The sequence below is a fragment of the Rhinopithecus roxellana genome, chromosome 21 (assembly GCF_007565055.1).
Source record: "Rhinopithecus roxellana isolate Shanxi Qingling chromosome 21, ASM756505v1, whole genome shotgun sequence".
NCBI lineage: Eukaryota > Metazoa > Chordata > Mammalia > Primates > Cercopithecidae > Rhinopithecus > Rhinopithecus roxellana.
In genome coordinates this window covers 2,448,337-2,674,301 of record NC_044569.1, presented here as the reverse complement: position 1 = coordinate 2,674,301, position 225,965 = coordinate 2,448,337, and the positions used below count along the sequence as shown (strand labels likewise).

The window sequence follows — 225,965 nt, the reverse complement described above, 5'->3', positions numbered from 1 at the left end:
ATTCCACTCTTGCTCCCATGTAAAGCTATGAGACAATTTCCATAGCACGGGAGTCTTTTTGTCCATTTTCCCTAATGATTGAACTCAGCTTTTTTGGCTTCTGGGTTTTGATTCAACTAAAGATTACATGAAACAAGTGCCAATTGGCAAATAATTTAGAACTAAGTCTGTGTGTACGTATCTCCTACGTTCTACCCACTATGGGTTTAGCAACTTGGCAGTAAAATCTAAGGACAGATATGTCAACTAGACAGAATTCAGAGTTCCCAGTACATTCAAAGATACTGCTCTTGTGTGAATACTTGGAACCCTCAGCAGAATGTCGAAGGCAGCTTCACTTAGGAGACGCCTCCTCTGGGCCCATTCATAACAGATGCTTCTATTCCCAAGGGCCAGATTAGTGATAGGGTACTTTCCAACCATTAGCCCAGACTCTCCTTAAACAAAGGTTGGAAGCTGAGAGTTACACAATAATGCTAAATATGCAAATGAAAACCAAACACTCAGGCAACAGCTAGATGTCTGGCCAGGGACTGAAGGCTCCTTAAGGCTGGCATTTCTACCCCTGTGCCTCGTCCACTGGGTCACATATGAGGCTCCCAGAAATCCTGCCATGTATTCAGGGCTCATCCCTGCATGTTCTAAACTCCAAAGCATCTGATGGAGCAGTGCTGAGGGCAACTGACCCCAATGGAGCATCGTCCATTCCATCACTAGAGTGAAGGAAATCTAACATTTTATTAAATCACTATGATGGATAATAAAAACAAAATTACTAGAACATCCAAGGCCAGGTGCAGTGGCTCATGCCTGCAACCCCAACACTTTGAGAGGCGGAGGTGGGAGGATGGCTTGAAGCCAAGAGTCGAGATCCTCCTGGCCAACATAGTGAGACCCTATTTAAAAAAGAAAAAAGAAAAGAAAAGAAGAATGAAAGGAAAGGAAAGGAAAGAAAGGAAAAGAAAGGAAAGGAAAGGAAAGGAAAGGAAAGGAAAGGAAAGGAAAGGAAAGGAAAGGAAAGGAAAGGGAGAGAGGAAGGGAGGGAAGAAGGAAGGAAGGAAGGAAGGAAGGCAGGCAAAAATTAGCCAGGCATGGTGGTTTGCACCTATACTTCTAGCTATTCAGGAGGCTGAGGTGGGAGGATCCTTTGTGCCCAGGAATTCAAGGCTTCGGTGAGCTATGATTATGCCACTGTACACTACAGTCTGTGCGACAGCACGAGACCCCATCTCTTAAAAAGTAAAAATAAATGAAAAGAATATACCAAAAAGCAAACAGTAAAAAGAGACCAAGAAGGTTACTGGCTACTTGGAGGATCATTGGGCCATTTTGTAGAGTTCCTCCATGTCAGTGTGGGACTCCTCCTCCCCGGGGAAAAGAAGGAAGTGTAGTGGAATCTTCACAAAAAGCCAAGCCAGGACCAGCCTTCCCTGGGCCAGGGCACCCCGCCAGGTGGCAACATTCGGATGCCCCACCCAAAAGAAGAGAGTGCTTCAGCAAGCAAGCAAGGATTTACACGACCGTTAGCAGTGAACCAAAGAACAATAGAAAAATGTTAGCAAATGAGATCCCCACTGCAGGAAGCCTCGTTTCCTGAGTAGCTGGAACTATAGGAGCGTGTCACCAAGCTGGCTAATTTTTGGTATTTTTTTTTTTTTTTTTTTTTTAGTAGAGGTAGGGTTTTCTCATGTTGTCCAGGCTGGAAATGTAGCGATTTTTTAGTTTGTTTTTGTATTTTTTTTTTAAACAGAGTCTCGCTCTGTCACACAGGCTAGAGTGCAGTGGTGCGATCTTGGCTCACTGCAACCTCCACCTCCCGGGTTCAAGCAACTCTCCTGCCTCAGCCTCCTGAGCAGCTGGGACTACAGGTGCGCGTCACCACACCCAGCTAATTTTTTGTATTTTTAGTAGAGACGAGGTTTCACTGTGCTGCCCAGGCTGGTCTCAAACTCCTGAGCTCAGGCAACTCGCCCTCCTGGGCCTCCCAAAGTGCTTGGATTACAGGCATGAGCCACTGTAGAAGAGCAATAAAAGAATATTTTTTCTTGGATGATAGAATTGCAGGGTTCCAAAAGATGCTTTCCATCTTAGGGTTTGCAATGATGCTAACAAATTGGGTGGCAGAACTTTACTCATCGTCTAGTTTCCTCTGGTTTTCGACATGCCTCCCTGGGTATGTATCATGACAATAAGCAGAAATGCCTTTAGTGAAGGCTAGCTGAGTAGAGTTATTTTTAATAATAGAAATGAAAACCTACATAAAGGTTTTATAAAAGGAGAAAGGTTGAATAAATTATAGTATATACAATATAAATGCAGCCATTAAGAGATGGATTTTGCTGGGCACGGTGGCTCATGCCTATAATCCCAGCACTTCGGGAGGCCGATGGGGGTGGATCAGCTGAGGTCAGGAGTTCGAGACCAGCCTGACCAATATGATGAATCCCTGTCTCTACTAAAAATACAAAAATTAGCCAGGTGTGGTGGCATGTGCCTGTAATCTCAGCTACTCAGAAAGCTGAGATAGGAGAATCACGTGAACCCGGGACAGGGAGGTTGCAGTGAGCCAAGATTGTGCCATTGCACTCCAGCCTGGGCAACAAGAGTAAAACTTCATCTCTAAATAAATAAATAACGGATTTTCAGAGAACTGTTAATGCTAGGAGGAAATGGTCACATTACAATGCTTTGTAAAGAGCAGAATATACATATTCCCATTATGTTACTATATGCTTAAGAAAGATTGTGAGCTGGGCACAGTGGCTCACACCTGTAATCCCCCAGCACTTTGGGAGGCTGAGACGGGCAGATCACGAGGTCAGGAGTTCGAGACCAGCCTGGACAACATGATGAAACCCCATCTCTACTAAAAGTACAAAAATTAGCCAGACGTGGTGGCGCACGCCTGTAATCCCAGCTACTTGGGAGGCTGAGGCAGGAGAATTGCTTGAACCAGGGAGGCAGAGGTTGCAGTGAGCAGAAATCATGCCATTGCACTCCAGCCTAGATTGAAACTTCACCTCAAAAAAAAAAAAGAAGGAAAAGAAAAGAAAATAGAAAGAAGTAAGAATTCACCATTGGTCAACACAGGACCTTAGTGACACCATGGTCTGCTCTGCCACCTTCAGGGGGTAGTTTTCCTCATGGTCACAAGGTGGCTGCAGCCATTCCAGGCATTGTATTTGTACAGTACAGTGTTCCAAGGAGGAAGGACCATCTTCTCCTGGGTGTATCTTAAAACCAAGGAAACCTTTCTCAAAAGCCCCCAACAGACCTCCTCTAACATCTCAAAGATCAGAATTTGTCACCTGCCCACACCTAATTCAAGCATTATCATCAGCCTAAACAGGAGGACTTTGGATGGCACAAAGGGCTATGTACACCTTAAGCAAATCTCCAGGGGGAGTATGATGCACAAAACTGAGCAAAACTGACATTCTGATAGGGAAAGGAAGGGAGCAATGGGTGTTGGGTAGATTACTTAAAGCTGTGTCTGCTACAGTCCTTACTGCAAGAAGCCTCATTTAAGGTAAATTCCAATAAGCTAACTAGCCGAGAGATGTGAGGTGGAAGCTGGGCATGGTGGCATGCACCTGTAATCCCAGCACTTTGGGAAGCTGACAGGCAGGATCACTTGAGCCTGTGACTTAATGACCAGCTTGGGCAATATAGTGATGCCCCCATCTCTAAAAAATAACATTAAAAAAATTAAAAACTAAACAAGGGCTGGGCGTGGTGGCTCAAGTCTGTAATCCCAGCACTTTGGGAGGCTGAGGTGGGAAAATGGCTTGAGGACAGAAGTTCAAAATCAGCTTGAGCAACATAGCGAGATCCGATCTGTATAAAAATGTTTTTAAAAATTAGCTGGTATAGTGGCATGTGCCTGTAGTGCTAGTTACTCAGGAGGCAGAGGCAATAGGATTGCTTGAGCCCAGGAATTCCAGGCTGCAGTGAGCTATGACCCACTGGACTCCAGCCTAGGTGATAGAGACCCTATCCTTATAAAAAATAAATACAAAAATTTTAAAAGATGTGGGATGGGTAAGTAGACAGAGAATGGAGACGGACAAGATGTCCGGGATGAACTCTTAGTTGGATAAAGGAGCCTGATTACAAAAAGGGAGTTAGAAAGCTCAGTAGTAGGCCAGGCGCAGTGGCTCATGCCTGTAATCCCAGCACTTTGGGAGGCAGAGGCTGGCAGATCACAAAGTTAAGAGTTTGAGACCAGCCTGGACAACATGGTGAAACCCTGTCTCTACTAAGAACACAAAAATTAGCTGGGTTTGGTGGCCCTTGCCTATAATCCCAGCTACTCAGGAGGCTGAGGCAGGAGAATCGCTTGAACCCGGGAGGCGGAGGTTGCAGTGAGCCAAGATCACACCGCTGCATTTCAGCCTGGGTGACAGAGCAAGACTCTGTCTTGAAGAAAAAAGCAAAAAAAGCAAAAAAAAGAAAGCACAGTAGACCAGATTGACCTACTTCTCAATTCTGTCGAGGGCAAATCCTGTCGGACCATCAACTGGGACAGTGCAAAATAGAGGCCAAACACATCAAGGTCTGTGCTGGTGTGAACAGAAGGTGAGAATGACTATGGCCTAATTTCAGACCAACACAGATGTCTGTGCATCTGAGTAATGCATGTCTGTGGGTAAGAGTGGGCCTTCTGACTTGGTAGATGTGGATAACACAACCCCCTGACTCTTTTACTAATTCAATGATGAATAAGTTTTGACCAGCTACCATGCCTCCAGTCGTAAACTAGCCCCTGGGGAAAATAAAAGATATGCAAGACACAGGGCCTGGCCTTGAAGAATTTCAACTCTGCTGAAGAAGTCAAAAGCAACAGAATTAGAATTGAGAGCAATACCAGACCCTGTGGAATTAGGGTTGAGGGATGTGGTGTAGAGCAGAACCATGGCAAGAGCTTAGCAAAGTTGGGAGGAAGATGACTGATGACCAGGGTGTAGGAAGAGGAACTTCAGCTGGGGGTAACACCCTGGGCAGGTTGGGATTTGGCAGACAAAAGAGAGGAGATAAAAGAGAGTCATAGAGGGAAGAGAACAGTGGTAAGATTTTGGAGCTAGACAAATGCCTACCTCTATCACTTATTAGCAAATTATTCCATTTTCTCAGAACTTTAGTTTTTTCATCTATGGAATATATATAATACTCACCTCATAAAGTGTTTATAAGGAAAGCACCTAGTACCTAGAAAACACTCAAAATGTTAGTTATTTCCTTTCTCCCTTTTATTTGACAGGATGACAAGGATGGAGAGGCTCTTGATTTGGGTAGTGAGAAGTTGTTTGGATAAGAAAGCTGGGCTATGCAGATTAAATATCATATTAGGTCCAGTGGGTCACTATTAAAGTTTGGAGTAGACCATTTTAGAAAGAATTGCCTGTTGTGACCATGAGGGCTTTGTTCCATTTCAGAGCTGTTTATATGAAGATGAGTTTAACCATGTGCGTGAGACAGTGTTAGGCACATTCTTTCCAGAGACTGACAAGAATCCCATCAGCACCCTGCCCAGAGAAAAGCAGCTTTGAGCTCAAGTGTAACGGAAAGGAAACAGGCTTTGGAGCTAGACAAATGCTTAGCCCTATCACTTATTAGCAAATTACTCCAATCTCTCAGAACCTTAGTTTTTTCATCTGTGGAATGGGTATAATATTCACCCCATAAAATGTTTATAAGGAAAGTGCCTTGTACCTAGAAAACACTCAAAATATTAGTTCTTTCTTTTCTCCCTGCTGTTTATCGAAACTATTAAAGCAGGCCAGGCGCAGTGGCTCATGCCTGTAATCCTAGCACCCTGGGAGGCCGAACCAGGTGGATCACTTGAGGTCAGTAGTTCGAGACCAGCCTGGCCAACATGGTGAAACCCTGTCTCTACTAAAGATACAAAAATTAGCTGGGCATAGTGGCAGGCACCTATAAACCCAGCTTTTCAGGAGGCTGAGGCAGGAGAATCATTTGAACCTTGGGACTGGAGGTTGCAGTAAGCCAGAATAGTGACACTTCACTCCAGCCTGGGCAAAAGAGTGAAACTCCATCTGAGAAGAAAAAACAAACAAACAAAAACTATTAAAGCAAAACCTCTGATGCTTGATTTTATATAATAATGTTGTGTGGCAACTTAAAAACTGTGTCATTTATAGACACTCAAGGCAAGGAAAAAGTTTTGAGTCCTTATTTTTAAAATTGGAATTTTCTATAAAAGTTTGGAATGTTTTCTATTTAAAGCTGTTTTAAGCACAAAGTAATACAATTTATCCATAAAGGTTAAACATTTAAATTTTTGTTACTGACTTTTATTTGTATTCATCACAAATTTAATTGAGAAGGGGGGAGAGTGAATGAGTGGATTCTTATAGTTAGAGGGGGTAAGACATCCACTTTTATACTATTTTTTTGTTTTGTTTTTATTTTCTATTTTTGAGACAGGGTCTTGCTCTGTTGCCCAGGCTGGAGGGCTGTGACCCAGTCTTGGCTTACTGCAGTCTAAACCTCCCAGGTTCAAGTGATCCTCCCACCTCAGCCTCCTGAGTAGCTGGGACTACAGGTGTGCACCACCATGTATCAGGGGAACCAGCACCCAATATTTCAACATAGGTTCTTTCTATTTTCCCTAAGTGTCGGCTGGTCTGAGAAATAAAGAGAAAGAGTACAAAGAGAGGAATTTTACAGCTGGGCCGCTGGGGGTGACATCACATATCGGTAGATCCATGATGCCCACCTGAGCCACAAAACCAGCAAGTTTTTATTAAGGACTTCAAAAGGGGAGGGGGTGTATGAACAGGAAGTAGGTCACAAAGATCACATGCTTCTGAGGCCATTAAAGATCACAAGGGCAAAAGGCAAAGCAAAGATCACAAGGCAAAGGGCAAAATTAGAATTACTGATGAGGATCTATGTTCAACTGTGCACATATTGTCTTGATAAACGTCTTAAACAACAGAAAACAGGGTTTGGGAGCAGAGAACTGGTCTGACCTCAAATTCACCAGGGTGGGGTTTTTCCCCACCCTAGTGAATCTGAGGGTACCACAGAAGACCAGGGTGTATTTCAGTCCTTATCTCAACCACATAAGACAGACACTCCCAGAGCGGCCGTTTATAGACCTCCCCTCAGGAATGCAATTCTTTTCCTAGGGTCTTAATATTATATTCCTTGCTAGGAAAAGAATTTAGCGAGATCTCTCCTACTCGCATGTCAGTTTGTAGGCCCTCTGCAAGACATAAAACATGGCTCTATTCTGCCCAACCCCACAGGCAGTGTCAGACCTTATGGTTGTCTTCCCTTGTTCCCTAAAATCGCTGTTATTCTGTTCATTTTCAAGGTGCACTGATTTCATATTGTTCAAACACACATGTTTTACAATCAATTTGTACAGTTAACGCAATCATCACAGAGTCCTGATCACAGCTGATGAAGATAACAGGATTAAGAGATTAAAGTAAGACAGGTGTAAGAAATTATAACAGTACTAATTTTGGTAACTGATAAATGTCCATATTAAAATGAAATCTTCACAATTTATGTTCAGAGATTGATTGCAGTAAAGACAGGCATAAGAAATTATAAGATAATTTCTTATGATAAATGCCCATGAAATCTTCACAATTTATGTTCCTCTGCTGCGGCTCCAGCCCGTCCCTCCGTTTGGGGTCCCTGACTTCCCGCAACACCATGCCTGGCTAATTTTTGTATTTTTAGTAGAGACAGGTTTTGCCATGTTGTCCAGGTTGGTCTCAAACTCCTAGACGCAAGTGATCTGCCCGCCTTGGCCTCCCAAAGAGCTGGGATTATAGGCGTGAGCCACTGTGCCTGGGCTACTTTTTTACTTTAACTTTTCTAAAATGCTCCCGGAGAGCTGTTATTACCTTTTATACTTAAAATTTCCAGTTTTACTTCCCTGAAACCCATCCTGGGCAGGCAACAGGAGTAAACACACATACTGCAATACTCCAGGGCTGCAGCATCAGACCCAGAGGAGGAGGGAACTGCTGTATTAACAATGAGGAGAAGGAGGAGGGGTATGAGTCTATTCCAAAATTGGCCTTTCTCCTTCGAAAAGGAAAAGACCACTTATTGTTTGTGCAATCAAAAGGTTTGTTTTCTAGATATTTTCCCCAGGAGAAAAAAAGTTTCTCAGGAAACCGAGAAAGAAATTATAATGAAAATAGCTGTTGTATGAATTTTTTCCTCAAGCTTCATTTTTACATCATTATAATATTTGTGCTGTGATGAAGGCTGGGAGTCCTCTGGGGCAGACCAGTCTATTTGGGAGGGTATATATGGAGTCTGTGCGTGAGTACATGCGGGTGAGTGGGCGTGAGGGTGGAAAATGTGTGTGGAACCTCTGTGTGTGTGGAATGTGGAGCGTATGCACAATGTGTGTGGAGTTTGGAGTGTGTGTGTGTGGATGAGTGAGTGTTGGCGTGTGGACGTGTGTGGTGAGTGCACAGTGCGTGCGAAGTTTGGGGTGTTTGTGCACGCGCGTGTGTGGCAGGTCCTGGAGCGCGTCCACGCGGCACCCCATGTGCAGTGTGCGCGCGCGAGAGCGGAGCGCGCCCCCGCGCCGCCGGTCCGGCCGGGCCCTGGGTGCGGCGGCTGCTGCCGGGCCGGGCGGCGGGAGCGCGCGGCGTCGGAGGCCGCCCCTCTGCGGAACGCCCAGCGCCGCGGGAGAGTGACGGGCCGGGGAGGACCGGGCGTCCCGGGCCCGAAGCGCGCGGGCTCCCGCTGGGGCGGCCGCGGACATGTGCAGGATGTCCTTCAAGGTGAGCGCCGCGGGCTCCGGGGCCGGGGCTGGGGCCGGGCTCTGGCGGCCTGGCCTGCGGGGTCGGGTGGGGTGGGGTGGGGTGGGCACCGCCCGCTGTCCGCCGCCTCCTCCTTCCTCTCTCCTCCCGCCGGGGGCGAGGCCCGGGAGGAAGCGGCGGGGCTGGGTGCGTCCTGTGGGTTTGCGGTTTGCCTGCCTGCCCTGCCTGAGAGGCTTCGCACTCATGGCTGTGGATCGGCTGAGTCTGTGCCCGGCGACGGGGCGGCGGGGACTGTCGCCGGGTAACAGGTCGGGGGCGGTGAAGAAGCTGGGGTCAGCGCTGTCCTGCAGCAGAAGGAGTCCCCGAACCTGACCCTCTGCGTCCTCATGCAGGAGTACCAGCTGCGCCCACGGCTGCTTCCTCCCCGGAGGGGTAGCCAGCACCCAGGGAGGCTTCAGGGTCCAAAGGTGTCTTGTCTCAAAAGAGTTGATTAAAGTCATTCCATCTAATCCCCACATTTTAGGATGAAAGAGGTTCATTTGCCTCGACTGAAAGATTTTAATAAAAATAGTAGTTAAAATGCATTAAACAGTTCAAATGTGCCTGACTCTGAACCAAGGACAAAATGTATATGGTCTCAATCCTGGGGGAAACCTATGGGAGGTGCTCTTCGTAGCTTTTTTTTTTTTTTTTTTTTTAAATGAGAAAACTAAGATATAGAGAAATTAACTCACCCACGATTTTGCAGCCAGTAAGTTATGGTGTTAAGACTGAAACCCAAGTGTGTCTGACTCTGAAGCCACTGTAATCCCGTTGCCGACAACAGCTCATGTAAGCAGGGGAGTGACAACAGCTCATGTAAGCAGGGAGATGTGCATGTTACAAAGATCTCTGGCTGGGTTTGGAGAATAGGGTTGGAGCTGGGAGATGTTGTTATCTTTTTAAGAAATGGTGCTGGACAAGTGCATAGGTGGTGAGAATGGAACAAAGTAGATGAATGTGAATGACTTTAAAAGATTTTTTTCGCCGGGCGCGGTGGCTGAAGCCTGTAATCCCAGCACTTTGGGAGGCCGAGACGGGCGGATCACGAGATCAGGAGATCGAGACCTTCCTGGCTAACACGGTGAAACCCCGTCTCTACTAAAAAAAATACAAAAAACTAGCCGGGCGAGGTGGCGGGCGCCTTTAGTCCCAGCTACTCGGGAGGCTGAGGCAGGAGAATGGCGTAAACTCGGGAGGTGGAGCTTGCAGTGAGCTGAGATCCGGCCACTGCACTCCAGCCTGGGTGATAGAGCGAGACTCCGTCTCAAAAAAAAAAAAAAAAGATTTGTTTGTTTGTTTGTTTGTTTTCCTGAGACGGAGTTTCGTTCTTGTTCCCCAGGCTGAGTGCAATGGTGTGATCTCGGCTCACTACAACCTCCGCCTCCTGGTTCAAGCGATTTCTCCTTCCTCACCCTCCAGAGTAGCTGGGATTACAGGCGTGTGCCACCATGTCCAGCTAATTTTTTGTATTTTTAGTAGAGACTGGATCCCACCATGTTGTCCAAGCTGGTCTCGCACTCCTGACCTCAGGTGATCCACCCGCCTTGGCCTCCCAAAGTGCTGGGGTTAAAGGCATGAGCCACTATGCCCGGCCGACTTTAAAAGTTTTAAATCGACATAATTCAGTAGGGAAGGCAAGAGAGATAAAGATAAAACATTTGGTTTGGGATAAAGTTTGAGGATGGATGGAAATCCAAGCAGAGATGTTGATTAGACAGATATACACTCCTCGATCCCAGGAGGCAAGTCTGGGCAGCAGCTAGAGATGAGATTTAGGAGTCAGCAGTGTTAAGTAGGCACCCATGGGAATGAACATGATTGCCCAGTGGAACCATATAAAGGTGGAAAACAAGAAGACTGAGGACAAAATCTTGAAGAAGATTTGAGAAAGAGCAGCCAGACAAATGAGAAAACTCAGAAGCATGCGCTGTCACTTACGCCAAGGATCTCTAATCTTTCAACAAAGATGAAGAGGGCCTTGATGTTTATTAATGCCATGGGGAAATCAAACAAAGAATTGAAAAGTCCGTTGGATTTAGTAACAGAATAGGCCCTGGTGACCTTGCCGAGAGCACTTTCAGTGGTGTTAGGATCAGGAGCCAGATTGCAATAGCTTGAAAGAGAGTGGGTAGAATCCACAAGTGTGGAGAACTCTTTCAAGAAATTCTGCAAGAAACAGAGATTTTTCTTTTTCTTTTTCTTTTTTTTTTCTTTTTTTGAGACAAAGTGTTGCCATTGTCACCCAGGCTGGAGTGCAGTGGCACAATCTTGGCTCACTGTAACCTCCGCCTCTCGGGTTCAAGCAATTCTCCTGGCTCAGCCTCCTCAGTAGCTGGGATTACAGGTGCCTGCCACCACGCCCAGCTAATTTTTTGTATTTTTAGTAGAGACGGGGTTTCGCCATGTTGGCCAGCCTGGTCTCGAACTCCTGACCTCACGTAATCTGCCCACCTCGGCCTCCCAAAGTGCTGGGATTAGAGGCATGAGCCACCGCACCTGACCCAGAGATTCTTTTTAAAAGGCAGTGGCTGCAGCAAGGATCTGGAATTGACCAAGGGTTTGTTTGCTTTAAAATAGTAGAGACTTGAGCGTCTTTAAATGACAATAGGCACTTCAACAATAAAAAGACAAATAAAGCCTAATTTTAAAGTGGACATGTGAATAGACATTTCTTCCAAGAAGCTTACAAATGGCCAGTAAGCACCTGAAAAGATGCTTAACATTATTAGCCATGGTCTTGGAAATGCAAATACAAAACTGTAATGAGATACCACTTCATACCTGCTAGGATGGCTTTAATCAGCAAGACAATGACGAATGTTGGCAAGGATGTGGAGAAACTGAATCTGCATGCATTGCTGGTAGGAATATAAAATAATGCAGTCATTTTTATTTTTATTTATTTAATTAATTTATTTTTTGTTTTTTTGAGACGGAGTCTCGCTGTGTCGCCCAGGCTGGAGTGCAGTGGCTGGATCTCGGCTCACTGCAAGCTCCACCTCCCGGGTTTACGCCATTCTCCTGCCTCAGCCTCCCGAGTAGCTGAGACTACTCCTGAGTAGCTGAGACTGCAGGTACCCGCCACCTCGCCTGGCTAGTTTTTTTGTATTTTTTTAGTAGAGACGGTGTTTCACCATGTTAGCCAGGATGGTCTCAATCTCCTGACCTCGTGATCCGCCCATCTCCGCCTCCCAAAGTGCTGGGATTACAGGCTTGGGCCACCGCGCCCGACCTAGTTATTTTTTTTAAGACATAGTCTCGCTCTATCAGCCAGGCTGGAGTACAATGGCACGATCTCGGCTCACTGCAACCTCTGCCTCCCGGGCTCAAGCAATTCTCCTGCCTCAGCCTCCCAAGTAGCTGGGATTACAGGCATGTGCCACCACACACCCAGCTAATTTTTGCATTTTTAGTAGAGACGAGGTTTCACCATGTTGACTAGGCTGGTCTCGAACTCCTGACCTCAGGTAATCCGCCTGCCTCGGCCTCCCAAAGTGCTAGGATTATAGGCTTGAGCCACCACGCCCAGCTGATGCAGTCATTTTTAAAACCATGCTTGTCTTTCTTCAAAAAAATTTTTTTTTGTTTGTTTTTTGGTTTTTGGTGTTTTTGTTTTTTTTTTGTTTTTTTTTTTTTTTTTTTTGAGACAGAGTCTCGCTGTGTCACCCAGGCTGGAGTGCAGTGGCCGGGTCTCAGCTCACTGCAAGCTCCGCCTCCCGGGTTTACGCCATTCTCCTGCCTCAGCCTCCCGAGTAGCTGGGACTACAGGCGCCCGCCACCTCGCCCGGCTAGATTTTTGTATTTTTTAGTAGAGACGGGGTTTCACCGTGTTAGCCAGGATGGTCTCCATATCCTGACCTCGTGATCCGCCCATCTCGGCCTCCCAAAGTGCTGGGATTACAGGCTTGAGCCACCGCGCCTGGCCTGTTTTTTGTTTTTTGTCTTTTTTGAGATGAAGTCTCGCTCTGTCCTCAGGCTGGAGTACAGTGGCGTGATCTCAACTCATCGCAACCTCTGCCTCCTGGGTTCAAGCAATTCTCCTGCCTGAGCCTCCTGAGTTGCTGAGACTACAGGCGCATGCCACCATGCCCAGCTAATTTTTGTATTTTTAGTAGAGAACAGGTTTCACCATGTTGGCCAAGATGGTCTCCATCTCTTGACCTCGTGATTCGCCTGCCTCAGACTCCCAAAGTGCTGGGATTACAGGCGTGAGCCACCACACCCAGCCTCAAAAAGTTAAATATACAGTTACCACATGATCCAGCAATTTCACTACTAGGAATATACCCAAGAGAAATGAAAACATGTTCACACAGAAACTTGAACATAAAGATTCATAGCAATAGTATTCATAATAGTCAGAAAGTGGAAACAATCCAAATATCCATAAACTGATGATAAAAACAAAATGTTGGCCAGGCACAGTGGCTCATCCCTGTAATCCCAGCACTTTGGGAGGCTGTGGCGGATCACCTGAAGTCAGGAGTTTAAGACCAGCCTGGCCAACATGGTGAAACCCTGTCTCTACTAAAAATAAAAAGATTAGCTGGACGTCATTGCGGGTGCCTGTAATCCCAGTTACTGCGGAGGCTGAGGCAGGAGAATCACTTGAACCCTAGAGACAGAGGTTGCAGTGAGCCAAGGTCGTACCACTACATTCCAGCCTGGGTGACAGAGTGAGACTCTGTCTCAAAAAAAACAAACAAAAAAAAGTGTTATGCATTATAAATACCATAGATTGGGAGGCTTAAACAACAAACATTTATTTCTCACAGTTCTAGAGCTAGGAAATCTTGAGATCAAGGTGGCTGGTGAGGGCTCTTTTCCTGACTTACAGGTGGCCACCTGTGCGTGCCCCGTGTCCTCACATGACCGAGAGAGAAAGCCCTGGTGTCTCTAACTCTTTCAAGGGCATTAATTCCATTGTGGGGGCTATACCTTCACAACCTCTTTTGCACTTAATTGACTCCTGAAGACTACTCCTCCTAAAATCATCACACTGGGCATTAGAACTTGAACACGTGAATTTTGGGGGGATGCAAACATTCGGTCCTCAGCCCCTGTCCTCCTGGCACATCTGTCTTGTGTGCAAAATGTATTCATTCCATCCCAACAGTCCCCAAAGTCTTAGCTTGTTCCAGCATCAACTGTAAAATCCACAGTCTCATCTAAATATCTAAATCAGCTATTGGGTAAGACTCAAGGTATGATTCATCCCGAGTGAAATTCTTCTCTAGCTGTGAGCCTGTGAAATCAGACAAGTTTTTTTGTGTTTTTGCTTTTGTTTTGAGACAAGGTCTCACTCTGTCGCCTGCCCAGGCTGGTATAATCATGACTCACTGCAGCCTTGACTTCCGGGGCCCAAGCGATCCTCCTGCGTCAGTCTCCCAAGTAGCTGGGACTACAGGCTTGCACCACCATGCCTGGCTAATATTTTTTATGTTTTGTAGAGATGAGGGTCTCCCTATGTTGCCCAGGCTGATCTCAGACTCCTGGACTCAAGCAATCCTGCTTTGGCCTCCCAAAGTGTTGGGATCACAGGCGTGAGCCACCACGCCTACCTCAAACAAGTTTTGTGGTTCTAAAATATGACAGTAGGACAGGCATAGGATACATGTTTCCACCCCAAAAGGGAGAAGAAATTGGAAGAAAGGAATGACAGGTCACAAGCAAGTCCAATACCTAGCAAGGCAAATATTATTAGAACTTAAAGTTTGAGAATAATCCTCTTTGGCTCATGCTTTGCCTTCTGAACTCACTGAGTGGTGGGTCCTGCTTTCTGGACCAACTGGGGCAGGGGATTGGGCTCACAAGACATTGGTGGTTAGGGCTTCAACATATGAATTTGGGGAGGAACACAAGCATTTAGTCCATAACGTGGTAATCTGTACAATGGACTATCCTTCAGCCATAAAAAGGAATGAAGCACTAATACATGCTACAACATAGATGAAACTTGGAAACATATTCAGTGAAGGAAGCCAGACACACAACGCCATATATTGGATGATTCCATTTATATAAAATGTCCAAAATCAGCAAATCCATAGAGACAGAAAGTAGACTAGTGGTTGCCAGGGGCTGGGGAAGAGGAGGGGATGGGAAGTAATTGTTGATGGGTAGATAATCTGGAATAGATAGTGGTGATGGTTGTGCAACCTTATGATTGCACCAAAACTCACTGGATTGTATGCTTTGAGAGGATGAATTTTATGTATGTAGATTATATCTCAAGGTATTTTTCAATCATAATAGGGAATGTGGAGAAGGCTTGGGGACAATTTTGCTGAGTGAATTTCTCAGGGAGTTGGGGGCAGTGAGCCTGAGCTGGGTTCCATTTGCTGTGGAATTAACTAGAATGGCAGAAGACAACCTCTCCCACTGGGGTAAAGGGAAAGGAGGTGAAGTTGAGGGTTGATGTTTTGTAAAGTGAAGCCCAGGATGAAGTCAGGATTTGGGGTAGGTAGAAAGGAAGCTGCTAAACCAGGTGCCAACATTTTCCGTGAATAAGGAAGAACGATCAGGAGGTGACAACTGCTAGGTGAGGTGAGGTAGAGGATGGGAAGATGGGATGACCTGAGTCTTGAAGGAGCAGAGATGTATAGCCCTGAATGGAGGGGCAGTGGCCTGGAAGCCAAGTGGGCCTATTCACTGCAGTGCTGATGTGGGAGAAGGCCTTGCCTCCACCAGGAACAGGCACTGGGGAGGTTGAGGCGGGGAGAGAGGGAGTGCTCTGCACTAGGCTAAGGATGAAGAGGAGTTGATTACTATGAAATGGATTTCCAGAAGGCACAGAGGGAAGGTCTGTCCAGAGCAGAGTCCCAGGCCAGTCTGAGATTTGCATTAGCAACATTCTTTCATCCACCGCCCATCCAATCAAACATATTAAAATGCACCCACAAGCCGGGCGCGGTGGCTCAAGCCTGTAATCCCAGCACTTTGGGAGGCTAAGACGGGCGGATCACAAGGTCAGGAGATCGAGACCATCCTGGCTAACATGGTGAAACCTCGTCTCTACTAAAAAAAATACAAAAAAACAAGCTGGGCGTGGTGGCGGGCGCCTGTAGTCCCAGCTACTCGGGAGGCTGAGGCAGGAGAATGGCGTAAACCCAGGAGGCGGAGCTTGCAGTGAGCTGAGATCTGGCCACAGCACTCCAGCCTGGGCGACAGAGCGAGACTCCGTCTCAAAAAAAATAAATAAATAAAAAATAAATAAATAAAAAATAAAATGCACCCACAGCCACAATAATAAGAGACTTTTCATTGTAAAATTTTTAGAAGGATTTTGTGATACTACTTTTTAAGTGATTTAGCTGTAAGTTACTCATTTAATTGAGCTTTTCCCCATTTTTCTGCAGTTGTCATAGTTGGTTAGTAACTCTCATGCAGTGAGCAGATCAGACCTACAAATGACTTTCATGTGTCATCAGTATTTTATGAATACCAAATTTAGCAATTAATAAAGTTGACAGGGTGTTATGTTTTGCAGCTATGTAATTGAATATGTATTAACTTTGATTTGGGAACCACAGATTAACTTTTTCGTTTTCATAGGCTCCTGAAAGACTCATAGGCCCTAGGCTCTGGGTCTCCAAAGCCTACATGTAAAAAGGCCCCGCTTTGTTAGACGAGTCTGTGGAAGAATAAACAGAGCGTTATAAGTCACAATTTAGGCTCTGCTTGATGATTCAGAATCAATCAATGTATGTAGGGCTGCTTGCATCTGAACAACATGACCCCTTTGCATCTACTTTTGATGGTTTTTCCATCATGCTGTTATCAGTGACTTCTCACTGGTACCACTTTGCCTCCAGCAAACTTCCTTTAACAACTGGCAACGCCTAATCTCTTCTGCTTGAGAACACAGACACACGTTGGTTAGAAGTATCTTTTAAAGTAAAAGGAAACTCAGAGAATTATTTTTTAAAAGGAGGCCAGGCGTGGTGGCTCACACCTGTAATCCCAGCACTTTGGGAGACCGAGGCCGGTGAATCACCTGAGGTCAGGAGTCTGAGACCAGCCTGGCCAATATGGCCAATACGGTGAAACTCTGTCTCTGCTAAAAAGTACAAAAATCAGCCAGGCGTGGTGGCATGTGCCTGTAATTCCAGCTACTCGGGAGGCTGAGGCAGGAGAATCACTTGAACCCGGGAGGCAGAGCTTGCAGTGAGTTGAGATCGCACCACTGCACTCCAGCCTGGGCGACAGAGCGAGACTGTCTCAAAAAAAAAAAAAAAAAAAAAAAAAAAAAGAATTTCATATTTCCTTTAGGGTCCGCTATCTGTCATATGATGCTATACCCCAGCCAGGTTGGAGCTGGGTATCTTATTCTACAAAGAGTCTGTTTTATGAATCTTATGAACTATATTTTAATGGTAATGCAGGTTAATTGTTGCGCCTAAGTTCCAAAGGGAGGAGGGTGTAATGAGGTATATCAGACCTCCCTTCCTGTCATGGCCTGAACTTTTCAGGTTTTCTTTGGGATCCCCTGGGCCAAGAGGGGGGTCCACTCAGTCAGTTGGGGGACTTAAAATTTTATTTTTGATTTACAGGCTTAATGTTTATTAAGCATTCTGAAAATTGTAAATACTTAGCACAAAGTGGGACAGTGGATTAGAATAGCCAGTAATGTCTCAAAAACATCTTTCTGCATATAGCTTTGCAATCCATCACTACATCTGTATTTTATGTCACCTCTAATATCATAGAAATTCATTATTGAGTAGAGCTAATATTATCTTGATTGAATTAATAAGTGTACGATTGAAGTCCACATTACTCTAAACCTTTTAAAACTAATAGTTTAAATCTCTACCCCCTCTTAGCTCTTAATTAGAATTCTAGTTCTGTACAAATAAATTTTCCTCTGTGTTTCCTCTCCCCTTCCTTCCTGTACAATTTCTGGAAGTGTACAGATAAGCAGTGTATTAGCCAAAATTCTGACAGTAAATGGAAGGGGGCAGGTAGGGAGAGAAGAAAATATGACAAATGTGGAATATGACAAATGTGGAAGCTTACACTCAATTTTCTACAAGGTGTAAAATGTACGATCTCAGACTCTGGACCCAAACAGACTATCAGACTTTCTTTTTTTTTTTTTTTTTTTTTTTTTTGAGACAGGGTCTTGCTCTGTCACCCAGGTTGGAGTGCAGTGGTGCCATCTTGGCTCACTGCGACCTCCACCTCCCAGATTCAAGCAATTCCTTGCTTCAGCCTCCCAAGTAGCAGGGATTACACACGTGCCCCGTCACACCCAGATAATTTTTGTGTTTTTAGTAGAAACAGGGTTTCGCGTTGTCAGCCAGACTGGTCTCAAACTCCTGAGCTCAAGTGATCCGCCTGCCTCAGCCTCCCAAAATGCTTGGGATTATAGGCGTGAGCCACCGTGTCCAGTCCAGACTTGCATTTATTTATTTATTTATTTATTTATTTATTGGTGGGTGGGGGACAGAGTCTCTTTCTGTCACCAGACTGGAGTGCGGTGACATGATCTTGACTCACTACAACCTCCGCCTCCTGGATTCAAGCAATTCTCCTGCCTCAGCCTCCTGAGTAGCTGGGACTGCAGTTGTGCGCCACCATGCCGAGCCAATTTTTGTATTTTTTAGTAGAGATGGAGTTTCACCATGTTGGGCGAGATGGTCTCGATCTCTTGACCTCATGATCTGCCCGCCTTGGCCTCCCAAAGTGCTGAGATTACAGGCATGAGACACTGTACCCAGCCCAAACTTGGATGTAAATCTCGGCTCTGTTATTTGGATGAGCCAAGATCCCTACTGCGTGACCTTGACTAACTCATTCCTATGCTCAATTTCTTCATCTTAAAAATGAGAGGCCGGGCGCGGTGGCTCAAGCCTGTAATCCCAGCACTTTGGGAGGCCGAGACGGGCGGATCACGAGGTCAGGAGATCGAGACCATCCTGGCTAACATGGTGAAACCCCGTCTCTACTAAAAAAATACAAAAATCTAGCCGGGCGAGGTGGCGGGCGCCTGTAGTCCCAGCTACTCGGGAGGCTGAGGCAGGAGAATGGCGTAAACCCGGGAGGCGGAGCTTGCAGTGAGCTGAGATCCGGCCACTGCACTCCAGCCTGGGCGACAGAGCGAGACTCCGTCTCAAAAAAAAAAAAAAAAAAATGAGAATAGTAGGCCAGGCATGGTGGCTTATGCCTGTAATCCCAGCACTTTGGGAGACTGAGGCAGGTAGATTACTTGAGGCCAGGAGTATGAGATCAGTCTGGCTAACCTGGCGAAACGCTAGCTCTACCAAAAGTACAAAAATTAGCCAGGCATGGTTAGTGTCAGGCATGGTTGCAGTGAGCCAAGATTGCACCACTGCACTCCAACCTGGGCAACAAATTGAGACTCCATCTAAAAGAGGGGAGGGGAAGGGAGAGGAGGGGAGGGAAGGTAGGGGAGGGAAGGGGCCTTCTTTTAAAAAGTAAAAAATAAAAGAAAACATGGGACTAGGCTGGGTGCAGTGGCTCATGCCTGTAATCCTAGCGCTTTGGGGGGCCAAGGCAGGCGGATCACTTGAGCTCAGGAGTTTGAGATCAGCCTGGCCAGTATGGTGAAACCCATCTCTACCAATAATACAAAAATTAGCAGGCATGGTGGCAGGTGCCTGTAATCCCAGCTACTTGGGAGGCTGAGACAGAAGAATCGCTTGAACCCGGGAGGGGGAGGTTGCAGTGAGCCGAGATCGTGCCACTCCACTCCAGCCTGGGTGACAGAATGAGACTCCGTCTTTAAAAAAAAGAAAAAATGGGAATAATTATATTAGTTATACATTAACAACAAGGACACATTCTGAGAAATGCACGTTAGGTTATTCCTTCACTGTGCAGACATCAGAGAGTGCACTTACTACAGACGTAGAGAGTGTAGCTGACTGCACACCTAGGCTCTATGGTGTAGCCTATTGCTCCTAGGTGACAAAACTGTACAGCATGCTCCTGAATGGAATACTGTAGGCAGTTGTTACACAGTGGTGAGCATTTGCATATCTAAACACATGTAAATGAAGAAAAGGTACAGTAAAAATATAGTATTATGATCTTAGGGGGCCACCATCATATATGCAGCCTATCATTATATATTACATGACTGTACTACCTCATGGGGCTGCTCCTGGAATTAAATGAGTTAAAGCAGTAAATTGTTTAGCACACTGCCTGATGCAGAGCAAGATCTCAACCTAGTTGTCCTTGCTGTTACTTAGAAAGTTGCAACCAGCCAGCCTGAGAGAAGCTCCTTGGTTTTATTGCAGTGATCAGAAAAATCGAGAAAGAGACGAAATAGTAATAGCATGCTTGGTAGAGAGCTTTACAGCTTCTGTGACGTATTTTCACGTGCACCGTCTCCTTTGAAGGCTAGAGGACTGGCCCTGTCTCTCTCCACACCATTTATGATTATGTGCATATCATACCCAGCGGAGATTTGGAAGTTATCCAGGGAATGTGATGTCTATAGACCCCAAACAGAAGGAAGGTTGGGGACTTTCCATCTTAGCTGGAGAGGAGCTTGGGATGGAGGATAGGAAGGAGGTCACCAGGGTCACTGCTGCCTTACTTCCTGCTATCCACAGAAGAATTCCACAGGAGACAGAACAGTGTGATGGGGAGTTAAAGGGCAGCCTCAAGCAAGAGACTGCCTGTTGCTGAAGCCTGACTTGCCATTTCTCACTTACCTCATCTGTAAAATGGGATCGTCCCAGTGCCCACTTCACTGAGCAAGGATGAGGATGAAATAAGCTAGTGTGTGCAGAAGATACGCCACGTGGTCCAGAGTAAGCACTTTGCACTGAGTGAGCTCATGATTTCTGACCTCCAGTAAATGTGCCGGCCATAGGGTGACAGGAGCACCTGTCCATTTCTTTGCTAGACATTGCCACCTAGATGCCCCATAGGCACTTGAAACCCAGCATGTCCAACCCTGAACTCATCATTCATACGGTGTTTCCAACCTTCATGAATTGGCACCAAGATCAGCCAGGCGCTGGAACCAGAAATCAGGAGTCAATCCACTCCTCTATTCCCTCCTATCCTGCACATACGATCACAGACCAAGGCTGTGCAGTTTAGCTCCTTAAAATGTCTCCAGTCTGTCCAGTCTTCCCATTCCCACTGTTGCTGCCTCTTAGTAAATTAAGCCCTTGACGGAAAATGAAATATTTATAGCTTTTCACAAAGCTCAGTTTCTAGAACCTTATAGGAAACCAAGATGTCCAGCCCGGCTGGAGAGGAATCCCCAAGGCCATCCTAAAGGGAGGAGAGGCCCCGGCTAGAGATCTTGTCATGACAATAGACGCTTGCTGTTTGCAGATGGGCTTTTGAAGGTATTTGGGGTTAAAGTGAAATGACAGAGTCCCTGCAAATGAATTACAGTTTATCATTCTTGTGTGTTTACCTTTCAGGAAAAGCTAGCAGAGCTGTTCCCTGGTGCATATTACATTGTCTGCCTGATTCACCCTCCCAGACTTCATTTTGGCCTTGTGCAATCTCTTTGTTAAAAGACTTTGTTTCGTGATTCATTATACAGGTCAAACCTCCCTTGCCATTGCTTTGCCTAGTTGCTGACAGCTGGAACAAATTAGACCTAGCCTGGTTCCTAAGCTGCAATGCTAGTGTGAACACCATGGTTGCAGTTAGCCTTGAAAACTCCAGGACAGCAAAATTTACACCTTTAGGAAAGGGAAATTGTTAACCTGAAATTGGAGGTGATTTTTTTTTTCTCCTAAATGAGCCAGGAAACTATTCAAAGTATGTTTGCTATTAGCTTATCACTCCCCACCTTGCCGTTCTCTCATTCAAGTATGCACAAGGGCATACACCTGTGTATGTGCTGAAGGACTTCTGAAATGAAATCCTCACACCCACAAATACTGCTGCCACTCTCCTTTCGTTTTAGAGGGCTTTGTTGAGTAGCTGAAATTGTTGGTATTTTCTTTTGAGCTTAGAGAAGCATTGTATTTAATGCAATATCAACATATTTAAAAGACATACTGTGCAAAAGGCCTTTTGAGTCAGGTAGATAAACAATGTGAATACTTTTATAACATTTCCTAAGACCATCAAAATTCTTTATTAGTACCAATACTCTGGATTTAGTTTTGCCTATTGATTCTGACTTTGTAAAGAAAAGTAAATGGAGGAAAGGAAACTAGCACTTAATCAGCATTTATGGTGTGTTGGGTACAATGTCAGGCAAAAATCAGCATCATTTAATACTGTCAACTTCAAGGCAGGTACTGTGATCTCCATCTAAGCAAGAGGAAACCGAGACTCCCAAGGGCCAACTTACTTTTTCAGGGCTGGGGTGAGCTGTCTGGTCCCAAAGCCAGTTCCTCCCTTTCATGGACTGTTCTCTACAAACTCGTATCAATTATTTTAGAGAAGAAGAATGTACTGCAGTCAGCTCTGCTACCCATTTGGAAGACCTGTTTCTACTTCCATGCTTTCCATTGGTATGGCTCCAAAATTAACTTTGTAGCTTTAAAATAACCCAGCAGGCCCAGTGGGGTGACTCATGCCTATAATCCCAGCACTTTGGGAGGCCGAGGCGGGTAGATTGCTTGAGCCCAGGAGTTCGAGACCAGCCTGGGCAACATAGCGAGAACCTGTCTACAAAAGATAAAATAATTAGCTGGTCGTGGTGGCATGTGCCTGTGGTCTCAGCTACTCAGGATTCTGAGGTGAGAGGATAGCTTGAGCCTGAGAAGTCAAGGCTACAGTGAGTCATAACTATGCCACTGCACTCCAGCCTGGGCAACAGAGTGAGACCCTGTCTCAAACAAACAAAGTGATCCAACAGTGGAATGAAGGATCCATATGAGGACATGTAATGGCATGATTTGCCCCAAGTTCCTTGTTCTCAACACAAACCTCTGGCAAGTTCCAGCTGGAGCAAAGAAAATTAGATGGAGGGTCGGGCGCGGTGGCTCATGCCTGTAATCCCAGCACTTTGGGAGGCCGAGGCAGGAGGATCACGATGTCAAGAGATCAAGACCATCCTGGCCAACATAGTGAAACACGGTCTCTACTAAAAATACAAAAATTAGCTGGGCATGGTGGCACATGCCTGTAGTCCCAGCTACTCAGGAGACTGAGGCAGGAGAATCGCCTGAACCCAGGAAGGGGAGGTTGCAGTGAGCCGAGATAGCGCCACTACACTCCAGCCTGGCAACGGAGCGAGACTGTGTCTCAAAAACAAAACAAACAAAAAAACAAAATTAGGTGGAGGCAAAGTGAAACATTCACACAGGTAGATGGAATCAGATAGAAAGCATTGAGGGCTTAGGAAAAGGGCAGGTAAACTCCTTTGAGGAGTCAGAATTGGGAGAAATTTTGCACCACTTAGAGGTGAAGAAAGATTTGGAATGTTTCTGGGAGGAAATAGCATTTGAACAGAGCCATGGCCTTGAAGGATGGAGGAAAATTCATTTCAAGCAAAAAGGAAACTGGGTGAACAAAAACACAACAGAGGCAGGAAAGTGAGAACATTAGTGGGAAATAGGTTATTAATAGTGCTGGATTATCAACAACACTGCTCTTCATATCCATATGGTGGCTCAGGTGTCTGGAATCCAACAGAGTTCATTCTGTTATTACAGTCGTCTATTGCTGGAGGAGCCATCTTTCAAATGGTGCTACACATCTGGATGTTCTCCTTTCTGAACGTTATTATCTATGTGCTTAGAAGCAGTCATGTTAACTGACATCAATTTTAAGATCCTGTTTCATTTTGTTCTTGCAGAAGGAAACTCCACTGGCCAACGCTGCATTCTGGGCAGCCAGGAGAGGAAACCTGGCGCTGCTGAAGCTGCTGTTGAACAGCGGCCGGGTGGACGTGGACTGCAGAGACAGCGTACGATGGTTCGGTAGATGCATGCCCAGCATGTACCATTGCCCTCGGTGGGCAGAGGAGCACCTCAGGAATACATTCTCCTTTACGATGCTGATTTGCTTGTTCATGTGTTTGCTTGCTTTATCCTTTTTAAAACATCCACGGTACTGTGGTGAACTTAAAAACATGCTGAGGGCAGTCAGAAAGAAAAGGAAACAATTAAAGGCATAAAACAGAAGGCAACCACAACAGGGAAAGAGGCACTTCACTGGGAATCGGAATTGGCAGATTACAAGAAGAAAAGCCTGTTTAGTGAACGAATTCAAGCCAACCACTTTCATGAAAAGATGGAGATAATTTAGAGCACAAGTGGGCTGCCATGGATGTGGGCGTTATGTTTCTTCTACAAGGATGAGAAAACAAAAATTGAAGCCTTCACCCTCCCCAGGCTTTTATCCTTTCATTACCTCTTGCAAACATAAATAAACTAATTGGCAATTTAAAAGGGGAAACAAAAATAGATACTACCGCCCACCGGCAGATACCACTTAGACAGCCTTTCCATCCCCAGCTAGAGGCAATCATTTTCCTATCCTCAGCAAGACTTCTCATCTCTGGGGACCAAGAGGACCTCCAGTGAGGAAAGGGAGCAAGCAGTGATGTTTTGATTTTAGGATTTGAATAAAAATGTTTCAAAGGAGTTTTGTTTTCCTGAAAACAGGGTGTGCCATTTCCAGCTTTTATTGTACAAATTTGGTTCAGTGAAATCCACCACCAGCCCAAAAGTGAAATAGCAGTTTGCCCCAGTTGGCCCCGTTGGGGCATCAGGGCAGGATATCTTTGGTTTACAGAATATCTTTGGTTACACCTCCAGACCCACTCCACACCCTTTTCACTCTTAGTCCCACAGTCTGAACTGTATGTACTGCTTCAGCAGACTCACTTCCCTCTGGCCTCCAGTGGTGTTTGGCCCGTAGGAGCATCTGCAGGATTCAGAGAGTGGGAGGAGAGGGATGTCAGGGAGCCCAGCGCCCTCCCTGTTTCTGTCTGGCAGCAGCACCCGGCTGTTCTCTGCATCCTGGGAGCCGCTCCCTTGCCCTGGGACCTTCAGGCTTCGGCTGGTCATGGACTCCCACTGTTCCTAAATCCCAGTACTATGCTGTTCTTTCTAGATGCCCTATGCCCAAGCCTCAGCTTACTAGTCTCTTTATTCCACTTTCTTCCAGTTATCCCAATTTGAATGTACCATCTGTTCCTTGCCAGAACTCGGGCTGTTGTCAGGTCTTGGGCATCTGTGAACTGGCCATCTCAGTCTTATTTGGGTTTTGCAGGGTTGGTTCCTACACCACAGTGGGAAAACCACAGGGCAGAAACACCAGTTGTCACTGTGGCCAACGTGGCAAAACCCCGCCTCTACTAAAAATACAAAAATTAGCCGGGTGTGGTGGCAGGCGCCTGTAATCCCAGCTACTCAGGAGGCTGAGGCAAGAGAATCGCTTGAACCTGGGAGGCGGAGGTTGTAGTGAGCCAAGATCATGCCATCGCACTCCAGCCTAGGAGACAAGAGCGAGACTTCGTCTCAAAAAAAAGAAATACCGTAGAGCACCACTAAGAAGCCATTAGCTTTTCATTACTTCGTTACTTTACCTGTACTTTTTACATAAAGCCAACAAGACTTTCACAAAACTAGCATGGCCATTGGCAGAAGTCAACAAAAGCCAGATGACAGCCTAACATTGAATTATCATAATGTTATTTTAATATCTGACACTTACTGAACTAATATCTACCATTACTATGTTAAGCATATTGCCTGACTTATCTCATTCACTAATTTAATCAGGCGGATACTTTTATTATTCCCCCATATTTCAGAAGAAGAGAATGAGACTGAAGGGTTACATAATGTGCCCAAGATCATACTGTCAGTGACTACTCAGCAATACTGCCTTCCTACAAAATCCCATAGATGAAAATAACATGAAGCCTCCAAAATTCACTTAATTACCCTATACCTAATAAGCCTCCCCTGTGTGCAGAGCCATCTGTCTCTCTCATCGTCCACTTCTGAGCGGCAGGTTGCTGAATATGCAGAGGTGGTAGCTAAGAATTTCAAGCGCTTGAAAACAACTGTAAGTCAAACTGCAAATGCCCACTTCAATTAGAAGGGTCCAAATCACATGGTACAACTCAAGTCCTTGAATCTTAAAGCTGGGACAGACTTTGGTGATCGTCCCATCCAACCTCTCATTTAAAAAAATGAAATAAATGAGTCCAAGTAATTGTAAGCAAATTGCCCAGGTTACACTGTTGGTCAGTGACAGCCACCTGGGTTTAGCCCCCACAGCTCCTGACTCTCAGCTCTCTAGTCTCTCATTTCACCTGGTGCCATACATCTTTACCTGAATCATTTTGAAGATGAAGACTTTTAAATACAGAAAATCAGATGGTACCATTTAATTTTTCTTTTGCATTAATAGCAATGTTTTGGCTCAGGAATCATTTAACAGGAATCATAAAATGAGAGCATTATATCATCGCTGCCTTAAAATGCAATAACTATGGTTCGTTTGGACTGTGCTTCTGAAGGTAATGGAAGTAAGTGAATTTTTAGATTGAAAAGTCCAACCTCAGCAATTTGTCTCTTTGCTTTTTCCCATCTAGGCTGCATGATGAGATTATTCATGAGCACTTTGATCACTGCAGGGAATTTTGCCCTTGGGTGTGTTCTGAGTGGAGCTGACGTCTCTGCAGCATCTTTTCTGGGACCCTTCTCTCTGACATAGCAGTGGCCTAACTGTTCATCTGTCTCTCCTCCATCCAGCACGGCACCACACTCCTGATGGTTGCTGCCTACGCTGGCCACATAGACTGTGTGAGGGAACTGGTTCTGCAAGGAGCAGACATCAATCTCCAGAGAGAGGTAGGTCAGGCTTTGTACTTGAAGAAAAATGACCAGGCTCAGAGATCTGAAGTTTTCATAACAGTGAACTGGTATGGGGGACAAGAGCTATCATTGCTTTTCTCCCACATTAAAGCCCATTGAAGAGTTTATTGTGCCTACAATGAGGTCCAGCAATATACTAGCAGTTATAATGCATTTGAGCATAGCTTGTCGGGCACATCTGAGGTAACCAAACCTCTTACCACCTGCCTATAAACACTCACACTTTTTTTTTCTTTTTGTCAAGCTTAAATCAGTTGTTTATTCTTCCCTTGGGATCAGATACTGTAGGATTTATAGCATTTTCATATAGATCATTATATTTTTAGAAGAGTTGAGTCACCAGCGTATTTGTAATGAGGCTCACTTGCTAGGATGTCTCAATCATCCTCCCCAAACCATGTTTTCAAAGGACTGCTCTGTAACTGGCCGTGAATTAAATAAGCTCTCCTGAAGAAAGCCATATGGGTCAACACTGGACAAAAATGTGAGCCTGTTCCCACACTTCATTCGAAGACAGTCTTGGGAGTTTGATCTTGCTTGAGGATCCATTCTTGGTCTAATCTAGAGAAGCAGAAGGGAGGCTGGACTTTTTTTCTTTCTTCTTTTTTTTTTTTTTTTTTTTTTTAAGATGGAGTCTCGCTCTGTGGCCCAAGCTGGAGTGCAATGGTGCAATATCGGCTCATGCAACCTCCACCTCCCGAGTTCAAGCGATTCTCCTGCCTCAGCCTCCCAAGTAGCTGAGACTACAGGTGTGTGCCACCACACCAGGCTAATTTTCTGTATTCTTAGTAGAGATGGGGTTTCACCATGGTGGCCAAGATAGTTTCGATCTCCTGACCTCGTGATCCACCCACCTCAGCCTCCCAAAGTGCTGGGATTGCCTAGGCCAGGACATTTTAACATACTTTGGGGCTCATTTCTGAGAAGGCTCCATCCATGTATTTCCAAGCTGACGTAGGACCTGTTAACTAATCTTTGTGGAGACACACGCTCAGGTCGTCCCTAGAGTGCATCTGACCTCTCAGTTCACACTGACTCAGACCTGAGATGGGCTTCCTAGGCAAGTCCAGACTGAACCACTTGGTTTTCCTCAGTCCAGCCTTATTTTATCCTAGGTCCTGCCTTGCAACATTTTAGAAAGACAATTCACCAGCCAAACTTCCATCAAGCCAGTATATCGTATATCTCATTCTTCCAGCCTGGACCGTCACCTCTGAGTGGAGCAAATTAAGACACGTTAGGTCTCAGGACTGTCTCAAGAGTTCCAGGTATAACATACACCTGGGCAACATAGCAAGACCCCATCTCTACAAAAAAATTTAAAAATTTAGCCAGACATGGTGGTCCACACCTACAGTACCAGTTACTTGAGATGCTGAGGTTAGAGGCTCATTTAAGCCCAGAAGTTACAGGCTGCAGTGAGCCATGATTGCATTACTGCATTCCAGCATGGGCGATGCAGCGAGACCCTGACTCAAAAATAGAGTTCCAAGGCACATCCGGATGTCCTTCCCACCACCCGTCTGGGTGTTGGAGGCCTTGGCTTTGGACCATGAAAGAGTGACGTGGCCGGGCGCGGTGTCTCAAGCCTGTAATCCCAGCACTTTGGGAGGCCGAGACGGGTGGATCACGAGGTCAGGAGATCGAGACCATCCTGGCTAACACGGTGAAACCCCGTCTCTACTAAAAAATACAAAAAACTAGCTGGGTGAGGTGGCAGGCGCCTGTAGTCCCAGCTACTCGGGAGGCTGAGGCAGGAGAATGGCATAAACCTGGGGGGCGGAGGTTGTAGTGAGCTGAGATCCGGCCACTGCACTCCAGCCCAGGAGACAGAGCGAGACTCCGTCTCAAAAAAAAAAAAAAAGAAAGAGTGACGTGCGGAATCTGGGTCTGGGTCTCTGTAGCCCTAGATCAACAGGCCTGGTCTATTGAGAGGAATAGTATAAAGAGACTACAGTAAATGCAGTCTTCTCACAAACAGATTCTTTGGTGCAATTTCCGTAACACTAGATCGTTGTTTTAGGCCATTTTCACTTCAGCACTTAATTTTCCTGTGGGATGAAAGTATCTGGACCCCTTTAGAATTATAGTTTAAAATTACTTTAATCTTTTTATTTTCCCTCTCTGCTTTATGGTCTTTGTTTATTACAGCTTTAAAGACAGATTTTCTCTAATAAAAACAAGATGGTCCAGATCTGGTTTACGTTAAAAACTTTATCCTGAAGAACAAATTCAACATGCACAAAAATCTCTCTGAAACAACTGAAAAAAGCAGCTAGAACAAGAGAGAAGTATTTGATTTCTAGCCAGTCTATGGTTTCTGTGGTTTTATATTTATCCATTTGGTTCCAGTTGCTCAACTAATCTTGGAGATGAAAACTCTGGTAGCACTGAGAACAAAAGCCTTTGAAGATTTACCAAAGCGTACTCAGCTTAATGGTAACTTGTGTGGCTTAAATGATGGTGCTGTGTAAGTTCCTGGCAGTCCCTGAACTTTCTGAGACTGTGTCAGTCTGGAGCAAGAGGGCTGCCAAGCCAAAGGCAGACCCCAGCCTCCTGTACCAGTTTTGGAAGCTGAAAGAGTGCCTTGCAGTGCTTTGAAACTTACTCCTATGGCAGACTTCTGCCTTCATCCATTGTTAATCGACTTTGCAATATCAGAATATTTGTCTCCTGAAAAACTACCTGCCACTCTTCTTAGGTCAGGTCTCTAGATACACAGAGCTTGCTAGAGAGACAAACTGGAAGCTAATGTTCCTGAAACACTATTGCTTTAAAGAACCCACAATTGGCTGATGATACCGCTCAGGCATAGGAGCTGCAAATGCAGCTGGCATGAAGCCTGAAGTAAGGCACGCATATTTATAACTTTTATTCACATTCCAGACTAAGGTCTAGGTCCTATTGTCTATGGATTGCTGCACTGAGGTACCGAATGATTGATAGTAGTGTGTATGTTCTAAAATCAACTCAAACTGCTCTAATAATGATTTATGTAATTAATGTGTCAAGACAGCTTATTGAAAAACAAATTCTCTTACTAAGGAAACAACTTCTAGGAAAGACCTTTGGTAGTCTCTACAATTTAATGTCTGTTGAGAAAGTGAGAGTTTTCCTATTCTAGCCAAGTTTCTTCCTCTAGAACTATTGATTCCCTAAGGTTTCTGGAACCCAGCATCCTCAACTGTAACAAAGCAGTGGGAGGATGCTTCCCACTTACTTCTGTGGGAACCAAGGAGAAAATCACACCTGCATTGTGTGTCCCTACCCACCTAAAGTGAGAATTGTGGTTGGTCTTTTGTTGCTGATTGGCTGTCACAGGATCCTTAGGGTGTCACTTTGCCAGCAGGAAATCTCCATGGCTGGCAGCGCCTTCTGCCCGAGTGTTGCTCAGGCCCATTGGGCTCATTTTGCCCACTTGGCCTAGCAGGCTGCACTCAGTTCACCCTACCAACCCAGATCCCACACCTGCCAAAGGCAAGCCAGGTGTATGAGCAAGCATGGGGTCCAGCCACTGCACACAACCAGGCATGCCAGCTGTGGTGAGGCAGGCAGCTCCAGGAACTGGCACAGGCACCAGCTCTGTGTGAGGGTGCGGCTGGACCAGGTGTACCGCAAGTGGCTTCCACTGCAGGCACCAGGGAATGTAGTGGTGCCTGGAAGCTTGGAGATGCCAGAAACTGCAGAACCCCAAAGAGGGTATCATAGCCCTGTCTCAGGGAGCCCCTAGGTCTGGGCTCCCCGAAGGGCCACAGCTCTTCTCTCCTCATCACCTGCAGTGTGGCAAGCAGAAGGCATGTTTCAGCCCTGTTTGTGTTATAAACAGGGTCATTCAGCAGGTCCCAAATTCTTGTCCCACGTCCAAGAAGAATGAGGTATGCAAACAACTGGAGGGTGAACAAAGTGGAGAGGAGCTTCATTGAGTGACAGAACAGCTCCCAGGATACCCGAAGTGGGTGACTCCTTTCTGCAGCCAGGTTGTTCTAACAAGTGTTCAGCTCTCAGTGGGGAGGAGACCCATAGTGGGTAGCTCCTTTCCACAGGCAGGTCATCCTGACGATTTGAGGAGACCCAAAATTGATAGCTCCTCCCACAGCTGGTAGTCCCGACATCTGTGTCCAGCTCTCAGCAGAGAGGAGACCCACAGTGTGTAGCTCCTTCCCGTAGCTGGTAGTCCTGACCTATGTGTCCAGCTCTCAGTGGACAGGAGACTCACAGTGGGTAGATCCTTCCAGCAGCTGGTAGTCTGGACATCTTTTTGAATCTGGCTGAGTCAGAGATTTTTATGGGCTCAGAAAGGAGGGAGTGTGTGCTAATTGGTCCATGGGAGACCATGGGTAGGAACGTGTCTGCCTTCCACCATCAACATGCCATCCACAGCACCCAGGCTGTTCCTGCCAAGGGGCGCCTACAGGCCCACACCTAGCTGCCCTCAGCCTCCGGCCTCCCTCCTGTGCTTGTCAGCACCCGAAGTCTGGAGGGGGCCAAGGTCGGGGGCAAGGCTGGCATGTCAGCACCACCTCAAGCACGCACACCTCAAGCACGTACTTGCCTAGCCAGGTCATGACAGACAGCACCCAGGCTCGGCTACAACTTTGCTCCACACCGGAGCAGGTGCTGGGAGTGGGGAGAGGCCAGGGAGCAGGAGCAGGCACTTCCAAGCCTGCGGGGGGAATGGGGGCTTCCCAGGCCCAGAGAGCACAGGGATGTCCAGAACTGGAGCTGCAGCTGGGCATGGCTCTCCCACCCATCAACTCAGTAGGGGATAGGGCTCCCACCTGCTTCCAGCTCCCACTGGACCTGAGGAGCGTGCAGCCCCAGCCGTACCTCCCCCGTGGCAGCCTGCATCTTCACAGCTGCTGCTCCAGACAGGCCGCCGCTGCGATCAGTGAGATGTTAGGCAAGCTACAGCTTGAGTAAGGGGCTTTTTTTTTTTCTAGACCACATTTAAAAACAGGCAAACAAGTGGGTGGATCCTGCCTGTCTCAGTGGGTCTTATTGTCCCCACTCCCATCCCACACATGCATGCACACACACACATATTCACAGAGACACCCAGGCCCTTAGGAACAAGTCTGAAGCATGATCACTAGCTTATAGGCCAGGCTGTCCTCAGCTTTTCACACGTGAGCCAGACCTACCACCTTAACAGCTTTGGGTAAACTATGGAAAAAGGGGTTTCTTTTCACTGTGTCTGGTAAGGTGTAGTATTATCTTTGTCCCAAGCTCCAAGCTCAGAAGTGAAGAGTACCTTTATAGGAAAAATGTATGTTGCCCACAAGAATGGTTCATGATTTTGCTCATATTACACAGTGGTTTGGGTACCAATCTTTGAGTAGGCTTGTAAAAGTAGATAGGAAGGGAGGATGCTAAAAACCGTCTCAGAATATCATGATCAGTTTACATTTTAGAATCAGGCTGTTTCTTGTTATTATGTCCCATTTTGAGAAATGTTTTGAGCTCATTTTGACTCTGGGCTTGCAACTGGAGAAGTTTGTGGGTGAATTACTTGTTTTCCTTCTTGTACAAGTAGTCTTCCACTCTGGGGCACTAAACGTTGTAATTTGAATTCTTCCCTGTATTAATGAATGCTAGTGTTTACCAAACACTATACCAAATATCTCGAGTTTCCAAGGGCTTCTGTGACAGATTAACACAAACTGGGTGGCTTCGAATATCAGGAATTTATTCTCTCAGATCTGGAGGCCAGAAGTCCAAAATCAAGGTGTGGGCTGTGCCACACTGCCCCTGGAGGCTCCTGCGGGGATTCCTTTCCTTGCCTCTTCCAGCCCCTGGTGGCGGTCAGCACTCTCTCCTCATGGCCACAGCTCCCAGTCTCTGCCTATGTGGTCACATTGCCTTCTCTCTGGGTCAAATATCCCTCTGCCTCACTTGAAAAAAAAATGTTATTGTTTTCTGTTGTGGTAAAATACACATAATGTAAACTTAAACCCTTAGCCATTTTTAAGTGTACAGTTCAGTCTTATTAAATGCATTCATAATGTTGTACAACCAGCATCACCATCCATCTATCTCTATAACTCTTTTCATTTTGTAGAACTACACAACTCTGTATCCATTAATAATAACTTCCTATACTCCCCTTCCCCCAGCCCCTGGCAACCAGCATCCTACTTTCTGGTTCTATGACTGACAACTTTAGATATCACAGTAGGCTGAGTGCAGTGTTTCATGCCTGTAATCCCAGCACTTTGGGAGGCCAAGGTGGGCAGCTCACTTGAAGTCAGGACTTTGAGACCAGCCTGATCAACATAGTGAAACCCTGTTTCTACTAAAAATACCAAAAAAAACCAGCCAGGTGTGGGGGTGCATGCCTGTAATCCCAGCTGCTTGGGAGGCTGAGGCATGAGAATCACTTGAACCTGGGAGGTAGAGGTTGCAGTGAGCCGAGATGGCGCCACTGCACTCCAACCTGGGTGACAGAGCAAGACTCTGTCTCAAAACAAACAAACAAACAAACAAAAAAGATATCACAGTAGAATCATATAGTTGTTGGCCTTTTGTGACTAGTTTATTTCACTTAGCATAATGTCATCAAGACTCATCGATGTTGTAGCATGTCAGAATTTCCTTTCTTTTTAGCTAAATAATAGTCCTTTGTATGGATACATCACATTTTGCTTGTCCGCTCATCCATAGATGGACACTTTGGTGGCTTCCACATTTTAGCTATTGTGAGTAGTGCCTCTGCCTCACTCTTAGGACACTTGTCATTAGATTTAGGACCCACCCAGATAACCCAGGACAAGCTCATCTCAAATGCATAACTTAATCACGTCTTTTGCCATAGAAAATAATATTCACAAGTTTTAGGATGGGGACAGATCTTTTGAGGAGCCACCATTCATCCCATTTCACTAAGAATAAAGTTTTGCTTTCCTTCTGTCACTTCTCTGATCAAAAAATAAGAATCTATTCAAATTTAGCCCCTTCCTAGGCTAGAAGGTTTCTATGCAAGGATGTTGTTTTGTTTTCTTTGCAGATGTTCAAATCAAATGTAATATAACCAAATGTCTTTCAAAACTAGCCTCTCCCTCTCTCCCAGTCAGGTACAACTGCCCTATTCTTTGCCGCCCAGCAAGGCCATAATGATGTCGTGAGATTTCTCTTTGGATTTGGAGCATCCACTGAATTTAGGACCAAAGTAAGATAACCTTCTCGATTTTATATTATGTTGAAGAATTTCAGCAGCCATGAGTATTGCTTTTCTCCTCATCTATGGTACGAATTTGTGTTTCCCTTTTTACAAGATTCTCAAACCTAAGTAAGTGGATTTCCTCAAGGTTCCTTGTAGTGGTTCAGGGGTAGCTCTAAGGGTTCCATTCAAAACATTCCATTTTTACTCTGGGCTCACAACTGGAAAATTGTATGGGGAATAACTTCTATCCTTTCCTGAACTGATACCTTTCTACTGTAGAACACTAAATTTTGTAACCAGGAGCAGCGGCTTTCTAACTTTCCCTGTTTCCATGTTCTTTTTCCCACTTAAGATTAATTCTGATACTGTGATAGGAATTGTTGGAGTATTAATCTGATCCTACTAGATCTGAGACATTTCTAAAGAGGGTGGTTTAGCAGGCAGCTTACTTTCATGAGCTATGCTCACTGAAATACATAATACATAGCTACAGTTTATATAGGTGGGAAACTATATAGTGGTTCTTCCTTTAAAGAAGTAATTGGCCGGGCACGGTGGCTCACATCTGTAATCCCAACAATTTGGGAGGCCGAGGCAGGGGGATAAACGAGGTCAGGAGTTCACGACCAGCCTGACCAACATGGTGAAACCCTGTCTCTACTAAAAATACAAAAAAAAAAAATTAGCCAGTCATGGTGGCTCACACCTGTAATCCCAGCTACTCAGGAGGCTGAGGCAGGAGAATCACTTGAACTCGGGAGGCAGAGGTTGCAGTGAGCCAAGATCACACCACTGCACTCCGGCCTGGGCAACAGAGTGAGACTCCGTCTCAAAAAAAAAAAAAAAAAGTAATTGATTTTCATTTTTGACATATATATAAGAAAGCTGAGAATGTAGAAAGATTAATTTCATGTTCACAGTATGATTTTACATGATAATATTTTGTAGTAGCAGAATTTGAACTTCCATAAGATTTTTGTAATTGTCAGCTCATTTCTAGCCTAATTATAATTTTTAAATTCCTGAAAATTTGCACAAGTTGGAAACTTTTAGGTTTTCTTAGTTAATCCTTTTTGTGGACTATTTAGATATCAAGGGAGTTTCCAGTGAGATTTTTTTTCTGTTAAAATGGTAACTACTGGAGCTGGTCAAGGTGGCTCACGCCTGTAATCCCAGCACTTTGGGAAACTGAGGCAGGAGGATAGTTTGAGCTCAGGTGTTCAAGACCAGCCTGGGCAACAAAGCTAGCCCTCATCTCTATTAAAAAAAAAAAAAAAAAAAGAATTCACTGGGCGTGGTGGCACATGCCTATAGTCCCAGCTATTTGGGAGACTGAGGCAGGCAGATCACTTGAGCCCAAGGGGTCAAGGCGGCAATGAGCCGTGATCATGCCATTGCACTCCAGCCTAGGTCGCAGAGGAAGACCCTGTCTCAAAAAAATTGAAAATAAATCAAATAATAAAATTCTAACCATTAAGTAGATGTAAGTTCATATAAGGCTTTGTCTTTTCTGAAACCTTCTGTAGTACTATGTATATGCCTCCAAACTTACTGAGTATAACATACAGTAATACTATATATATATACACATTATTATTTTATTTTCTATTACAAAAGTGATGTAACTAAAAATAGAAAGTAAAGTCCTATAAACCTAAATATCAACTGTTTGAATTAAGGTCAAAATGATCATGAGTGACCATATGGCTGCTTCAGTCTTCTTGGTTAACGAGCGAATACTGGCTTAAAGCCTTTGTGCATGAGCCAGTTTGTACTATCTCAGAAATCCATGGAACATGGAACTCAGGATGAGCAATTCCACAGGTTTCCATTAGGTCAGCTGCAGGAATCAGCTTTCCATGGGAAGAAGGGAGGGCTGAGAGGCTTTCAATTTTAAATGATCCTGTCATCAAAACTTTGCTTCAACAATTGTTCTCACTGTTACTAAATCTATATGCCCCAAAACTGTGTTTTATAAAATATAAGAGGCTGGGCATGGTGGCTCACACCTAGCACTTTGGGAGGCTGAGGCAGGCAGATCGCTTGAGCCCAGGAATTCAAGACCAGCCTGAGCAACATGATGAAACCTCATCTTTACCAAAAATACAAAAATTAGTTAGGCATGGTGGCATGTGCCTGTAGTCCCAGCTACTTGGGAGGCTGAGATGAGAGGATCACTTGAGCCTGGAAGGTCAGGGCTGCAGTGAGTCATGATTGTGCCACTGTACTCCAGCCTGGGTGACAGCATGAAACCCTGTCTCAAAAAAAATTGTTTTTCATTAAATAAAAGATGCCAGGTGTGATGGCTTACACCTGTAATCCCAGCACTTTGGAAGGCCAAGGTGAAAGGATTGCTTGGGACCAGGGGTTGGAGAGCAGCCTGGACAATGTAGCAAGATCCTATCTCTATAAAACATTTTTTAAAAAATTAGTCAGGTATTGTGATGCCAGCTACTCAGGAGGCTGAGGTGGGAGGATTGCTTTAGCCCAGGAGTTCCAGATCAGCTTGGGCCACATAGCAAGACCCCATCTGTAAAAAAGTAAAAAGTATCTTAAAAGCTGGCACAGTGACATACACCTGTAATCCCAGCTACTCAAGAGGCTAGGGCAGGAAGATCGCTTGAGCCCAAAAGTTCAAGGCTGCAGTGAGCCATGATTGTACCACTGCAGCCAGCCTGGGCGACAGAGCAGGACCCTGACATACATACATACATACAAAAATAACAGCAGTTCATCTATGAGAATCATCATATTTTATCTTTTCTATTACTTTATTAGGCAGGAAAATGTATTACTTTATCAGCTAGGAAAATTGACAGGACAAAACTTAGAAATGGTGCTTATTCCTTCTGTTACGTAATTTTGTGATGCCTCCTCACCACCACCATCTACCCCTAGCCTCAGCCCTCAGTCTCCCTCCTCTCCATTCCCCACTCTTCAAAGCCCATCTCAAGCACCCTCCCCCACCACAGAGCCTGCCTCTGGGGAGGCCCTACCCAGCCACACGCAGCCTGCAGCCCCGTAGGATGTTACCTGCCTATGAACTCCAGACCTTTTATAGCAGTGTTTCTCCACATGAGGCCCACCTGCCACCTGCCTACATAATCAACCCACATGACTGGTCAAAAGGCAGATTTCTGGATCTCACCCCAGACCTACTGAAGGCGGAGCTGAGGGTGGGGCTCTATGAGTAGGTATTTTGAACAAACACCTTATTCCCAAATTTAGAAACTACAATATCTTATATTTATGATTCATATTTTAGAACCAGATTATGTGTTTTCGAATTACTTATAATTAGCTCAGATGTACAGTTCAAAGAGCCAGACAACTCAACAACACTAGATGGGAAAAGAGAATGCCTTAGCTGTAGCACCTGACGAAAACCATTAAGGGTTTTACTTGACCACAAACTCAGTGAGTCAGCAGTATGATGTGGTTGGTAGGAAAGCTCTTTCTAATTTAGGCTGCAGAGATAAAAGTAGAGTAGAGGGAACACAGGAATATCCCATTCCACATTAGAGCACGTGTACTTTATAGTGCTCCACTTAGTTGGTTTCTTTTTTTTTTTTTTTACTTTGTTTGTTTGTTTTGACACAGTGTCTCGCCCTGTCACCCAGGTTGGGGTGCAGTGGTGTGATCTTGACTCACTGCAACCTCCACTTCCCGGGCTCAATCGATCCTCGGACCTCAGCCTCCCAAGTTGCTGGGACTACAGGTGCACACCATCACGCCCTGGCTAATTTTTGTATTATTTGTGGAGATGGAGTTTTGCCATGTTGCTCAGGCTTCTGCTTTGTTTTTAGGGCCTCACTTTTAAAGAGACCTGGACAAATTGGCACATGTTAAAAGGAAAACACTAAGTAGGATAGTGAGAGACACGCAGAATGTGCCATAGCTATCCACTCTTTTTTTTTTTTTTTTTTTTTTTTTTTTGAGGCGGAGTCTTGCTCTGTCGCCCAGGCTGGAGTGCAGTGGCCGGATCTCAGCTCACTGCAAGCTCCGCCTCCTGGGTTCCTGCCATTCTCCTGCCTCAGCCTCCCAAGTAGCTGGGACTACAGGCGCCCGCCACCTCGCCCGGCTAGATTTTTGTATTTTTAGTAGAGACGGGGTTTCACTGTGTTCGCCAGGATGATCTCGATCTCCTGACCTTGTGATCCGCCCGTCTCGGCCTCCCTATCCACTCTTTTAAAGGACTCAGGTCTTGTCCCATGAGGGCAATGGCCCCAGAGGGTTACCCCATAAAAACTCCTTAATCTCAGTGGTCTGCCACTGGGTTACGTCACAGGGAGAAGATGGTGTTTGCCCGGAAAGTCTCTGGCCAGAAGCCCTGGGAGGCTTTCCTGATGATTCCAAGAACTGACAAGACTTGCTACAGACTTTCTGTTCCGTGTTTCTCATATTGAGAAGCAAATAGATGATTCTGCATTTGGCATAGGAATTCTCTAAGTTAATTCATAATAAATAACTTGGTCAAATAACTGAAATACATCTCTAGCAAGCCACCCACATATACAACATAATCATCCTTAGAGTTCATCCTTAGGATGAACTCTGCCATAATTATAAAGAAAAAGTAAAAGGGATAAAAGAGGGAAAGTAGGCCAGACGCGGTGGCTCACGCCTATAATCCCAGCACTTTGGGAGGCTGAGGCAGGCAGATCATTTGAGGTCAGGAGTTCAAGACCAGCCTGGCCAACATAGTGAAACCCCATCTCTACTAAAAATACAAAAATTAGCTGGGCGTGGTGGTGCACAGGCAGGAGGATTGCTTGAGCCCAAGAGTTCGAGACCAGCCTGGGCAACATAGCAAGACCCTGTCTCTACTATAAATTTTTTAAAAAAATAACTGGATGTGGTGATGTACCTCTGTAGTCCCAACAACTCAGGAGGCTGAGGTGGAAGGATCGCTTGAGCTGAGGAGGTTGATGCTGCATTGAGCTGTGGTTGCACCACTACACTGCAGGTCTGGGTAACAGAGGGAGACCCTGTCTCAGAAAAAAAAAAAAAAGAGAGAGAGAGACAGACAAGGTCTTGCTATGTTTCCAGGGCTGGTCTTGAACTCCTGGGACAGTAGTCCCAGCTACTCGGGAGGCTGAGGCAAGTGAATCGCTTGAACCCAGGAGGCAGAGATTGCAGTAAACTGAGATCGCACCATTGCACTCCAGCCTGGATGACAGAGCAAGACTCCTTCTCAAAAAAAAAAAAAAAAAAAAAAAAAGAGAGAGAGAGGGAAAGTGAGTTTGTTATTATCTTTGGGAAAACTCTCTTCCTAAATTCTATGTATGTGAGAAGCATCTGCTTGGTGAAATGTGTGCCTGCGCCACCTCTAATGTGTTTATGTTTTCCATGTCCATAGGACGGGGCCACCGCCCTGTTGGCTGCCAGTCAGTACGGGCACATGCAGGTGGTGGAGACCTTGCTGAAGCACGGAGCAAACATCCATGACCAACTTTATGTGAGTGCATTTCAGGGGGACATTAGGACATTTCTCATCACACACAAAATTGCAGTCTAAATTCAGATGCCAGAAATGCCAACTTCAAAAATATTGTAGTGGACAGTGGGACTTTGGTCTGAGTCAAGAGAAAAATATGTAGCGGACCAGATGGGCTTTTTTAAATATAGAAATCATGTATTGGCCAGGCACGGTGGCTCACGCCTGTAATCCCAGCATTTTGGGAGGCCAAGGTGGGTGGATCACAAGGTCAGAAGTTCGAGACCAGCTTGGCCAACGTGGTGAAACCCCAGCTCTACTAAAAATACAAAAATTAGCTGGGGATGGTGGCAGGTGCCTGTAATCCCAGCTACTCAGGAGGCTGAGGCAGGAGAATTGCTTGACCCAGGAGGTGAAGGTTGCAGTGAGCTGAGATCACACTACTGCACTCCAGCCTAGGCGACATAGCAAGACTCTCTCCCGCCAAAAAAAAGAAACATTTATCTATACCCATCTTTGTTTTCCCTTTTAAATCTGTTTGTTGTGCAGATGAAACATTTCATGTACCTATGCAATTAAGACCTTCAAAAATCATGTCATACTTATTCGTACCATGACAAACCACAAAGCCCAGCATATGGACTTGCTGAAAACCAAAATATACAAAATTTTTCTAAATGTGCTCATTGGATATAAAGAATAGACTGTTGTAGTATTTGTGAGGAAGGGCACAAAGGGGAGAAATCTAAGGTATTTGGAAGAAAAGTGAGGTTGGATGGATGAAGACCTCTGTGAAAGATATGCATGCCATTGACCTGTGAAAGGCACCCACTGCTAGTGCGGGTCTGTTTGCAGCTAACTGTCAATTAGTACATCACCCAAGGGCCTTTCAATTGATTGTTACTATAATGCCATAGGATTTATGGCAAACATTACTCCAGTTTTGTAGGAAAAACCAGAATATAGGGAGACAAATAGACTTGACAGTCTCGTGGTGAAACGTGGAAAAACTCCTACTTCCAGTGATCTAGGAACTGTATTTTAGGCTGTCCTACAGCCAGGCATTTAACCCTTATGCCTGGGGCACTGTACTTTCTTTTTTTTTTTTTTTTTTTTGAGACGGAGTCTCGCTCTGTCGCCCGGGCTGGAGTGCAGTGGCCGGATCTCAGCTCACTGCAAGCTCCGCCTCCCGGGTTTACGCCATTCTCCTGCCTCAGCCTCCTGAGTAGCTGGGACTACAGGCGCCCGCCACCTCACCCAGCTAGTTTTTTGTATTTTTTAGTAGAGACAGGGTTTCACCATGTTAGCCAGGATGGTCTCGATCTTCTGACCTCGTGATCCGCCCGTCTCGGCCTCCCAAAGCGCTGGGATTACAGGCTTGAGCCACCGCGCCCGGCCTGTACTTTCATAGATGTGTAATGAGCTGTGTAGGTGTGAACTTTTCCATTTGAACACCCTTTCCAGAGTTGACATGGTTAACACTGACGAATCACAGGCCTCTTTGAAATTCATAGCAGCTAGCCTCACCCTCTGCACTTCAAAATCTGTAACACTCTTTGAGCCTGCAACATTACCAGTAGAATGGTTGAATTACTTGATAATGATCTAAAGAAGCAATTCTCAACTCTGGCTGCCCATTAGAATTATCTGGGGAGGTTTAAAAAAATACCAATTTTGAGGCCCACCCCAGACCAACAAAACTGGAGTCTCTGAAGGCACAGCTTGGGCAACAGGTATTTCTCACACGTAGCCAATTCTAAGAAGCACAGGTCCAAAGGTTAGATATGTCTTTGGCTGTATATAGGTAAAGTATATGTGAGAATGTGTAGTATATATATATATATATACACACACACACACATTGAATAGGAAAAGCCAAAGTGTTTGGAAAAGAAAAGCCCCTTTCCATAGTAATTTCTTCTCTGTTTTAAGGTGACTCAAGAAATTTCATGCATTATAACTTCCATTTTATGTTAAGACTTTTACCTTTACCCAAACAATCTAAATGTTTTGCAGAACTGAAACTTGGAATGCATAGTGAAAAATTCAATGCATGGGTAGTTCATCTTGGAAAATTCCTGAGAGTTAAAAAAAAAAAAAAAACTAAAAAAACAAAAAAAGAAAAAGAAAATTCCTGAGTTTTCAGCAGACTTTCTGAAAATTTTATCCCCATATAAAACATCTGCTTGAAAATCTGTACAGGCTGATTAATTTCTTAATGATTGCCTGGAGGGCAGTTTGGCAGCTCAGCTGACACCCACTGGAAATCCAGGACCCTCCACGTGACACACGTGGCTGGACTTGCAGGAGAATATGTCTTATATTTTTGCTTGAGGTTAGTGTTCTCAACGGGAGGTGTGGTAATTAGCTGGGTTCTAGGTGTTTCCTCTAGGGTGTGCACTGGTTTTCCACTGTGGTCTGAAAACAATGAAGCTCACCTTGTGCTGTGAATGTTATCAGGCTGAAGGGAGCATCCAGGGAAAATGCATGCTCTCAGCTGCTCCGCACATCTGCCGAAAGCACCAGTGATATATGTCCAAGAAAACAGAAATGCCCAGAAGGCACAGATACTCAGTTAAGAAGAAAACTAAAGAGCACTGGAAAAGGGACACTTGCTCTGGGCTTTATGCAGGAGTGCTTTTTTGTGTTTATAGGTGTTGGTGTCTGTTGGGCTGGCAGAGAAACACTTTGTGGAGATGGTTTCTAGGGCAGTTTCACTGAAAACATCTTCCGGAGTTCTTTTGTGTTTTGTTTTGTTTTCTTTTGTCTTGTTTTGTTTTAGAGACAGGGCATCTGGGGGTGGTGGCTCATGCCTGTAATCCTAGTGCTTTGAGGCAGGAGGATTGCTTGAGCCCAAGAGTTCGAGATCAGCCTGGGCAACAGAACAAGACCCTGTCTCTACTAGAATTTTTTTAAAAAAATTAACTGGATGTGGCGATGCACGCCTGTAGTCCCAACAACTCAGGAGGCTGAGGTAGAAGGATCACTTGAGCTGAGGAGGTTGATGCTGCATTGAGCTGTGGTCGCACCACTACACTCCAGGTCTGGGTGACAAAGGGAGACCCTGTCTCAGAAAAAAAAGAGAGACAGAGAGAGAGAGAAGGTCTTGCTATGTTTCCAGGGCTGGTCTTGAACTCCTGGGCTCAAGCAGTCCCCCTGCCTCAGCCTTTTGAGTAGTTGGGACCACAGGTGCATGCCACCGTACCCAGCTGCATATTGTATCTTAATTCTTGCAGAACTCTCATGTTGGGGAACAAGGATAAGGGGACAAGAAAGAGAAAAGGGTAGGAAAGATCTAATTAGAAGGACACCTTTTACTCTCAATTCTTTTTCCTTTTTTTTTTTTTTTTTTGAGACAGGGTCTCACTTTGTTCCCTAGGCTTGGAGTGCAATGGCACAAACATGGCTTACTGTAACTTCAACTTCCCAGGCTCAAGTGATCCTCCTGCCTCAGTGCCCCCAAGTAGCTGGGACTATAAGCACATGCCACCTTGCCCAGCTAATTAAAACAATTTTTTTGTAGAAATTCAAAAATACATTAAGAAGAAATTTTTAAAAAATGAGGTTTGGGGGATTTGTATATCTATCATTTGGCTCTTCATTGACAAAAAGGTGGAAACCTACAAAGAGATGGAGATGGAAACTTATATTAAATGTGTATATTTTAAATCTAATTTATTTTATTTTATTTATTTTGAGACAGAGTCTCACTCTGTTCCCCAGGCTGGAATGCAGTGACACAATCTTGGCTCACTGTAACCTCCACCTCCTGGGTTCAAGAGATTCTTCTGCCTCAGCCTCCCGAGTATCTTGGATTACAGGTGTGCAGCACTACACCTGGCTAATTTTTGTATTTTTATTTGGTTTTTGATTTTTTGTTTTTTGAGGAGGAGTTTTGCTCTTTGGTCCAGGCTGGAGTGAAGTGGTGCGATCTCAGCTCACTACAACCTGTGCCTCCGGGTTCAAGCGATTCTCCTGCCTCAGCCTTCAGAGTAGCTGGGATTATAGGTGCCCGCCACCATGCCCGGCTAATTTTTTGTATTTTTAGTAGAGATGGGGTTTCTCCCTGTTGGCCAGGCTGGTCTCGAACTCCTGACATCAGATAATCCACCTGCCTCGGCCTCCCAAAGTGCTAGGATTATAGACGTGAGCTGCCGTGCCCAGCCTAATTTTTGTGTTTTTAGCAGAGATGGGATTTCACCATGTTGGCCAGGCTGGTCTCCATCTCCTGGATTCACCTACCTCGGCCTCCCAAAGTGCTGGGATTACAGGCATGAGCCACAGCGCCCACCCTAATTTCTTTTAAAATAAGTGTGATAATGTTTTTAATGCTTTTAATTTGTTCTCTCTCAGGATGGAGCCACTGCCCTCTTCCTAGCTGCCCAAGGTGGTTACTTGGATGTTATTCGATTACTGCTGGCTTCAGGAGCAAAAGTCAACCAGCCAAGGCAGGTAATGTCCACTGTTGACATTTGCCCAAGCATATGGAGCATGGGGCAGGGAGGGCTGGGTGTCCCCTGGCAGCACATATCTGAGATAACCAGTAAGCTCAAGACATCCTTTAAACCTTTCTGCTTCTGTGATGAAAAGTGAATCTTTGAGTAGGGTATCTCCTGTTCTATGCTCTGGGCTGACCTGAAAGCCTATGAAACCAACCTGACATCACAGTTCAGTACTTTCAAAACTTAAGTGTTTGATGTCTGAGGTCAAGTACACACTCTGCCACCTCCTGTGCAAACAAATTATGGCTGCACTGATCTAATGAGTGCAGGCTGGCCTGGGACATAGGTAAACAGATGTGGGTCAGGTAGCCTGGCCCCTGCTGGTAATGCTGCCTTGCTACCTGCCCACCAGTTCTTCCACCAAGCCAAAGAGGAGCCCATGCCATTGGAATCATTAGGAGGTTCTGCACCTTCATCTCTCACAATTATTACACTGTTGAGACTTCATTTCCCAACAGCAAGCTAACATCTAGCGAGTCAATTAACTGATATTAAAAGAACATAAGTGTAGGCTGGGAGCTGTGGCTCATGCCTATAATCCCAGCACTCTGGGAGGCCGAGGCAGGAGGATCACTTGAGGCCAGGAGTTTCAAGCCAGCCTGGCCGACATGATGAAACCCTGTCTCTACTAAAAATGCAAAAATTAGCCAGGCGTGGTGGCACATACCTGTAATCCCAATTACTTGGGAGGATGAGGCAGGAGAATCACTTGAACCTGGGAGGCAGAGGTTGCAATGAGCTGAGATCACAGCACTGCATTCCAGTCTTGGCAATAGAACAAGACTCTGTCTCAAAAAAAAAAGAGTAATAATTTTAAAAAAGAACAGAAATGCAGGATTATACAGGCAGCACTTTATAAACAGTGAAGAACCTTCCAAATGTACAGTATTATAATTAGCTTCTCTTGTGTAGGTACTATTTTTGTCCAGATTAACTTTTTTTTTTTTTTTGAGACAGAGTCTTGCTCTGTCGTCCAGGATGGAGTGTGGTGGCACGATCTTGACCCATTGCAACCTTCGCCTCCTGGGTTCAAGCGATTCTTGTGCCTCAGCCTCCCAAATAGCTAGGATTATAGGTGCGCACCACCACGCCCAGCTTATTTTTGTATTTTTAGTAGAGATACATTTTGGTAGACAGCCATGTTTCCCAGGCTGGTCTCGAACTCCTGGCCTCAAGTGATCCGCACCCCTTGGGCTCCCAGAGTGCTGGGGTTACCGGTGTGAGCCACCATGCCTGGCCCCAGGTTAATTTATTTTTAACAAAACATTTCAAATTAAGGAAACATTACTATGAAGGTAGTTTCCTAGGGAAAAGTCAAGCTGATTTTGTACCCAGGCACATCTCCGCTGTAATATGACCTGATACAGGAATGCCTCTCTGTGTTCACATAATGAATAGCTATGAGGACTTTAAGGTTGGTCTGAGCTCTTGGACACAGGTTTCTTCAGTCTTTAGAAGCCCAAGCACATAAGGAGCCTGAGAAAAAGAAAGAGCCTTTGGGCAGAGTGGTTTGAGGTTAGGAAGGCGAAGTGGTTTTGAGGTCAGGAATCCCGAGTTCTCGATCCATCTCTGCCAATAATTTGAGCTGTGTGGCTTTGAACAAGTGAATCAACCTCTCTGGGCCTGACTTTCATCACTGAAAATTAGGAGACTGAGCAGGATGAGCCTGATGATCTCTTCAAATGCCCACATTTTAAATAATTGTTTTATTCAACACGCAATCAATATTTCTTGAGTACTTATCATGTGCCAGACAGTGCTATCAATGTAAAGTTGTATTTTTAGAATTGTAAAGTTTTTCTTAGGTGGCCCCAGGAATACTCCTGGGAAAGGAAGCAGTTTCAAAAAAAGTTTTACTTTTGTACCGGCTAGAGTTGACTTTTGAGGATTGGAGTTTAATATTTTCATATTGGTCCTTCTTATTTTGTTATTGTTGATTGATTCTAAATCAGAGGCTTCATTTTACTAACATTAGTAAGAGGAATTGGTTATTTTTAGATTGCATAAGTTTGATTTTGGGGCCATTATTGAAGATACCACTGTGAATTTAGAATGTGAGGTTATCAAGATTATCAAGTCTCTCTATTAGTACATCCTTCCAAAATAATTTCTGGCACTTTGAATTTTATTCTTTATATGCCTAAAGTACTGTTTGTAAAAAACCAAGCCGATACAAGAGATTATATTTCAAATGTTGCATGAGTCCTGCCCACTTAAATCTAAAATGAGTCATGCAGCGATGTTGAAGCCAAGAAGTTAAAGAGTAAACCAACATTGCAGCAGTAGCCACAACACACCACAGCTGTTTTTTCTTCCTCAAGAGTTAGGATAACCTGGTCAAAGTGGATGACCTAGTCTTTGCGTGCAGGGATCCTCCCTCTGGTCAAGGAGCAAGTGCTACACCTTCTAAAGACTGCATCTAATGCAATTGTTTTGAATTATTTTGAGTTCAGCCCTGAAAGAATTGTTATTCAGGAAAAGGGTGTCTTATAAAATAAGAATTGCTTTGGGGAAAAAAAGGCAATGGAATTTTTCCTTTTTATAGAGTATACCTCTTTGTGCCCTCAAATCATAATAATTTGTATTACCTACTGTGAGCTTATAATTAGAGGTTGTTATCTATCCAGGTCAGACTAGCTCAAGTTCCGTCTTCTCTGAAAGTGTAAACTCTGCATATTTATTCTGTTCCAAGAAAACAGTGCCATGCATATGATAAAAGTGATACCAGTCCTGGCTGACTTTGTCACAAGTTATAAGGAGGTTTAAAAAAAAAAGTCTAATTAAAAGTTTCTATTAAAATGGCCTGCACATGGTAAAATATACTATAGGTAGAGCATTTGGAAAGCAACATTTTATTCTGAAATCTCAGCTGACACATTGAGTCATTATTGGAAAATCCTTGAATTTACAAAATGAGGACAAGGATACCTGCATGGTTTAATTTCCTAATACTTTTGGCTAAATCTGATTTGTAATTGTTGCACTGCCATTCTATGAAGCCCTACCATTTTATTTAGGTATCCTGTAACAGGATGTTGACAAAGTTACATTGAAATTACTCAGCTGACATTTGATATGAGCTTCAGGGAATCTGAACTGTAGTGGGAATGACTTTTCTTTGTAACTCTATCACTGAGAACTAAATGAAGACCTTTTTAGTACTTTGGGATGAGGAATCATAATCCCAAAGCTAGTCATAGCCAGACAATAAGGAAGACTATGTTCTTGATTTGAACCTTTAAAAAATATTTTCCTTCCATATTGTCCTAAGCCAAAAGGTCAAGAGTCACAGAGATCATTGAAATATAGATTTCACTCCAAAGAGTCATTTTCATTTCTTTCCATGTATCCTCACCAAGTTGAGTTAATATGAGTCAAACCTTTTTAATCACTAGCTGAGGTGGCTATTTCTATTTTTCTATTAAACAAATGCCTTGACATATATTTTCCCAACTCAACTTACCCACCTTATTAAAACAATACTTTTATAGAATGCAAAGGTCTGATCCTGTTAACCCAGAGCTGAGGTTAGTCAGTCATAACTCATCTCTGTCTAGTCTTTTTCATGTGCTAAACAGTATTTCTCTGAAGTCTGGAGGAAAAGCCGTCTGATAAAGTGCCTTCTCCTAACAGAAGCCTTGACTTGTACACAGAGTAGCTGGGGCCAGAAAGTAAATGTTCTCCCACGTCAGAAGCTTGGAGGGGTGAACCCATCAATGGCAGTGGGAGAAGAAGTCAAAAGATTGACATAGAATCCTGAGGGTTTGGAAATGAGAGCAGACAGCCATAGGAAGGTCCTGCTGCTTGTCAAGGGCAGGGACTCTGTCTTGTGCCCTTTGCACATGGTACACACTCAGAAAAAGTGTGTTGACTGCCAGAAGATCCCCATGGCTGGTGCAGAGCACCAAGAAGGTCTGGAAGCCTGCAGCATTTAGTGATCAGTGCCCTGAGAGTTAGAAGAAGGCTCCAGATATAGGGCCCAGACTCATAAGCAGGACATCAGGCCCAGGAAGACTGTAAGAGGCAGCTAGGGAGCAGACCCAGATTTTTTGGGTGGAGAGCAGCTTGGAAATTATGGGGATATAGATATCTTAAAATGAAACACAGTTCCCATTTTGCTTATTAACTGTGTGACCTTAGCAAGTTGCCTAATCTCCCTGAATTTATTCAGTATTCAGTATTGTTAGGACTACTGCAAGAATTAAATGAAATAATCCCTGCAAAACTCTTAATGCAGTGTCTGATACACACCCAGTGCAATGTTAGGTATTGGTGTTATTATCATTTCTATTCCAACGAGGCCTCATTGGAACAGAAAACCCATCAGAAATCAAGGCTGTACTTTCTCTAGTGAGCCATGTGTTCTCTGTCATCTCAAAGTCCCTTCATATGTCTTTCTCTCCCCACTCCTTTCTTTTTTTTACCAGTTTCGTCTGCTTACTTGTATGTGGTCCCCAGGTTTATGGATCAGACTGCCAAACTCTGGGGATAGCCATGTCATTGTCACAGCTCATCTTTGTGCACCAGGCCACAGTGACTGGCTGGCCTGCCTGTCCTCAATCCCATCACCCTTGACTGGGGAGGATAGAGTCAGACCATGGGCAATGCAGCATCTGGTAACATCTCTTACAGACCCATTTGCTGGGCCAGGCACACGATGCAAGGGATAATCATAAGAAATAGGGTCCAGGTCAGGGTAGGGTGGGTAAGAAAATTATCTCAGTATTGAACTCCCTCTGCCACAGGCAAGGTTCCTCACAGCTCTTGGACTGCCAGCTTAGAATAGAATTGGTCCCCAAGACTTTCTGACTGGCCTAACCCCATAGGTAGAAGTAACCCGAGTGTGAAGACGAAATCGGGGGAGCAAAGAGCTAGTGCCGCTTCAGATACTTATTCCCACAGAGGAGGATGGTTTTAGTTCTTTTTCACAGATACTCTCAGGAGCCTAAATAAGACCATCCAAGCCTAAATAAGACCATCCAAGGTTAGTCTCTAATACAGGTCATGTCATATACTCCATCTCATGCTGTGATCTGGCTGTAAAAACGATCTCGAATCAAATGAGGGAATAACACAGTTGGAGGAAACTACAAAACTCACTCTATTTATCCATCCATCGGTACTCGAATCCTTTCTATGATAATCAGCTACTGTTGAACACCTCTAGGCATGGGGGACTCACTCCTATCTGCTCAGTTTCTTTGGTCTTAGCCAACCCTCATTAAACTTTTATACATTGACCCCAAGTCTCCATGTAGCTTTTACCCATCTGTCTTCTTTCTATCACTTGGTCTGAAAAATTGGTCTAAATCCTTTTCTACTTGATATACACACAAATAGTAAAAGACAACTATCATAACCCTATGAATCTCATCCTTCTTCAAGGTAAATGTTCTATTACTTTTTTTTTTTTTGATGGAGTCTCGCTTTGTCGCCCAGGCTGGAGTGCAGAGGCATGATCTTGGCTCACTGCAACCTCCACCTCCCAGGCTCAAGCGATTCTCCTGCCTCAGAATCCTGAGTTGCTGGAACTACAGGCGTGTGCCACCACACCCGGCTAGCTTCTATATTTTTAGTAGAGATGGGATTTTGCCATGTTGGCCAGGCTAGTCTCAAACTCCAGGCCTCAAGCGATTCACCCACCTCAGCCTCCCAAAGTGCTGGGATTACAGGTGTGAACCACTATGCCTGACCATTACCTCTTTAAAAAAAGTGCTGTAGAGGTTATAACTTCACAATGATTTATTTGATTTAATATCAAAGTATTAAAAATATCAAAGTATATGGAAGTATTCAAAAACCTATTTGAATATTTTTAAATGTTTTGTCACATTTTGATACATTGCAAAGCCCTACAAAAAGGAGCTAAATTGACTTACTTTTCATCATTTTCAAAATTATTTTTATATCTTTAATTAGAAAAACATTAAAAAATCATTGTTCTTTTTTTATAGAGATGGGGCCTCACTGTGTTGCTGAGGCTGGTCTCGAACTCCTGGGCTCAAGCCATCCTCCCTCCTTGGCCCCACAAAGTGCTGGGATTACAGGTGTGAGCCACTGCACCCCATCGTTTTCATGATGAAAATGAAGGCTCTAACCATTATACCAGAAGGAAAAAATAAGAGAAAACAGAAATTAAGGTATACAAAAGAGGAAAACCTCTCCTAGTTCATAAACTAAATAATCAGCTGATAAATAATCTCATTTGACAATAATACTGTAACTCACATGCAACTCCCTGGGTTCCAAAATCAGATTTGGAGATGTAATTACCAGTAATGAAATACACAGGCGGCCCCCAAATCTCATTTTACCAGTCATTCCTACCGGCTCACAGTCAGTTATCTCACAGGGTCTATGGAAGAATCAAATTAAAAAGCATATGGAAGTATTTTGTGAACAAAAGTACAAATTAAGGGGCTTATTGTTTCTCATGATAAATACTACTCAGATGCAGTTAACATTTCCTGAGCATCTGTGAGCCAGTGCTCGTGCTCACCACCTTTCTATATGTTTTCTCACTTAGCTCTGTGAAGCTAATAATTTTTCATTAGAGGACACTCAGACTGAGAGTGATTTGCCTAAGGTCTTCTAGCCAGGAAGAACTGATTGCTTTTTCCACCTCCCATGACTATTACAATTAAGATGACATATTTGATGAGTGTTATCATTGATATTCTAAATTGATCATAATAATTTTTTGGCCAGGCACGGTGGCTTATGCCTGTAATCCCAGCACTGTGGGAGACCAAGGCGGATGGATCACTTGAGGTCAGGAGTTTGAGACCAGCCTGGCCAACATGGTGAAACCCCATATCTACTTAAAATACAAAAATTAGCTGGGTGTGTTGGTGCATGCCTGTAGTCTCAGCCTCTCGGGAGGCTGAGGCAGGAGGATCTCTTGAATCTGGGTGGCAGAGGTTGCAGTGATCTGAGATGGCACTACTGCACTCCAGCCTGGGCAAGAGAGCAAGACTGCATGATTGATTGATGATAGATAGATAGATAGATAGATAGATAGATAGATAGATAGATAAATTTTTCACGATATAGCACCTCTTAGCACTTTCCCATATATTGGTTTCAGTTGTTAATACAAGTTTACTAATAATGACCAAGCCATTGAAAAGCACATCAAATAGACAGCTGCCTGCCATTTTTTGCTGGCTGCCTCTCCCTGCCCGCCCTCTGGTGGAGAGAGCGACAAAGAACAAAACAGGCCCAGAGCAGGCACGGAGGGAGAAGCACATTATTATTAGCACTGGCTTGGACCCACAATCCCCTCCTGCCTCCCAGGGTCCCACCCACCCCGCTCTGGCTAGAGCAGCTGGATTTCCCACCCTGCGTGAAGGAGCCATGCCTGTCCAAGCCACCGTGACTGTAGCTGCTTTTCCTTCTTCCTCAAACGACCCTTCCCCGCTCTCCCACCTAGCAAAATCCTGGTCCTTCTTCAAGACCCAGCTCAGATAGCACTCTATCCAGGACACTGAGCCCACATTCCCCATGCAGCAGCCCTCCCTCCTGTTTCATTTTGTGCATTTTTGTCCATACTTTATGATGGCACTGCAGTCATATGGAAACCTCCATGTCTCTTCTCCAGGACTTATTTTTAGCACTCTGCTTGAGACTTAGAAGGCTGGGCTCATACCTCTAATCTCAGCACTTTGGTGGAAAGATCGCTGGAGGCCAAGAGTTCAAGAACAACCTAGGCAACAAAACAAGGTCCCATCTCTACAAAAAGGGAAAAAGAAAAAAAAAAAACATAGCTGGGCATGGTGGTGCACACCTGTAGTCTCAGCTACTAGGAAGGCTGAGACAGGAGGATCATTTGAGCCCAGGATGTTGAGACTACAGTGAGCCTTGATCATATCACTGTACTCCAGTCTAGGTAACAGAGTCCTGTCTCGAATAATAATTATCGTTACTGGTTTCTTGAATGATTGATTAATTAAATCCTGAATTGGGAAAATCAAATAAAGAATATGGAAGTGCTTTTAAACTAAAGTACAAATTAAAGTACAAATAGCTCATGATAATATTTAGGTTGAAGAATATTTCCACCAAGAGGACCCTGGAACAATTATGAAGTAGGTTAAAGTGTCTTCCGCTTCCCTCTATCCTTTGTTTCAGCACCTCTGCCACTGTCTTTCCCAAGACAGGTCCCAACATCCTGTGACTGCTCTTCAGCACCCCCAGATCCTCCTGGGCTACCAAGTCACCAGCTTCTCCCACCCAGCTCAGATGTCTTCATCCTCCCTCCTTTCCCGGTTCAGCAATGGGCAACAATCTTGTACCTACTTCTGCTAGTAGGCTAAGATTGAAATTACACATTGCAGCAGAAAATGTAACTTTATATTCTATAACTGAATCATTTTGCTCATCAGCCCCCCTTCCCCCGATGAGCAATTCAGTCTTATCCGGCTAAAACAGTCTCTTGGGGCACATTACCATAATTACATCAGAGGTTACCTTTAGCCAATTCTGGATCCTGCTCCCTCCTGCCCTTCTCTCCGAAGGGACCTAAGAGTGAGACTGTCATCCTGGCATTGAGATGAGCATGGGGAGACTCATGCGTCGCCCTTGTGCTGGTCCACAAGCATCCTGCACTGGTACACCCCAGGGATGCAGCTGGTCTCGCCATTGTCTGCTGGCCTGGCCATTGCCTCTACTCAGGAAGTCAGGGCGCTATGGCCTTATCTTCCCAACCCCAGGCTCACTCCAGCCCACTGTTTCTCTATCGCTTCTGATTTCCCACAGGCAGACAGGACTCCTGGATGCCTAGGTGCTAGGCCCATGTGGGCCATGGGGACTGGGGGACCATTGACTCTGAAACTCTCATGGCCATTTCTCTCCTATCTCCCGGGCACCAGCAGAGAGCAGAACTTCTCTAAAGGGCTTGTAACTTTCCCGGTTTCTCACAAGAAGAGAAAATCCTTTCCCATCTGGAATTCCCCATAACTGACCTGATGTTTCTACCACCCCTGGGTTACCACTCCCCCACAACACACCCGAGATTCAACGCAGAGGGGGAGGAAAACGTGGACACTCTCATCTGACCTCCGCCTTCCCCCTCCCTCTCTAGCTCCTTCACACATTGGAAGGCTTTCCCAGTTTCCATCCCGTCTGGTGGGAACCACCCTACTGTCAAATCCTTCTCCATCCCTTGCACGTTTTACTTTTTTCTCCTCTGGAGCAATATATCTCCACTTCATGGCCTAGTGTGCACAGAGAAAGCAGTATTGGGGAAATACTCCCAGATATAAGCGGAGGAAATATTCCCCAAAATGCTGTTCTGCCGTAACTAGTTTATGTGCTTCCTAGAAGACACAACAACACATTCCACATAAAATTAAGCCCCCTAAGAAATGAAGTGGCTGTGCAGGGTTCTGGACACCAGACTAGAAGAGGAGAAATGACTTGAGTTCTCTGACCCGCAGACCCCACCTCAAAGGAAACTGCCTGCTTTTCTAGGGGAATGAAGGGTGTGTATTGTGTGAACATTAAGGTGTGAGCCACTGGGAAAGCAAAGAAATGGACAGTCTGGAGGAATAGACTGGCTTCTCTCTGGGTTTGTGGAATTTGGTTCTGCTGTGGTGTATGTATACAGCTCAACTGCTCCCCCAAGCCTTCAAAGCAAGATTCCCATGCATCCTTCCATGAAGGCTGTACCACACTTTTTGGTAAAAGATCCAGCCACAAAATGGATGATTTTATAAGCCAAAATTTCAATACTGGCAATTATTCAAGTAGCACAGGCTCAGCCATGTGCCGTCTGCGTGCGTGGTCTACACACACCCCCTCTTTTCTTAGTGCCTCCTGGGCGGTGTGGATCAGCTGGAGAGTATGATCTGCGGTCAGGGAGTGCCTTTTCGCTTTCAGACCCCTGGAGTTAAAGACATTCTGTGAGCGGGTGGGGCCGGGCGCCCCACTCACGGCGGCCGCCGCCTCCTCTTCCCGCAGGACGGGACAGCGCCCCTGTGGATCGCGTCCCAGATGGGCCACAGCGAGGTGGTGCGGGTGATGCTGCTGCGCGGAGCCGACCGCGACGCTGCGCGGAACGTGAGTGCCCGGGTCGCGCGGCCACAGAGCGAAGCCTCCCAGCGCGCCTGTGCGGAGAAAACGGGTCTTGACTGAGTCTGCAGCCCACAAGGGCTTCCTCCCAACCTCCACCTGCTCTTGAGCAGGAAAACAAAGTCAAGGTCCGATTCGGTGCTGCTCGGTCTCTCTCCTGCTCCACCCGAGATGACCTTGGGACGCACTAGACAGGGTGGAATCTTAGCCTCAGGCCTGGGGGTGGTAGAGACCGGGCCTCCCGGCTGTCCTGGGGGCTGGGGTAGGGGGATCCCCTGGCTGGTGCTGCGCCTCCTGCAGGCCCTGCCTCTCGCCCCTGCTCTTTGGGGCTGCAGACGCCCCTACACCCCGTCCCCTGTCGGCCCGCGGTCTCCACTGGCCTCTGCTGGTGTCACCTCATACTGCCTTTGTGTGCCCCACAGCAGGCCCTTTTCCCCACAAGGAAGGCTTGAAGAGAGCCTGACCACCTATGCTGTTTGCTTTTTGTGTTTTGCTGTGGCCTTTGTATAACCCTTGCTTACATAACCCACCTTCCCCTCTCCAAGTCTAAGCTCCATAAAAGGGAAATCAGCAGACGCTTTCGCCGCCATTTCACTGCCCTCTCTCCCACGCTTCTTCTTCCCACAATCTCTGAAGCCAGAAAAGAACCCCCCCGCCCCCCAATTCCATCTTCCTTCTTTCTGATTACAGATAAACCCTAATGGCAGGCCGAAGTAGTTTCTTGGCTACAGGAGAATTGTGAACTAAATCCTCCAAACACAGCGATTGATATGTGAAAACGGGACAAAAAGGAATTTGGAAACTGTGTTCTTGAGCCAGAAAATAATAACAGAAGCTAAATATTAATTTTTGAATTTGGCTTTTCATTCTTTTTTAGCAGATTTTATTTTTTTCTGAGACAGAGTCTCACTCTGTCACCCAGGCTGGAGTGCAGTGGCACTATCTCAACTCACTGTAACTTCCGCCTCTGGGTCCAAGTGATTCTCCTGCCTCAGCCTCTCGAGTAGCTGGGATTACAGGCACTGGGCCACCACACCCGGCTATTGTATTTTTGGTAGAGATGGGGTTTCAAATGACCCTCCTGCCTTGGCTTTCCAAAGTGCCAGAATTACAGACGTGAGCCACTGGACCTGGCCTTTTAGCAGATTTTAATCTATCACCCATGCCCCTAACCCCTACTGCCCACACACAGGCAGATACCTAGAGCAGACTAGGGCAAGGTTGTATAAATTTTTTTAGAAACAGTAAATACAGCTCAACAGTGATCTAAATTATTAAAGACAGTTAACCATTTCTGCTAAGTTATGAACAGCAGAGAATGCCTCTTTGATCCATCCATGGCCTAAAAATATGCTCTTGAAATTCCCCTTGTCCCTGCCCAGTGTTCTCAGGAACTATAGGAATATGAATTCCCAAATGGCAGAGTTCTAACATAATCTAAGTCACTGTTTATCTGATACTCTTGCATGCAGAATTAAATGCTTAATATTCTCTAAAATGCTCCTAGATTAAGAGACATTGCTGATCTGTGCTTAATTTACACATTTCATTCATTTCTGACAATGGTACTTTCCAGTTCCCAGCTGACAGCTCTTAAGCAACACAGACATATGTTAATAATCAACTTTTATTTTCCTCTTTGTGTTAAGGACGGCACAACGGCATTACTGAAAGCAGCCAACAAAGGGTATAATGATGTCATAGAAGAGTTGCTTAAATTCTCACCCACTCTTGGTATTTTGAAGGTAAGACCTAAAGAGAAATTTTACTAATCTGTAAGAGAGAGGTTGGAAAGTAAGTCCTCACTTGGGGACTGTGTTAAACTTGGGTGCCTGGTTAGTTGGATTCTTGAAAGAACACACCTGCAGCTTCTTGATGCTGGAGATCCCAGGGGCACTGGTAGAAGTGGGGAGGTGGTAGAAAGTGTGGACCACAGTCTGTCACTACCTTGTTTTCCAGAAATAAAAATCGACAGTAGTAATGAAATAGCTAAATTGGAAAGTATACCATATTGACACCATTTGGAGGATTCGTGAAATCAAGGAAGAAGAACAGACACTTAGGTTCGTTCTCTTCATTTTCGTGAGCGAAGAACCACTCTGTTTTGTTCCCTTAAGTGAAATAAAATAAGCCTCAAGCACCTGGAAGCCTCAGAAAATATGTCAGTTTGGAGACGTGGGTCCCCTAAAAAGCAGAGCCAAAACCCTTTTTTTTTAAGTTTTGATCTTTTTGTTTTGTTTTGTTTTGCTTTTTGAGATGGAGTCTCCCTTTGTAGCCCAGACTGGAGTGCAATGGTGCGATCTCAGCGTACTGAAACCTCTGCCTCCCAGGTTCAAGTGCTTCTCCTGCTGCAGCCTCCCAAGTAGCTGGGATTGCAGGCGTGCCACCACCACACCCAGCTTTCTGTATTTTTAGTAGAGATGGAGTTTCACCATATTGACCAGGCTGGTCTCGAACTCCTGACCTCAAGTGATCCGCTTGCCTCAGCCTCCCAAAGTGCTGGGATTACTGGCGTGAGCCATCCCACCTGGCCTAAATTTTGATCATTTTTGATTAAAATATTTATAACCTATAGTATATATAAGGAGTCAGCAAACTTTCTATAAAGGTTTAATTAGTATTTCTATTTACTAATATTATATTAATTATATTATTGGTTATATTAATTTTATTATTATGTTATTTATTATATTAATAGTAATGCTTACTAATATTTTAGCAAATATTACTAAATAGTAAATGGTAATAAATATTACTAATTACTAATATATTTACTACAGTAAAGCTATATTAATATATAAATATTACTATAGCAAATATATACTACAGAATGTATTTACTATACACTATATATAGTATATATATAGTATAAATTTAAATTTTTTCAGAGATAGGGTTTCACTCTGTTGCCCAAGCTTGAGTACAATGATGCAATCATAGCTCACAGTAACCTTGAATTCCTGCCTCAAGTAATCCTTCCGCCTCAGCTGGGACTACAGCCACACACCACTGCACCCATCTAATTTTTAAATGTGTTGTAGAGATAGGGTCTCACTATATTATCCAGGCTGGTCTCAAACTCCTGGTCTTAAGCAATCCTCCTGCCTCAGCCAGGAGTCATATTAGTATATGGCATATATTTATTATATATAGTATGTACTATACAATATATACTATATACTGTAAATACATACTATATAATATATAGTATATACTATATAATATAAATATATACTGTATATACTATAGAGTAAATATTTATGTCTAGTAATATTTACTGAAATGTTAGTAAATATTACTGTCACCAGATAGCAAATATTTTAGGCTTTGCAGGCCATACAAATCTCTCCCAACTGCCCCAGCTCTGCTGTGGTAATCCAAAAGTAACCATAGAAAATACAACAAAAAGGCCCAGTGCGGTGGCTCATACCTGTAATCCCAGCACTTTGGAAGGCTGAGGCGGGTGCATTGCTTGAATCCAAGAGTTCCAAACCAGCCTTGGCAACATAGCTAGACTCCCTCTCCACAAAAAAAGTTTTTAAAATTAACTGGTCATGATGGCATGCACCTATAGTCGCAGCTACTTGGGAGGCTGAGGTGGGAGGATGGCTTGAGCCTGGGAAATGAAGCTGTGATCGAGCCACTGCACTCCAGCCTAGGGGACAGAGGAGACCCTGTCTCAAAAAAAAAACTTAATTCCTATAAAACTTTATTTATTTTTGAACATTGTATTTATGGAATTTCATGTTTTCACGTATTATGAAATATTTTTTCTTCTTTTTAAAATCATTTAAAAATGTAAAAACAGGCTGGGCGCAGTGATTTATCCCTATAATCCAGCACTTTGGGAGGCTGAGGCAGGAGGACTGCTTGAGGCCAGGAGTTAGAGACCAGCCTGGACAATATAGTGAGACCCTATCTCTACAACACATTTAAAAATTAGATGGATGCAGAGGTGTGTGGCTGTAGTCCCAGCTGAGGCAGGAGGATTGCTTGAGCCCAGGAGTTCAAGGTTACTGTGAGCTATGATTGTATCATTGCACTTCTGCCAGGGCAACAGAGTGAAACCCTGCCTCTGCAAAAATTTGTAAAAGTAGAAACAGTTCTCAGCTTGCAGGATTTGATTTGCAGGCTGTGGTTTGCTGACCCCTGAGATATAATGCTCCTGTTTTATTAAATACAGGACACCAAATCTGTCCTAAATTGACACAGTGGCTTAACTTTGGGGCTGTCCTTTCAGGGTCTCTCAATGTATATAAAACCTGCTTGCCCTTGAATGACCCCAGACGCTTTTTGGATATTTTGTGTCTGCTCTTTATATTTTTAGATTCCACTCTTGCTGACAGTTAATACAGAACTGCTGTTGTCAGTGTGTTGGCCTCTCTCCCCTATGCTAATGGGCTCAAGCGCTACTTCATCTGCCACGAGCTTTTTTTTTTTTTTTTTTTTTTTGGAGACAGGGTCTCACGATATTGCCCAGGCTGGTCTTGACCTTTGAACTCCTGGGCTCAAGTGATTCTCTCATCGTCCTGGCTCAGCCTCCTAAAGTGCTGGGATTACAGGTGTGAGCCACTGCACCTGGCCTGCCATGAGCTTTAGAAGCTAGAAAGCTGCGCTTGTTAAAATTGTTTGTCAAGTAAGAATAAACCGTCTATGAAAATGAATTCTATGACCAAAAGGAACAAGCTTTAGAAACCTTGGACTTTGCAAAATCTAGTCTTGTTTCAAACAGCTCTTTTTTGGCTTTTAAAAAACTCCTGATCTGGTATGGTGGCTCACACCTGTAATCCTAGCTCTTTGGGAGGCCGAGGGGGGGTGAATCACCTGGGGTCAGGAGTTCAAGACCAGCTGGCCAATGTGGTGAAACCTCGTCTCTACTGAAAATACAAAAATAACCCAGGAGTGGTGGTGTGCACCTGTAATCCCAGCTACTCAGGAGTTTGAGGCAGGAGAATTGCTTGAACCCGGAAGGCAGAGGTTGCAGTGAGCCGAGATCGTGCTGCTGCACTCCAGCCCAGGTGGCAAGAGTGAAACTCCATCACTAGAAAAAAAAAAAAAAAAAAGCAGAAGCCAGAAAGCTGCACTTGTTAAAATTGTTTGTAAAGGTCGGGCGTGGTGGCTCACGCTTGTAATCCCAGCACTTTGGGAGGCCAAGGCGGGTAGATCACCTGAGGTCAGGAGTTCAAGAACAGCCTGGCCAACATGGTGACACCCCCGTCTCTACAAAAACACAAAAATTAGCTGGGCGCGGTAGCTCGTGCCTGTAATCCCAGCACTTTAGGAGGCCGAGGTGGGTGGACCACAAGGTTAGGAGATCGAGACCATCCTGGCTAACACAGTGAAACCCCGTCTCTACTAAAAATACAAAAAATTAGCCAGGGGTGGTGGCGGGCACCTGTAGTCCCAGTTACTTGGGAGGCTGAGGCAGGAGAATGCCATGAACCTGGGAGGCGGAGCTTGCAGTGAGTTGCAATCACGCCACTGCACTCCAGCATGGGTAACAAAGCGAGACTCTATCTCAAAAAAAAAACCTTGTAAAGTAAGAATAAACCATCTATGAAAGTGAATTCTATGAATAAAAGGAACAAGCTTTAGAAAGCTTGAACTTTGCAAAATCTAGTCTTGTTTCAAATAGCTCTTCTTTGGCTTTTTAAAAACTCCTGGTCAGGCATGGTGGCTCACACCTGTAATCCCAGCACTTTGGGAGGCCAAGGCAGGCAGAACACCTGAGCTCAGGAGTCGGAGACCAGCCCAGGCAACATGGCGAAACCCTGTCTCTACAAAAAATACAAAAATTAGCAGGGCGGCTGTTACGCACTTGTAGTCCCAGCTACTCAGGAGGCTGAGGCACGAGAATCGTTTGAGCCCTGGAGACGGAGGTTGCAGGAAGCTGAGATTGCGCCATTGCACTCCAGCCTGGGAGACAGAGTGAGACCCTGTCTCCAAAAAAAAAAAAAAAAAAAAATTCTGACCCATGTTGCACACAGGTGAAGCTGATAGATTGGCTAAAATTTAGACAAGTACATTGTTACAAGAGTAGTGAATTATCATAGGTATTTAAAAGCAACCATAGAAAAATGCTTTGCTGGAATTTTTCTCTGGGTATGAGATTTTACTTTTTTACAAAATCAGAGTGGTTTCTATTATGAGTAATTAATTAGGAAACTAAGTTTGCATTTAGGTACTGTTTATAGACATATGTACCCTCTAGAACCATGTCCTATGGCTGCCCACTGTTATTAGTTTTGTTATAGTCTCCTCCCCTCCTCTCCCTGGTCCAGCTACATGCTGCATTTAGCTGGTTTCTTATTTTGATAAATATTTGCAATAAATGTCATAAAACATTAACAGCTCATCTGTGAGGCCCTTCTGTGCTCAAAAATGCTCCAACTCAAAGTTCTGGGGCATTGCCTCACCCCACATACTCTTCCTCTTAAGCCCTGTAGCTCCACAGTCACAGTCCTGCCCACCTGAGTGCTCAGAGTATCTGTAGCTGGGCTGACAGGTCAGCTCGTTGGCTAAACAGTTGTTCCTCTAGCCTTGCTGGAAGTGGCTCAGCAAAACTACAAAGACTGTATGTATTGTCCTTGAAGAACAAAAATGTTGGGCACGGCGTTGTTGTTTCTTTGGCAACAAGTTCCAAAGTGTGTAAAACAGACTGAGTGACCATGAAGTCATGTGCCCCCTCGGCCCGATTCCTTAGTTCACGTGTAACAGAACATTAGCAATATTTGTACTGACCATCAGTTGTGTATCCAAGGACACTATACTAGGGGCTGACGTGACTTTGAAAAGTACAAGGCAAGATAAGGAAGCTTAAGGGTATGAGGTTACAGTCTTATCACCCAGATGGTTTATGATGAAAGACATGCTGAATGCCAATGGCTGTGAGCTCACTCCTGACACACACTGTCATTTTCTCTTAGAACGGGACATCAGCGCTCCATGCAGCAGTGCTCAGCGGGAACATTAAAACAGTTGCGCTGCTCCTAGAAGCAGGGGCAGACCCATCCCTGAGAAACAAGGTACCCACTTAAGCAATCTTTTAACTCCATTGGACCCCTTGAAGTGTCCTCCTAGGCCAGGAAGGATAAACATCTCCCTGGCTCCAGTCACCATCTTCATTCTTTGCATAGTAAGGGCATTCAAGGTTGCTATTAGTAGGTGATTAGTGAGCAGTACAGTTGGACCCAGGAAATTCTACTATTAATAAAAACCCTGACTCATAGCAATGATTTTCTTTCTTTCTTTCTTTCTTTTTTTTTTAACAAACCCTTGTGTTGAGGGGCTGACTTTCAATAGATCGCAGCGAGGGAGCTCTCTGCTGTGTCCGAAACCCTGACCCAGAAGCAGGTCATCTCCAAATGGTTTAGCGCCAGGCTCCCCATAGACGTGCATTGTGTGATGGGTGAGAGGCTAGCAATGGTTTTCTTTTTTTTTGAGACAGAGTCTCGCTCTGTCACCCAGGCTGGAGTACAGTGGCACGATCTCGCCTCACTGCAACCTCCGCCTCCCAGGTTCAAGCAATTCTCCTGCCTCAGCCTCCCGAGTAGCTGGGATTACAGGTGTGTGCCACCACGCCCAGCTAATTTTTGTATTTTAGTAGAGATGGGGTTTCACCATGTTGGCCAGGCTGGTCTTGAACTCCTGACCTCAAGTGATCCACCCGCCTCCACTTCCCAAAGTGCTGGGATTATACACGAGGCACTGCGCCTGGCCAGTGGTTTTCAGTTAACAGTGGTGCACCCTCCTGGTGGAGGTGAGGAAGAAAGGTAGAGCGGTTACTATAGGAGTAAGTATTGTTCTGTCATCCAAGATGTGCCCTAAAAATGCCAAAATTCTGGTAGTTTATCACCATTCCCATAAGTTCGATGTTCATATCTTGAGAATTGCTTGTGCTATATTTGGTTGCTTTTGTATTGTTAACAGGAGTACATGCCACTGATACAAAACAAACCCACTTTTTTCTAGTCCTAAATTGTTCATTTACAATTAGGCCAAACTTTGAAGTGGGAGGGTACACAATAAGAATTTTTTTAAATGATTGTCATTTTGCTTCCCCCTCTTCAACATCTGCTTAAGCTGGCACATGTATAGATTGCAGCAGAGGAGAGTAGCCTAGGAAAGGTCTTGAGAGAATGCATGGGCAAGGCGCAGAGGCTCACTCCCGTAAACCCAGCACTTTGGCAGGCTGAGGCAGGTGGATCGCTTGAGCCCAGGAGTTCAAGACCGTCCTGGGCAATATGGCGAAACCCTGTCTCCACAAAAAATACAAAAATTAGCCAGGTATGGTGGTGTGTGCCTATAGTCCCAGCTATTGGAGAGGCTGAGGTGGGAGGATTACCTGAACCTAGCCAAGGAGGTCAAGGCTGCAGTGAGCCATGGTCATACCACTGCACTCCACCCTGACTGACAGAGTGGAGAGAAAATGCACTAAACTACAAACTTTATTTATTTATTTATTTATTTATTATTTAAATGTAAATTTTTTTCTTTTTATAGAGATGTGTTTTTACTATGTTGCCCAGGCTGGTCTTGAACTCCTGGATTCAAGCAATCCTCCCACCTTGGCCTACCAAAGTGCTAGTATTATAGGCATGAACCACAACACCTGGCCTAAACTACAAACTGTTGTTTGTTTGTTTGTTGTTGTTTTGTTTTGAGTCTCGCTCTGTTGCCAGGCTGGAATCCAGTGGCAACCTCCACCTCCAAGGTTCAAGCAGTCAGCCTCCCTAGTAGCTGGGACTCCAGGTGCGCACCATCACGCCCAGCTAATTTTTTTGTATTTTTCGTAGAGACAAGGTTTTGCCATGTTGACCAGGATGGTCTCCATCTCTTGACCTTGTGATCTGCCTGCCTTGGCCTCCCGAAGTGCTGGGATTACAGGCGTGAGCCATAACTACAAACTTTTGAAGGAGGAGGTGGTATTGGTGTTTAGGAATAGAGGAGGATATGAAAAGCAACCTTCACTTTATACTTTATACTTAACATACTCTGAATTTTTCTAAGCATATATTACTGTGTTAAAATTTTTTTATAATAAAAACAAAAACATATAACGTTTCATGACATTTTGAAAAGAAACCTTAAAAAGTGCCAGTTAAACAACATGCCAAGGATCACTTTTTTCATCTGACTCAGCATGTAGAAGTATTACTTCCCCATTCCCATTGAATTGCTTGTCTGTAGCATTTCTGCTTATCTCTCCTTAGATACTTGGATTTGTTTTCCATTAGCTGGCCTGGCTGTGTGATAAGCCAGTTGAAATCACAATTGCCTTTCTTTAGATCTTATCTTTAGACCTTGTGCACAGACTTCCTAAAGAGACCAGTCTTTGTTGGTGAGCTATCCAGTACTGAATTAAGGCAAGGAGGAAACATAAGACCCGTTAGATAGAAACTGAAAAATGCAATTCCTTCTGTGTCTCCTAGAATAATGGAATAACTACCAACAATAATGATTATGAGTAATTTCAAGTGGGCAAAATGCTGGACTTTGGACCCTCCTGAATCCAAGCAAGTGTAACCGCCCAATGGGTTCACCTTGCCTGCTGCCTAGACAGAACCGATTTATCAAGACAGGAGACTTGCAATGGAGAATGAGTAATTCACGCAGAGCCAGCTGTGCGGGACACAGGAGTTTTATTATTACTCAAATCAGTATCTGCGAGCATTCAGGGATTAGAGTTTTTAAAGATAATTTGGCGGGTAGGGGCTTGGGAAGTAGGGAGTGCTGATTGGTCAGACTGGAGAGGGAATCATAGGGGGTCAAAGTTAGGTTTTCTTAATGTTTTCTGTTTCTAGGTGTGATGGCAGAACTGATTGGGCCAGATTACTGGTCTGGGTGGTGTCAGCTGATCCATCAAGTGCAAGGTCTGCAAAATATCTCAAGCACTGACCTTAGGTCTCACCATAGTGACATCACCCCTGGGAGCAAATCAGGGAGGTTCAGACTCTTGGAGCCAGAAGTTGCATGACCCCTAAATTGTAAATTTTTTTTTTTTTTTTTTTTTTTTTTGAGACGGAGTTTCTCTCTTGTTGCCCAAGCTGGAGTGCAATGGCGCGATCTCAGCTCACTGCAACCTCCACCTCCCGGGTTCAAGGGACTCTCCTGCCTCAGCCTTCTGAGTAGCTGGGATTACAGGTGCACGCCACTACGCCAGGCTAATTTTTTGTATTTTTAGTAGAAATGGGGTTTCACCAACTTTCACTTTGGGAAACGTTTCCCAAAAGTGATTACAGGCATGAGCCACTGTGCCTGGCCCTAAATTGTAATTTGTAATCTTGTAGCTAGTTTGTTAGTCCTACAAAGGCAGACTGGTCCCCAGGCACGAAGGGGGTCTTTTCGGGAAAGGGCTGTTATCAATTTTGTTTCAGAATCAAGCCATGAGCTGAATTCCTTCCCAAAGTTAGTCTGACCTATGCCCGGGAATGAACAAGCACAGCTTAAAGGTTAGAAGCAAGATGGAGTTGGTTAGGTCTGATTTCACTGTCATAATTTCCTCGGTTATAACTTTGCAAAGGCGGTTTCACAGGGAGGAAATATTAGTACCTGTATATAGAAACTGAAAAATGCAATTCCTTGTGCATCTCCTAGAATAATGGAATAATCACCAGCAATAATGGTTATAAGTATTTTCCAGTGGGCAAAATGCTAGACTTTGGACCCTCCCTTAAAAATGACTTGAGGCCGGGCGCAGTGGCTCAAGCCTGTAATCCCAGCACTTTGGGAGGCCGAGGCGGGCGGATCACGAGGTCAGGAGATCGAGACCATCCTGGCTAACACGGTGAAACCCCGTCTCTACTAAAAAAATACAAAAAACTAGCCGGGCGAGGTGGCGGGCGCCTGTAGTCCCAGCTACTCGGGAGGCTGAGGCAGGAGAATGGCGTAAACCCGGGAGGCGGAGTTTGCAGTGAGCTGAGATCTGGCCAGTGCACTCCAGCCTGGGTGACAGAGCGAGACTCCTTCTCAAAAAAAAAAAAAAAAAAAAAAGACTTGAAAACATGTGGGGGCACTCCTGTTGGAGCCTCACACTGCAGAAGCCCTTAGACACCTGGGAGGAGCTGCGAGGGAAGCCCCCAGCTTCCTACCAGCCACTCCATAGAAGCCAGTCTTGTTAATAGCAGCTCCGTAGGCAAGGGTGTTGGGATTCCTGCAGAAGGAGCATTCTTGGCTCTCATTCATTCATTCAACAAACACTAGATACCATGCACTGTGCTAAGTGCTGGGAATGCAATAGTGAAAAAGATTCACAGTTGCTGCTTTCATGAAGCTCAGAGTTTAGTGGGGAATAAAGACAACTAAACAAAGCAATTGCAATACGGAGGGACAAGAGCTGTAAGCAGGGAAGGAAAGAATGGTTTGGAGGCTTCCGGGAGAAAGTGACTTCTCGGCTAGTATGGCGTTCCAAGACTTCTGCTCTGGGCCTTCGAGACAGATGCGTGAGGAGAAGGCCAACCAGTGGCCCCAATAGCCACTCCTCACGCTATTGCCACTCCTCACGCTATAGCCACTCCTCACACTAAAACCATACCCCTGGGTGCAGGGGTCTTATGTTCCCAACACCCTTGACTGAGCACATCTTCTCCCAGGAGCAGTGGGGAGATTTCAGTGGTTTGATACTGTAGTATCATGAATATGGGCCTATGGTCCTGCTCCATAATGAACGAGATAGCCTTTAGGGGCTAGCCTGGGGCACTCGCCATCACATCAATCTGTACAGTCTGAGCAACCTGAGAATCTAGTGGGGACTAACTGGGAGAGAAGAGGAACTAAACCAGGATTTTAGAATGACATGGAAGACAGAATGGTGATGTGAATGACCAAAACTTGACAACACGATTTGAAAGTATAAAGCTTTTTTTAATGGCAGAGGATATGGACATTCATGGAGATGGTCACACAAGGCAACACGCTGGCAGGTTGGTAGACAGAGGTAGAGCTTCTTAAGTTCCCTTCTCCTTGACTGTAGAGGTTCCTCTAACTACCCACCAGTCTGCTCACCATGGACCAGCCACTGATGTAGACAGCTCAATTATTCCTGAGTATTTGCTCTGAGACTGGATGAAGCTTATGTCTGTTTACCAGGAGCATTTCTCTGCAGGCCCAGGTGTTAGGCCTGTACAATGTCTGTTCCTGCAGGAACTAAGCTAACAGAACTTGACCCCATAGAGAAGCCTCTGGTCTGTAGTAGCATAGCATAATTTCCTCTGTGATTGAATCCAGCATTGGTGTCAAGGGTCCCATGTGGTGGGAAGGGGTGCAGCCACAGGACAGCTGCACAGCAGACTACTTGTGGCAAATTTACATTTCCTAACAAGTGAGGTCCCAGCCAGCAGACAGGGGTCAGGGAGCAGGATCCAGCTAGAAGATGGGGACTGCAGAAGCTTCACCTAGGATCAAGTTTCCAGATAGAGCAACTGGGGTTCCAGGGTTGGCTGCAGGAGAAAAAAATATGGTGAGACAGGTAACATCTACAACCAAGCCTCCCTCCCTCATTCTGCATGCCACTTACCCTTTAATGGCTTCCCCTGAAATTCCCAGAACATCCTTCTTACTTTTTAGAGACAGAGTCTCACTCTGTCACCCAGGCTGGAGTGCAGTGGTGCCATCAAAGCTAACTGTAACCTCGAACTCCTGTGCTTAAGTGATACTCCTGCCTCAGCCTCCCGAGTAGCTGAACTATAAGCATGAGCCACTATGCCCAGCCATGAGAACATCCTTCTGATTCCTCTATACAAACAGTTCTCAAAGTGGGATCCTTGGACCCTTGAAGATCTTCATGACCCATACAGGAGGTCTAAGGAGTCAAAACAAGGTTGGGTGTAGTGGCTCATGCCTCTAATCCCAGTACTTTGGGAGGCAGAGGTGCAAGGATCACTTGAGCCTGAAAGTTCAAGACCAACCTGGGCAATATAGGAAAACCCCATCTCTATTAAAGAAAAATCTATTTACAATTTTAAAAAAGAATTCAAAACCATATTCTTAATAATAAAAAGATGTTAGTTTAGGTGGTTTGTGCCTGTAATCCCAGCAATTTGGGAGGTTGAGGCAGCAGGATCGCTTGAAGCCAAAAGTTCAAGACCACCATGGGCAATATAGCAAGACCTCATCTCTTTAAGAAATTAAAAAAACAAAAAACATAGCTGGGCATGGTGGTGTGTGCCTGTAGTCCTAACTACTAGGGTGGCAGAGATAGAAAGATCGCTTGAGCCCAGCCAGGAGTTCAAGGCTACAGTGAGCTACATGATTGTGCCATTGCACTCCAGTCTTAGAGAGAGAAAACCTGTCTCCTAGAAAAACAAACAAGATGTTATGTGCCTTTTTCATTGTGCTGACATTTGCTCTAATGGTACAGAAGCAAAAGCAATGGTGGGAGAAGCTGTTGGGGCCTTAGTACACACCAAAGAAGGAACACTAAACTGTACTGGCAAAATATTTTACAAACCTTTATAAATTATTTTATAAATTTTGTAAATTACTTTACAAAAATACCAGTTGTACTTAAGAATGTCTCTGATAAAGCAGTTTAAAAAAATGTCAATTTTATTAAATTTTGACTCTTCCTATACATCTTTTCAAAATTCTGTGTGATTGGCTGGGTGCAGTGGCTCACACCTGTAGTCTCAGCACTTTGGGAGGCCAAGGCAGGCAGACCACATGAGGTCAGCAGTTCGAGACCAGCCTGGCCAACATGGTGAAACCCTGTCTGTACTAAAAATACAAAAATTAGCCAGGTGTGGTCGCGCATGCCTGTAATCCCAGCTACTCAGGAGGGTGAGGCAGGAGAATTGCTTGATCTTGGGAGGTAGAGGTTGCAGTGAGCCGAGATCGCACCGTTGCACTCCAGCCTGAGCAAAGGAACGAGACTCTGTCTCAAAAAATAATAATGACAATAATAATAATAATAATAATAATAATATTCTGTGTGATGGTGGGGCAAAGTGGCCAGCACCTATAATCTCAGCACTTCAGGAGACCTAGGTGGGAAGATTGCTTGAGACAGGAATTCAAGACCAGCCAGGGTAACATAGCAAGACCCCATCTCTACTGAAAAAAAAAAAAAAAAAAAAAGCCAGGGATAGTGGCACACACCTATAGTCCCAGCCTGAGCCGAAGGAGTTTGAGGCTGTTGTGAGCTATGATTGCACCGGTACATGCCAGCCTGGGTGACACAGTGAGACCATCTGTCGAAAAAAATAAATAAAATTCTGGGCTGGGCATGGTGGCTCACACCTGTAATCCCAGCACTTTGGGCATGGTGGCTCACACCTGTAATCCCAGCACTTTGGGCATGGTGGCTCACACCTGTAATCCCAGCACTTTGAGGTCAGGAGTTCAGAACCAGACTGGCCAACATGGCGAAACCCCATCTCTACTAAAAATATAAAAATTAGCCAGGAGCAGTGGTGGGCACCTGTAATCCCAGCTGCTCAGGAGGCTGAGGCAGGAGAATCACTTGAACTCGGGAGATGGAGGCTGCAGTGAGCAGAGATTGTGCCATTGCACTCCAGCCTGGGCGACAGAATAAGACTCTGTTTCAAAATAAATAAATAAATAAAATAAAATTCTGTATGGCAAAATGGAAAGCATGCCTACGGCGCTTCTGCTGTGTACTAAAGTATGATGATTATCTCAAGAAAAAGCACCTGGCCAGGAATGGTGGTTCACGCCTGTAATCCCAACACTTTGGGAGGCTAAGGCGGGTGGATCATGAGGTCAAGAGATCAAGACCATCCTGGCCAACGTGGTGAAACCCCGTCTCTACTAAAAATACAAAAATTAGCCAGGCCTGGTGGCATGCACCTGTAGTCCCAGCTACTCGGAAGGCTGAGGCAAGAGAATGGCTTGAACCCAGGAGGCAGAGGTTGCACCGAGACTGTGCCACTGCACTCCAACATGGCAACAGAATGAGACTCCATCTCCAAATGAAAAAAAAAAAGCACACCTGTTGGGCAGTGAGCAGGCAAACCTGCCCCCAAAAATCTGAGGAAGCTGAGAAGCCAAGAAAGCAGCTGACATCCAGATGATCACAGCAGATAAGAAGAAAAAAATAAAAAGAGGCTAACATGTCCAGTTTCTCAGAAAGTAACAGGGACAGGAGTCACAGTCTTGGGACATCACCCCCAAGACCCAGGGCCTAAGGGAAGGAATATATAGGACAAGTGAAGTCAACCTCTCAGAGAAAGGCAAGAACACTATGTGACTGCCTAAGGGCAGGACTTATGGGCAAGGTCATTTTGACCTATGGGCAGGATTTTCAGTAGGAACCACAACAAAAAAGTAGATAAAATAGAAATCTTAGAGGCATTCCCCAAACTAGCGTTAATCCCATGGCAGGCTGAGTGTGCTGGCTCATGCCTGTAATCCCAGCACTTTGGGAGGCCGAGGCAGGCGCATCACTTGAGGTCAGGAGTTCGAGACCAACCTGGTCAACATGATGAAACTTCATCTCTACTAAAATACAAAAATTAGCTGGGCACGGTAGTGCACGCCTATAATCCCAGCTACTGGGGAGGCTGAGGCAGGAGAATTGCTTGAACCTGGGAGTTAGAGGTTGCAGTGAGCCGATATGGCACCACTGCACTCCAGCCTAGGCAACAGAGTGAGACTCCGTCTAAAAAAGAAAAAAAAAAAGAAGTAAACATGGTAGATTAGCATCCAAGATGGAGCTGCATTGGCCCCTGTGCAGTTGTTTGAACTGCAAAGTGAACCTGCCACTTTTTTCATAGAACACTAGTTTTACTTGAAAGACCAAGGTGTCCACCACTATGATTTTAACAGCTTCCCAAAACTTAAAGGCTCTTCTGATGGATCAGTTTTGTTTGTTTGTTTGTTTGTGAGATGGAGTCTCACTATCACTCGGGCTGGAGTGCAGTGGCACGATCTCAGCTCACTGCAACCTCCGCTTCCCAGCTTCAAGGAATTCTGCCTCAGCTGGAATTACAGGCATGCGCCACCACGCCCAGCTAATTTTTGTATTTTAAGTAGAGACAGGTTTTCGCCATATTAGCCAGGCTGGTCTTAAACTCATGACCTCACGTGATCCACTTGCCTCTGCCTACCAAAGTGCTGGGATTATAGGCGTGAGCCACCACACCCAGCCAGAATGTGAGTTTTTGATATTGCACAATGAAATGTGCCAACATTCTGCAAACTCAGTGAACTGATGTTTTCCAAATGAGCAGTGCACGTTACAAACCATGCATAGGCAAAAGATCCAACTATAAATAGATAATAAACCTGTGGGTTTTAAAGTTCACTGATATGGTTTCAAATCCCACATTGCATTTAACCTTTAAGAAACTGCCGCTTGTTGAATATTGATGTGCCATCAGAGAATAGTATCTACAACAATCTGAAAAGACTGTTAAAATACTCCTTCCTTTTCCAACTACATAGCTGTGTGGAGCTTAATTTTCTTTATATCCTTCTACCAAAACAACATATCACAACAGGATACAGATGCAGATATGAGAATCCAATTGTATTCTGTTAAGCTACACATGAAAGAAATATGTAAAGCTGTTAAGCAGTGCTACTCTTCTCAGAATTTTTACTTGTTTTTGAAAATTTAATTTTTCATAAATATATTAACTTGTATTGGATTTATTTTTAGTGAATTAATATATTTTTTAATTTTTCTCAGTTTTAATTTTTTTTTCTTTTTGAAAATATTTTCTTTTTAAATAATAGAGATGAGGTTTCACTATGTTGCCCAGGCTGGTCTCCAATTCCTGAGCTCAAGTGGTCCTCTCACCTTGGCCTCCCAAAGTGCTAGCATTACAGGTGTGAGCCACTGCACATAGCCCTTGGGTTTCATTTTTAATAAGTTAAAAACAAAATTTGTTAGACTCTTCAATAATTTTTGAGAGTATAAAGGGTCCTGAAACCAACAGGTTTGAGAACCACTTCCACATCACACCTGTTGTCAGTGGTAGGGACTGGTTCACTAGATGCCTAATGGATGTATCTCAGCAGCAATGTGAAAAGAAAGGACTTCGAGTGATACTGGGTCAGGTGGAAGGTGTTAGCCACCAATGCTGTTCTTTCCCAGGTGTCTCTTATGCTCTGGAGGTTTCCTCACTCTGCCTTCTCATCAAAACATACCTGGCCCAGCGCAGTGGCTCACACCTGTAATCCCAGCATTTTGGGAGGCTGCGGCAGGCAGATCACTTGAGGTCAGGAGTTCAAGACCAGCCTGGCTAAATGGCGAAACCCCATCTCTACTAAAAATACAGAAACATTAGCCGGGCATGGTGGCGGGCGCCTGTAGTCCCAGCTACTCAGAAGGCTGAGGCAGGAGAATTGCTCGAACCCAGGAGGCAGAGGTTGCAGTGAGGTGAGATCACACAACTGCACTCCAGCCTGGGTGACAAATCAAGACTCCATCTCAAAAAACAAAAAAAGATACCTGTGCTGAGTCCTGACTCAGTCCCAAGTCCTTGGTGGACAGACTACCTCATGTCATACATTAATAAATATAAGGTAGGCTGGGCACGGCGGATGATGCCTGTAATCCAAACGCTTTGGGAAGCTGAGGCAGAAGGATCACTTGAACCGAGGAGTTCAAGACCAGCTGGGGCAACATGGCAAACCTCATCTCTGGAAATTAGCTGAGCATGGTGGTGCACATCTGTGGTCCCAGCTACTTGGGAGGCTGAGGAGGGAGGATCATTTGAGCTGGGGAGGTCAAGGCTGCAGTGAGCCATGATTGCACCACTGCACTCCAGTCTGGGTGACAGAGCAAGACCCTGTCTCAAAAAATAATAATAAAATAATAAATTAAAATACATATAAGGTATAAAATTTAATTTGACCGGTACTTAGCACATTCTAGATGTGCTGGCATTGTGGTGGAGATAAGGATACAATGATTAATTAGCTCTGGACCCTTCCCCCTAAGAGATTACAGTCTAGTAAGGGATCTGGCTGGAAAATGTCTCTAAAAATGAGATAAGGAAATAAAAGTAATATTTATACATTTAAAGATTTTTTAATACCTTTATATAAAAGTGTGAGTCCAGTGTGGATTTTTTTCATTAGTGGAGGAGAAAGAGTGGGTCAAATGCCCCTCCCTGGAGTCCCTAAAACCACGCCAGCCGCGGGGATTCGCTAATGCCCATCTTCTCTTCGTTCAGGCCAATGAACTTCCGGCAGAACTAACCAAAAATGAACGCATACTGCGTCTCCTGAGAAGTAAAGAAGGTCCTAGGAAGAGCTAACTTAGCTCCATATCTGACAGAAAGATAGAAAGTTTAACCACATTGTCCAAGAAGAAATTGCATTTCAAGCAGTGTTGGAAATTCTTTTATGAAAAAAATGCCCAGAACGCCCACCCTGTGGGTCCCTGACAAAGAAGAGCTACACTCTGTGCATCAAGTCAAGAACCAAACAGCTCAGGGGCCCTCTTGCCCCCTCCCCATGGGCTTCTCGCGGTGTCCTGTAACTCAGCTCAGGGGCTGCCTGGCATGTTCGCAGATTCCACAGAAACTCATTTTCAACGATGCTAACTTGGGCCTCTCAGTTAAACTCTAAGGTGGACAGGGTTCTCAGTACTAAGCAAGGAGACAGAATGCTTTGTTCCTTTAAAAAACTGAAAAGCTGACCTTCAATGGATTGATGCACTTTTGCTTTTGTGTTAAATGTAGGTGTGCTAAAATATATAGAGCTATCATATTTTACCTACATATATATGTCATTCCAGTATAAAATGTTCTCCTCTACCCAAGAACCATAGCCATGACTGTTACAAATCAATGAGGTGTCAACATATGTTATTAAAAAACCACTTCTGACATTCCATTGTGTGCTATTCAAAGATGGACTATTGAACTATAGAAAAGACAGACTGTGCATTTGTTCGTTGATCCTCATCTTATTCCTGACATGTAAAAATCAATTTTACATAGAGTCAACATTGTAGGTAGGTTACGATACCAGTGGCAAATTTGGAAATTCAGAAAATTATAAACCACGAGAAATATATAGGCTTGTCTCTTTGGTCTTTTATTTTGGCTCTATTGTTGGGAATCTATTTCCTATGCCATAAGTAAGTATACCTAACATGCTGTGGAATCTTCAGTTTCCAACACCGTGTTGCTTCATAGAATGACTTTGAGGTCCTTGGATAAAATGTGATATATGCAAGTACAATATGTTGCTATTACTGTTGCAGGAGCATAAATAATAAAAGACTGTTATTAGCACTTACTAAGTCTTCATCTATGCATGTTTTTGAGTTGACTGATTGCAAGAATGAAATCTGAGTTTTATTGAATTATTCCTTTGAAGAGGATCAAAACTTATATTCAATGCACTTTATAATTAATGGTGTCTAAATGCCTCAGTCAGTGCCTAACTGCACATACGAAAATAAAACCTTCTTTCTGTAATTTACCAAAATAAACACAATGGTATTTCTGCTATCTAAACACATGTTTAGTTTATTTCTTCATGTTCTGCTCTGGTTTTCAGTCAGTGTCTGTGTAAAGACATGTTTAGAGGAAAATATTCTAATCCCAAAAGAATTTTTGTTTAACCAACTTTCAGTGTTACCAAAAGGATTATCTTTAATTCAGTAAATAATAGAATATAATCTTCAAAATTAGAAGGTATTCTCTTAAAATTTGTTACAATTAATGCAACAACAATCAGCATATTTTGATAAATGTCTCAAGCAAATGAGCAACTCACAGGCCCCAGAGGTGCCTACAGCCTGACCAGCTATACAAAAAGCCTGCAGCCTGATTCCAGGATAAAATATTAGAAAGCTCTCTGTTGCTAAAACACCCAGATATAAACATTTTGATGGCTAAAAAGCAGTGCTAATTTCCTCACTGACATTCTTTCATTCAGCAAATTTGTACAAATATACATTTTTTCCTGTGGGAATTTCAAAAAGCTATATTCATTTTGAAGAGGAAAATAAGATGGCCTTAAATGCTTTATATTTTCCCCTTAGTTAGCCCTTATGGCAAAAAATAGTTGCTAATCACTGATACAAAGCAAAACATTATGGTACTGGTCACAGAGTTCCAAAAGACAAAATGGGATGAATCACAAACTTACTGCTTCTCACTGAAACATGTCACTGGCCTATTCAATAGTTTTAAGTGGGAAATGTTCTTGAACAATATTAGAGCCATAAAACTGAACCCAGTAGCTTTAACAATATGGAGACCTGCTTACAGTAAGAGGTGTCTAGCTTAAAAGGATCACATTTGATCTAGATGAGATTACCCATAGCAGGGAAGATGATTAATCACCTGCCAAAGACTGTATGGAAAGGTCTTTTAGTTTAAAAATTTGCACACGTGTAAATGATTATTCTATGTTAATCTAATTGATAATTCAGTTAGCTCCGCATCCTGACTTAAAACTAGCAACTCCTATGCAAATTGTCTGCTTAACTGAACTACAAATGTTTTTCATTAATTCATTTCTCTGATGACATATTCCATGTTATATAATAATTCAAAATAAAGTTAGTATACTACCCCATTTGCCTTGCTGCTTTTTTCTTTTTGTTTTTAATCACAAGTTATCGCTATGTGATTTTTAGTAGCATGGAATTTTAGGGTGAATAATTCAACTCTGCAAATACATTGATATTTGGGACCCTAAATAGATATTTAAACTTTATTTTAGTAATAGACCTATGATTTCATTATTTCTGCTGTAGAGAATGTAATGATTCCAAAAAGTTTTCATTCAGAAAAGAATTTTTGGGACAGTTATTGAAGACACTGAAAATAGAAAATTTTCTGATTTGTATTATTTATGGTGCTCCTGGCTCTTCAGTCCTTTGCAATAACTTTCTCTTGTGAAGTAGCTGGTGGTTTTGCAGAACTACTGGTGTAGGAGACAATAATTTGCAGCAGTAACATCAGGAATATGGAAATTTACAGGGACATCCTGGCTTCCATCTGCTCCATCCACCCTCTACCACCACAAGAAAGCTACATCTCTTCATAAATCCCATAGTGAGACACTTACGCAGAGGAAAAAAGTGCCCCCAAATCCTAGGCTACTTAGAACCAGACAGAGATGCCTGTGTTTTGGTGGGGGGCTACAGATTATAGGGGTGAGAAGCTGAGTTCCTATTTCCTAACAAAGTGCTTTTGGTGCTAGAACTGGATGTTTCAGAGGTAGTGACCAGGTGAGCAGTCCTGATGGCTCACGCCTGTAAACCCAGCACTTTCGGAGGCCAAGGCGGGGTGGATCACTTGAGTTCAGGAGATCAAGACCAGCCTAGGCAACATAGTGAGACTCCATCTCTCTAAAGATAAAAAAGCCAGACGTGGTGGTGGTTCACACCTATAGTCCCAGCTACTTGGGAGACTGAGGTGGGAGGATGGTTTGAGGCCAGGAGGTCGAGGCTGCAATGGCACCACTACACTCCAGCCTGGGTGATAGAGTGAGACCCTGTCTCAAAATAAATAAATAAATAAAAATAAAAGCAACAACTAACATTTGTTAAGGGATTGTTATGTGCTAAGCACTTTAGATAGGGAATCTTGTAAAGTGTTACACATTTTTTTCATTTACACCTCACAACAACCTTATGAAATAAACACTATTACCATCTCCATCTTACAGCTGAGGGAACTGGCTTTGAAAGACAGTTTACCTTGTAGTGGTGTCTTGGTGCTGTCCTCCAATCTTGGGCATTTTACTTTTGCTTTTTGAGGGAAGGTGGAGGAGGCAGTGGTGCCCAGATAAGAGTCACAATTGTAGCATCAGAGCAGTGAAGGTGGAGAATATGGGACATGTTTTTGAAAATAACTTGCAGGTAGAATTAATGATAATTGACAATTAAATATAGAGGATGAAGAAAAGAGAGCTAAGAATTATGCTAAAGTGCGTTAGGCATTCCCAAGATCATCCCCAGGTTTAGTGACTTGCTAGGAAGACATAGGACTCATATATCTAGTTTACTCATATATATACTCATATACGTGGTTACATATACATGTATACTCATATACATGGTTAAGATTACAGCAAAAAGACACACAGCAAAATCAGCAAAGAGAGAAGGAAAATAGAGCAAAGATAGAAGACACCAGGTGCAAGCTTCTGAGAAACCTCTCCCGCAGGATGAGCTTAATTCCTCCAGCAACCAAGTTGTGGCAGCAAGTGCTGTCTACCAAGGAAACTCATTGAAGACTTAGGGCTCAGAGTTTCAACTGGGAGCTGGTCACATAGGTCCCTTCTGCCTAGCATTTACCAAAAATCAAGACCTCCAGAAGGAAAACAGGCATTCAGTATAAACCCCATTGTTTGCACAGCAGTTTAGGCAAAGTGAACACTTCTTACCATTTAGGGAAAGTTTGCTATCAGCGTAGGGAACGGTTTGCCAGCTGAGGGCCAACCTCATAAGCAGGACTCCCTGAGGATAGGAAGTCTTGGGCTGGCTTTGTTAATTCTTCTTGGCCCGCAAAGTTTACAAGGTGGATGAGCCAGTAACTTTTTTAGGAAATAGGGAATAGCAGATTTGGGGTAAAGAGAGAGAGAGTTTGGATATGTTCACTTCGAAGGATCTGTGAAATAGATTCTAGAAGGCAGTGGGAAATAACAAATTAATGTTTAGGACAAGGCTGTTGTTACTGATTTAGGCATCATCTGCATAGAGATGATGGACAAAGTCATGGGATGAATGAGGTCCCCACGGGGAGTCTACTGAGAGTAAAAGAGATGGCAAAATGGCTGGGCATAGTGGCTCCTGTCTGAAGGGAGGCTGAGGCAGGAGGATTGCTTGAGCCCAGGAATTAAAGACCAGCCTGGGCAACATAGCAAGACCCTGCCTCTAAATGTAATACATTGTTTTTTTTAAACAGATGGCAAACTGAAAATAAACTTTGAAAGAAGGGAACTCAGTAAAGAGAATGAAACAATGAACAAGAGCAGGAAGTGAAACACAATGAGGAAGGAGAAGGTCTCCAGGAGAGGAGAGCAGGCAGCGAACCACGTGAAGAAGTGTGGCCATATGACACAAAGGCTGGGAGACTCGAGGCTGCTTTTGCAGCTCTGTCTTTGATTAACTTGTTCAGTCACCAAAGAATTCTGGCCTTGTGGCTGGGCATGGTGGCTCATGCCTGTAATCCCAGCACTTTGGGCGGCTGGGGAGGGGGGTGGATCACGAGGTCAGGAGTTCAAGACTAACCTGGTCAAGATGGTGATACCCCATCCCTACTAAAACTACAAAAATTAGCTGGGCGCAGGGGCAGGTGCCTGTAATCCCAGCTACTCAGGAGGCTGAGGCAGGAGAATCACTTGAACCCGGGAGGCAGAGGTTGCAGTGAGCCGAGATTGTGCCACTGCACTTCGGCCTGGGCTACAGAGTGAGACTCCATCTCAAAAAAAAAAAAAAAAATTCTGGCCTTGTAATGGAGATTATGGATAAGGATTGGTGAGTGGACCTGGAGCTAACGTTAAATTAAATAAAATTATTCCCTCGAAATGATTCTACTCCTCACTGGATAGAATTGTATTTGTGAAGATACTCCTGATGCTTTCTAGGGATCACTGGCAACTATCAGTACGCATTGCCTCTGCACTGTACCAAAACTAAGGCAGCATGAAAACAACAGCCTTGGTACCAGCCTATAGAGATGCACATAGGTGTGGTGCAGCAAACAGGCCTGGTCAAATGAGATGATTTATGGCTGCGTACCTATACCTATGATGGCTGATTGGTTTTAATGGTGATTTTTTTTTTTTTTTTTTTTTTTGATACAGGGTCCTGGTCTGTCACCCAAGCTGGAGTGCAATGGCACGATCTCAACTCACTGCAATCTCCACATCCTGGACTCGAACGATCCTCCTGCTTCAGCGTACCAAGTAGTTGGGACTACAAGCATGCACCGCCATGCCTGGCTAACTTTTGTATTTTGGTAGAGCTGGGGTTTTGCCATGATGCCCAGGCTGGTCTCAAAATCTTGGACACAAGCGATCTGCCTGCCTTGGTCTCTCAAAGTGTTGGGATTACAGGCCTGAGCCACCTCGCCCAGCCAAATTGGTGAATTTTATCTCACTGTAAAAAGATGCTAAAGTGTTTAGAACATGCCTGGCTGTGAACAAAGCCACGCTGGGTTATGATATTTCATGCCATTGAGCCATAGCAGCTCACACCCTAGGACTTGTACTTCAAAGCATGGAGAAAAACAAAGACAAAAAATGACAGGCAAAATTAGCATTAGACATTCTAGTCGAGGAATGTGAAAATAATTCTTCTGCTTAACGTAATGAACACATAGAGGGTAAACCAGTCACACAGAGGTGTTTTCTCTGGGCCTCTGACTATACTTAGCCCCGAGTTAAATAACCCATGTATCAGTAGGTCTGGAAAGTCTTCTATTGTTTTCCTGGTGACCTAATCCTTATTTTTAGCAACACTTTCAGATAATTTTAAAATACGAGTGAGGCTGGGCATGGTGGCTCATGCTTCTAATCCCAGCACTTTGGGAGTCTGGGGTGGGAAAAGCACTTGAGCCCAAGAGTTCGAGACTAGTCTGGGCAACAAAGTTAGACCCCGTCTCTACAAAAATATACAAAAAATTAGCCTGGCATGGTGGTGTGTGCCAGTAGTCCCAGCTACTCAGGAGGCTAAGGTGGGAGGATCACTTGAGCCTTGGGAGGTCGAGGCTACAGTGAGCTGTGATCTCATGACTGCACTCCAGCCTGGATAACAGAGCAACTCCCTCTCTCAAAAAAAAATTATTAATTTATTAATATGAATGAGGTTATGTTTCAACAATTAAAGGAATTCAGCTAGGCACAGTGGCTCACACCTATAATCCCAGCACTTTGGGAGGCCAAGGAGGGCAGATCACTTGAGGCCAGGAGGTCGAGACCAGCCTGGCCAACATGGTGAAACCCTGTCCCTACTGAAAATTTAAAAATTAGCCAGGTGTGGTGGTGGGCGCCCGTAATCCCAGCTACTCAGTAGGTTGAGGCAGGAGAATCACTTGAACCCAGGAGGTGGAGGTTGCAGTGAGCCAAGATCGCACCACTGCACTCCAGTCTGGGTGACACAGTGCGACTCCATATCAAAAAATAAAAACAAAATAAAATAAAGTAAAATAAAAATAAAAAATAAAGGAAGTTAGTTAAAGATCTTCAGTTCTTAGGTGATGTGTCAGCTTTGTCTCTGTCAACAGAAAAAATTCCTTCCCCTATCTTTGGTTCTTCTTCCCTCCCTCACTAGGATTGAATCCTTCAATCTTTAATGAGTGAAATGCTGTTGTTATTCCTACATTTCAAGTTTTAAGAATAGTCTTACAGAGAAAGTCTTCAGTTTACAGGAGTTGGACTCTCCATTTTAGGATAGATTTGATCAAAAACCACCCCAGACAAAGGAAACTATGTCCTGTGACCAAATTCTGCAGGGAAGGCAACGCCAGTTTGAAACCCTGACTGCTAAACCGCAAGTCATTCCCGTCTGGTAGCATCCTAGCTGAGTGGAAGTTACACCACAACCCATGACTGGATTAATCACCAACTCAAACATCCTTACTGGGATGAATAACATTTTACCAGAATTCTGAGCAACAATGCCCCATTTCCGAGTCGGTCATAACCATTGACACTAAAGTCATGAGTTGTAGCTGTAAGTTATTTTAAATGAAGATGTCTATAAAATTTGGCTTGCGTAAGTACGGAGTTTAAAAAGTCTGTCACAGAACCCAAAGTAATTGAGTGTGTATATTGAACATATGATACGTACAAGAGTGTTCACAGCACCTTTATTTGTAACAGCCCAAACTGGAAGAAGAAACAACCCAGATGTCTGCCATGATATGTTTAAGCCATGGAATACCACACAGTAATTCTTTTAAAAGATGCTACCACCACAAGTAATGTGAATAAGCCCCACACATAGTGTTCAGTGAAAGAAACCAGACGCAGAGGAGTAGGATTCCCTTTATATGAAGTTCAAGGACAGGCAAAACCAACTTACAGTGAGAGAAATCTGAGGAGTGGTTGCCTCCTGGATAAAGGAGGGGTGATGATATTGACTGGGAAGGGGGCACAAAGGAGCCTTCTGAAGTGCTAAAGTTTCCATATCCTTCCTCTGGGTGTTGGCTACATGGATGTTGTGGTTGCCAGCCTCCAAGATGGCCCCAGTGCTCCCCTCCTCTTGCCCCTGTCTAGTCCCTTTCCTACACTGCATCAGGACTGGTCTGCATGCCCAGTATTACATGGCAGAAATGATGGCCTATCACTTTTGAGGCTAACTCAAAACAGACATTATGGCTCTGCCTTGCTCTCAATCCCTTTTGGATCACTCCTTCTAGAGGAAGCCAGCTGCCAAGTCCTGAGGACACTCAGCAGCCTGTGGAGAGAAAGGAGGAACTGAGGCCTCCTTCCCACAACATCTTTTTTTTTTTTTTTGAGACAGAGTCTTGCTCAGTCACCCAGTCTGGAGTGCAGTGGCATGATCTCAGCTCACTGAAACCTCTGCCTCCTGGGTTCAAGCAATTCACCTGCCTCAGCCTCCCGAGTAGCTGAGATTACAGGCATGTGCAACCATGTCCGACTAATTTTTGTATTCTTAGTGGAGACAGAGTTTCACCATGTTGGCCAGGCTGGTCTCGAACTCCTGACCTCAAGTGATCCACCAACCTTGGCCTCCCAAAGTGCTGGGATTACGGGTGTGAGCCACTGAGTACAGCCTCCCACAGCATCTTCAACAGCAGATCCTCCAGCCCCAGTCAAGCCTTCAGATGATGGTAGCCTGGGCCAACTTCTTGACCATAACATCAGGAGAGACCCTGAGCCAGAACCACCTAGAACCACCCAAATCCCTGACTGGCAGAAACTGGGATAAAATAAATGTTTGTTCATTTAATATACTGTTTTGGGGTAGTTTGTTATTCAGTAATAGACAACTAATAAAAGTGTTTAATACATAAAAGAAACTTGGCTGGGCGCAGTGGCCCATTCCTGTAATCCCAGATCTTTGGGAGGCCGAGGCAGGTGGATCACTTGAGTCCAGGAGTTTGAGACCACCCTGGGAAACATGGCGAAACCCCGTCTTTACTAAAAATACACAAATTAGCCAGGCATGGTGGAGTGCACCTGTAATCCCAGCTACTTGGGATGCTGAAGCACAAGAATTGCTTGAATCTGGGAGGCAGAGTTTACAGTGAGCCACGATCACGCCACTGTACTTTAGCCTGGGTGACAGAGTGAGACTCAGTCCCAAAAAAAAAGTAGAAAACTCATCAAGCTGTACATGTAAGTTCTGTACACCTCATACATGAATATTATATCTTAATTAAAAGGAAAAGCCTATTAACAAAAAGAGTTCTCAAAAATGCTCAACCTGAACCTCCTTAGGGGGATGGCAGAAGCATTAACTAAAGCTCTGCTATATTTCACCAAAATGTATTGGCAATGCGTAGCCTGCTGGAGGAAGGGAGGTGTGAGCTGTTCCCTGTGTTCAACTGGACAGCCTCCCACTCTCTATAGGAGCTTCTTTTAGAGCCAGCTCCACTGCTGGTCCTGGAGGTTTTTTGGGGAAGGCAATCAGAAAAATTTACAATGTCCTTGACTACTACAGGGAATAGGTCTACGACACCGGCTGCAAAAACAGGATCAACTTATTAGGCACAGTAGACACAGTGATACTTTTACTGTCCCATGAAAATGTTTTAATTTTAATTTCTTTTGAAATCAGAAGAAAAATAAAAACACTGTAATAATGAGCATATAATAATGAATTCAGCCAGGGTTATATGTGTCATTATATCAATGCAATTGGAAACTCTAATTAAAAAAATTTTTTTTTGAAGGAAAAAGGGGTCTTCAAAGGCAAAGGTGCCATGCAGCCCTGAGTAAAAGGAGGGGTGCTAGGGACTGAATTATGCTCCCCCAAATTTCTCATGCTGAAGCCCTAACCCCCGAAGGTGACTGTATTTGAAGGTAAGGCTTTTAGGAGGTAATTAAGGTTAAATAAAGTCATAAGGTAGGGGCCTTAATTCAATAGGATTGTTGGAAGAAGAGGAAGAGAAAGAGAAATCTTTCTCCCTGAAAGCACACACTTTAAGGCAACACCATTTGGGGACATAGGGAGAAGGCACTGTCTGCAAGCCAGGAAGAGAGCCCTCACCAGGAACCAAATAAGCTCCCCATGCTGATCTTGAACTCTCTAACCTCTAGAACTGTAACAGATAAATTCCTATCGTTTAAGTCACACCAGTCTTTGGTATTTTGTGCAATGGCCTCAGACGTCACTCAATGACATTGATTACATTCTATTACCCCAAAACCCTAGTTCTATCTTCATTTTCTGTTACTGAACTTTAGGCTTCAGGCTGGGAACTAGGCAAGCTTGCAGTTTGTCAGGTAGGTAGGCATTCTTTTTTTCCTCTGCCTATTTGAAGCACTACCTACTTTGAAGGTTGCAGATCAGCAGCAGAAAAACAATTTTAAAAAGCTTTTTTTTTTTAATTTTAGAAGAAATCAAAGTTTGTTGTTTTTTTTTGTAATAAAATTTTATTGGCTTGGCACGGTGGTTCATACCTATTATCCCAGCACTTTGGAGGCTGAGGCAGGAGGATCACTTCAGCCAGGGAGGTCAAGGCTGCAGTGAGCTGTGGTCATGCCACTATATTACAACCTGGGTGACAGAGTGAGACTCCGTCTCAAAAGAAAAAAGCACAGAAAAAGAAATAAAATTACTTACAAATGTGTGAAAAGATTCTTAATCTCACATAATTAAAGAAATACAAATCAAAGCATCCCAATTTTTATTTTTTATTTTTTATTTTTTTTGAGATGGAGTCTTTCTCTGTCACCCAGGCTGGAGTGCAATGGCGTGATCTCAGCCACTGCAACCTCCACCTCCTGGGTTCAAACAATTCTCCTGCCTCAGCCTCCTGAGTAGCTGGGATTACAGGTGTGTGCTACCACGCCCAGCTAATTTTTTTTTTTTTTTTTTTTTTTTTTTTAGACCTCGCCTCGCTCTGTAGCCAGGCTACAGTGCAGTGGGGCGATCTCAGCTCACTGCAACCTCCAACTCCCTGGTTCAAACGATTATCTCGCCTCAGCCTCCTGACTAGCTGGGATTACAGGCACGCACCACCACGCCTGGCTAATTTTTGTATTTTTAGTAGACGGGTTTCACCATGTTGGCTAGGATGGTCTCGATCTCTCATGATTCACCTGCCTCAGCCTCCCAAAGTACTGAGATTACAGGCATGAGCCACCACGCCTGGCCTAATTTCTCGTTGCCCAGACTGGAGTGCAATGGCGCAATCTCGGCTCCCTGCAACCTCCACCTCCCAGGTTCAAGAGATTCTCCTGCCTCAGCCTCCTGAATAGCTGGAATTACAGGCATCCACCACCATGCCCGCTAATTTTTTCTATTTTTAGTAGAGATGGTGTTTCACCATGTTGGCCAGGCTGGTCTTGAACTCCTGACCTCAGGTGATCCACCTGCCTCAGCCTCCCAGAGTGCTGGAATTACAGGCATGAACCACTGCGCCCGGCCAATTTTTGTATCTTTAATTGAGATGGAGTTTCAACATGTTGGCCGGGCTGGTCTCGAACTCCTGACCTCAGGTGATCCACCCGCCTCGGCTTCCCAAACTGCTGAAATTATAGGTGTGAGCCACTGTGCCCGGCCCCAATATTTTTTAAAATAAGAAACAAAATAAATAAAATCACAGATTCCATTTAGGCACTTCCATACATTGCTGGCTGCAATTTCTTTGTAGGGTAATTTGACAACAATCAAAACTTAAATGCGCATTTCCTTTGATCCAACAATATAAAAGTACTTCCAACAGTTCTATTTGTACATGATTGCAAAGATTTAGATCCAAGAATGGGCCAGGAGTGGTGGCTCATGCCTGTAATCCCAGCACTTTAGGAGGCTTAGGCAGGCAGATTGCTTGAGCCCAGCAGTTCAAGACCAGTCTGGGCAACATGGCAAAAACCTGTCTACAAAAAATACAAAAATTAGCCAGGAGTGGTGGTGCACAGGTGGGAGGATCGCTTGAGACCAGGAGGTAGAGGCTGCAGCGAGCCATGATCACACCACTGCAGTCCAGACTTGGGGACAGAGTGAGACTCTGTCTCAGAAAAAAAATAATTTTTTAAAAAAGATACAAGGATGTTCACTGCATCATTTCCAATAACAAGTGACAAACTAAATGCCCAAGAAGAGATTAAATAAGTTATGTAGCGGATCAAGAAGTCTTTCCAGCCTTCCCCTACCATCTGCCAGTTACAGATAATTCAGTCTTGGGTCAACTTTCTCCTTTTCCTCTATAAGGGAAATGTTCAAGTGTTTAGACTTTGGTGATGCAGCATGATTGGGAAAGCAGAGGGCACAGAAAGATGCCAGGCTTTGTGGTCTCCAGGCAAGCTCAGGAATGTGACAAAGTATACGGAAACAGAAAGGGGGGCTGGGAGCAGTGGCTCATGCCTGTAATCCCAGCGCTTCAGGAGTCTGAGGCTGGTGGATTGCTTGAGGCCAAAAGTTCAAGTTTCACCTGGTCAACATGGTGAAACCCCATCTCTAACGAAATCCAAAAAAATTAGCTGGGCGTGGTATCGCACATCTGCAATCCCAGCTACTCGGGAAGCTGAGGCATGAGAATCACTGGAGCGTGGGATATGGAGGTTGCAGTGAGCTGAGATCATGTCACCACACTCCAGCCTAGGCGACAGAGCAAGACTGTCTCAAAAAAAAAAAAAAGAAGAAGAAAAGTAAATTTATAATGTATTGCTGGGACCACACAAACCCTTCATATGTACCAGGAATGCAAGTAGAGGAATTGAGTTATTTTGAAATATTTGTTGGTTGCTGATGTATATTTCATTGATTTACACGCTGCTCTGAGTATGGCTTCAGAAGTGTTACATATGCATAATAAAATCCTTTACAGCTATTAAAATGAGTGAGGTAGGAAAGCATACTGCTAAAAGTAAAGAAGCCAGATGAGAACTGTGTACTGTATATTCCTACTTGTTTAAAAAGTTTATCTATTGTATTCACATATGTATGTTTTCCACCACATAGAAGTCTTCTGGAAGCTATTTCTGCACATTTATAAAGATGTACATGTCTAATAATTTCATTTTTCCCTGTTTTCTACTTTATTGCTCTGAGGTCAACATTGAATAGTCCTTATGAAGATGGTATTTAATATTCTTTCAACAAACAAAAAAGTCTCCAGATCTCAACCACTGGAGCTCAGAAAACAATACCCCAAAGTAGGAGGCTTTGGCATGCTAAGTACTTTGAACTAAAGGAGACTGAAAGGTCTCAGAAGCAGCCTCAGAAACAAAGTCTACCCATGACCTTCTCCTGCCCTCCTGTCTCCAGCCCGCTTGCACCCCGAAGTAAGTCACAGGAACCAGAATTCTTCTTCCCCAAGCAGGGTTATGGAAACTTAGAACCTTCAAAGTAATTCATAAACTTGGAAATAATTACTCTAACATTTTCTTCTCTCTCTGTCTCTCTTTCTTTGAGACAGGGTCTTGTTCTATCACCCAGGCTGGAGTGCAGCAGCATGATTATAGCTCACCATAGCCTCCTGGGCTCAAGCAATCCTCCTGCTTCAGCCTCCCTAGTAGCTGAGACTACAGGTGTGTGCCACCAAGCCCAACTAACTTTAAATTTTTTTTTTTTTTTTTTTTTAATAGAGGGAGTCTTGCTACATTGCCCGGGCTGAGAATTTACATTTCTAACAAATTCCAAGGAGATGCTCCTCTGCTGGTCTAGGGATGGCCGTTTGAAGCTCCCTGCATGAAGGCATACACGCGACTTGATCCTCAGTGGGGGCACCAGGAGCTGGAGCCTGGGGAGTGGGAAGCGACAGCACACAACTGAATGAGGACCACGAGGTTATCGTGGAGGGCCCAGGCTGAAGGTCCTGAAGAAATCTCCATAGTTTCACTGCCAGGCCAGCCAGGTGGACATCTCAGGGATGAGGAGGTGAGGAGGCAAGACAGAAAGTGAAACAGCACTTTAGAGAGTAGGGATGGGAAGGTCATCTGCATCATGGGACTCCTTGGTGCGGGGTTGGGTCATTGCTCCAGATGAAGGTTTAGTCTTTTTATTGTAAATTTGCTTCCACTGTTGGGAAAGACATCTTTACCTCCATTTTCTTAACTTCAAAATGGAAATGACAGATGCTTTTGAGTGGTCTGAATACTTGAAATTTGAGGGAAAATGTTGCCAGAAACACATATAACTGGAGTTAAAGATAAATAAATATATTAAATGCATGGCTCAAAAATGACAATGCGTCTTCTTTATCTGCCTCCAAGGAGAACTTAAAATAGACCTTGGTCCCCACCTCGGGTTTTCCTCGCGCCCACGGGCTTACGCAGCGCGGCTGGGCCAGCAGGTGGCGCGGCTCCCGCACTTTTTTTCCCCGGACTGACCGCACGGCCACCGCCCACTGCGCGGTCCGCCCCCCGGTCCGCCGCGCTCGCGGATCATCACAAGGTCAGGCCACGGCGCGTCACCGCCCCTGGCTCTGCTAGAAAGCGCCAGGGCCGAGATTCCTTTCGGGTGACTGGGTTGGGAGGAGAAGACGCTCAGCGTAATTGTCGGAGCCGAAATAAACAGAGACTCCGCGGCCGGGCGGGACCTTACCCGGAAGTCGTCCAGAACAGCTCTACCCTTCGCTGAAACCTCGTCCGCCCCCTCCAACCCAGAGACAAAAAGGGGAAACATCAGGGCCAGAAACTGTTTGCACAGCTCCACAGATAACTCTCTTGGGCCCAGCCAGACTCCATAAGTCCCGCGCCTGGCCCCCGAGGATTGCCGGGGCTGAGGAGAAGGGCAAAGCAGGCAACCTTGAAGCGAGGGCGCGGGGGCCCTGGCCCCGGCCCAGTCCTGGCCAGGGAGCGCAGGCAACGGCACCTCCCAGAAGGGGCGGAGCCGACGACGCCTTCTTCCTTCCTGACCTGCGCGCGCAGCCGCTGCTGGCGTCCGCGCCAGCTCCTGCTCCTCCGCTCTTCTTGCGCGGGGTGCTGAAACAGCCCGGGGAAGTAGAGCGGCCGCCGGTGTCCGCAGCCTCGCGCGGCCGCAGCATGACCGCTCGCGGCCTGGCCCTTGGCCTCCTCCTGCTGCTACTGTGTCCGGCGCAGGTGAGCGGTCGCCGGCCACCGGGACGCCCTGTGGGGAGGTGGCGGGGCCGAGAGCCGGCGAGGGCGACGGGCCCAGCGGCGGCTCAGGCCCGGGTCCTGGGGAAGTTGGTCTAGCTCAGAGGTCTCTCCCTTGTCCTGTTTCTGTCTCCGGCCGTGCTGTCTTTCCTGTGGTATGGAAGAAGATGGCAGTGGGGGCTGGTTGACCTGTTGTGAGCCTATTCCATCTGTGGTCACCTGATTTCTCTGTGTAGGACGTGGCACCAGAAGAAGGGAGGAAAGTGGGTAGGTAGAGTGGGATAGGGACACTACTTGTTTTTTAAAAAATTCTGCTACATGCGCACGAACTCCAAAATTTAGGAGCTCTAACCACTTTATTTCCTCTTTTCATCACCTGAGGATGGAAGTGGAAGCAGAGGTAGAGAAGAGACACAAACTTCCTCAAGCACCCAGTGAAACTGCCTTGAGTACTTGACATAAGTCAGCTTGGTCTTCTAAAGAGGGCAGGTTACATTTCATCAACTCCTGTTTACACCTCAGGACACTGAGGCTCACAGGACGGTATTGAATTTCCCCTTGTCACTATTAGCCAGCGACAGGGTGGGGCCTGGAACTGGGTGTCCTGCTGACTCCTTCGGGGGCTGGGGGTGGGGGGGGGGCCTTCTGCTTCGTTTAATAGCTTTGGGAAAGAGCATCTCACTATTTGTGTGTCTGTAGTTTCCTCTTTTAAAACTGGAGGGGGGCAGTGTCACGCTGTGGCTCTCCTTAAACCAAATCAGGATGAGAGTGCCTCCGGGGAATTGTGTCCTTGTGCATGTTAACGCCCCTCACAGAGGTGTGGCATCAATAGGTAGTAGTGAATCGGGAGAGGGAGTTCCGTGGACTAGGAAAAAACTCTCCTTCGACTTCTATTTAGTTCTCAGAAGGGGATAGGTGATGTTGATCCAGTGTTGGACTAAGAGCTTTTTTTTTTTATTTTTTATTTTTGTGACGGAGTTTCGCTTTTGTTGCCGAGGCTGGAGTGCAGTGGCGCGATCTCGACTCACCGCAACCTCCACCTCCCAGGTTCAAGCAATTCTCCTGCCTCAGCCTCCCGAGTAGCTGGGATTACAGGCATGCACCACCACGTCCGGCTGATTTTTGTATTTTTAGTAGAGATGGGGTTTCTCCATGTTGAGGCTGGTCTCGAACTCCTGACCTCAGGTGATCCGCCCGCCTCAGCCTCCCAAAGTTCTGGGATTACAGGCATGAGCCACTGCGCCCTGGGGATGAAACCCTGTCTTAAAAACATTTTGTTTTTCTTTTAATTGTTGAGGTTGAGGCTGCTGTGAGCTGTTATCACACCAGTGTACTCCAGCCTGGGTAACAGAGCAAGACCCTGTCTCAAAACAAAAAAAAATAAAAGAGAGAGAGAAATAAATAATAGCAATTGTGTGCCTTAGAGAAAATATAGCTATTCTGTTTCCCTGGAGTTTTTTTAAATGTATTTTTAAAATTTATTTATTTTAGAGACAGGTTCTTGCTCTGTTGCCCAGGCGTGGGGGCAGTGTTGCCATCATAGCTCACTGCAGCCTTGAACTCCTGGCCTCAAGCAGTCCTTCCACCTTGGCCTCCCAAAGCACTGGGATTATTGTGAGCACCATTCCTGGCGCCACCTAGAGTTTTAGATCAGGACCTTAAATTGGCAGGATTCCTTTTTTTTTTTTTGGAGACAGAGTCTCTGTTGCCCAGGCTGGAGTGTAGTGGCACAATCTCAGCTCACTGCAACCTCTGCCTCCTGGATTCAAGCAATTCTGGTGAATCCTGAGTAGCTAGGATTACAGGTGCCCACCACCACGCCCAGCTAATTTTTGTATTTTCCGTAGAGATGGGGTTCTGCCATGTTGGCCAGGCTGGTCTCGAAATCCTGACCTAGCAATCTGCCCGCCTCGTGTGGTGATTACAGGTGTGAGCTACCTTGCCCAGCCAGGCTTCACATTATTAAGTAGCTTTCTCTCTCAAATATTTTTTAAATCTCAAGTATCCAAGGCTGATGGCCAATGAGGGCTTCTTCTGTGACATTTGGGATAGGTCAGAGGTTTGTTGTAAGTCTCTTGCAAAAATGCCTGGCAGCCTTTTCAAGGTCTGTAAACCTTAACTGGAAATAATCCTATTATTATTTTAGAAATTCCTCGTGTCTAAAAGCTTTCAGTGCACCTGAACAGTTTGGGGTGGAGCCTTGAAGCCAAACAGATTGGGAGAGAGTGTCTGCTTTTAGAATTCACACCAATGATAGCAGCTCATCTAGCTTCAGTCTGAGCGCTAGTAGAGTTCTATCATGCAATTATAGACTAGTTGTCCTGCGTGAGGTCTGAAATACATGTTGGGGGGATTGTCGCTTTTTCTTAATGTTCAGTATGTACAGATGATGAAATAACATTACTAAACTGCCTTGTTTTTAAATCCTGTAGTCATTCAAAAAAAGTATGCAGTTTTGAGACATAGCCTTTATTTCTCCTGGCTGTAATTTTGATAAGCTTTATCTTGAGGGACTTGGAACATAGAGAAGCCTGGGTAGAAATTAAGCATTAAAATGGCTTTTCCTAAGAAGACTGGGAGTGGTTGAGAACAACCATCTGAAATTGGAATGACAATGGGAAATCTTTCCCCATCTTTCCTACTCCTTGACTGATGCTGTGATCAGAAATTTTACTAACATAAGTAATCAAGGGGAAAATGAGATTTTTTTTTTTTTTTATTTCGAGCCAGTGGGCAGAGGGAAAAGGACTTGCTGAATAGGGCTTTGTATTCCTTCAGTGTTTGTTATATTACCCAGAACAAAGAATCACTCTGGTCATGAAGACAGTGTGCTCTCTCTTTCCTGGGTAACCCTCACTCTCCACTCCTAAAAGGGATGCAGTATTCTAAGCATGGCAAATTACCTACAGCGGAAGCCTGGATCAGTCATCTCTGATCTCGGGTGCCTCTTTCTGCCCTTTGACCTCCAGCTCTGTGAAGGGCATCAGCTCTCCAGTCAAATTGAACTGCTTGCTAGCAAAATCCTGCTGTCTTCATTATCTACATTTCACATGCTACATTATCTACGACATTCTTGTCTTGTTCCCCTAACTAGAATCCCTTCCCTCTGAAGTTCTGGACCTTTGTTTAAACTGCTGCAGCAGCATTGGCTGCCTCGTTAAAAGACTTTGGTGTGGGTCTCGACTCTTCTCTGTTCCCGAGAGTGATCTTGGGTAAGCCAGTTATCCTCTGGAGCCTCAGTTTCCTCCTCTGTAAAATTGGATTAACTATGCCAGCTATGCTTGTGAAAGACAAATATTTTCTAATTGAACTACCAAATTGCAGGCTCCTTAAGAACAATAACTATTGCTCTCCAGTATCATCTACAAATGTGGCCAGGACACTTGAGTTGGGACTCTTTTTTTTTTTTTTTTTTTTTGAAATGGGGTCTCGCACTGTCACCCAGGCTGAAGTGCAGTGGTGTGATTGTGGCTCACTGCGGCGTTGACCCTGGGCTGGAGCTATCCTTCTACCTCAGCCTCCCAAGTAGCTGGGACTGCAGGTGCATGCCACCATGCCCACCTACTTTAAAAATTTTTTGTAGACACAGGGTCTTGCTGTGTTGCCCAAGGTGGTCTTGAATTCCTGGGCTGGAGATCCTCCTACCTTGGCCTCCCAAAGTACTGAGATTACAAGCATGAGCCACCATGCTGGCCCGGGAATCTTTTTTTTTTTTCCCCGAGACCAGGTCTTACTCTGGTTGCCCAGGCTGGAGCGTAGTGGCATAATCTCAGCTCACTGCAGCCTTGACCACCTGAGCTCAGGTGATTCTCCCACATCAGCCTCCCGAGTAGCTGGGACTATAGGTGTGCGCCATCATGCCCAGCTAATTTTTTGTATTTTTAGTAGAGAAGGGGTTTTGTCAGGTTGCCCAGGCTGGTCTTGAACTCCTGAGCTCATGTGATACCATCTGCCTCAGCTTCCCAAAGTGCTGGGATTACAGGTGTGAGCCACCATGCCTGGCCCACTGGGACTCTTCAATCATAAGATATTTGGGCCTTGAAATGGATTTTGGGGAGAGACTTAGAAACTAGTGGCAATCAAAATTGGGTTTGCAGTTGGTTTCTAGGTGATGGCAATGATCAGCCGCAGCCAGCCAGGTTTTTCTTCATCTGGACTATGCTTCTCACTTTCAAATTTTTGGAATATTTGCTTTGGCAACAAAACTTTTTAAAAACCAACTCTCTCTGGTGCAGATGTTCTGTTGGAGGATTTGAGAGGAGCTTTAAAACTAACTTCTTGTTACTGTCCTTGCTTAGGTCACAAGAGCAACTCAAAATAATTTCATAAATATGAATTGGCTGCCCTCGACACAACAAAGGACAAGATCAAAAGAACCCATGAAAAAAATCAGTCTAGGCTGGTCCTTAGGTAGTGCGTTATCAATTGATCAAAGTCAGTTACAGATTGAACTCCTTGTTCTACTCTTTCCCCCTTCTCACTACTGCACTTGACTAGTCCAAAACAATAAGTAAATAGTAAAGAAGAAAAGGCCGTCTATACACTGTAAAGTGCTGTGTAAATGTTCGTAATTACTATCGCTGTCTTCATAGTTGATGGGGGGAAGGCTGGATACATAAAAAAATGGTAATACAGTAAGAAGGGCTCAGGTAAGAATGAAGATCAAGTGTTAATGGAGGGTCCGTTTTTGAGCTGAGCTTTGGAGGAAAAATGAATGTATCAGGTGGACAAGACGAAAACAGAGAAAATAGCCGGGAGAGGTGCCTAATGGTTGCCCAAAACTATTGAACTGTTCACTTGAAAAGGATGGATTTTATGGTATGTAAATTACATCAGTAAAGCTCTTTAAAAAATTTGCAGGGTGCTGTATACTAGATTACATAAGACTAGAGACAAAAGCGACCCAAATTTTGCATAGTACTCCATTGCTGTCACATCCGATCTTGTTTTATCCGATCCCGTTAAGGAGGCTGTAATGCTGTTTTTCCTGTTTTATAGATGCAGACATCAAGGGTCAAATTTGTCCCAAGGTCACGTAGCTAGTAGATGGCAGATTGGGTGTTTGAACTGCCATCTTCTGACTTCTGTGCCCTAGTTTTTTGAAATTCAAGGCTAGATTATTGGTGTTTAGCAAGCTTAATTGAATGGGTGTTCAGCAGATATTCCACTTGTTTAGTAGACCGGTCTCATTCAAGGCCTGGTTCCATCCCCAGTGTGGCTCTTCCGGTAGTCTGTAATAGATCAGGAATGGGTTTAGCCTGCCAGCCTGACCTGTGGTTCAGTCACCACACTGAACATTCCATAAGGAAAAAACTGCAGACAGTGTATACCGGCGCCCACTTTCATAGTTTTGTTTTAGTTTTGTGGCTCCTAAATGTCTAAGACTAGTAATATGACCTTGGGTGAGTCACATAAAAAACCAGAAGCCAAAGGGGTTATCTGTAGAACGAAGAGTTGGACTAGCTGAGCACACTTAACACTCAAAATATTTGACTTAAACACCCACATGCAGGCAGGCCTGGTGCACACACAAATTATCCTTTGTTATGTAGATTTGTTCATGCCAGGTTGGCTATAAAACACTTCCAGAGATTTCCGTCAATAGAAGTCAGACAAGCCCAGCAGCCTCCACCCTAAATGTCCTGCCATATTTGTTTGGTCTGCCTCCCTGACTCCAAAGAAATAGCAGGCAGCTTAATCTCAACAGGATTCTCCATGCCACTCCCTCCACTTTAGCCTGTGTTGTCCTGTCTGGCCAGGCCAGCCTCTGCTCTCTGGAGAAGCAATGAGGTAAGGAAGTTAACCAGCAAGCCCCTCTCCTCCATCCCCTCGCTGGAGCTTGAGCTGGGTATCGCTCCATGTTTTGCCATTAGCTTTACCCATCCAGGACAGGGGCACAAATGTTGGTGCCAAGCCCTGCACTCTCAGCTCTGGTGGATGGGCAAGTACTACCCTGGGGTTGAGGACTGTCAGTGGTACTAAGTGAGTCATTACTTGACAACTGCCTAGAGAGATACTTTAAAAGATAGGAAATGGTAGGCATTATTTCTACAAGTGATCAAGTTTACATGGAAGGAACACTTGTATAGGATCATCGTGGATGGGACAGTTCATCTCCAGTGCATTCTCCAATTCTGAGGAGACATCACTGCACAAACTGTACTAGAGTTGAAATGGTACAGAAGCTGGGTGTGGGGGAGGCAGGAGGACAAGGTGGATGGGTGGAGAATGCTTAACTTGGTGTTCAAAATCATGTTACTTATGAGCCATGCGACCGCAGAGTACCTTTGAACCTGCTTCACTTACCTGTAAAATTCTGCCGTGCTACTGCATAGAGTATCTGAGAAAATGAGGCATGCAGTTGATGTTCAGTAAGTATTTTTGTTTCATTTATTTATTTTACCACCATGCCTAGAGAACAATAGATGTTCAGTGAGTATTTGAATATGTTAGTTAATGCTTTAGGATTTCCTGAAGGCAGTGGAATAGAATTCTCACTGAGTTCAGAGCTTTTCCGTATGATAATGTGTGCTTGTGGAGCTCCTGAATGGGGTCCAGTTTAGCAGTTGCCAAAGTTGCTGACATATAACACAAGGGCATTTTTTTTTTTTTTTTTTGACACGGAGTCTCTGTTGCCCAGGCTGGAGTGCAGTGGCGCAATCTCAGCTCACTGCAAGCTCCACCTCCCAGGTTCACGCCGTTCTCATGCCTCAGCCTCCTGAGTAGCTGGGACTACAGGCGCCCGCCACCACACCCAGCTTAATTTTTGTATTTTTAGTAGAGACGGGGTTTTTTTTTTTTTTGAGACGGAGTCTTGCTCTGCCACCCAGGCTGGAGTGCAGTGGCCGGATCTCAGCTCACTGCAAACTCCGCCTCCTGGGTTTACGCCATTCTCCTGCCTCAGCCTCCCGAGTAGCTGGGACTACAGGCACCCGCCTCGTCGCCCGGCTAGTTTTTTGTATTTTTAAGTAGAGACAGGGTTTCACCGTATTAGCCAGGATGGTCTCGATCTCCTGACCTCGTGATCCGCCCGTCTCGGCCTCCCAAAGTGCTGGGATTACAGGCTTGAGCCACCGCGCCCGGCCGAGACGGGGTTTCACCGTGTTAGGCAGGATGGTCTCGATCTCTTGACCTTGTGATCCGCCCGCCTCGGCCTCCCAGAGTGCTGGGATTACAGGCGTGAACCACCGCCCCCGGCCTAGAAGGGGCATTTTTTAACCTTTCCTGAACTGTTCCTATCATTGTTGAAAGAAGCTTCCATATGCAGTCATTTTCATAATAATTAAACTCTAGAGCATGTTGTGAAATATCCATGTGATCTAACCTTTAAAAATAGAAACTCTGTAGCTGTGTAACTACAAAATTCTGGGTAGAAGCCAAAACAATCAGCACTTCTCATTTCTGAATTTAGATAATCCAGTTGTACTCCCTCAGCTCATGGTGAGTTTTGACGTGTTCTGCATCCATGAATACCAGATGTGATACAGTAGGGAATTTCAAAGGAAGGATTACACACCTAGGCTCTGCCCTCTAGGATTTTACCATCTTACAAGGGAGTTGAGACAAAAGCAAGAAAATAACTCTTGCAACTTCTCCCAACATCACAACTTTGCAATTCTTATAAATTTTGCTTGATCTTAGGGCATGACCAAGGCAGAGGCAGGCAGGTCCTACTTCATGTGGGAGAGAGGGAAGGAAGGGTTGGCGATTAGAGTGATAGGTTTGGAATACTGTAGAAAGGAGAGTGGGCAGAGCCAGAGTGAGGTGTCTGGAGCTTGTCGCACAGGCAGTGGGAAGGGTGGGTTGTAGGTTTCTGAGCACCAGAAAACTTTGAGCGCTGTTCCGGAAGAGGCAAGCGGCAGGCATCTGTGCACAGGAGACACTGCCGGGTCCAGGTGAGAGCAGAAGGCTGCACGAGGGAGCCTCCCTGGGAGTGAGCCCTAGGTTCACTATGGGACACGCGGTGGATTCGAAAGGTGCCTGAGGTTTTCATTTGAAACTCTGTTGAAGAGGAATTGAAGAGGAAATACAAATAGAGGAAAGATTGGTTTCCTTTTAAGCACTGAGGCTGTCGGGCAGCTGGTGGAAAGTGCTGCTGGAGAGAAGCTGGAGATCACTGAAGCTGAGAGAGGGGTTTGTGGATATAATTAGGGCAGTGTTTATAGGGAAGTGCAGGTGAAGGGACCGAGAGAGAGATGAGGTTACAAACACAGAAGAGAGATGGAGATGTGGAGGCCCCTGAGGTGGAGCAGCTGCAGAGGCAGGCCTGGGGGCCAGGAATCTGGCTCTCCACTTTCAGCTGTTGGTGAGAAGGGAGTGACGGCCGAGCTTCTCCCATCATGCAGCTGTTGAGTGGGTGCACAGTGCTCATGCTCTTGCACACAGTGGGGTTTTGGGAGGGTGTGATGCTGCAGGGAGGACTTTTCATGATGCAGCTGATTCTCTTTTATTGAGAACCTGTTTTCTGGAGTCAACTGCTCTGTTTTGAATCCTGGCTTTGCACTGTGACCTTGGACAAGTTATTTAGCCTCAGTGCCTTCGTTTCTGCATCTGTAAAAGGAGTATAATAACACCTGCCTCATCAAACTGTTGTAGGATTAATTGGGTTAACATATGAAGAGTGTTTAAAACAGTGCCTAAGCCTAGGACACCGCCAGTGCTTTGTAAGTCTCTGGGTCCTGCTGGCTTAGGTTGCTTCTTTAGGCAGGATGACTTTTTTTTTTGAGACAGGGTTTCACTTTGTTGTCCAGGCTGGAGTGCCGTGGTGCTATCTCTTCGGCCCACTGCAGCCTCAACCTCCTGGTTCAGGTGATCTTCCCACCTCAGCCTCCTGAGTAGCTGGGACTATGGGCATGTGCCACTAGGCTCCACTAATTTTCGGCTGTTGTTTTTGTTTGTTTTGTTTTTGTTTTTTCAGACAGTCGCTCTTGTTGCCCAGGCTGGAGTGCAATGGCACAATCTTGGCTCACCGCAACCTCTGCTTCTCGGGTTCAAGCAATTCTCCTGCCTCAGCCTCCCAAGTAGCTGGGATTACAGGCGTGCACCCCCCACACCTGGCTAATTTTGTATTTTTAGTAGAGACAGGGTTTTTCCATGTCGGTCAGGCTGGTCTCAAACTCCTGACCTCAGGTGATCTGCCCGCCTCAGCCTCCCAAAGTCCTGGGATTACAGGTGTGAGCCACTGCGCTTAGCTTGTTATTGTTATTTTTAAGAGACAGGGTTTCACCATGTTGCCCAGGCTGGTCTCAAACTCCTGGGCTCAAGCGACCCACCTTCCTTGGCCTTCCAAAGTGCTGGGATTATAGGCGTGAGCCACCACTCCCGGCCAGGATGACTTTTTTTTTGGTCTTCCCTGCTGTGTCTCTAGAAGATAACTTTTTGAGAAGCCAACCTGAGTGTTGATTCAAGCCCAAATTTCCTTGGCTCATGTGTTATTTTTTTAGGTCTTTGGAACCTGCCTGTCTCAAGCAGGCAGAAGACGTTAATAATAATTCCTTATATTTGATTGCACAGTGCTCTGTAGTTGACTGAGTACTTACTGTGTATGTACAGATAGGCCCTTATTTGATCTTCACAGAAACCTGTGAGGTAGGCAGAGCTTATGAGCTTCATTTCCCAGGTAGGAAGACTCCTACGTGATTAGGTAGCCTGCTCCAGGTGTGATCCCAGGTGCGCTCCAGCTCAACAAGCACACTGAGAGCCTCATGAACTCTTGGGATCAGAACCCAGGACTCCTGATCCCACTCCGTGCCGCCTTCTCACCCACCCCTCTTCCACCAAGTGGGTGGAAATAGCACTTGCTTTGAAATAAATAAAGAATGATCATTGTGAAAAGGAACCTAAACAGCAATGGGTCATCTTTATTCACATCTATAGTACCAAGTGCTGAGTAAGGGGATCTTAGACTCCAGACACCTGTCCTTTTTGTCAGGCCAGAGCTGCAGTGTGTTGACCGCAGGTCTGTGTCTGTCACCCCTGCTCCTGTGGGTAACCAGCCAGAGTGCCCCTGAGGCAGAGACAGGCCAATCCCTGGAGAGTTCTGCGAGGTCTAGGGAGGAGTTCTTTGTATTTGAACTTTCATATAAACCTCAGCAGTTTCCTGTGCCTCTGTAGTCAGCTTTTGCCTTTTCAAACTTCAGCCAGATAGGTAATGACTTTTACTCATTAGGACTTTTTTCCATTAGTTGGAAACCCAGAGTTGCAATACTGTTTCTTTTTTCCTTAGAATCGCCAGGTTTATGGGAATAACGATTGGGATTCTCTTATATAAAAATAGTGGTGGAATCTTGGCACAGGGTTCACATGTGGCTTTGTTGAAGGCTTGTCACTTCCTCATTTGTATAATTTCCCTCCTTTGTGGCCTAAACATGACTTTCAAAGAGGCAAGAGGAGTTAAGTTGTAATTTTTATTTTAGAACATCTGAAAAATGAATTCAAAGAAAAGTGATATTGATGCCTTGGATTTCCCCACTCATACAAATCCCAATCTCCTGCTGACCTTTTCTCTCGTGTTTTAGGGCTTCAGGGACTGTCGTGGGATTTGTATTTTGATTCTGAGGAACCAGCACAGACTGACTTAGCTTCTTGCCTGTGCCACTGTCATGTGCCACTGTCACTGAAGAGAATTTCATATTGTGACTTCTGTTCAGATTTTTTTTTTTTTTAATGGCTTTTCCATCAGGGTTTTTGGGAGCCATAGCTGCTTCTTGATACCTTCTGTTTCCCTGTAGAACAGACGATTGCAAGCCTGGGGCCCTGGCGAGCTGGGCCCTCTGTGGCTTTCTGAGTCCATCGTGAGGCAGAGGATCGGGTGTGTTTTGGGCAGCAGCCTTCAGAGCAAGGCACTGACCTGATGATTCACACTGACCCCTCCCCTCCGCTGAATTTTCTGACAGCCTTGTGACTCACATGGGAAGTGTGAGTGGCGTTTGAGAAACCTTTCCATAAGAGGTTTTCAAATTTCTTTTGAGATTGCTTTGGTGTTTTTCCTTAAAGTTAGCACATTCTTTGCTTTCTACTTCAATCTCAAGGACAGGAAGTTCATTCTTGTTCTTTACATTGAGGGGCTGATGTTTGTGGTTTTGTTGTTTTGTTCTTCATGTTACTCATGATCTATTGATATTAATTAACCTAAATACATATGGAAATATTCTTTCATTACCTAAGCTTATATAGTTCCTGGTGCAGATGTGCAAAAATGGTGCCTTACCGCATGTTCTTACTCATAGGTGGGAACTGAACAATGAGATCACTTGGACTCGGGAAGGGGAACATCACACACTGGGGCCTATCATGGGGAGTGGGGAGGAGGGAGGGATTGCCTTGGGGAGTTATACATGATATAAATGATGAATTGATGGGTGCTGACGAGTTGATGGGTGCAGCACACCAACATGGCATAAGTATACATATGTAACAAACCTGCACGTTATGCACATGTACCCTAGAACTTAAAGTATAATAAAAAAAAAAAAATGGTGCTTTAGTAATTGCTAAGTCACTATCTTGCTTTTCTCTTTACTGTGATTCTGAGTGTTTCTTACATGGAACTATAGCTTCCTCTTATCAACAAATAAACAGGAAATAGAAATTACGTAAATAAGTGATTACCATTACCTACTTCACTGACTTGACAAATAGGCATTTGGTCTACTTTAATTAATATTTTTCAAAATGTTAAGGTGCCTGTTGCTGTTACTTCATTTTGCAGGTGGCATTGGAAGTGTCTGTGATAGTACTCAAGTGGGCACTTTTTGTTGAAATTTACCATTGAGACCCTAGTAACACTGAAATTTGTGTTGACTTTCTGTAGGTGTTTTCACAGTCCTGTGTTTGGTATGGAGAGTGTGGAATTGCATATGGGGACAAGAGGTACAATTGTGAATATTTTGGCCCACCAAAACCATTGCCAAAGGATGGATATGACTTAGTGCAGGTAAGATCATTATCTTAGGTATTGGGAACACAAAATGCTGATCACAAGATTCTCTGTAATTAATTCTTCCTTAAATGTTATTGCAGGATGGAGGTAGAGGCGAGACTAATAGGCTTAAGTCTTACCCCAAACTCTGAAACTCTAACCTGTAGCATACGGTGGCAGAGAACGAGCACCGTAACTCCAAAGGCTTAATTTTTCAGGGGATGACTTTATACCTCTTACAAAGTTTCCCAATAGCAGGTTACTATTTAGAGCCTGTCCTTGGTACTTCATACGTTGCCCTTGCAGCATCTTCACAAAATATTAGAAGTTAGCTGTTTTTGATTCCTAGATTTCAGGACTCGAATGGACTCTGTTGCTAAGTGGCTTTGACATCCTTGTTCCCTGTTCATCTTAGTGTTTTCTCTGTGTTCCACTGAGAGCCTGTGAATTTTGGCTGCTACCAGGATTCTGATTTCTGTTCTTTTTTTTTTTTTTTTTTTTACCATGCTGTGATACACAGGGATATTAGAACTAGAAAAATCATGTGAAAAGCCTGGTTTTAGAGGCTTAAAGTAATCAAAAGTCAAGTTGACATGATAACAGAGCTCCTAGGCTCACTTGTTCATTTCTTTTCTGTTTTTGAGACAGAAGGAGCCTTGCTCTTTTGTCCTGGCTGGAGACTAGAGTGCATTGGTGCAATCACGGCTCACCATAGCCTTGACCTCCTGCGCTCAAGCAATCTCTCACCTCAGGGTCCCAAGTAGCTGGGACTACAGGCACGTGCCACAACCCCTGGCTAATTTTTAAAAATTTTTTTGTGGTGATGGGATTTTACCATGTTGCCTAGGCTGGTCTTGAACTCCTAGGCTCAAGCAATCCTTCCTCCTCAGCCTTCCTAAGTGCTGGGATTACAGGCATGAGCCACAGCATCTGTCCTCACTTGCTGCTTTCATCATAATTATTAAAGGTTTCAACTTCCCCTGAAACAACTAATAGAAATAGTAAGTAGCACTCTGGTTGAATTGAATCAAACAAACAAAAAACCCTAAGAAGACATAAAATGATTGTCCGGAGAGGAGAGAAAGCTTCCAAATAAAAAGAAAATTAGAAACATCTCTACTACCTCTACTTGTGAATAAGTAGTCAATGTGTAGCCTTTTAAAATATTTCTATAAGAACTTTGCAAATACAGGATGTGTCTTACCCTTTTGTACTTCAAAAGGATTACGTGAAGGAATGTTGACCTTATTTTAACTACTGCCTACTCCTGTGCCTGTGCTCTTTCACCTGAAAGGAACTCTGTCCGGGATTCTTCTTTGGCAATGTCAGTCTCTGTTGTGATGTTCAGCAGCTTCAGACACTAAAAGACAATTTGCAGCTGCCTCTACAGTTTCTGTCCAGGTAGGTTCTGCTGGGGAAACAGAACAACTGGGCTGTAGATACTTGTGAACTGGTGATACTCAACTTTCCATTTATTCTTTGTTTGTTTGTTTACATATTTGTATTTATAATGTCTGTTATATGAATATATTATACATTTATACATGTATGTATACATTTAAAATAGGTGGATATATATTTAAATGTATATTTATATAAAAATACATATATGTATAATGTGTATGCACACGTGTGTGTATAATAGAGACAGAGTCTCACTGTGCTGCCCAGGCTAGAGTGCAGTGGTTTGTGGTGTGATCACAGCTCACTGCAGCTTAAACCTCCTAGGCTCCAGTGATTGTTCTGCCTTAGCCTCCTGTGTAGCTAGGACTACAGGCATGCACTACCCTGTCCAGCTAATTTTTTAAATATTTTTCTTTATTAATTTTTTTTTTTCTTGAGACAGACACTTGCTCTGTCACCGAGGCTGGAGTACAGTGGCATGCTCTCAGCTTGCTGCAACCTCCTCCTCCCGGGTTCAAGTGATTCTCCTGCCTCAGCCTCCCGAGTAGCTGGGACTACAGGCACATGCCACTACACCCAGCTAAGTTTTATATTTTTAGTAGAAATATAGAAATATAGAAATAGGCGGGGTTTCACCATGTTGGCCAGGCTGGTCTCAAACTCCTGACCTCAAGTCATCCACCCACCTCAGCCTCCCAGCGTGCTGGGATTACAGGCATGAGCCACTGCACCTAGCCTAATTTTTATTCTTTTTCTAGAGATGAGTGTCTCACTATGTTGGCCAGGCCTGGTCTCAAATGATCCTCCCACCTTAGCCTCCCAGAGTGCTGGATTATAGGTGTGAACCACAGTGGCCAGCCAGTTTTTTTTTTTTTTTTTTGAGACGGAATGCCCAGGCTGGAGTGCAGTGGCCGGATCTCAGCTCACTGCAAGCTCCGCCTCCCGGGTTTACGCCATTCTCCTGCCTCAGCCTCCTGAGTAGCTGGGACTACAGGCGCCGGCCACCTCGCCAGGCTAGTTTTTTTTGTATTTTTTAGTAGAGACGGGGTTTCACCGTGTTAGCCAGGATGGCCTCGATCTCCTGACCTCGTGATCCGCCCGTCTCGGCCTCCCAAAGTGCTGGGATTACAGGCTTGAGCCACCACGCCCTGCCTGTTTTTTTTTTTTAAGTCAGTTTTTGTTTTGTTTTATTTTAAGAAAGCACTCTTACAATTTGTCAGAAATAAAGAGAAAAACAATAATTATCAGACTTCGTTCACTTCCCAGTTGCTTTCAGAGTTGATGCTTGGTTTCCTCTGTGATGTTCTCACTCTGCAGGATGTCTGCACTGCGGCCAGGCTCCTTTCAAACTTGAGCTGTGCACTGTGGGGAAGAGAGGTTCCTAGGGGTCCTGCTCAGGTGCCTGGCCTGAGGCTCCCATCATGCAGTCCTTCCTCTCCCCCCATGCCTTGCTTTGTACATCATTCTTGTCTCTCCCTCTGGTGAAGGGATGTGATAGAGTCAGGGCCTCCGTAGAACTGGCCTTGGGGAACTGTTAACAAGCTTGTTCTGGTGTAGCTGGCTGGTTTTGTCAAACTTAGTTTTCTATCTGATGGGTTGGCTATGGCCCTGAGCAGTGAAAAAGGGCTTGGTAATAGATGTTCTTCTCTAGGCCTAGCCAGCAATTCTCAAATATGCAAAAGAGCAAGCTGGTGGTGGTCTTTAGAACAGCAGATTGTGGTATCTTTCTAAATTTTTCAGACTTCAGCACACTGGTAAAGATGTTTGGGAAGCAAATATTAAAAAGGGAAAATGCCTCTCTGTGCAAATATCACTGCAGGTGGTGATAGGGCACAGGTTGGCTTCCAGTGAAGAAGTTCTGCTTCTTACCAAAAGTTGACAATAGAGAATGGAAAACCACCACTAAATTGTTTTTTCAGAACAACAAAAGTTGAGACTATAGTTGGGCCAGCATATCCTATGAAAGGCTTGTGGACATTGATGGAACCAAATTGGAGCCTTGTACAGTCAGTCAAAACACATTTATTTAGGATCCACCCTAGGTGAGACATTATGGACATAGGGACATAAACATAAAAAGATAGCCAACCTTTCTCCATATTATGAGAGGCACCAAAGCTTTATTTATAATAACAATGGGAGAAACAACCTGATATTTGGAAAAATATACAGCTGTCAAAATTAGTGATTGTGGGCATTAAATGTGGTAACATGGAAAAAGTTTGAAAACTGTGTACCCCGAGAGTGATTCCTATTAGAATAATGTAATTGTGGTTTCTGGCTTTGTTGCAGTAAAGTAGTGGGGCTCCTGAAAGAAAGAGAGTCTGTGCTTCCCTATCTCCTTCAGTAAAACAGAGGCTCTTGAAGGCCAGGATACACTTTTTTCATTCTTTGTCTTACATGGTCACTGGGACTGGATCAGAGTGTAAAGTAATCTTGATTGCAAGAATGCAAGTCTAATGAAACAACAGCTTTTGCAAGTAACAGTGGACCAAAGGGAAAAGAGAGCTCAGGCAGCTTACGGTTCTTGTGCAGTTGTGTGCTCCTGAAGCACATGCAACCAGAGAACAACATTGCTGTTCTCAGTCTTTACAAACCATGGGGATTTCTCCTTGTGTTTCAGGAGGGCCTCGTGATTTTCTGGAGCTTGAAAGAAAACCTTCAATAGGTTGTAAGATTAAGATTCTCATGATAATTCTCATTATTTTCTTTTCTTTTCTTTTCTTCTTAATCAAAACTGTCAGCTGGTGCGGTGGCTCATGTCGATAATCCCAGCACTTTGGGAGGCCAAGGCAGGAGGGTTGCTTGAGTTTAGGAGTTTGAGACCATCCTGGGCAACACAGTGAGACCCACATCTCCACAAAAAAATTTTAAAAATTAGCCAGGTGTGGTGGCGTACACCTGTAGTCCTAGCTACTTGGGAGGCTGAGGTGGGAGGATTGCTTGAGCCTGGGAGCTCAAGGTTACAGTGAGCTGTGATCACGCCACTGCACTCAGCCTGGGTGACAAAGCAAGACCCTTTCTCAAAAAATAATAATAATAATAATAATTCCTGATGCTCCAAAGTCCCTTTACTCTAGGTCAGAGAATGTATGTCTCTAAATTATAAAGTACAGAATTCAGAGAAGCATCTCTCTCTTTTTGAAATTATAATTGGACACAATAAATGCAGAAAGTAATTAGGGCATTTTTTAAAGGTGTGTCTTTATTTTAACATGAGGTTTTAAGTTTAGTATTGCTGATTTTTAGTATGTTCTCTTGGTAATTTGTCACTTTACAGTAAGTTTAAAATATTCTTTGTCTATTTAAAATCGTTCTCGCTGGCCCTATTACGTGTGAGATCATGCAGAATATAATTGACTTTCCCTTTAGATGTCCATCCTGTTTTTATAACCTACTGAACCTGTTTTGTGAGCTGACATGTAGCCCTCGGCAGAGTCAGTTTTTGAATGTTACAGCAACTGAAGATTATGTTGATCCTGTTACAAACCAGACGAAAACAAATGTGAAAGAGTTGCAGTACTTTGTCGGACAGAGTTTTGCCAATGGTAAGTAAACTTTTAATTATTCCTCTTTTACAGCTGGCATCAGGACAGCAGAGCAAATTGTTCCTTTTAGTTGTCCTGTCAACTCTGTGGAAAATCACAATTTTCAGTTCCATTGGCCAGGAAATAAAGTTGTTGCTTTGCTTGCATCCTAGGACTTGAACTACAACGACTTTAACAATCTCCTTAAAGCGCTTGCTTTAACTCCCCCTAACTTTAACTTCCCACATGGAAAATTTTAGTATGTGCAAGTTTGCATCCATACACTTCAGTAACCATTGGATCTTTGATTCCAACAGACGTGAGTTGTGTAATGTCATAAATTACTGCAAGACTGAGAAGATAGAACTATTAATAGTTGGCAGAGAAGAGGTCATGACTCGGAAGAATCAGATCACCATAAAGGAAAGTCAGCAGGTCTAACAGATAGCAGAAATGATCCTCCAGCATTGACCAACATACAACATTTAATTATAATGACAGTTAAAAAGATAACAAAAAATTCCTTAGAAAAAAGGTCTCATTCACAAAAGCAGCAAAAAATAAGGCACTTAGGAATCCAAAAGATGTGACATACAAGGCAACCTGACTGAATGGAGAGAGGTCATTTTGTCCGGAAACAGAACCCTGCATGTATGGAAAATGGATATGTAACACGTGTCATTACAAATCATTGAGAGAAAAGGTGGACTAGTTGATAAATGGGATGAGAAAATACATTATATTTATCTAATTTTAATTTTTACAGATAAAAAATCAATTATATAGATTAAAAATCCCAATTGGAAAGTTTTAGAAGTAAATATAGAATATCTTTATGACTTTAAGATAAAGGAAAGATTTCTAGACAGGAGAGGAAAAGCAGAAACCATAAGGAAAATATTTATGAATATAAACAACTGTTATCTGGAGCAGTCAACGAAATGCAAATTTAAACAGTAAACTACAATTTCACACCTTATCAGCTTGGCACAAATTAAAAAGCTGGTCAATTTCAACTATGGATGAAAATGTGAAGCAATACGAATACTAATATACTCCACCACTTATAACCATAATTTGGTATAATTGTTTGAAAACTATTTGGAAAACAACTGTGATACGTAGTAAAGTTGAAGATAACTCTCCTCCCAGAAATTGCACGTGTAGATGCCTGCCTTAGAGAAACTCTAAATGCATATAAACCTGGAGACCCACATAAAAACACCCACTGTAACATTATTGTGATTGTGAAAAATTGAAGACCTCAAGAGAATGAGAAGACATGACACAGACTGGAAGAAAGTATTTGCAAAAGACATATATTAGTAAGGACTATTATTCAAAATATACAAATAACTTCTAAAACTCAACAAGAAGAAAGCAGACAGCCCAACTGAAAGATGGACAAAACAACCTGAACAGATACCTCACCAAAGAAGGCATACACGTGGTAAATAAGTACATGAGAAGAGATGCTCAACATTATGTCATTAGAGAATTACAAATTAAAACAACCAGATACCACTACACATCTATTAGAATGGCCAAAATTCAAAACACTTGCAACACCAAATGCTGTCAGTGAACTCTCATTCATTGATGGTGGGAGTACAAAATGGTACAGCCACCTTGGAAGATAGTTTAGCAGTTTCTTACAAAACTAATGATACTCCTTGGTATTTACTCAAATGAGTTAAAATATGCCTACCCCAAAACCTGCACATGGATGTTTATAGCAACTTTGTCCATAAGTGCCAAAACTTGGAAGCCACCAAGATTTCCCTCAGTAGGTGAATGGGTAAATAAACTGCCACATCCACACAATGGAATATTATTCAGTGCTAAAAAGCCATGAAAATTCAGTGCTATCAAGCTATGAAAGTACATGGACAAACCTTAAATCCTATTACTAAGGAAAGCCAATCTGAAAAGGCTACTTACTGTATGACGTTCTAGAAAAGGCAAAACCATGGAGACAGTAAAAAGTCAGTGATTGCCATGGGTTAGGAAAGAGGAAGGCGTGAGTAGAGCACAGAAGATTTTTAGATGGTGAAAATACTCTGTATGATACTATAATGGTGGTTACATGTTTATATGACATTTTAAAACAAAAGTACTACCTACTTAAAACATACAAGTACACAACATGCATGGGAAAGATAAACATCAAATTCAGGATTGTTTTACCTTAGGGAAGGGACTACTGTCAGGGAGGGGCAATTGGGGAGCTTCAACTGAATCTATAGAGTGTATGTATGTGTTGAAGTATTTATTTTTTTGAAGAGACGGGCCTCACTGTGTTGCTGAGGCTGATCTTGAACTCCTAGCCTTAAGTGATCCTCCCACCTCGGCCTCCCAAAGTGTTGGGACTGTAGGTGTGAGCCACCACACCTGGTCTATAGTGCATTATTATTTGTATTTATTTTTTAAATTATGCCATAGCCAGTTGTTCTGAATAGTGCGTTATTATAAAACAGAGTCAAGGTTTCATGCTGTCACCTAGGCTGGAATACAGTGACGCAATTGTGGCTCACTGCAGCCTCAACCTCCTAGGTTCAAGCAGTCCTCCCGAGTAGTTGGAACCACAGGCATATGCTACCACACCTGGCTAATTAAAAAAAATTTTTTTTGTAGAGATAGGGTCTTGCTTTTTTGCCCAGGCTGGCCTCAAACTCTTGGCCTCAAGCGATCCTCCCACTCAGCCTCCCAAAATGCTGGAATTACAGGTGTGAGTCACTGCACCTGGCCAAGTCCATTTTTTTTTTTAATGTTGAGGCAAATGTTGTAAAATGATAAGATTGATAATTAACTGGGTAATGAGGAAATGAGAACTGTAGTATTCTCCGTGTTTTTTTGTATGCTTGAAATATAAAATAAAACCTGAAAACCAAATGGTGAGCTGGAAGATATGAGGGAATTACCCAGAAAACAGCATAGAGATAGATCTATAAATCATTAAAGAAATGACATATAGGATAACATGAGAAGCTCCGGAGAGTTGGGGAGAGACAATCAAAGGGATAATGAGGATTTTCCAGAATGGATAAGGGATGAACCCTGAGACTTTGAGAAAATTCAGTATACAAAAATCAGTACAAGTGTACAGAAATACTGCAGTGGACAATCTCAAAGTGAAAATAAAACAATTCCATTTACTATAGTATGGGAAATACTTAGTAGTAACTGTAACAGAAGGCAAAACACTTTAAAACTAAAGAACAGCCGGATGCGGTGGCTCACACCTGTAATCCCAGCACTTTGGAAGGCTGAGGTGGGCAGATCACAAGGTCGAGAGATTGAGACCATCCTGGCCAACATGGTGAAACCCCATCTCTACTAAAATACAAAAATTAGCTGGGCATGGTGATGCTCGCTTGTAATCCCAGCTACTTGGGAGGCTGAGGCATGAGAATCACTTGAACCTGGGAGGCGGTGATTGCAGGAGCCAAAATCATGCCACTGCACTCCAGCCTGGCTGACAGAGTGAGACTCCATCTCAAAAAAAAAAAAAAAAACCACTAAAACTAAAGAACATTATTCAGAGAAATTAAAGAGGATCTAAATAAATGGAAAACATTCCATGTTTATCAATCAAAAGACTTAATATTGTTTAGATATCAGTATTCTCCAAGTTGTTTTGAGATTCAGGGCAATCTCTGTTGTAATCCCAACTGACTTCTTTGATTGTCAAGCTGATTCTGAAATTCACATAGTAGTTTGAGGGACTTAGAATAGTAAAACAACCTTGAAAAAAATAGGAAGACTCACGCTTCTCAATTTCAAAACTAAGCAATGGAAATCAAGACAGTGTGGTACTGGAATAAAGATAGACATGTAGATCAATATAACTGAGAATAAATAATATATCTATGATCAACTGATTTTTGACAAGGGTGCCAGGGCCATTCAATGACAAAAGAATACTCTTCATCAAATGGTGCTGCAATAACTGGATACACACATTCAAAAAAATAAATAATAATGAAATTGGGCCCTACCTCACACCATATGTTAAAGAAATTAACTCAAAGTGGATCAAAGACCTAAATGTAAGAGCTAAAAACTATAAAACAGAGTAAAACATAGGGATTAATTTGCATGGCCTCATATTTGGCACTTGATTCTTAAATATGACACCAAAAACAAGAGCAACAACAAAAAAAAGATTAATTGGACTTCATTAAAATAAAAAAGTTTGTATTTCATAGGATGCCGTCAAGAAAAGACAAGAAGGCCAGGCACAGTGACTCACACCTATTATCCCAGCATTTTGGGAGGCTGAGGCAGGAGGATTGCTTGAGCCTGCGAGTTCAAGACCAGCCTGGGTGACAAAGTGAGACCCTGTGTCTACAAAAAATAATTAGCCAGGCATGGTGGCATGTGCCTGTGGTCCCAGCCACATGGGTATCTGAGGCAGGAAGATTGCTTGAGCCCGAGGAGGCTGCACTAAGTACCTCGCACTCCAGCCTGGGTGACAGAGTGAGACCCTGAGTCAAAAAACCAAAAGGACAAGAAAATGTTTGCAAATTATGTATTTGGTAAAGGGACTTGTATCTAGAATACATAAATAACTCTTGGCCGGGTGCAGTGGCTCATGCCTGTAATCCCAGCACTTTGGGAGGCCGAGGCAGGCGGATCACCTGAGGTCAGGAGTTCAAGACCAGCCTGGCCAACATGGTGAAACCCTGTCTCTACTAAAATAGAAAAATTAGCCAGGCATGGTGGTATGCGCCTGTAATCCCAGCTACTCAGGAGGCTGATGCAGGAGAATTGCATCAGCCTGGGAAGTGGAGGTTGCAGTGAGCTGAGATCACGCCATTGCACTCCAGCTTGGGTGACAGAGCTAGACTTCATCTCAAAAAACAAAAAAAAACTCTTACTACCCAATGATGAATAGATAAATAACCCAATTTAAAATGGCAAAAGATCTGAATAGAGCAGACGTTTCTTCAGGGAAGATATACAAATGGCCAACAAGCACATGAGAGATGTTCAACACTATGAGTCATCAGGGAAATACGAATCAAAACCACAATGAGATACCACTTCACACCCACCAGGATGGCTAGAATCAAAGTCAGATAACAAGAAGTGTTGACCAGGCTGTGGAGAAATAGGAACCTTTATTAAAAAGAAATCCAAAAACCAAAAACATTAGCTGGACACAGTGGCTCATGCCTATAATCTAGCACTTTGGAAGGCCAAGGCAGGTGGATCACCTGAGGTCAGGAGTTTGAGACCAGCCTGGGCAACATGGTGAAACCCTATCTCTACAAAAACTTAGCTGAGTATGGTGGTGCACATCTATAGTCCCAGCTACTTGAGAGGCTGAGGTGGGAGGATCACTTGAGCCTGAGGGGCGGAGGTTGCCAGTGAGCTGAGATAACACCACTGCACTCCAATCTGTGTGACAGAGTGAGACCCCATCTCAAAAAGAAAAAGCATTGCTGGTGATGATGTAAAGTGGTATAGCCACTGTGGAAAACAGTTGGGCAGTTCCTGAAACAAACACAGAATTACCATATGATGTGTCAGTTCCACTCACAAGATGAATGAAAACATAGGTCAACACAGAAACTTATACACAAATGCTTCTAGCAGCATTACTGATAATAGCCAAAATGTGGAAACAACTCAGATATTTATCAGCTGATATAGGTATAAACAAAACATATATCTATACAATGAAATGTATTTTGGCCATAAAAAGAAATGAAGTATTGATACATGCCACAGTATGCATGAACCTTGAGATCATTATGCTAAATGAAAGAAGCCGGTCATAAAAGACCACATATTATATGATTGGATTTACGTGAAATGTCTGAAATAGTCAAATAAATAGAGACAGTTCAGTGGTCGCTTAGGGCTTAGAGAGGTGGGGAGGTAGTTGAGCATAGCTAGAATACAGGATTTCTTTTGAGGTGATGAAAATGTTCTAAAATTGACTATGGTTATGGTTGCATATATCTATGAATACGCTAAACTCCATTAAATTATATAGTTTAAGGGGGTAAATTGTAAATTGCATGTAATTATATTGTAAATTATATTGCGCCACCACACCTGGCTAAATTTTTTTTTTTTTTAATTTTTTGTAGAGACGGGGTTTTGCCATATTGCCCAGGCTGGTCTGGACCTCCTGAACTCAGGCAGTCCACCCACCAGGGCCTCCCAAATTACTGGGATTACAGGTGTGCATGACCACCCCCAGCCCAAAGACAAATATCTTAAAAGCAAATAGAGACAAGACACAAATCACCTTAAGACAATGATAATTGGAGATTTTCTTACCAGCCGTGATAGAGCACAGAAGGCAATGGAATAATCTATTGAGAATTCTGAGGGAGATGACTGTCACCCTAGTTAACCTGTCTTTCCAGAGCAAGGGTAAAACAAAATGAATGTGTAAGCATCTCCTTGAAGATTAGGGAAAGAAGATCCTGGGAAGTTTCTAGCAAGCAGGGATGGGTAAATGAGAATCGACAGACCCATTCCAGCTATTTTCTTAGGTGTAAAACACTGATACTATCCTTATATGATGTGTTGTCTTTATGTATAATAAAATGTAATCCAAAAAGATAACAGTATTAGGTTTTTGGGGGTTTTTTAATTTATTTTTTTGAGATGGAGTCTTGCTCTGTCGCCCAGGGCCCAGGCTGGAGTGCAGTGGCGCGATTTCAGCTCACTCCAAGCTCCGCCTCCCGGGTTCATGCCAGCCTCCCGAGTAGCTGGGACTACAGGCGCCCGCCACCACACCTGCTAATTTTTTTGTATTTTTAGTAGAGATGGGGTTTCACTGTGTTAGCCAGGATGGTCTCGATCTCCTGACCACGTGATCCGCCCACCTCGGCTTCCCAAAGTGCTGGGATTACGGGCATGAGCCCCTGCACCCGGCCAACAGTATTAGGTTTATTGACATATGACCTCTGCCCTGAAACCAGTTTTCCAAGTAAGTTCCATAATTCTCTGGCTGTGTAGCTTCCTGCGGCAGAGGTTTTCTGGAGTCAGCTTCGTTAACTGAAGAAGTACTAAGACTCTTAGCTGCGTCTTCCTGGGCCTTGGTATGCTCTTCTATACAGTGGGGATACAACTCCAAGCTGTTGTGTGCCTTTCCCTTTCCTGTTTTTACTTTTAAGTTACTCGGAATCGGGCCTCCATATTATTAGCAGGGTGATAAGCCAATTTAAAGGGAATCTCTGTTCGTGCCCTTAGTGTTTGCTGTCCAGCGTTCCAGCATGGTGCGTATGAAGTTCGTGTTTCCCTTCAAGAGGCCTTTGTAAGATCTTTCCTCGTGAATTACAGCAAGCATCTTTTCTCCTTTTTCCTTTGGTTTCCTCTTCTAGCAATGTACAATGCCTGCCGGGACGTGGAGGCCCCCTCAAGTAATGACAAGGCCCTGGGACTCCTGTGTGGGAAGGACACTGATGCCTGTAATGCCACCAACTGGATTGAATACATGTTCAATAAGGACAACGGACAGGCACCTTTTACCATCACTCCTGTGTTTTCAGGTAGAGATAAAGATTCCAAGTTTGGTGTGTTTATGATATTGTTTTAAAGCCAAGGAACTGGCTGGGCACAGTGGCTCACCAGTGCTTGGGGAGACTGAGGCAAGAGAATTGCTTAAGACCAGGAGTTCCAGACCTAGCCTGGGCAATGTAGTGAGGCCCCATCTCTACAGAAGAATTAAACATTAGCCAGGTGTGGTGGCATGCACCTGTAGTCCCAGATACTTGGGAGGCTGAGGCAGGATTGCTTGGGTCCAGGAATTCAAGGCTGCAGTGAGTTGTGATCATCCCATTGTACTCCAGCCTTGGTGAGGGCAAAGCCCTATCTCTCCATGAATGGATGAATGAATCTCAGTTGAGGAATCATAATCTGCAATAGGAAGATAAACGCATTCAGGTAACTAGTTCATAGTTTCTCCCAGTAAGAAAGGTAACTGGTACATTTATCCTGCTCTGGCTAATTTAGTGGGTGCTGGGAGTGGGAGTGGAGGAGGAAATGAATTGCCTTCAGGCATTGCTGTGGTAATTGAAAGAATAAGCAGTTAAAAAGGGAGTGGGAGGCAGCTTTTCCAGAGCTCTGCTGTAGTATTAGCTTCTGAGAATGGAGATAGGACATGACTGAGGATTACCTTGGTATGTGGTGCACTTGGAGGATTGCTCTATCAGTGACAAACCCCTATGCACAAGTTCATTGAGGCAACTTAAAATTCCACAGGACGAAGCAGCAAAACATAATTGAATTAAACTAAAACCTCCAATTCTTTTTATTCTTTCAGTTGTTTTATGTATTTCAGTGGGCTTTTCGTTGGGTTTAAGTATAATACAAAATTTTGGATGTTTTTAAGTGAGATTTGTACTCAACACAATTCCTTCCTGTAGATTTTCCAGTCCATGGGATGGAGCCCATGAATAATGCTACCAAAGGCTGTGATGAGTCTGTGGATGAGGTCACAGCACCGTGTAGCTGCCAAGACTGCTCTATTGTCTGTGGCCCCAAGCCCCAGCCCCCGCCTCCTCCTGCTCCCTGGACAATCCTCGGCTTGGACGCCATGTATGTCATCATGTGGATCACCTACATGGCATTTTTGCTTGTGTTTTTTGGAGCATTTTTTGCAGTGTGGTGCTACAGGTAAGCAGTTTTGTTTATCATCCAGGGCAAGAAGAACAAAATTGCCCACTGGCACTTTGAGTTTTCACTTGTCAGACCTTGGTTACTTAGGACAAGAATCAAATACCTACATGAATACCACTGCGTGGATTACTGTGTTCTACAGCTATCATATAGTAAACCATCAAAGTCCTGTTTAACACTGCAACAGCAGAAGTGAATTTTACTGATTTATTCAAAATGATGTGTGATTTAAAGCACCGTGCATTAGCCACTCATTCTTTTTTTTTTTTTGGACACTGAGTCTCACTCTTGTCACCCAGGCTGAAGTGCAATGGCGCGATCTCAGCTCACTGCAACCACCACCTCCCAGGTTCAAGCGATTCTTCTGCCTCAGCCTCCTGAGATAGCTGGGATTATAGGCACCCACCACCATGCCTGGCTAATTTTTGTATTTTTAGTAGAGACTGGGTTTCACCATGTTGGCCAGGCTGATCTCCAACTCCTGACCTCAGGTGATCTGCCCGCCTTGGCCTCCCAAAGTGATGGGATTACAGGCATGAGCCTCTGCACCCAGCCAGCCACTCATTCTTTAGAAAGTCAGAGTAAAGGCTGGGCGCGGGGCCTCATGCCTGTAATCCCAGCATTTTAGGAGGCCGAGGCAGGAGGATCACGAGGTCAGGAGTCCATTGCACTCCAGCCCTGGTGACAGTGCAAGACTCTGTCTCAAAAAAAAAAAAAAAAAAGATGTCAGAGTCAAATGAGGGAAATCAGATTCAAATCTAATTAAATGCAGTACTATAGTCCTTTTAGATATTTGCATCTTAATTTAGGACAGTACTTTTTTTTACTTTTTATTTTGAAATAATTTTAGACTTAACCAAAAAGTTGCGAAAATGGTAGAATTTGTGTGTATCCTTTACCTAGTTTCCCCGATGATACAACTTACATAATTCCTAGTTCAATGATCAAAACCATGAACATGCCATTATTATTACATTATTATTAGCTAAACCACAGATCTTAATCCAATTTCACCAGCTTTTCCTCCAATTCCCTTTCCTGTTTCAGGGTCCCGTATTACATTTTTGTGTTTTATGAGTCCCCTCAATCTGTGACAGAAAGTTCCTCAGTCTTTCCTTTTCTGGCCTTGACACTCTTGTTGATACTGGTCAGGTATTTTGTAGCATGTCCTTCCGTTTGGCTTTATCTGGTATTTTCTCATGATGAGATTGAAATGAGGTGTTTTGACAAGTACATCACAGAAGTCACGTCATGTCTTTCTCGGTGCATCATGTCGGGGTCGCTGATGTTGATGTGTCTCTTTCCTGGTGATGTTAACCTTGAACACTTGCTCAAGGTGATATCTGCTGGATATCTCCATTGTGAAGTGACTGCTTTTCCCTTTGTAATTGATAAATATCTTGGAGGAAGATGCTTTGAGACTATGCTAATATGTTGTTCCTCCTCAAACTGTCAACCCCTGATTTTAGCATTCCTTGTTGGGTCTTGTCTGCAACAATTATAACTAAGGTGTTTACCTAATAGTGATATTTTTTCTCTTTCCTTCTCTTCCTCTGCATTTACTAACTGGACTTCTGTACAGAAAGCTATCCCTCTCCCTCATTTTATTTACTCAATTATTTACATCATGGACTTTTAATTTTGTTGGTTGTATCCAACTCTGTCATTTATCTTGTTACTCAAAGTTTTCCAGTTTGGGCCATTGGGAGTGCCTTCTGGCTGACTTCTGTGTTCTTCTTCTTGAGAAGGAGTGTCGCTCTCACCCAGGCTTTGGAATTAATAGAGCTGGCTTTTTTTTTTTTTTTTTTTTTTTTTTTGAGACGGAGTCTCGCTCTGTCACCCAGGCTGGAGTGCAGTGGCCGGATCTCAGCTCACTGCAAGCTCCGCCTCCCAGGTTCACGCCATTCTCCTGCCTCAGCCTCCCTAGTAGCTGGGACTACAGGCGCCCGCCACCTCGCTCGGCTAGTTTTTTGTATTTTTAGTAGAGACGGGGTTTCACCGTGTTAGCCAGGATGGTCTCGATCTCCTGACCTCGTGATCTGCCCGCCTCGGCCTCCCAAAGTGCTGGGATTACAGGCGTGAGCCACTGCGCCCGGCCTTCTGTGTTCTTCTTACATACACCTCCCATCCCCAGCTTTATCTTATATTTTCCCTGTCCCTGCCTTGCAAGGAGCTCTGGTTCCTTTAGTTCGAGAGTGGTATGTAGAAACGAAGATCTGGGCACTAGGTGTGCTCATTGCTACTGGAAAGGGTAGCGTGGTTTTTGTTTGTTTGTTTGTTTTATTGGGATGGAGTCTTTGTCACCAGGCTGGAATGCAGTGGCGCCATCTCAGCTCACTGCTACCACCGCCTCCCAGGTTCAAGCAGTTCTCCTGCCTCAGCCTCCCAAGGCACACACCACCACACCCAGCTAACTTTTTTGTATTTTTAGTAGAGACAGGGCTTCACCTTGTTGGCCAGATTGGTCTCGATCTCTTGACCTCGTGATCCACCCACCTCGGCCTCCCAAAGTGCTGGGATTACAGGCGTGAGCCGCTGCGCCCGGCCCAGTAGCGTGTTCTTAAAAGACCTAAAAGTTTTAAATAAAATGAGGGCCACAAGGTGAAATTATCCTTTATTAACTGTTCTTTTAATATCTTCTTAAATTTTCTCCTGAGACTGGTGAGCAGAGGCACCCAGAGCAAGGGAACTTAGGGGAAAGAAGGCAGTAATTAGGGAGGAGGAGGCCAGGAGGAGGAAGAAAGCATTTCATGGGATTACAGGAATGTCCCAACAACAGCCTCATTGTGATGAAGTCCACTGATACTATTTCCTCTCTTCTGTTTTTCAGAAAACGGTATTTTGTCTCCGAGTATACTCCTATTGATAGCAATATAGCTTTTTCTGTTAATGCAAGTGACAAAGGTAGGCATATTTGTCCATGAATGAAAGGGTTCAGATGATGCTGTCTGTCATGAGAGTATCCGTTTGCTCAGCAGGGTTGCGGCAGTGGGTGAGGCGGAGTGCTAGTGCCGAGGACACGGCTGCGACCAAGGCAGATGTAGTCCTTGCCTTTGTGGCCCTACCATCTAGTCAGGGTGGCACAGCAGAACCGAGTGATTAATCATAGCTGGGGAGGCGCGAAAGCAGCAGGACAAGAGTGGGAATAGCAGGGCAGGGTTGAACCTCACCCTTCAGAGGCTCCTGTGTCAGTGTCTCTTCTGTGGGGTGGGAACAGCACCCATTGAGGGCAGCCAACAAAGGTGGCTTTGCTGAGCAGATAGATAGCTGAGGGCAGGGGTCTCATAAGTGTCCCCAGGGGAGCTTGATTCCTGCCATGAGACAGCAGCTAATGCTTTCCCTGTTCCGACTTTCAGGAATGGCTTGGCTCTTAACCTCCACCCTCCCTTCCTCTCCCGCTCTTCCAGGAGAGGCGTCCTGCTGCGACCCTGTCAGTGCAGCATTTGAGGGCTGCTTGAGGCGGCTGTTCACACGCTGGGGGTCTTTCTGCATCCGAAACCCTGGCTGTGTCATTTTCTTCTCGCTGGTCTTCATTGCTGTGTGTTCGTCGGGCCTGGTGTTTGTCCGGGTCACAACCAATCCAGTTGACCTCTGGTCAGCCCCCAGCAGCCAGGCTCGCCGGGAGAAAGAGTACTTTGACCAGCACTTTGGGCCTTTCTTCCGGACGGAGCAGCTCATCATCCGGGCCCCTCTCACTGACAAACACATTTACCAGCCGTACCCTTCGGGAGCTGATGTACCCTTTGGACCTCCGCTTGACATACAGATATTGCACCAGGTAACCTGCTGTTTGAAGAAATAAGTCATTCCAGAGGACCTTGTGGTTTGCTAGCTTTTACATGTTGACTACTGCTGGATGGGGATTTGGGGCTGAATGTCATGGTATATCTTGAAAATCTTAGCATATAATGGCAAAGCTGCCTTTAAGTTAGGTTAAAAGAAAGTGAATGATGTAGAACTTAAGGAAATATTTATTGTTGCTCACTTTTGTATTTACTTCAGATAGTAGATCTTGCCTTTTTCTTGAAATTGAGATGAGCAGAGAAAGAAGACTTCAGTGGCATTTGTCTATTGAGGCAGGATGTATTTATTAGGAAGTCACCTTAGGAATTTGCGAATGTTTTCTGGTGGTAACTGAAAGTAATATGCAAGGACCCAGAGGCATGAAGCCCTTACTGCTGTCCTGGGGGCCGAGGAAGGAGCTGCCAGATCACCATCCCGATCCAGCCTGTAAGAATGAACTTATCACTGCCTGAACATGGGCACCCAGCCTGTTTTTGGTGAGAGGTACATTTGGGGCAAGATCCATCCCGTTGCTCCTAGAAAGGCGTGTAAACCTTTCCATTGTCCCTGTCACACTTGCCTTGGAGAACTGTACCTGTGCATAAACTGTACCCGCTTCTTTTTTTGTTTGTTTGTTTGAGATGGAGTCTTGCTCTGTCGCCCAGGCTGGAGTGCAGTGGCCGGATCTCAGCTCACTGCAAGCTCCGCCTCTCGGGTTCACGCCATTCTCCTGCCTCAGCCTCCCAAGTAGCTGGAACTACAGGCACCTGCCACCTTGCCCGGCTAGTTTTTTGTATTTTTTAGTAGATACGGGGTTTCACTGTGTTAGCCAGGATGGTCTCGATCTCCTGACCTCGTGATCTGCATGTCTCGGCCTCCCAAAGTGCTGGGATTACAGGCTTGAGCCACCTCGCCCGGCCCTGCTTCTTTTTTAATGAATGTGTAATCATATGGTTTTTCCTTTAAACATTGCTCATGTCTACAAGAAAATCTGAAATCTTGAAAAGCATTAAAATGGTCCTAAGACTTGGATAGAATCTTTTCTCTACCCGGTGACTGTCTGTTGCTTTTTCCAGCTTGTTGCTGAAGGTGAACAGCATAGTCATTTACCTCCAAGATCATCTTCTATGTTAGGAAATAAGGGGACATATGTAAATGGCTGTAGTGCAGAGCAAGGCAGGAGGTTTTGTGTTATTATTGAGGGGAGGGTCAGGGAGACCAGGAGACCCCTCCACTCTCCCCTCTGGCCTGCTGGCCACCGCTGGAGAAAGGTGGAGGGAGATGGTTGTGTGTCCTATGTTGATAGCTGTTCTGGTCATGGTGTCCCCCCACCCCCTGCCGCCTCTGTGGACGCCTCTAACCGGTTTGCTGTTAGAGTGGGCCTGTGGCCTGACCCGTTTTCTTAATGTATTGCGCCTTAATGCTCTCCTTCGTCTTAGGAAGTATTTTCCCCAAATACTCTTTGTCTTCTGACCCCTCAGGGCAATACTGACTAGTCAAGATCTGAGAGAAATGTGATATGTTTCTGGGTTTGCTTATTTTTGAAATCTTCTTTCAGGTTCTTGACTTACAAATAGCCATCGAAAACATTACTGCCTCTTATAACAATGAGACTGTGACACTTCAAGACATCTGCTTGGCCCCTCTCTCACCATATAACACGAACTGCACCATTATGAGTGTGTTAAATTACTTCCAGAACAGCCATTCCGTGCTGGACCACAAGAAAGGGGACGACTTCTTTGTGTATGCCGATTACCACACGCACTTTCTATACTGCGTACGGTAAGTGGCAAGAGACAGTCATTGGTAGATACCATTCTTGGGTCTGACTTAGGGTATATGGGCATAAGCCTGTTTTATGAGCATAACCCAGAGGTGAGCAAACAGAGCAAGTCCTTGCCCTGTGAAGCTTACATCTTTATTTATTTCTTTTTTCTTTTTTTTTTTTTTTTTTTTTTTAGGACGGAGTCTCGCTCTGTCGCCCAGGCTGGAGTGCAGTGGTCGGATCTCAGCTCACTGCAAGCTCCGCCTCCCAGATTTACGCCATTCCCCTGCCTCAGCCTCCCGAGTGGCTGGGACTACAGGCGCCCGCCACCTCGCCCGGCTAGATTTTTGTATTTTTTTTAGTAGAGACAGGGTTTCACCGGGGTAGCCAGAATGGTCTCGATCTCCTGACCTTGTGATCCGCCCGTCTCGGCCTCCCAAAGTGCTGGGATTACAGGCTTGAGCCACCGCGCCCGGCCTCTTTTTTTTTTTTTTTGAGACAGGGTCTTGCTGTGTCACCCAGGCTGGAGTGCAGTGGCGCAGTCTTGGCTCACTGCAACCTCCCAAAGTGCCTCCGGAGTTCAAGCGATTCTCATACCTCAGCCTCCTGAGTAGTAGCTAGGACTACAGGTGTGTGCCACCACGCCCAGCTAAGTTTTGTATTTTCAGTAGAGATGGGGTTTTGCCATGTTGGCCAGGCTGATCTTGAACGCCTGACTTCAAGTGATCCCCCCCACCTCGGCCTCCCAAAGTGCTGGGATTACAGGCGTGAGCTGCCACACCTAGCCGGAAGCTTACATCTTAATGGAGGGAGACAGATGATGAACACATAACATATGCTATCATGCCAGCTAGAGATTAGTGCTGTGAGGAGAAAATTAAGGCTGGACAGAGTAGGGGTGTACTGCTTCAACATGGAGATGTGCACAAAGGGAGAGGAAAGGAGGACAGCTGGGCACATCACAGGGATGCGCGTTCCCGGCAGAACCAACAGCAAGTGCAGAGCCCCGGCAGGGCGCCCTCGCGGTGCATGATTGAGGAATGCAGCTGCCCCTTACCCTTTACCTCGTGCCTGGGTCGCTAACACAGTGTCCTGTATCACACCTCCCACAAGATTTATAGAATAGCCTTTGATGCCTTTTCTTCTCTCTCAGATATATAGCCCGGTCCCCTGTAGTGCCCCAGCTGTTTGGGAGGCAGCCTGCCTGTGAGGAGTTGGGGCAGGATAGGCCCACAGTTTTAGATTGGAGGGCCCTGCAGCTGCTTCCCTTAGGAGGCGTGTCTAGCTGGGCAGGGGGCGTTTATAATTGGGAATTGTCACTCCAGGACCTGTGCTTGGGTGACCTGTAGGGGAATCTTAAGGCTTCTTCCGGTAGAGGAAGAGCAGCACGATGCCAGATGGGCCTACTCTGCCCGAATGCTCGGGACCTGGCCTAGGGACATTTGTTCAGCCAGTTGAGAAACCACAGGGGCTATTTCTTCAGCATGAGAAAAGAGAAATTATTTCTTGTCGCCTTTAAGGACGCTGCTCAGCCAACTACTTCTCAAGAGCTAAGGACTCTCACTTCTGGTTCTAAAGAACTTTGACCTTAAGTTCTGTTTGTTTGTTACTAGAGTAAGACTTTTTATGTAGTTGGGCTATATTTACTGTTTCAAGAATATCACCACTAACAACACGAGTTATACTCGTGAAAACGCAATAGCTTATGCTCCATACCCTAAACCGGCGTTCTCCACAGGGTAGACGGTACAGGCTACCTGAAAAAAAAAAAAAACATTGATAGTTGGACGACCATTTAATGTTATGTAAATTTTATAGTTTACTCTCAGTTGCACAGCTAAAAGTCAACAAAAATGAGGGGGGCAGAGGTGCGTGAGCCTTGTGCTTCCTCAAAGCGGGCGTGGTTCCCTCCAGTGTGGAAGCAGTGCAGGGAGTGGCAGGCTCCTGGCAGCAGGGACCTGAATTGGTTTGTAGTTAATTAATATGCTTGTGCGCATCCTCATAACCCCAGGCCCGCCTCTAGCGCTGTCCCCTTTCCTCTCCCTCCAGCTTTTCCTGGACTTTTTCACCTGAGGGTCCTGCAGTAATGGCAGGTGGCCTGCCCAGAACCATACGCTGACCTGCTTATTTTCCCCATTTCGTTGAAAGGCAGTGACAGTTACCAGTTACTCAGACTTGAGGCTTTATCCCTGAATACTGTCTTGCCCTCACCTTCCTCATGGGGTTCTTGCGGGTCTGAGCCTCTGGATGGTCTCTCAGATTTCTGCTGTGGATGAAGGGACTCAACTGCTCGCTGCAGGTCACCTGACCTCCCTTATGCCGTCACCCATCTGCTCTGACGGGTGGGTCATATGCAGAAGCTTCTCAGCACCTGGTCAAGTTCTAGCTGATGGTCTGTCTGGAAATGCTGGCTCCCTCTCCACTGGCCCGCTGTCTGTCTGCACTGCACTGCCAGTTGCCCCTCGCCTGGGCCATTGCACTAAGATCTCCACTTACTGTTCCACCTGCTTCCTGTTTCTTTGCCATTTCCAGACCTTCTTCCACTTGACCACACGAGCTAGCTTTGTAAAGCAGCTCATGACATTTCTTTTCCAGAAATCTCTCATTGTTCCCTGGTGCCTCCAGAATAAAAATCCAAACTACTTAACTGGCACTGAGTCCTTTTATTTTGCATTTGTCTGTCCATTACTCTTCCCAGACTGGCCCCCTCCTTCAGGAGCCCCCTTGGTGGGCATCCCGTGCTCTAGGACAGGACATCTTTTCTTTGAATTATTTTCTTTCTTTTTTTTTTTTTTTTTTAAGAGATGGGGTCGCCGGGCGCGGTGGCTCAAGCCTGTAATCCCAGCACTTTGGGAGGCCGAGACGGGCGGATCACGAGGTCAGGAGATCGAGACCACCCTGGCTAACACGGTGAAACCCCGTCTCTACTAAAAATACAAAAAACTAGCTGGGCGAGGTGGTGGCGCCTGTAGTCCCAGCTACTCGGGAGGCTGAGGCAGGAGAATGGCGTGAACCCGGGAGGCGGAGCTTGCAGTGAGCTGAGATCTGGCCACTGCACTCCAGCCTGGGTGACAGAGCGAGACTCCGTCTCAAAAAAAAAAAAAAAAAAAAAAAAAGAGATGGGGTCTTGCTATGTTGTCCAGGCTGGACTCAAACTCCTGGGTTATAGCCATCCTTCTGCCTCAGCTTCCTGAGTAGCTGGGATTAGATGTCCCGCCATACCTGGCATACAGGACTTGTTAAACCACCATCTTGCTCTCATTCCCTCTCACTGTTCTCTCTCCCTCCCTTTTTCCTCCCACAGTTGTAATTGTGAGACACCCTTTTGTCCTTCCTCTTTGGTGAAACCCCCTCATCCTCGGAGGTCTGGGTCTATCCAGTCTCTTCCTCTTGGCTGCAGTTTCGCCTTTTAGTGTTTGCTCCCTTCTCTGTGCCTGCGTAGCATGCACTATGTGCCATTGATGGCACTGGGCTGTATTTGCCTGCCTCTTGCCCAGTGATTCTGAGCTCCCAAAGGTGAGTGCTGAGCTGTATTATTCAACTGAGAAACCGTGGGGCCCATGTTGTCTTTAGAATACAGCCAACCTCATCAAATGTTCATTGTGTAAATGTTTAGGTCTCTGACGCCTTGAGGCCCTTCTAACTGGGAAGTGTTTTCTAAACTTTTTGGCAGGGCTCCTGCCTCTCTGAATGATACAAGTTTGCTCCATGATCCTTGTCTGGGTACGTTCGGTGGACCAGTGTTCCCATGGCTTGTGCTGGGAGGCTATGATGGTAAGTAAGAGCAGCTTTGACTCTTCCTTTTAGGTAAAGTCGTCTCGGTTTTGTCATTAGCGTCAAGTGGTAATTATGAAGATTTCATAAATTGGGCAGTTTTAATTTCCTACCTCTTGAATCCCAAAATAGTATCTCCTTTGGCTTTGGCTTTGGGTTTGGGTTTCATTCCAGATTTAAAAGAAGTGGATTGTGTTAGCCATCTTTTTTTTTTTTTTTTTTTTTTTGAGACGGAGTCTCGCTCTGCCGTCCAGGCTGGAGTGCAGTGGCCGGCTCTCAGCTCCCTGCAAGCTCCGCCTCCCGGGGTCACGCCATTCTCCTGTCTCAGCCTCCCGAGTAGCTGGGACTACAGGCGCCCGCCTCGTCGCCCGGCTAGTTTTTTGTATTTTTTTAGTAGAGACGGGGTTTCACCGTATTAGCCAGGATGGTCTCGATCTCCTGACCTCGTGATCCACCCGTCTCGGCCTCCCAAAGTGCTGGGATTACAGGCTTGAGCCACCGCGCCCGGCCGTGTTAGCCATCTTTAGATCACACATGCCTTTGAGAAGCTGTCGAAGGCTAAGTGCCTTTCCCCAGAGTAATGCAATTGCAAACCTCTGCATTGTTGTTCAGCTTCAAGGAGGTCTTGGGCCCTCGAAGCTCATTTATGGACCCTCTAGGGAGCTCATGGACCTCAGACAAGAACCCCTGTGATGGAGAAAAGCTAGTATGTGAGGTATGTGGAAGAAGAAACAAAGTTGATGGATTTTTTTCCTTCTAAACCGTCAGTTGAGTATTTGGACATCTTACAGTGTGAAGAGCAGGTGGTTTGCTCTTTGCTGGTTCCTGTAGCACTTTAGAACCAGTTGTACTTGATAAAATGAGGTGATGATTCATGTGACACCTTTGGCATCTGAAGCCAAATTACAGGCTCAACAGGTTTTGCCCAGCCAGTGAAGAACCCAGATAGGTTTTCTTCTCCTCACTCAGTGGCAGGGGAGAAGTTGCAATCTGTATTTAAAATTTACTCTGCGTCATAGAGGAAAATGCCATTTCTAATTGGTGGAAAAGGGGTGGTGTCAGCAACTGGCTAGCCATAGGGGAAACAATTGACTTTGATCTCTGCCTTGTTCATTTCACCAAAATAAATTCCAGATGGAAAAAAAATTTAAATGTTAAGAACTGGGCTGGGCGCGATGGCTCACACTTGTAATCCCAGCACTTTGGGAGGCCAAGGCGGGCGGATCGTGAGGTCAGGAGATCGAGACCATCCTGGCTAACATGGTGAAACCCTATCTCTACTAAAAATATTTTTAAAAATTAAGCTGGTGTGGTGGTGGGCACCTTTGGTTCCAGCTGCTCGGGGAGGCTGAGGCAGGAGAACGGCGTGAACCCAGGAGGCGGAGCTTGCAGTGAGCCAAAATCAAGTCACTACACTCCAGCCTGGGCAACAGAGCAAGACTCTGTCTCAAAAAAAAAAAAAAAAAAAAAAAAGGTAAGAACTGGAAGAAAATACAGGAGGCATTTTTAAAAATAATTTTTAAGTAGAAAAGATATTTCTAAGCAAGACACAAAACTCAGAAACCCCAAAAGGAAAGACTGATGAATTTGAGTACATGAATTTTCATTTGTGGAAAATAAACATACAGTTAAAAAAACAAAATTGGGCCGAGAGTTATTCATGCCTGTAATCCCAGCACTTTGGGAGGCAGAGGCAGACAGATCACTTGAGCTAGGAGTTTGAGACCAGCCTGAGCAACATGGAGAAACCCCGTCTCTGCAAAAAATACAAAAATTAGCTGGGCGTGGTGGTGCGTGCTTGTAGTCCCAGTTATTTGGGAGGCTGAGGTGGAAGGATCACTTGAACCCAGGAGGTTGAGGCTCCAGTAAGCTGAGATTGCACTACATTCCAGCCTGGGTGACAGAGGGAGACCTTACCAAAAAAAAAAAAACTGGACAAAAATATTAGTATGCATAGCAGACGGCATTTTCATAATAAATAAAGATCTCATCTCAGCCTGGCCAAAATGTGAAACCCCATCTCTACTAAAAATACATAAAAATTAGCCACACGTGGTGGTGTGTGCCTGTAGTCCCAGCTACTCGGGAGGCCGAGGCAGGAGAATCGCTTGAATCCTGGAGGCGGAGTTTGCAGTGAGCCGAGATCATGCCATCGCACTGCAGCCTGGGCGACAAGAGCAAGACTCTGTCTTAAAAGGAAAAAAAAAAAAAAACCTCATGAAAATGATCAATAACCCAAAAGAAGAGTGGGTGAGGCCGTGTGAAATTTAACAAAACAAGAAATACAAAAAAAAAGAATGGTTTTTATTTTATTTTTCAGAGACAGAATCTTGCTCTCTTGCCTAGGCTGGTGAGTGCAGTGGCGTGATCTCGGCTCACTATAACCCCTGCCTCTTGGGTTCAAGTAATTCTCCTGCCTCCACCTCCTAAGTAGATGGGATTACAGGCATGCACCACCAGACCCAGCTAATTTTTTGTATTTTTAGTGGAGACAGGGTTTTGCCTTGTTGCCCAGACTGGTCTTGAACTCCTGACCGAAGGTGATCCACCTACCTTGGCCTCCCAAAGTGCTGGGATCATAGGCATAAGCCACCACGCCCAGCCTCAGTAAATATTTTCTTGACTAATGAAAAGGGAGGCTGAGGCAGGAGGATTGCTTGAGCCGGGAAGTCAAGGCTTCAGTAAACCATGATCGTGCCACTGCACTCCAGCCAGGGCAACAGAGTGAGACCCTGTCTCTAAAAAAGAAGAAAAAAAGAAATGAAAAATAGTTCAGCTTCTTTGGAAGGCAGTTTGGGAGAATTTATCAAAATTAGAAATGTACATAGTTTTTGATTCAGTGATGATGCTTTAAGAATTGATTCTAGCCAGGTGCAGTGGCTCATGCCTCTAATCCCAGCACTTTGGAAGGCCAAGGCAGGAGGATCGCTTGAGCCCAGTAGTTCAAGTCCAGCCTGGGCAACTTGACAAAATCCCATCTCTACCTAAAATACAAAAATTAGCCAGCGATGGTGGTGCACACCTTTAGTCCCAGCTACTAGGAGGCTGAGGCAGGAGGACTGATTGAGTTGGGGTGGTCAAGGCCACAGAAAGCCGTGATCACACCACTGTGCTTCAGCCTGGGCAACAGAACAAGACACTGTCCCCCTCTCCTGCCCCCTGCCCCCCTAAAAAAAGAATTGATTCTACAAGTATGTGTTTTACACATTAAAATATTTATAGGCTATTTATAGTAACTTCGTTTGTAATATAAAAAAATTGCAAAACTACTCATCAGTGGGAGGATTGGCTAAAGTATACTAGAAAATATTGTAGGAAAAGAATAAGGAAACTCTTTATGGAGCAGTCTCCAAGATACAGAATTTTAAAATGTAATATGCAGAATAGTACTTTACTGTTTGTGTGGTTAAGAGGGAAAGGGGAAGAATCTGTGTGTTTGCTTGTGTGTGTGGAGCGGCTCTGGAAAGATTCACAGATGGTATGGGGAGGAGAACTAAGACAATGAAATAGATGTTGGAGAAGGAGAGAGAATTTTCAGTAAACACCTTTCTGTTCTGTGTGAGATTGTTAACGTGCATGTACTGTATCCTTTAAAAATAATAAAAAAAGGCCGGGCGCGGTGGCTCAAGCCTGTAATCCCAGCACTTTGGGAGGCCGAGACGGGCGGATCACAAGGTCAGGAGATCGAGACCACCCTGGCTAATATGGTGAAACCCCGTCTCTACTAAAGAATACAAAAACTAGCCGGGCGATGAGGCGGGCGCCTCCGTCTCAAAAAATAATAATAATAATAATAATTAAAAAGAAGAGTTACTCTTCCTGAATGATAACCATGCCTACCTCAGATTTTTAAAAATCCTTTTTATTCATTAACTGAAGTACATAAAAACTATTTCAGCAAACGCTTTTTTTTTTTTGAGACGGAGTCTCACTCTGTCGCCCAGGCTGGAGTGCAGTGGCACGATCTCAGCTCACTGCAAGCTCCGCCTCCTGGGTTCACGCCATTCTCCTGCCTCAGCCTCCCGAGTAGCTGGGACTACAGGCGCCCGCCACCACGCCCGGCTAATTTTTTTGTATTTTAGTAGAGACGGGGTTTCACCGTGTTAGCCAGGATGGTCTCGATCTCCTGACCTCGTGATCCGCCCGTCTCGGCCCCGCAAAGTGCTGGGATTACAGGCGTGAGCCACCGTGCCCGGCCTTCAGCAAACTCTTGTTTAATCCTTAGAGCACAGAGATACAGTCCATAGCTCCACTGAGAAATCTGTGTTGTGATTTTTTCCCCGGTATGTGTGTAATTTTCTGCATGCTTGTAATCTGCTTTTTGATATCACATTTTTCCTTTCTAGATCAAAACTACAATAACGCCACTGCCCTTGTGATTACCTTCCCTGTCAATAACTACTATAATGATACAGAGAAGCTCCAGAGGGCCCAGGCCTGGGAAAAAGAGTGAGTCACTCATGGGTGTGAGCAGACTGTCCTTGTTTTGTGGGAAGCTAGACACTTGCAGCAAGCACTTAAACTTCATTTTCTAAATTAACCAATGGCAGGTCTGAGTTATGTAATTTTGTTCACTTGGTGCTAATGATGCTAAGTAGAAACTGTAAATACGTTTACCTTTGAGCAGATGCTTTAAACATCTCTCCCTCCACAGGAATGCAAAAGTGTGCAAAAAAAGGTTCCTTGTATTGTTTTTACTTATTTCATTTATTTTTTGAGACTGGGTTCACTCTTGCCCAAGCTGGGGTGCGGTGACTCTAATCTCAGCTTACTGCAGCCTCAATCTCCTAAGCTCAAGTGGTCCTCCCACGTCAGCCTCCCAAGTAGCTGAGACTACATGTGCATGCCATCACACCCAGCTAATTTTTGTATTTGTTTGTAGAAACAGGGTTTTGCCATGTTGCCCAGGCTGGTCTTGACCTTCTAACCTCAAGTGATTCACCCTCCTCGGCCTCCCAAAGTGCTGGGATTACAGGTGTGAGCCACTGCACCCAGCCACCTGCATTGTTCTCTATCAGCAAAACTTGGGACCATGCTGAATGTACTTAATAAGGAATGAATACAATAGAATATTGTGCTGTCATAAAAGACAGTGAAGTAAATAAATGGTTCACAATGTATATTTATATAAATATATATTGTTTACACTGCTGTCCATGCTTAGAAAAAAATATCAAGCAAATGACCTGAGAAATTAACTGTGTTTGTAACCTCTGGAGAATGGGAAGAGAGGACTTAGGAGACCAGGTTGCACTTTATACCCTCCAGTACTTTTTAAAAAATGTTTTACTGAAATATGGTACATGCATCATACAGTTCACCCACTTAAAATATACAGTTCAGGCTGGGAATGGTGGCTCACACTTGTAGTCCCAGCACTTTGGGAGGCTCACTTGAGGCCAGGAGTTCAAGACCAGCCTAGGCAATGTAGTGAGGCATGTCTCTAAAAAAAAAAAAAGTAAAAAGAAAAATTTAAAAAGAAAAGAAGCGTTCAATTCAATAGCTTTATTATATTCACATATATGTGCAACCATCACCACAGTCAATTTTAGGAACATGTTCATTACTCCAATAAAACTGTGCACCCTTTAACTAACACCCTCCATCTTTTCGTCCTCCTATCCACAGCCCTAGGCAACCACTAAAATACTGTCTGTCTCTGGAGATTTTCCTATTCTGGACTTTTATGCGCATAGAATAATACGTGGACTTTTTTGTCTGGCTTTTGTTGAACATAAAATTCTCAAGGTTCATTCATGTTGTGGACATAATATTCACAAAGTTCATTCATGTTGTAGCATGTATCAGTACTCCATTCCTTTTCATTCCATTGTATGGATATACCACATTTTGTGCATTTATCAACTGATGCACATTTGGGCTGTTTCCAATTTGGCTATCATGAATAACGCTGCTATGAACACTTGAGTACAAGCTCTTGTGGATGTGAGTTTTCATTTCTTTTGGGTACATACCTAGTAGTAGAATTGCTGAGTCATAGGGTAAGTCCACTTTGAATAGTTTGAAGAACTGCCAGACCATTTTCCAAAGTGGCTATAGTGCTTTATATCACCACCAGCAGTCCATGAAACTTCCAGTTTCTTCACATCCTCGCCAACACTTTTTATTATCTGACTTTGTGATTCTAGCTGTCTTCCTGGGTGTGAAGTGCTATCTCATTGTGGTTTTGATTTAGTAGACTGAATGCTTTTTTTTTTTTTTTGAGGTAGCGTCTCGCTCTGTCACCCAGGCTGGAGTGCAGTGGCATGATCTCAGCTCACTGCAGCCTCTGCCTCCCAGGTTCAAGTGATTCTCGTGCCTCAGCCTCCCAAGTAGCTGGGATTACAGGCACCTGCCACCACACCCGGCTAATTTTTGTATTTTTAGTAGAGACGGGCCTTCACCATGTTGGCCAGGCTAGTCTCTAACTCTTGACCTCAGGTGATCTGCCAGCCTCAGCCTCCCAAAGTACTGGAATTACAGGCATGAGCCACCGTGCCCAACCCTAAACTTAAATTCAGCATGTATGGAACCTTAACTGTAATCTGATAGTCTCCAGTATAGAAGATCCTAATGCAGTGGCTGGGCATGGTGCCTGTAATCCCAGCACTTAGGGAGGTGGAGGCAGGAGGAGTGCCTTGAGGCCAAGAGTTTGAGACCAGCCTGCACAACATGACAAAGACCTCATCTCTACAAAAAAATTTTTTTTTTTTTGAGACGGAGTCTCGCTCTGTCCCCCAGGCTGAGTGCAGTGGCTGGATCTCAGCTCACTGCAAGCTCCACCTCCCAGGTTCACGCCATTCTTCTGCCTCAACCTCCCGAGTAGCTGGAGCTATAGGTGCCCGCCACCTCGCCCGGCTAGTTTTTTGTATTTTTTAGTAGAGACGGGGTTTCACCGTGTTAGCCAGGATAGTCTCGATCTCCTGACCCAGTGATCCACCCGTCTCGGCCTCCCAAAGTGCTGGGATTACAGGCTTGAACCACCGCGCCCGGCCACAAAAAATTTTTAAAATTAGCCAGGCATGGGGATACATCTCTATAGTGCCAGCTACTCAAGAGGCTGAGGCAGGAGGATCCCTTAAGCCCAGGAGTTCGAGACTGCAGTGAGCTATAATTGTGCCACTGTACTCCAGCTGAGGCAACAGAGTGAAACTCTATTCCAAAACAAGAACAAAAGCAAATGAAGGATCCTAATGCAGGATAAAGGTTAAGAAAACATGGCCTTTGAACTGGGCACAGTGGCTCACGTCTGTAATCCCATCACTAGGGGAGGCTGAGGCAGGTGGATCACTTAAGGTCAGGAGTTTGAGACCAGCCTGGCCAACATGGTGAAACCCTGTCTCTACTAAAACTACAAAAATTAGCCGGGCCTAGTGGCGCACGCCTGTAGTCCCAGCTACTCAGGAGGCTGAGGCAGGAGAAGCACTGGAACACGGGAGGTGGAGCTTGCAGTGAGCCGAGATCGCACCATTGCACTTCAGCCTGGGCGACAGAGCGAGACTCGGTCTCAAAACAAAAAAGAGAAAACGTGGCCTTTGTATCATGAAAGTTGGGAAGAAGTTTCTTACTTAGCTGTCACTAAGTTTTAACTAAAAATATAGCATTTTGCTTACCTTTTAGGTTTATTAATTTGGTGAGAAACTACAAGAATCCCAATCTGACCATTTCCTTCAGTGCTGAACGAAGTATTGAAGATGAACTAAATCGTGAAAGTGACAGTGATATCTTCACCATTGTAATTAGTTATGCCATCATGTTCCTATATATTTCCCTAGCCTTGGGGCACATCAAAAGCTGTCGCAGGCTTCTGGTAAGCGGGGGATATGTATGTGTTAGAGGTTAACAGCAGTGCACAGTGTAACGTCATATTTTTGCCTCTTTATTCTTAATCCATTGTGTTTAAAACTGCCGTAAATTCCCCCGTTTTAATTGTATGTAACATTTCTGTTGCCTACATCTGTTTTCTTCAGTTCCAGCTTTTTGGTTTATCTTAAAGTTTATTTCGCATAATCCAGTTTTTTCTTATTTGTCCAGTCCATCACCTAAGAATGCAAACTCATAACATGTGTTGCCTGGGCAGACCTAGAAATGTTTACAAGTCCTCTCTGAAACACAGAATTGTAGTTTTAACTCTAGGTTTGATACAGCCCTGTAAAGTAAAAAGGAGGACCTTTTAGTAACAAGTGGGACAGACAGCCCTGTAACCAACTGGTGATTGTGTCTTTGTCGCCCCTCTCAGGTGGATTCGAAGATCTCCTTGGGCATCGCGGGCATCCTGATCGTGCTGAGCTCTGTGGCTTGCTCCTTGGGCATCTTCAGCTACATTGGGTTGCCCTTGACCCTCATTGTGATTGAAGTCATCCCGTTCCTGGTGCTGGCTGTTGGTGTGGACAACATCTTCATTCTGGTGCAGGCCTATCAGGTATCCTTCCGTATTCTCACGGGGCTCAGCATCTGTCCAGGTTTCAGGGTCTGAATGGCTGCTGGGCTCCACATTCGTGAATGTGGCCTGTGAGGGTGTTTTCTTTCCTTTCCTTGTGTGGCTCGTCGCTCTTCTTGACTTGCTGTGGACATCTGAGGACCAAGAATTTCACCCCTCTTTTTGGTTGATGAAATAGTAGAAATAAAGTAAGAATTTTGTTTTAAATTGTATCTTTAAATAGTGTCTTTTAATAGTATCTTTTCATTTTAAATAGTATCGTGTACAAGAAGGGGCTAACGCACTTTTGGAAAATATTTTGGGTGCGACTGCTATTGAAATGATTTTCAGCATAGTATAGAATGTTGGATTCATTTTGCTCAGAGGTGCCACTAAAAAGGCAGAAGGTCAACACATGTCCCGCTGCTGTAGAAGGTGGTCTCAGTCATCCTGTAGGTCTGAACTGGGCGGAGACTCAGTGCACGTGAGAGTGATGGTCAGCGGTCCAGTCCCCTGCGGCCTGTGTATTTTCCTGATAGTGTGGCTCAGCTTTCCCTTTAGTTTCTCACGTGGTACCTGAGTGAATTAACATGAGAACATTGGAGTCCCCCACCGAAGTTTATATGCTTAGAAGACACTGCTAACCATCTGCTAATCATGTATCTTTACCGTTGAGTTAACACAAAGCAGCAAGAAGGGGCGTTGTTATGGAGAAATTTTAATGTTGCATTTTTTTTTTTTTTTTTTAAGAGAGATGAACGTCTTCAAGGGGAAACCCTGGATCAGCAACTGGGCAGGGTCCTAGGAGAAGTGGCTCCCAGTATGTTCCTGTCATCCTTTTCTGAGACTGTAGCATTTTTCTTAGGTAATTATGCTTTCAATCCTACCAGTCCTATAGTTCGCTGAGCCTGGAGAAAGAAGGAGCTGGGTATCTGAACATGTCCCTTTGTGTTGCCTTTTTTTTTTTTTTTTTTTTTCCTTTTTTCTCTTCTCCGAGATGGAGTCTCACTCTGCCACCCAGGCTGGAGTGCAGTGGTACAATTTCGGTTCACTGCAGCTTCCGCCTCCCGGGTTCAAGTGATTTTCCTGCCTCAGCCTCCCAAATAGCTGAGATTAAAGGCACGTACCACCACACCCAGTTAATTTTTTGCATTTTTTAGTAGAGACAGGGTTTCCCCTGTTGGCCAGGCTGGTCTCGAACTCCTGACCTCAGGTGATCCACCTGCCTCGGCCTTCCAAAGTGCTGAGATTCTAGGCGTGAGCGCCTGTGCTCAGCCTGTGTTGTCTCCTTTTTAAAGCTTTGTTCTGCACTAGGAAAGTGTCACTGAATGGACCACAGAACAACTGGCAGCAGTATCTTAGATGTGATTTTGCAGGTGGCTTCCTTCTCATTTAACTGTCAGGACAGCACTGATGTTGGGGTTCAGGGTGAAAGAGACCTAGAGTTCGTCTTGCCACTTTCCCCTTTTGGTAGCCACTGGGAATGTTGATAGTTGAAAATAGCATCCTTGAGTAGCCACCGAATCCTTCTCCACATGACACTCTAAGCAGCAGCTCCCAAATCCACAGGCACTCGCTTACAAGATGTTTGCCATTGTTTTCAAAGGCAGTCTTTCTCTTCTGTGCACACAACTCACTGGGGAAGCAGCCTTGTTAATGACCAGGAGCTCTTGACTCACCACATTACAAGGAGCCAGAATAAGCTGGAACAAAGTCAGCACTTCTGTGTTTCTTTCACATAGAGAATCATCAAATAGACTCACTAGTGGGGCTGCCTGCCCCGTCTCTGAAGTGTAGTAAGAGCAAAGTGACTCTGTCCACCATAGAGGAGGCTGGACTGGAAGCACTCAGTCCAAAGAAACTGCACAAGCCACAAACTCCACAGGCCACAAACTGCAGTGCCTATGTGGCTGCAAGGTCAGCTTAATCAGGGCCATTGTAAGGTCACCGTAGGTGGTAGTCTCAACACAGATACAATGCTAGCTTGTTGTTCTTCATTTCCACAAAGCCATGTGCTTTTGAAATCTGTAGCCCTGTAGTTCCTTTTGACAAACACAGGTGCAGGGGAAGAAAAAAAAAAAACTTTCTTTTTTTCACTTCTATTATAAGAAAACCAGTGCAAGTGTGATGATAATAGCAGCAGAAACTGTGCCACAAGGTTGGAGTGACCTTGGGACAGTAGGAGTGAGTAGGGATTGTGGCAGCCCAAGTGCACGTGTCCTGTCTGAAAAGACAGTTGTGTGTGGCCAACCCAGTGCTACAAGGTCTGTGTTGTTGTTGTTTTTCTTCCAAGAAAAGCTGTGAATCTAGATTTTTATGTAAAATGTCATTGTTAAATATTGGCAACTTATAAAAAAAAGTTTTTTAATCTTAAGATGGGTTGATACAGTGTGGACTAAACAGGAACCATCTGATTCATGGGCTGCCAGTTTGCACTTTCCATGTCTTACCTCATGCCTTTGATCCTCACTCGATTGTCGATTACCTCTTAACTAAACTGGGAGGCTAATAGTGTTGATGTAATAAATGGAAAATACTGTCCCTTTTGTACAGTGAAGCATAGAAGGTACTATAAGAAATGGCCTGTATTAATGGTTCTCAAATTTTAATGTGCATTAATTTGCCGTGAACCTGAGTATAGTAGAATTGGGGTTGAATTCCTGTCATAACTTAACTAGGATGGGGCTCCCCAAATGGTCTGGTGCTGAGTGCGTTTTGAAAAGCACTGGCTTATTGCCTCCTGTCCCAGTTCTGGTGTAATGTCCAGCCGCAGCATGCCTTCTCATGCATTTGGCCTGTGCTGGCTCCTTGTGTCTGTACACGCACATGAACATAAGGCCTGCAGAGAGCCCCTGCTGTAAACAGAAGTGACGCAGAGCCCTTCTCTCCCGACAGGAGCAATGTCTGTGATGCCAGCCGTGCACACCTTCTCTCTCTTTGCGGGATTGGCAGTCTTCATTGACTTTCTTCTGCAGATTACCTGTTTCGTGAGTCTCTTGGGGTTAGACATTAATCGTCAAGAGGTAAGTTGGTACCAGGATTATAGTCTATTTAATTTGAGTCTACAATCTAGAGGAAGCAGCTAGCAGGTATAACCTTTGTTCCCCTCTGTGCCCTCAGAAAAATCGGCTAGACATCTTTTGCTGTGTCAGAGGTGCTGAAGATGGAACAAGCGTCCAGGCCTCAGAGAGCTGTTTGTTTCGCTTCTTCAAAAACTCCTATTCTCCACTTCTGCTAAAGGACTGGATGAGACCAATTGTGGTATGCGCTTCTCTGTGGCTTTTCTCTTTCCTCTCACTGAAACAGATTATCACATGCCTTCTAAGAAGTCAGACAGCCTAGGAAGGAGATTCTTACAGCTGTTAAATATATCTTAAAAAAAAAAAAAAAAAGCAAAAGCAAATATGGAACAGTAGATAAAATGTTTTGCCCATGAGCTTTTATCAGTCCATATAAACAAGAGTTTTATTTAAGTTTTTTATTTTGAAATAGTTTCAGATTCACAGACAGTTGCAAAGAAACTTTTATTTTTCCTTTAATGATGAGGAAATAGAAGCCAAGGCAGGTGAAGTGGTTTGCCCCAAGTCACTAAGCCCGTAAGTGGCAGAGTCAGGATTTGCACCCGAGAACTTGGACTGTGGGTGCTGTGGTCTCACCCACTGCCCTGTACTCCCTACTAACCTGTCATTTAAGCTTTTCCATTTTAAAAAAATCCTGCTTTTTGTGTGTGCATACGATTTTATTTCTGGTCGTAAGCTTATTATACTAAGCAGTCTCTGTCTTGTGATTCATTTGTTGTTCCAGATAGCAATATTTGTGGGTGTTCTGTCATTCAGCATCGCAGTCCTGAACAAAGTAGATATTGGATTGGATCAGTTTCTTTCGATGCCAGATGTAAGATGACTTCCTTTTTTTTTTAACTTCTTTAGCTGATGATGAATACATTTTTCAAAACATGCATGTGGGTGTTTCAAGCAAGTGCCTGCTTCTAACTGCAAATGGTGACAGGGTTTCCAGGGTTAGGAAAACTGCCCAGTGCACTGCCGGTGTGGGCTGCTTGGCATTCTCACTGAGCCCCTCTGGGCACAGCTGCAGAACACGAACAACCAGTCTTATGAGGTTACTTTAGGAGGTGCTCTCCTGATTGTGGGGCTAGCAGGAGGGGCAGCCTGCGGCCCTGGGGGCAGGACTGGCAGTGTTAGGAATCATGAGTCCAGCTGGAGGCATCTCAGCCAGCAGCCTCCTGGCACCCTCCTGTTCTCCATGATCCTCACCTTGCTTGGTTACTATCAGAGTATTGTCACTCTCTCCTATTCTTTGTCTTTCAGGACTCCTATGTAGTGGACTATTTCAAATCCATCAGTCAGTACCTGCACGCGGGTCCGCCTGTGTACTTTGTCCTGGAGGAAGGGCACGACTACACTTCTCCCAAGGGGCAGAACATGGTGTGCGGTGGCATGGGCTGCAACAATGATTCCCTGGTGCAGCAGATATTTAATGCGGCGCAGCTGGACAACTAGTCAGTACTGCCTCGTCTTGTACTTCAGAAGCAGTGGGGGGGCTCTCAGCCAGGCCATCAGCTCAGGCCTGAAATGTCTCACTGAAAATAGACTTTCTTGGAAAAGTTGTTTTTACGCAAAATGTATGTTAAATCTGGCTTTACCTTAACAAAACCTTTGAAAGGACTAATTTACCACCTAATACTTGGAAGGTTGTTTTCATTAAGTGCTCGTGTAGTTTTTCTTTTGACTGTTAGCAGCATAAAGTGTAGAAAAGGAAGTTAGGTTTGAAGAAAAGTACTGAAACTAAAGACTTCCTCCCTATGGGGCAGGTCAGCAACCCTGTCTCTCTCTCTAGTACCCGAATAGGCTTCGCCCCCTCATCCTGGATCGACGATTATTTCGACTGGGTGAAGCCGCAGTCGTCTTGCTGTCGAGTGGACAATGTCACTGGCCAGTTCTGCAATGCTTCAGGTACTTTCATCTCCTTTACCAAATCTTTCCTTTTTTGCTGAAAAATTTTCAAATTATCATTTAAAAATCATTTGCATCGTGCCTCAATTTATGCCTATTTGTATATCAAAGCTGGGTCTCCCTCCCTGTGTCATCGTTCCTTTCCTCAGTCATTCATTCTGAAATTGTCACGTCATTCCTGGCTCAGGCAGCCACCCTCGGGGCTGAACAAGGCCCACATCTTGGGAGTGTGGTTTCCAGATAAGGTTTCTCATCCTGTCCTGACTCCAGCGATTGCGTCTCAGGATTGGTACCTGGCCTTAGCTTCTCAGAGGAGGGCTTTTCTTTATCACTTTGCCCTATGGTTTTATAGGAGCATCGAGGTTGCCCTGGAATTTTCTTAATAAAAACATGGACGCCCTGGGCTCTGACCAGTCAAGGCCATTCTTGAAGGAGGAGACCTACTTCAGGGCAAAAAACGATGCAAAGTATGCCTAAGATGAAAATGGTATTTCAGATCATTAAACTATGAAATTGACATGGCAGAAGCTTTTAGATAAGGGGAAAGATTATCCCTCACTAGTAAGGAAAATCATGGGTAGTTGAGAAAGTAATGCCCCTCACTGGCAGTATTTTTAAATGTGTTACAAAAAATCTGGAGACCTATTCTTCTAACAGTCCTCCCTGCATGTCTCCACCAGTGGTTGACCCTGCCTGCGTCCGCTGCAGGCCTCTGACTCCGGAGGGCAAACAGAGGCCTCAGGGTGGAGACTTCATGAGATTCCTGCCCATGTTCCTTTCGGATAACCCTAACCCCAAGTGTGGCAAAGGGTAAGTGCCACTGCCATTGCAGATAAGCATCCACTGCAACTTCAATTTGCAATAGAAAACTAGGAGAGGACTGGGCTAAAACAGTTGCATGGGAACGTCCTCTTCTCTGCCCCACCCTGTCCTGGTCCTTTGGTGGAAGCAGGAAAACCGAAAACACCTTTTTAAGAAAATGCCTCAGGCTGGGCACAGTGGCTCACTGAGGCGGGCGGATCACAAGGTCAGGAGATCGAGACCATCCTGGCTAACATGGTGAAACCCCATCTCTATTAAAAAAATACAAAAAACCAGCCTGGCATGGTGGCGGGCGCCTGTAGTCCCAGCTACTCGGGACGCTGAGGCAGGAGAATGGCGTGAACCCGGGAGGCGGAGCTTGCAGTGAGCAGAGGTGGCACCACTGCACTCCAGCCTGGGCGACAGAACAAGACTCCATCTCAAAAAAAAAAAAGAAAATGCCTCCTAGTGTTCAACTGATTATATCTTAGCATGGGCATTCACATCTCATGCTCTCTCTGCGTCCTACCCCCACATGGGCATGAGAATGAACGCAGATTCCTGTGCACATTCCGAGCGGGGGTGATGGGGAGGACGGCCTGCTGGTAATCCAGGCCTGGAGGAACTCAGCCTGTTCATTTGTGCTGATGGCAGCTGCGGCGTCATCTTAGCTTTGGTAACGTTATCCCACATTAAGGTTGCGATTCTTTTAGCCCTGTCATGGTCCTTGCCAGCCCATCCGTGTATGGGGTTATGTGCTATCTCACTCCCCCATCCAGCCAGGCAGCCAGTTACCCATGGAAGCCAGATATATGGCCCAGAAGTCTCTGGGGTTTGGAAGCTTTGGGAAGCAGAAGATGAGTATCCCCATGTATGTTAGGTAAACCCTGAACATAGGTTTTTCATAAGAACATACGTCTGACCAGAGTTACATCAGCGAATCATTTCTATCATGCATGTGCTTTGAGACCTATTCTAGGTACCATGGGATGACTCCCCCTAGAAGTAAAGTAGAAATGAATCTTGCGTATTGATTTACTCACTGACTGATGCTTTGGCCTACATAAAATAAGCTGAAGTAGATTCCGTTTTCTGAAGGCAGTAGCCAGCGTTCCTGGGGAGCCTCCAGGGTGCCAGCGTCATGCCAGGCACTCCCTGACATTATCCCATGTATCACCACACAGCCTTGCGTAGGCGGTGGTATACCCATTTACAGAAGAGGAGACTGGGGCTCAGAGGAGGTCATTTTGCTCAGGGTTACATGACCAGTAAGTGGCAGGGCCAAAGTTGTTCCCGGGGCCCTCGCCCTTTCCTGCCTCCTGTTACGCAACAGGACTGAGTAAACTCTGTACATCTGATTATACATGAAACCAGGTGGAGAAACAGCAGCTATGTACCAGAGAACCCAGAGCAATCAAGAAAAGCCCATCTGGCTGGGCACAGTAGCTTATGCCTATAATCCCAGCATTTTGGGAGGCTGAGGTGGGCGGATCACCTGAGGTCAGGAGTTCAAGACTAGCCTGGCCAACATGGCAAAACCCTGTCTCTACCAAAAAAAATACAAAATTAGTTGGGCATGGTGGCAGGTGCCTGTAATCCCAGCTGTTTGGGAGGCTGAGGCAGGGAGAATTGTTTGAACCAGAAGGCGGAGGTTGCAGTGAGCCAAGATTATGCCACTGTAATCCAGCCTGGGCTACAGAGCAAGACTCTGTCTCAAAAAAAAAAAAAAAAAAAAAAAGCCAGTCTGAGAGAGAACAAGGTAGACCTTTGGTGTTCCCTTATTCGGGGGCCTTCTTCAGCCCTGTAATGTACAGCTGGGTCTGACCTCTGAACCCAGGGTCAGGTGATTTTGCTTAGCCTCGAGTGCTCAGATTCTGCTGATATTTTGCAAGACCTGGACTCTCTGACACCCAGGACTCTTTCCTCAGGGGACATGCTGCCTATAGTTCCGCAGTTAACATCCTCGGCAATGGCACCAGGGTCGGAGCCACGTACTTCATGACCTACCACACCGTGCTGCAGACCTCTACTGACTTTATTGACGCTCTGAAGAAAGCCCGACTTATAGCCAGTAATGTCACCGAAACCATGGGCATTAATGGCAGTGCCTACCGGGTATTTCCCTACAGGTAAAGCCTGCCCTTTTTCAGTGGGGTTTGCCCAGCAAAGGGCCTACACTGGGTGGGAATGGGGAGGGTTCTCTTGGCAAGATGCTGATTTTCAGGTTGGGTTCTGGCCCCTGCCCCGTTCGGAGCACAGGGCAATATATCAAAGGAAATGAGTGCTGGGCAGGGGGGTTCAGAATCTAAAGCTTCTGTGAAGGCCTGAGGGCTAGAGACACAGAACTTGATCTCTGCGCTACCACACAGCTGCAAGAGACACACACTGGAAAATGGCTGGGGGCAAGGAGGCGCTTGGAGACCAGGTGGCTTAGAGCGGGGCCAGGCCCACATCCTTGGCCAGCAATGGACCAGAATCCCCAGCTGCTGGTTATTTGGGATGTTGCCTGTTTGTAGACTTTTTATATTGTTAGGGTTTTTTTTTTTTTTCCCAGCAAGAAAAGTATTATGTATGAAATGCTGAATTTGAAAACTGTAGAAAGGTAGGAGAAACAAGTGATTTCTTTTTCCTGCCTGCCCATGATCTCGCTTAAAGCAAGAAGGCCTGGATTTGTTTGGAAGAAGTTAAGAGCCGATTAGCTCCACAAGAAAATAAATGAAAGCATTTTTTCCTCAGGCCTTGCACGGACCCGCTGAGCCTGAGGGAGTGTCTCAGGATAGATCAGGATTCGTTGTTGTTTTTTTTTTTCGTCCCCCAGAATGCTGTGGAATGCTCTCTGTAAATGTCTATAAAATAGCATAGATTGGGCTTATAAACACAAACTTTATCAAAAATACACATTTTGCATCACTGCTGGGCCCTTCTCTGGGTGGTCAGTGGCCATGAGAGGTCAAGTGAGTTGCTTTAGATGAGTCTTGTAGACAGCCAGCAAGGTTTTCTGCAAGGGATGTTTCCTGAAGGAGTCTGACCACTTGGCAGTGGTGACAGGATGAACATGCAGTGTTTGGGAGCGAGAGCGAGCTTTAACGAGGCCTCCCCCTCCTCTCCAGTGTGTTTTATGTCTTCTACGAACAGTACCTGACCATCATTGACGACACTATCTTCAACCTCGGTGTGTCCCTGGGCGCGATATTTCTGGTGACCATGGTCCTCCTGGGCTGTGAGCTGTGGTCTGCAGTCATCATGTGCGCCACCATCGCCATGGTCTTGGTCAACATGTTTGGAGTTATGTGGCTCTGGGGCATCAGTCTGAATGCTGTGTCCTTGGTCAACCTGGTGATGGTGAGTCCTCGTCCACTCTCAATTTGTCCCTAGCTCCTGTTTCACTTAGGGGAATTGCTGTCTTGGATTCCATGTAAACCCTAAGATGGAAGAAGATACCAAGTCTGGTGCTCACTCTTGGCGCACATGGAGAGGCAGGATGAGTGCTGGATGGTGGTGGGACAGGGCGTAGAGGGAGCGAGCATTGAGTTGAACATCTGGGAGCATAAGCACATTACAGGGAATTCTGTTCAGTTTTTTCTTTTGTCCCATTCCTTGCGGCTGTTACTAGTATACCTGATGGTGCCTCTGACCATGGAAATGTGATTTCCTAGCCTTGTTCGGAGCTTTTCCACCTGTCATTTGTTGTTCTTTAGAGATTGCACAAACCTATAGCCTAATGACAGCAGCATGTTCACTTTTTGCTTAGAAAATTGCACCCCGCCCCGGGAGCTCTCTGACCAGTGCCTTCTGCCTCCCATGTGGTTGTCAGGTGCTTTTCATCATTAAAGATGAGAGCACTGGAGAAGGTATTTATGGAAAATAGAACAGGGTATCTGTACTCTCAGATGTGAACGCTGCTTCAGATAGGGGAGCAGCGAGGTCCAAGGAAAGAAGTTGTGACAATGTGCCAGCTCGGTGCATGTGGGATGACCTTAAGGGGTTCCAGCAGTTTCTCCTGATCAAAACAAACATGCACATAAAACCAGGCTTTTGGCTGTGTGTAGAGAGGGCCCCAAAAAGTTCCCGGTACAGTATAGATTGGTGTGATGGAGGCCTTATAAGTCCAATGGGATGCTTGGCCTCCTCTAGCACCCAGGGTGCCCTGGTAATTAGCCCCCATCCTGGGAACGGGGTGGCTGCCTAGGGTCTTCAACAGGAAGAGAGCCATCATCCTAAAGGAAGTGCTTTATTTCAGAGCTGTGGCATCTCCGTGGAGTTCTGCAGCCACATAACCAGAGCGTTCACGGTGAGCACGAAAGGCAGCCGCGTGGAGCGTGCAGAAGAGGCACTCGCCCACATGGGCAGCTCCGTGAGTACCCTGAGCAGGGCCACGCCAGCAGAGCTGCACCATGAAGTGTCTTGCTTAGTGACTGAAGAGTCTGGATCCTGTTAGCTGCCACATCATGAACAGAACAGATGTTCTGTAGCACTGTACCTGTCAGTGCAGTTCCTTTTTAGGTGGCAGTGTGCTGAAGCAGGAAAATAACAGAAAAGTTAAACGTGAGACAGCTGCCAGTCTTCTCCATTTAAAATGCAGGCAGGGGAGCCCGGGCCAGAACCCAGCGTGTGATGTGCGGTTGGTGCCTGGAGAGTCTTCCTGGTTCAGCTCTACACCCAGGCTTAGCCTATCTCTTTACCACTGTAGAAAATACTTGGTAAAGAGTAAAAACTAAAACTTTGTTTCATAACACTTTTAAATATTTAAGTTTTCACTTGAGAACATAAAGATACTCAATTTAGAGACACAATGCTGCGTTTATGCAGAATACACAGCTTTTACCTTGGTCATACCTCTCCCCCAGGATCATAAGGCAGCAAATAAAATAGTGTTAGGTAGTAGATGATGCTAGCTGGGTTCAGTTCTCATTGCTTTGGACCTTGAATATTAAGAAATCCTCATAAGGGCTGGGCATGGTGGCTCATGCCTGTAATCCCAGCACTTTGGGAGGCCAGTGCGGGCAGACCACTTGAGGCCAGGGGTTCGAAACTAGGCTGGCCAACATGGTGAAACCCCATCTCTACTAAAAATACAAAAATTAGCCGGGCATGGTGGCGCACACCTATAATCCCAGCTACTCGGGAGGCTGGGGCAGGAGAATCACTTGAACCTGGGAGAAATCCTTGTAAGGAAGTGTTTCAATTACAGGTTGGTAAAAGTGGTTTCTAACACAGTATCTCTTCTTTTAGGTGTTCAGTGGAATCACGCTTACAAAATTTGGAGGGATTGTGGTGTTGGCTTTTGCCAAATCTCAAATTTTCCAGATATTCTACTTCAGGATGTATTTGGCTATGGTCTTACTGGGCGCCACTCACGGATTAATATTTCTCCCTGTCTTACTCAGTTACATAGGTAAGAGTTCTTGTCTTAAAAGGGTGGCACAAGAGGAAGCACATTAATGAAAGGGAATTCTGTCCTGAGGCATTCTTTTCAAGTATTTGAACTCATACTAATGGTCATTTGATAAATGATACTGAGTAAAAACAATTCTTCTAAGAGAAAAAACCCATCCAGGGGCTTCATGATGGTGCAGACTGTTTCATTAGTAAGTTGCTGATGTTTTTTCTGGAGGCCTGGAGCCAGCCCTTGAATGGGTATGAGTGTCAGCAGGTGGGGCGGCTCCTCCCTGCCACTGAGATGGAGGAGTCCGTCCGGCAGCCGGCTCTCACACCAGCAGCGCTGCAGAACAGCTTTTTATGTCCCTCACGGATTTCCCGTTCTCAGCAAAGTGCTGCCTCTGTTCATCTCGAGACTATTCTTGATCCTTTTACTTCTATGGCCACTTCACCTTGCACAAAAATGACCCACGGCTGAAAGAACAGTACTGATTTGCTTGACTTAAAGCTTTGTCACTAAATTGGAGCACTGAAGTAAAAGATTAAGAAAATGAGGGGCTTTTTATCATCTCCGGGAGATAGAAAGTAGTTCTATTACAATCTAATATACTAGCTCCTTTTCTTTAAGACAAAAAAAAGAGAGAGAGAGAGAGAGAGATGAGCACTTTGGAAGGCTGAGAGGGGAGAATCATTTGAGACCAGCCTAGACAACATAGCGAGGCCTCCATCTCTACAAAACTACAATTGGCCAGGTGAAGTGGTCTGCGTCTGCAGTCCCACCTACTTGTTAGGCTAAGGCAGGAAGCTTGCTTGAGCCCAGAAGGATGGGCTCAGGATGCAGTGAGTCGTGTTCATACCACTGCACTCCAGCCTGAGGAAGAAAGCAAAGAGCCCCTCTCCGAATGAGAGAGAGAGATGTGGTCTCACTCTGTTGTCCAGGCTGGTCTCAAGCAATTCTCCTGCCTCAGTCTCCCAAAGTGGAATTACAGGCGTGAGCCACTATGCCCAGCCAACCAGTTCCCTTTCTCCTGCAGAAATAAGAAAAATTATTTTTCTCTCTCATAGGGCCTTCAGTAAATAAAGCCAAAAGTTGTGCCACTGAAGAGCGATACAAAGGGACAGAGCGTGAACGGCTTCTAAATTTCTAGCCCCCTTGCAGGGCATCCTGACTGAACTGTGTCTAAGGGTCGGTCGGTTTACCACTGGACGGGTGCTGCATCGGCCAGGCCAAGTTGAACACCGGATGGTGCCAACCATCAGGCTGTTTGGCAGCAGCTTTGAACATAGTGCCCGTGAACTCAGGAATGCACAGTTGACTTGGGAAGCAGTATTACTAAATCTGGAGGCAACCACAGGACACTAAACTTCTCCCAGCTTCTTCAGGAAAGAAACCTCATTCTTTAGCAAGCAGGAGGTGACACTAGATGGCTGTGAATGTGATCCACTCACTGACACTCTGTAAAGGCCAATCAATGCACTGTCTCTCCTTTTAGGAGTAAGCCATCCCACAAGTTCTGTACCACATTTTTAGTGATATTTGAGGTTGTAGATACACTTTATAACATTTTATAGTTTAAAGAGCTTTATTAATGCAATAAATTAACTTTGTACACATTTTTATATAAAAAAAGCAGCAAGTGATTTCAGAATGTTGTAGGCCTCATTAGAGCTTGGTCTCCAAAAATCTGTTTGAAAAAAGCAACATGTTCTTCACAGTGTTCCCCTAGAAAGGGATTTAATCGCCAGTTAGATGTGGCATGAAATGAGGTACAAAGAAAGCATCTCGTAGGTGTGTCTACTGGGTTTTAACTTATTTTTCTTTAATAAAATACATTGTTTTCCTAAGTTTTGGGGTTGCCCTATCTGCTTTGAGAGACAAGTAGAAAAGTTAAATGGAAGAGATTCTATCCTGTCCTTACGGTAACTAAATGCCATTTTATATTGAGCTAGAAAGAGTTAGACCTACATGTTTCATTAGAGAGTCCTGATCCTTCCCTATCCTAAAGAAGATGTCTTAGGTTGTATAACTATTTGGAGATGAGAATGATCAACCAGGGCCAGGTGCAGTGGCTCATGCCTGTAATCTCAGCACTTTGGAAGGCCGAGGCAAGTGGATCACGAGGTCAGGAGTTCCACACCAGCCTGGACAATATAGTAAAACCCCATCTCTACTAAAAATACAAAAATTAGCCGGGTGTGGTGGCACACACCTGTAGTCCCAGCTACTCAGGAGGCTGAGGCAGAAGAATCGCTTGAACCTGGCGGAGCTTGCAGTGAACCGAGATTGCACCACTGCACTCCAGCCTAGGCAACAGAGCGAGACTCCGTCTCAATGAAAAAAATAAATGAGAATGATCAACCAATGTATACTTCATAAAACTGAAACCTTAACAAGCCCCAGACCCTTTAAAACACTTAGCCACCATTTGCCGTCTTATTCCTGGCTTCAAGAGATATTCCAAGATCTGCTATAAGAGATGGGCTGTGCCTAATAGGTCCTAAATGTGTCTTGACTCAAAACACACCTTCCTTGGTGAGCTGCAGAGTATAACTCAGATTCTGTCAGCATACTGAATTCACTCTGCTACAAATAATGGGCCGAGGGTTAGGTGGGCTGTTACCAAACTGTGTTGTTTACAAAAACGCTAACCCAAGAGTCCTCGCCCACCAGCTGCCAGTGCCCTCTGCTACTCTTAGAGGCTATGGTTACCCCAAGTCTTTTCATTGCATTCTCACCTGGTGTGAAATTGGGGCTCCCTCGCAAACGCTGATTTCGCTGTTCAAAAAACCGGAATATTGTATAGAAAAGCATGTTGTCTTCAGTCTGCTTTGCAGCATCTAAAAATTTTCGTGCAGAAATGTTGTCATGGCCACCAATACCCCGGATAAACCTTAAGGCAGCTAACACTTGGTGTTTGGAAAGAAGAACTTCTACTATTTCATCATTTGCTGTTGAAAGTCGCTAGGAATAAGGGAGAGAAGTCCAGGTCAGTGCAAACAACAGGAACAGAGTGAGTTTCCATAGTCTAAAACCTCACACAGCAGACTTACCTTCAGCATGTCCAGAGACAGCTGATGAGCAGGAGGATAGAAACTCTCTAGGGATAACAGCAGACAAGCCTGAAAGACGTTTTTAGACCTGCTTCAGTTGGAAGGTTAACAGTGAAAATTTTCTGTTTTTAACCACAATGGAAGTAAAAATCTGGCAATGCATACCAAAGGTTTGGAGTCACTGAGGACGTGGTACTGCAAGAACTGATGCAGCATGTAAAAGAGGTTGTGCTGGACAAGGGTTTTGATAACAAGTTCATGTAGGTAATGCTGAGGACAAAAGTAAAAAGTGAAAGAACACTTCCAAATCATTCAGCCACAACAGACTAGAGGCTCCCCGAGGACTGGCTGTTCCAACCAACATGGCAAAAGTGTCACTACAAGAAGTGGTTTCATCATGCAGGTAAAGACCCCAACTTGACATTACACTTGCATTCCAACTAATAAGAATGCTGGGAGAGTCACTCAGCATTCTGAGTCAGGGAGGCAGACCTGTCTTAGCATATGAGTCATCTTCTAAGAGGGACTGTGTCTTTTTTTTTTTTTTTTTTTTAATTCCTGTTGTTTTAACTTGGGACCAGCTGATTTGAAGGTACCTGTACTGCAATCTGAAACTGGTTAAGAGAACGAATGTATTCCATCAGCACGGCTATCACAAATTTGTGAGGCATCTCCTAGGGAGAAAAAAATGTGGTTTTATAAATACCAACGAGGTGCAGAAGGGGCTGCATATAACACTTTATCCAACACCCGCCTTGTTTTCATCTTAAAATGGCCCCGTTCATCTTTCACTGGTTTTGCATAAATTGCTCCAGAACCACTTGTCACTGATGATGCTTTAGGCCTGAGTATTAGAAGCCAAACTACCAGCTCTAGGTCCTCACCCAAGGAAACTCCAGTGATTCTAATCACATGAAGTCTCCTGTTTTCCTCAACTGCCTTGTTTTGAGCATTCTCAGTCCAGAAGAGGCGGAAAGCTGCAGCCCACCTTCTTTTCCACGAAGGCTGACAGGACATGGGTGTACACATCCGACTGGTCCAGCACCGCCTGGGTCCGCACCGGCCTCTTGAGGAGCGGGCTGCTTCGGCTCTGCCCTGCTTCCACCGCCTGAAAGAAGAAGCCACCAACTATGACCTTTGGCATCTTTGAGGAAGGGTGCTGTCCACAGCTCATCCACAAGGACTGAATTCTTCCATGTGGGCCCCAGGATATGAACGGAAAACACTTCTTTCTCTACTTAGGTAACATTTTTCCTGTGCTGGCTTGGGGAGGGTCTAGGAAGTCAGAATTGGTCATCTGGAAAACACTCCAATGTTCATGGTAGATGCAACTGAAAAAGCATGTGTCAGAGTTTTCTCTTAAGATATATCATACTTAGCCTCTTGCAATTTTTTAACTTCCTGTCTAAGCTTCTTGATCCTGGACCACGGGCATTTGTTATCTGGCAAAAATGAAATGGCCTGCTGCATCCCTGCTTTACGAAGTCCTTATCCTACAATAAATGAGCAGCTCCTGCATGGAGTCTCCAGGGATTTTGAAGTGGGAAGCCAGAGCAAGTCCTTTCCTATTCACAAGTCTTTCTGAATAGGAAAGCTCTGTGAGAACTTGACAACCTCATCTGACGTGTGAAAGCAGTTCCGGCTGGGCGCGGTGGCTCATGCCTGTAATCCCTGCACTTTGGGAGGCCAAGGTGGGTGGATCACCTGAGGTCAGGAGTTCCAGACCAGCCTAATATGGAGAAACCCCGTCTCTACTTAAAAAAAAAAAAAATTCAAAATTAGCCGGGCGTGGTGGCACATGCCTGTAATCCCAGCTACTCGGGGGAGGCTGAGGCAGAAGAATCGCTTGAACCCAGGAGGCAGAGGTGGTGGTGAGCCAAGATCTCACCATTGCACTCCAGCCTGGGCAACAGGAGCAAAACTCCATCTCAAAAAAAAAAAAAAAAAGCAGTTCAGATCCATGCGGATTATGCAATAGCTGTGGGGTGTAGCCTGAGAACCTGCATTTCCAAGAAACTCCAGATGCTGCTCACATGGCTGGTCATTGGCCCCCACTGCTGAGTCATGATGTTTATGGAGCCCAGTAGACAGTGCGGGACAGCACAGAAACTGCCATTTGGGATCAGACCTGCTGGTTCCCACAGCCCAGAACACCCACAGCAATAGGGTTCAAAAGGACTCAGCCATTCCTCATATCTGACAGGGTGGAAATGGACACTGTCCAGGCAACCGGCCCTCTTCAGTGCCTGTCTCAGACCTCTTACCCTTCCACGAACAGCTAAAGGGGACTGGAGTTCTGGGGCTTTTGTTGGTTTAAAACCATGTTCAGCCTAGGACTAATGATATCCTGGAAGTGAAGTGATTAGTTCTCCTTGTCCTAAACTTTTCTTCTTTCTGGCTTCAGGAGATACGATGTACGAGTAATACAGTGGAAATTGGTGGCGATAAGCCATGGTTACTACCTTCACTGCAAACATGTCTGCTAAGTGCTAACACTGAATCATCACTATCTCAACAGGATGCTCTCTCAACAGGAAAGAAAGGTGTGGCAAACAGAAATATTTCGAATTTAATTTACTAAGTCCTCACTCTGGCAAAACAGAAAAATACACAAAATATTGCAAAGCAGAGACTGATTTTTCTCATCTATATATAACAGTAGGCCAAGGATCTACAGGCAAGATCAAACACAGATGGGGAAAAACAAAAACAGTGAAGGTATGAAGTGAGATGTAGCCTCCAGCTCATGGGATGCAGGGCCCCTGAATTTACTACTCCCCCACTATCCCCCACTATCACCACCCTGCCCTATGGCAGGCAGCAAATCTCAGTGACGTTATTCTAATATATAGGAAACAATTTTGCACCATAATGACTTAGAAAATACCAGGGAGGGGGTGGGGGAGAAGGACCCTTTGTCATACTCCCTGTAACTCACCATCGCATAACTCTGCTCGGCATCCAAGTACTTTTTATACTCATGGTTGAGTTTATCAAAAACAGTGGCTATCACGGGCAGCGATGCTCTGTCTGACTCACTTAACACTGGAAAGGCACAAAGTTCACACGGATCAAACAAACTTCATGTCAGCCGCAGAATTTCCACACGTTGCTATGATAAAAACTGATCTCAAAAGGTTACCAACGCAAAAGTACCTTTAAAGGACACTCCAAGAAATGCATTACTTTAAAGACCTGATACCTAGACATCATTCGCAACCCCTTTCTGGTTACAGTTGAAAAAAAAAAGCTATAGCAGGCTAGGCTCAGTGGCTCATGCCTCTAATCCCAGCACTTTGGGGAGGCTGAGGCAGAAGGATCACTTAACGCTGGGGGTTTGAGACCAGCCTGGGCAACAAGGCAAGACCCCATCTCTACCAAAACAAACAAAACAAACACCAATAGCACATACTGGTAGGGGATGCTTTTTTTCTTTTTTTTTTTTTTTTTTTGTTTTTTTGAGACAGGGTCTTGCTCTGTTGCCCAGGCTGGAGGTATACTGGCACAAATGGCTCACTGCAGCCTTGTCCTCCCGGGCTCAAGCAATCCTCCCTCTGCAGCCTCTGGAGTAGCTGGGGCCACAGGTGTATACCACCAAATTCAGCTCATTTTTTTTTTTTTTTTTATAGAGACAGGGTTTCGCCATGTTGTCCAGGCTGGTCTCGAACTCCTAGGCTCAGGCAATCCTTCTGCCTCATGCTCCCAGAGTGCTGGGATTAAAAGCATGAGCCACCATGCCTGGCCTCAGTAGGGGATTCTTAAAGAAGACACATACGCAGTGAAGTGGCTTGGATTTTGAAAGAGGTGTGTGTGTGAAGGCCAGGGGCGGTGGCCCACTCCCCTCCTGTGCGCCCACTTTCATTCAGAACCATCCCATTTATTGTTCTTTTCTCTACAAGTATCTCTACAAGTCATCTTTCCATTTAGCAGCCTTTCCTAGGGGGTCACATAGCCACCCCTCACACAAAGAATGAGGCTATGGATTACAGACAAGGCACAACAATCTGGCCCACATCCCAATAAAAAGTGTTGGGCAGCACAGGCCTCATACTGGAACCAGACCAAGGGGGAAGGATTCAACTTACTCTGTGAACAGACAGACAGGATGACCATCTTGCATTCTTTTCTCTGGAGGAGAAAGTCCATCAATCTTCCTTTGTCTGGTAAGAGATTTACTATGGGCTCAAGTTTCACTTGGAGGTTCCAGAGGTAACCTGGATTTTAAGAGGCAGCAAATATAACAATATGATGCAAACCATAACAAAAGCCCAAAAGTGGTTCCCCTAAACATCTGCAGGGCGGGTGGGGGGTGGTGATAAATGTAGCTTTTTCTTCCTAACCAAAGCAGAGCCAAGCCATTCAACAACATGTCTACAGCAGAAGGACTGATGGCCGAACTACTGCACACTTGGCTGACTCCAAGTAACCTCTGCATTCAGGGGCACATCAATGGTGTAGCTCCCTAGTCCTTAATTCCAAACGGGGCCTTCCCTAGACCTAGTCCCTCTTTTAACGTTTAAAATAGAAAAAGATGTCAACATGTGGCATCAACTTCAGTCCTGTGCTTTGGTTTCTCCTATAATGGCTCATTAGTTTAAAAGGTAACTCCAGAGGCTCTCAATGGAACATCATAACTCATCCATTCATCAACCCATAAATGTACTGATCACCCACACTGCCAGCATCTGGTGTGGCCTTTCCCAATTGGAGTTCTGCAGAATGAAGTGCCACATAAAAACTCATCTGGGTGATCCCTTTTTCAGTTGTCCCAAGGCAGGTGCAGAGCAGCTGTACAGGAAAACACCAGCAAAGATGCACAGGAGAGAAGTGACTTCATTACATACAGTGGATGCTTACAGCATCAGGACTAATTCTCTCCTCAAGAATTCTTAGGAATTCCAGAGGAAAGGCAGGAAAATACACAGAGGATTAAAGAGTAACATAGGAAATTCTCTAATACCAGCCTGGCAAGGAATTAGACAGGTTAGGGCAACATGGCAAGATCCTATCTCTAAAAAAAAAAATTATAGGCCGGCTGCAGTGGCTCACGCCTGTAATCCCAGCACTTTGGGAAGCCAAAGTGGGCAGATCATGAGGTCAGGAGATCGATACCATCCTATCCAACATGGTGAAACCCTGTACCTACTAAAAATACAAAAATTGGCTGGGTGTGGTGGTGCATGCCTGTAGTCCCAGCTACTGGGGAGGCTGAAGCAGGAGAATCGCTTGAACCCAGAAGTCAGAGGTTGCAGTGAGCCAAGACAGTGCCACTGCACTCCAGCCTGGCGACAAAGCGAGCTTCCGTCTCAAAATAATTATTATTATAATAAAATAACTGGGCGTGGTGGTGTGCGCCTGTAGACCCAGCTACTCAGAAGGCTAAAGTAGGAAGATCGCCTGAGCCCAGGAGCTCAAGGCTGCAGTAAGCTGAGATAGCACTACTGCACCCCAGGCTGGGTGACAGAGCAAGACCAGATTACCCAGGAAGAGACAACTAATAGGCTGAGGAGGCTTCGTCAGCAAGACCAGAAAGAGGAGCACACCTCCTGGGCTCATGCGGAACAGAAAAGGGCACGGACACCGGAGGGAAGGTGGATGGGAGAAACGAAGGGAGACGGGCTGGGGTGGAGTCTGGCTTTCCAGGATGGGCTTAAGCAGGAGAACGGCATTCTTACAGGAGAACGGCGTTCTTACAGGAGAATGGCACTCTTAGTTGTTGCTTTATTAAAAGTAGTATATGTTCTTGATAAAATGCACATACAGTAGAAAACAGTATAAAGTGAAAAAAAAATCCCATTCCCAAGGTTGAAAGGAGGCGTCACTGCTCAGAGATTCACCTTGAAAATGTCCCTGGCTACAACTGGGATCCAAAGTCAACAAGCCCCATGTTCTAACACGACAACTGTCCCGCTGACCTACCTTGGCTTGCACTGATAATGATGTCAGGTTGAAAGACAATCCAGGATGAAGAATCTACATGTTATAGGAAATTCTAAACCAGGAAAAGATGAAAACAAAAGGCAAAACCAGTTTCCATTAGCACACGCCCCTGCCCCCCATGTGCTGAGTCCACGCTAAACACGGGGCCCCCTGGACGGTCAGGGAAGCTGGCTGCGGGGTGGCTCTCAGAGCGTTATTCACAGCTGCCCAGAGGAGGGCTTCAGGACCACTCTGTAAGGGTGACCACTTGCCCTGTTGTGCACGGTGCCAACGCCTTAGTAAAGGATACAGAGTTTACACGGAACAGGAGACTGGCTGGTCACGGCAGCAGGACCTACAAATTGAGAAAACATAAGTGCGACGCTGCAGCCAGAAAACACTGCGAATGCTGGTACTCACGACGCAAAAGTATTTTTTTTTTTTTTTTTTTTTGAGACGGAATCTCGCTCTGTCGCCCAGGCTGGAGTGCAGTGGCCGGATCTCAGCTCACTGCAATCTCCGCCTCGCGGTTTCACGCCATTCTCCTGCCTCAGCCTCCCGAGCAGCTGGGACTACAGGCGCCCGCCACCTCGCCCGACTAGTTTTTTGTATTTTTTAGTAGAGACAGGGTTTCACCGTGTTAGCCAGGATGGTCTCGATCTCCTGACTTCGTGATCCGCCCGTCTCGGCCTCCCAAAGTGCTGGGATTACAGGCTTGAGCCACCACGCCCGGCCAGTACTTTTTAATGTCGTGACAAAATGTTCATTCAGCTGTAGTTAAGGAAGAAATGAACTGTTCATCTCACTGATAGCACATACGGGGAGGAAGGGGGAAGAAATTGAAAACAATCCAGGAAAAACTCACCAAGAAAAAGAAAGCACGTCAAGGCTTCAATCACTGTGGTTTGGGTTTTTTTTTAAATAACCAAAGATGACTCATGATCATTTACAGATGCACATTAAGGAACTGAGAAATTTACTTGGAGGATTCAAAATCAAATACCCAGATCATCCACAGAGAATGTTTCAAATAAATGTGGCTCGTAGCTTACCGCAGCTTAATTATCTTTTTTTTTTTTTGAGGTGGAGGCTCGTTCTATTGCCCAGGTTGGAGTGTACTGGTGCGATCTTGGCTCACTGCAACCTCCACCTCCCAGGTTCAAGAGATTCTCCTTCCTCAGCCTCCCAAGTAGCTGAGATTACAGGCATGTGCCACCACACCCAGCTAACTTTTTTGTGTTCTTAGTAGAGATGGGGTTTCACCATATTGGCCAGGCTGGTCTTGAATTCCTGACCTCAAGTGATCCATTCACCTTGGCCTCCCAAAGTCCTGGGATTATAGGCGTGAGCCACCGGGCCCGGCCTTTTTTTTTTTTAAAGACAGACAGGGTGTTGCTCTGCTGTCCAGGCTTGAGTGCAGTAGTTGATCATAGCCCACTATAACCTCGAACTCCTTGGCTCAAGTGATCCTCCTGCCTCAGCCTTCAGAGTAGCTAGGACTACAGGCACGTGACCACTGGAACAGAGCTGCTAACTTTTTTCTTTTTCTTTTTTGGAAAGACAAGGTCTCTCTATGTTGCCCAGGCTGGTCTCAAAGTCCTGGGCTTAAGTGATCTGGCCACCTCAGCCTCCCAATGTGCTGGGATTATAGGCATGAGCCACTGCGCCCAGCCACTTAATTATCTAAATAATTAGCTTGATTATCCATTGCTTAGAGTAGGTCCAGGCACAGTGAGCTCATCTGGGAAGCAGACCCCCAAAACCTCACATGGCCGGGGACCCTTAGCAACCAGTTAGGCAGCCCCACAAGCTAACCATGACTCCTGGTTCTGTTCCAATTACCCAGGTGCAATCAAGGCAGGTTTCGATCAGCTGGTCAGAGAAAGGGTCATTGTGAACAGACGGCCCAAAGCCAGGAAAGAGCCCAGGCAGACAAGCTTCGGCGAAGAACGCTCGCACTTTGGACCTAAGGGTCAAGGTCTGCACCGAGTGCACAGCCCTCATCTTTGTGTGGCTGACCTGCACACTGTCAGGCGAGAGCTTTCATTTTCCAGGCCCCCCAGATGATTCTAATATGTAGTCAGATTGAGACCCACTGTTCTAATAGGCCCAAAACAAAAAGAAAAAGGGTGGCTGACTCTTCCCAAAAGTGCTGGTTATATCTTTCTAAACAGGCCCATTCAATTCCTGAGCATGCCCACCCAGTGGCAGCACAGTGGGCAAGACACATGGATGCTTCAACCTGCCAGGGCTCACAGCCCAGCAGGAAATGAAAGTCACTAACCTCTGAAAATGCTTTGCAGCCCAAACCACCTAGCTCCCCAGACCCTCAGTGGATTCCTTACTTCCTCCTATTGATCTCTGCACTGGCTACTACTGTGACAGCCTCACATCTGTTCCATTATAACCAGATGGTTAGAACCTGATACCTCCTAACTGGTCCTGCACCACTGGAACAGAGCTGAAGGTTCTAAGCCAGGGGTGTCCAATGTTTTGGCTTCCCTGGGCCACATTAGGAAGAAGAAGAATGGTCTTGGGCCACACATAAAATACACTAACATAATATAGCTGATGAACTTAAAAGAAAATCATTAAAAAACTTCATAATGTTTTAAGAAAGTTTAAGAATTTGTGTTGGGCTGCATTCAAAGCTGTCCTGGGCTGCATGTGGCCCACAGGCCGTGGGTTGGACAGGCTTGTTCTAAATGTTGAGTTTTTTTCCCCCAATTCACCAGCAGTTACGTTCATGCCAAGTGGGCAGCAGACACAAGACAATCACTTGGCAAAATCTATTCTTTCAATGCTAACATTATTTACAAAGGAAAAGGAAGAAGCTCGAGAGAACACAGGAGACCAAAAGACCTAATCAAATGTCTGTTAAGAACCAGCTCCTTCCTCCAACTGTGCCAGAAAGTAACTAAGCTTTTGGCTAATCCAGCAAGACAGGGCAGTCGGGCTGACGATGCTGCTCTTGCTAAACTTTCAGCCAGAGCCCGACTCTGAATCTCCTGGGTGAAAGGTACAAGGAAATCCTGACTGCAGGCTGGGTCAACCGCCCAATGCTATCTGACAAAGAATAAAATATTAGTACCAGGGTTCCAAGTGTGAGCCATCTGACTACGTCTTGTACACTGAAACCTCAGACTAGCCAACTCTGCACTCCAATCTCCTTCAAAAGAGAGCCGGGAGAGACTGCTAGGAGGGACAGGCACAGAAGAGACAGACCCTGTGTGAACACAGTGAGAAGGCGGCCATCTGCAAGGAGGCCTGCAAGCAGGGAGGCCCCAGAAGAAAGCAAACCTGCAGACATCTTAATCTTGAACTTCTAGCCACCAGAACTGTGAGAAAATAAAGTTCTATTTAAGGAAAAAAAAAAAGAGAGAGAGTGTTGAGTATTCTTTCAGTTCTATGTTAAAATCAATTACACTGGGAAAAGGCAAAATGAAGCAAATAAATGACTTTCCCTTTTCCTGAATTCCTGGCCTCCACTCTTCTGATTTCCCAACCCCACCTCTCCAGGCAGAAGGAGGACTGATTTGGGTAAGCCTAAGAGTCACAGCCAAAGCACTTACTGTGACTGTCAGTCCCAAAGAATCCAATATTCATCATCACTGTCACACGGAATGTGAGGAAGAGAAAAGTGATCCCAGGTTAAAGTAACAAGCATACAGCCAAAGTTAATTTCAGCGTTACAGAGCTCAGGCAAACAGAAAACGTTATGGACGTACTCAGTATTAAAACATCTTTCACCATCAATGAGTAATCGAAACTATCCATTCTACAGCTCAGGTAAGATAAATTATTTCCTCCCAAGGGAGATTCATCTAGCTTAGAAAATGCTTTTTTCACAACATATTTCACAACATAACAGTAGTAGTTGCATTTTTTAAAAAACTACAACAGGCTGGTCACGGTGGCTCACACTTGTAATCCTAGCACTTTGGGAGACTGAGGCAGGCAGATCATCTGAGGTCAGGAGTTCAAGACTAGTCTAGAACATGGTGAAACTCCATCTCTATCAAAAATAAAAAAATTTGGGCCGGGCGTGGTGGCTCATGCCTGTAATCCCAGCACTTTGAGAGGCCAAGGCGGGCAGATCACTTGAGACCAGAAGTTCAAGACCAGCCTGGCCAACATGGTGAAACCCCATCTCTACTAAAAATACAAAAAAATTAGCTGGGCATGGTGGCACATGCCTATAATCCCAGCTACTTAGGAGGCTGAGGCAGGAGAATCACTTGAACCTTATCTCCTCTCACAAGTATTTAAGCAACTGAATACTTGGTTCGATTGCTCGAATACCTCACAACCTTGATCTTCTAAGAGGCGGAGGTTGCAGTGAGCCAAGATCATGCCACTGCACTCCAGCCTGGGCAATAGATTGAGGCTCTGTCAAAAAAATAAATTTAAAAAAATATAAAAATTAGCTGGGCACGGTGGTGCACACCTGTAATCCCAGCTACTTGGGAGGCTGAGGCAGGATAATCACTTGAACCCAGCGGGTGGAGGTTGTAGGGAGCCAAGATCACGCCACTACATACCAGCCTGGGCAACTGAGTGAGACTCCCTCTTAAAACAACAAAACTGGAACAAATGGCCCCTGGCAAAATCAGACAGATCTGGGAATCTGTTTACTCCTCACTCCACTTTTAATGTGAGTCCCAAAGATCATGGTGAGAACACAGCCACGTGGTAAAATGGCAGCACAGACTCCTCTACAGAACCCGTTACCTGCAATGGGGATCTGATAGGGCTGGATCGATCGCGCAGGAAGCACTGGGTGGTGGAAGGTAACAGAGCCATCAAACTCTCCCCGTAACTTGATATCAAATATTACCGACGTCTACGGGGGGAGAAAACAAGACTGAGGCCAAAATGAATCACAGTTTCCCAGTCCCTTTCATTCCATCCCATCTTGCTGTTTAAATCAGTTTAAAAGCCTGTGTTTGCATCTCTTCCCTACAGGCTAGTTCTTGAGGAGGAATTTGTCATTAACATTACAACTCTCTTTTAATATTTTTATCTCCTCTCACAAGTATTTCCTGCATTTATGACATGCTTCCTTTGACAAGCTCAAAGTGACCTAAGCAGATCTCTGTCATTTACACTGGAAACATCTTCACGTGTCAGAGAGTTAGCGTCACCACCCTCTGCGAGGGTAGAGGAGGGAAGTGGCTTCTTTATACCAGAGGCCCAGCCCACGGGACCCATTCTAGTTGTCCTGGTCCACACGGCCTCAAAACCATTATCCCCTAGCACTATCATCCATGCTCACAATTGCAATAGAGAGTTCATGTACTCATGGAATGGAGCAGATTCCCACCTCCTTCCAAGGTCAAATCTCAAGTGTTACTTTCTGAAACAGTTTTCAATTATCTTTAATCAACTGACACAATCACTGTTTTCTAAACTACTTAACCCATTTCCATCTGGAAGATGAAAACTCTTAGCATAAAAAATAAAAATGCACTTTCTAATCTTACTCAGACATTTTGCCAATTTTCTTTTTTTTTTTTTTTTTTTTTTTTCCCCCCGAGACAGGATCTTGCTCCATCACCCAGGCTGGGTGCAGTGGCACAATCTCAACTCACTGAAGCCCCGACCTCCCGGGCTCAAGCTATCCTCCAGCCTTAGCCCCACAAGTAGCTGGGACTATAGGCGTGCACTACCACACCCGGCTAATTTTTTTATTTTTTATATAGGTGGGGTTTTGCCATGTTGCCCAGGCTGGTCTCAAGCTCCTGGGCTCAACCAGTCTGTCTGCCTTGACCTCCCAAAGTGCTGGGATTACAGGCGTGATCCACTGCACCCAGCCGCCAATTTTCACAAGGCTTTTAAGCAACCTTAACTTTGGTAGAAACGTAGACAGCTTGTACCTCTGTATCCTGATGATGCACGACTACCAGGTTGTCCACCACGTTCAGGGCAAACTTTCCCGTCCTATTTAACTTCAATATGTGCATCTTTTTACAGGCACCTTCTCTGTAGGATAGAAAGCAAAAAATAGATCAACAAGCTGCAGCTCACATTTTAAAATCACAGAGAGAGGGGAAACAAAGCATGAGGTCTACCGTGGCAGATGATAGAGGACCACCTCCGCTCCTGTGCTGTTGGAGGTCCGAGAATGGTGCCTCAAGAACAGAACATACAGCTGCCCGTATCTAATTAGGGAACAAAGAGTCATAAATCACATCTGGCCATTCAAAATTCCTTTGTTCTAAATGGCATCACCGTTAATTATGAGATATTCATTTAATGGATATTCTGCTGCCAACAAAAATGTTTACAAAGAAACATGCAGTTACTCAAAGCCTATTATAAAGTTAAGTGGAAAAGAGAACACACACTAAATACAGCTTGATCATAATCTTTTAAAAGAAAACCCCAAACCTAAGCATAGAGTCTAAAATGATTAGAAACACGTTAATAGTTACACTTGAGTGATATGCTAAGTTCATTTTCTTCTCTGTTTTCCAAGTTGTGTATAATGAATGCATATTCCTTAGTAACAAGAAAATATAATCACTTTTTTTTTTTTTTCATTTTTCAGAGACAGGGTCTCCCTCTGTCACGTGCAACCACAGCTCACTGCAACCTCCAACTCCTAGGCTTCGGTGATCTTCCCTCACCTCAGCCTCCCCAGTAGCTAGGACTACATGCACATGCCACCGTGCCTGGCTAATTTTTAAATATTTTTGTAGAAACAGGGTCTCACTATGTTGCCCAGGCTGGTCTTGAACTCCTGGCCTCAAGGCGCTCCTCCTGCCTTGGCCTCCCCAGTCACCCAGTCACTGGTATTACAGGCGTACGCCACCATGCTCAGCCTCTTCTATTTAAGTGCCATCTAATAAGTGTTGCTGTGAACAGTTCCTGAATGCATACTCTAGTCCAGTGGTAAACTCTGTGCTGGGCCTGCCCAGGGACAAGGAGACCAAAGTGGGAGAGAACAGGTCCCCCACCTCCACTTCAGCCAGGACTGCTCTCGCTTTATCTATTGTCCAAATAGGAATGCTGGTTGGGCACAGTGGCTCATGCCTATAAACCCAGCACTTTGGGAGGCCAAGGCGGGAGGATCACCTGAGCCCAGGAGTTCAAGGCCAGCCTGGGCAACATGGTGAAACTCCATCTCTTCAGAAAATATAAAAATTATCCAGATGTGGTGGCATGCACCTGTAGTCCCAGCTACTCAGGAGACTGGGGCAGGACAATCACTTGAACCTAGGAGGCGGAGGTTGCAGTGAGCCGAGATCGTAACACTGCACTCCAGCCTGGGCAACAGAGCGAGACTCTCCAAAAAAAATTTAAAAATAAACAGGAAAGCCACAGAAGAGTACCAAAAAAAACAAAAAAAAAAAAAAAAAAAAGGAAGAAGAAATAAAGAAAAGAACATTATACTAACTACCAAAAAGTTTGAAAGTTTGGGGTTCTTTTTTATTAATCTCTATTGTGTGTTTAAAATTTTCATTACAAATTTAAAAACTGAGATATCCACTTTTTCAAATGAAAATATACCTTCGTACTGCCGGGCACGGTGGCTCACGCCTGTAATCCCAACACTTTGGGAGGCCGAGGCAGGCAGATCACCAGGTCAAGAGACTGAGACCATCCTGGCCAACATGGTGAAACCCTGTCTCTACTAAAAATACAAAAATTAGTTGGGCATGGTGGCACGTGGCTGTAATCCCAGCTACTCGGGAGGCTGAGGCAGGAGAACTGCTTGAACCTGGGAGGCAGAGGTTGCAGTGAGCCGAGATCGTACCAGTGCACTCCAGCCTGGCAACAGAGCAAGACTCCATCTTAAAAAAAAAAAAAAAAAAAAAAAACAGAAAAAGAAAATATATCTCCATATATAAGTAATTGAGTTCCATGTTTGTTACATAAAAATCTTAATCTATTTTCTTATTTAGAACGATTATTAACTTAGCTTTAAAAAAAAAAAAAAAAACTTGGCCAGGCACAGTGGCTCACACCTGTAATCCCAGCACTTTGGGAGGCCAAGGCAGGTGGATCACTTGAGGTCAGGAGTTCAAGACCAGCCCGGCCAACATGGCGAAAACCCTGTCTCTACCAAAAACAGAGAGATTAGCCAGGCGAGGTGACACATACTTGTAATCCCAGCTACTTGGGAGGCTGAAGCAGAAGAATCACTTGAGCCTGGGAGGCGGAGGCTGCAGCGAGCCGACACTGCACCACTGCACTCCAGCCTAGGTGACAGAACAAGATTCTATCTTGAAAAAAAAAGAAGAAATTATAAAACAAAAACACTAAGAAATAAATTAGTTCAAAGTTCTTGTCTTATCAGGCTAGAAAGGTAAAGGAATTCCTTAGCATCACAAAGCTGATAAAAATCAAAAAGGAATGCCAGAAACACGGCAGGTTTTCTGTGTTCAGAGGATCTAGACACTGAATACCCAGGACAAGGGGAGTCCTCCTCATGTGTTCTAGGGGTCAGGGCATCATGTGGTGCTTGTACCACACTCCTTCTATTATTTAGATTACTGAAAGCAATCGCAGGACGGAGTTCTCTCTGACACAGACATACACGGTAGCCATTGCGATGTCTCTTTCGGAAAGGCTGGGTTTAGTTGACTTAGGTGCAGCTGGTAATTCAATCTCAAACTTGGGCAGCTTTGACATAGTGCCAGCCTGTTTAGGGGGAAAAAAGTTTTAGGAAAAACTTATTAAACCCTTTTGATGCTTCACCATTCCCTATGTAAAACCAACAAGGATAAGCATAGACTTTGGATCCTTTCCACCGTCCCCCGTGTCCCCTCACGGCCTGTCTGCTCAGCATAGAATGAATGGCTCCAGGAGCTGACGGGTACACAGAGTGCCCTCTAGTGGTCAGAGTGGTGACATTACGGCTGGAGGAACCTGTCCCTAACATGCCTGACACATTAGGATGCTACAGCAACAGGGGATAACTGGGGAAATGTTGTGTTTTCAGGGGGGGCTTCCTCTCACCCTAAAGTGAAAAGGCTGCAGGACATTCTCCAGGACCGTGGTAGACAGCAAGATCACGGCGCTCTCGGGGCAGTACATGTACCAATTCACATTGAGATTGTGGCTCTTCAAGAGTTTCAGGCTCCGTTTCTCTGGTAATACCTGAAGCAGAGTTTAAGAAACAGGATCTTCATTTAAAAAACAGCAAACTAATCCCAGCACTTTGGGAGGCCGAGGTGGGCAGATCACCTGAGGTCAGGAGTTCGAGACCAGCCTGGACAAAATGGTGAAACCCCGTCTCTACTAAAAATACAAAAATCAGCTGGATGTGGTGGCACATGCCTGTAATCCCAGCTACTCGGGAGGCGGAGGCACAAGAATTGCTTGAATGAACCTGGGAGGCGGAGGTTGCAGTGAGTCAAGATTGCACCATCACACTCCAGCGTGAATGACAGAGCGAGACTCAGTCTCAATAAATAAATAAATCAATAACAGCAAACTGTCAGAAGATTCTTACAGTGCACTCTGAGAATAAAAAGCAGAAGAAACCCACTAAGTGAAATGAACATTCTTACCTGTGCTTATTACAGCTACTACTTAACCAGCCCTGTGCTTGGTGCTTTATATGCTTGGGCAGGTGGAGCACATGGATACACCTAAGAGCAATTTACAACAAAATTCTCCTCATCCAGGAAATGACCAAAAGAAACTGACACCTCCAGGGCCCCATGTATTAACTCAGCCACCTCCCAGGCCATGGCAGATCTGCCTTCTACTTGGCCTCCATCTCGACTCCAGTCTACAATGGGCCTGGGAGGAGCTCCCTTCTTCTAGCAGACGTGTTCATAAGACTGCATACAAATGCGATACTTTATAATCCAGGCACATTTTAAATGTACCGTAAATATTCTGCTATTATGGAACACTGTATAGAGCCCCCAAGACATAAATGCTCATGGTACACTGCACTGAAGAACTGCTGTGCAAGTCACAGGCAGGAGCCAGAAGCTTCTTAATAACTATAATAACTAGGATGTGCTAGAGTCTTCTTTCTTTTTAACTTTTTTCTTAAAGATCTGAAGCCATCTAGGTAACCTTAAGGTATACTTTCCCACTGCAGAGAACAGAAAGACTTTAAATGATTGCCATAGGGCACTCCTCCATAAAGCAAGCCACCCTTCCCATGCAATCACATGTACAAAATTCTATTTCTGTGTGTATGGAATTTGTCTAAAGTTTGTTTCAAGTTCTCCTATTGGTCATTAAAATTTTGAGGCGGGGGGGGATGGAGTTTAGTTCTTGCTGCCGAGGCTGGAGTGCAATGGCAAAGTCTTGGCTCACTGCAACCTCCACCTCCCACGTTCAAGGGATTCTCCTGCCTCAGCCTCCCAAGTAGCTGGGATTACAGGCGCCCGCCACCACACCCAGCTAATTTTTGTATTTTTATTTTGAGACAGTAGAGACAACGCTTAGTAGAAATGGGGTTTAATAGAGACGGGGCTGGCCGGGCACGGTGGCTCAAGCCTGTAATCCCAGCACTTTGGGAGGCCGAGACGGGCGGATCACGAGGTCAGGAGATCGAGACCATCCTGGCTAATACGGCGAAACCCCGTCTCTACTAAAAAATACAAAAAACTAGCCGGGGGGGGTGGCGGGCGCCTGTAGTCCCAGCTACTCGGGAGGCTGAGGCAGGAGAATGGCGTGAACCCGGGAGGCGGAGCTTGCAGTGAGCTGAGATCCGGCCACTGCACTCCAGCCTGAGCGACAGAGCGAGACTCCGTCTCAAAAAAAAAAAAAAAAAAATAGAGACGGGGTTTCACCATGGTGGCCAGGCTGGTCTCGAACTTGACCTCAGGTGATCGCCCACCTTGGCCTCCCAAAGTGCTAGGATTACAGGCATGAGCCACCGCGCCCAGCCAGTCATTACTAAGATTTCGGTGATGGCCTTACAGCAAAGTACCATGGCATTAACGCATAGGTGTATTTTCTCTATCCATACATTCTAAATTATATTGCTTTCATTAGGTCAATAAAATCAAAACCTGAAAGAACTCTTAACACCCTCTGAATTAGTTCCACTTAGAGATCTCAGAAGCATGCCCAATAGGTCAGGAAGCTGGAACAGATGAAAAGAAACAGGCAGGTACATCAAAGGACACAATCCAGAGTGGAAAGGCAACCTCCAGATTCGGAAAAAATACTTGCAAATTGTATCTCTAAGAAGGTGTTAATATCAGAATATATAAAGAACTACAATTCAACAAATAACAATAATTTGATTTTTAAAATAGGCACAATGACCCGAATTAGTCATCTCTCCAAAGATGGTACACAAAGTGGCCAACACACACACAAGTGCTCAACATCACTAATCAACAAAGAGCACATATCAAAACCACAATTAAGATGGCTCTTATCGGCCGGGCGCGGTGGCTCACGCCTGTAATCCCAACACTTTGGGAGGCCGAGGCAGGCGGATCACAAGGTCGGGAGATCGAGACCATCCTGGCTAACACGGTGAAACCCCGTCTCCACCAAAAATACAAAAAATTGAGCCAGGAGAATGGCGTGAACCCGGGAGGCGGAGTTTGCAGTGAGCTGACATCATGCCACTGCACTCCAGCCTGGGCGACAGAGTGAGATCTCCGTCCCCCCCCAAAAAAAAAAAAAAGAAGATGGCTCTTATCAAAAAAAAAACAGCAAGCGTTGGTGAGGATACGGAGAAATTGGGACCCCTGTACACTTGGAGGGATTGCAAAATGGTGTAACTGCTACGGAAAACAGTATACAAGTTCCCTAAAACATTAAGAAACAGAACTACCATCTGCTCCAGCAATCTCACTCTGGGTATAAATCTAAAAGAACTGAAAACAGGATCTTGAAGAGGTATCTGCATACCTGTACTGACAGCAGCATTATTCACAATGGCCAAGAGGTGGACGCAACCCAAATGTCCCTCAACAGATGAACGGATAAGCAAAATGTGGTGTATACACTCAATGCAATACTATCAGTCTTAAAAAGGAAACCCTATCACGTGCTATAGCATGGGGGAACCTTTAGGACATTATGGTAGATGAAATAAGCCAGTCACAAAGGGACAAATACTGTATAATTTCACTTATATGAAGCATAAAAGGAAATCAAATTCGGCCGGACACAGTGGCTCATGCCTGTAATCCCAGCACTTTGGAAGGCTGAGGTGAGTGGATCACCTGAAGTCAGGAGTTCAAGACCAGCTTGGCCAAGAGGGTGAAATCCCATCTCTACCAAAAATACAAAAATTAGCCAAGCATGGTGGCACACACCCGTAATCCCAGCTATTCGGGAGGCTGAGATGGGAGAATCGCCTGAACCCAGGAGCCAGAGGTTGCAGTGAGCTGAGATCACGCCACTGCACTCCAGCCTGGGCGACAGAGTGAGACTCCATCTCAAAAAAAAAAGGAGTCAAATTCATAGAAACAGAAAGTAAAATAGAGATTGTTGGGGCTGCAAGGAAGGGATAAGGGGAGTTATTTACTGGATACAGTTTTGGTTTCACAAGATGAAAAATGTTCTGGAGCTATTTCATAAAAAACAATGTGAATGAATATACTTAACACTACTGAACTGAACACTTAAAAACAGTTAAGATGATAAATATGTTTTTTACCACAGTAAAAAAAAATTTTTTTGGCCACAACTGTGGCTCGTGCCCATAAATCCCAGCACTTGGGACGCCAAGGCAGGAGAAAGGCTTGAGCCTAGGAGTTCAAGACCAGTCTAGGCAACATGGCAAGGCCTCATCTCTACAAAAAAAAAAAAAAAAAAAAAAGGAAAAAAAATTAGTTGGGCGTGCTGGCACACACCTGTAGTTCCAGCTACTCAGGAAGCTGAGGTGGGAGGACTACGTGAGGCTAGGAGGTCAAGGCTGCAGTGAGCCGTGATTGTGCCACTGTACTCCAGCCTGGGTGACAGAGATCCTGTCTCAAAATAATTATCACAAAATAAAAAAACTTTAAGAGGCAGTTAGCAAAATACAAATGGACAATATACAAATGAAAAGATGCTTACTTCCCTAGTAATGTAAAATGCAAATTAAAATGTCTTTCAGCCAGGTGTGGTGGCTCATGCCTATAATCTCAGCACTTTAGGGGGCCAAGATAGGTGGATTATTTAAGGCCAGGGGTTCAAGAACAGCCTGGCCAACGTGGTGAAACCCCACCCCTACTAAAAATACAAAAATTAGCCAGGCGTGGTGGTGGGCACCTGTAGACCCAGCTACTTGGGAGGCTGAGACAGGAGACTTGCTTGAACCCAAGGGGTGGAGGAGCCGAGATAGTGCCACTGCATTCCAGCCTGGGTGACAGAGTGAGACTGTCTCAAAAAAAAAAAAAAAAGAAAAGTCGGCCGGGCGCGGTGGCTCAAGTCTGTAATCCCAGCACTTTGGGAGGCCGAGACGGGCGGATCACGAGGTCAGGAGATCGAGACCATCCTGGCTAACCCGGTGAAACCCCGTCTCTACTAAAAAAAATACAAAAAACTAGCCGGGTGAGGTGGCGGCGCCTGTAGTCCCAGCTACTCGGGAGGCTGAGGCAGGAGAATGGCATAAACCCGGGAGGCGGAGCTTGCAGTGAGCTGAGATCTGGCCACTGCACTCCAGCCCGGGCGACAGAGCGAGACTTTGTCTCAAAAAAAAAAAAAAAAAAAAAAGAAAAGTCTTTCTGCCTCTCAGGTTGACAAATGTCTATGGACTGATAATATCCAGTTCTCCTAAAGGTATGAAAAGCAGAAGTTCCTATATTGCTAGTGAAAACGCACATGTCTAAAAGAGATTTGGTGATACCGGTTCAGCTTCTCAGATGTTCATACCTATACTGCAACTCTCCCTCTAACATAAAGAAGTGTGTACAAGAATGTTACTGAACGGTTATTTGTAATCACAAAAAAATGGAAAACCAGCCAATGTCCAATAACAAAAAATTGGTTAAGCTGCAGTCCATCCATACAGTGGAATACTACCCAGTCAGAATAAAATATAGAATGATGTCCAAGATACACTTTGGGAAAAAAAAAAAAAAAGCTAGCTGCAAAAGTTTATATATAACATTCCCCTTTTTGTTAAAAAGAAGTTTGTATGTATTTATTTTTAAAAATGGAGGAATATGCACCAAACTGTTCATAATAATTATTTATTGGGATTATAGGGAACATTTGCTTTCCATATTATGTATCTTGCAATGTTTGAATGTTGTTTTAACTTTTAGGTTCGGGGATAGATGTGAAGGTTTGTTACACAGGTAAATTCATGTCACGAGAGTTTGTGGTACAGATTATTTCATTACCGAGGTATTAAGTCCAGTCCCCAATAGTTATCTTTTCTGTTCCTCTCCCTCCTCCCACCCTCCCCTGCTCAAGTAGATCCCCGTGTTTGCTGTTTCTTTCTTTGCATTCGTAACTTATCATTTAGCTCCCACTTAGAAGTGAGAACATGTGGTATTTGGTTTTCTGTTCCTGTGTTAATTTGCTAAGGATGATGGCCTCCATCTCCACCCATGTTCCCACAAAAGACATGATCTTGTTCATTTTTATGGCTGCATAGTATTCCATGGTATATATGTACCACATTTTCTTTATCCAATCTGTCACTGATGGGCATTTAGGTTGATTCCATGTGTTTGCTATTGTGAACAGTGCTTCAGTGAACATTCATGTGCATGTGCCTTTACGGTAGAATAATTTACATTCCTCTGCATATACACCCAGTAATGGGGCTGCTAGGCCCAACGGCAGTTCTGCTTTTAGTTCTTTGAGGAATCGCCATACTGTTTTCCACAAAGGTTCAACTAATTTACACTCCCAGCAACAGTGCATAAGGGTTCCCTTTTCTCCACAACCTTGCCAACATCTGTTATTCTTTGACTTTTTTATAATATCTATGCTGACTAGTGTGAGATAGTATCTCATTGTGGTTTTGATTTGCATTTCTCTAATGATCAGTGATGTTGAGCTTTTTTATGTTTGTTGGTCGCGTGTATGTCTTCTTTTAAAAAGTGTCTGCTCATGTCCTTTGCCCACTTTTTTTTGAGATAGAGTCTTGCTCTGTTGCCCAGGCTGGAGTGCAGTGCACCATCTCAGCTCACTGCAACCTCCGCCTCCCAGGTTCAAGCAATTCTCCAGCCTCAGCCTCCCTAGCAGCTGAGATTACAGGTACCTGCCACCACACCTGGCTAATTTTTGTATTTTTAATAGAGATGGGGTTTCGTCATGTTGGCCATGCTGGTCTTGAACTCCTGACCTCAGGTGATCTGCACGCCTCGGCCTCCCAAAGTGCTGGGATTACAAGTGTGAGCCACTGGGCCTGGCCTTTGCCCACTTTTTAATGAAGTTTTTTTGTTTGTTTGTTTGTTTGAGATGGGGTCTCACTATCATCCAGGCTGGAGCGCAGTGGTGTGATCTTGGCTCACTGCAACCTCCCGCCTCCTGGGCTCAAGCAGTCCTCCCACTTCAGCCTCCCAAGTAGCTGGGACTACAGGCGCACCCCACCACACCTGATTAACAATTTGTATTTTTTATAGAGATGGGATTTCATCATGTTGGCCTGGCTGGTCTCAAACTCCTGGACTCAAGCCATCTGCCCACCTTGGCCTTCCAAAGAGCTAGAATTACAGGTATGGGACACCAAGCCCCCCCACCCCCGCTTTTTTTTTTTTAAAGGTATTACTTGCAATTAGGAAAAAAAAAAAAAGAATAAAATCCCCAGCAAGAGACTAAAGCTGAGTGCTGCAGCTCATTCCTGTAATCCTGGCACTTTGGGAGGCCAAGGCAGGAGTCGAGGTTAGGAGCTTAACACCAGCCTGGGCGACATAGCGAGACTTCCGTCTCTATAAAAAAATTTAAAAATTAGCCAGGGCTGGGCGCGATGGCTCACACCTGTAATCCCAGCACTTTGGGAGGCCGAGGCGGGCGGATCACCTGAGGTCAGGAGTTTGAGACCAGCCTCAACATGGTGAAACCCCGTCTCTACTAAAAATACAAAATTAGCCAGGCATGGTGATGCATGCCTGTAATCCCAGCTACTCACGAGGCTGAGGCAGGAGAATCACTTGAACCTGGGAGGTGGAGGTTGTGGTGAGCTGAGATCATGCCATCACACTCCAGCCTGGGCAGTAAGAGCAAAACTCCATCTCAAAAAAATAAATAAAATAAAATAAAATAAAATAAAATAAAATAAAATAAAATAAAAATTAGCCAGGCATGATGGTACATGCCTGTAGTCCTACCTACTCAGGAGGCTGAGGCAGGAGGATTGCTTGAGCCCAGGAGTTTGAGATTACAGTGAGCCACGATGTCGCCACTGCACTGCAGCCTGGGCAACAGAGCAAGATTCCATCTCTAAAAAATGTTTAAAAAAAAAAAAAAATTCTCTTCAGTACTGAATTCAAAAGGCTGTCAGAATGCTATCACTGAACTTTTACCAACAAACATAAATGATAAACATAATACCTGGTAAAATTCGATTCCTTGATCTGTTATGAAGACAATTTCAGTAGAACTAGTCCAGCAGAATCCTAGAATGTTGGCATTCTTAGTCTAAGAAAAATGTTTTTAAAATATTTGTAATTAATAAGAAACAATATATATAACTCTTTTCAAAAGCTTAACAATCTCTGCAGTTTGTCATTCTTTAATGAAAGTTCCCCGGAATGTTTACTAATTAACAAAACAATTTTTATTTTAAATACTATGTTCCCTGATTTTTGCCCATAACTCTTCATTCAAGAACCTGAATCCTAATTCCTTCTACTGAACAGAACGGGGGAAGTCTATGTTTTGTAGAAAGGTAACCAACCAGAGCTCACAGACACAGCTTCTCCCTGCGGGAATCACCGTACTGCCGACATTCTCAGTCACCCACATTACAAAAACTGTTATTACAAATGTACAAAGGCCTAAGGGTCTTTAGCGAGTGTTGACCAAAATGGGTTGAGGACCCTGAGACACACACCCTACTCGCTTGAGGGCAGACAGGGCTGAGCAGGGCTGGGCTGAGGGCCTCCTCACACGGGGCCACCGCAGGGCAGGGGGACAGTGGTGGGGATGCACCTCTCCTCATTGAATAGTCCACCCTGAACTCCACTGAGCAAAACAGCCACAAAGATGCAGAAAGCCCTACCCCAACCACTAGCAGCCTCTGTCAGCGCCCAGGGTGCCACACTGCCACTTTTAGCTCAGCTCCCTCTAGCCTAGTTTACGACACCCAGCAAATCTCATTAATGTGGATCAGAATCAACACCTGGGGGAAGCAACAAAGAAAGTAAGGACGAGACAAAGACAACAAATGGAGGAAAGGAAACTTCAGGAAAGAGAAAAAGAAACTCCTCACCAGAAACCTCCGCTCCATGTGGCTGTGAGGGATCGCAGGGCCCAGACCCAGATGTGCTGTCGGCCCAGTGAGGAGAAAAAGGGCAGGACAGATGACAGCCCCCAAGGGTTAGCACCACTGGGTGTTCACCACACGTCATCCATTGAACCCTCCCCGCTCCAAAGGAACAAGTTTTCAAGCTTAGAAAACTGTTCAACGTCACAAAGCAAACACCCTGCCCGACTCCAGTTTTGGAATCAACATGTGGGACGGTCTGACTTCAAGTCTGTGCTCCCTGTGACCCTGATGCCCCGCTCTCCACAACATAACCCAGCTCAACACCACTGATGCCAGCAGCTGAGAAAGGGCCTGGGGTCATACCTTGCACTCCTGTGTGTATTCCAGCTGGGAATTATCAGGGATAAAATTACAAAAATCCTGAAAGGAAAAACACACACACACACACATTTGGATTAGGCAGCATACTGCTAAATGGGTAGTAGTATGCCTACGTTGGCATACTACAAGAAAAAGATAAATATTAACTTAAAAAGTGACCAGAAAATAACTGAAGACAACCCAAACACAGGAAAGATAAAAAGACCAATTCGGATCATCTGTCTCAACAGCAGCAGGCTTACGATTCAATTTTTTTAAGTTAATACAAATATTCAGTTACAGTTTAGTAACTCCTTTCAAAATTCATTCCTCAAGCAGCTGATGTCAGAGAAATGTGTTGCTGCACTTACTAAGAGGCTTCCCCAAGACTTTAACACTTAAAACTGATGGAAGAAACCACGAGAGGATCCTGCCTGTTTGGAACAGCCTTCCCTCTACTCTACAAACGGCAATGGTGAACATTTACAAGGGCTAAAGTGCTTGCAGGCTGTTTCGACTTGGAATATCTGCTCCTATCAGATCTAGCACTCAGAAATGAGAGATGAGAAGGCTAATTCATAAAGTAGCCAAAAATGATGCCTCACACAGTCTATGCTGCTAGCTATCAAGCAATACAAAAGACACACAAAGTTACAAATTACTTTTTAACAATTTTTAAGGGAGGCTGAGGTGGGAGAATCACTTGAGCCTGAGAGATCGAGGCTGCAGTGAGCCGAAATCACATCACTGCACTCCAGCCTGGGCAACAAAGGAAGACTGGCTCAAAAAAATTTTTTTAATTTAATTTAAAAATCAAACTAAGGTCATTTTTTTTAACCCACTCAAATGTCTTTTTTGTTTTTGAAGGCTCTAATACAATACAACATAACTATACCTTTCACAATAGTAAGATAATAAGTTTCCTTTAACACTGAAAATTTGCAATTCCTTCTCTTCCAAATGCATTTCTAATGCCCTTTAATGCTATATTTTAAAGATATGTCTTACCACAGTCTTTGACGTCCTCTGAACAGCCAATATCTTATTTTCTAAGGAAAACTTAATGCACTTCACTTCTCCTTTGTCATCCATTCTTTAAGAAGAAAGAATGTGTTAGTAGTTAAATAATCGAATTCTAGCTACTATCATTTATTGAAAAGGCAAAAGACACAACCTATATTCAGGAGGCAGCAAACTCTAGTCTAAAATTAAAGTTATGTTTCCGAAGCCATCGGGAGGACCTCTTTTCAAACTACCAAATCTAACTGGAAACAACTTGCTGGGAAAACAAGTGATTGAAGAATTGAGATCACACGCACATATCACCTGAGAATTGTTCGCAACATAAATAACTATAGACCCGCACAGGAGCCTTCTCCATGACTGCTGTTTCTCTCTCACAGCAAAGCTTCTGGTAAGAACTATCTACTTGTGCATCTCACAGCGCATTCATTATGCAAACCTGCGATGCACCAGATGGCTCCACCACAGTGTCTCACGACCGCCTCAGACAGAAGTTAAAAAGTGAACTCAGCTGGGCACAGTGGCCTACACCTGTAATCCCAGCACTGTGAGAGGATGGAGGAGGATCACAGGAGTTCAAGACCTGCCTCTATTCAAATACATACTTTTTTAAATTAAAAATTCATTTTAAAAAAGCAAACTCAAGGGATGGATTACAGAGGGGCTCAAGGAAACTTTTCGGGGTCTGAATATGTTCATTGCCTTGACTGTGGTGATGGTTTCATGGGTATATACATGTCAAAACTCACATATTGTATAATATTAAATGTGTACAGTTTATTGTGTGCCAACTATGCCTCAATAAAGCTGCTTTTAAAATATCTTTTTTTTTTTTTGCGATGGAGTCTTGCTCTGTCACCCAGGCTACAATGCAGTGGCGCGATCTCGGCTCACTGCAACCTCTGCCTCTCAGGTTAACGTGATTCTCCTGCCTCAGCGTCCTGAGTAGCCGGGATTTCAGGTTTGCACCACCACACCCGCCTAATTTTTGTATTTTTAGTAGAGATGGAGTGTCACCATGTTGGCCAGGCTGGTCTCGAACTCCTGATCTCAAGTGATCCACCCACCTCGGCCTCCCAAAGTGCTGGCATTACAGATGTGAGCCACCGCGCCCAGTCTAAAAACTCTTTTTAGGTTAAATTCAGTACCTTCCTCCCCACAAACTTCTCAGAGTCCCCAATCTAGATTATCATGGGCTCACTCTTGTTTTCCACACCCAACCAACCCCCTGAGTCTTACCAGAGACCCATCTTCCTAAGTATCCCTTGACTGCCTATGCAGTGCCACTCTACATTGCCAGAGCGCTGCTCGTCACCACACCTGGCTCGGCTGACTGCTACTCTCCACGGCATCCCTAACTCTGACAGGCTCCCAACTAAGCCAGCCTCGTGCTGTGAACAGCACGATCTTTCCAAACACTGACACGATCATGCCACACCCCACCTGACGTGTCAATAAGATAAAGCTCTAATTCCATAGGAGAATATCTAAGTTTCAAGCTGACCCCTGCCAGTGGCCACACCACCACCATTTCCCTTACCTGTAGACACACCCTGTGTAACCTTCAGTTACACAGACCCGGAGTTCCCCCAAAACACCATGCTCGAACCCCATCCACACTTTAAAACCCCATCCATACTTTAAAAAACTTTGCTTAGGCCGGGTGCAGTAGCTCATGCCTGTAATCCTAGCACTGTGGGAAGCCAAGGTGGATCGCCTGAGGTCAGGAGTTTGAAACCAGCCTGGCCAACGTGGTGAAACCCCATCTCTACTAAAAATACAAAAAAATTAGCCAGGCGTAGTGGCAGGCGCCTGTAATCCCAGCTACTTGGGAGGCTGAAGCAGGAGAATCGCCTGAACCTGGGAGGCGGAGGTTGCAGTCAGCCAAGATCGCACCAATGCACTCCAGCTGGGCACAGAGGGAGGCTCCCGCTCTCAAAACAAAAGACCGTTTCTCATTAACACAGGCCAACAGTAAAATGAAGTCACTACTGAACTGAGGGCCTACATTAAACTTTCACCTTCTGTAAGCACCAGTGTTAACGTGGCCAGATAGCTTATCATCCAAATCGAGCCACTTCTGAAAGTGAAAGGGGCTGCTATTGATCATTACACCTGTTCAACAGTGCAAACTGTGACCATGCAGTCACCTTAAGTGGCAGTCATGATTTTCTTATTACATGAGAAACAATGAATCTCCTTCACCTGCCACTCTGGAACGACCTGGGCTAAAGAAATGAAGGCCCTCCTCGGTCAACAAACCGGAAATGGGCACATCATCACGCTGACTTGTTAATTTCCAGTGCCAGGAAGTGGGTGCCCCACTTTTGAAGTATTTGGCTCCCAAATGAAATGCTCCAGATATTCCACTCTGACAAGAGGTGCTAGTAAGTGCCACTAAGACCCTCCCTACAGACAGGGCTTCCATGTACGCACACACACTTCAGGCCTCTTAGGGCGGGCCAAATGACAAAATTATAAAAAAACCTTTTGAATTAGAAAAACACCATTCTGTTTACATGATAAAATGATCTTAAAGTGTCTATGCCATTACCTAAATGAGATGGGATTCCTATCATCTGGGCCTTTAACTACCACACCAGTAGCTCCACCAGATCGAACAGCAAAAACCTGAGAGGCAAAAGCAGCAAAGTTAATAGCCTGAACTCTGAAAGGATCTAAACTCAAAAGCCGACCCGCAAGCGATTATCTCTGTTATACACCACCCTGGGTTCAACTAAAGTAACACATATCAAGGTACAGATGTTTGGCTGCTCATGTGAATTTTAAAAACCAAGAGCAGAGAGCGAAAAGGATGCCACTCCAAGTGTGGCCCACTGTGCCACACCGGGTCGGGTCCCCAGGCTCCAAGTTCTAAGGCCGGTTCGCGCATCGGCGCCGCTGATGCGCTTGAAGTAGTCTCTTCCCCCTCTACAAAATTCCAAGGAAAATGAAAATCTCGACGTCTAAAACCTTGACTGCGAGTGTAACTAATGACAAAGACAACAAAAGAAGCCTAGAAAAGATGGGCGCGCCAACAGTTGAGATACCGGCCACGAGGCCACGGCGTCCGCGCAGCAGGTTCGGGGGTCCAGCCCCGGGGTCACCTGCGAGGACACCTGGCCGCGGCTGAGCCCACCCAACAGGGAAGAAGCGTGCGCCGCCTCCCGCGCTGGGACGGGACAGGACCGGACAGGAGGGGACGCTCGGGCCTGGTCGCGCGGGACCAGCCTTGGTGCGCCCACGACTCCGGCAGGGCCGCGCGGGGGAGGAAGGCGCGGGCCGCCGGACCTGCTTGTTGGCCTCATCGAAGAAGACGCAGTTGACAGGGTTCGCCTTCTCGAACTGCACCGGCCGCTCGCACAGCTCCAGGTAGTAGTCCTCCTCGCCCATGGCGGGCGCCGCGACCGCGGTGGGGGCCCCGAGGGCGGCAGCCAGCGTGGAGCGGGGCTGGCGGTCAAGCCCGGCCCAGACTGTGACTGTGGCTGCGGCTGCTGCTGCGGCTGCTGCTCTGGGCCCGGCGCGGACGCCGCTTCCTGGTGCCACGCCCCCACCCCCACCCACCACGTGACCCGCGGTCCTCTGCGCTTAAGCGGGCAGCGTCTGGCTGCGGTGGGGCCCACCGGCCGTAACCACGCCCTACCCCGGTGCTGGAGGCTCCTCCCTTCTCCCCGAGGGCAGGAGGAACGCGGCGGCATGACCCGGAAGCCCGCGCGGTTCCCCGCGAACCGAGGGCGGCGGGGCCGCCAACCCTACCCCACTGTGGGTTCCTGCGCGCGGCTCGGTCGCCCTGCCCCGGCCTGTCCCCCGGCGTGGGACCGTTCCCGGTCTACGAAAGGCTCCTCCTTGCTTTCGGGAGGATTTCCCAAGCGCCTCCTGCGCCTGAGTTCCAGCCTCTGGGAGCTTCGTCAGGGAGAAGGGGCTGAAGGCTCACTGAGCAGGTGCAGGGGCGCCAGAGACCGTCTCCAACCGCCTCAGCGCTTCTGCGGGCTCTTCCGCTGGAGCCAGAAACCGAATTGACAAGAGACAGATAAACAAAAGAAAAGCATACACACTTTTTAAGTTTTTCATGGGGACCTTCAAAGGAGAGTGAGGTCTGAAGAAGTGGCCAAAGCAAGATGCTTTTATACTTTTTAGACAAAGAATGATGCATTTGAGAAGAAAGCACAAAAGGCGTCTGGTTAGGGGCGGTACATTTCTAAGGGAGTCACTAGGAAGAATTTTGGGGGGGTGTAAAACTAGTGAAAGATAAGTACTACTTGGGAAGTTCGTTTATTCAGGTCCATTGCAGCCCCAACTCCCAGTTTCTGGTGATAAGGGCTATTTTCTGGCCCGGGTACAGAGAAGGTACCACTCCCAGAGGAATCTTTACTGCTTGTTCCCTGTAGGAAATGACAGGCCATCTAGCCCTTTCTGAAACTGCAATTTCTCCAGTGTTTTTAGCTCAAAATAATATACCAATTTTTGGACATATTTTAGGATAGCACATCCTTACTGCTTCCTAGTAACAGGGAAACCTAATTTAGATTGTGGCTCAGCAAGCCTTTTTCCTTGATAAGAAACATGACATTTACCATGTTAGCCCCTCTTTTTTTGTTTCAGAGGCAGAGTCTCTCTCTGCCCAGGCTGGAGTGCAGTGGTGCGATCACAGCTCACTGCAACGTCAGTCTCCCATCTCAGCCTTCCAAGTAGCTGGGACCGCAGGTGCACGCCACCACACTTGGCTCGTTTTTATATTATTATGTTTTGTAGAGACGGAGTTCTCTGTTGCCCAGGCTGGTCTCAAACTACTGGCCTCAAGTGATTCTCCCACTGACAGTGCTCAGCCCCCATGTTAACCCTTTTTTTTTTTTTTTTTTTTTTAATTATTATTATTTTGAGATAGAGTTTCGTTCTTGTTGCCCAGGCTGGAGTCCAATGGCCCTGACTCGGTTCACCGCAACTTCCACCTCCCAGGTTCAAGCAATTCTCCTGCCTCAGCCTCCCAAGTAGCTGGGATTACAGGCACCTGCCACCATGCCCAGCTAATTTTTTTGTGTGTATTTTTAACATAGACCAGGTTTCACCATGTTGGCCAGGCCAGTCTCCAACTCCTAACCTCAGGTGATCTGCGCACCTTGGCCTCCCAAAGTGATGAGATCACAGGCATGAGCCACCGCGTCCGGCCCCATGTTAATCCTTTCTGAGGTGTTCAGTAGTATCAGGCATATTGACATTATCGTGAAATACATTTCCAGAAATTTTTTATCTTGCAAATCTGATTTCTGTCCCTAAATTTGACTAATCTAAGTATCTCATATAAGTGGATTTTATAGTATTTGTCCATTAGTGTCTGGCTTCTTTTGCTTAGCAAAATATCCTCAAGGTTCATCCAGGTAGCACGTGTCAGGATTTCCTTCCTTCATTAAGGCTGAATAATATTCCATTTTATGTATATAGCACATTTTGTTTATCCATTCATCTGTTGATGGGCATGTGAGTTGTTTCCACCTTTGGCTGTTGTAAATAAAGCTATGCAAATATATGTTCAATATTCTGTTTTTAATTCTTTTGGGTCTATACCCAAAAGTTGGATTACTGGATCATATGGTAGTTCTATTTCTCAGAGAGCCATTTTTGAGTGGTTTTGATGTCTGAGTCCAAGAGTTCGGTTTGGAGCATGTGAATCCAAGGAGAAATGACATCTAGGCAGATGGATATATTGGTCTGAAACTCACCAGAGAAGTGACAAGACTGGAAATGTAAGACTCCTCCACTCAGCGCCACCCACCCAGGCCCATGCCACACATAGAAAACCCGATAACTCCAGAACCCTGCTCTCCAGCCACACTGTGCCGTCCGTGCAGCTGGCTTGTTTAGCTGTTTCCTGTGACTTTTCCTCAACATCATCAGGATGCCCTGTCGTTGTTCTGTCCTCTCTACCCCAGTCTATCCGCCCTCTCCTCTCTTCCCTTCCCTCTTCATCAGCTTTGGTTTCATTTCTCTGCATTCCAGTTTTTTGCCAGTTTTTGCCATTGCCTTTAACATCCTTGCTGTGCTGTTCTTGTCACACTTATCTGGCAGAGCCTCCGCCCTGGATGAACTCAGCCACCTGCTTTCCCAGTACCTACTACTGGAGGGGCCACACAACAGGACAGAGGGCACTGCTGGAAATTCAAATGGGTCTTCAGCCCTGCCTGGCTATCCCCGTCATTGTCTCTCCTGTTCTCTGCAAGGACATTTTCAGGCCTTCTCCACACTCTTCAGACTGTCTAACCCCTATTTCCATGAACATCGAGGCCTTCAGATGGAAACTGGGTTTCATACCAGTTGCGCAGCCCACCATGGCTGCCCCTCTAGAAAACGGTCCATCTTGCCCAAGGCCAAACCCTGTTTATTTATTTATTTATTATTTATTTATTTACTTTTGAGATGGAGTTTTGCTCTTGTTCCTCTTGTTGCTCAGGCTGGAGTGCAATGGCACGATCTTGGCTCACTGCAACCTCCACATCCTGGGTTCAAGTGATTCTCCTGCCTCAGCCTCCCGAGTAGCTGGGATTACAGGCATGCACCACCACGCCCAGCTAATTTTGTATTTTCAGTAGAGACGGGGTTTCTCCATGTTGGTCAGGTTGGTCTCGAACTCCCGACCTCAAGTGATCCGCCCGCCTCGGCCTCCCAAAGTGCTGGGATTACAGGCGTGAGCCACCGTGCCTAGCCCAAACCCTCTTTATTTTTATATTTTCGCAAATACCACAGTGACTTACCAGCACTTCTTTGAATTCCATCTTTCGGCCTGGTGCAGTGGCTCACACCTGTAATCCTAGCGCTTTGGGAAGCCGAGGCAGGTGGATCACCTGAGGTCAAGAGTTCGAGACCAGCCTGGCCAACATAGTGAAACCCCGTCTCTACTAAAAATACAGAAAAAGTAGCCAGGAGTGGTGGCAAGTACCTGTAATCCCAGCTACTCAAGAGGCTGAGGCAGGAGAATCGCTTGAACCCGGGAGGTGGAGGTTGCAGTGAGCCAGGATCATGCCATTGCACTCCAGCCTGGCCAACAAGAGGAACAAGAGCAAAACTCCATCTCAAAATTAAATAAAAAATAAATAAATAAATACAGGGTTTGGCCTGTTTATATAAACAGGAGGCAGAAGTTGCAATGAGCAGAGATCGCACCACCGCGCTCCAACCTGGGCAACAGAGCAAGACTCTGTCTCAAAAAAAAAAAAAAAAGTAAAATCTTTTAAAAAATGAATTCCATCTTTCACCTTCTCAAAAAAGCCTACAGTATTGACCATGCCGTGTTTCTCTCATATAGGCAACCTCTCCTCAAATCCTGCTCCTAGAAGCAGACTTTATATTCGCTCATTTCTCCCATCGTAAAAACAAAACAAAAACAGAACTGAAAACACAGAGGACTTCCCTAAAACACACGTCCCTGTCTGGCTATCACTGCCTTCCTCTACTTCACGGTGAACAGGAGTCAGTCTTGGCCTATCCCCACTCATAGCCTTCATGCCCAAGCAGGGACAGGCCATCAGCTTAGGTAGAAATTTAGAGAAAGAGACTTCTAAGAAAACCCAAAGCTACTCCACAGAAGTGCGTATTTCGAACATGACACCACAGAAATGTTTGCCAAGGACAGAGCAGCCATCCAGTGTGTGTGTGTGTGCCTGTGTGTGCCTGTGTGTGCATGCTTCACACTTAGAAAAGACCATGGTCTTTTTGTGACACCGGGTATCTCGTCCTCCCCAGAGAATTCGGTGCAGTTGACTCCGGCAGATGTTTTTGTCCTAAGAGCCAGGCTTGAATAAAGTCTTTATGCCTCCATGAGCTATCTCTTTCTGTTGCAAATTTCTTCTGCATTAAAACAGTTCGATTATTTGCCCCATGCCCATATAGGATTCCCTATTCTTCATAAATTTAAAAAAAAAAAAAAAAAAAAAAAAAAACCTTTTCATTGATAAACATCAAAACTCTGCAAATAGTCTTTTAAAAATGGACAACAGACATTTCTACTTTGAGGTTCCGTATGTTACCAGAACTCACATATTAAAGTGCCTAGTATCAGTATGGAAATCACCAAAAGGACTGACCAGAATTTGAATTAAATGAGAATTTTCTTTCTATCATATCCCTACCTGGCCTGATCATTGCTTCCTGTCTCAGAACATTCTTTCTGTGGATTTCCTTTGCTACTGAGTCAGATACTTTCTTCCTCATTTCTGTTGTTTGTGTAAGAGATGTTTCTGCTGTGTCTTTGAAACTGCCTTTGCAAAAGTTATAGCTGAGGAAATTATGACAGTGAAAGAGATCAGACCTAACCGACTGCATCTTGCTTCTAACCTTTAAGCGGCCCTTGTTCATTCCTGGGCATTTGGGAAAGAATTCAGTTCATAGTTTGACTCTGAAACAAAATTAATAATAGCCCTTTCGCAAAAAGACTCCCTTCTTGCCTGGGGCCAGTCTGCCTTTGCAGACAAGTTAGCTACAAGATTAGAAATTATGGTTTAGGGGTCATGCAGCCTCTGGCTCCAAGAGTCTGAACCTCCCCAAATTGCTTCTGGGGATAGCATCACTATTGTAACACCTCAGATCAGTGCGTGAGATATTTTGTAGACCCTACACTGAATGGATCAGCTGACACCATCTGGACCAGTAATCTGGCCCAATCAGTTCTGCCATCCCATCTAGGAGTAGAAAACAGCAAGAAATTGACCCCCCTAGGATTCCATCTCCAATCCGCACTCTCCACTTCCTGAGCCCCTACCTGCCAAATAATTATGTTTGTTTGTTTGTTTGTTTGTTTGAGATGGCGTCTCACTCTTTTGCCCAGGCCAGAGTGCAGTGGCACAATCTCGGCTCACTGCAACCTCTGCCTCCCGGGTTCAAGGGATTCTCCAGCCTCAGTCTCCCAAGTAGCTGGGATTACAGGCACGTGCCACCACGCCCGGCTAATTTTTTGTATGTTTAATAGAGCCCATGTTGGCCAGGCTGGTCTTGAACTCCTGACCTCAGGTGATCCGTCTGCCTCAGCCACCCACTGCCTCAGCCTCCCAAAGTGCTGGGATTACAGGCGTGAGCAACCATGTCCAGCACCAAATTATCTTTAAAAACTGATCCCCAAATGCTTGAGGAGACTGATTTAAGTAATAATAAAACTCCTGTCTCCCTCACAGCCAGCTCTGTGTGAAATTACTCTTTCTCCATTGCAATTCCCCTGTCTTGATAAATCGGTTCTGTCTAGGTAGCGGCAAGGTGAACCCATTGGGCAGTTACATCTTTAAACATTAAATTGAAGAAAGGATGCAAAGCTGTACCTCTGTTTTGGTTTCTTTTCATTACCGGCATGCTGTTCCCTGCTCTTGATTTGATTTTCAGAGGACAATTAAAGTTCGTAATATAAATTAGAATAATTCACATGTTTAACCTTTAAAATTCACTTTTTAAAGTCAAAGCTAGACCTGGGAATAATTTGTAAATAAAATTAAATAAGTTAAAATCACTTTTATTGGAAATAAAAACTTGCTTTTGTGTGTGTATTGTTTTTGTTGTTGTTGTTGTTGTTTTTGAGATGGAGTTTCGCTCTTGTTGCCCAGGCTGGAGTGCAATGGCACCATCTCGGCTCACTGCAACCTCCGCCTCCCCGGTTCAAGGGATTCTCCTGCCACAGCCTCCTGAGTAACTGGGATTACAGGCGGGCGCCACCACGCCTGGCTAATTTTGTATTTTTAGTAGAGATGAGGTTTCACCATGTTGGTCAGGCTGGTCTCCAACTCCCGATCTCAGGTGATCCTCCCACCTCAGCCTCCCAAAGTGCTGGGATTACAGGCATGAGCCACTGCGCCCAGTCAAAATTGTATTTTTAAAAACTCATTAAACAATCTCACAACGTTGTTCTTTTAATTGCGTGTAGCTGTCTTGGAAGATCATTTAAGCAAACGCTGAAGCAAAAATAAAAATAAAAATAAAAACCTAAAGACCTGTTTTTACATGAAAACCCATGGAACTACCAGTAGGCACTTCGCCCCTGCCTGTGACTCTGCTGGTGTCACAGGAGTTTTAAACTCCAAGACATTTCCAGAAACTGTCTAGCTCAATGGCTCCCCAGACCAACTAGTTATCAGGCTCTGAGTCAAAATTACAAAATAAAATCACACTATATTGTAATTATGAAAGAAATGCATGCATGTTAAAGAATTTCAATAGTATGGAAAAATAGCAAGTGAAAAAAAATCTCTCCTTCTTCCCCAACAATCCTCAGTGGAACGACCCAGAAGAAACCATTGTTACCAATTTTTGGTTTTAGCCCTGATGGTCACGGCATAACTTATATACTTATCTTGTTTCATCGGCTTCAGGAGTATCTGTTATTTCCTGAGGATGTAGTTTGGATGTTATCCCCTCCAAATCTCATGCTGATTTGTAATCCCCAATACTGGAGGTGGGGCCTGGTTGGAGGTGACTGGATCATGGAGGCAAATTTCTCATGAATGGTTTAGAGCCATTCCCTGAGTGCTGTCCTCCCAGTAGTGAGTGAGCTCTCCTGAGATCTGCTTGTGGCACCTCCTCCCCACTCTCTCTTTTGCTCCAACTCTTGCTGAGTGAGACATCAGCTCCCCTTCACTGGCACCACGCTTCCTGTACAGCCTGCAGAACTGCGAGCCTATTAAACCTCTTTTTTTTATAAATCATCCAGCCTCAGGGATTTCTTTATAGCAGCACAAGAATGGACTAACACACCTGCTATAAAAAATGGCCAGGCGCGGTGGCTCACGCCTGTATGCCCAGCAATTTGGGAGGCTGAGGTGGGTGGATCACCTGAGGTCAGGAGTTCAAGCCCAACCTGGCCAACATGGTGAAACCCCATCTCTACTAAAAATACAAAAATTATCTGGGTGTGGTGGTGCACACCTGTAATCCCAGCTACCCAGGAGGCTGATGCAGGAGAATTGCTTGAACCCGGGAGGCGGAGATTGCAGTGAGTAAACATTGTGCCACTGCATTCCAGCCTGGGTGACATAGTAAGACTCTGTCTCAAAAATAATAAAAATAATAATAAGAAGAAGATGAGGAATTTTTTTTTTTTTTTTTTTTTTTTTTTTTTTTTTTTTTTTTTTTTTGAGACGGAGTCTGGCTCTGTCACCCAGGCTGGAGTGCAGTGGCCAGATCTCAGCTCACTGCAAGCTCCGCCTCCCGGGTTCACGCCATTCTCCTGCCTCAGCCTCCTGAGTAGCTGGGACTACAGGCGCCGCCACCTCGCCCAGCTAGTTTTTTGTATTTTTAGTAGAGATGGGGTTTCACCGTGTTAGCCAGGATGGTCTCGATCTCCTGACCTCGTGATCTGCCCATCTTGGCCTCCCAAAGTGCTGGGATTACAGGCTTGAGCCACCGCGCCCGGCCAAAGATGAGGAATTTATTGCATTGATCTGCTTCTCACTTCCTTTTCCTCTATACTTCTCAATTTTTGTTATGTTTTTCATTCTTCTAGTATTTACTTGTGTAACTTTTTATAATATCCATTGAATTACATTTTTTAATCCATCAGGGTTAGGAAGTTCTAGTGTCTCCCCACTGTATAAAATGGGGAGATGTGGGTACCTATACTGCCCTCCCCTTCTCTCCTTCCTCCTCCCTACCTGCCATTACATTTATTGAAGAGATTGTTCTTTCCCCAGTGTATGTTCTTGGCACCTTTGTAAAAAATGAGTTCACTAGTCATTTTTGACAAAGGTCAAATGAGGTGTGTGGATTTGTTTCTGGGTTCTTATTCTGTTCCATTGGGCTGTGTGTCTGTTTTTATGCCAGTACCATGCCATTTTGGTTACTATAGCTCTGTGGTATAATTTGAAGTCAGATAATGTGATTCCCCCAGTTTTGTTTTGTTTTGTTTTGTTTGCTTAGGCTGGCATTGGCTATTCTGGGTCTTTTATGGTTCTATCTTATTCCATGTCTTGATTGTCCAGCTATTGTATCAGCTAGAATTACATTCACTGAAAGTAACCGCAAGAAACGCCAGCTCACAGTAACAACCAAACAGGACTTTATTTTTTCTCTGGGAATAAGAAGTCTGTGGGTAATCCATCCAGACCTGTTACTGAGGTTCCATGATGCCTCAGGGATTCACACTCATTCTTTCGCTCCCCTTACCCATCCATCCCTATAGTGTGACTTCCATTCACGCTCATCACATCATAATTGCAAAATGGATGTTTGCTTCTCCGATGGGGCCCACAGTCCCCAGGTAGAAAGAAGGGGAACAGTGAAGGACAAAAGAACTTTCTAAGAGGTTCTCACCCAGTGACTTCTGTTTCATCTTATTGGCCAAAATTGTGTCTAGTAGCCACCCTAGCTGCAAGGGAGTTTGGGAAATGAAGTTTGTAGCTGAATATATCATGCCCTGTAGAAAACTAGAGGTTTTAGTAGGGAAGAGGGTAGAAATGAACATTGGGTTAACAACTAGCAATGGGCTTTTTTTGTTGTTGTTTGTTGATTGGTTTTTTTGAGATGGAGTCTCACTCTGTCACCCAGGCTGGAGTGCAGTGGTGCTATCTTGGCTCACTGCAAGCTCCGCCTCCCGGGTTCACGCCATTCTGCTGCCTCAGCCTCCCGAGTAGCTGGGATTACAGGTGCCCGCCACCACACCTGGCTAATTTTTTGTATTTTTAGTAGAGACGGGGTTTCATCACGTTAGCCAGGATAGTCTTGATCTCCCGACCTCGTGATCCAACCACCTCAGCCTCCTGAGTAGCTGGGACTACAGGCACCCGCCACCACACCTGGCTAATTTTTTGTATTTTTAGTGGAGATGGAGTTTCATCATGTTAGCCAGGATAGTCTTGATCTCCTGACCTTGTGATCCATCCACCTCAGCCTCCCAAAGTGCTGGGATTACAGGCGTGAGCCACCGTACTTGACCTTTTTTTTTTTTTTTTTCCATTGCATTTCAGTGTTAGTTATGCCTTTTTTTTCCCCCTCAGACTTCAGTGAGCATCAGAAGTGTTATTTCTGGCTGGGTGTGGTGGTTCACGCCTGTAATCCCAGCACTTTGGGAGGCCAAGATGGGTGGATCACTTGAGGTCAGGTGTAGGGAAAAGAAAGAGAGACCAGACGGTTACTGTGTCTATGTAGAAAGGGAAAACATAAGAAATTTCATTTTGACCTGTACCTTGAACAATTGCTTTGTTGAGATGTTGTTAATTTGTAACTTTGCCCCAACCACTTTGCCCCAACTTTGAGCTCACAAAAACATCTGTTGTATGAAATCAAGGTTTAGGGGATCTAGGGCTGTGCAGGATGTGCCTTGTTAACAAAATGTTTACAAGCAGTATGCTTGGTAAAAGTCATCGCCATTCTCTAGTCTCAGTAAACCACAATGCACTGCGAAAAGCCACAGGGACCTCTGCCTTGGAAAGCTGGGTATTGTCCAGGGTTTCTCGCCATGTGATAGTCTAAAATATGGCCTCGTGGAATGAGAAAGACCTGACTGTCCCCCAGCCTGACACCCATAAAGGGTCTGTGCTGAGGTGGATTAGTAAAAGAGGAAAGCCTCTTGCAGTTGAGATAGAGGAAGGCCACTGTCTCCTGCCTGCCCCTGGGAACTGAATGTCTCGGTATACAACCCAATTGTACATTTGTTCAATTCTGAGAGAGGAGAAAAACCGCCCTATGGCGGAAGGCGAGACACGTTGGCAGTGATGCTGCTTTGTTATTCTTTACTCCACTGAGATGTTTAGCTGGAGAGCAACATAAATCTGGCCTACGTGCACATCCAGGCATAGAACCTCCCCTTGAACTGAATCATGACACAGATTCTTTTGCTCACATGTTTTCTTGCTGACCTTCTCCCCACTATCACGCTGCTCTTCTGACGCGTTCCTCTTGCTGAGATACTGACAATAATAATCAATAAAAACTGAAGAAACTCAGAGACCAGTGCCGGTGCAGGTCCTTGGTCTGCTGAGTGCCGGTCTCCTGGGCCCACTGTTGTTTCTCTATACTATGTCTCCGTGTCTTATTTCTTTTCTCAGTCTCTCATCCCACCTGACGAGATATACTCACAGGTGTGGAGGGACAGGCCACCCCTTCAGTCAGGAGTTTGAGACCAGCCTGTTCAACATATGAAACCCCATCTCTACTAAAAATACAAAAATTAGCCTGGTGTAGTGGCATACACCCGTAGTCCCAGCTACTCAGGAGGCTGGGGCAGGAGAATCACTTGAACTCAGGAGGCAGAAGTTGCAGTGAGCCGAGATCACGCCACTGTACTCCAGCCTGGGTAAGAGAGCAAGACTCCATCTCAAAAAAAAAAAAAAAAAAAGAAAAAAAAAGTGCTATTTCTTAAAATTCAGCTTTCTGGGTCCTAGTGTGACATCCTTGCTTGGGAATGTATACTTTTAGCAAATCCCTCAAGTGATGATTTTCAGCCAAATTGACACCTATTCACAGACAAACGCATTGGGACCACTAGTTAGTTATGAAATTCAAACCTGAATATGAACTGTTAATAAACTAAATCAAGGCCAGGCGCGGTGGCTCACGCCTGTAATCCCAGCACTTTGAGAGGCCGAGACGGGCGGATCACCTGTGGTCAAGAGATCGAGACCATCCTGGCCAACATGGAAAAACCCCGTCTCTATTAAAAATACAAAAATTACCCAGGTGTGGTGGTGGGTGCCTGTAATCCCAGCTACTCAGGAGGCTGAGGCAGGAGAATCGCTTGAACCCGGAAAGTGGAGGTTGCAGTGAGCCAAGATGGCGCCACTGCACTCCTGTCTGGGCAACAGAGCGAGACTCCGTCTCAAAAAATAATAAATAAATAAATAAATAAATAAATAAATAAATAAACTAAATCAAAATAAAATATCAAAATAAAATCAAAACAAAAGATTTTCTCATGAATCCTCACGTTTTGGCTCAGGTGGAACCTGAAAACATTAGAATATGAAACAACAATTGGCAAATTAATTAGGATCTTCGTTTTCATTAATTGTGAAGGCAGTTCTTTTACCTTTTGTGAAGACATTGGAGAACAAGGCAGCTAGAACCTGAGAAACGTGATTCTTGAGAGAGAGGGAAGCCTGGAGAAGGGAGGCTCACTTTTTTTTTTTTTTTTTGAGACGGTGTCTCGCCCTGTCGCCCAGGCTGGAGTACAATGGTGCCATCTTGACTCACTGCAACCACTGCCTCCCGGGTTCAAGCGATTCTCCTGCCTCACTCAACCTCCCAAGTAGCTGGGATTACAGGGGCGTAACACCACACCCGGCTAATTTTTTGTATCTTCAGTGGAGCTGGCGTTTTGCCATGTTGGCCAGGCTGGTCTTGAACTCCTGACCTCGTGATCCACCTGCTTCGGCCTTCCACAGTGCTAGGATTACAGGCGTGAGCCACTTCAACCAGCCAGAGGCTGACATTTGCTGCCACTTTGTTCCACAATGAACTTGCTGCTTTGAAAGCGGTGACTGAGAGGTTGAGATGCTGAGCAGAAAAGGAAAGCTAAGAAGCTGAAAAGCTGATAAAACTTTTTTTAAGGCACATTCAGGACTGGGACAGTAAAATCTGGGGTGCAGAGCCTGCTAGGGGCAGTCCTGGGGCCCTGGAGGGGACTCCTACCTAGGAACAGGTCAACTAAAATAGGGGTAAAACTGAAGTACAGCCCGGAGCCAGCTCTACCCTTGATGGATGGTTGGCTGCCCTGCCCACCGCTGGGGTTACTGAATCAGCACTGAGTTCACTAGTTTGTTTTTCTTCTCCTTTCTTAGTTTACTATGAACCACTGTTTCCGGAGCCACCAAAAGCTCAATACAACTCCCGGTGTTTAAGATAAGCACTTGACGTGCTTGTTTTCCTTTTATAGCAGCTTAAAATGTGCGTCTGACAGTTTCTAAAACCTAAAACAACACATAGGCTTTTCTGTTTATTTTTATTCTCATTTTTATTTTAAGTTCTGCTTTTCTGTTTTGCTGAGTTTTGTTTGCTTGAATTTTTGTTTTATAGTCTTTGCTAGACTCTATGACAGATGTCTGAAGGCACATGTAGTAAGATTTGTATAGTGGTTCTCACTGCTTGGCATGTTTTCAGGTGACTTTTACTTTGTCTTTAACAAAGTCTTTGTCTTTAAACTTTCTAAAGTCCTTTTTGTTTAAAAATAGGATGAATAATATTTACGAACAGGAGCTATTTCTAAAGTATGTATTTGCTGGCAAATCTTGACTGTATATCACTGGTTTGGAACCTGCTTTTTCATTTCAGAAGTATTTTATGTTTGAATGTATCTTCCTTCCTTCCTTCCTTCCTTCCTTCCTTCCTTCCTTCCTTCCTTCCTTCCTTCCTCCCTCCCTCCCTCCCTCCCTCCCTCCCTCCTTTCCTCCCTTTTCTTTCTTTCTTTCTCTTTCTTTCTTTTCTTCTTTCTTTTTCTTTCTTTCTTTCCTTTCTTCTTTCTCTTTCTTTCTTTCTTTCTTTCTTTCTTTCTTTCTTTCTTTCTTTCTTTCTTTCTTTCTTCCTTTCTTTCTTTCTTTCTTTCTTTCTTTCTTTCTTTCTTTCTTTCTTCTTTCTTTTCCTTCCTTCCTTCCTTTCTCTCTCTCTTTCTCTCTTTCTTTCTTTTTTTTTTTGACGGAACTTCATTCTGTGGCCCAGGCTGGAGTGCCGTGGCGTGATCTCGGCTCACTGCAACCTCTGGCCCCCGGGTTCAAGCGATTCTCCTGCCTCAGCCTCCCGAGTAGCTGGGATTACAGGAGCCTGCCACCACACCCGGCTAATTTTTGTATTTTTAGTAGAGACGGAGTTTTGCCATGTTGGCCAGGCGGGGCTTGAACTTTTGACCTCAGGCGATCCACACATCTTGGCCTCCCAAAGTGCTGGGATTACAGGCGTGAGCCACTGTGTCAGACCTGAATGCATGTTTCTCTCTACATTTGCATGTACATATGTATATAACAAGTGTCAGGAGTAATGTATATGGTGGTTGCCTTGTACTGTGGGTAATTTCTGCTTTTTTTCCCCTACTGTTGCCAGAAGGTTCCGGAGGGTCTCCAGATGCTGGTGAGACCCCCGCCCCAGTTGGTTTCCAGGTTCTTGACACCTTTTCGAGAAAGAATTCAGGGTCAAGTCAGAATGCAGGGAAAGGCAAAAAGCTTTTATTGCAAAGTGACAGTATGCACTGAAGAGAGAAGTGCAGGCATGTTTGTAAGAATAAGTGACACACAGGGAGTTTGGGTTTCTCATTGTACGGGTGTTTCTTTGATTAGGGAGTGAAATAATCATTAGGTATTCTGGAAGAGGGGGGATTTCAGGGACCCCCCCTCTGTCCCATACCCCCAGGTACCACCCCCGTCTCCCTGATTTGGGTTTGCCCTGAAGAGTCATGGACATGTCAGCCTGTCTCTGTTGCCCAGGCTGGGGTGCAGTGGTGTGATCTCGGCTCACTGCAACCTCTGTCTCCTGGGTTCAAATGATCCTCCCGAGTAGCTGGACTACAGGCGTATGCCACCCTGCCCAGCTATTTTTTTGTGTATATTTTTGGTAGAGAAGGGGTTTCACCATATTGCACAGGCTGGTCTCAAACTCCTGACCTCAGGTGATCTGCCCTCCTCAGCCTCCCACAGTGCTGGGATTGCAGTCGTGAGCCACCAAACCCAGCCTTCTCCTCCTTATTTTGGGTTTTCTGTTATCCCACAGTTTCTTTGCCTAGCTCTTGTTTTAGCTCTTGTTTGGATTCTTCCATCCTCCTGCGAGCACCCAGTGATCTTCCTATCTCATTCCCCCTTCAGAGATTTCCATCCCTTATTCTTTTTTTTTTTTTTTAAGAGTTGACAATTTTATTTTCACATTTCCCAATATAAATGAAAACTGCATCTTTTTTGTCCTACTTCTCCCCTCCAAAACTATTCTCTTTGATAGGACAGGGGAGCAAGTCTTCCCTATGCTGTTTAGAAAACTCAGTATTACAGCAGCATGATCTCCTGGTGAAGCAGAACAGGTAATATAAAACTGATACAATGAGGCCTCCCCTCTATCCTTATCTGTCTGGTCGAGTCATTCCGGGCCGAGTGGGCACCATCATGGGACGGGCAGGAGGTCTCATCATTGGGGGCCCAGGCATCATTGGCATGTGGCCTCCCATGGGCGGCCTCATTCCAGGAGCAGGTCCCACTGGCATCATCCCAGGAGGAGGAGGGCCCATCATTGGCATCATGGGAGGGCCCCCCATATGGGGTGCTGGCATCATACCAGGGCGAGGAGGACCCGGAAGGCTGGGGGGAGGTGGTATCATCGCCCCTGCAGGAGGAGGAGCAGAGAATGGAGTAGGAGGTATCTTTCCTTGTTGAAATGCAGCCGTTGTTTTGTCAATCAGGCTCTGAGCCTGCTCTTCCATCCATTTCTGATAATAGTCTTTCACATTCTCTTTGTGTTTCCTTCCACTGCAGTGTGTCTTTCTCACAGATGGAGAGTCATGGGTGAGGTATGTATCGCAGTAGTCACAATAAAACTTGGGCATGTTGCTCTGCAGGATGTTGGCCACTCTGTTCCATCCCTTATTCTTAAGGGTTGATGAGGGAGGAGGCCAGTCTTCTGTGTCTTCTTGCTGATTTCAGGGCGCTGGCCCTGCCTACCAAAAGATTGGAAATCTCTGACTGCCTGGTCTAAGGGTCCCCAGGGTGCATTAGCAGGAGAGTCCCAAGTTGAAACAGGAATTGGCTGGAATCCTTGCATCACCATCATCTTTACATGGAGCTGCTATAACCTAGAAGATATAAACTTTACAAGGAAGTTGAATGTGTGTGGGCCAAATATTTTTATTATTGTTATTGTATTCATTTTTTGAGACAGTCTCGCTGTGTCACCAGGCTGGAGTTCAGTGGCGTGATGTCGGCTCACCGCAACCTCCGCCTCTCAGGCTCAAGCAATTCTCCTGCCTCAGCCTCCTGAGTACCTGGGACTACAGGCGTGCGCCACCACCCCCAGTCAATTTTTGTATTTTTAGTGGAGACAGGGTTTCACCATGTTGGCCAGGATGGTCTCAATCTCTTGACCTCATGATCTGCCCGCCTTAGCCTCCCAACGTGCTGGGATTACAGACATGAGCCACTATGCTCAGCCCAACGGATCAAATACTAACAATAAGATCCCCATTGATGGGCCTAAAAGTGGTAAAACCAGATAATAGAAAGTAGAGCAGCCTTAACGCATTCCCTACAGAATCAGCCAAAAGGTTTTCCTTTCCAAAGGTGTGAAGCCCTTTTGCTTGGTCAGTTGTGCCTGGATTCCAAAGCGAGGGAGGGTGTGGTGAGGCGTGGCTGACTCCCAGCTTCCTGTCATGGCCTGACCTAGGTTTTCAGGCTGTTGCGGCTGATATTGTTGTTTCGATTCCCTTTGGCCAAGAGGGAGATCCATTCTGATGGGGGCTTCTATTTTTTTTTTCTCTCTCTCTTTTTTTGTCAACATATCCCAGAGGCAGTGTTGGTGGCCAAGCTTTGATTCTGGCCCATATTGAGGCCAGGGTGGCATGCTACAGGCCCTGGGTCTTACACTAGTGGGGCCCCTATGGCCAAGAGACTGAGTCAAAAAACGTTGCCAGTTAAACGTTCTAGACCAGATAGGAATGGAGGTGGGCAGGGACTCAAGCTTCAGCCTGTTTTCCCTTTGCTCCCCCTTTCCCTTTTGTGTGCACTTTTAGGTCTGAAGGTTTGTCCTTTCCTGCTGCCTTTTTTTTTTTTTTTTTTTTTTTGGCTTCGTTTCTACTTTTGCAGGAGCAGGGTTAACGGACAACTGTGCCAATCTCCTCCTGGGCTTTTCCTTCACGGCCCCCCTGACTGAGCTGACCTTTGTCTTTGGCATGTTGGTGGTGGAGAGGGGGCCTGCCGGGTCCCTATGGGCAATGGCAAAACCAGAGCCTTCTGGAAGCTGGGCTCACCGGCTGCTGCTCCTCCTCCCACCACCCAAGCTGCCGAGACCTGTGGAGCAGACTTTTTTCCCTCAAGTTTATAGAGCTATCTGTAGTAGCTCACTCATGTATTCTGTAATGAATACCCCACATTCCCCACCCCTCCATCTGCCACTTTCTTATCTACCGAATTTGATCTTAACTCCTCAAAAAGCTAGCCAAGTCTGGGAGAAAGCTGGAAAGCTTAGGATGGTAAAAGGAATGCTGTTCCAAATGCAACCTTGTATTATTTTTATACTGGAAACAAATTGGAAAAGAATAAAAACAAGAGGCTTTCAAATTAGTAAACTGATGTCTCCAAGTATAAAACACACACTTTGATAACTTATTTTTATGTAATCCTGACAAAAATAGAAAAATATTGTCTTCAAAAACCTAAGGATCAAGGTTTGAAAATATAATCAGATGAGCTTTTCTCTGTCCCTATAGTTCTTGGAATTTCAAAAGGTGCAGAAAACAATTTCTTCTGATGCCCAGAGCCCAAATGAGCAGTAACAAATGTACTCCTAACACACCTTAGGGTCTACTGTCTTCATCTTCCTTAGAGTCTCCCATGCTCAACATCTCCCCATCAGCTGCCTCACTTCATCCTGCTTTTTGTTCAAAGGTTTTTTAAAAAAGAAAATACCATATGCTGAGGGGAAAAGTTGCAGGGATGCATGCCACACTATAAACAATGGTCTCTGGAATATGAAGGACTTTTACTTTTTTTTTGAGACAGAGTCTCGCTCTGTTGCCCAGGCTGGAGTGCAGCGGCACCATCTCAGCTCCCTGCAACCTCTGCCTCCTGGGCTCAAGTGATTCTCCGGCCTCAGCCTCCCAAGTAGCTGGGATTACAGGCATGTGCCATCACGCCCAGCTAATTTTTGTATTTACAGTAGAGACAGGGATTCACCATGTTGGCCGGCTGGTCTCAAACTCCTGACCTCAGGTGAGCTGCCCACCTCAGCCTCCGAAAGTGCTGGGATTACAGGCCTGAGCCACTGCGCCTGGCCGAGGGACTTTTACTTGAACATTTCTAAATTCCTACAATATTTACATTCAAATAAATGACTTACTTTTGTAAGCAAGAAAAACTAATTTTTATGAAAAGGAAACTGGTAATTATCGTATTGAAATAAAAGTTATCTAGGCATCCTTATTTTGATAACTTAATGTGAGATAAAATATCCCTATTTCCATATTTTATATATTTTCATTTTATTAATTTATTTATTTTGAGACCAAGTCTTTATCTGTCACCCAGGCTGGAGTATAGTCGTGTGATCATAGCTCACTGCAGGCTTGATCTCCTGAGCTCAAAGAATCCTCCTGCCTCAGCTTCCCAAGTAGCTGGGACCAGAGATGCGTGCCACCCACCTAATGTTTTGTAGAGATGAGGTCTGCTCTGCTGCTCAGGCAGATCTCAAACTCCTAGGCTCAAGTGATCATCCTGCCTCAGCATCCCAAAGTATTGGGATTACAGGTGTGAGCCACCGTGCCCAGCCTGTATTTGATTTTTTATTGACTTAGCAAACCAGTATTTTTCACTTTTTTTCTACTATAGGAAAAAATCTATAATCTTCAAGGAGGGGTGGGGGTGAAAACCTATTTGTAATGTGAAGTAGGACATTTGAGATTGAAATCTAACAATGAGAAGTTGAGGGGGAATAATCTACTGAAAACAGTATCGCTTAACTTTATACAGAAATGGCAACTTGGTACCTGGACATAAGTCAATATAAGGCACAGGAAGATACCACACAAAGAAGCAATTTTAAAATGATCTCTTTTTAATTTCTTAAAAAGCACATTCACAGCACACTCCAAGAATACCACACAGCAGCGGTTTGCTGCTCTTTGTCAGAATATGTCAGAAAACAAAACAAAAAAAGTTTTAAATGCTAAATGTTTTAAAAATTAGTTCTCTGAAATTTCTGTAAAGCCAGTATCACCAGTCATCTAAATCTTTATTTTGGAACAGTAAATCTTTCAAAAACGTAATGAGCATCTACCCAAAATCACACTTCTCTGAAATGCAATTAAAAGCTATCCAACAAAAACAAAAATAAATATTTTTCTAGAAAGAACATATTTGGCATTTTAAAATAATGTTAAAAACAGCTTTCTCAAATGTAAATGATGTCTAGATTTTTACTTTCTATTACCAGACAGAAGGTTTGGATCTTAGTGGTTCCAATCTGACTTCAGTAATAGGAGGAATGATTACATTGAAGTTAATGAACTTCAATCCTAACAAAGCCAACATACTTTTCTAGCACAGTGATTGCTTTTTCAAAGTGGCGTCCAGCACGTACTAAAAACTACTGCGAGTAAGGCCAGATAGCTCAAATTAGTTGATTAATTTGGTATCCAAATTGGGCTTTTTTTTTTTTTTTTCTTCCTGGAAACAGAGTCTCACTCTGTCGCCCAGGCTGGAGTGCAGTGGCATGATCTCAGCTCACTGCAACCTCCGCCTCCCGGGTTCAAGCGATTCTCCTGTTTGAATCGCTTGAACCGCACCTGGCCCCCAAATTGTTTTATATATACCTTTCATCCTTTGATTTAATATTTCTAATTTGTGATATTTCTCTGAAAATCAATCAAGTACACAGTTTTAGTGAAATGTGAACGGAATTTTGCTTCATTAACTAAATTAAAATACGTCAAACATGGTTCAATCTTATATTCTGTCCTCTCAGATAATTTACATTTTATTGATAAATGTAGATTAGCCACACTATGAGTTATATCCTAACCATTTTACCTAAATGTAGAAAAGCTGAAAGTTGACTGGATAGTTAAAAAGCTGTTATATATTTCTCTCTTTCAGAAACCTATGATGCCTTTTCTTAGATATAAGTATGGAAAAAGAATTCTGTTCATTTTCATGATATATCAACAAAAATTACATGGCTTATATCTATTTCTGTCAGCCATTCTGAAACCAAATTTCCATTTGTTCTACCCATTAAAGAGCACACATTTTCCTTTAGAATCACGGCCACAGTCTGGAAACATAATGGAGAAAGGCTAACTCTGGGCCAATAAAATATTCAAGGGAAGACGCAACACAAAACAGGGAGGTGAATAAAGCAACTATGTCGTAATGAAACCCTCCCTTGTAAACACATCTGTCCTTTCCTCCCATATTTGGAAATGTTGCCTAAGTTTTAAAAATTATCATCAAGACATTTTACACCACAAGTCATGTAAAATTAGGTCTACTTCAGCCAGATAACCTATAGCTGTTAAAGAATTATATTATGAGAGGTAGTGACATTTTATTCTCTCAATGCTGAGCTAAAAATTCCACACATCTGGCACATGGGTTACAAGGGGGGAAAGCAGAGAAGCACCATTGCCCACTCCTCGTGTTCTGGTATTTCAAGTCGCCCATCACTTCATTTGCTATTGGCAGCTGACACTCACTGCTGTGTTAACACGGAAGCAGTGGGTATTAGTGCTATTCATCATATGGTGCTGGTGGGTCTCCATCATCTTTCAAAAAGGAAGCAGCTTTCCTTCCATTCTTCTGAACGTGATCTTCATTCATTTTCTCCAGAGCTTCTATCTACAAAAATAATACATTGAATCCATTTGTCAAAATCCTACTTTTCACAGAAACCATATTTTAGATTGTGCTAGTAATTTTTGTCTTTTTTTGAAATGGAGTCTCACTCTGTCACCCAGGCTGGAGTACAGTGGTGCAATCTCGGCTCACTGCAACCTCTGCCTCCTGGGTTCAAGCAATTCTCCTGCCTTAGCCTCCCTAGTAGCTGGGACACATGTGCCACCACACCCAGCTAATTTTTGTATTTTTAGTAAAGATGGGGTTTCACTATGTTGTCCAGGCTGGTCTTGAACTCCTGACCTCAGGTGTTCCACCCGCCTTGGCCTCTCAGAGTGCTAGGATTACAGGCGTGAGCCACCATGACCGGCCAATTTTTTTATTTTTTAATGGAGTTTATGTTGCTCAGGCTCTTCTCAAACTCCTGGGCTCAAGAGATCCTCCCTCCTTGGCCTCCCAAAGTGCTGGGATTACAGGAATAACAGGAGTGAGCTGCCATGCCTGGCTGAGTCAGTAATTTTTACTCTCTTAAAAACTAGGTTATTCCTAATGATTCTGCCTTTGAGTTGAAATTACTATGTGTGTGTGTGTGTGTGTGTGCAGCGTGCATGCATCCAAGTGTACACAGATAGTCATACATACATGTATTTTTTTTAACTTGATTACAAGGGTCAATATTTACTAACTTTATCCAGCTAGCAATTGGAATCATCTATGTTTTGAAATATATTCTATAAAACATTCCAGAAACAGGAAAAAGAGAATTCTACCATTCATCAAACAACAGTATCACTTACTTACTGAGCAACTGTATTGTGCTGGAAGCTGAATTTACTCTTTCTGTTATTTCTCTCTAGCCTTAGGCTAGGCACAGCTTACCCAAACTCAAGTCATCCGGGGGAGTTCTGGAACACTCAGTAATCATTCTCTGCTTTGGTATAACATTGGGAATAATTAACTGCTATTTCACCTTTTAGATTTTGTTCAATTGTAAGAGACTTTCTCTGGAGGAAGCTTTTTCATGGTTCTCTAGATCTGATATTATAATAACTGGGTATTTCCAAAGATGGGCACTTCTAACTTTCTATGTTTAGTAAAGGGCAGGGACCATGTTACTGCTTTTTGTATCACTCAGAGTGTTCATCAACTTCTGCATTCATTAAATAGGGGAAATATGAGTCTACTGAAAATGTGCAGTTTGCCCATCTTAACCAAATGGTGCCCTCGTGAAGAAATGTTTTGCTGTGTGTGTATTCTGAATTTCAAGCATAGAAAAAAACAGGCCAAGCACAGTGGCTCATGCTTGTAATCTCAGCACTTTGGGAGGCCAAGGTGGGCGGATCACTTGAGGCCAGGAGTTCAAGACCAGCCTGGCCAACACGGCGAAATACCGTCTCTACCAAAAATACAAAAATTACAAGCATAGTGGTGCACACCTGTAGTCCCAGCTACTTGGGAGGCTGAGGCAGGAGAATCGCTTGAACCCAAGAGGCAGAGGTTGCAGTGAGCCGAGATCAAGCCACTGCATTCCAGCCTGAGTGACAAACCAAGACTCCATCTCAAAAAAAAAAAAAAAGAAATGGAAAAGAAAAAACCAAAAACATCTGAAGAAAAGAAAAATCTCCAATTAATTTTGTTTTTGGGGGAAAGGGAGGATAAAACTAGCTCTGGGTTTCAGTTATCTCCTCTCTGCAGTTCTGCATGACCAGTAAGGTGAAAAACAGCTGTTTATCACATACCTCAGCTAAAAAATCAGCTTCATTATCTGCTGAGATGTTTAAGCCTGAAACAGCACTGAAGAGTTCTCGTTCACTAAGGGCTTCCTTGACTCCTCCTTTCTGGAAAAACTAGAAAGGAAATACAAGAAAGTCAGTAAGAAGGTATTAGCAAGGCTCTCTAATAAACTAAGAACAGGGAGCAGCACATTTATAAAGAGACACCACTACATTCCCTCCCTCATTTCTCAAGCATCGATTTTCCTACTTCCAAGCTGGACTATGCTCAGGTTCTAGTTGCTTTTCATCCTCTCACATATCCATTCTGCCTTCTGGATTTAGCTCATCCCACTGCACCTCCTATAGCTATAAAAATGAGTGCTATATATAAAACCACTTGGCATTGCTTTGAATATGTAAAGGAAATACTTTCACTAAACCCCAGAAATTAAAAATTTCAAGCAGACTCACAGGTTATTTCCAATATGAAGTTACTCTATCCTTTAGAAACATCATTCCTATCTGAATCTACTGCCAACAATTCATTTCCCTTAGAAATGCCAAACAAGTATGACCCAACCCTGTGCTTACTGAATTTTACCTTATGTATATATATGTTTCGTTTTTTTAAGAGACAAGGCCTAGCACTGTCACCCAGGCTGGAGTGCAGTGGCACAATCACAGCTCACTATAATCTTGAACTTCTGGACTCAAACAATCCTCTTGCCTCAGCCTCCCTAGTAAAACAGCCTCCCAGTTAGAGCAGCTAGGACTACAGACATGTTCCACCACACCCAGCTACTTTTTAAATTTTTTTGGAGAGACAGGAGTCTCACTATATTGCCCGGCTGGTCTCAAACTCCTGGGCTCAAGCAATCCTCCCTCCCTGGCTTCCCAAAGTTTTGAGATTATAGGCATGAACCACCATGCCCAGCCACCTAATCTTTTTTCCCTGCTTCACAGTGACAGTGATCAGACACTGTCTCACAATGGAGACTGTCTCTCTTTTAATGGTAATAATTGCAGCAAGCACGCAGGCACACCATATGCCAGCTTCTGTTTTAAGCACTATGCACACATTAAATGTCTACTTAATTGCTTATATACAAGGAGCCAAAACACTCATTCCCTTGAACATTTTTTTTTTTTTTTTTTGAGATGGAGCCTCGCTCTGTTGCCCAGGCTGGATGGAGTACAGTGGCACGTTCTTGGCTCACTGTAACCTCTGCCTCCCAGGTTCAAGTGAGTCTCCTGCCTCAGCCTCCTGAGTAGCTGGGATTACAGGCACCTGCCACCACACCCGGCTAATTTTGTATTTTTAGTAGAGATGGGGTTTCACCATGTTGGCCAGGCTGGTCTTGAACCTCTGACATCAAGTGATCCACCCACCTCGGCCTCCCAAAGTGCTGGGATTACAGGCGTGAGCCACCGCGCCTGGCACCCCTTGAACATTTTACCCAACTATGAGACATGGAATCAAATTCTTGCAAAATGAAATATGACAAATTGATCTTTATATCCTTGTCCTGAAAGCAGCCAGTATTCCTTCCTTCAATTTCTAAGAATATGGTCCTCTTACTTAGGAGTGAGAAAAATACCTACAGCTGTTACATCCAACAAAAAAAGGTATATTGGTTTACACGTCTACCTGTGAGACATTCCTGCAGTCCCGGAACAAGAACTCCAGGCCATGAGGATGGGTAGGTTCTACTGACTGACTGACATCGATCAACCAGACCTATTTCAATACAGAACACAGATTGATGTATTTACATTTTAAATTTTACTTAAAGTAATTAAATCTGAATGTTAACAAAATGTTCTCCTCACCTTTCCAGCATGCCACAGCATGTTATACTCACTGAGGTCAGCATGGACAAGCCTACATTCATGATATAACTGCCGCATCAACTGTGAAGAGGGAAGGCACACATTAGGAAATGAATAAATTAAGTGGGATTATATAGTTATATTATTGATGATGACACCCCCCCAAGTCTTTTTTTTTTTTTTTTTTGAGACGGAGTCTTGCTCTGTTGCCCAGGTTGGAATGCAGTGGTGTGATCTCAGCTCACTCCGGTCCTGGGTTCACGCCATTCTCCTGCCTCAGCCTCCTGAGTAGCTGAGACTATAGGCACCCGCCACCACGCCTGGCTAATTTATTGTATTTTCTTAGTAGAGACGGGGTTTCACTGTGTTAGCCAGGATGGTCTCGATCTCCTGACCTCGTGGTCCGCTAGCCTCGGACTCCCAAAGTGCTGGGATTACGGGCGTGAGCCACCACGCCCGGCCCCCCTAAAGTCTTATAGTAGAAATCAACATTAATGCATTTGTTTGCCAGCCCTAATATAATTAAATAGGAAAGTTTCATCACTATTTAATCTCTTCCCTAGGCACCCCACCTCCCAAAGACGCCAGAAAAACATACTTGATTTTCCTTTCAATGTTTTCCTTTGGAAGCAGAGAAAGGTGGATCACCTTTCTAGCAGTATCTTTAAAAATTAATTCGGACTAACATTTCCATATTTAGATCAACGGCTGCACTACATGACAGCTTCATGCAGAGATTGCATCAAGTAGCACATTATGTTTCTCCAGTGTTCAATTAAAACTACAGAGGGATAATGGCAGTATTAGGAGCATTTTCTTAACCTAGAAGGCCCTTAGATTGAATTCAGTTGCTATTTCAAAGCACGTAGTTTCCTTGAGATTCCCGACATGTGCCTTCCAACTTAACACCTGCACTCCCTACTATTTTCAATTTTCATCATCACTCTCTTATGATGAGACCAAACCTGCTTCCTTTCCTTCACTGTTAAAGTTGTAACGTTCAATGGCTGGGTGTGGTGGCTCACACCAGTAATCCCAGCACTTTGGGATGCTGAGGCAAGAGGATCACTTGAGCCCAGGAGTTCAAGACCAGCCTGGGCAACATAGTGAGACCCCATCTCTTATTTGGAAAAAAAAAAAAAAAGCCCCCAAAAACTAACATTCAATAAAGCACACAAACTAATGAGGCACTTTATCTGCTAAATGTAGTAACAGCAAATTTTATTTAATGAAGTTTTGTGAAAAATAGCTTCATGTAATACGTCACTAATCCTAGCAACGAAGACTTCCCTGGTTAAGTCTGTAAGTTTTCTAAAACTATTTAAGACACACACATATTGATAGAAAAACAACTCTTCCGTGTTAACATTCTTTCACAAACTTCAACTTGTCTTTATTCTAGCACCTTCAAATAGCACTATTTAAGGAACTTGAGTTTTTTTTGTTTGTTTGTTTTTTAAGAGATAGGGTCTTGCTCTATCTCTTGCCCAGGCTGGAGTGCAGTGGCACAATCATAGCTCACTGCTGCCTTAAGTTCCTGGGCACCAGTGATCCTCCCACCTTAGACTCCTGAGTAGCTAGACTACAGGTGTATGCCACCATGGCCAGCTAATTTTTAATTTTTTTTATTTTTTTTATTTATTTATTTATTTATTTTTTTTTTTGAGACGGAGTCTCGCTCTGTCGCCCAGGCTGGAGTGCAGTGGCCGGATCTCAGCTCACTGCAAGCTCCGCCTCCTGGGTTTACGCCATTCTCCTGCCTCAGCCTCCCAAGTAGCTGGGACTACAGGCGCCCGCCACCTCGCCCGGCTAGTTTTTTGTATTTTTTAGTAGAGACGGGGTTTCACCATATTAGCCAGGATGGTCTCGATCTCCTGACCTCGTGATCCGCCCGTCTCGGCCTCCCAAAGTGCTGGGATTACAGGCTTGAGCCACCGCGCCCGGCCAATTTTTTTTTTTTTTTATTTTTTATTTGAGACAGAGTCTCGCTCTGTCACCCAGGCTGGAGTGCGGTGGCGCAATCTCGGTTCACTGCAACCTCCACCTCCCTGGTTCAAGCAATTCCCCTGCCTCAGCCTCCCGAGTAGCTGGGATTACAGGCACATGCCCAGCTAATTTTTTTGTATTTTTAGTAGACAGGGTTTCACCATGTTGCCCAGGCTAGTCTCAAACTCCTGGGCTCAAGTGATCCTCCTGCCTCAGCCTCCCAAAGCTCTAGATTACAAGTGTGAGCCACCATGCCTGGCTTCTTTAAGGACATTTTTTTAAAGTTTAGAGGAAATATGTTTTTTTTTTTTTTTTTTGAGACGGAGTCTCGCTCTGTCACCCAGGCTGGAGTGCAGTGGCCGGATCTCAGCTCACTGCAAGCTCCGCCTCCCGGGTTTATGCCATTCTCCTGCCTCAGCCTCCTGAGTAGCTGGGACTACAGGCGCCCGCCACCTCGCCCGGCTAGATTTTTGTATTTTTTTAGTAGAGACGGTATTTCACCGTGTTAGCCAGGATGGTCTTGATCTCCTGACCTCGTGATCCGCCCATCTCGGCCTCCCAAAGTGCTGGGATTACAGGCTTGAGCCACCGCACCTGGCCGGAAATATATTTTAAAGGCAGTATGTGAATGCTTTTAAAAGCACAACTTACATGAAGAGTTTGATAGTAGGCTTCTTTCATTTCTTCACTATTGAGCTTTACTTCTTTTAATTTAGGGGCTGGAACTTGATCATGACCAATAAAAGACATAACTAAAATGTGTTTCTTCAGTAGTACAACTGTTGGACAAGGAATTCCAGCTCTCTGCATTCTATACAGAAAGAAATGATTCAGAATATACAGATCAGAAGGAGAAAAAATGTCATTTATTCAATAAATATTAATAAGGGCCTACAATGAGCTGGCACTATGTTCTACCCTGGTGACATGGGAATACAAAGACAATAAAACACCGCCTCTACTCGTAGGGAGCTCAGGGACTGATGGAAATGACAGACAAGAGACAATTACAATGCAGCGTGACGTACACACTGGCAGAGGTACGGGTAGGAGCTATAGGAACACACAGCACCAAGGATGGCTTATTAGAAGAAGAGGTAGGGAACAGGAATTAGCCAGATGAAGACAGTGCAAGGGAATGCAGGGAGGTGTTCAAGAGCACAGTCCATTTGGGGAATGTGTATCAATCAACATAGCTGGATCTGTGAGTAGGAGGAAGAGCAATGTGGGCTGAGGCTGCAGAGACAGGCAAGCTCCACTATGGAACACTGTTTTATAAGAAAGGCAGGAATTTCAGGAGTATAGAAAAGAGACTGGAGGACAGCAAGGCCTTCTAGAAAATTATTCTACCTGGAATTAATTAATTGAAAAAAATTTTTTTTTTGGAGACAAGGTCTCGGGAGTCTAATGTTTCCGGGTTGGTTTTGAACTCCTAGGTTCAAGCAATCCTCCCATCTCAGCCTCCCAAGTAGCTGGGAGTAGACGTGCACACCATGCCCGGCTTATTTTGGTGGGGAACTCTCAGTAGAATTTTGTAACTGAGATATATGAATAATTACTTCTGAAAGCAAACATCTTTAGAAAATAACAAACTAAAATTAAGCTTTTAATAGATTAAGGTAATGGAAAGGTTTTTAATGAGAAGGATTATTACTGAATTCCTTGGTTGATAAAACAAATTCCTTGATAGAAAATAAATTGCTTAGAAAAGTCAGATACAAGTATAAAAATTTAAACAAAATGTAATTTGATTGGTAAGAACTTACTCCCACAAAATTAACAAACTAAATGTAACAAACATTTTCTGAAACACAAAAGAAACCATTTTTTATGCTAAAGCCTAATTGGATGCTGGAAGTTTTACTTCTTGACAAAAGCAATTTAAAAATGGCATTTAGATATATGATAAAGTGTCCAAGGCAGAAAAAGACCAGATTTCCCTCAAGTTTCATTGAGGAAAGAAAAAACAAAATGGCCTTTTCATTCTAAAAGTATGAATTGAGGTTATACACCTGGCCTTTCATTATTTCTATAAATGAATGTAAAAGAAAGCATGGATTTTTTTATCCTAACGCAAAAAGATATTTACCCAAGATTACATCTAGCACAATATTTTCTTTACCTTGCGAGATTGTGCATTTCTTTTTCTGCCCACATGCGGATGATCTTACGTGGATTTAGTTTACTGAAGCGATCTTTAAACCTGAAATCATCTTTAATATATTTGTCACGATTCTTAAACTCATTAAGGGTTGTTTTAAATACCTTGATGGCACATTCTGTAGGTATAACTTTACTATCTTCCTTTTCATCCTCCATGCTAAGTGGAAGAAAAAAATCAAGTCAGTACAAGTTGCCGGCTCACAAGTACAACAATTTCAACACAAAGATTCTATAACACTAAATTAGATCTGCCCTCTCTCAGCGTCAAGTCTTGTTTTTTAAGCCTTTAGGTTTTGGATCTTAATAAAGCCTTAGGTTTTGGTTTGATTTTTTAAATAAAACATACTTTCAAATAAATTGTCAACCAATTTTCAACCATCCATCACATAATGTTCTTCACTTAATGACTATGGAATCAAGCTTGAAATACAATGAAGACATATGCACTTGAAAATAGGCTACAGTCTTCCCGATATGGTTCAGCAGCAAAATTCAATAAAAGCAACAAATAAAACAGCTTTTTAAAACATAACTCTTTCACTCCCAGCAGACATAAAGGTGAATGAAATGGTTCCTGCCCCGCAAGTCTGCGAGAAGTGGCAGCAGAGAGTAAAAGTACATGAATAGGAAAGGCCTCTTTTCGTTGGAAAGATCAGGCAAGACTTCATGGCACAAGCGCCATCTGAAACAGAAACAGGCCAATGGGTAGGATTTGAACAGCATGAACAAAAGCAGAGGCAGGAAACCACAGGACATGTCTGAGGAACAACAAACACTAGAGTTAAGACTTGGCTGGAGAGATAATGAAAATAAACTGGAGCTAAAGGACAGGACAGAGGCACATCTGTGAAGAGCCTGGACAAATTCCTAGAGGTGATGGGGAGCTGCGAGGGTTTCTGTGTATGGCACTCTCATATGCGTCCTTCATGAAGATCTAGTGAACGATACCATCAGCATGAGAGGGCACAGGGACAGGCTAGAGGTGTGAGGCGACTCAGGATGCTACTGCAATAGTCCCCAAGTAGTGAGCTTCAGTCATGATGGTGGCAGTGGGAGTGAAAAGGTGGATGGAATGAGAAACAATATTAATATTTACCTTTAAATATCTGATAGGATGTTAATCTGGGACAGAAAGGAACTGTATTTCCAAAGGACAGAATCTGAATCAAACCTCCTTCTGCACCATATTCTCCCGGCTGACTCCTCTTCCATCTAGTCTCAAAAGGTTAAAGTCCTTCACCTGGTTCTAAGAAACCTCCCTTCTCTTCCCGGGCAATTTCACTTAGCCCCATGGCTCTATATATCATCTCTATATAGATAACTCCCACATTTCTTTTTTTTTTTTTTTTTTTTTTTTGAGATAGTCTCACTCTGTCACCCAGGCTGGAGTACAGTGGTACGATCCCGGCTCACTGCAACCTCCGTCTCCCAGGTTCAAGCTATTCTCCTGCCTCAGCCTCCTGAACAGCTGGGATTAAAGGCACGCACCACCATGCCCGGCTAATTTTTGTATTTTTAGTAGAGATGGGTTTTCGCCATGTTGGCCAGGCTGGTCTCGAACTCCTGACCTCAGATGATCCACCCAACTCAGCCTCTGAAAGTGCTAGATTACAGGCGTGAGCCACCGTGCCTGGCCGATAACTCCCACATTTCTATCCCAGTCCTGACTTTCCCTAGAACTTCAGGCCCATTTATCCAACTCCTACCTCACATCACTTAGAAGTCTAACAGGCATCTCAAATTTAACATGCCCAAAACAAAACTCATGCTAGCTGAGTCCTTACCCTACCCTTCCCCAGGCTCTCACCTCATCAAATGGCACCACCATCAGCTGCTCTAGCCCAGAATCTGTCCTCCCACACCCACATCCAATCCAATAGCATGTGCTGTTCACTCTACCTCCAAAACACACGCCAACACTCTCCTACTCTTCACTTCCACTACTGCCCTCCTTAGTCCAACCCTTCACCATTTCTCACTTCAACTACTACAATGTTTTTAACTGATCTTACTGCCTCTTCTCTTCTCCTCCTATAATTCATTTTCCACACAGCAATCTTTTGAAAATAAGAATCAAGTCATAGCTTTGGTTCCCAGAGCAGCTAAAGAGCAGACTCCTTACCCTGGCCTACAAAATCCTACCTGGTCCAGCCCCTGCTTACTCCTCTAGCCCCCTCTCCCATTCACATCCTATGCTCCAGGGAGACTGGGTTTCTTATGCTCCCTCAAAGACACTAACTTTGTACCTATCCTAAGGCATTAGCACTAGCTATTCTCTAGTCCAGAATGCCCATCCGTCTGATCTTTGATGTATCCTAGATGTGTCACTCACATGTCATTTCACTGGAGAAGTGTTCCCTGTCCTACTAATAAAGCTAGTCAGCCTGTCACTATGACATCATCCTATTTTAAGTATCCACATAGCACATATCTGATATTTTTGTTTATTATTGTCATGGAGAGGGGTTGAGGACGGGGGAAGCACATTCCATTAGACCAGAGACCTTCCTTGTACCATTCATTGCCGTATCCCTAGTACCTGGAAGAGTACATGACAGCTGCTCAACTATTTGGTAAACAGATGACACAATTTTCAGGGAGACAGATTAGAGACTCTATTCAGAGAAGAAATCTCTAATAACTTAAAAGACATTATGACAGAATAGGCTAGATTTTGAGATAAGAAGCTCCTTTCATTGGACTAGTTTAACCACACACTAGGTGAGGCCCTAGCAAAAATGCCATACAAGAGATCCCTTACTTGGAAGGTCTCTAGGATCGAGTCCAATTTATAAGATTTGCCTTGTCATTGTCCTACTACAAAAAGATCCTGTTTCTTAGCAAATGACACATCCGTCTGCCTAGCTTTTAAGGTCCTCCTTACCAATTTCCAATTTGCTTACACCACTTTACTTCCCACTACCTCTGAGCACATACCTTCCTAATCTTCTCAGTACCTAAACTTCAACCCTCCCACCCTTAGCCTTTATCTTAAAGAATTAAACATCACAGATGATGCTTAAGTGCTCTCTGATTACTATTCCCCATCTTAACTCACCAGAGGCAATAACTATCATAAATGCTGTATTTCTAGTCTCTTTTAAAAGATAATATATAAGTATCCACAAGCATCTATAAATATCTCTGTAATTTTCTGTATGACTTAAAAAATTTAAATAGATGATATACTGTATATATATTCTGCAACTACCTTTTATACTCAACATTGGATTTTTTTTTTTTTTTTTTTGAGACGAAGTCTTGCTCTGTCACCCAGGCTAGAGTGCAGTGGCGTGATCTCGGCTCACTGCAAGCTCCGCTCCCAGGTTCACACCATTCTCCTGCCTCAGCCTCCCGAGTAGCTGGGAGTACAGACACCTGCCACCATGCCCAGCTAACATTTTTGTATTTTTTAGTAGAGACGGAGTTTCACTGTGTTAGCCAGGATGGTCTCGATCTCCTGACCTCATGATCCGCCTGCCTCAGCCTCCCAATGGATTTTTCTTTAACCTATTTTTAAAATCCAGATTAAGATCCAACTTCATTATGATATCTTCCCTGAATGTGCCTGGCAATGATCTTGTTCTATTCGCTATTCCTATCCCATATAAGGTCTCATTTGCATAACTGGGTACTCTATTATGTAATTATCTTTCATTGACCATAATGGTTCTTACTGTAATGTTCTCTTTTTAGCTAAAGCTTAAGCTCTTTGAGAGTAAAAAATATGTCTTATATTTTATTCCCTGAGTAATCTAGGACAAATTACTGCTTGAATAATTGTTGATTGCCTGACCAACCTGAGAGTGACAGAAACCAGAGCTTTGACCCAGGCACAGTGGCTCACACCTGTAATCCCAACACTTTGGGAGGCTGAGGTGGGTGGATCACAAGGTCAGGTATTTGACACCAGCCTGGCCAACATGGTGAAACCCCATCTCTACTTAAAAATACAAAAATTAGCCTGGCGTGGTGGTGTGCACCTGTAATCCCAGCTACTGGGGAGGCTGAAGCAGGAGAATCACTTGAACCCGGGAGGTAGAGGTTGCTGTGAGCCAAGATTGTGCCACTGCACTCCAGCCTGGATGACAGAGCAAGACTCCATCAAAAAAAAAAAAAAAAAAAAGGAAGGAAGGAAGGAAGGGAGGCAGGGAGGGAAGAAACCAATCAACCAGAGCTTTGTGGAAAGCAGAATTCTAAGATGACTCCAAAAACTCCCAGCCCCCTTGGTGTGCACACCCTGTATAATATCTCCTTCCCTTGAGCATGTGTGGGATAGCCACTCCCTGGTTAGGTCATGTGGCAAAGGTGATGGTCTAGTCATTCCCATGATAACATCCCACTAAGCCTCAGTCTTAGCAGACTGGAGAGATTCTCCTGCTGGCTTTGAAGGTGTGAGCTAGTGTGTGAAGGGACCTGTGAGACGGCCCCATGGCTGCAGGGGCCTCGAGGAGTTGAGAGCGGCCCACTGCTGACAGCCAACAAGAGAGTGGGACCTCAGTCCTACAGCTGCAAGGAACTGAAAGGTGGCCAAGGGAAGAGGACACCAAGCTCCAGAAAGGAACACAGGCTGGCCAACACCTAGACTGCAAGCTTGTGAAACCCTGAACAGAGAACCTAGTTAAGCCGTGCCTGGATTCTGTCAACACAAACTACGAGACAATAAATGGATGCTGTTTTAGGCTGCTAAGTCTGTGGCAATTTGTTATGTACCACAGAAAACTAACAAACTTTTAAAAGCATTTACTTTTAGCTGTAGAAAACTGAATGTTCTCTAGTTTTGCTAACTTAGAAACGTTAAAGTACAGACTGTGATACCAATTCCACCAGAAAGACTGATCATTTATTTTATTAGAGTATATTAAGTATAACAGGCCAGGCACAGGGGCTCATGCCTGTAATCTTGGCACTTTGGGAGGCCAAGATGGGTGGATCACCTGATGTCAGGAGTTTGAGACCAGCCTGGCCAACATGGTGAAACCCCATCTCTACTAAAAACACACAAATTAGCCAGGCGTGGTGGTGTGTGCCTGTAGTTCCAGCTACTTGGGAGGCTGAGACAGGAGAATCGCTTGAACCCAGGAGGCGGAGGTTGCAGTGAGCCGAGATTGTGCCATTGTACTCCACCCTGGGCAACAAGAGCAAAACTCCATCTCAAAAAAAAAAAAAAAAAGAGTATATTAAGTATAACAGAAAATGGACAAAGGATAAACAAGAGAGAAGACAAGAAAAAGAAATACAAATGGCCGGTAAAGCACTTGAAAAAAATGTACAACTTAATCATAATTAAATAAATGCACACCAAAATACCAAGATACTACTTTTCATCTTTCACACTGACAAAAAGCATTAGATTTGACAGTACTAAACATTGATAAAGACGAGGAAGGCCGGAAGTAGTGGCTCACGCCTATAATTCCAGCATTTTGGGAGGCCGAGACGGGTGGATCACCTGAGGTCAGGAGTTCGAGGCCAGCCTGGCCAATATGGCAAAACTCTGTCTCTACTAAAAATACAAAAATTAGCCGGGCGTGGTGGCATGCGCCCGTAATCCCAGCTACTCTGGAGTCTGGGACAGGAGAATCACTTGAACCCAGGAGGCAGAGATTGCAGTGAGCCGAGATCACGCCACTGTACTCCAACCTGGGCAACAACAGTGAAACTCCATCTCAAAAAAAAGAAAATAATATACACACTGAAAAAAACTGGAGTCGTCTACCCAAAATTATTAATGATTATCTCTGGGTGGTGGTATTAGGATGACTGTGTTTTTTATACATTCCTATACTGCCTGGACTTTCTACAGTAACACTTTAAAAATTACGCTGCGGCCGGGCGCGGTGGCTCAAGCCTGTAATCCCAGCACTTTGGGAGGCCGAGGCGGGCGGATCACGAGGTCAGGAGATCGAGACCATCCTGGCGAACGCGGTGAAACCCCGTCTCTACTAAAAAATACAAAAAACTAGCCGGGCGAGGTGGCGGGCGCCTGTAATCCCAGCTACTCGGGAAGGCTGAGGCAGGAGAATGGCGTAAGCCCGGGAGGCGGAGCTGGCAGTGAGCTGAGATCCGGCCACTGCACTCCAGCCTGGGCGACAGAGCGAGACTCCGTCTCAAAAACAAAAAATTACGCTGCTTGCCATGCAGCATTATCTTTGATTCTGTGTAAATCCATTAATCTTGGGGAGAAGAGACTAAGTTTTCACATGATGGTATCATATTTTGCTCATTTACCTCCCTCCATATGCATGAAAGACAACAGATTCCTTTCCTGTACTAATACAGCCAGTGATTGTCTCCAACATTCCAGAGTTGACCATTTTATACATAAGTAAACGTGTCTTAGGATCAACTGCTTTTTCCTGCAAGAGATAAAGCACTGTAAGTGAAAATGACTGCTAATCATAAAATATTTTCTGAGCCACTTCTAATAACTTTTTTTTTTCTTTGAGACGGAGTCTTGCTTTTGTCACCCAGGCTAGAGTGCAATGGCACCATCTCTGATCACTGCAACCTCCGCCTCCCAGGTTCAAGTGATTCTCCTGCCTCAGCCTCCCGAGTAGCTGGGATTACAGGTGCCCGCCACCACACCTGGCTAATTTTTGCATTTTTACTAGAGATGGCTAGATTTTGCATTTTACCATGTTGGCCAGGCTGGTCTCAAACTCCTGACCTCATGATCCGCCCGCCTTGGCCTCCCAAAGTGCTGGGATTATAGGCTTGAGCCACCACACCTGGCCTAATATCTTTTTTTTTAGAGAGACAGAGAGAGACAGAGAGAGAGAGACAGGGTCTCACTCTGTTGTCCAGGATGGAATGCAGTGACATGATTATGGCTCACTACAGCCTCGAATTCCTGGGCTCAAGTGATCCTCCCACCTCAGCCTCCTGAGCAGCTGCGACTAAAGGTGCACACCAACATGTCCGGCTAATTTTTAAAAACTTTTTGCTGAGACAGGGTCTCCCAGGGTCTCCCTATGTTGCCTAAGCTGGTCTCGAACTCCTGGGCTCAAGCGATCCTTCCACCTTGACCTCCCAAGGTGCTGGGAGCCACCCCACCTGGCTTATTTACATCTCTCTCTCTCTTTTTTTTTTTTTTTTAAGGCAGGGTCTCAATCTGTCACCCAGGCTGCAGTACAGTGGCACAATCATGGTTCACTGCAGCCTCAACTTCTTGGGCTCAACCAATCCTCCCACCTCAGCCCCCCTGGGTAGATGGGACCACAGGCATGTGCCACAATGTCCAGCTAATTATTTTTGTAGAGCTGGGGGTCATGATGTTGCCCGGGCTGTTCTCGCACTCCTAAGGTCAAGTAATCCTCCTGTCCCAAAGTAGTGGGATTACAGGCGGGCACCACAGTGGCTAGATCTATTTACATCTTTGATTTGAAAAGCCAATCTCATGAAAAAATATCAAACATGAAGTTTTTTTTATTCACCCAAAGTTTTCTAATATGAATCTTTCCAGTAAAAAAGAAAAAAAACTCTATAAATCCTTACTGCTGTAGAATGTTCCTTCTTCTCATGCAGGCGGGCACTTCGACGTTCTTCTGAGTAGGCATGTTGTTTTAAAGCATTGAAAACATGGTTTGATAGCTTTAAATCCATTCCAATTCCATCTCCTACCTGAAACTCAGGTGCAAACTGCCAAAAAGAAGAATTAGCATCTAAATATTTTAAAATAGGGACAGCTAAAAAAACAAACAAAAAAAACCAACAAGAAGATTAATCTTTCATGTCTTACTCAATAGATGATCACACTAGGAAACCAGAACTCATAGCTACTACAGAGAAAAAAATTAAATAACTCACAGAAAGAGGAGCAATACTATTTAAGAAATTACAACCCAAAGGAAGGCATTTATTCCAGGCATAGAAAACATCTCATCACATCCAAAACTAAGGTCTTTCAGCATGTGTGTTGTATTTTGCTTTTAGCCAAAGGACACAATATCGAACTGTGAAGGCTACACCAAATCTTACCAAAGAAATACAATTTTGTAATTATTTGTGGAGAGTGGGTTGTTATAGCAGACTATGATCACACCATGACAATTATGCTCTAGAACTGTGCAATTCAGTTAGGTTACCACTAGCCACACTTGGATATTTAAGTTAATTAAAATTAAATTAAAAATTCAGTTCCTCTATTATGGCACCCAAATTTCAAGTGCTCAACAGCAAATGTGGCTACCATATTGAACAGCACACATATAGAACATTTTCATTACCATAGAAAGTTCTATTGGACAGAACTCTTCTAGAATCAGATCTGGACTATTTCTAGAAATGATATAATTGAATATGTTTACTTAACAAGCATTTGTGCTTTAAAATCTAAATGTTTAATATATTATATTAACTACAATATTTATGAAGGATTTAGAATGCCTTTTTTTTTTTTTTTTTGAGATGGAGTTTCACTCTTGTTGCCCAAGCTGGAGTGAAGTGGCATGATCTCGGCTCACTGCAACCTCTGCCTCCCGGGTTCAAGCGATTCTCCTGCCTCAGCCTCCCGAGTAACTAGGATTACAGGTATGCGCCACCACACCCGGCTAATTTTGTATTTTTAGTAGAGACGGAGTTTTTCCATGTTGGTCTGGCTGGTCTAGAACTCCCGACCTTAGGTGATCTGCCCACCTCAGCATCCCAAAGTGCTGGGCTTACAGGTGTGAGCCTCCATGCCCAGCCTAGAATGCTATTTTTTAAAATTACACTTTACTTCTGATTTTACACAGGTAGTTCAGGCACAAGATAATAAATTCAAAATGCACAAAAAAGTATATGATGAGAAGTATTTCTCCCTCCCACTCATATTCCCCAATCACCACCATTATCTGTTTTTTGGGTAGGGATGCTATTTTATACAAATATGATGAAGAATAAATGTTATTTTCATAATAACTACTTATTAATTTTAGAATCAATGTGAGTCAAAATAGTTTTTCAACACTGTTATGGAATTTTATTCTGAGGTACTTTATATTTTCATTAATGTCTCAGTGTTCATGATATTGCTATATTGTTATCTAAAAACATCTTTAGAAAGAAAGATATTTTTAGAAGTCTAAGATGTTATATTGTAAAAGGTATTCAAGCAAAACTCTAAATTCAGAGACAGATGCTTTCTGTAACTTACATTTTCCATTCTTGCCGTGTTCTTTCTCCCACACACAACTTCATCATGTTTGGTGGTGATACCTTTCCCTTTTCCAATAAAGCCCTTTTTAGGAGTGGGAACCGGTTTTGCTAAAGGCAATTGAAACAAGCCAGGCATATAAAAATAGCAAAGACTACATTGCTGCATTCAACATTGTCTGAAAAGACATTTGAATCTAAGAGTAAATTACCAAATGAAATTCAAAGAAAAATATAAAAGTAAGAGTTAATTGAAAAGATTAGTCTTCCTATACCCCTATTCTGCTGCCCCCAGAAAGTAAAAGCTTTGGTACCTGGTCTGTAGGGATCATCACGAGTATCCTGCCAGTCAACTTCATCTTCAGAGCTATCGCTGTCTTCATAAGGATGCACTTTTCGATAATTTTCAAAGGAAATGGAAACTTAAAAAGCAAAAATAGTTGAAGATTTACTTAGGAGCACATTATGAGTGTTTTCTACCACTCAGTGGAGCTGTCACAATAAGGTTATAGTACCTTTGCTATCTCCATTGAATTTTTTTTCTTCACGCCTAAGCTGTGCATCATATTCTCTGTCATATTCCATCTGTAGCATCTGAGCCAGCATAAGGTCACTGGAAGTATCAATGTTTTCTCCAGTAATAAATGGTCCTTCAGCAACGCTATTCAAAATAAAGCAATATAAACTAATATAATGTGCTTAAGTAAACAGAGGTTGCCAATTATCAGAGTAGGAGGTGCCTTTTCCATGTTAAAATTCAAAGAACTCTATCAAACCATTCACCTTCTCCTGCACAGCTAGGCTTAAGACCAATGGCATGCACCTGTGGGAGTACCAACTAGGGTTAAGAGAGCTAGGAGAGAAAGCTAAAGGTTCTATAACAAAATCCACACTGAGACCTAGAATTTATTTGTTCTGAATGAAAATCTGAGGCCGGGAGCAGTGGCTCATGCCTGTAATCCCAGCAGTTTGGGAGGCTGAGGCTGGTGGATCACCTGAGGTTGGGAGTTCGAGACCAGCCTGACCAACATGGAGAAACCCTGTCTCTACTAAAAATACAAAATTAGCCAGGCATGGTGGCACATGCCTGTAATCCCAGTTACTCGAGAGGCAGGAGAATTGCTTGAACCCGGGAGACAGAGGTTGCGGTGAGCCAAGATTGTGCCACTGCACTCCAGCCTGGGCAACAAGAGCGAAACTCCATCTCCAAAAAAAAAAAAAGTCTGGATGTTTCATTCATCCATAATGAAAGAACAGGTAAATATTCATGAAAAGATAAACTAAAAACACTTGATCAAAACTGTACCTCATCTAGTTCAACTGCGGCATTAACATGATATAACTCAAACTCACAGACACAGTGGTTTGTCCAAGATAATAATGAAAACCAATGCAACATCAGGACTAAAATTCAAATATCAGTGGACTCTCAACATGGTGCTTTCTTCTGCCCTGCTTTTTCCAAACCACTTGTCATGACAATTACTCATCAAATCCTAAAACTCTGCTATAAGTTGCTAGATAAAGTACTTTGTGAATTTTACTTACGCAACTTCAGGAAAAACGGCAGCTTCTTCTTCTAACTGCAATTCTTTGGCCAGCTGTTCACTCATTACATCAGCCAACGAACAAGATATCGTATTCTGAGGGATAGCCCATGGACACTACCAAAAAAGAAAAAAGAACAGCTCAACTCATCATAATGAAATAAAGCACCTCTCATTTTACAAATAATGTTATATTTTGAGAATTAAACTATGTAGTTAAAAACCAGAAATGAATAACTAGCTATTTGCAGATATCATCTCAAAAGTAAAAATACCTCCCAGGTCAAATTTAGTCAAGGATATATGTAAACTAAAATAGCCAAAAGCACTTTTTAGCCTGCTAAGTAGGTATATCCTTAAAGCTGAGGGGAAGCTTCAGGCCCACTGGCATCCCCCCACTAGCTCATGAGTTCATGTAATTCCTCTTGTTCCAATCCTTGCTCACCAAGCTACTTTCTGCTTATAATCTGATTTCTCAAGTAGATTTTCCTATAGGAATAGACTATACCAACTAGCACAATTTGAAGCCTAATGGAAAGTTATATCTCATTCTAATGTAAGCATTGAGTCATCTAAGTGTACAAATTAGTCAGCCCCTCTCAAAACATCTTAGGATATACTAAGACAAAAACAAGAACAGGCCAAGTGCGGGTGGATAACCTGAGGTCAGGAGTTTGAGACCAGCCTGGCCAACATGGTGAAACCCCATCTCTACCAAAAAGACAAACAATTAGTGGGGTGTAGTGGTGCGTGCCTGTAGTCCCAGCTATTCAGGAGGCTGAGGCAGGAGAATCACTTGAACCTGGGAGGTTGAGGTTGTAGTGAGTAGAGATGATGCCACTGCACTCTAGCCTGGGCAACAGAATGAGACCCCCTGCCACACACACACACAAAAAGCAAGAACAAACAACAAAAATTTTATTTTTTATTTTATTTCTTTTTTTTTTTTTTTTGGAGACAGTTTCCTCTGTCGCCCAGGCTGGAGTGCAGTGGCAGGATCTCAGCTCACTGCAACCTCCACCTCCCCGGGTTCAAGCGATTCTCCTGCCTCAGCCTTCTGAGTAGCTGGGTTTATAGGCGTGAGCTACCATGCCCAGCTAACTTTTGTATTTTTAGTAGAGATAGGGTTTTGCCATGTTGTCCAGGCTGGTCTCGAACTCCTAACCTCAGGTGATCTGCCTGCCTCAGCCTCCCAAAGTGCTGAGATTATAGGTGTGAGCCACCAAGCCTAGCCCCAAAATTTTATTTCTGAACTTTAGAAGCTGAGAAACAGGCTCTTAAAACAATACCAATACACACAGTAATATTCTGTCAGATCCAGTTGACCTTCCTCAGTGACACACTCCTGCCTCAGCCTTCTTGAAATCAAACTGCAGGTTTTATTTCAAATTCATAATTTTTGAGGGGGCAAGATGCTTTACTTAGCAGCAGCAAATGATTACATTTTATAGCCTACTGATTAAGACCTTCAATATTGAGTAAGATGCCTAAGCATCTCCTGAACTTGCCCAGCTCTTTCCATCCCTCTTCTATAACTCTACTCCAAGGTATCCCATTCGCTGGGTTACTTTCAGAGCATCCTGACGAATCTTTCTGCTCTCAGTCTTGGTAGTTTCCATTCTCCACACTGTAATACAGTAATTGTTCTAAAATGCAGATGTGATGGGTTCCATCTCCTTACTCAAAATCTCTTTTATTATTTCCCATTGCTTTTAGGATAAAGTCCAAACCCATTCCTTAACTACTACTGAGTATCTAATTTAGAATATAGCATAAAATGATATCTGTTTTAGCCACAAAATTATTTGATCAAGTTCAGCCAGTGTAGGCCCTCTAGTTGGTCTAAAGGCCTACTGCATGACACTCAGAGACAACTGGGCAAGTGACCTTTGTTCAGGTTCCACAGTACTGACATTCAGGAATTTACTTAGCTCAGGCTATTTGGGTGGAGCACCTAAGGGTGACAAATGATAACTATATTTATGCCTGAGTGAATGAGAATCAAGTTTTATCTAGTCTCACCCTGAGATTGAGGAAATACACCTGGCACCTAGCACATACCTACCATACACTATCGCAGAACTGTTCCAGCCTTCCGTAAAGCCAGACTTGGGAGAGATGAAGAGGCTTCCTGAAGGTCTGGTGTGACTTTCATTCACTCTGTAATTGAGTGGAGAACTCTCTTGGTAAGGATTTTAAAGTCTAGAATCTTGAAGCTTTCTATCATCTGGAGAACATAGCTAATTTTTTGGCCTCATGACTCTGCTGAGTTCCTTCTGTATCCTCTAGGTAGAAGATACAATGCTGTTTAGCCTAGAAATGTTTCATCTGATCAGTTTCAAAGTCCAGGCTCCAAAAGGCAGGTGACTGTTTAACTCAGAATTTTCAATCACATTTGGCAATGACTAACAGTTGCATAACAGACAATATCTGAATATTCACTATATTTAAGTAATTTGGTTAAATACACAAAACTTACATAGATTACTTAAATCACACAACAATTGAGTGGACAACGATGTCCACCTCACACTGAGGCAACTTCCTTGGGTGAGGTAAATAAGTAAAGATTTCAGAAAGGCTGCCACTCCCATACTTTGAAATCAAACCCAAACTCTTCAATCCATCCCCATTTTATGGATTTTAAAACTGAGATACATAAAGGCTTTTCTTTTAACCCAAGATAACATCATACATGGAAGTACCAAGCTCTGAACCAAGGCGATGCCAGGCTGCACTCTTAGCATTTTGCTATACAGCTTCCCTATCCCCTCACCCTGGAATGTGTGAAGCAAACTGCCCTACTATCTGCAATACAAAATCCAAATTCCCCACCCTAGGCAACATGGCAAGATATCATCTCTACAAAAAAATTTAAAAACTGCCGGGCACAGTGGCAAATGCCTGCAGTCCCAGCTACTCAGGAGGCTGAAGTAGGAGGAGGATCATTTGAGTCCTATGATTGTGCCACTGCACTCCAGCCTGGGTGACAGAGTAAGACCCTGTCTCTAAATAAATAAAATCCAAATTCCTCAGCAAGGGATGCCCAACTTGCCCTGATTTATCTGTCCAATCTCAACCCTCTTCCATCCTACACTCTAGTGACACTAACTGTATGCCAAAGATGGCATACTTAGGCCATGTGCAGTGGCTCACGCCTGTAATCCCAGCACTTTGAGAGGCCATGGCAGGCGAATCACCTGAGGTCAGGAGTTCGAGACAAGTCTGGTCAACATGGAGAAATCCCGTCTCTACTAAAAATATAAAAATTAGTATTTTTTATCCTAATTTACACTACAGGCATGGTGGCGGGTGCCCGTAGTTCCAGTTACTCAGGAGGCTGAGGCAGGAAAATCGCTTGAACCCAGGAGGCAGAGGTTGCAGCAAGCTGAGATCCCGCCACTTCACTCCAGCCTGGGCGACGGAGTGAGCCTGTCTCAAAAACAAACAAAAAAGATGGCATACTTTCCCCACTGCATGCCTTCACACATTCCTTTCTCTACCATTGGTTTTTCTTCCTTCTTTATTTACACCAACTAAATGTCGCCTCCTCTACAAGGCTGTCTCAGTGTTACCAGAGCTGGACCCTTTCCTTTGTGCTCCCATAGCAGTCTGCAAACACTGTTCATGCAGAACTCATCACTGTATTAGAGCTCGTGCATTAGCCACAATGGAGCATGAGCGTCTTGAAGGGTAGACACTTCTTATCCACCCTCAGAGCCCAGCATAGAGCTTTGGATATAAAGACATTCCAGTATTTCCTGAGCAGTATGTGCCAAAAGAAAACACTGGAGCGATTGGCTGCAGAAGTCTGATGTCTTTCTACATCCTTACTAATCTAATGTCCTTCCCCCATCTTGGAAAGGCTGCCCTTTTGCCTGCCCACTTCAGAGGCTTCAAGTCTGTTGCCATCTGTTAATTAATTCTGCTAAGGTATTCAAGTATTAGCTGACACTCTGTCAGAAGAGGCAAACATGACAGGCAGGAATTTTGTTATTTTGAGGCAGAGATCGACCTACTCACAGATACACTGAATCAGAAAGGGAAACATGTAGAGACCTCAAACCGCACCAAAGCATCCTCGCTGTCCACTCCTACTGACCCTAGACTCTAGAGACTATACTACCCTGTACTAGCTCAAGTGGTCCACCTCACACTGAGGCAACTTCCTTGGGTGAGGTAAATAAGTAAAGATTTCAGAAAGGCTGCCACTCCCATACTTTGAAATCAAACCCAAACTCTTCAAGCCAACAATTAAAAGCCCTCCATCCACTTTTTCCAGGCTGTGAGAGGGACAGCTTCTGGGGTCGGGAGAAGACCCCCTGGGTTTTCCCTATAGGCACAAGAAGTTTGCTATCCCAAGTGCTCAGAAAATTTACTGCAGGCTCCTCCTATGAACAGATACCATAGGTGGTATGTAAGGGAATCCTCTGTCATCTGTGACTCTTCAGTAAACCGCTCTTTGTAAAAAAGCTAACGAGATGGGGGAAATGCCCTCCATAATCTTGCTCCGTCCTAGCTATCCAAAGTCATTTCCTACTATTCCACTCATCAACACAAACTCCCTATAGTGTCACAATCTGATGGGATGCCTCATACAATCCTTTCCAGTCAGCAATTCTTCTTCAAAGGACATCCATCAAGCTTTTCACCAGCCTCTTGGTTCCTTCTTTCCTATTGCTAAATAACCCTAAGACCCACCCTGTTTTCCTCTCCTTTGCAAAACCACCCCCACTGAACTCTGTTCCTTGGGGTTCTTCACTACTACCGCATGCTCCCCCACCTGGCTGGCTGCACATTAGTGGGGAATCATCTCTCTTTCCTTCCACTTCCTAAAGATATGACCTTCGCTGCTTGTATCATTGTTTTTTTTAAAGGTTTCCTGCAGACAATTATGGGTGAAGAATCAAGTAAAATTTAAAACGGCAGCTGGGCGCAGTGGTTCACGCCTGTAATACAAAACTTTGGGAGGCTGAGGCGGGCCGATTGCTTGAGCTCAGGAGTTCAAGACTAGCCTGGGCAACATAGTGAAACCCCGTTTCTACTAAAATACAAAAAAAAAAAAAAAAAAAAAATAAGCCAGGCATGGTGATGCACACTTGTAGTCTCAGCTACTCTGGAGACTGAGGCACGAGAATTGCCTGAGCCCAGGGGCGGAGGTTGCAGTGAGCCAAGATTGCGCCACTGCACTCCAGCCTGGGCGGCAGAGTGAGACTCTGTCTCCAAAATAAATAAATACATAAAAGAAAACCAGCAAACATGAAACAGGCACACAGTAACAAAAATTCAGTCCTCTACTGGAAGCAAGTCAAGAGAAATGTAACCTACAGGAAGGTGCCCTTTCTAATCATACAGCCAGAAGACATAATCTAAGTAGAATATTTAAGTAAGTAATTTTTCAACTCAAGACAAGTGTCTTTGAAAAAAATAATCTGGGACTACATAACAACACTAATCCATTTTTTAAAATTTTTTTGGTTTTAGAACAGTCTTACTTTTACAGAAAAAAAACTGCCAAGATAGTACAGAGTTCCCAAATACTATACTCAGTAGTTTATCTTATTAACACCTTATTAGTATTCTACATTTGTCACAATTCGTGAACCAATATTGATACATTTTATTATTAACTAAGTCCATACTCTACTCAGATTTCCTCAGTTTTTCTCTAACATCCTTTTTCTGTTCCAGGATCCCATTCAGAATACCACATTACATTTAGTTGCCACGTCTCCTTAAGCGCCTCTTAGGCTGTTGAGTTTCTCAGAGTTTCCTTGTTTTTGATAACTTTGACAGTTTTGAGGTGTACTGCGAATTTTTTTTTTTTTTTTTTTTTTTACAACTCTCTATCAACAGAGCTACACACTTCCTCACTTTTGCTTACAGTTTGCCAATCCTCCCTTCTTGGAATATCCCCTAAAATTCTTTGTCCACAATAGTAGTTAGGCATTTTGTAACTTGCACCCTGGTACTCTGAGAGAAGGATCCCCAAGACCCATTCAGAGGGTCTATGATGTCAACATTTTCATAATAGTAATAATACATTATTTGTCTTTTTAACTCTCATTCCCCCAAGAGTGTGGAGTTTTCCAGAGTCTACATCAGATGTGATGACATCATCACTGATGGCTAATGGAATGTGTGCTTGGTATTCTGGTGTTTTCTAAAATTTTCTAAAGAGTAGATTTAAGATACAAATGCATTTGTAGAGATTAACCCAGTTTGTTCTCAGTATTTCTACTATGCTCTTATTACCCGTCTTCACTTATATCTGCTACAATCTACTTAGCTGTGAGGATGGATTTTCTTCAAATACTTCAACCTCACAGCAGGTTGAATGAAAAAAGAAGACAGAAGAATCCAGATAATAAGTCAGATGTTAGAGATTTGCAAACATATAAAATACTGTTCACTAATTTTTGTTTTCAGATATAGTTTTCTTTTGGCCAGGTGTGGTGGTTCACACCTGTAATGCTAGCACTTTGGGAAGCCAAAGTGGGAAGATTGCTTGAGGTCACAAGTTCCAGACCAGCCTGAGCAACACAGTAAGATCTCAACTCTATTTTTTTGTTTGTTTTCTTTTTCTATTTTTCTCATATGTTCTAATCTATTTTTCTAAGTTTTCTTTAAATATAAAAATGTTATTTATGTTAACATATGACTTCTTTTTTTTAAGCCAGCTAAATTTAGCAGTGGGGAGGTTGTATATCAACTTTAGTGACACCAAAGTTAATAAGTTCTGGTAACCCACTAGCATCAGACTAGCATGACTTTTAAATGACTTAAAATTTTTCTATTTCTCAGTTTTAATTTAAGATATGATAAATATCAGTTGATATAATCAATGTAAACAAAAGACATTTGGGGTCCTCAATTTTTAAGAGTATAAAGAAGCCCGGGCCAGGCATGGTGGCTCACACCTGTAATCCTAACATTTTGAGAGGCCAGGTGGAAGGGGGTGGGGTACTACTTGAGCCCAGGAGTTCAAGACCAGCCTAGGCAACATGGTGAAATCCGATCTCTACAAAAAAACACAAAAATTGGCCGGGCACAGTGGCTCACACCTGTAATCCCAGCACTTTGGGAGGCCAAGGCAGGAAGATCACAAGATCAAGAGATCGAGACCATCTTGGCCAACATGGTAAAACTCCATCTCTACTAAAAATACAAAAATTAATTGGGCATGGTGGCACGCACCTGTAGTCCCAGCTACTCAGGAGGCTGAGGCAGAAGAATTGCTTGAACCCAGGAGGTGGAGGTTGCAGTGAGCCAAGATCGTACCACTGCTCTCCAGCCTGGTGACAGAGCGAGACTCTGTCTCAAAAAAAACAAAAAACAAAAATTAGCTAAGTGTGGTGGCACTGGCCTGTAGTCCCAGCTAATCAGGAGGCCGAGGTGGGAGGATTGTTTGAGCCTGCCAGGTCAAGGTGCAGTGTGAACTGTGATTATGCCACTGCACTCCAGCCTGGGTGACAGAGTGAGACCCTGTCTCAATTTAAAAAGAAAGAGGCCGAGGCAGGCGTATCACAAGGTTAGGAGATCGAGACCATCCTGGCTAACACAGTGAAACCCGTCTCTACTAAAAATACAAAAAATTAGCCAGGCGTGGTGGCGGGCGCCTGTAATCTCAGCTACTCGGGAGGCTGAGGCAGGAGAATAGCTTGAACTTGGGAGGTGGAGCTTGCAGTGAGCCAAGATCGCAACACTGCACTCCAGCCTGGGTGACAGAGTAAGACTCTGTCTCAAAAAGAAAAACAAAAGAAAAGAAAAAGGAAGAGGCTGGGCATGGTGGCTCACGCCTGTAATCCTAGCAGTTTGCGAGGCCGAGGCGCATGGATCACTTGAGGTCAGGAGTTCGAGACCAGCCTTGCCAATACGGTGAAATCCCGTCTCTACTAAAAATACAAAAATTAGCTGGGCGTGGTGGTGGGTGCCTGTAATTCCAGCTACTCAGGAGGCTGAGTCACAAGAATTGCTTGAACCCGGGAGGCAGAGGTTGCAGTGAGCTGGGAGCAAACCACAGTACTCCAGCCTGGGCGATAGAGCACCTCTCCATCTCAAATGAAAGAGGGGAGGGGAGGGAGGAGGGGAGAGGAGCGGGGAGGGGGAAGAGGAGGGGAGAGAAAAAGAAAGGAAGGAAAGGAAAGAAGGAGGAAGGAAAGAAAGAAAAAAGTACTGACTAAAAAGTTTTGAGAATCCTTCCATTTTTCAAAACCCTCCTCAAATCTTCACCTCCTCCATGTAGGCTTCTGTCACTTTGGTTTTCCAAAAGGTTAGAGAAAAAAAGGATTAATGAAAGTACTTTCGGCCGGGCGCGGTGGCTCAAGCCTGTAATCCCAGCACTTTGGGAGGCCGAGACGGGCGGATCATGAGGTCAGGAGATCGAGACCATCCTGGCTAATACGATGAAACCCCGTCTCTACTAAAAAATACAAAAAACTAGCCGGGCGACGAGGCGGGCGCCTGTAGTCCCAGCTACTCGGGAGGCTGAGACAGGAGAATGGCGTGAACCCGGGAGGCGGAGCTTGCAGTGAGCTGAGATCCGGCCACTGCACTCCAGCCTGGGCGGCAGAGCAAGACTCCGTCTCAAAAAAAAAAAAAAAAAAAAAAAAAGAAAGTACTTTCAGCCTGTTTCTAATTGTTTTGCCTTTCAAAACACTGTCCTCCCAATAGACAGCATCTAGAAATCCCAGAAGCATTTTTGTTGCACAATGAAAATGGAATTGTATAGTTCTGACAATGTACACTTAAATAAAAATATGACTGTTAAATATTTTATTACTGAATTAGTTTTGTAAGTGAAATTTGTTCTGAGATTAGGATGTATTCTGAATACAGTTTGTCTCATTTGACATTTTTATCAGCCTTTACCAATGCTTAACTGAAGGACTTTAACATACAAAGTATATATTTATAATACTAGTCTGTCTACTGATTTCATCCTTTTATGTCTACTAATCTTGACCTTGTAAACAAGGCTTTAAGGAAAAATACACAAAATAACATGCAGATGGTAACCACATTTGTCAATGCAGTATCTCAGATTCTTCCAACAGTTGTATGAGAACTTTTATAAAATTAACTTTCCTTTACTTAATAGCTAATTATTGACCCCTTTTCCTGTTAAGACCTAGCCTGAAGATCTAATAAGTTTCACAGGTGACCTTTTAAATGGGAACAAATATTCTGTGTTAGCATGTAAAGAACAATTATGAAGCTAAAAAAGCTAGACTCCTTCACGACCTTAATTTGTGGAACAAAAAATCCCAATGGAAGCACTCCGCTCTCAAGCAGACCCTCCATAAAGTGGCAGAAAAGTATTTTCATCCATATAATCAGAGTATCATGAAAAAGACCTGCCTGGAAACCAGAAAGCAAATGTGAAATAAAGGTCTTTAGTTTGCCATTCTATGAAAAAGTTTAAACGTCAAAGCTTACGCAGATCATGAAATTCATAACCACTTTACAGTCCGTGGCGTGCACATGAATATTAGCGTCGAGGGAGGAGGGTGCGCCTGGGTTTTATCTTTTACTACTTCAAAAACAAGAAATTTCCGAACTGGGATAACCACACTTGACAAATTAAGTAAACAGCTCCCTAAACCAACTTTCTGTCTGGCTAGCTGTGTATTCGGCTGACTCACTTGGCCCGTGAAAAACAAGATCGTGCTTGTTTCCCCTCCACTATCAGCGTGTGTAAGCCAGTACTGCTCAAATACATGCTACGGTGACACAGAAAGTACGCTGAAGAAATAGAGAGCCTTAACCACTCAAGGTGGCATTTGGGAGATTCAGCCGCCCTCCGCCCCTCTTTCCGCTCCCTCCATCCCCACCCCGGCACCCCCGCGGCCAGTGCCCCCTTGCCAAGGTCGGCGGGGTCCCGCCCCAGAACTTCCCGAGTCGCCCACGAAGCCGCCCTTTCCGAGCCTTCCGAGAGAACCAGCCCGTGTGACCAAGGCAAGTACTCCAGCCTCCTCTGCCACTTACCTTGCTGGGTCCCCAAGCCGCTGCCGGCCCGGGCTCAGGCGATGCCACTCCTACCAGATCCATTCGGGGATGAAGGCAGAGACAAGAACAGAGCAGAGAGGTGGCAAGATGGGAAGCAGGCTCCGCCGAGGCGACAGGCGGGGCAGGGACAACTGGCTGCTGATGCCGGAGCGGAGGTGACAGATGGCGGCGACGGCGGCGGCCGCGTCCGGAACTGAATCTCTCCTCTTCCGCCCTCTTCGCTAGGACAGTCGCTTGCAATTGGCCACACGCCCCTAGCTCCTCCTTAAGGCTTCTTTCCCCGCCCCCGGGAGGGCTACTTCCTGCCGCTGACCGCCGGGCTCGGGGAAGCAAGGATCAGCTGGCTGTCGCTTGGGGTCACGTTGCCTATGTCGGGCAGGGCATGGCAAGAACTGGGTGTGGCTTCCATTGGCCCAGGCTCTGCCCTGTCCCCGCACTGCCATCTCCTTTCCTCCTTGGCACCCCGAGACTGCAGCTGGATCTAAACTAGATTAGACTGGTGGATTGTAAATAAATAAACTAGGCTTTCTCTGTTCATTCATTATTTCCTGGAGCAGTTCTAAACTGGGATGACTTGGGAGACAGAAAATGGCAGGTTTATAGAGGGAAAAGGCCTGGAGAGGACGGTCGGAGTTTGTGGTGGTGGTTGTTGGGGGGCGGGGCGTGGAATGCGGAAAATGTGTAAAATGTGTTATGTAACAGTGAACAAAAATAAGACTGCATAATGAAAGTTTTGATTCTGTATTTTGTACAGAGATTCTAATAAAATGACCATTTAAAAGATAACTAAGCATCGCATTTCACTTGGTATATCAATGCACTCTTCAAATCTTTCATGAACTTTTTAGTCCTCAGAATTACCCTGAGAGCTAAATTCTGTCATTATCTCTATTTTACTGATATTGAAACTGAGGCATAGAGAGGTAAAGTAATTTAGTTGAGGTCACACAGATAACAAGTGGCAAAGCTAATAAGGGGTGAACCCAGACAATCGGTTTGGGAACTGGACTAGTTGTACATTATATTTCGACTATAAACAATACACTGTCTATATGTTGTATGTTCAAACATACTAGAAATAGGTACTGAATAACTCTTTTCCCTAAATCTCAGTTCCGAGTCAGTATCTCTGTCCATACTTGAGAGCTCTGGGTTACTGATCTTAATGATTTCCATTAGCATGCAATCTTTGCCTCCTTTCCATTCCAGGTGAAAACATGTTCTGAATCCTCCAAACACTCCTATTGCAGTAAGGCAAACTTTAGCCATATGATAGGGTACAGACGTGTGCTTGGCAAGTGTTGCCTATATATGTGAATGTGTGTGGAAATTGTGTTCCTTCTTAGTGTTCAAAGGATTGTAATTGGAGGATAAGTAGTTGAAGAAAAAAGGGTGTAACTATTAATAGAAATGGACTTCTCAATTCTGGTTAGGAAAAAATAGGAGAGGCCTGGGCGTGGTGGCTCATGCCTGTAATCCCAGCACTTTGGGAGACCAAGGCGGGTGGATCACCTGAGGTCAGGAGTTTGAGACCAGCCTGGCCAACATGGTGAAACCCCGTCTCTACCAAAAATACAAAAATCAGCCGGGTGTGATGGCACACACTTGTAATGCCAGCTACTCAGAAGGCTGAGGCAGGAGAATCACTTGACCCTGGGAGGTGAAGGTTGCAATTAGCTGAGACCATGCCACTGCACTCCAACCTGGGCAACAGAGCGAGACTCCATCTCAAAAAAAAAAAAAAAAAAAAAAAAAAAAAGATTAAAAGGAAAAGAGCAGACCGGAAAGAAAAGCTGAGATGCAGTGTATGACAAAAATGTACCAGTGAGAGACTATTTGGGGGATATATCAGAAAAGGACAGGAAGTCGAAAATAAAACTAGGAATCTGAATTTTGTTTTGTTTTGAATGTAAAGGAGAAAGAGGTCAGATTTTTTTTTTTTTTTTTTTTTTTTTTTTTTTTTTTTTTTTTTTTTTGAGACGGAGTCTCGCTCTGTCGCCCAGGCTGGAGTTCAGTGGCCGGATCTCAGCTCACGGCAAGCTCCGCCTCCCGGGTTTACGCCATTCTCCTGCCTCAGCCTCCCGAGTAGCTGGGACTACAGGCGCCCGCCACCTCGCCCGGCTAGCTTTTTTTGTATTTTTTAGTAGAGACGGGGTTTCACCGTGTTAGCCAGGATGGTCTCGAACTCCTGACCTCGTGATCCGCCCGTCTCGGCCCCCCAAAGTGCTGGGATTACAGGCTTGAGCCACCGCGCCCGGCCAGATTTTTTTTTTTAACTTTTTTCTTTTCTTTTCTTTTTGAAACGGAGTCTCGCTCTGTCGTCAGGCTGGAGTGCAGTGGCGTGATCTAGGCTCACTGCAACCTCCGCCTCCTGGGTTCAAGCGATTCTTCCGCCTCAACCTTTCAAGTAGCTGGGACTATAGGCGCGTGCCACTGAGCCTGGCTAATTGTTGTATTTTTAGTAGAGACGGTGTTTCACCATGTTGGACAGACTGGTTTCCAGCTCCTGACCTCGTGATCCGCCCACATTGGCCTCCCAAAGTGCTGGTGTTACAGGCGTGAGCCACCGCGCCTGGCCGGAAGAGGTCAGATCTACCCAGATGTCAGGAAGGATTCCTTAGAATAGATGACACTTGATCTCAGCCTCACAAGATGACCAGGCATTGGTGAGATGGGCTGTAAGGTGGAGCGGGACCTTCTGTACAAGGGGAGCAGTCTTCAGGGTACCTCAGAAAAGACCAGGTGATTTGGCATGGTCAGATGCAGGGCTCAACAGGGACAAAGTGAAAGAATGGGTTGGAGAATGCAGGGAAGGACCAGGTCCAAGACTTTTTTGGTTTTGTTTTTGACACAGAGTCTTGCTCTGTCACCCAGGCTGGAGTGCAGTGGCACAATCTTGGCTCACTGCCACATCCGCCTCCCAGGTTCAAGCAGCAATTCTCCTGCCTCAGCCTCCTGAGTAACTGGGACTACAGACATGTGCCACCACACCCAGCTAATAATTTTTTTTTTTTTTTTTGACACAGAGTGTCACTCTGTAGCCCAGGTTGGAGTGCAGTGGCACAATCTCGACTCACTGCAAACCTCCGACTCCTAAATTCAAGCGATTCTCTGGCCTCAGCCTCCCGAGTAGCTGGGATTACAGGTGCCCACCACCACACCCGGCTAATTTTTTTTTTTTTTTTTTAAGAGACGGAGTTTTGCCACATTGACCAGGCTGGTCTCGAATTCCCGACCTCAGGTGACCCGCCTGCCTCGACCTCTCAAAGTTCTGGGATTACAGATGTGAGCCATCGCGCCGGCCGACACAGTCTTTAAATGTGTTAATACCTTCAGTCTAATTTCAAGTCTCAGAAACCTTTTCTTTCTTTATTCCAACTTTGATCCAATTCCTCTTATTTCCAAGATTTGATTCTTGGGTTTTGGTGCCGATGTTGGCAGTGCCAGATGGGGGCAGGGCAGGATGGGAGGCAGGCATCTCAATGGAGGTCAAGAAGTCTGAGATAACTTCCGTTTTTTGATTGGTTGACTGGGTGGAAGGCGGTGCCTGGAGATCCGGTTTGAAGGGAAGATGATAGAATTAATTTTGTATTATACATGTCACAATTAGGTTGTTTATGGAACACAGCAGCTATCAAAAACTGTAAATGCACATTTATTTGCCTATGTGTTTTTTTTTCCCCCTCCCAGCAGAGCAGGAATTGTGTTCACTATTGTAAACCAGTGCCTCATATGGTGGCTGGCATATAGTAGGCACTCAATACACATTTGCAAATGAACAAACTGTATGGATGCTGTTTGAAAGTGGCCAATAGTCAGTCTAGAGTTTATGAGAAAAAATAGGGGCTGAAAACAAAAACTTAGTAGCCATCATCATAACTACCATTTATTAAATGCTTAGTATGTGTTTAAATATTTCAAATACATTAGCTCATTAGGTTCTACTTTTTGTTTTGCTTTGTTTTCATGATAGGGTCTCCATCTGTCACCCAAGCTGAGTGACAGCTCACTGCAACCTGGAACTCATGGGCTTATGTGATCCTCCCACCTCAGCCTCCTGAATAGCTGGAAGTAAAGGCACATGCCACCACGCCTGGCTGACTTCTAAATTTTTGGTAGAGATGGGGTCTCGCTACATTGCTCAGGCTGGTCTTGAACTCCGGGGCTGAAGTGATCCTCCTATCTTGGTCTTCCAAAGTGTTGGGATTACAGGTATGAGCCACCACTCTTGGCCAATTCTTAAAACAATTATGGTGGATATTGTTATTCCTATATTAGATAGCTGAAAGTTGGAGAGCCTGATGTAACACAGAATGAATTATGTGGTTTATAATGGCTGTGGACGTAATTTTTTCTGTTGTTTGTTTGTTTGTTTGTTTGTTTTTGAGAGAGTCTTACTCTGTCGCCCGTGCTGGAGTGCAATGGCACAGTCTCGGCTCACTGCAACCTCCGCCTCCCAGGTTCATGTGATTCATCTGCCTCAGCCTCCTGAGTAGCTGGGATTACAGGTGCGTGCCACCACGCCCTGCAAATTTTTGTATTTTTAGTAGAGGCGAGATTTCACCATGTTGGCCAGGCTTGTCTTGAACTCCTGATCTCAGGTGATCTGCCCGCCTCAGCCTCTCAAAATTCTGGGATTACAGGCGTGAGCCACTGCACCCAGCTGGGCATAATTTTAAAAGGAGCTGGTTATTAGGAGGAATGTAGGGAGTTAGGGACAGGAGATTTTGATGCATTGGAGTAAAGAAATTCAGTGGGAGAACAGACACATGGAGCTAAAGAATTAAGTTGGTGTGGATATGGAGAAATGGGAACCCTCAGACATGGCTTGTAGGAATGTGAAATGGTGCTCTGCTGTGGAAAACAGTTTGGCAGTTCCTCGAAAAGTTAAACATAGAATTATCATATAACCGAGAAATCCTATTCATAGGTATATACCCCCAAAGAACTGAAAACAGATAACCAAACACTTGTATGTGAATGTTTACAAAACCATTATTCATGGTAGCCAAAAGGTAGAAACAAACCAAATGTCCATTAGTGGATAAATAGACAAAATATGATATATACAAACAATGGAATATTATTCAGTCATAAAAAGGAAAAGTTATGGATTGATTTTGTGTCCCCACAAAATTCATATTTGAAGTCCTAACTCCCAGTACCT

General features: G+C 44.6%; 5 protein-coding genes across 17 annotated transcripts; 2 read left to right on the top strand and 3 right to left on the bottom strand.

Annotated features, from left to right (window-relative positions):
* Window positions 1–8,581: 8,581 nt before the first annotated feature.
* On the top strand, window positions 8,582–85,567 carry ANKRD29 (ankyrin repeat domain 29). Of its 4 annotated transcripts, none has more exons than XM_030926028.1 (10): window positions 8,582–8,783; window positions 23,557–23,667; window positions 26,471–26,569; window positions 33,660–33,758; window positions 39,112–39,210; window positions 43,543–43,641; window positions 53,652–53,750; window positions 55,412–55,507; window positions 60,689–60,787; window positions 71,903–74,264. In XM_030926028.1, exons 1-10 carry the CDS (start codon window positions 8,763–8,765, stop codon window positions 71,984–71,986), a joined length of 906 nt encoding a protein of 301 aa, XP_030781888.1. In that variant the 5' UTR covers window positions 8,582–8,762; the 3' UTR covers window positions 71,987–74,264. The 4 variants fall into 4 exon arrangements, with proteins under 4 accessions (XP_030781888.1, XP_030781890.1, XP_030781889.1 ...); XM_030926029.1 differs by lacking the exon at window positions 71,903–74,264 and adding an exon at window positions 85,425–85,567 and having other exon boundaries at window positions 8,601–8,783; XM_030926030.1 differs by lacking the exon at window positions 60,689–60,787.
* Window positions 85,568–86,224: 657 nt separating this feature from the next.
* Window positions 86,225–147,574, top strand: NPC1 (NPC intracellular cholesterol transporter 1). Of its 3 annotated transcripts, none has more exons than XM_030926023.1 (25): window positions 86,225–86,879; window positions 98,707–98,829; window positions 100,109–100,215; window positions 103,591–103,766; window positions 111,092–111,259; window positions 112,136–112,385; window positions 115,219–115,292; window positions 115,745–116,166; window positions 117,730–117,956; window positions 121,613–121,713; window positions 126,060–126,162; window positions 129,334–129,523; window positions 129,953–130,135; window positions 130,883–130,997; window positions 133,028–133,155; window positions 133,253–133,393; window positions 133,937–134,026; window positions 134,461–134,651; window positions 134,990–135,105; window positions 135,786–135,915; window positions 137,835–138,035; window positions 139,017–139,248; window positions 140,147–140,260; window positions 141,139–141,301; window positions 146,741–147,574. In XM_030926023.1, exons 1-25 carry the CDS (start codon window positions 86,823–86,825, stop codon window positions 146,758–146,760), a joined length of 3,822 nt encoding a protein of 1,273 aa, XP_030781883.1. In that variant the 5' UTR covers window positions 86,225–86,822; the 3' UTR covers window positions 146,761–147,574. The 3 variants fall into 3 exon arrangements, with proteins under 3 accessions (XP_030781883.1, XP_030781882.1, XP_030781881.1); XM_030926022.1 differs by lacking the exon at window positions 146,741–147,574 and adding an exon at window positions 142,351–143,130 and having other exon boundaries at window positions 115,796–116,166; XM_030926021.1 differs by lacking the exon at window positions 146,741–147,574 and adding an exon at window positions 142,351–143,130.
* On the bottom strand, window positions 140,257–172,497 carry RMC1 (regulator of MON1-CCZ1). Of its 7 annotated transcripts, none has more exons than XM_030926024.1 (20): window positions 172,235–172,491; window positions 171,498–171,574; window positions 168,929–169,013; window positions 167,924–167,980; window positions 166,684–166,770; window positions 159,220–159,360; window positions 158,798–158,901; window positions 156,327–156,416; window positions 156,132–156,237; window positions 154,987–155,098; window positions 150,566–150,610; window positions 150,256–150,309; window positions 148,422–148,550; window positions 147,275–147,381; window positions 145,325–145,444; window positions 144,933–145,010; window positions 144,502–144,606; window positions 144,337–144,405; window positions 144,022–144,247; window positions 140,257–140,420 (listed from the first exon to the last, which is right to left on the bottom strand). In XM_030926024.1, the coding sequence occupies exons 1-20, from the start codon at window positions 172,334–172,336 to the stop codon at window positions 140,353–140,355; spliced, it is 1,962 nt and encodes a 653-aa protein (XP_030781884.1). In that variant the 5' UTR covers window positions 172,337–172,491; the 3' UTR covers window positions 140,257–140,352. The 7 variants fall into 7 exon arrangements, 6 of the variants coding, with proteins under 6 accessions (XP_030781884.1, XP_010381534.1, XP_030781885.1 ...); XM_010383232.1 differs by lacking the exon at window positions 140,257–140,420 and adding an exon at window positions 142,850–143,008; XR_004055697.1 differs by lacking the exon at window positions 140,257–140,420 and having other exon boundaries at window positions 144,213–144,247; window positions 144,337–144,424.
* A 14,212-nt stretch (window positions 172,498–186,709) lies between these two features.
* On the bottom strand, window positions 186,710–187,443 carry LOC104678043 (U1 small nuclear ribonucleoprotein C). Its single transcript, XM_010383235.2, has one exon. It carries the CDS (start codon window positions 187,416–187,418, stop codon window positions 186,939–186,941), a length of 480 nt encoding a protein of 159 aa, XP_010381537.1. The 5' UTR covers window positions 187,419–187,443; the 3' UTR covers window positions 186,710–186,938.
* Window positions 187,444–190,615: 3,172 nt separating this feature from the next.
* On the bottom strand, window positions 190,616–221,449 carry RIOK3 (RIO kinase 3). 2 transcript variants are annotated; one of them, XM_030926020.1, is made up of 14 exons: window positions 220,778–221,443; window positions 212,856–212,950; window positions 210,792–210,907; window positions 209,759–209,904; window positions 209,558–209,665; window positions 209,245–209,354; window positions 207,606–207,749; window positions 206,340–206,467; window positions 200,068–200,265; window positions 198,597–198,756; window positions 195,960–196,040; window positions 195,778–195,867; window positions 194,154–194,261; window positions 190,616–192,417 (listed from the first exon to the last, which is right to left on the bottom strand). In XM_030926020.1, the coding sequence occupies exons 2-14, from the start codon at window positions 212,856–212,858 to the stop codon at window positions 192,310–192,312; spliced, it is 1,500 nt and encodes a 499-aa protein (XP_030781880.1). In that variant the 5' UTR covers window positions 212,859–212,950; window positions 220,778–221,443; the 3' UTR covers window positions 190,616–192,309. The 2 variants fall into 2 exon arrangements, with proteins under 2 accessions (XP_030781880.1, XP_010381538.1); XM_010383236.2 differs by lacking the exon at window positions 212,856–212,950 and having other exon boundaries at window positions 220,778–221,449.
* Window positions 221,450–225,965: the final 4,516 nt, after the last annotated feature.

Bases quoted from the DNA above. Each gene is read 5' to 3' on its own strand.
- RMC1 (XM_010383232.1), bottom strand. From the start codon at position 172,336: ATGGGCGAGGAGGACTACTACCTGGAGCTGTGCGAGCGGCCGGTGCAG. The intron at 167,981-168,928 runs GTAAGACATATC...TTTTCCTTTCAG, and splicing joins AGAGGACGTCAAAGACTGTG to GATTTTTGTAATTTTATCCC. The intron at 150,611-154,986 runs GTAACGGGTTCT...CTCAATTTGTAG, and splicing joins CTATCAGATCCCCATTGCAG to GTCCTGCTGCCGTGACCAGC.
- ANKRD29 (XM_030926028.1), top strand. From the start codon at position 8,763: ATGTGCAGGATGTCCTTCAAG. The intron at 43,642-53,651 runs GTAATGTCCACT...CTCTTCCCGCAG, and splicing joins AAGTCAACCAGCCAAGGCAG to GACGGGACAGCGCCCCTGTG. The intron at 60,788-71,902 runs GTACCCACTTAA...CTCTTCGTTCAG, and splicing joins ACCCATCCCTGAGAAACAAG to GCCAATGAACTTCCGGCAGA.
- LOC104678043 (XM_010383235.2), bottom strand. From the start codon at position 187,418: ATGCCCAAGTTTTATTGTGACTACTGCGATACATACCTCACCCATGAC.
- NPC1 (XM_030926021.1), top strand. From the start codon at position 86,823: ATGACCGCTCGCGGCCTGGCCCTTGGCCTCCTCCTGCTGCTACTGTGT. The intron at 115,293-115,744 runs GTAGGCATATTT...TCCGACTTTCAG, and splicing joins TGTTAATGCAAGTGACAAAG to GAATGGCTTGGCTCTTAACC. The intron at 130,998-133,027 runs GTAATTATGCTT...CTCTCCCGACAG, and splicing joins GACTGTAGCATTTTTCTTAG to GAGCAATGTCTGTGATGCCA.
- RIOK3 (XM_010383236.2), bottom strand. From the start codon at position 220,840: ATGGATCTGGTAGGAGTGGCATCGCCTGAGCCCGGGCCGGCAGCGGCT. The intron at 198,757-200,067 runs GTAAAGAAAATA...CTTTCTGTATAG, and splicing joins GAAATGCACAATCTCGCAAG to AATGCAGAGAGCTGGAATTC. The intron at 194,262-195,777 runs GTAGACGTGTAA...TTTCCTTTCTAG, and splicing joins ACTGCAGGAATGTCTCACAG to TTTTTCCAGAAAGGAGGAGT.